Source organism: Lonchura striata, chromosome 3, assembly GCF_046129695.1.
Source record: "Lonchura striata isolate bLonStr1 chromosome 3, bLonStr1.mat, whole genome shotgun sequence".
Lineage (NCBI taxonomy): Eukaryota > Metazoa > Chordata > Aves > Passeriformes > Estrildidae > Lonchura > Lonchura striata.
Genome location: NC_134605.1, coordinates 33,327,064 through 33,572,562, shown reverse-complemented (window position 1 = coordinate 33,572,562; position 245,499 = coordinate 33,327,064). Strand labels below are relative to the sequence as shown.

At 38.9% G+C, this 245,499-nt stretch overlaps 2 protein-coding genes across 10 annotated transcripts; one reads left to right on the top strand and one right to left on the bottom strand.

Annotated features, from left to right (window-relative positions):
* Nucleotides 1–2,393: 2,393 nt before the first annotated feature.
* On the bottom strand, nucleotides 2,394–50,748 carry RMDN2 (regulator of microtubule dynamics 2). 2 transcript variants are annotated; one of them, XM_077782055.1, is made up of 11 exons: nucleotides 50,639–50,748; nucleotides 49,412–49,878; nucleotides 42,913–43,108; nucleotides 41,847–41,949; nucleotides 38,192–38,252; nucleotides 26,974–27,049; nucleotides 25,264–25,341; nucleotides 16,465–16,563; nucleotides 14,633–14,686; nucleotides 14,464–14,544; nucleotides 2,394–4,626 (listed from the first exon to the last, which is right to left on the bottom strand). In XM_077782055.1, exons 2-11 carry the CDS (start codon nucleotides 49,864–49,866, stop codon nucleotides 4,573–4,575), a joined length of 1,257 nt encoding a protein of 418 aa, XP_077638181.1. In that variant the 5' UTR covers nucleotides 49,867–49,878; nucleotides 50,639–50,748; the 3' UTR covers nucleotides 2,394–4,572. The 2 variants fall into 2 exon arrangements, with proteins under 2 accessions (XP_077638181.1, XP_077638180.1); XM_077782054.1 differs by lacking the exon at nucleotides 50,639–50,748 and adding an exon at nucleotides 50,366–50,486.
* Nucleotides 50,749–116,289: 65,541 nt separating this feature from the next.
* On the top strand, nucleotides 116,290–241,809 carry CDC42EP3 (CDC42 effector protein 3). Of its 8 annotated transcripts, none has more exons than XM_021528109.3 (3): nucleotides 116,293–116,503; nucleotides 126,103–126,199; nucleotides 142,690–144,794. In XM_021528109.3, the coding sequence occupies exon 3, from the start codon at nucleotides 142,965–142,967 to the stop codon at nucleotides 143,730–143,732; it is 768 nt and encodes a 255-aa protein (XP_021383784.1). In that variant the 5' UTR covers nucleotides 116,293–116,503; nucleotides 126,103–126,199; nucleotides 142,690–142,964; the 3' UTR covers nucleotides 143,733–144,794. The 8 variants fall into 8 exon arrangements, 5 of the variants coding, with proteins under 5 accessions (XP_021383784.1, XP_021383778.1, XP_021383779.1 ...); XM_021528104.2 differs by lacking the exon at nucleotides 116,293–116,503 and adding an exon at nucleotides 116,868–117,035; XR_013339697.1 differs by lacking the exons at nucleotides 126,103–126,199; nucleotides 142,690–144,794 and adding an exon at nucleotides 241,734–241,773 and having other exon boundaries at nucleotides 116,290–116,503.
* The last annotated feature ends 3,690 nt before the right edge of the window (nucleotides 241,810–245,499 follow it).

Below are 245,499 nucleotides of genomic sequence, written 5' to 3'. Positions count from 1 at the left end.
TCAAGCTCACAATGGATCCCACAGATACCTCTAAGTAACTGGTTGTTTATTTAAATGAGTAAAATATTTCCAAAAAATAAAAAAAAATAATGTTCCACATTCTTAGTTCCAATGCTTCATTTCCCAGCATCATACATGCATGGGTAACACAAAAACAGACAGGGCCAGAAAAGCTTACTTCTTTTTGTATTGTCAAGACAGTTTGATGTTTCTTCTCTAAGGAACCTGGAAGCCTGTAAGAAGGAAAAGTGCTGGAAAATAAGAATATTATCTTATGTGCAGAAGGGAAAAATGCAAATAATAATGCTGGCCCTTCAGAGTCACTCCTGGAGTTTACACTGGACAAATGCTGCAATGCAATTTGTCACATTATCACAAGACTTTCTGATTTGGAGTAGGTGTATGGCACGACTGTGCCCACTGAAAGAACACAAGACTAGCCTCCAGAATGTCCAGGAAAAATCCAGAAAACCCACTAATCTTGCTGCAATTCATAAAACCTCCCTACAGTTCTAGGTACTTCGAGTAGAATGTGATCAACTAGTAATGGCTGAAGATAAGTAGATCCAAACAAGCTTCTATGTTTGGGTTCAGCATAGCTGGATCTCTGAATAGCCATTCCTTCACTGCATTTCTTTTGTTGTTGCTTTGGTTTCAGTGTTTTTGTGTTTGGTGTGTATTTTGTTGGTTGGCTTTTCAGTTCAGACTTATAAGAGAGTTGTAGGGTGAGGGTTTTTTTAAAATTGAACTGGACATAGGACTTGTCACTTTCTTTTCTAGATCATCAGCTACTCACCACTGGTGAACAGCTTTCTAACTGACTGCAGATGTCAGTGTATTGATATTACTACACAGAAATGCATATCTCACCATGACTCTGCAGAAGGAAAGACAGTGCTCTCAACAAAGTAGTATGAGAGCGTATTTCTGCTACCATTTCCACAATGTGTCTGTGCCATCGCTACAAAAAATGTATCACGTGCTTTGTGTGTTGCAGAGGGACAACTGCAAAGGGATTAGGATTTGGTAACAGAAGCCTTAACTTCACCACAAGAAATAAAACTTACCTCAGTCTTCACAGATGGCAGAACTAGTAGTTTAAACTGTAACTAAACACATAAATCCTGGTACCAGGTCAAGGCACCCTGAGCTCACTTTTTTTCCAAGTATGTAAAGAGAGAAATTACCACAGAGGATTTACAGTGTATGTACTGGAGCTGAGACCAAACAAGTGATGCCCCAGCAGAAGAATTGAAGGAGGTACCATGGCTTCAGGAAGCCTGCAGCCCCATCTTCTACATATGTCTTCAAACCCAGAGGGGGTTAATACAGAATCACAAAATCTAACTCCTCCACAGAGACAAAACTACGGAAGTGACTGTCTGCTGTGGATATTTTAAACAAAAAAGAAAACATATGGCCTCTGGAGCTATGCTTGCTTTTTCTCCAGCTGGTATGACATAGAAAACAGATAGCCTGGGCCTAAAACTAAATGCAAAAGTTTCATTCCAAGGAGCAATTAGGGAACAATCGAGGGAACATGCCTCAATTTTAAAAATTCTGAAATTAAGAAATCAGAAACAAAAAAATTGAGAATGCTCATGTATACAGTATATAAAAGCAATGTAATATAAGTATACTGTATATAAAAGCAAAAACTTTTAAAAGCGTAAAATATCTTAGCTGTTTCTTATCTGTGTGACTAATATTTCTGCAAACTACTAAAGACAATTTTGAATTAAATAATTAAGCCCAGCCTTTTCTGTCACAGATGTTAATTTGTAATTCTACACATACACTAATAATGAGCAAAAATTAAAACTGAATAATGGACTTAATTCAGAAGGCTGAAAAGAAAGATCAGTAATTTCATTTATAAAATCATAAATTTCTTTAAAAATGTAACCTTGTGGATTAAAACCACAGTTATATTAAATAAACAGTCAATGGCAATCATGATGTACATCTTTAAATTCAAGTCTTGAAACATGCTGATAAACACTTCAGAGTACAAACTCATTTGGTAATCTGGGCCCAAATGCTGAGCCAGTGTGTGCAGACACAGCCCACAGACCTCTGAACCTCTGCAGGAGTGCCTATGGCTTGTAGGGAGCTGAGTTGTGCACTCCCCAGGGACAGCAGGGGCAGGAGGGATCTTAAGAAGTCATCTAGTCCAACCTCTGCCAGAGGATGAATGTGCCTTAAACACTGGCAATGTATGAAACCTGATTTAACTTTTATACAAAAAACTTAAGTAAATTATTTTATAATGTTCTCAGGAAATGTATTGCAGGGCTGTGCAAAGTTACCATCAGGATTATTTTCTTCTAATGCCCAATCAGAAGGTAGGCAATTACCTCTTGTCCTGTGAATAGGGAATTCGAAGAACAAGGTTTGGGGTTCTTTTTTTATTGTCTTCTCTGCAAAAGCTTTTTACAAATGTGAATACTCCTTTAGTCCTTGCTCCTGCAGACTAAACACACCAAATTCTTTCTTATTTTACATGCAAAATAATGTTGTCTAGCACACTCATCTTTCTTGTCTCTCTCTGCATTAGACTCCTTCCAGTTAGACCACAACCTCCCTCAAGTGTGGTGCCTGAAACCAGATACAGTACACGAGCTCAGACCTCATTAGAACTTACTAGGCCTAATTAGAGTAAAAGGTTATTTTGTGTGAATTTAATGGGGAATGTTTATTTATTCAGTCTAGTATGAAATTTGCTTTTTCACAAAAACATAACATTATTGACCCATTATTAACTTCTCACTCACTGGAATCTGCATGTCCTTTTCCATAGAATTACTATACACCTGGTCTCCTCCAATCTCTTTCTGTTAATTACCTCAATTCAAGACTTTATATTTGCCCTTAATAAAGTAAATCCTACTTATGTCATGTAATTTCAGTAATTAATTTAAGTAACTTCTTGTTCAAATATATTTCTCCAATACACTTTCAGCTTTTATCAGCAACAATTAATTGTAATTGAAGTATCTATTGCATAATCCAATTTATTTTATAAAGGATATCAATTAGCATAAAATTGATTTCAGGAAAGGCCTCCTTATTACATCTTCTTAGGTGACATTGAATTGTTAACAACAACCCTAAATACAAATCACTCTTGCAGATTCTTTTAAACTGTGCTTCCTGCATTGACTATGAAAACATCAAAAGCAGACTACCAACAGACCCTTATAAAAATCATGATGTGTCACCTTTCCAGCTTCCCCATTCACAAGCCAATTACTCTGCATGAATCACAATACTGTCATAGAAGGAACTGTTAGGATTAATCTTTCATGGTATTTTCTCTTTTCTCTGAGATTATGTATTAAAAAAATCAAAGAAATACATATAGAAACTATTTTTTTCACAGGATGAACATTCAAAAAAATTAAAATGCTTATTTCAATTTGTGAAGATCTCCCTGTCTTTGCCAAAAAGTGGTCCACATTATCTTACACATCAAATAGATCAAGGAAACATATAGTTGTCCTTACTCAATTCTATGTTCTTTAACAGAAATGCCTACTTCTTCAATATACACTCCCTGCATTGAGATTAAGATCATGAATTAAAAAAAACCTGGCCTCTCTTCTTCTACAGACTCTGGTGTATTCTGGATCACTCCAGTGGTGAATAGAAATTCTTTCCCTATCTGCTACATTTTATTGAAAACACTGTTGTCCAACACACTCAGAAGTAGTAGGTCTTTAGTAGTCTATGTACAGGTTATGTTATATAGATGATATAAAAGGTTAGTGATGGTCACATGCTGCACTAGGGTCTTCAAAGACACTCTGATGAAATCACATTAGGCAATGCTTCAAATTGAAGACAGAGAGCCAGACGTCACAAACTTGCTGGAGGTCCTGATACAAATCCATTAAATATCACAGCTGTAATAGATTAATCTAAACCATTTTATCTAATTGGCCCTATTTATAATATCATACTTGATGTTACAAATAAATTATAATATTGAATTTATAAAATTTTCACATTGCTTTGTAAAACCAACAATAGGTTTAAAGTAAAAAGAGTTTCATTGTGGCAACAGCTTTGTTTAACTTAAACAAGACTGTAATTTTTTCAAGAGTAGAGAAATGTGTAAACATAAATATTCATTATTTTCTTCTGTACACATCTGTGTAAATTAGTTGATATAAATATAATTTACTATAGAAACATTTCTTTGTTTATGCTACACGCAGTACTATGCTGGCATCACGTACTAGATGTTGAGTCATCTTTCAAAGAGTGAGATTTATTCCTTTTGCATTCAAACCCCCTGAAAGTCCATTGCCAGAAGTGGACTTCATGTTCAGAGAATCAGACTCACAGTGTCAGAAATCTAAAATTAAACTTCAGTACAAGATTATAAATAATCAAAAATGAATGTATTATTTTAATACCATAATTGCCAGACACTTAAAGGCCATGATCAAAGTCAACCAAAATCAATGACTGTTTTTCCATTGACTTAGCTGAAATTTACCCACAGTTTCCAGTCTCATTTTAGTTTTACAATTTTATTACAGCATGAAGACTTAGAAGTACGCAGTATCAGAGCTTCAGTGTAAGAAGTAAAGCCTCTAAGTCTTTCTGGGCCTCTTTATCCTGAAAGAAACAGACAACCATGCATCAATTCAGAGAGGATAAATCCCTTCATTTGCCTAATACGTGTCTATCCACATTTCTTTACTAACAACAGACATAACACACAACTGCAACAGCCACAAAATATAAAGACTGCATAGTAGGTTAATTTATCAGTGAATACAAAAATAAAGTTTGAAGTGAAAACAAGAGCCAGATGGTGGCCTCCCTTTACAGCTCTGTTAAAGCACTAAAATGTAAGCCCACAAATAGCCTTCTCAGCAGACCAGTAAGCCCTTCGGCTTGGGATATAATTTTTATTGGTGTACTTCACATAAAATATTGCCTTGCCTTATACCTGATGTAATCTTGCATCCTGACCACATGCAATTTCTCTAAAGGTGTTCTGTGATGTTTGCTAATGATTTATTATACAACTAAGAAGAAAACATTGGGAAATGTAATGAATGACACAGGTTAGACTGTGGTTTCAGTGCACACAGCCATACCTACCTGTAATAGACACCATGGGCTGATGCACCCTCAGTATCTTGCAGGCTGGGCTCTGCCTATGCTACTGGGCTCAGGGTAGAGTGGGGCCAATGTGGGAGCAAGAGGCAGGTGACCTGCTGTGCTCAGAGCCAACACTACACTATACTCCTAGGGCAGCAGGAAAAGGCTCCTTTTAGGCCAATGTTTTAAGTGCACACTTTGCATTGGGCTTTTAACCTAAGCCAGGCCTAAGACTGTCTCACAGGTACCCAATATGTTTTGGCTATTCCATGCATAATCTGCTTGGAAAGGGGCACATGCATATAGGCATGTAACCACAGTACAAAAACTCCATTATTCTACTTATTTTTAAATGTCCCCTGCTTCCTTTAGCTGCTGCTGCAAAACTACTAGCTTGCAAAATGCACTTTGGTTTAAAATCACATTTCTAAAATGTCACCACCTCATGCCTGAAAGCTCATAAGGGTGCAAACACCCAACATATGCACCCATGGATATTTAACAGTTCAAATGAAAAGTGCCTGCACATCACTGATTTTGTGTAAGTATTTCTAATGACAGGGGCCAGTAATGATAATGCCACGGGATAGTCTGAAGGAAAATACTGTAGACAGTCAGTGAAGTAACCACTAGATTTCAAGATTCACTTCATTACTCAATCAACCAAATAGCTGGAACAAAATGCAGAACATTTTAGAATATATTTTATGGGTGAAGAAATTCCTGCTTCTCTTTATTTTGGTTAGTTGTCTATAATGTCATGGAGGAACAGAGAAGAATATTGAGATAATAGAAACCATATGCCAGACATGTCAAACTACATCATATTATTGGTCTGGATTAAGGCATTAATAAATTAGCTGGACACTTCTCTTGGAGTTACTGCCTTACTCCTACTGGCAACAATAGGCTAAACTATCTGCCTAATCATTTATCAGAGGCCTTTAAAGGCACACACTGCAAAGCCAGAAAGCTCTTGCCAAAATACTCTAACAGAAGGAAATGTCATACAGCATTGAGCACCCCTTAAACTCCATGTCAATACAGGCTCTCTGGAGCACCAGGCCATTGCTTTAAACAAAAATTGAAAACCTCAAAATTTTCCTTTAATTCAGGGAAAATACACTCTTTTCTGTATTGACTGTAGTCAACTTGTAAAAACTATTCTAAACTCCATAAAAAAAAGTAAAAAGCCAGATATTGTCCCATGCTAATAAGAAATGGAAAATTGTATATGGTATCTTAATTGTATCTGGTTGTACTCTTACGACATTTTTCTAAGTTGAAGATTATAAAGGTGCAGGTTTTCTCAAATCTGAATAGTGTTCAGCATTTCATGAGTTGATGGGATTCTCTACTCATTTTGCAGGATACAGCATTTTAAAAATAAATCTCCAATCAACTTTGGATAATTGTCTCTTTAGAAGTAAAGGATTATATTGGGCAATGAGCTGTACAAGTCGCAAAGGTCTAGAAAACATTGGGCAATCTTCACTGAATCTTCCTCTGGGCTTAGAAAAAAGAATGGAACAAAACCCAAAATTGTTCTAAGAACTGCCTGGAGAAGAATCTGCAAACATGCAAAGTGTTCTATCTCTGGTTTGCCAGTTCTAAACAGAACTACATCAGTTAAAGCAGGAATTATTGTTGCAAACTGTTCAATGGGTTGCATTAATTGAGCCAGCAGCTTCCAGTCAATAAGCAAAAGCATTGAAAAAAATCAGTAATGGCATTAAAAACAAAGCTGAGAATGGTCAGTTAAGGGAACTATTATGCCACCTTTGGAGAGAGTCCATCCAGACAAAAGGTGTGTCATGCTAAAAGGAGAGAGAAGCCACAATTCTGTTCAGTGTACTAGTTTCTGGTTTTTAGGGTGAAAACTCTATTATTGCCCAAAGCTTGGCTGCGAATGGAAAGAAAAAGCCATAAATCCTGTGTTGGGCCAACTCTCCTCCTTGTTGATTTCTGGGTCTGTGGCTTTCTGGAAATGAACAATAAAGTTAGCTTTTTTTTATTATTATTATTTTTTTTCTTTTTTTCCCAGTTTCTCTTTTAGAGTGTGGCAAGCAGAAGAAGAGGTGCAAGTTGTAGAAGGAATGCAATATACTTGCATTAGTCCCATTTGTTCACCCTGAGGCTAAACTCAGCACTGACTGAACACACAGCCATTTTCAGCCTCATCTTTCTATTGTCAAGGCTTATATTTATTTAACACTCCTTATATCATTTTCAGAGTTGAATATGAGTTCAAAATGTTCTGCAAACTGCTACACAAAATGTATTCAAATAACACGGTCAGGGACTGTATTTTGCCTTATTCCTATTTTGTTGCCTTACTTTTATGTTTCATCATTCACAGGGGATATGCACAGGAAAAAAAGACCTGGGAGGCCAGGGACAGAACAAGGGGAGAGAGAGAGTTGAAAACAAGGGCAAGAAAAAAGAGAGAGCTGGTGGGAAAAAGGGAATGTTGGCTTAACTGGAAGTAGTCCACATTTTGACAGTTCACTTTTGCTGAAAAAAAAAATTTACTGATACATATACATGGAGAGTTACACATATAAATGTGCATGTAAAAATTAAATTATAATTAAAGCAAGACAGAAAGATAATGATTTTAACTTCCATCTCTGCTAATTATTTCCTTATGTGCTAATACACTCAACCCAGGCACTGCACATGTGTGCACTTGTTGACAAAGTCCCAACTGTCAACAGAGAATGATACAGCCCCATGACCACAACTAAAATGGTCATACCAGCCAAGGAAAACATAATTGTGTGCAACCATTGCCAAATCCCAAGCTGACATGCATCCTGTAGGGTTTCACTGAAGTCAGCAGGGCAGCATGGTATATTCAATGAGCTGGGCTGCAAGGGTGGTCCGAAGCCGTACTCTGATATGCAGTAACAGCAATGAGGTGCTGAGAGACATTCCTGCTTTTGGGTACAGCTGTATAATTCCCTCACAGCTCCAGGAGAAATCCTGGACTGTAGCAGAAAAGACTCCCAAACATGCACAAAGGTTGTTAGAGAGCAATAGCTCTTGTGGACAGTATAAATCATGCAAAGCTAAATGCTATCCTATCCTTTATTGGTTTTCTGACAGACTCTCACAGATGGTGTGACTGCAGCATGCACTAACAATTATATAAGACCATGAGTTTTGTCCTTTGGTATTGCAACACATCAATGCCATCATCCACGTGCACCTTCTACATGACTGCTGTATGTCACAAGCTGGTGCATTCTATGTTCTTTCATATTATCACTATCTTCTCTGGGGATTAACCATAACTTCTCAAGGCTTTTAGGATCAAGGCAAGCACAGCTTTAAAATATGCAGCTGTCAATAATTATAGATTTTTGGATATTACTTCAGGCAATACCCTTTCGCACCCAGAAGAACACAAATAAACAACTCAGCTCATTCAAGGACTACTGTTGAAAAATTACAAAACAGCAGAATACAATTCAGAATAGTTAGTAGTCATGTAAAATTTTAATTGGCTAGTTCTTTCCTGACTTGAAAGACTAAATTTTCACCTATGATCTGGTTTTCTTTTACTATTGTACACAATGTGGAGCATTTGGTGTTAAAGAAATTCTCCTCCTTCTGCCTGGCTGCTGCCTCTCCCATTATGGGACCTACAGCTTTTCTTTCTGCACTGTCACTGCTGAAACAGCCTGAACACAATCACACCCAGTTACAGCCCCCTCAGACAGGTGCCTGTCAAGGCTTTCCTTCACCCTGTATATTGCCCCCAAGACAATATATTTCAAAATCCCAGGAGTTTGACCTGGCCCAGCTACTCTACAAAAATTCAAAATGGGTTTTTGCCAGTCAATTTTGTAATCCTGGAGTGTACCACCACTTCTGCAAATACTTCTTCCACTCTGCCCCTGCATCATGAGAATGCCCGTGGAGGAGACATACTCCATACTTTGGAGAACTGGCTGCTGACCATTCTTGCTGGACTAAGAACTATGCTAAAACTGTGTTAGCTTTGACAGGATGTTAAAACAAATACTGTGTGATAGTCCGTTTCATCATAAATATAATAAGCTTGGTATTTATCAGGATAAACTTCATCCTTATGTTATGAAGCTGTGACACCACAAAAAATATCTTCATCACTTTTTGGAATCATTTTCAGAGGGAGAGAATAAATAAGCAGACAATGCAAACAAACCTTTTTTCAAGGACTTAATAACATGCAGATAGAAAATTGATGTGATCACTAAGATGGAGAAAAATAGACTATTCTTTGAAGTGCAAAATAATGGAAAATATAGGAAGTCTCAAATTGTTTTAGCAACTCTTTCACAAATGTCTCACTTTCCCCTAGAATTTTAGTTTGAAATTTGATTTCTTTATAATGAGTTTTTTAAAAGGGTATTCCCTCAGCTCGAAGCGGTCACATTCATTGTATACAAAACCACTAATTAATGAATAGTTTTTTTCAGCACACTTCAAATATATTTTAGCTTTGAATTGGTGGTAGCTATTAGGAAATTCTTGTTCAACTCCACAAACAGTACTATCAGGAAAACAATAGCCTAGAATTTAAAATGAACACAAATCTGAACACTTCCATTATTTTTCAATTGAAGCATCATTAATTTTTGCTGACCATTTGGAGGACAAATGTGCAAAATAATCTAAAGCAACAAATATTCTCTGAAAAGCAAGGTATTTTGTACTGAGCTGAAGATGTGGAAAGAAAATATTCTGGTTGATGAGAAAACAAAAACACTTTTATAAGTTTAGCCCAAATTACTCAGTTTAAATTGGTAATTTTTTTCAAAAACAAGTCTTAATTTGTAATCTTCACTTTAAAAGCAAGAGTAAATTACTTTTTTCTCCTCAAAATCTTATTTAGAAGGATAGATTACAATAGCAGCTTCACATAAAATCTCTTGGAATATCACAAGAAGGTCTGCTCATACCACTATCAATCCATGGCTGCTGGAGTGGGTGTTTTTTGGAAAAACTTGAAAATCCAGACAGACAAATGGTCTGTTGGAATGGAACAGCTGATGGCTGATGAAATTTATACTCTGACCTCTCTTCCATCTCTCTGCAATCCCCACATTTTTCCTTATAAACAATATTAAAAATGTAATTAATAGACAGGGAAATCAATTATGATGTTGTACAAAAAAATATAAGAAAACGGTATGAGCATGAACTAAGCAGCTGCATTGTTGTGTAAAAATACAGCCATTACTGCTGCTTATGCTTGATTACATTTATCATCTCCTCTACATGAGTTTCAGATGTCACTGAGGCTGAAGGCAGAGTCTTTAACAAGTCTCTGCTTCCTGCCATTCTCCACCTGTAAGAAGATAATGTCATAATAATGAATTTCTGTAAAGTCTAAATCTCTCCCACTTGTTAATTTCAATTCTGAATTGCCATCATTTCTAATTACTGAGAAGGATGGAGTGCACAAAATCACCAATAATTTAGTAAAACACTTTCTTAGCCTTGGGCAAGTTTTTATCTATATTTTAAGTAATACTTTCAGCAACTCAGTGGAAATAGATTTCCTTTGCACTTTTCCTGTTTTCCTGTCTTCATCTCTTCCAAGACTATGCTTTTTGTAACGCAACTGCTGCTTTTGAGATTAATTTTTTTTAAAAATGTAGTAGAGACTAGAACCTTGAAATTTTAATCTCTTCTGTGTCAGGCTGTTAACTCCTTTGTGGTGAGCTTACTGGTCCTACAAGCACAGAGTTCATTGTCATACTCATGCTTGTCTCCAGACACAAGAAAAAACAATTCTGTGACTATTATACTTCATAATTCTACATTGAGACTTGAAATTCTATGAGTTCCAGCACTGAAAACTTCTAACAATCTTTATTATAAACAACAAATTAGGGTCTTATTCCCCTTACAAGCAAAGGACCATGTGTTTAACCAAAGACACACCCACACACACACACCCCCCCCACCTGTTCTGTCTTTCTGCGTGCAAGACAAATGCTCATGATTTCAAAATTAAATTACATATTTATCTTCAAATTTTAAAAAAGTAATTTTATTCCATCACAATAGTCCACCACATCTGGTTTCAAGAGCCCTTCACATAGTCATACTCAGCAAGACTTTGAGCACACTACAAAATGAGTCTCAGTAAGGGTAAAGCAACATCCTCTAGCAGAACAGAGCAGCTGTTAAGCACTTAACAATACCTCACAGCAGCCCTGAACATTCGGATCTCTTTTACTGAAGGGGCAAATGTTTCCCAGGACCCTGAGGTTATCCACCTGGGTAGCAACCAGAGGAAAAACTGGACAATTTCATGTCCCATGCACCTCCAGCAGTGAAGTACCACTCTACACTATTTATGGCCAAGGAAGGACTGTATGATTCATTGGAGGTTTTTTGTTTATAAAGGATAGAGACAGGTCTTTAAAGTTGCACTGTAATATCAGCTATGTTTTTCCAGATGTAATTTGAACCAAATCTCACATACTTCCTTTTAAAATAAAAAGAATGCATAGACTGATAAGTTAAAAATGTGCCAAGCTATTTTTAAAAACTGTCCTCTTTTAAAAAATCCTCCTGTAACTCTTAATGTACAGAACTCAATCATAACTTGTTTCTTTTTTTGTAATTTCTCTGTATCCTTTTTAAGATTCAGATTAGGTTTGAAACTAATAATCTGATTAATCAGGCTATCTGATTTTTTTTCCTTTAACAAGAATTACCTATGTTTGGAAGCCCCTTTACCCCTTGAATTAAAACAAACTCTATAAATGGTAGAACAGATGCACAGAAGGGATATTTGGATGTGACATAACACTCAAGACAAAAATAATATCACTTAACTCAAAATGTTATGTGAAATGAATCCTAGAAAAAGTGTCAAAGAAGTGTCCTGAGTTACAGCAGCTGAGAATTTGACCTGAGGATTAAAATGAGCTATGGGCTACTTTACTGATGCCAAGCACCTCTGGTTCCCAGAAGTAACTGGAAACTGTGGATGCTCAGAAGCAATAAAAAGTAAACCGTTGTCTATGATAATTCTTCTGTGGGATGATTTTTATCATGAAATAGTATACATTTCTTCAATGTGGCACCTTTCCAGCAACTTCGTCTCTCAGTCTGCTCCTGATTTCATGCCTTTATACAAATACATGTTTTGCACTAGAAGCCAAAATTTAAAAACAATAAAGGAGTTCCCCTGCTTGAAGAAAGAGAAAACTCATATGACAAACTATTGATTGCACTTGGGAATGATGGGTTTCACATGACTGTGACAAAACACCATACTGCTGACAACCTTGAGATCCTGAGCTGTGGCAAATGGAAAGAAATCCTCACACTGCTGCTAACCTGTGCGTTTTTTTAAGACCACAAACCCCATCTTCTACAGTACTGCAGTCAATTCAGGCACTAATAAAGTGCATATTAGCATCTGTTTATTACTCTCTCCCCAATGCCTCTTCAGTCTTATTACAGTCTCTTCCCCCTCTTAAACTAATCTCACTATAAGTTATTCCTATATACAGCTCCAAGCCCTGAGCCACTTCACTTCCAAAATATTTTCCCAAAAAACAGTAACAGTCTTTCTGTAACACAATAACCAAAACAACATGTAATATTTGAATTCAGATGGGATTTGAGGTAACAGTCAGCAACAGCAGAGTTCATGTTCCAGATCTCCATTTCACAGTAATTTCTTTCAGTGTGCACTTGGTTTTTTTTACCCTGTGCTGAGTGCTTGGTTGTTTTTTTTTAAATTGAATTACATATTACTGCCCTAATGCCATAGTCTTCTGGAAGAATGCCATACTGCCCTAATGACATATTCTAGTCTCTTTTTTTTCTAAACTTAATTCAAAACACATCACAAGTAAACAAGAAAAAGGAGACAAATCTGTGATATCTATAGAATTAGCCAAAACAGGAGAGGTCAAATCATCTTGTCCTCTTCAGATGGACAGAAGATTTTTTGGGCCCATTTGACACTCACTCTTCTGATTATACAAATCAGTGTAATTCTTGTTCTTATCACCATCCTGCTTGCCAGAATACATACAACTATCCCTCACCTGTGTGTTCCTTCTTCTCAGGTCTGCTGATACTTCAGAAATGTGATGGGATATTAAACAGATAATTTATAGCAGCCTTTACTATGTTCTGTAATAGGCAAGCTGAAGGTATATTTTAACAGTAAGTAAAGAATAAAGAATTAAATAGTTGTTAATGTCATATCAGTATCAATACATATTTAAAGAAACACTGAACTTAAGCAATGATTACTTAATTTATGATTGGTACATACTATAACTGGGGCCAGAAATTAGGCCACCCAGGAGCAGTGGCTGGTGAGGCATGCAGGGGTCTTTCTTCCCAGCAGGAACACTTGACATAAACATGTTAGTGCTCCACACACAGCATTTATTGTCAATCAAGTTACAGAGTTATTTAATGGTCTTTTTCCTTAACTTCAAAGAATTAAATGGGATGGGGCCAATTCCTCTCAGGAATCACCTCTCTTTCTCCATACCACATCTGCTGTGCTCAGAGAGGGTCCCTTAGGCTGAAAAGGCTCAAGTTTGAACTCATCATGCTCTAGGATGGTAAGATGTTCCTAGTCATAGGTCAGTTATGGAACTTGCTTCTACATGAGATCAGACACAGTAAACCTTCTTGCCATGACTTGGTTCATATTCGAGAAATTAAACAACTTAAAATCTCTCAAATATTTGTAGAAATTTTGTGTCCACATACCAAAAATGCTCTAATGGGCCTAAAACACTGTAATGGGCCCTGAGAGAAATCTAGTAATCTCTTAGAACAAACTCTAGGCCAGCAGATGTGACTTGAAGAACTGTGCCTCCTTAACTGGCCTGTGGTTAAAGACAAAGCCAATCTTGAATAATTCATCTGCCTCTGCTGTAGTTAACATACTGCCCTTGACAAGAATCATCAACCAGAGGCTTTCAGGAGCAGAGACAGAGACTGTAGGACAAAAATCCAGAGTGCTTTCAATCAAGAAAAACATAGGTCTGGGGCAAAATTTCAGCTAGAGTGACACACTCAACTGTTTTGCTTATGCTCAAGATGATCTAATGAAGTGGGTTGAATTACAAAGAGTACAATTCAATTTCTGATATAGACAAGTCCCTGACAGTTCCCGAAACACAGATTTTTTTTAAAGCTGTTGATAGAGACAAATGTAATGAGCCAACCTAGAGCGGAGGAAAAAGGAATGTTCTGTGTTCAGAGGAAAAACTGAAACATTATGTTGTTACCGGCAGTGCAATAATGGATGCCAAAGAAAAGGGAGCAGTCACAAGGGAACAAGTTATCACACTCAATACCCACCTCATTAGTAACTGAGAGAATTGACAGTGCAGAATCACAGTACTTCAGTGCATTGTTTTTCTGGCCAAGATCTTTATAGCACTGAAAAGAAAAAACATTTTGTTTCCAATCAGACCACTATAAGAACACCAGAGTCTAAAAATCATTATTTTTAAAAGAACTTGGTTACCTTTGCCAAATACACATAATTGCATTTGGAATATCCTGGATGCATTTCTTCTGCCTAAATAACAAAAAAACAGGAAATAAAATAGACATGAAACTTGGGTGATGAGATTTATGCAGTCTGCGTAACATTTTTAGTAATACATTACATTTCTTCAAACATCAGACCAAATCATCCCTACTCTGTGTAATGCAATCTGTTTAGTAGCACTTAAAAACAATAAAGAAAACAAGAAAAAAAAAAAAAGAAAAAAAAATACAGAATTCAAACCCTAAACCAGGCACATAAGATGCTGACAGTGAACACAGAAAATGTTCTGTGTATTGCTGGCTCTCCTCTCTCCCCAAGCACTCTGTAAAGATCTAGGGTCATTCTGTACAAGACCTATTGGATTAATTCACTTACAGGATAGGCTTAAAGATACCACTGTCTATAGATTATTAACATTTTTTTCCTCATCAAAGAAATAAGAAAGCAACTAACCATTCAGACTTTGTGTAATGAGTAAGGAACTGTGTTTATAAATTTTACAATTATTTCCCTTCCACAGTCTCTTATCTTCTAGCTCTGGGTTCACCTTTCTTTTCAAATTATCATCTTCTGAAAAGTTCAGTCAATTAAAAAAGCTTAATAATGTCTTTTTTTTTTTTTTTTTAACACATCAAGAATATAGAAGCTTGCAAGATGAATAAAACTCTTACTATCTACTAACAAAGAAGAAGCTTTTAATCAAAGAACAGCTATTGGAAAGGGAAAATGACATCAGTGAAATCTATAGCTGTAATCTTTGGAGCAAAACAATGCTGCTTTACCACAACTGTGTGGAATCAAACAACTGAAAAACAAACCTAAACAGTTGTCTTTTAGACAGTAATTTGATTTTTGTTGCTGAAGATGACTTAAAACCACAGTCACTCTGCAGCCCACCACAAAATGCCCTGAAGCTAAAGTGAATGTTTCAAATTATTTCTACCACATTTGGAATTTGACCTTCAAGATAAAATCTCTTAAACTGGGAAGATGGTAATGTATTGTACTTTCCAAAATTCAGGAGATCATTCAATCTTTAAATAGACTAAGAACACAGAAAAGAAGCACTTTTTATGGTGAGGAAAAGATGCCTGTCCAATTTCTTTGAAAAACTTTCTGAAAATAATTGTAATGCTAGAAATCTATGCTTTGAATCCAGTCATGTGAAAAACTTGTATGCTTTTGAGCTCCAGAAGCAGAAATTATTCATATGGAAGGCAATAAAAGATAGATTTATTTTATTATTGTGGTGTTTTCTCATAACTGTGTTCAAATACAATGCCTAGGAAAATGGACCTATATGACAGAGCTTTCTTCTCTACTTCACCACAAAAGCCATTTCATCTCCACAAATAAGAAAGGCTTCTACTGAAATTCAATGGAACAAAGTTTCAGATCAGAAAAAAGAGAAGTATCAGAATGTCAAAGTTTTCCTTGTCTATGCCAACTCTCTTGCAGAAACAGGCAAATCAGCAACTATCACTATGGTTCATCTGTTTCAGCAGCATATGTAACTAATTTATACCCATATCACATTCAATTCAATAACTATTAACCATGACAATTAATTGGAGAATTTCCTGAAACTAAATAAAAGAAAAAAAGATGCTAACCACTCATGTCCAAACTAATTTTAAAACTGAAAAAAAAAAAAAATAGAAATCTCAGTGGTGTTTAGAGGAGTCCTGAATTTATAGCTACTGAACATCGTCTGTTGAACATCTTAACAATACACACATCTTGACAATACACACATATAACATCTGGTAAAGAGCAACACAGGAAAACCCTTGGCTAGGGCTTACCTTAAGGAAATTCTGCAATGCTTCTTCTACTGTTGAAGTTGGTGGAGTCCCAAAGAGAGCAGCAGCTACTTTCTTTTCAAGCCAAGACAACTGAGCTACCTAGAATAAAAAAAAAAAAAAAAAAAAAAAAAAGGTCAGATTTCTTTAGACTTGCGTCTCAGTTTTGCAGTAAGTGCTGTCTTTACAACATATTTTGGAAAAGAACCTGTAAAGGAATGCTTTATAGTGTCAAGTTTGGCCAGCTCAATGCAGTCATTTGTATTTTAGAGTCATATGACCAAACACCAACATCCTCAATACAAGGTTATTTCCATGTGTAAAGCTTAAAGTACATTTTAGGTTTCATAGCATCTTGCCTTTTTAAAAAACCTAAGACTAGAAATAGTGCTTGAAACCTGCTAAGGTCTTCATGAGACAGACAGCTTTGCATGACAATCTCTGCATTTGACTACTTTCTTACATTATGACTAGCTGTTGCTGCAGTAAAAATGTGGTTTTGGAGCTTGTATAACAAGTTCATTTATTACACAGAAGCTGGTGACAACTACTGTTAAGAAATAGGCTTCATTTTTAGCTCTTCCTACATGACAAGTAACACTTCCCAATGACCTCTTCTAATTTCAGGAAGATGAGCTGCTATAAAAGCACTTTAGGTAACTATCATATTGCTACACAATGCACATGATTTCTTCCCTTACATACACTGACACCTGACAGAAACTGCCTTGGTTACTGCCATAAGGTATTTGGCTCCAACACCCAACCCTCACATCTCTAGCAAAGGATGGAGTTGGTAAGAAATGCAATGTGAAAGAAGAGCCTGTTTAAGTAGAGGAGTGAAGCCACTTTCCTTTGGACACTTCTACCACACCTTTTTTCTTTTGTAAAGAAAAGCCAGGATTTTTTTTCCTTCTTATAAGTATTTGAACCACAGCACTGATGGCTCCTGTCACGGAGCAGATGAGTCAAAAAATGGTAAAAAACAAGGTTCTGTATTTTCTGGCCTGATCTATGCAGAGGCAATACAGAGAAGAGGCACAAACAGGCAAAGAAAGAGAGCCTCTCATCAGAGACTTGGTCAGAGCTATGACTCACACAGGTACATCTCTTTTTCAGAAGGAGCTACAATTCAAATGACAGAGTTCAGCCTTGAACTCAAGTCTCTCCTACTACTATGAAATTTAAAATAGTTTTGCTTGGTTTTAGATTATTCCTGCCTCATTCCCTGGCTTTTCAATATCTGCAGGGCTGTTGCTGCTCCACCTATATCCAGCAATTTTGCAGAGATGTCAGATAATAATTGTAAATATGAGAATCCACTCTCTCATAACTATCCACAGTTACCAACTAGAATGCTTCTCCTTTGAACAGACATCAAGTTCTACCTACTTCTTGTTGCAAACAAAACATATGATTGCAAAGACCAGAAATACAGGTCAGCATGCAGCAGGAAAAAGCACTGGGTCATGTTTTCTCATCTGGCCCCAATGTCTCTAGCCACAGAAGAGCAGCAATGCATGGAGACAGAAGGCATCCTGTTCAAGTCTTGCTAGCTGCTCAGCAGGGTCCCAAAGTCTTATTTGTTACATGTTGTCAGTAAGTGTCTCACACCCAAGAACTAAATGACAACCCAGAGAGAAACAATATTACAAAAATAAAGCTTTTGTTTTCATTCTCTTTCACATACCTCATCACTGAAGCTTCTTCTGAGAACATAAAATGTTTTTCACAAAACCTCCTCAGCAATCATGGAGTTCTTACTCATTGGAGCAACAAGATGTTGTTGCCCCTGCAGTGCTCCCCCATTTAATTTCTCTCACTGTTTTATAGTTTCTGAGACATATTTTGCAAGTTATTAAAAGAATTTTTGCCAAAGTGCTGTTTTTTTCACATCAATCTACTGCTGACTTGTTCTCTCTTCTCTTGGAAGAGGAAGGTGGTTTCTATATTTCTAGGTCCATCACATCAAGTAGAAGGAAGAGAGAGAGTAAAAATAAAGGGAATGTGCTACACTGTTCTCTGCAAAAGCATACAACACCCTGGAGATACACACTGAACAGACACAATTACTACACTCATGTCTGTTATGCAATAGTGAGGAAACAAAAATGCAGTTTTTCCATGTGGAGTTATAATTAACTATTGAAAACACAAGTTCTTCCTGGCAGTTACTTTATTTTCTTATGAGATTTAATCAGAACTGATTTGCTGAGGTTTTAGTCTTTATTTTGTCTGGCTTGGGTGCTGCTTTGCACTACTCAAATTTCTAAAAAGCCCAAACATATATGCAGTTGTCCATTTTTATTTCACCATTCCCATCAAGCTAAAACAATGCTTAAAATTGAAATGCACATTTCACACAAAACCACCCACACTGAAAGGAGGTTGTAGCAAGGTGGGGGTTAGTCTCTTCTCCCAGGCAACGAGTGATGGGACCAGACAAAGGGGAGGTTTGGACTGGATCTTAGGAAAATCTCCTTTACTGAAAAGGTGGTCAAGCATTCGAATAGGCTGCCCAAGGAAGTGATAAAGTGATATAATTACCTTCCCAAAGTGTTCAAAGACATGTGGGTGTGGCACTTGGGGACATGGATTAGTGGTGAACAGGACAGTGCTGGGTTAACCGTTGAACTTGATCTTAAGAGGCCTTTTTCAATTCTGTGATTCTATGGCAATAGTGAGGTTTTTTTAATGTGCACTCTATCCAGCATTATACTTTGTGACTATTCCAGAGACGATCTGAGAATTCAGTGAGACTTATATGTCACAAGCTTTATGAATTTGTCACAGCAAGCCTAGCCCTCCATATACGAAGTACCTAGTTCACACAAGTTGTCCAGGTTCCTTGCACGGTCAATACAGAGGGGCACTTCCATTAGGCAATTCCTCTTCCCCTACATTAGCCTGGGATGAACGCTCCTATCTTTCTTCAACTACAAATGGAGCACAGACCCTGGCGATAGCTAAAGGCAGCTGAGGTGAATCCCATCACTACAGTTTAACTGTGCCTGAGTCTGTCTGCACCCCTCTACAACTCAAGTGGGGCAAATGGAAAAGACCTGTTATATGCAACACACAAAATTGTGTCCCAGAGCAATAATGATGAACAGGAACCTATACTCTTCCCCTAAATGCACATTCAAAGTCTTTAATTTGAAATAACTTTATTTGAGTAGCTCTTACACTATGTTCAATGAAATGGAAACATTGTTCCTACTATACCAAGTTATTAATCATTCTCTGCCTGTGAACAAGCACAGGGAATAGAACCCCTGGTGTAACGTGCTCTAGCGTAGTGCAGAACTGACTGCTACAGTCAAGGTTACTCCAATAGTGCAAAGTGTATCTGGAGGTCCATACAAAATCAAGTAAAAAGAGAGGGTAACTATCATCAACTACAGCAGAACCATGATTTCACTTAGTGAGTGTTCCAAGAGTGGTAGAGTGCAGCAGGTAATAAGGTAAACTACTACTCTTGCAAGTAATAGCTACAACAAAATTAAGGAATGAAGATTGGTTTTGCCTACAGATGATTTCCAAATGTTAAGTGAGCTTTGGTTTTTTAGGTCTCCGAAATCCTGATATCAGTCCTGCCAGAAGCCTGAAAATTCAGAGAAGCACTGCAAGGAACACTGTATTTCCACAGAATATCAGGTTTTAATGTACTAGGCCACTCAAGGGACATTCACTCCAAACTGCCAAACATAAGGAGAGCTACCCCCACACACTCAAGAGCAATAAACAAAGGCCTGAGGAGCATCAACCAACTCCTGATCTCCCTTAGAGCTGAAGGGTAGTGGGTCATCCTGACAGCCTGGCCTTTGCCAAGAAGAGGAGGTCACTCTTCAGTATCCCAAAGTAAATAGAGATGCTTGTCTCAACCAACCTCTCCTACAGATCTGTCAACAAACTGCTATCCATTTATCCTATACCAAAATCTCTGTTATACTCAGAGATGGAAGGAAGTTGAAACTGCAGTTGAACGTTAAGTTCACACTTGGCACTCTTCCATCAGGCCTCTTGTATCTCTGACGGCCAAGGCAAAAAATGTGGTTCTCCCCTAAATATGAATTTCAAAAATAGCCATTTCTCTTCCTTAGCCTAGGATCAGCAAAAATCATATATATATATATATATATATATATATATATATATATATATATATATACACACACACATACATACATGGGCTGGATTTTTGTCTTCTGTTTGTTTTTTATGAGAAGCAAACCCTGCCCATTGACAGCTCCTTTCAAATTCCAGTATGTTGGTACAAAGGAAACTAATCTGCCTGAGTTGAAAAGCCATCCATGATCACAATTGTCTTCCATAAAGACAAATCACAGCATTGATCCAGCTTCAGTAAAATATTAATGACACCTAATTAAATATCCCCATAGAATTTATTTTTCTTTTCTATTACAATGTATTAATGTAAAATTTTACTAAATAATTTTGCAATGTTTTGACTTCTGGAAGAGATTAAGTAACTGGACACCAATTTTGAAATACTGGCTTCCAACAAAAACATTCTCTTTCTTGCCAGCTGAGGAACCTGGACAATCTGCACAGGCAATTAGGTATTTATCCAACTTGAATTAGGCTTTTCACTTTCCAGTAAGGAAAACTCACTAAGAGAGCACACAAAGGAACTGGGAAAATTTATTCCCAGATGTAAGCCAAACAGACACTAGGATACACCAGAGACAAATCCAAAACATGGTATATAACCTGCAGAAAGAAAATCCCAGGAGATCTAATTTTTAATACACTACTAGCATTTACCAGCAACTCTGATCCCATTTCACAAGTACATGCTAGCTGTTCTGTGCCTGTTCTGTAAAGGCAAGTAAGCATAAGTTTTAACTAGAAAGTTTTATAAGCTATTTGAAACATTAAAATACTTAACACCCCCTCCCCCTCAAACATACAATTGTAAAGAATTATCAGATAATTGTGCCCAAAACTTTAAGGAAATAATTCTTATATACCATGCACAATAGATCCATTCACTCCTTGTATACACAGCAGGTCTCATAGGGAAAATTTTGCCCACCATGACATCTATGAAATGACTGGTGAAAAACTTGCCTACTTGATTGTGATACCAGAAGTAATTTTTCTAACAGAGCTGATAGGATTCTATGATCCTCCTCTTTTGTACAGCTCTACTTATTTTAAATAGTAATAGAAATAAGAAACAGCAAAAACTGATTTTTAGACAAGGTAGTGCACAACTGTCATTGGCTCTGCAACACAGACAAACCCCAGCTGATGTGAGGCAGTGAAAACCCAGCTTACCCTTTCTGCTGGAAGGTGCTATGACACCTTGCATCAGCTTCATTTCTGGCTCAGCAAGAATAACTGCCGAGCAAAAACTTGACAGCACTGTACTGCTGCTCCTTGCAAAGGACTGCGCTGCACTAAGGAAAGTAGGAAATGCAGTATTTGCATACAGATTTCAGTCTTCAATAAATCTTCTGCATCTGCCTCCACTGGTTTAGAGGTGACAGGATTGACAGTTGGACTTGATAATCTTGAAGGTCTCTTCTAACATTGATGAGTCTATGATTCTATACCTTTTACCTCAAAGTCTCCTCAATGGATTTTAATTTGTGAAAATGAACTGTACCCCTGAGTTACACTTGAAGCATCCCCATTTACAGTATCTTATGCAATTCCTGTTTGTCATCCAAAAAAAACATATGCTAGACAACAGTAATAAGATCCCCTAATATTAAATTGGGAGTGAATGGGAAATACCTAACTATAATAGGAAGACTTAAGTACATCAGATTTCACAAAACAGCTATCAAAGCCTATAAAACATCAAAAACTTGTTATCTTTTTTAACTACACTGCTTCAATAAAAGAATGTGACCAAAATAACACAAAAATACCTGGGAAGAAATACCTATGAAAGAACAAACATTGTGGCCAATCCTAACTTGATCCCAAAGTCAGCTAGGTTAAATGTAAAAACTAACCTTCTTGCCTGAATCATCCCTTTTCTGCTTTAATTATCTCACACTGGACAACACCTTCCCAGCCTTAACCACAGTGAGACTGAGCATTAGAAACAGAGCATCTAAGAGGAGCATTATCATTCCATCTACAGGTACCGGTACAGATGAGTGACAAAGGACTTTTTAAATACTCCATCATAATCTCTACCCTGACAAAGTATTTGGGTAGAGATGCCTCAGCCAACAGTCTTCTCTTGGGATAATTACCACAGCATGAAACTTCACAGTCTGCAGAACATGAGTGTGGAGTTGCGGTTTTATATGTTTTATTACATCTTTATTCTGTCATGGTTTGTTCCAGTGTACTCCCATACTGTATTGGCTTCTCCCTGAATTTTCCCACCTTTCCCCAAGTGTCGGTTTCCCTAGAAAATGCCAAGTCAGTTCCCTGCCCCCTCCCAAGTGCCTTGTCTGTCACTCGGTGCCCCTTCCCCTACCTCTAGAAACTTCCATCCAGGGCACCGAGTGATTGGATGAGGTCCTGGGACCCCTACCCTGTCTCCCCCTCACTGGATCCCCTCCGGTGCTGTTGGGTCCACAGGACCTCAATAAACATCGGATTTTCACCCCCAACAAGTGCCTCTCCTCATTTCCTCGCCGTTGGAATCAGCAGCGACCTCAGGACCCACAAAGCACTCTCCAAAGCCCAGCCGGGTACAGCGGAGGGTGCTTCCACTCGCCCTACTCGCCCCGCAGGAGAGCTAGCCGGGGCTGAGGACAGTGCTCTGGGGCGGGGACGCGGCACATGAGCATGGGATTTGGCATACCTTCCAAAAGCTTTTATGACTACCTGTATCACATGCACGGCCAAAACCTGGGTTAGTGGATCAGCACAGAAACAACTCACTTTGCTAAAACTAGTGAGGATATTATCAATCTCACTGGGATAGGGTTAAAACTAGTAATGCCTCAAAACTAATGTTTCCAAATGACCTCATCTTGCTACTGAAAGTGTGGAAAGACAGTAAGTTTTTAAGAGCTGACAGCCCCAGAAGTTGAACAAGATGTTATTCAGTCCTATACTTGCATTTGTTTAGAGTACAAAAATCTGTTCTGTGTGTTTCAGGTTACTATTTTGCTACGGCAGTCACAGAAGGCAAGAATTAACAAAAAAAGAACAGAAATCTGAATTCAATCCTTACATATTTCAGTGGCTACATCTGTTTAGGTAGATTGTTTCGCTTAAATAAATGCAGGTCAGGTCATAACCTAAAGCAAATGCTAATCTGTGGTTTCAGTGTTTAGTAAGGAAGACCTGCATAGATGTTGCAAGTGTGGGATGTGAATTTGTAATGATACAGTACAAGAAACCACATGTATTACTGAGTCAGGAAGTGGTGGTTATCATGAAAATGAAACGAGTGAAAAAAAAAGTGCAGTAAGAACAAAGTGAGGTATACTGAGATTGTGTGTTTCCAAAAAGCAGCAGCTCACATGAGAAATACGCCATGGAAAACATCTGGGAGTATTTGGCTTAAATGGAAGCTGCAGTTAGCAGCACAGTATAAAAGTGCTTAAGGAATCATTGGCAAAAGAGATACTTCTCAGAGGCAGGACAGCAGGCATACTATAGAAACATCTTCAGCAACTTATTTTTGCATAGCTAATGCTGATATTCAAGAGTACGCTGTGACAAGCAAAAAGCCAAATTCCTTGAAAAATCTGGTGTCATTCCTTTTTCAAATCAACTGAGAAAAAACATAGCTGCTGAAAGCTCTCTGGAAGTTAGATATATGAACTGAAAAATTGCTGAAAGATTACTTTGCATTAAGTCTTGTTGCAGATAAAGACAAAGTCTGCAATGTGTCACAGCAAATCCTTCTTTCCAATTTGCTGCACTTTGTAGTGACTTGCATTGGAAGTATCCGAAAGAAAAAAGCTTGGCTGGAGTTCACTGTGCTTTAGCAGTCCTTATTCTGAGAAGACTCACAGTGATCTTTCACAGCATAGACAATACAAGAACATTTTCTTCCAACAAAAGATTCCTCAAAGTACTAGAGATGAACCAGTACTAGCTGAGCCCTCAAAGATGTGGATTACCAAAAAGAAAACTCTCTTACTAAAGCACAAGCACAGTTTTTCTAAAAAAATTATTAACAGTAAATCCTGTAAACCAATTATTCTATTTTTTCATATATGAGTGCTTATCACTACAGAATCTACTACAATCTATAAAATATATGAATAAAAATATATAACTAAAACAATCTTTAAAAGCACCTGTTGTACTGGTATGACACAAATTGCATTTCTTGCAAAACTCATTTGTGATTTACAGATTTTTATGCATGAATATTTTTTGGACGTTCCCTTGGAATTTACCAAGCCAGTATGGTAGCCTTGCTGCCACAGGCATAATCCTGCAGCATGTAAGTGCCTTTAAGTTAAGTTATGGATGGGAAGTAAAGCTACCACAAGGCTATGCTGTCAGCCCAGGTTCACCCTGAAAGTTTATGGCAGAAGAAAGAAGTAAACTCAAGAGGTCATTCTTCCTCCCTTCCAAAAATCAGTTAATTTTCATTCATTCATTCAGATAAAAAACCTGAATACAACAATGAGGGTCATACAAGCACAGCTTACCTAATTACATGGCAGGAATGGTCAGCTGTGAGCATCATGCATCTGGTAGTGAACTCAGAAAGTGTAAATATCTGCTTTATTTAGCTCAAAACATCTACTTAAATAAACATCTACTTTGTCTTAAGTCACACTATTTAATTATAATTTTTTATTATACTCAATCCATATGTCAGATAAATAAAACACAACTTACTGAATAGCACCACCTTCCATTTAGGTAATATAAAAAGGGATCTTGAGGTTTAAGTTCAATTGCCTTGTCTAGGTGCTCCTATTGGAAAGAAAAGTAGTATCGCTTTAGATGTTTGTTTGGCAAGCGTGTTTACATTCTAAGTAGTTTGCTGCAAGTCAGAAACAAATTCATAAATTCTCTTCTGCTGCAATTGTCTTCTAACAACCTCAAATTTTAACTAGCAAATCCCTTCCTCACGGAGGGAAACCACAAAATTATTTAGCAACGTTGCATGCAATGCAAGAAGGCATGCTGTATTTAGACATGACTAAATAGCTCTAAAGTTCAGTCAAATAATTCAAAACCATTTGTCTTTAGAAGGCAATTTCAAAGTTAATTTCATTTACAGTTAGTATTAGGAAACTATCACAGATCAAATCAGTGAGGAAGCAACTACTCCTGAACAGATCTTACATGCCAGCACCCATTACTGAAGCATTGTTCCTTCCACCCTGGAATGTGACAGCCCTAATGAAATGGTACTTGACACAACCAACTGTTATTATAATGTGAAATTCAGAAAATAAAATGGTTCTGTTTATAGTGAAACTACAAAACCTATAAAGCATCTAATGAGGTCCTTCCAGAATCATTCTCACTTCAGGTCATGAGTACCTTTATTTCTCTCTTTAATTCACCAAAGAAAGCTCTTATTGCTCAGCCTGAGCTGAAAGAAAAAAATAAGTATTTCAGCCCTACCATTTGCCTCTCAAAATAAATTTTGCTCGAACATTTATTTTTCCCCCCACGTATGTCTTTCTAATTAAGCCAGTGACAAAAGTATTTGACTTACACATATATTATCATTTCCACAAACTATTCAGAAAAGAGCTATGTTTTCATACTACTGTTTTCCCAAATCAACAGATTTCAGGATTTACTTGTGAGGAGCAAAACTTCCCTGAAATGGCTACTGCTCGCACCGTGGACTCTTTTAAAACTCCATCCCTGAACAGCTGCAGCACTTTGTTATTTGTCATTTTTCCTTTGTTCCCAGTTTGTCTCAGTGCTCAGAGCTTAGCTTGCTTGGCACAACTCAGATGTAATTAATGCTCTCTCATAGGGAAGCTCTGCCACATTCCAAGTCCTAACACGGACATGATGTGAGAGGAGCCCATCCCAGGCATTCCCCACAGACTGGAACATGTCTGTTGCCTTTCACTGTCACCCAGAAAGGGGGCACACCAGCTTGGAGGGCAAGGCATGGATGGAAAGTGTCTAAGCAATGCTGAGGACAAGGAAGAGGAGAGTAGCACACGTAACACCAACAGCTAACTCTAAAAAACACAATTACCTTTGCAAGGACAAAGTGTTAAAACAAACATTACTTAAGGGCAACATGAAGGATGACTGCAGAACTGTGGTAGTTCATCACTTACTATTTCATATGTTTTGGTTTGCTAAACAGAATCATTATTGCCTTTCCTCCCCCTTTGACTACAAAAGAAATGAGAAGCCTTAATGCTGTTCCCAGAATCCTACCTAAATTCTTATATTTTCCAAGCATATAATTTATTTTCATACATAACAATAATGTTTTCAATTTACTTTCAGCACCAAAATAGACCTGTGAGGCTGAATTACTGTGTTGGAAAAACCTGTCTTTGACACTATATAAGGAAATAACTTAAAGGAATAGCTTAAAAAACCCCAAATCCTACAGAAACATACCTTAAAGAGATAACCATTCCTGATTTTGTTTTGTATACTTTCAAACTGAGACATATAGCCACACATAATTGCAAACCTGAGAGGGGAAAAGAAAAACACACACACATACTTTTTGTGATTTAAATAAACCTTTAAATCAAATTACAAAATATTTCAATACCTAATGCACACATTTACACCTTTTTTTTCAATCTGAATGGCTGGATGGAAGTTTGGCATGAGCTATACATGTTCAGGAACAGACAAAAACACAAATCAAGACAAAAGAATGGAAACCAGGAGAAGTTTAAATTGACACTATTTGGGTTGTCAGTTAAGTGAAAAAACAGATTTCTCCTACAAAATTTAAGCCATTTAATTCAGAGTGCAACACTTCCAGACTGGCTCTACCATTGACAGTTTACCTTGACACATTGTGCTTTGCACTTCACTAGGAAGGTGAGCACCACCAGCTGCAGAAACTCACCCAGGAAGGCAAATGCTTGGGGTGCGCCCAATAGGAAGCTGTGCACACCTCAGAAACATTCACAGTTGCTTTCTACCCTTCTCAAGTACCCCAATGCATTCCTGCACTTCTGACATTATTCTAGTATCCTTAAAATTTGAAAACATACACACATATTCTGCTCTAATAGGATCACTACTGCTATTACTATATGTTTATTGCTAAGATAATTATTATTTCTATTATTATTACTGTGGTTATCATAAACTGGGGACATTGAATAGTAAAAGAAATGTGAGAAAATTTCTATCAAATATTTGTATTTTTAAGCAGGTATAAGTAAAAATATTTTCAGAGGTAAACCTATAAAGCTTCAGATCTCCTAAGCAGCACCAGTATCTTATTGACACTTCACCTAAATTTCTATTGTTTTCTTCTTATTTCTTCAACAGTTATAGAACCTCTATGCATAAGGGATCTCTTGCACAGATATCAATTGCAGTTTCCTTGGACCTATTTTCATTGGTATTAAGACAACTTTGCACCTCTGTGTAAAACTAAGAGAACCACCAAAGAAATAGTTAAACAGCAAAACCTCATGTCAATTATTTTTCTAATATTTTTTGGAATTTTTCTGTTTTATCAAATATTTTACAGTGCAACAGCAAACAAAAATAAAAAATAATCTTAAAAGAAGGAAATCAAGTTAAAATCCAGAGGAAAACATGAGTTATGCAAGAAGCTTATTGAGTTTATTTTGGTAACAACCACAATCTGTATGGCACATACAGTTTTAAAGCACTATTAAACATCAGCTTTCTTGAATTTCTTTATATAATGCAATTATTTAAGCTACAGTGAATCCTCATTAAAATGACATTGCTAACACAACCCAAGAAATTATGTTATTGCTTACAGTTATGGTTTTAAGTTAGAAATGCTCATGCTACAGGTTGTTTTGGTCAGTAGTGGTTAGGTCAGTAAGTGTTTCCAGGTAAGGCATGGAGTCAGCAGAACAGCAGTTGAGCTTGTAAGAGCTCTACACAGACTGTCAAACACTGTTGAGCAGGGTGTTTGTTGTGACCAATGTGCACTGGACAAAATCCACCTAATGGCAGCACTAGTGCTGACAGAGCTACAGCCAGAGTGCATTTCCTATGGGAATGAGCTGCAGTTGAAGGAAAAGGCAAGGGGTGGGGGTGAGGAAAGTTCAGGTATTTAGAAAGAGGGGGGAGGTAGTGAAAACTTTATTAGGGTTAAGTAACTCAGGCAACACTGCCCCTATTCCCTTCATTCATTAAGTGCTAATCAGATAAACTCAGCATACCATAGCTAAACGGATTGCTGCTACAAAAGAAAACAATGAAAAGCGAACAAGCTAATCCAGCATCTTGCAGTATTTCCCTGTCTGTGCGTGACAAGAAAGAGAGCCTTAGTTTAAACTAGTTCAAAGAAAAATTTCTACTTACAGCTAAAATCTCTTGGAAGGGAAATCCCAATTAAATTTTCACCGAATTAAAAGTAAGCTAACCTACTAACTTTAAATATCCATTATCTTTCCAAAGAAAAAATAAAAATGTCTTTCATATCTTTATTGGATTGTTGGGGGTTTTTTTTTAATTTGGTTTGGTTTTTTAAATTTTATACTTTTGAAATGGGCTACACAGCCAGCTGATATGAAGTAATTATTTAGTTTTGAAATTCTATGGCATTTTGGATATTAATTTCATTTCTAAAAGATCCCTCAAACAAAAAAAAAAAAGGTGTCTTTTCTTTCCTGAGAAGAATTTTAGATATTTTAAATAATTTTCAAAGAGTTCAAAACACAAGGCAAATTTCTATTTCCATGGTGCAAAATGTTAATTGTTGAATGGCCTCTATTGTAAGGGACTTTAAAGATTGAGTTTCAACTGCCCTGCCATAGGCAGGGGCCCCTTCCACTAGACCAGGTTGCTCAAAGCCCCATCCAGCCTGCCCTTGAACACCTCCAGGGATGTCCATTCTCTGGGCAATCTGTTCCAGTGCTTCACCACTCTCATGGTGAAGAAAATGACCAAAGAAAACGAGGCAGGGAGTAACCAGAAACGCTTCCATCTGGTTCGTGTTATTCTTTCCACGGCCACCTGCCCCATCTCGTGGTGACAGGGGGGATACTAAAAAGATCATACAAAGACATGCAAATATCTAATGAAATGGGTAAAAAGTACATCTGTTAGAAGTGCAAGTGATACTGGTTCCCTGCACAGCCATTATCTCCCTCACACCCTTTGAATGTCAGAGTACTGCTTACAGAACTTTCACAGACAAAAATAAAGAGGAAATTGTATCAGCAAAGAGCTGCCAGGAATGACCTCTTTGCTGAGTAATGTAAAATATCAGCCCCAGACACATTCATCCAGATAAACACAAAAATAATTACCTCATTAAGACAGACACCATACTTCCGTTAGTGTAAAAAAAATTATATTCCCAGATGGAAGAAAAATTACTGAACACAGTGTAGCAGCATATGATTAACTGCCACAATTAACAAACCTTTATTAAGCATAAACACAATCAAACAAACTCAATATAATAGGTCAGTGCCATGTTCCTCTATTACACATGATGTTCTGAAACTCAGACTTGCAAGAAACTCTAGCTGACAGAGATGGATGCCAAGTACCTAGGTAGCCATCATGCAGAAGGTCCTAATCAAAGTGAATTAACATTTTCTCTTCTGGTGCTACATGTGTATTCAGGCCATGGAAAACTGCAAGAGGCATATCTTACCTATTGCTAAAAAAAAGAGTAGAGGTTGATCCAATAATTTTAGCAAGCCAATTTGAATTTTAATATCAAAAATGATACCTACACTTAAGATTCTATCAATCCACAGCTTATTCTACATGAGACAGATTTACAGAAAAGATTTTGAAGTCTCAAACGAATATGAAGCCACCTAGGGCATTTAAATATAGCATTATTTTTATTTTCCCTGATAAATTTCACATGGCCAAAACCAGAAATAATATGCACCTTCCCAGACTTGTTCCTTCCTCTCATATATACTCTTTTATATATCCCAAATCTAAAAAAACCTTTTATGCCACAAAGACTTTGGAAATGTGTGGGCACAGGTTACATTTAGAAATCTAGATCTCCATTTTGGCATCTCAGTATCAATACAAAAGGAAAACACCAATTTTTAAAAATTGTGTCTTACAAGACTTTGCAAATGGGAGGAGAGTTTGTGATATTATGTTTATAATAAAACCACCAAAGTTTAATTAATGTGTTTCATAACTGTTTTTCATTCCCTCCTCCTTATCTGAGAAATATTTAACATGTAGTGTGATGCAAAGGCTAACATGTGGGCAGCACACAAGAGGCCCAGTGAAAACAAGGTTCATTTCCATTCCAGTTCTAAACGTGTTTTTGCATCTCCCCACATCTGCATGGCTTAGTTTTGTGCATGCCATCTTATGTTTTAGCCCCCAACACCCTCACTCACCAGCTTCACCCACTTACATATTCTGACAGTCTCTGCAATGCAGTGAGACCCACAGGATTTCTTTTTGACATGATTTCAATGAGATACCAATTTCTACGTAGGGAGATTTTGCAACTGAAATTACTGATTATGATCCCTGTTGCACTGCCCTTCCTGAGATCCTAGTTTTGCATACTTCATATTGTATCACTTTGCTACCAAGATATTTAATCTACAAAAATGAATCTGACACAAAGTTTCCATGGAAAGGTATTGGCTTGATATGATCATCCTCATGGTTATATGGATGCAGTGCCTGAGAATGTCTAACATTGCCAACACACCAAGTAAGATGTGCCAAGGTGCAAAGTGAAGCGTTTAGATGACTTTTTGTTTGCAGAGATTTTATTGTTAATGTGGATTTCGTTTCCCTTTCCTTTTTCTGGGAATATAACTGAGTCCACACTGAAGAAACTGGCAGAAATACACTTTTCATATTGAAAATTCACCAGAGCATTACAGCTGAGCTCCAGAGAAACATCAGATGTAGCACACACCTGTGTAGGTAACACTTGCCAAAACATAAGAAATGAACCCTTACTTTGGTTTAAAAAACCTCAAAGGTAAGGACATAAAGAATTCTGGCTTGATTTATTGCAACACATGCAGTATACCAAATCAAGGGAAAATGCTGTTGTTAATGTGTATTCACAGAAGTTCACTAGTAGAACATGTGGATGCCATGTTTAGCATTCCTTAGGCTGTGAAACCCACAATTGTGTTAAATTCCTGTTCCTAGAAATTTAACCTTTTTTTTTTTTTTAACAGACAGTTGTTACAGATGGAAATAAAATCTTGAAGAAATTAGCAGGACAGTAATCAAAAGTGTAAAAACAGAGTGAAACAATAGCTTTCAGAGACAGTAACACAGCAATTCTCCTTGACAGAAATGTAATAGGCATCACTAGGTTGTCAGAATTATTTCCTCTGTGACCATTCTGGCAAAAGGTTCTAATAAAGAGATCTTTCAACATGTCAAACCTTGCTCCTTGCATTTCCCTGAGTATGCTGCAGTGTTTCCCTGATCCACTTACTTCAGGACAACTTGCAGCTTTTGAGAAATGGCTTCTGAATTTGAAATTTTTAATTATTTTTAAAAAAACAATTATGTATTTCAAAGATTACTGACTAAGATTACACATAATTAAGAACAAAGATTGCTGTAAAATTTCTTTGGTTTTTCCATGAATCAAATACAAGGCAAACAACTAAGAGCTGGAAACCTTATATTTCTGTATAAACTACCAATTCTTGAAAAATTCGACTGCATGATAGAAACAGATGCTTCTCCACTTGCAAGTTATCTACCTCATCTAATTTTAAATAAGAGATCATTAAGGGCAGCAGGTAACAAGCATTTAGTTAGAAACAGCTGAGGATTTAATTTTAAAAGTTCTTGGTAGTATGACCATCCCTACAACATATTCCAAAATTTTGAAGTTTTTTGTTTCACTGGAATATTATTTTCATGCAATTGCATCTTACAAACCTGACAAATTATCTGTTAGAATTCTATTACTGAGATGGAATGTTCACTTTTTTGTGGGAAGTTTGTGTAAAATCACCAAAATGCCCAAATGACAATGATTATTCGTGTCTTCGATGGAACCAACCTTCTGTAATGTTGCCTGCCAGTGAGAGGCCATTCCTAAGCTCTGGAACCCACTTCCATGGAAAACCCAGGACTTGTGAAAGTATCTGTGCTTCTGATGAACACTCATACACAGGACAAAGAAAACTCTTGGGGGGAGGTGTGTTCAGAAAGGGTCTTCACTTACAGCAACTGGGTTTTCACTTGCTAACTTCACTCGCACCTAAATGAGATGTGCTGTATGACTCTTACCAGCAGGTGAGTTCTAGAGAGTAACACAAACTCGAGAGCGGCACCAAGTTTGTTTGTGGCAAACAAAGTTCAATGCAAAGAACGACCGTTTTAGGCAACTTTTTAGGTCCTGACAATTTACCATAACAGTAAGCTTTTTGTTCTTTGCGAAGCCTGTAACAAGTTCTCATCAACAAAAAGTGTGGCGATCTGTGCAACAGCAGAGAAACTTTCCAGATGTTTTCAACAAACTCCTGAAGTAGAAACAGCAACAAACCTCCCACAAACATAAAAATTCACTGGTTTTGCAAAAGAATTTAAAAGTGATTGTTTTGTTTTAAATAAAAGCATGTTCATATGCATCTACATTTTGTTTTCTGTAACTGTAAAGTTGTAAAGCAGCACAACTATAAAGCAACTGTAGCACCAAATTACTCACACAGCACTTCTAATTAATATCTGGGTGATAAAGATACTCCATGATCCAAGATGAGCTTCAAGGATTCACAGCTGTCCTTTGGGAATCACTGACCCACAAAATGATTTAGTTTGAGGCTTGGAAAAAATAAGTGGACCCTGCAATGGCTGATGATAACTTTTGCATGCAAGTTCCTCCACAACTTGAAAAATTGACACTGGCTGAACAAAGCCACAAATCACTTAGAATATTTACTCTCTCTTTCTTTAGGGTGTTCATACAAATAATAAAGATGTTTTTCCTTTCCAGCTTTGCCATTTACTTCAGTTATTTAGAGGTCAATATTCAAAAAGTCTGAAGGTTTTTGATTTCATTAGCAACTACAAGATTAAGTATTATCACATGTTTTCAAAAATCTGCATTCAGATATGAAAACTATTTGCAGCTGCAATTGATTACCAAAACCAAGTGACTACTTCAAGATATTTTGCTTTCATTGTTCTGGATATGTTTCCTCAAATTTAATTTGTGACTGAATACAGTTAGTATTCTAAACAGTAATTTGAACAATTGGAGTGTTGATCATTTTATCATACAGTTTTACAGAAAAATACAAGTGAAACACTAAGAAGATACATGGCATCTTTTTGTTCTTAACTGAAGTAAATATCAAAAGTAAGGCAAGAGAGCTGACCTCTAAGCCTATATTAGCAAATTTGCTCTTGGAACCATTCCACTAAATTCCATTGGTGGACACAAAAAATGTGTTCTGTCTCACAGACACCTTAAAAAAGTTCCACAAAACAGAAAAATACCTGCTCTGGAAAAAGGATGTTTTTGCTTGTATAATTCTGTCTACACTAGGACAACTGTGTGCATCAAAGTGTCACAAGAACTTGTTTTTTGGTAAACAGAGCTTTCAAGCGGCAGGGATCAGCTTCCAAAAGAAAATTTCAAACAGGTCCATAGACCTAACCAATGCATGACAGGCACAGTGCACATTTTTAATGGAAAAAAAATGAAATCATTAAGAAATGCCATATTAGAAAAAGTTCTATAGAATATTTAGTAAGAGACAATATTCAATATGACAATGACAAATCAATGTGCAAATGACAATATTCATTTGCACAACTGCAAATGACCCTTTAGTCATAGCAGGGAATATTTTTAGATCAATTCAGCTCCAGTGAGGAATTCTCAATTAACTTAAAACCCAAAAGAAGTTTACACTAAAAATGAAAACAAGAGTACACATCTAAGCAAGGGATATTGGTAAGATAGTAAGAAGAGGTTCTATAAATACACTAGAAGGAAAAAAAAACAGAAATGAAAGTGCAGAACAATTAGCAATGAGGAAATAACGGCAAAAGATTAAACCAACAAGGCTGAATTCAATTTCTTCCTCACTTATATTCTTCCTGCTCTATAAGGGTTAACTGCAAGTAGAGAGCAAGGTACAGGACCAGGAAAAGAACAGGCTATCATTTAATCCTCACTCACTTAGTAAACCATAATATATTAAACAGTTCAAGAGAACACTAGAAATAATGTATAACTGGACATCATAGATAGCAGCTATACCAAACATGAGTGTAAACCTCAGTTGTGCTGATTGGAAATATCAAAACCCCTCAAAAATTAGTAAGAAATCAACAAAAACTTTCTTCAGTCAAGGTCAGAAAACCACCTTGGTCACCAATAGCTGATACAAACTGACATAGCCTTACATGTAACAAACAGATGGGCTCATCTTACATAGGCTAGGGTTATTTACCTTGTACAGCTTTAGAAAATGTTACGCTGGCAGTGAGATGAAAAGGAAGGATTTTGGTCTGAGATAGCATTGCTTTCACACTGACCTTGCACTCATGCTGAGCTTCTGATTTATGTATCTAATCTCCATCTACAGCCACCAGAGACCCTGTTCAATTCACAGGATCCCTGCCTGGACACAGGTGCCTATCATCACTGGAGATGTCCTAGGGTTTCTCACAACTTCTGGATGATGGCCTGGAAGTGTAGAGACCCCGAAGGTCCTGTGTGATATCTGTCATGCCATACAAATATCCTGACACATCAAATGGCACATGCTGCCTTTCAACTCTTTATCTTCTCTAAGTGCAGGATCAGCCCTTGCTCACATGCAGGCACATATGACAGAGACAGAACATCCAAGTGTCCATCTGGAGTTGGACACTGCCCTTCAGCTCCCATCTTGATCACCCACTAGTGATCCTAGCATCTTTTTGTAAGAATACTTGTTCTATTTTTTCTTTTCAGTTGTTTTCTCTGTTATAAATATTCTTATTAACTATGGATTTCATATTACTTTCACATATTAGTTATTCATAACTTAATTGTTATGACACAGTTAACACATTGTTAACTGTTTATACACAGTCTTTTCTATTTATAACCTCAGGTAAAATTCTGTTTGAGAGCATAGTTTTTACAGGAAAGATTCCATGAATTCTTATTTCCTGTTCACGGTGATTAACATGTGAAATAATGTTCAGATAAACTGGAAAAATTTGCATTGGGCCAGACTTGAACAATATAGATCTGGCACAGAGCTGACTACAGAAGTCTTGTGAGTAAAGCAGAAAGTCCCAACAGCAAGCAAAAAGGCAAACATATCAGGGACAAGAAGAACTGTTCCAGACAAACCAGCCTAACCTGAAGACAATCCACGATAAATTATTCTGGATGTGCATAAGCATACAAAACATTTAACATAAGATTTTTGTGGAAAAAACAGGATAAAAAAAAGTATTATGGTAAGATAAAAAATCCTGGGTAAGAGGAGTGCAACAAATGAGATACACCTTGTTAATGTGGCCATTGACTTTGTCCTACCTGATGTTCCTTAAAAATCTAACCTTGGAAATACTGTTTAGATTAAATCACTTGAAGAGATGGTTGCAGAACCAGGTTCATGTGAACCTGAGCATCACTATAGGTGTCACCCAAAGTTTAGTGCTGGGTCCATTATCTTCCAGTAATTTCATTAATTAAGTTAATGATTTTAAAAAGCCCATACAACAAAAAACACTTTTGAAATAAAATATTAACCCATGAGGGCATGCATTTACAAACCTAAATAGCCTCAAACCTGAGAAATGGTCAGAAACAAATATGAAATCAATTAAATGTGTGTAAAATACTTTATAAAGAATAAAATAGAATAAAACAAGTTTAAAAAATAAGTTAAAAAACAAGCCAAACTGGTCAAGTAGCAGCTCAGCACAAAAATATCTACTGGGACCATAGATAGAACCACTATTGTTATGCTAAACAAAAATATACCAACATCCCTCTGGAGCATAGAAGCCCATTATGCCCAGTATTTAGAGCCTCAATTAGATTGGCACAACCCTTACACTTATATCACACTTTAAAAATCATGCAGCAAGTCAGAAATATGTCAGAAAAGAAAGACAAGCAGATAATATATTAAAAAAATTACAGTGAACTATTTTAATCTATAATGTCTATCTATACCTCTAGAAAGACATCAGTTGAACAATAACTGATAAAAACCTCATGCTCACTTGCAACCCAGATACATGAAGGATGAAAACTGTAAACCATACAAAAATCCACTGCCTGTTACAAGAAGCAGTAGTTTAAAAAATGTAAGATTTTCCTCTTAAATCTGGCTTTCTGAGCTAACCTCTGGAACACATTTCCATACACTCATAACTCTTCCCCTGCTAGATGTTCCTGCCAGGACAGGATCTCACATGTGAAGTCCAGCAGACCACCTACATCTCCCTGAAAAATATGTAAGGGTTTATCAGCATAGTCTCTGCCAGTGAAGCTGTATTTCTACTAGGATATTTTGTCAGTCTTGTGGGCTGAGGGGGAAAGGAGGGGTGAGATTCATACTTAAATGTGATTTTGTGGTTGTTTATACACAGAGTTCTAGCTGAGAGGGGTATACCAGCATTACCCTGAGGAAGTGGCCATGACTGTGGTCAAGCAAAGGGCAGAAATGGCTTTAAATTGCTTCCAGAAAGAGAGAAAGCAAGACAGAGAATTACCTAATTAAATGACAATGTCTGTGTCTAATCAAGTGTCTAAACCTGAGATAGCTGACATGTGCTCCCTTTGTTGTCAATGGAGATGTTGTCAACTGAGCCCCAGGAGAAACTCATCTCACCCTCATGCAAGACTAAATAAGCAAAATTTACTCCAGTGAACTGCACTCCAGAAGTGGATATTTCCTTTAGAATGTGAAAGGAGACTGGGGTAAAAGTATTTGGTTTAGATATGCAGAAGTTTGGTGAAATCCCATCCCACAAGTACAAAGACAAAATTAATGAAGAATGTAGAAACCAAAATGGAAAGAAAAAGTTAATAATATTAGAAAAGAAATCAGGAGCTCAGTAAAATTTACTAATAAAATACTAAGCTGAGAAACTATCAGCTAGAACTCAGCAGAATTATCTTTTACCTGATAATGTTGATTTGATAAAAAAAGTTTACATTTCCAGAGTTTGTTAGTTCTGGCAAGGTCTACAAAACTAAACTAGGAGTCACGCTTGGAGAAAAACTGTATAATAAAAGAAAAATTGAGAAGATAATTCAAATTTCCATAGTCCTCTATGTCTATTTTTAATTATCACAATTTAGACTTACAAGAAAAGGAACAGACAAAATTCAAGGTCAAATTACATTATCTGGTGAATTGTTGAAAGGGAAGGTAAATGGAAAACTATGGCTTCTCTGAGCAACTTAAATAGTAGCTTAAGCAAATACTCTTAAGTACATTTCTTAGTACTTATTGAAGTATGGTTATTGAGTTGTTTCACATGCTAAAGTAAATGCTTCACAGAGTATTTCAATGTAATTTTTAGCAGCAAGTGGTGATAATGGAGTTTCATAAAACTATGAAAAAATATTAATGACTAATATATGAAACTGATGTCAGACTGTTTTTTTTTTCCTTGAACTTAATAAATGTACACAAGTTTGTAAAAACTTTCTCAGACTTACCACTGGTGACTCTCAGCACTCCCAACATCCAGCTGAACAGCCTTTTCAGCTTTAATCTTTCCTGTAAATGGAGAACAATATATGAAAGGATTTATTGTACTCTTCTATGTTTTTGGTGACTCCCAAGAACAAAGCAATCTGATTTAGTCCAGCAGCAAAGGAATTGACTCCTGTTCTTAGAAACATTTAGACAAACAATGTAACACCCTGGATTTACTTCATTTACATAGTCATACACTTACATATATGTATATATAAGCTATATATGCAATTTTAGTATTTTCCTTTAAAATCCAATTCAGATGCAGTTAAATCAGGGAAGGATTGGACTGGACTGCCAGAGGAGGCCATCATGTCTGTAAGACTGAAGAGCCCTAAAAGCAGGTCAGACAAGCACCTGTCATAAGGACCAGCAAAGCCATTTCAATGCCTTGACTACAGGAATAAACTAGTTGAAGTTCCTTTCTAGCATAAAGCCTTCCCTTAAGTTCCACTTTTAACTGAATAAAGATGAGAGTATGTGATTTGATCAAACCCATGCCCTCAGTAAGAAGTTCAGACAAGATGCTTGCTGTTTGCAGAGTCTCAGCTGCAACCAATTAAGCTGCACTGACATTTCTGTATTCTAAGTTAACTTCATAAAAACAACGAATAGCATACACAGTTCTCCTACCCAGTGGAATGAAAAATAACCATGAAACTACTGCCATCTCTCCTGCAGTCTCAAGCCCTCTGCAGCACTTCCAAAACCTGAGATGAAAAAGGCTGCCGCCACCCCCACTTCATGAAAATGAGCCAAACTAGGCTGGTTACTCAACACCTAAGACTCACTTTCATCATTCTTCATCTCTCCCTGTCTTTTGCTATCATTCATCAGCTGAGATTACATGCAGTGACAGAATCACAGACTATCCTGAGTTGGAAAGGACCTATAAGGATCATTGAATCCAATTCCTGGCTCTGCACAGGACCACCCCAAAGAGTCACACCACGGGCCTGACAGCATTGTCCAAATGCTTCTTGAACTCTGTCAGGCTGGTGCTGTGACCACTTCCCTGGGGAGCTGTTCCAGTGCCCAACCATACTCCAGTGAAGAACCTTTTCCTAATATCCATCCTAAACCTCCCCAACACAACTTCAGTCCATTCCCTTGGGTGCTGCCACTGGGCACCACAGAGGAGAGATCAGTGCCTGCCCCTTCTCTTCCCCTCACAAGAAAATAAGAGGTGCAATGAGGCTTTCCCTCAGTCTCCTCTTCTCCAGGCTGACCTGACCAAGTGACCTCAGCTGCTCCTCATGCGGCATCCCAACAAGGTTGTCCCATCCCAGGTACAGAATCGGATACTTTCCCTTGTTGAAGTCCATACAGCTGGTGATTGCTCAGCCCTCTGATTTGTCGAGATCTCTCTGCAGGTCCTCCTTGCCCTTGAGGGAGTCAACAGCTGCTCTGAGTTTTGTATCCTCTGTGAACTTTCTCTGTATCCCTTTCAGTCCTGTGCCCAAGTTGAAAGATATCGAAGATGTCGAAATGCACAGGGCTGAGAATGGAGCCCAGTGGAACCCTCCTAGTGACAGGTCTCTGGTCTAATGTCACCCCATTCACCATAACCCTTTGTGCCTGACCCGTGAGCCAGTTGCTTACCCATCCCATGATGTGTTTATCCAGCTGGGTGCTGGACATTCTGTCCAGAAAGATCTTGTGAGAGACAGTATACAAAGCTTTAGTGATATTCAAAAATATTATATCAACTGGCTTCCCTTGATCAGTTAGGTGGGGTACTTTGTCATAAATGGAAATCAGGTTTGATAAGCAGGACCTTCCTCTCATGAAGCTGTGCTGGCTGTGACTAGTGACTGCATTGTCTTCCAGACGTTTTTCTATACCACCCAGAATAATCTGCTCCATAACTTCACCAGGCACTGAAGTGAGACTGATAGCCCCATAGTTGCCAGGGTCGTCCTTCTTGCCCTTTTTGAAAATCAGGACAATGTCAGACAGTTTTTAGTCAGCTGGACCTCTTCAGATTCCCAAGACTGCTCAAAAACCACCAGGAGAGATTTTGAGATGACTCCAACTAGCTCTTTGAGGATTGTTGGATGAATCCCATCAGGCCCCACAGATTTTTAGGAATCCAGCTGAAGCAGCATATCCTACACAACTTCCAGGTTGATGGGGAACTGGTCATTCTTTGCAGCCATGGTACTCCAGCTCAGAGCACTGATAACCCCTTGCTCCATTATCCATGTTGAAGACAGAGGCAAAGAATACGTTAAATATCTCTGCCTTGTCCATGTCCCCGTCTGTGAGAGGACCACCTTCATCCTGTAATGGGTTGATGTTATTTTTACACTGCCTAATGCCATTAATACATTTTTAAAAAGTCTTTATTGTCCCCCACAATCCTAGCCAGCTTCAAGTCCAGTCACTGGTAAAAGCAAAAGCTGCAGCAACAGAATTTATTGTTTTCATTTACTTTGTGTCATAATCCTCATTGCACTGTAGGATTTATGTACAAAGCCAAGTGCTACTAAAGCAAAGACAGTATCAATTATGTTGCTAAGACAGTGCAAGTTTTCAGGAGCATTTAGATAACAAAGGATTGGGAAAAGGAATGACCTTTAACAAACTGAGGTTGTCTGTGGAATATGTTACAACAGCATGAAGGCATCATACTGCCTTAAAGGATGACAAAAGACAGCTGAAACTGCTTTGTCAGTGACATTGTCACTGCCAACACAATAAAAAGTCAATGAGAGGTGCCACAAAAGACAAAATAACCCAAACTTGGGTTACACTTAGAAAACCTGCTTTGGTGCAGCAAAAAAGGAAGGGGCAATGGCGAGACAAAAGGAAGAGAGAAGTACTCCAAGATAAAGGCAAAAAGGATTATTTTAAAAACAGTGCCTTGACTGGAGGAGAGTGACACAGTATAGAGATATAGGTTTTAATATAATAAAAATAAGGCCCAAAATAAAAAGGGAAACATATTGCTCCTCTAGCCGATATCCATCCAGACAATGAAAGGAAGGGCAATGCTCTTAAAAGGGACCAAAAAAAAGTGCTATGACAAAGAAAATTAAAATCTTGTAGAGACTAAATTGTCAAACAGGACACATGGGAAGAGATGTCTGGAAGCAACATCAACTGTCACACAGCACTTCTGTTTCTGGTCAACAGTTCCTCCAGATTCACAAAGTTTCATCCCCATCATCACCACAAAACAGACTGCTAATACGCAGGAGTGCTCTCTGACCACAGGAAAGTAGAAAAACAAACCCTGACCTGGGCTCAGCATTTATTCCTCTTGCTCTCCCAAAGATGTAATTAAGAAACTGTGCTGACTACATCTGGGAGTTTTGACATTCTGTATCCATCTGTTTCTCAACAAAATACAGGATTTTAAGGCAATCTGCAGAGACAACAGCCTCCAATTATGACCCATTATACTTCTCTGCCACTGATTTTGGATCTCTCATTGAGGAAACAATGAACTGAAGTTGCAAACTGTGGTGGTTTACTGCACAAAACATCATTACAGTACAAATGCTCCCATCTATTGGATTGCAAATTCCTTATACTGGAAAACTTAACCAAAGTTCAAAGCATGTTTCACTACATTCATATGGCATTCTTCATAAACATTTTTCCTCTTACCATCAGTTACATATTTCCTCTTCTCCTCAGCATCAGTAGTCATCTCAAACAGATCCCCATAAGCACGTGCAAGCCTCCAAAGAAAGTCCACAGAGTTTCCATACTGAAAGTAGAGGTCAGCTACATAATTAAACTGATGAGAATGTCATTTAAACAGTTTACTTTCACAATGCTTAAAATAACATGCTTAAAGCAAGTAAAGAAGAGGGCATTTTTTTGTTAATTTTCCATCTTTCTACGTGCTACTTTTAGTTCATGTGAGAACCAATTGACCAATCCCCCATGGACAAAAGAGAATACAGCTTTCGGAAATACCCTGCACTGTCTAAAGAGGTTTTATTTTATAAATCATTTTAAATTTCTTTTAATATAAACATTTACAAGGTAATCCAGCAAAGCACAACAAATCCCTGAACAAAGTGATGCATATTTTCTTTAGGGAAGCCATAAGCACCACACTCACAATATCTCATTTACCTTCCTTGGTATTCCAATATTCAGATGAAAATACAATCAGAACTAATGCATGCCAAATGAGAATAAAATAGTACACTGAATTGAGCAATGCACATCAAACTACCTTTAAATTTTATCTGGAGTTATATATAGGCCCAGTAAAGTCAAAGAAAAAATTCACATGAATGGTATTAGAAAGGTATGAGCAGACTAGATGCTCACAGTTTGAGAACAGTAGGTCTGGTTACTACTTCTACAGGATTTTCTCACACAGAGTATTCTAAAACCAGCAGAAGTAAGTATAATTTACGTTGAAAAAAGCCCATGATTTTTATTTGTTTTATGGAAGAATCCCTTTGTCAAACAAAGCCTTAAATTATTGAATTAGAATGGGATATAAAATAGGAGAACTCCTATGTCCACACAACATGAATATCGACACCACTTTGAAATGCTGCTTTTTGACTGTATTTTAAAAATATGCTTGAAATTTCATAGTCCATTTCTATGTGCATTTTAAAGCTTACATTTAGTTCTCAAAGGCAGGGTATTTAGGTCTCAAAAGCAGTGTAAGTTAGTAGCAACATAATGTTAAGTCTACCCATAATACCTTGTCATTTTTCTCAAGCAGCAGACTGAAGCCCTCCTTTTTATCATCTTCTGAACCCTTGTGCAAATTGTCCACCTTCTGTAAAAAATTAAGTAAGTCTTCATCTTCTTCTGATTTTACCACAGCATCAGGTGATTTCATACATCTCTTTTCTTCCTCGGAGTCTCCTTCAGAATCAGTATGAGCAGTAAGGTAACTAAAATCACAGAAAATAGTAACCATTTTTTAATTAAGAAAAAAAAAGGGCATTGTTAAATTAAAAAGCCAACATTTCAGAGTACAATTTATCCTGGTTGTCCAACTTTAAAGGATTTTTTATTAAGGGTATCAAGCTTTTTGTTATTATTACAAAACCTTTATCTTCAAAGGGACAGCACAGTCATATTCCAAACATAACAGGTAAATAATTATACTGCTGCCTAATACTCCATTAAAAAAATGCAGATACATTATTAGAAACACCCTTGTGCTTCTAACACAGAACACTTGAAATCATTAATGTGTTTTAAGACATGCTCTGTAACCCTGAATAGGCCTCTTCAACTCTTAACCTCAATTTCCTTATTTTTGAACAAGGAATGAGCTTACTAACCAAAATATAAGTGCTATAACAATCATTTACACAATATTTTCTTAAACACTTTTAAGACCTAAATACAAGCCTATAAAAATAGCACCATTGTTATAAATTCCTTATTTCTTCTGAGCATTCCAAAGTTCAGAGTATCTGAAACTGGAAAAGAGCTTATATTGATTCATGATGCTTAGTGCATAACTCAGCACAAGGCAGTCAAGGGCAAAGAAATATTTGCAAAAGCATAAATATCACACAGAGATAAACAAGTGGCCTTACTGTCCAAAGTGCTGAGAATACCTTAGGGTACTCTGATTTAAAAAAGGAGTAGCTGATGGCAACGTTTTTTAAAAGCAGCCTTTTGCTTCTGTACTAAAAATGGACAGAGAAGCTTGATCGTCTGCATTTCCACTTTTGAAAATATTGTTCTGGGGAGGAGTAATATTGTAAACCTATCAGCTGCAGGTTCAGAGATTTTCTAAATGGTTACTATGAATACAAAAAGCATGGAATGTAGTACACACATTAAGTAACTGAATAATCAAAGTAGACCATAACAGTCAGAATATTAAAAAAAAAAAATCTATTTCCTTTTTTTCAGAAATATAGCCAAGACAAAATGTTAGCAGTCAAAATGAAGGTATTAACTGTGGCTTTCAAATATTCTATTTACAATATGTTGGTTTCAAAACAGATGAGTGTATCTGTTATAACAGATGAGAGCAGATACACTTCCAGCCTGTAAATGAACAAGTACAAATGCTTATGGAGCTACTGAAGCACTAGATGTGGCACAACAGTCTTGCTGCAAAATTAACCCAGTGGCACTGGAAAGAAGAGTCAAAAATACATTTGGGTAAAATATATACACAGATCATGTGTACATGTTCAAACTGAAAACTATAATTGAGGAAAACAAAGATAGGAAACCTCACATGTTTCTACAGATTTGTTTTACATAATCTTGACGATGCTGAAATTGATGATACATACTATGCTGTATCTTGCAGAGACTATATTCAGTCAATGAACACTTACTTTCATTTTCTGAAGCATGTTTTAAAAGCCAGCATATTGTTCTTTCATAGTTATTTTGAAGTGGGCACAGAAATATATCATGACTGCATTTGTAAGAACCCCAACTTAATCAAATGTATAAGGGAGTTCCTGGGGAGTGAGACAACCTTTTAGCTCCAATACAAAACTCTATGATGTGAAATATGTTTGGAAAGTATCTTTCCTCATATGGTTTAGATGCTCCATTCCCCTAGTTAAAAGATAAATGTAAATGAGGATCTGGGAAATTCCCAACCTGAAATAAGGGCACTAGATAACATAAAAGAGCAACAACTAAGCAGTAAAGATAATATCCTTAGTTACAGGAAATTGGGAACTGCATCAAATGCTACCTAATCAGGTAGATATGAAAGTGAGGAAACGGTGTTAGGAAGTCAGTGCTGTTGCTGTATTCTTTACCTTTGCTGCATAAACATCTGCTAAAATTTCTATGATCACTACTGTTCCTGTGTCAGATAACAGATAAAAATAAATATTAGAAAATGCTATTCTCCCAGCAAAAATACAATGGCCAGATGACAAATAGAAGGTAGGGTTGACACCCAAGCCCATTGGGCTGTCAGTCCAAACAAGCGCAGCAGATTTCCAGCAGCACTATATCAAATGTCATGACAAAACATCAAATAAATTCACATGACATCAGGTAAGTCATATATTTATTGGGAGACTCATGGAAAAAGTGTGAAGTAGGTCACTATGTAATAGACCATATAAACCGATAAGGGTCTAAATACAAAACAGCAGAAATAGCAGGGTCATGTCTTACCCATTCCCTCTCCATCTTACCCATTCCCTCTCCATCTCCACTGTACTTGCAAATTCTCTCCTACCTCCTCTAGTTACCTGCTTTATGAACCCTCAAAGTATTTAAATGTGGAACAGACCCTCTTAAACATTGATTAGAATGTCATAAACTTCAATTTACTTGTTGGGCTATATCTGACTTCAACAAAGCAGCTAACAGTCTTATACATCTACTCATTCTAAAGCCCTAAAATCAGTACCAACACAAACAGAAATAAAGATTCTTCTTAACACAGATCAAAAACTCCAGGACTTTAGGGACTGATAACACTACTCCAAAAAAGACATAAACAGAAAACAAGGAATAGTAATTATGGTTTGTTTTACAAATATTTCATACAACAGAAATATGCAATTTTACCTGATATTTTCCTGCAAGAAGTTTTATCAGACAATAAACAGAAAAATTATTTACAAGTGATAAACACATTGAACAATATTTTAAAAAATTGAAGAATGTTTAAAAAATGCCCAGAGTCAGTGCCAACTTGTTTTCACCTTTATTACTGATAGATTTTAAATACAAGAGAAAAACAGTGATAAGAATGTGAAGAGCAATGATCAACCAACAGGACTCAGTTGCATCAGAATGGACTGTTCAAAGTTCAAAGAACAAACAGAAACTGTGCTGGAGACTCACCTCACTGCGGCTAAGCAGTTCAATAAATCCCAGCACGCAGAACCAGATCAAAACAAGGTACATAGTATAAAACACCCCTCTGGTATAAACACAGTTGGGTGGTTCAAAAACTGTGTTGGGGTGTCTGTAAATTGGCAGACACTGGGCCTAACCAGGTATCATTTGTTCATAACACTTCAGCTTTTAACAGATCAAATATCATCTCTCGTCTCCCTGCCAATTTAGAAGAGCACAAGCTGACACAAACACCCTCTCATCTGCTCTGGCTAATTCCACAGAAAGGTGATTTTACGTCACAGATGGATCTGGATCAAATTTGCACCGTACAAATGCACAGTGCACTATGATCCAGCAAGTCCATATCCATCAGTAATGATAAGTGGCTTTCAAGGAAAGGTTTGGCAAACTGGATTCTTAAGCTAACTGAAGGTTTCATTTAAAAGAAATGAACAGCAAAATAAATTAGAAAATGCTAAGTGAAGTGACACTCTGAAGCAGGCAAGGGAAATTCCTTTCCCTGACTAAACTATTTAAAGGAAAAATTATAAATAGAACATCTGTCAGAAAAGAATTAACTGCAGAGAATCTTTCTGGTGCCTGATGCCAAATGCAATTTGAAGAGCTTGGATGCTGGGCCAGCTGAAAACAGGGGCCAAAATGACACTGATGTCCAGGGTTCATTACTGCCATAATCAGGGAGGAAACAGCTTGAAAATCACAAAGAAGAGAATTCACTGACATGCTCCATTCCAGGCGATCATCTGGACACAATTTATTGTATTTGTACATAAATGAGTGTTTGTTATACATTCTCAAATGTTAAACATTGAAGTTTTCACCAGGACATTAACAGAACTGAAACAAACAAACAAACAAAAAAATAATACAGAAAAGCACAGACTAGAAACCACAGACTCTTTACAACTTAATCTCTCATCCATTCAGCACACCTTCCATTCAGACTGTCATCATGTAAAAATACAGCTCATTTATTAAAACACAAAAATACATAATTTTTGAAAGGCAAAACAGAAAGCTTCTCTTCCCAAGGTGTTGAATACCAACAATGACATTGAAAACATGCTCAGAGCAGATCAAGGCAGTGAGGGCCTTATCAGACACTGTCAGCTTCCAATATTTAATGAAAAAGCTAGGTAGTACTAAATGCTTTTCTGGAAGAAGTTTACAAACCTGAAACCAATGTAGTCATCCAGCACAAATCCAAAAAACTCTTCAGATTAGTTTATCTGTCAATTCCCAGCACCTACCCATTTGTCAACTCAAAACAGAAGTGCTTAACTCAAGCAAAATCCTGTCTTCTAGATCATGAAATTACTGCTGAGGGAGTGAAACACAATGCACTTTATATGGGAGTACAGAAAGGTGAAAAACATTTTATAAGTAACAAAGAGCAAATTTTTTTTCTGTAGTGCACAAACAAGCACCTGAATGCACCATTGTGTGGAATGAGCCACAGAAGAGTATAAAACAATGCATATGGTGTAATGCCTACAGCATATGAAGTAGTGATGTAGAGTAACTGGAAAAAACCCAAGTGTTGCTGCTGACCCTCCTGGCCATGCACCAGTCATTAAAGTTACAGAAGACCTCGGAAAAAAAAAAAAAAAAATATATATATATATATATACATATATATATTGCAATTGTACACATTAGGATTAACAACCTATTTGCAAGAGTACGAAAAAAAACCACTATTTACTTAAATGAAAATAAATTATCTCACATTTAAAAAAGATATGAAAAACAAACACATCAAGTGCAAGGTGTTAATAGGAAAAAAGCCCACCTCTTTTCATAAGGGATTGAAAAACAGCATTGGGAAAGAACATAGCCAAATGACTAATGCTAACTGTAACCTTGAATTATTTTCCTTGCATCTGACTGTACACAAATAGTTGTCAGAGAAGGCCTCTCTTAAGGACACATTCAATGTTCTTGCACACTGTAATCACTTGTATTGGCTCACCGCATCAGCTTCTTTGTCACACAGAAGAACCTGAGCACACAAGTTTCCTTGTCTTCTTTTCAAAGAGCAACATATCACTCCTGATCAGAAAACAGCATTTTCTCAAATGCTACACAGGGAATAACCCCTGCATTGCATCTGTGGACTTAGTAATTCATAAACTGATCTGCATCTCTGAATATTTTATTTGTAACATGAAGGCCTCTGTAAACTAACCAGTGGATGAAATACTCTAAGAAACTAAAAGAACCAGGATGGTCCCACACCAGATGAAGGAGGAATGTCATTGAATACTTATGCCAATCCTGAATACCTAAAATAAAGAACTGGTTCATAATAGAACTGACAGGTCTTAAAATATGGTATCACAATATAAGTCTTGTGAACCATGTGGGCTGGGATGTAACACAAAAAGAAATTCTGCTCGCAGGAACTGAAAATGAACGTGGAAAAACTTAAATATAGCATTCCATTAATATGCAACATCTTAGCTGTCTTTAGAATATTACAGTTAGTTAAAGTATTTTTAAAGAGAAAAGGTGACATAAGATGGGCAATTTACAGACATAATGCTGCCTACACAGACGTGTAAGACACTCTGAGAAATAGCTCAAAACACTCAGTTGCTATAAACATAGTATTAGTAAATTGCATGTAAGTATCTAATCTGATTATACCAAAACAAAGTTGTAATTACAGGAGACTAATGTCAAGACAAAAATATAGTGCCTCTCCTGGACTCCTGGTACATATCATCCCCCAGCGTGTTCCTCAACTCATGAGACTAAAAGACCCCATTAACTACAAAATGTGATCAAAACTAGGAACTTTCTACCGGACTGAGTCAGTACCCTAAATTCCTCATGGTCATTTTTTGAGCCACCAGAAAGTGTATGCACATATACATAAGCATTGCCACTTCTACAGAGGTTCTGCGCAGATGTAGCTTCCACAGTATGCAATGCTTCTAGGCAGAACACTGTAATAACTCATCCGTGAGGCTGATAAAAAACAATTATCAGGAAAAGCACATGAGCATTTGTACAGTTTGAACTAACTCTGTTAAAGACACACTAGGAGAACTTTTAAAATTACACCATTATTCTGAACTTTGCCTCTCATTGCATAGCTATGTAGCAATACTGCATCAGTGTTACCAAACACACTCTCAAAAAAAAAAATCTGTATTATGCCTGGCATTAAACCAACTTCAGCCATAGTGCAGACTCAGAGATGGCCACCAAGAGTCTTCACTGATCTAAAAACCCTTAATCTGAGCATTTGTATTTACTTTTCCAGAAGTATAAAATCTGAAACAAACGTTTAAAGGGCTCCTGTTTACAGTTTCACATAGGTAATGATGCAACTTGTACTGCACGTGTACAGTAGAATATACAAGTTATTATTAACTCACCCTCCTTCACTTTCTGCCTCCTCAGAGCTGGTAGTTTCTCTTGTACTAGCAGTTGTCTCTGCTTTTCTCCGCCTTGTTGCTCTGTGTGATGGGCTAACTCTCTGAACACCACCCTTTCCTTGAAGCTCATTTCGAACAAGTTCTTCAAGTTTTGGAATAGCTTCTTTCAGACATTCCACCTCTCTCTTCAGTTCATCCACGCTTAGTAGCAGCCCATTCAATTTTTCCAGTATCTGCAGCTGCCTTCCATGTAAAACCATTACTGCTCCTTGCTCATTAGGAGCCTCATTTGGCAAGCCCACAGAATTAATTCTGTTACCTATATCCTGGAACGCACGAACACACACAGCTGCAGCAGGTTTTCGGTTCTTGTGGTACCAAACGAGCACCAGGCTTAATCCAGCAGTCCCTGCCATTATGCCCAGTATTAGTCCTTTATTTTCGAAGGGAGACATTTCTGCACACTCCTAGAATTATAAGAAAACAACAACAGTTTAAGATGCTTCCCCCTGCTCTACACAAGAGATTTACTCCACTCTGAAATCAGGAAAGCATAAGGCAGAAGAACTGCAGACACAAAGTTACACTTTTTGCAGGTTCTGCAACGCTAGGCAGCAAAAACAAGCCCAAAGTGGGTTTGGGGGTGTAAGGGGCGCTGGCACGTGGGCAGGACTGCAGCCTTCACTCTTAACCGTCCCAGCATCCAGGGATTTGTTTGTTTTAATGCGAGAAACTCATATAATCGGATTTTCCGCCACTGCAGAGGCGGAAACCCAGCTGTCAGGCCGGAGGGGCGTCACGCCGGTCCCCCAGCCCCTGCCCATCGAGAGGCTGCCAGAGCCCCGCGTTCGGCTCCGGCTCCTGCCCCAGCCCCGCAGCCGCCCCAGCCCCGGACCCGGCCCCAGCCGCCCCGGCAGCGCCGGCCCCGGGCCCAGCGCCGCCCCCGGTACGTACGTATGGCCGGGCCGCGCCGGGCCGGGGCAAGCCGGGAGCAGCAGCGCGTCCGGCCCAAGAGCCCGCAGCTCTCCCGCCGTGGCACAGGGGGCGGCGGCGGAGCCGCCCCGGAGTGGCGATACCCGGATCGAGGGGGCCGGGCCTGGGCCGCGCCGCCCGGCTGCCGCGCGCTGCCCGCCGCAGGAGGGGTCCCCGCATCGCTGGGAGTCCCGGCGGGCTGGCTGCACCTGCCACGGACCTGACTCGAAATACGCCGTTCTAGAGCAAGTGTACCTGTTCGTGTGTCTGTCCTCAGTCTGGTGGCCGCTCGATTTCACCGATATAACCTTTTGCTACTTCTAGGCCACAGAGAAATTGTGTTTCCACTGCATTGGTGGAGACCTGAAGCTGTAAAATCACGGAGAAACCCCGCCCCGTTGTCAGGAAGACGGGCAGTCCCGGCACGAAAGCTTCATTGCAATTTAAGGCATCTAAGGGCCCAAAACTGATTTCACCAGTGCATTACAGATTGCCCGAAGTCTGGAGGAACTTACCATAGAACCATATAATGGATTAGGGTGGAAGGGAACCTTAAAGGTCATCTAGTTCCAGCCCTCCTGCCATGAGCAGGGAGACCTTCCTGCTAGAGCAACTAGATCAGGTTGCTCAAAGTCCCATCCAACTTGGCCATAAACACTTTCAGGCTTGGGGCACCCTCAGCTTCCCTGGGCAATCTGTCCCAGTGCCTCACCATCCTCACAGTAAAGAATTTTATACTAATGCATAATCTAAATTTATTCTTCAATCTGAACCCACTTTCCCTTATCATGTCACTCCATGTTCTTGTAAATGGTATTGCCCCATCTTTCCTCAAAGTTCCCTTCAGGTGCTGGAAGGCCACAATTAGCTCACAACAAAGCCTTCTCTTTTCCAGGCTGAACAATCCCAGTTCTCTCAGCATTTTTTCATAGGAGAGGTGCTCCATCCCTCGGTTTAACCTGGTTTTCCTCATCTGGACTCATTCCAACAGATCAGTGTCCTGTGTTGGGGACCCCAGAGGTGGATGCAGCACTGCAGGTGGAATCTCACCAGAGCAGAGTAGAGGGGCAGAACTTGGATTTATCAGAGTGTGGGGGGTATTGCTCCTGTGCCCCATCTGAGATCACTTTTATTGGTGACTATCACAAGACTCTGCTTTGCCCTTTATGACAAAAGGATCTGGCTCCTGTTTCTGGCCTTGGATGGAAGAAGGATCACCACGGACAACCTGCTCTGACCATTCATCTTCCTGAAGGCTTGTGGAGAGCCTCTGCACAACATCCTACCAGAATTTACAGGCATAAAACTCATGTTCTTCTGTGTGAGGGCTTAAGGCAACCATCATGGAAACCACTGTGTCTGTGCAATGGAAGAAGCTTTTTAGCAGCTGAAATTGTCCTCAACCATATCAATCAGAAACAAAGAAACACAATTCTTAAAAAACATACTAATTGCCTTTAAAAAGTGAGCAGAGTGCTGTTCAAGACAAAAACAGGTACCTAAAACAGGTACCAAGAACAGAAGATTTTTCAGTCTTAGTACAAATTAGCAATTGTAAATCAGTGTAATGTCTATTTATCATCAAAGAATTGTTTAAACCAACTACAGCTCTAAACTAATTCTTCATTAAGATCCCGAGGATTAAATTACCCTTATGAGACCAAACTACAATCTGAGACAAAGGTAGAAATTTGTTAGAATGAAAAAGTGAGTACTGTTTCAGTATTTTGCAGGTTTCCCAGTTACAATATAATAATAACAAAATGTATAATCTGTTTGTAATTAGAAATTTTTAAACAAAGGATGGAAATCTCTTTAATTTTATGGAAACTTCACTAAACTCAATTATTTTAACAAATTTCACTATAAGTAATGGTTTTAAGATACACAATCTCTCAGTGTTTTAAAATTGAACAAGAAAACATGAATCTCCATATGCTGATAGTGCTTCAAGTGTTCAGGAATGGTAATCTAGATGTGTTGGAAAACCTTTAATTTTTATTTTCATATTTTTTCAGTTTATTCTGCCAAAATCTTTCTATAAGCCAATTAAAACAGGAAAGTATTTTGAAAAGAGTATTAACTGGAGGGCAAGCATAGCACAGAGCTGAAACAAAATACTATGGATGCAAAAAGCTAAGTGAGTATTTTTGAAGATTTTCCAAAGCAACTGTCTTGGGCTGCAGGCCTTAGACAAGGAGAACTGTTTTCAAAAAATAATGTCTCAGGAGAACTACCATCTACAGCTGCCTGGATATGTATCAACTGTGAAAATCAGGTCACCTGTCTGATCCCAAAAAGTTATTGATTATATGTAGAAACTTGCTGAAACACAGCAGCTTTCCAAGCTGGAGAACTAAACATCAATTTATCTAGATTTGACATAATTCAATTGGCCTAAATATGACATATGTTCTAAAAAAACTGAAATAAATGCTTTTAGAAAAGCACTATTCTTCTGCATATGAATTTTTCCTAGTTCAAAAGCAACTTTGTACCTGAAGTCCTAAAAAACAAGTCCAGACAACCATCTGTTATAAAATGGTTAGCCCCAAATATTTTTAGTGTATTTTCAGCCTTATTTCCTAAGAACACAAAGTTTATGTCCTCAGGTTGTCCGTGTGTTGTCCTTCTCACAAGCTGTACCATGACACTTTCTCCACCCAGTAGCTCCTGAACATGGAGCTTAATTTCAGCCAATTGTGACAGAATATGTCAAGATCATGGAATTGTAGAATCATAGAGTTGTTGGGGTTGGAAGGCATGTTCATGATCATCAAATTCCAACTGTCCTGTGATGGGCAGGGACGCCTTTCACTAGAACAGGTTGTTCAGGCTGCATCCAACATGGCCTTGGACACTTCCAGGGATGGGGCATCCACAGCTTCTCTGGGCAGCTTGTCCCAGTGCCTCACCACCCTCTGAGTAAAGAATTGCTTCTTAGCATCTAATCTAAATCTCTCTTCTTTAATCTAAACCTACTTGTCCTATCATTATTTGCCCAAGTAAAAAGCCACTTTCCCTCTTTTTTTGTAGACTTTTTGAAGTATTGAAAGGCCACTCCAAGTAGTTTCAAGGAGGCTAGCACCCCGGCCCCAGCCAGATGCAAAGGAATGAACTTAGCACACCAATGCTGCAACACTGACACACCTACATAGGGCACCAGCCTTCTTACAGCACTATTTTTGTAAAACCAGGACAGGCAGTTTACTGGTCTTTTGGGAAAATTTGAACTTAGACAACATTTTTGTGCCATATTAGAAAAGTTAGCACATTATTGAGTGATTGTGTTCAATGGATCAGAGAGCCATTACATAATGTGTACATAACTTACACAATGTAAGTAATTGATGCATGCTGTTTCCAAACAAAGTGAGCATAATCTACTGGTGGTTTCACTTCTGTATGGAAGGCATTTGTGTTTTACAATTTTCATAAATTTCTTTAGCTGTAATTCTTCTTTGCATTTTCTTTCATAATAGGCTGTTCTTTCTGAAATGTCCCTCCCTCCCCCACCCCCCAGAGATTAATCTACTGCTTGTAACAGATACAGAAGCCTTTAATGAGCTAGTAGCAGTTCGTTCTTATTACTTCAGCAGTTGTCTTGTAGGTGTAAAGTCAAATATTGTTAATATGTCACCAAACATTGTAAAAGCTTAAATACCTTTGACCAGACTTTCAACCAACCTGCCAGAAATCCTTTCTGGATGCCAGAACAGTCAGAAATCACTGTTCTGTCAAGTTTGGTTAAATTCTTCTGAATTTTTTGCTACAAAAATAAAGTTATATCTTACCTCAAAGGGAAGCACTCACTGTCAGACTTTCTGCTGCTTTTGGTCTGAACAGTTGTCCAGTGCCCCTAATGAAAAATTAATAAATTGAAGTTAAAAGGAGATGGGTAAGAGTACACTGATCTTTTCTGTTTTCTTGAAATAAAGATGTACTGCTTAGCACAGTTCCCTGGGGAGATGAGGCTGACTGCCTTTATGTCTCAATGCATGCAAATATAACCATAACTCTCCCTCCTCCCCAGTGTTTTTGAATCTTTGGCCAGCCTCAGTCAAATTCAACAGAGAAACTCTAACAAATTTTGTTGAGTTAGTTGATCTTTTAAAGAAGAAATCTCTGAATTAGAGTCACTGCATTGGGGAAGATTACTTATCCTTTGATGTAAAACTAAGAATCCACACAGGAGAAAAGCATTTTGCAAGGACCGGAAAAGCTAAAGCAGAGCTCACATTTTATCAGATGTGAACAAACAAAACTGCAAGTTATAACCTGATAGGAAACCTGAATTCATCAGTTCTACTGCACTCACAATCATCTGTTTATTTATTTACTGATAGGATTGATAGGATCCAGTGCTGCAATTTCAGTTAAGTACAAATGGTCACTGACGGCACAGCTTTTCAAACAGCAAAAAAAAAAAAAAGTACGTACTGTTCCTGCTTCTTTGTGTCTTCAGGAATCTCAAGGACATTATCAAAATATATTTATACAAGCTCTGTTAATTGTTTTAGGCCAAGGTAAATGATTCAGTTTCCTTGATGTAAGACATGAGAGTTGGCAGCCCAAAAGAGTTTGCATATGTTGTGTTGACAACTATAGGAAAAAATAAGCAAGGCTACATCCGATGTAGTTGGACAGCACTGCCTGATTTTTTCACAAAGAAGAAATTATCCTTGGAGTGCCCGGGTCAAAATAGGAAAAATATATAAACAGTCATAAAAAGAAAAATAATATATGTGTATAAAAATATTTTTTACATATATATGCATATGTTCCTTGGGAGTTAAAAATAAAAAAGAATCAAAATCTTTATAAAGATGTGTGTGTGTACAGTGTATTCCACATCACTCACTGTATTTTCTTTTATTGAATGAAAAGTGTCCTTTTTTTCAGCTTCTCTATAAAAATGGTATTTCAGAGCATACTGAAGTATTTTAAAGGGCTTTACTGTCTCCACCGGCAAATGACAGCATGGCCCTTCTTGAACTCCAGTAAAAATTGCCTAATGGCGCTAGGATGTCTCCAATTTTACATTAAAAAAATCATCATCCAGGTTATATGGTCTTTTCTTCTATCATCTCTGTCCCTCTTCTCTGCTACCACTTGTGAGCTTATAAAAAAAATTCCTTTATGATTTCAAGTTTCCATCTAGGCCACTAAGGCTTTGTGTACATTAGCAAGCAATGGGGTCTGACAGGAGTGTGTCTCTGGGCCAAACAGTTGGTGCTGATGCCATGACATCCATGCTGTGCCTTGGGTTAACTTTTGCCAATTCCAGCCTGATCACAGGGGCTGTGTGCCCATTCATGGCTGCAGTGCCTCTGCTGTGCTTCTACAGGGGACATTCCCAAAGTGCAGACAGGTGTTCCATGCCTGGTACATGGTGAAGCAAAGCTTGCCAAGCTGGGACAGTTGGGAGATTTGCCTGCGAGGTGCACAGCTGACCCAACCCAAAGCATTACTGTATACATACATATTTACACTAGGAGAGTTTGATGTGGGTTACAACTGTGCAGGGCAGAGTGAATACAGCAGGGAGTTCACCTCACCCTGGCAATTGCTGAGGGCTGGCAAAGGGGTTCCTCCTTCATTGTGGGAGCACTTTTGAACAATGACAATCACTAAGTGCAGCTAAAAGCATGAGGAAGGGTGGTGAAACCAGGTGAGTTAAGAGGAAGCATAAACAAACACCTAACCACTTAAAAGAGTTTTGCTATATACAGTAACAAGATTATTACTGTATGCAATGCACCCACACACACACTCACACAAATATATTTATGTACACAGCGCTTTAGTTTTGCAGATGGTTTCAAGACACCTGATGTGCTTTTTCATAAGGAGAGAGGTCTGTTAAAGTAAAATGTAAACGTAGAATTTATTTCTTAATTGTTGTTTGTATCCCATCCTGGTGTTTAAGAAACTTTCCTTGTGATTCTGAGCTGCAGATTCCTAAAGAGTAAATAAACCAAACTTGGTGAGATGGGCTCACAAGTCCTTTGCTCATTCATAGTTACAGTGCTGCTATCTTGTTGGAAAAAAAGAAGCAGCAACTGCAACACTTGCAAAAGTGGATATTGAATCATTGTCAAGAATTGTAATGATGGCCTTTTAAATGTTTGCACGTTTCTTTCTAATTTAGAAAGACTGTATTAGTGTGATTAATCCATTAGGTTTTATGGGGAACCATTATTCAGTGTGGTCCAGAATTTTTTCCTCATTTTAGCAGAAGTAACAAAACCTCTCACAGGACATTCTGGAGTACAAGCAGTACTGCTGTCCCTGGAACCAGTGAAACTGTTTCTTCTATTGCCACTTCTCAGAGACACTATTTAAAGCTCCTGCATGGCCGTGAAATATGCAATTTCAAAAATCCATATCTAATGAAAAGATAGAAAAGCATCTCAGATGACATTACAGTACTTCTATGAAACAGACAGATTTTTGGCCAGAGTAGTTGTTTTAGAAGCATTTTCATTGGCACGTGCTTTGATAGTCAAACTGAAATACCAGTTTTTTTGTTGTTGGTGTTTTTTTGGTTTTTTTTTTTGTTTGGTTTTTTTTTGGGGGGGGGGGGGGGTTTGTTTGTTTGTTTGTTTTTGTTTTTTTTTTTTTTTCTGGAGCAGCAGAGTAAGATTCCATAGCCAGGAAGAAATTGTATGAACAACTGAAACATGTTTTTATTGGGTTTGTTTGTTTGTTTTCCAGTTTTCAAAAGCACATGTAAATACAGATTTGTATGTTAACAGGCACATCAAATATTAAACAGACTTCTATTGCATACTGTTATAATACACTTTACCAAGTTACTAAGCAGCTTTTCAAGATCATCTGTTTTCATAAAATAAATATTTCATATTTTACTCAATAGTCTTGAATTGTGAAAGCAGAACTTAAGCAAACAAAACACCTATGTTAGAGGGAATGCCACGGGAGACAAGACTCATGATATCATGATCATCAAGTCTCAGTTTATTGTGACAGATTACACAGTTTATATATGTTCGTTAATTAGCTCATACATATTGCAAAAGCCAAGCTCATGATTGGTTGCTATGTGACTTGTACTATTATCTTAAAAGTATCTTTATGATCGATACATGCCTGTCTAGCTGGCCTTGCAGTTAGAACAGCTTAGTACCCCTTTGTTCTTCTCTATCTACTTCTACATACCAAGCAGTTTCAATATCCTGCTTTCTGCACACCATCTGCTCTTCAGGGCCATGCGAACTTTGCAGCAGTCACGTAGCCCTCCCTATTTGGATTAATTTTACAGTATCATGTCCCTTGTTGTTCAACCATTCCTCTGTCAGGCTCTCTTCACACCTAGAAGAGTCAAATACAGCCTTGCCTTTCCAAAGGGCAAGAAAAATAATTTCCAAAAGTATTACGATATATCTGATATATACTAAAATATGGTTTATCTTCAAGTTGTGAAACAATCCTTTTTTGACACTCTTAATTTTTTTTTTTAATTTGAAACTTGTTTAAAGGAGTCTATAGATAAGCATTCCTCACACAACTACAAGTCATACTGAGCAAGAAGTTTGTAATATGAATAAAATTTAGCACTACACTCTGAACAAGTCTGATACTAATCAAGAGTTACTCTGAAGACCCAGGAGCATGGGAGGCATCAAATTATGCAGATACAGTATCCATTGCACTATTTTGCGTCAGAACCCAATTCCAAAATACAGAAAGAATGCTAAAAATGTGCTTATTTTTAACTTACTGCAGCATTATCCCAAATGGGGGTGCAAATGGAATTTGTAAATGTGAAGAATAGGAGATCTGTTTCATCTCCGGGTACTGTCTATTCATTTGTGTAGGGCTGCAAACCAATGTTGAGCAATAATCTTTTAAAATTGTTTGATATTTTCACTAAAAACAGTATCATGCCAGTATCATGATGCAATTATGATGCAATGCCTCTGGGCCATGATGTTTAGAACTGCTGTTGCAAGTGTGAGTTTGGAGGGCAAGGTGGGGCTGTGCACATCGAGCAACACCAGGCCAAGGAGGTCAGGGCAAAAGTCAGGTACTGGCTGCCACCAAGGCAACGCATGGATCCAGCGGCTCCCTATAACCAGCCTGGTTCCCTCCCAACACAGAGCTTTTGCTGGGCTGGTTTGAGGCACACATGGCCCACAGGATTTGGCCGAGGCCATACACCGTCCTGAGGACAGCACCTGCCTCACGGCCACACCGCCTCGCCATTTGCCGCCGTCTCCTCACCTCACGCCAAAGCACAACAGCCACCTCCTGCCAGGGCCGGGGTTTGCCCGGCCCCGCAGCCACCTCCTGCCAGGGCCGGGGTTTGCCCGGCCCCGCAGCCACCTCCTGCCAGGGCCGGGGTTTGCCCGGCCCCGCAGCCACCTCCTGCCAGGGCTGCTGCCACCGGAGCTGGGGCAGGGCAGCCGGGCTCCCACGCGGCAGCAGGGCCCGGGCATGGACAAGGGATACCCGTGCCAAAGCACACACCTGGCGCAAAAGCGAGGCGGTCCGTGCTAGGCAAAGGCAGGCACAGCCTGCAGACTCTAGAGGAGAAGGCAGCCAAGACAAGCCGTCGGAGGAGCCGGGTTACATAACAGCCTGGCATCGGAGCGTGAGAAGCAGCGTCGCTGCCTGGTTTCAGAGGGACCGTGGGGGGACAGGGCCCCTCGGGACAGAAGGGGACAGGAGCCACACCGCGTACTGCGCCACACATGGCGTGAGAACTTCTGGGGCAGGAGGGGTGCGGAGCCCACCGCGTCCCCTAGCACCTCCCCACACACCGCAGGCTCTGGGAGCCGCCCGGCAGCCACAGGGGCCACTGTCCCTGAGGGATTGCCATCCGGCCCTCCGCCTTCCCAGGCGCTCTCAGGCGCGGCCTCACCCAGCGGCACCACTGGGTGGCGGCCGAGCGCCGCGGCCGCCAGGGCGGGTCGTTCTCTCGCCGTCTCTTTCCAGAGGCCGGCGGCGCATTTGGAGAGATCGGGTGGCAGCGGCGTGCCACGGGTTCTTGATGCCATTCGAAGCACTACTTTTATATCCTTCCTTGCGCTGAATCCAGCATTCGTTAGATAGCTCAGCTCACTGCCCTGGCTGAGAAAACCGCGGTTTTGTTGCCGCTGGTCTGCCAGGTTGTTGGGTTGAATCAGCTCAAGGCAAAGCACTTTGTGAGAAAAAAAGGCAGGAGCGTGTGGCCAGGAGCTGAAGGAGAAAAGGTTTGGCTCATCTTATGGAAGTGCATCGCTGATTGCAATTGTCATAGGAGAAAGGGTACAGAATATTCAAATTGAGAAAGACAATACCTTGCATCCTGTACCTGTACCAGAGGCAGACATCTGATATCAGGTATCTCAGGACTAGTTAAGAGAGCAGCATATATTTGTAGTATATGCTCTTGTTTCTAGTGTAGATCTGAATGACAGTATGTGTAAATTGTCCCTTGATAAGAAAAATTCAGCTCAGAGTGTTATGTCCTTTGAGTCTTAAAAAAACCCCAAAATCCCAAAACAGCCAAACCAACCAAAAACCAACCAACCAAAAAAAAATAAAAAACCCTCAAAGATAGATGGAAGCAGTAGAACAGATGCTCGGAAGTAGAATAACCACAAATGAAAAGTAAAGATAGAAGCAAAGAAGGTGGAGAAAGTATCTATAAAATTTTAAATGCCAAGACAGTTTGTCTCTGCAACAAAAATGGTCATGACCTAGATTCCTACCTCCTAAATTTACATGTGTCACCAGGGTACATAGTTTTCTGTAACTTCTCTGGGGAGAAAGGCCCCTTGAAAAGGGAACAACTCTTCAAGTTCAGCGTCAGTAGCTGTCCAGCTGCTTCAAGCTGTAGACTTCAGTCTTGCTCTTTACGTGCCTAAGGTATACTGACCTCTGCTGCTTGCAAGACATCCTTGTCATGGAAGTTATTTGAGGCGCATATTGGATTGCATTATATGGGAGGCCAGCCCATGTGATACTCAGTATCTCTTTGGTAGTAAAAAGGGTGACTTAATTTGCAACCTTTGGCAAAATGTCCTGCAATCTATTTTGAACTGAAACAGGAGGATGAGCAGAATATCACAAAGCTGTGGTGACTTCCCTGCTTATCTTGGCTGCCTTCTCCTCAAGAGTTGTACTGAACAGCCGTCTGGTGCAGCAAACAAGCTTGGCCAGTATTTATAAACAAACACGAGTTTCTCAATGCATTTTTACTTATCTGCATCTTTCTTTCCTTTTTTTTTTTTTTTTTTTTTTTAATATTTATTTGTTCTGAGGCAATGGCCATCTTTATCTGTGATGGTTCTAAGACCACAATCACTGTTCAACTTTAATGCATAATAAAAATTAGTTCAAACTGAGCTAGAAAACAGCATCTTTAGTTAACCATAGGCACTTTAGTTAACCAGTCAAGTTACTATTTAACTCCTACTTCATTTACTAATATCTACTTCTAAATACCATGAGAAGGTAAAAAACTTAACTTAGTGCACTAAGAAGATATTTTCATCACATTTCATTATAATTTTCATGGAAAAAGTTAGTACATGGAGAGTTATTATTTAAGAAAATAACATGATAATTGATTTGTTGTATAAGCTAAGCCAGCCAGTCATAGTAACACTTCCACAATATTACCCATTGGGAGCACTGTCCCAATTCATTTGAATAGTCCAGCTTCAGTGGTAATAGTTTTGGAACCAGTAATTTTTGTAGTTCTCTATACTTCAAATAGACACCATTGTCCAGCTTGGCTATTTCAGACAGGCAAGGTCAAAATTATAAGTTATCAAACAGTTTAATTTGTGAAAAAGTACATCCTTCTTTATGCCAAAAAAAACCCACCCCACCCCAAATCCAGAAGAATTCACATTCCTCTTAAATTCAAAGAATATTGACCAGGACTAGGACTCTAATAAGAAGCAGAGCTTTTTATCAGAGGACTACAGTGTTGTACAAAAGCCTTTGAAGTCCCTGGCAAGGCACGCACACTGTTTTGGCGGTCACACTAGAGTGAATATGCATACGTAATTCTGGAGGGAACATCTGACATTTCAGAAATGCATTCGTGGTTGGATTGTTCCAGCCAGGACTGCAGACCTGCTGTCATGCCAGGGCTCCCAAGGCCCTGCACCTTCCCTGTGTGATGCTCTCTGGGCTATTTTGGCTTTCCCACTTGGAGCAGCAGTAGCAGCACAGAGCAGAGCTGGCTGTAAATTTCTGACAGCAAATTTCTCCACTGGGAAAAAAAAAAAAAAAAAATCCAAACTGTAATTGACAGGTTTCTGAGTAGCACATTGGCTGTGAGAGAAGCCAGGCAGGATCCCAAGCTGCCTGCTTCCCCTGCAGGCTTACTTGGCTTTCTCCTTCGGCAGTTCACATGCTTTCTGGGCTTCTTGACAGCTCAATAAGGAAAGTGAGAGAAAGGCGTTAGTGCATTCTGGCTGCTATCTCAGCTATGCTTGCGTCCTGTTTGAAGCTCTTTAAAATGGCTAGGCATCTGCAGATTATTTCAGCAAGCAGAGAAATATAGCACATACATGTCCTTTACCATAAATGCAACACAACAGATAACCCAGACAACACAGGGTGATTCTGCTTCTCTTCAGCAGAGGTTAGAAACTGCTCTACAGGGAATTTAACTTAAGCACAGGAACACCCAGTCTCACGTAGCCTTCAGAACAGCTCAAACCCCAAAGTCTTTATTCAGGCCCTGATTAAATAAACTGAACAAGCATAAATCAAATTAACATCATGGCTTTGCTGAATTCATATTCCAAGCCTTGCTAAAGTAAACTATTCAGGGAAGTTACAACTGGGCTTTAACTTTTGATTTGCTGTTTCAAATTAGATTCCTTACACCTGTGAATGAACCATATGGTCACTTTTTCTTCTCATAACTTTGTGTTCATTTTTTTGCAGTCATCTGTAATTTATTTTCCCAGTTAGAGGTATTTGTTGGAGAAAATAGAGCAGTGCAGCCCTGTAAGACATTTGATCAAGAAGTGGAATTAAACTTGTCACAATGAAGCAATTTGACAGGAAATAGTGAAAAACACATAAATCTTTCACTGGTTCCATTTTATTTTGTGAGAAGAGAGGTGAATATTTTTTTAAAATATGTCTTCTGTACACAGCAACAAAAGGTTATACTTGTATTTTCTTCTTCTTTAAAAGCAAGTCCAAGCTTCTGGCTAAAGTCCAGCAGACATTTTTCTTTGTCCATTAAGGCAATCTCCTACACAGTTTATCAGGGGAGGATGAAATTCCTCAAGCTGTGTTATAAACATTCATCAATGAAATCATGTTCCTAGTAACAAGAACAGTGGACAAAATTTAAGACAGTTGCTACATTGAGTGTGCTTTACAGATGGAGACTATAGAAGCAGGAGTGAGCCAGCAAAGCCAAAGACCAAGTAAGCCACTGTGAAAAGATTAAACAAGACAATTTTCCATCACAGAGAGTTTTGAGATCCAGGGAAAGCAGGAAAACCTGGTTTTGTCACTCCAAATATAAGACAAAGGAATATTTAGATGCCAAAGGAAATAGTCTGATAAAGGATCTTTTTTTGCTCTGTTGATCCTTCCCTGTAGCAGAGAACTTTACAGAGACAACGTACAAGTAATTTAAAGCCGCACAGCCTGTCACTTCTTCTGGATGAACTTTTCAAGAATTCTGCGGAATGTTCCTATTGTTCCTCTGTCTTTGTATTGCTCAAGCTCATTCCTGTTGAATGAAGTCTCTAGAGATGACAGCTGAAACTATGGTCCTGTTGAGACCATGACACACAATGGACAGCATTGATTTTAACTTGGTAGTTCAGCATGGGACAGAAAACAGGCAGTGTTGACAGCAGTGCCTGCAAGCTGCTGGTCAGGGAGACTTTTTATCAGTTCACTTTCCTGTCTTCTTTTTCAGCTGCAATTTACCCCCTCCTCTTCCAACCTCCCTAATTAGTGCAGAGGATTTGTTTGTGTATAGCCCTAATAAATCGTAATCACCTTCAATATAGCACTTCCCCAGGCTCTGATCTTTTGCTCTCTGACCATGTCTATGCCAAGTACTGGGTGGGAGGATTGGGCAGGGATTTCCTATGTACTGCCATCATCAGCAACAGGGAACCCAGACTTCCTCATTTAGGCCTGTGCTAAAGGCTACTGCCATTAACGAATTATTTCCTTGATGAATGCATTTCACAAAATTAGATAAGGATAAAGCCAGAAACTGACCTAAACAAATTACTGCAGAACTTCTAAAGCATTTTAAAAGAAAATGAAAACTTCTCTTACATTTTGTGACAAAACCTATCCAACTCCATGAAAGGCATATTGTTCCAGAAAAATCATAATTTATAGGAGACTCTGAAAAGGTTTCTTAAAATGCTGATGGGGTGGGATTTTCTGGGCATACTGTGAGAATACCAATACCAGCCTTTCTGCTGCTGCAGGCTGCATCTGGTTTTCAGAGAGTTACATTTTTTGCAGCATTGCTCACAGGTTTCTGGTGTGTGAGTCTTGTGAATCTGGGAGCCCCATTGGGCTGTAACATATACAGAAGGTTGCACTGAGTCCTGGCAAGTGCAGGCCTATGGAATTCAGCACTGCAAGAGAAGGAAACATGCCAAACCATCTACCTGAACTGCTACTCCCTCAGCATATTCCTCTGTGGTGTTTCTTGGCTGGCTGCTTGATCCCTCAGCTCTAGGACTGAAAAAACCCTAGTGCTTGAAGTTATATTTCTCACCATCCTTGACATAGCATATGGAGCAAAAATACCCTAGAACACTATGAAAGTTCCATTTTCCAAAACAAAAAAGTCCTGAGAAATAATTGTCTTTTCCTAATATCATTGTCTATTTTTAGTTAATAGTCAAGAGTAGCAGATGGGTGCTCATGAATTAAGATTGAAATATTTAGGTTTCCAATTTTGTTTTGAGTAAGATATTGCAAAATTAAAACTTTTAATAGGTTGACTTTTAAAACATTCATAATTAGAGAAAGGTTTTTAGACTAATATTACAAATCTAAACCCACAAATTTATTCTGTTATGTCATAACCACACACAATTCTTTCTTAATTGTGGATGATTTGGTCAAAATCCCATCAACTGCATCCCCTCCTCTCCACACCAGAGGATGTCTATTTATATGACTCTTTAAAGCAGATACACAACTGGAGTGAAATTGAGGTCCTACAGAAACAGAGAAGCTTAGCACAGGAAAAGATCCAACATACAGCTAGCAAAGTATTATAGAGCATACTTCATTTCTGTTTCCATATTTTACATATGTAGATGAGTACAATCTTTGCTACAGAGAGTAGAGAAGTTTCTGTGTCTGTCACAAGAAAACAACATGGGTTAGATGGAAATGAAAGTCATTCACGTCAGCCAATGGGAAAAAACAGAGCAGACTTCCTGGAAATGGTGAAACGAATAGTTTTGTAAATTGTGGAGTATTTCAGATTCAAAGTATATGGAATTTGTAATTCTTTTGGTTACTGTCACAAACATGGAAGGTTGTTTCCAACAGGAGTAGTGTTTAGCATGAATATTAGCTGTATGGTAGCTACATAGTGAACAGCATGTTTCAACAGGGTAGCAGTCTCAGCACAGTGGTTGTGTGCACAACATACTGCTGTACCTATTCCACACACCATACAAGCATCTATTCAGCAAGGAAAGACAGGAATTTGGTAGTAGTTTTGCCCTATGTATTTGTGGGCTCTGTTTGTGTTGATGAGACAAACTAAAACAAGGATTCCTATTACTGTTCAAGTAATGATTGCCACTGGCCACTGGTCACTTCTGCTACACCACAGACTTATGTCAAGATAGTCTCATATATATAAAATTGAATTTCTTTGTTGTTGCTTTCCATAAAGTAGATAGTCCTTCCAAATATCCTGTGTGCAAATGACCCCATAATATGTCATAACATTTGAGTCATAGTTGCCCATATTTCATGGTGCTATTGGATGTTGCAGAGTCCTTAGATTCATGTCCAACTGAAAAGAGTCCTTTCAGTGCCTTCAGCAAGCCTTGGGTCTGACCTTGGCTTGCTTAGCACATTGTTTTGGGAAGTAATTTATTCTCCTAGACTTCACCCTCTCTTCATTCTAGAAAGCTTATTAATTTATAGATCTTTAGGATCTCAACTATTGTCTTAGATTTTGGAATTTTTTGTTTGTTTGGTTTAGATCTTGGAGTTGGAATATGAGTTGTTCGTAGACCAAGATGACCCTCATATTTATTGGCCTCTGGAGAAAATAGAATCACAAGTCTTCAATAAAATCTAATCATTATTTTAAACAACTCACAGATATGCGAGTTTAACTAAACAGAGAAAATACCCTGGTGTCCCACCCCACAGGGTCTTATCATGGTCAGTTTGGCTTCTGTACTACAAAAACATCCTCAGTTCTTCAAATATGCCAATAAACTTCCCCTGAGAGGCAGACTTCAGAAAATAAAGCCCTCCCCTCATGCTACATGACCAATATTTTCTTGATAGACTTCAGATGAAAGAGTCAAAAATTTCTCTACTGACCTAACAAACTGCTGGAGTATGGGAAAACAGAGCAGTTTAAACCAGAAAATTAGGATATGGGACAAGGTGATGTCACAGCCTAGCATTCAACAGGAAAACATTCAAACTCTGGACTCCTTCTAGCAGCCAAGCAGTTCTGCACTAACATGGATGTCACAGGGGAGTTTTTTAATAGACTTGCTATACTGAGCCAAACAGAGGTCTTCAGAGAGTTATGGGAGAAGTGGAATTATGCACATCTGGGATGAAACCAAACCAGCTCTGATACTTTAATTGCACAAGGCGTTCACTTGCTGTCACCTATAAAGAAGCTTTGTTTTACAGTGTTTTAATTATTTTTAAAAGTTCACACTGTTTCTCTAGACAATTGAATTATACACGGATATGTACAGAATAAAAGGTTTCATTGATGGATATCAGATGATAACATCAATAGCCAGAAATAAAAAAAAAAAAATTGTGTCCCTATAGTAACATATTATTTTTCTTTGAATAAAAGTGTGCTAGAGAAAATAATGTGTTACTAGCCCGTCTTTCTGAGCTGGTAAAAAGGTGATTGAATATATCCAGAGTAATGATGTTCAGATGGAATACTGGGAAACAGAACTGGTCAGGAATGAGCAATTAGTTTGAAGGAAGGAAACATAAAAATGAGGTTAGAAACATAGAGAACATTTTTAAAACTGCATTTGTTTTCTCTTAAAAAATAATCTTGTGAAAAAGATATTTTCTTTTTTAAGGCAATTTATTTGGAATTGCCTAATAAAGCAATAGTTCAGTCTAAGAACAGCAGAGATTAAAATTCCAACAAAGGTGTAATAGCAAATGCATAACTGCTATTAGATGCTAAAAAATATAAATACTTTACAATAACAGCAAACTAATGCTTTATGGGAAAGATAACTCTGGGGGCCCTCTCAAGACTCAGAGAACTTCTGAGGTAGAACTATGCTGTGCCCAGCAATCTCTTTTTTCCCCTCATATGCTGTGCTGGCCATGACACAAGTGCCATTCTGCCACCATTTCTTGTTCATAAATCATCAAAAATTCTTTTAAAATAACATTAATTTCTCCTCTGTTTTAAAACTGCAGAAATGTTTAGAACTTCAGATATGTTTGCTATTTATTTCCAGAGAAAGTGATTTGAGGAATTAGTGAGCCTATGGCCTATTGCATTTGGTTTTCAAATCTAAGTCTTTTTACTCAGTCTTTGAATGTCCTAATCAACCTAAGTCTTTATCTAATTTTATGAAAATTTCTAATTCTAAATAAAATCCAAGTCTGTACAACTTATTAATGATCATTACATTTACAAAGATGCTGAATTATGTAAGACCTCAGGATATGTGTTATTCTGCATTTGTTAGTAGGGCCTATACTCTGTATCCCTGGACTTGCTGAATCTGAGTGTATGCAAACCAAAGCCCAGCATCATCGTGTGATCTCCTACTTCAGCCTAAGGCTGACTTAGCCCAGGCAGACAGCACTTGCCTGGAAACCCAGACTGAGTCAGTTTCAGCCACCAGGCAAATCTGGGTCTTTCATACATCGTGCAAAAATGCTCCATTAGCAGAATTTAGTGGTAGCTTATTTAGGTGGCAACTTTTAGCAGAAATCTTTCTACCTTGATACTTTTCAGGGGGGTCTGGTGTTGACAGATGGAAAATAATCCAACAAATTCAGAACAAAAAATTATAATACATGGTTTCTTCTGGTGCTGGCTTTTACAAACCAGAGCCAAAGACTGCCACACTGATGAGAAATATGGGTCAGGAAAATACATCTAGAGTTGGATATTTGAGGAGTCTGAATGTGTTCCATGTTACTGCATAAGCAGTGGGGCAGCTCACACTCAATGGAGGGCAGTGGCAGAGTTCCATAAATCTGTCCCTAAATGTTGTGCTAGATACAGCTGCCTGGGCTTGTGGCAGAAATCACAACGACTTGTAGCAGTCTGGGTTTTTTTTACTAACAGCACAATTTCGCTTTCAGTCATGCAGAAAAATGTCTGTTTCCTACTCTGTATTTAGCAAACCATGGGAGGATCAGCTGAGGCACCCACCTGCCACTTCAGCTGCCTGAATTCAGCCCTCAAATCTCCAAGTGTTTTTTCCAACACACCTACCTGGGGAGATAATGGAGCTCTCTGCCTGCCTAAATTACTGCATTTCAGCATGTCATAACTGCTGAAGTGTAGATATGTCCATGCTGTTACCTGTTTAAGCCCTTCTTAAACAAGCTATTAGCAGATCTACATTGCCTGCAGGTCTGCTTCTCTAGGCATTTTCTGTTCATATTTTCACAAGGTGTGACACATAGTGATCCTGGCAGAGGTGTTTGTTTCCTCATGATTCATCTAACAAGTGAAAACTGTGGAAAACATGAGAATCTTCCCCCCACCTTTCCCAAAAAGGATATTCAGTATATGTAGAAGAAATAATAACACTACTCTTGTCTCATGAAAAGGTTCTGACATGGTTTTAGGACCTCTGCTGAGGATAAGGCCCATACTGATGAATATTGGGAGGTAAATGCATGCAGCCAACAGAGTTAAGTCTCACTGGCCCCAGAGTCTTGCTCTATCTCCCAGCACATTTCACTGGCTTCACAATCAGCATTTCAGCTTCCAGAAGGCCTAAGGACTCCATACACAGTGTCTGACAAGGTATCCAGGTACTAAGTGGGAGTAGTGGATCCCCTCTGCTATTAGTGCAGGACATGAGAGAAAACATGGCCAGGGAGAGCTGGGGGCACACAGAATAGCACCCCTGACAGCTTGAATTAGAAATCTGAAATGCATGCTTTGCAAGAGACTGGTTTCCTTCCTGAAACATTGGAATAAAGACCTCCTTAGCAAAGGATTGTGTTTAATGTAGGTACATTGCTCAGGCTGTGGTGCATACACTATAATAAGGTAATGCAGCTTTTTGTGTGTACATGTGTGTGACAGTTCCCTCAGTGCACAGTGGCCAAGCCTTAAAAAATGCCTGTAGCAATTCATTTAACCCAGGTGAAGTTATAAAAGTGTTAATAGAAAATTTCCCTGCATTTTTCCCAAGCAACAACAGACAGAGGTAGCATATCATAAATTTTCTATCTTGAAAGAAAATGTTTCTTCTTTTCCAAATCAAAATCAGGGATTTCTTTCCCCCTCCTTTACCTTATTTAGGAATAGGCTTATGCAAAGAATTTTGTGAGATATTTGGATTTTGGAGGCTGGTTCAGGCCCATTATGGGGCCTCTTGAGAGGAGTTTCTCTTAAGCATCTCATAAAAACCTTGTCAGGTTTTTTGGAATGTGGTTGAGTTTCCTGTCTCAGCTGAGTTCCTCTCTTTCCTCTTTTCCATTCTGAGTTTCTAGCACATTACCTAAAAATATGTTGTTTGCTTTATTTTTTTAATGTTCTGCCTCATGTGTGACATGAGTGTGCACAGCAGTCAGTAGTAAACTGCAAATTAGGTAGCCTCAGGTACTTGTTTGTGCAAATATTGAGGCATTCACACCTGGAGAATATTTTTCATGCTGAATACAGATGCATTGGAAGATTGGTTATTTATCTTTTCCAAACTATTGATAATAGTTTAACCTAAGTTTACTGAGGCACTGTTCCACAAACTACTTGTAGGTTAGTATAGGTATTGCCCATACAGTCTTAGGCTTTCTGGATGGAAGGAACCCTGGCCTTGCCCATGGGTGTTATATGACTTGATGTGTTTGTGATGTTGGGTTAACCTTCAAAGAAACTGGACTAAAATCCTGGAACTGTTTCCATTACAGCCTTCACCTGGACTAACGTCACAGTCACACGTAATAAATAAGAGCCTCACCCACTAAACCCTTTCAGGCTTCATGTTTTTATGAAGTTTTGAGTTTATGCACTAGTTTTGGTGAAAATCTACTTTTAAAAAATTACACTGTAAATGCCTTTATGTTTGTGGGTTTCCCCTTCCCTTGATCACATTTTATTTTGTTCTGTTTTCTTTACTAATTTTGCCAAAACTAACTTACACAGACTTTGGTTTGTTTTACTCCCAGGTTTCTATTTCTAATGTGATTTTCAAAGGTTTTTAAATTTGGAATCAAGTATAAATGTCTCAAGTTTTCAGAGCCAGAGTAATTTGCTTTAGTGAGATGGTGTATTACACCTGTATCAGCTTAGTGGCACAAAACATCTGTCAGGAATTTTTCATTAGAGTTTTTAAATTTTATTTTCATTCACACAGCAGAATGAGAGCCTAGCCAAGAACTTAAAAGACCAACTAAGCTTCAAATAGTTTTACTAATACTGAGAAGAAATGGATTTGCTTGCTGTGCACTTGGCCAGTGTTAGTGCTCCACCATTATTAAGCAAATCCTTCATACTTGTGCTCAACAAAAAAATTAAGTGTCAGAAGTTTTATCTGAATCGAGTATGGGTTTGAATTATGACCTGAGGAAAAATGCAGCACTTTATTAAAGCTGTTGATCTGACTCATATATCTGGGAATTATAATTTACCAGCATTTTAAATCACAGACATATTTGGTGATACAAGTGCTTACATAAGAATACATATATCCTTATGTGCTCTGAAGATGAACTTTGTGCAGTATTTTGGGTGCTCAGAGTCAGAGATGTCCTGCTCACACCACTTGGTATTTCTGTTCATGACTTAAGCATGGTTTCATGTAGGCAAAACTTGTGGTTTCTCCTGTTGCTGCCATTTTAGCAGGGATGAGTCCCTTCAATACACAAATTAAATTAAATCAATAATTACATTTTATTTGCCCAGTCTGACTGAGCTCTTTGCCTAATTAAATGATTTGACATGTAGGCAGGGCTGTCCATTCTGAACCTCTTATTTCTCCCCACATGATGCTCTGCTAAAGCATTTACTTGGATTGGGAAGGCAAAACCAGACAGCAGAGACTGCAATGGTGAACGAACAGGGTCTGCATCTGACAGCTTAAATGAGCTGATGGCATTGAAAAACTAAATTGCCTTCTGATGCCAGTTAACGGCATGTCTGAAGCTGGTGCACTTGCAGGGAAGATGCAGATCCATAAAACGTGCTCACAGCCTGTCAGGGTCGAGCTTCTGGCACAGCAGTGAAGCAATTCATTCATCCTGACCATGAGCAAAGCAAGCACACATCTCCCTGATGGAGTAATAAAGCTATAGGCACAGATTGCTGCCAAACCTGCAAATACCTTGGTCTCTGATTGGGTGCTATCTCACTGCTATCTTTAAGCTACTTCATGGGAAGGTCCTGAATGTCGTGTGTGTCAGCCCTGGTTAGTTTCTTTTCTCCAGACCTCCAAGGTGCTATTTTCTGGCACAAGGACCCAAAAGAGACCAGTGAAATGGATATGCTTCAGCCTATCTTTCTGCCATCCTTATGTTGGGTAGTACTTTCCAAAGAGCTACTTGAGGAGTAGCTAAGTAATTATGCCATGATTGGTAGGCTTTAGATGATCAGCTGAAGCCAATTGGGAGGAAAAATGAGAGAAGCAGGTGATGACCAAAGCTGAATGAGAAATCACCCATGCCAGACCCATACCTGTTCCCAAGCATCTTAGCATCCATTTGGGCTGGACACAACCCTGTACTCATTCAGGAGAGGTAAGAGGTCTGAGGCACACAGTCAGAGCCAACCATATCTCCACAGCTACTGTGCCAGCATGTAAACCCTCTCCAAACCGCCTGCTGAGACTCCACCTGCTCTTCTTTTCTCTCATTCCAGAACCCATGATTTGCTTCACCCATTGCCTCCTGGTTCAGCCACCTGTGGTGTCTGGTGGAGGAAGACTCAGAGTTCTCCTTCAGCTGCTTAGCCCCTTCTGATGTGAGCTGTCCAGAGCACTGTTCAGCAGCATCTTCTTGCTTTTTGGGTATCTTCAGAAGTGAGGCAGCCAGAGGTGCTCTGCAAAATGTTCCCCTTCTTGTCTTTCACTGTGAATTGACAATAATTTATCTTCAGCTTGCCATTATTATGGTGGGTTTTTATTTAAATTTACACCACCACAAAGTAGTTAACACTGGGAGGGACCTGTCATGATCATCAAGGCAAATGATGATCCCCACCCCCCTTACCCCCCACCCTGACTTTGTTCAATACAGGGTCAGCTAAAGTAGGTTGCTCTGTCACCTTCTGAATACCACTACAGATGGAGACTCCACAATCACTCTGAAAAACCTGTGCCAATATATGATCACCCCTACAGCAATTTTTTTTTGCTTATGTTTAAGTGGAATTTCTTATATTTCAGTGGGTACCAGCACAGTGTCTGCTCGTGGCCTAAGTACCTTAGGATCCCCATTTACTTTTTTTGAATTTCCTGAATTTCTTGTTGTCTGATTTCTTCAGCATGTCAAAGTCTCCCAGAATGACACAAAAGCCATCTGGTGCATCAACCACTCCTCCTGGTATTGTACAAACTTGCTGATGGTGCAGTCTGCTTCATTATCTAGATCATTAATGAAGAACAGTCACATGTTTCAAATGATGATAGCTTTTATCCACTGGAAGCTCATTTTCTCCTTTGAGTTTTCTATTTATGAATATTCTACTTCCAGAAAGTATATCCAAACGATTCTTCATTATTCACCTTGGTGTTTTAGGTAGAACATAAACCCATGGAATTAAGTGAATCATATATCAATCAAATTTGTAACAGAATATTTCCAAGAAAATAGTCTTGTTTTCAGAATGAACCTCATGGAAAAACATCCAGAGGAACACTTGGACTTATTTTTTACTAAAGTTTCTCCACAGAAACAGTCTGTTTTCTAAAGAGGTTTTTGTGGCTAAAGCACAGAATAAACATATGAAAAAAGAACAGAGAATACATTAAAGGATACTCCCTAGCCCTGAAATAGAACCTAGAAATGCTGGAAATAGGATGTTCCTGCACAAAGAAATTAATGTCTATGTGTATATATATATATGTGACTATATATATATACACACGCATATATATATATGTGTATAAACAATGAAAAAATATTATATTTTCACTTTCCATCCAGGATGAACACAGCCTGGCTCTGGTGACTGCTGAGTATTGAACATGTTTTCATGCTAAATATCTTCATTCTCCTGATGCAAATTTGTGCTAAAGACAAGAGACAGAGCTGAGGTGAAGTAGCTACAGTTTCATATGCAGACGCAAATACACTTCTAAAACTTCCAGTGTAAGAGGTAGAACAGCAGCTAGAGTTTGCATTAAAAGCTACCATCCTATTTCCTAGCAGGAAACAAGGTCCAAAATGTCTCTGAGAATGTTGGTTTTAATTTCTGTCCTGCCACAAGTGCCTCTTTTATGTCCTGTGTTTTGTCATACTTGTTACCGTTCTCAGTCCTGAGTGAGAATTGGGCAAAACATAACTCTTGTTTGTTCCTTTTTCACGTTCCCAGGCTATGTTCCTGTTTGATTAGTGGTGTTTCCTTTTTCCTGTCCTTTGTTTATTGCTATAACACATTTCCTGTTTATTGGTTTACAGTAGCCAGACAAAAATGTTGTTTAGAGGTCTGTCTTGGAAGTGCTGCAGGTTCAATGACACATAGCATTTGAGTCTTACATGCATTCCCCATATCTCTGCTTCCTCCTCCTCTCCATTTCTCCCCACACTTCTGAGTCCTGCTCCCTTTGTCATTACACACCCCATCTTCGCTTTTCACTCACCCCATAACCCTTCACTCACCCCATCTTCTTATTTCTGGCAGGGGAAACCTAAGTACTTGGCAAGAAGGAGGGAAAGAACCACAAATTTGAGCCATGGTGCAGCCAGTATAAACATAAGCTCACAGTAGCACTGGTAAAAGAAGTGAGGTTGGACACTGTGTTCCAGTGGCAGAACATGTGCAAGGAAAGCCAAACAACTTGTTGAAACTGACACCATTTCTGGTTATCCACCAGAAGTTGGATTAAAAATTCTAGTTCTAAGTAAACCAGAAGTATTGATTTTACATCCTTCTGGTTTGAGGTCATTTAAGGTTTGCAGTTTCACTATCTTGTCATCATATTGCAGACTTGCTTTTAAATTACTATTTTCTTCTTTAGCAAAAACTCACATTCACAGGTATCAGCCTAACAGCATCTGGAGCTTTAAAACAGCAGGACAATACAGATGTTGCCCCAAATACTAGAGGACCCAACAAGCAGAGTGCCCAGCCTGCCTTTAGCACAGTGGAAGTCCACTGTTGATTCTGTGCCTGAAATTGCCATAAAATTGCTAAAAGTTTGGAAGCAAGTCTTAGTTTCTTCAAATATCAGGTTGTTCATTTGCCAGTTACACCAGCATCCCCCAGATGTATAAAGGCAGAAAAACTGGAGATCTTTAGGCCTGCCAGCGGCATTTCTTACAAATATTCAGGTCACAGTTGTCTTAATAATTCATGTAAATACCTAAATATTTACAGATTTATATATACAGATTGCACCTCCATACCTAGCCCTGACAAGATGGTGCATTATAGGAAAATAAATTAATATCTTCAAGCCCAACATAAAGGTTATTCCTCCCATCCACAGACAGTCACACTGTAGACTGCAAAGCCAGAGACCAGCAAGTTGTGGCCTTGTGTCATTAGGAGCCTTTTGGTGACCACTGGCAGGTTGCTGATTGCTACGGCTCTCATGGCCTTGGACACCACAGGCAGCTTCCTACTGCTGCAGAATCCCCAAGGGTACCTCCACTACAGCCTGCTGCTCCTCTTTCACTCCAGGCTTCAACCTGGCAGCAGAGTTCTGTCTAGTCTGGAGATGTAATGAAGGATTTTGGAGGTTAGAACATAATGTCTAGCAGTGAACCTGACATTTCATTGCAAGAAATGAGACCTCATGACCTGAAGGCTTAGTTTGTAAAGTGATGTCAGGAGCATGATTTTCATTTTTAATGGCTGTAAAAATAGCTTTCCTTCTTGCTAACCACTTACAGTCTGTATAAACAACCCTATTAGCAGTTATAGAAAGAATTAGGTCTGTCCAAAAAGTGAAAAAGATGCTCTAAAGACAGAATTTAGATCACAGGAGACAAGGAAGGACTGTACCAAGGAACTCTTCTGTGAGAGATTTTGTTATTCAAGCATTCAAGGAAACACTTCAAAGGGCTTGGGTAAGCTAACTGCTTGGAACCAGAGCATGCTGCAGATCCTTTTGGGGTATAAGTCACACCAGAGTGCCAAAAAATATTTCTTAATTAATAACCTGACTCCAGCGTATGGAGTTTTACAGTGGAAAAAACCAGCTGCAGTATAAAATGTCATATAACAATTCCTCCAACTAAAGTAACTGAAGGTGCTGGAAAGCTCTCAACACCATTGTCAAGGTTTTGTACTTGCAAGCCACCTAAATTAGCAATTTTAGTTAATTTTTCTAAAGAAGTTTTCTCTTCATGTGCTTATTCACTAAGATGATGATGCTAACTATTTAGATGCCTAATTACAAATGAATTGTCTAACCCGAGGTGTAAAATGTTGTACTGAGTTCCTTGGCAGAGTTTACAGTCAAGCATTGAAAGAAGGGTGAGTGCAAACCAGAGCAATGCATCCTATCATTTGGCTGGATATTTGAAAATACAATAAAAAACCAAAATAGTAGGGTAATAAATTCTTGCCTTGAGTATTTTCATTTTCATAAGGATTCTTGTCTTGAGTGTTTTCACAGGCATTGATTTCCCTCATGTAAAAATCTATGCATCAGAGTCACATTTACCTTTTCGCTGAAGTGTTGCCACCCTCTGTTTTCCAATAAGTTTTTATGCCTTTGTTTAATGATACGTAATCTGTAGCAAGTTTTATGCTTCAAAGGAGACATGTAAAATTATGTTTATTATCCCATTCTTTATTTGTCATTGAGTTCAGTTTGTCCCATCATGGCACAGAATAGCCATTTGCTAACATCTTAGAAGATAATCACCAGTTTAATCTCCAAAATTTAAAATAGTTCAGGGTGGTGTTTGTGAATTTTTGCATACACATGCATACCCCTCTCCTGCCCCCAACAAGCCACAGCTAACCACAGACAAATTTTCACATATCTAAATACTATTTGTCCTTGCACAACAGTGGGAATATGTCCTGAGTCACCCCAGCAAGCTGTTTTTCTTTTTTTCTGGAACCATACAATTAGCATCTGTTTTTAGTACTTAGCATTTGGACTGAAGGGGACACAGAGAAATCCCTGTTGTTAGCTGTTCCTATGCACTAATTGGTAGCAGTGTGTAAAATTGCAGAAAGAACTACAGGGTTCACTCTTCCAAACACATCCCCACATTTTTAACCTATTAGCCCCTTTTTCCCTGGGCAGAAATAAAGCCTTTTGGAAACAGAGAGTTAATAGCCCCAAAAGGGGACCAAGCTGTGCTCTGTTTATAAGCTGTGGATGACAGGAGAACAGAGAAGGTATAGGAAAACACAATATTTATATGTTTTATCCCCTCACAGTTAGATACTATAAACTCAGGGCTTGGGTCCACCAAGGGAGAAAGGAACACATCACCTACACCGCCACACAGAGGGAACACACTTCACAGAAATATTTGGGTTTATTCCTTAGAAGTTTTGTCTCCATTCCCACTGAGCATCACTGCAGGCAGGGTGTCACAAGCACTCTGAGCTGATAATGTTTTGTTATAGTTTACAGGGCTGCACAAGACATGATTGAGGATGAGGAGAAAAGTATCATCTTAGGAAATTAACATATATCAACCCATTTTAAAGTCAATCATTTGATGTTATCTGCTAGAGACTCAAAAGTAAGATACAGCTCTGACATTGCATCTAATTATCACCTAAAACTCAAGTCTGTTCACGTTAGTTATGAATTACAAAATTCAGTTTAAAGAACTCCTGTTGCTAACATGATGGCATGGTAGTGTGAAGGAAGGTTTTAGAAAGGCCTTAGGAATGGTAAACTGAGGAAAAAGATACATTCATGTATGCCCCATTGTTTTAGAAAGGCTTTGGGAATGGGAAACTGAGGGAAAAGATACATTTATGTATTCTCCACTGTTCCAGGAAAGTCCCACTTCAGCATTCCGCTGTAAACCCCCTTCTCCGCACCCCTGAGCAATTCCTATTGGACCCAGCCCCTGGGACGGTTCTGATGTGCCTAAACTGGACAGTATCCCCATTGTTTAGACCTTACATCTTAATTTTGCTGTATAAAACTGTATCTGGGCAATAGCCCGGGGCCTTTGGTCCCTGCAACCATTCAGGCAATACAATCTATCTGGACAAGCATACCATTGGTCTCTCTGGGTTTCTTTATCTCGACTCCTAGTGGCGACTGAGGCAGCGCCGCAGCTTGGACCGTGCTAACCCAGCCGCTGCCTGGTGAGCCCAGGGCAGCGGGACCGTGGCAAAACCCCAGTCCCCAGAGGGGACAGCTAGCCGGAGGGTCCCGGGGGGCCTGGGAGGAACGGGGGACAGCAGCAAGTGACCCCTGAAAGCTGCAAACTCCTACCACCATTTGCTGGTTTCCAGTTGGGTTCTTTGAACAAGTATGGCTCAGGTGGCTGAGGCCTTTGTGCAGCTCATTTCTTTACCAAATCAAGTAGGTTATGTAAATGTTTCGATGTGGGGACACAGTCACAAACATTCTGCAATCCAGTGAGCCCCAGCTCAATGAGAGGTTCTTCCTCAGAGAGGCGGGCAGTGAGTCATGCCCAGAAATAATGTGTGTAGAGAGTGTGTCTGTGAAAAGGAAGAAACAGTAGCAGAGTGGGGAGCACGGAGCCAGGCACTGTGCTTTGACATGGTTCCTTGGTGCTGCAAGCAACCATAGGAACTGCCTTGGAACTGACAGGTCCTGGAGAACAAGCTGGATGTATAAATTGGTGAAGACTTGGCTGAAATCTGAAGGCCAGTCTGCATACTCAAACAGGACATAATCTTATGATTCTGCAATATTTGCTAAGGAACAGGAAGGATTAGTCTTAACAGTTCCATATCTTTCCCTTCCCTTCTTTCCCCTTCCCATCCAATGAAATATTTTGAGATATGCAACCACTATGACCTTAACTATGAACCAGTGGCAGAGGAGTTTACTTTTTTTCTACTGTCTACTCAGATCTAGGAGGAAGTGTTTGTGTATTTGACTACATATCTTTTTTGAGAGTATGAGCTATTTGCTGTCAAACTACATTAGCAGTTAGATAAGATGGCATGTCCATGATTCGCTGAACATTTGACCATGGAAATTGTGAAAGATTAATTCTTAGGTCTATGACTTTGGACCAACTGGGCTTGTCTCAAATATGTGCAAATTCACATGGACTAATCTCTTGCATGTCTTGTAACAGGAGAGACATAATCACAGACTCTGAATTTCTCATCCCTATTATTGTGTGAAAATAGGAGAAATCAAGGTCATTTTCAGTGGATTCCCTCCATATATGTTGCTATGACTTTCATTGAAAAGATGTTGTGTGATTATACTGTGTCAACAAGAAAGATGTTGCCTGTAAATTTTATGACACACAATTAAATTGCAGGTGTAACTTGTTCCAGTTTGCTGCTGAATTCCAAAGTGGAAGCAGAAACTGCATGCTGGAGACTAGTCATACCCCATTCTGGAATATATTTTGTGTTCAGGATTTTACACTTGCCATGTGGTTCCTTGCTAGACTTTAAGATTTGGCTGTTCTGGATTTAATATCAGCCTCAGGGTCTGATATTGCACTCTGTTATGGGGTCTAATCACGTGGGTTTTAGTAGGACTCTGCAGTTTATCCAATGCATTCAAAAATAATTTTTCCAACCAGTCATGCAAAATGGAAATGCAGTTTAACAGGAGTGTTTCAGCAACCTTAGAGTCCGTAATGTGGTGGCTTTTATGTTGCAGATGGAATCTGGCACAGCAGGTAGATATTCATATCAAGCAGTGATTGCAATCTCAGTAGCAATTACCTGCAATTTCAGTATGATTGGAACTGATTTCATACAGGATTTCAAAGGATTCAGGATTGGTTACCAATAAAATGTATCCTCTATCTACTGCAAATGTGACCTAACTTTAGAACTCTTTATACTAGGTAATTTTGTTATCCCATTTATCTGAAGAATCCTTCCTAAGAAGCTTAGCAAAGCAAAGCTACAAGCAACTATCTATTATTTGGGTGGTTCAGAAGATCATTTTTACCAAGAAAAAGCTTAGTGTTTACCGTGCTAATTAATAGCCATCTTTCTAAAGATCAAAGAATGGAACCTGACCAGAAACAGTTGCTGTTATGTATGATTATTTACATTTTCCTGTCTGATGTCCTAACATGCTTTTAATGATTTATCTTCCTTTTGCAGAGGGTAATTCCATTGTTCTATGAAACAAAATCAGTGTCTGTTCCTAGATGACTGCCTACCTAAGATTCTGCAGCCATTGATCTGTACATGGAATTTTCCTCAATGTGAATAGGAATTTCATACAAAGTATATGACCACAGTCCAAGAAAGGAAAAATCTTGCTGCCCTAAGAGATCTGTTCCTAGGAGTGATGGGACACCAGGAGTACTCCACTAGGCAAAAGGACTAAAGGACTCAGGCATACACACTGGAGAGCACTTGTAAGAGGTTTCCATGTTTCCACTCCTGCAAGGGTTACGTTGGAAACATTTTTGTTACGTCCCTACTCTCCACATTTGAGTGTCCACAGAAACATCTGATGTTCCAAGTGCTACAAGGGCAGCAGGTGCGTTTGGTAAGTCAGATTGAGTAGATGACATGCCCAAGCAGTAAGAACCTCTTATCACTCTGTTTATGCCAGCAATCCAAGTTCAGACATCCAACTCCATTAAGGAAAAGTACTTAAGTGGAAAATGGACAATCTTTGTTGCAGAGATCTGTGCTGGGGAGATCTAAGCTCAGTTTCCATCTAGAGAAACTGAAAATAATGTCCACAAACTTAGTTTTAAAAAATGCCATGGTTGATATAGCTCAGTGAGAAGGCAGAAAGATGACAGAAATTATGGCAAGGGAGTAGGTGGGAGAGAACAGATGGGGAGAGGAAAATTCTCTTACTCTAAGCTAGATTTTGTGTGCATGCATATCCTGCATATAGGCCACCCACCTATGACACATGGATTTTGGAAGAGTGTTATTCTACCCCTTATACATAGAACTGGTGTTCCCTGTAACTAGGAAAACATTTATTTTACAAATTGAATCAACCCAGAGTAAAACATGGGTTTCAGTTACAGGAAGAATAGGTTCATGAACTCCAGCTAGATTTCTGAACCCTACCATCTTAAAAAAAATAAAAATTGCCTGTCTGCTGAACTCTTAGTCTCCAGGAAACTTACCTCTCTCTGGATCACCATCCAAGCTATCCAGTAAGGTGTTTCAAACTGCACATGAGGCAAAATAGCTAATAATACTAATACTAAGTATTAACCAATACAAAAGAAGTACAATGTAAAAACAGGAAAATGGTTACTGTGTCAGACCCAGGTAATAGAGTTACAGCATTCTTCTACACTAAGGCAGAGGTAGTTCTAAGTATAGCATCCAAAAATGTATGGTATTCTAGAGAATTATTAATGCTAACTTGGGACATGTTCAAGTCTTACAAAGAGGAATTAAGAAAGCGCTTCCATTTTTTTTTTTTGTTTGTTTGTTTGTTTTTTTCCTTTACCTCTCCCTCACACCCCTAAATAAAAGGTTATGCCAACCAACGTGACCTGCTGGCCACTGCTGAACCTCTGCAGCATCTGGAGCATGGTGTGAACTCATGGGATGCTTGGGGAAGACTTCAGCATCTTCAAGAGCAATTGGTGGTCCTGCCCTGGCAGGGCAAACAATGTTAACAAAATAATCTCCAGATAAGCAAGTGGGGAAGATGTTTTCCTTGAGGGTATCTGACCCTCACAGTATTCCTTTCCATACTGTTTTTTGCAGGTGCAGTTTATGTTTTCCTTATTGAGTAAGGCTATTTCTGTGACGTGCTCTTGCTTCTATATGCCTGCATTGCAGTTTTCAGATCGGGGTAGTCACTGATTCATAAAAATTTAGCTCATAGATGTATTTTACTTCTGCTTAAGGTTTTGCAGCTTTCGGAAGACCCATGTCTACATTCTCAACTGCTATTAAATGTGGTACATGTTAAGTTTCAATATAAACCAAAAATAAACATAATTTTAATATCTTATCACTTTTAAATGCTTGCAGCCTCACAAATCCAAAGCCTTGAGTGACTTAAACTCTTGTTTCAAGTCTGTATAGAGTTAATAACTCTGATTTTCATTCAATTAATTTGGATTGCACCTGAGAATAAGAAAGAAGAAATCTTATCCACTACATATGGAACTTTCATTTAGGGGTTTTTAGCTTTCCCCCAAACCCTGAGATATGACTTTTGACAAATTCACTTCTTCCACCTCTTACCTGCCCAGACATTCAGGGCGCACATAGCTTGACAGTATATTGGTTTAACTTGGGCATGAGCAAACAATTGTTCAGCTGGTCATATCTGAGAATATCTGGCACTTTCAGTATAATTTGTGCCTATGAATTCAAACTGCAGCTGCAAATTCAGCCGCTGTGGCTTCCCTACATAGTGAGACCCATCTCCTGCATATAAAGAGGGACCTCAGGAGGTCTGCCACGTTCAAGAACAAGGCTGTTCTCTTTGTTTTGGATGCTTACATGACTAGATATACTCTGCTGAAACGTGGTTGAAAAATATCCATGGCATGTGCTTCATCCTAACCACTCATTCCCTTTCCTTGACCTTCCCTTTGTGGAGAGCATGGAATGTTAAACATTCCTTGTTGGTCTGCCCAGCCTCTGCTTTATTTACACTTACTCTCCCATTCCCTTATGCTGGGGCACCCTTTAGGCTATTTTCTTTTCTGCTTAATGTAATGGAGTGCCAGTAGGGCCAGATCCTTCAGCAGTAAGGAAGTAGATCTTGGCCATTAATGCTGGAGCCTGCACCCACTGAAGCTGCATGCAGAGAAAGAAGTAAGAAATAGTAAAGAAAATTAAGGACTAAATAATGCTTTGATGAGCAACACATCCCTTTTTCTGCTGCTCCAAGAATAATTATTTTTAAAACAGTAGGTAAAAATCACTTATGTGAAAATATTTCTTCTTAATGTAAACCAGTTTTGGGCTTCTGAAACCCACTACTTCACTAGTCACAGAGCCATCTCTGCTACATTTAGCAGAGGTTACATAGTAAGGAACAATCAAGATCCTACAGCAGAACAGCCAAGACCCTACACTTTTGGTCAAAATAGCTTACAGATTTTATTTTTAACTATTATAGCCAATCTAAACTACCTGGAAACTTACCTAAAAGTCAGCCAGTTTATTCCAATTTCATCATGACCATTCAGAAGCTACCTTAAAATAAAATAAGAAAAAAAAAACCCAAAAATCTCTGGTCTACTTTTTCTTATGAAATTTCTCTGTAGATAATCTTGTAGATATGTGAGACAGGTAAAGAATCAGGTGGAAGCTTTTGGACAGGAAACAGGACAATGTCCATTGCTGACAAATTCCCAGTTACATAAGAATTTGAGTCTTCCCACAAACTTCAGCTATTGCCACAGAATTCAGCTACTTTCGAAGCTGTGTCACCTTATGTCACCTCATGTCACCCCTTTGAGAGGTCACACTCATATTTGTCATTCATATTTGTCATGCCAGAGCTGCCATATATGTTGTTCATCTCAAGTTTCAAATGCTGTGTATTTTAAAAGCAGATACCATCTTTCCTTCTTCTGAGTTATCCTTCATATTAAGAGCAAAGGGAACAGAAAAGCTGTTTTCAGTAATGAGGTTCCAATAGAACAGCCATTTTAAAGAGGAATCCATAGGAAAGTGTGGAGAAGCTTACAAAGCTTTTTTTATAGCACTTTTCTCAACAGAAGTCATGTCAGATAAGCCCAGTAAGCCCACCATGATGGTCTCTCATATGGACGGTGCAAAATGAAAATGTTGGTGCTGTATGGATTGTAGTCACACCTGAATTGCATTTGAAAATTCATACTCAACCCTAGAATATTGTTAATAGACTGCTGGTAGGGGATTAGGTTGTTATCCTTATTTATTTTTAACAGAGACAACTTGAAGATCAAAGCCCTCCTCTTACAAGTAAATAGCCAACTGACATCAGAGCAGGGGTAGAAGTGGATCTCATTTTGTCTCTGCGGTGTTGAAATTAAGTACTTTATATATTTAGAAATCTCCAGCCTAGCCCTTTCTCTGTGTTAAATGTTCTGTGTACCACTGACTTTACAGTAGATCAAAAATTACTTTTTCAAAGTAATATCCTGGCCCCGATTTTGAAGAGTGTATAGTAAATACAAATGCCTCTGAATGACCTGATTTACAGAATATGTTGAAAATACAGACATTCAACCTTCCAGCCACAGCCAGGAGACTAAATCAGCACTTCTGCAAGTGTAGTGTTTGACTGTGGAATTCAAGATCCTGCCCAAGTTCTATGACTTGCAATTGTGTTTACTAGCTTGGTAAAATGGATCAAAAAGAGGTACACATGCCAGTGTCACAGTAGCTTAGTATGTTCAGGTCTGAAATACTGCCTGTCTGCCTCAAGTGGTCTTGAGGTTTAGATCCAGCTGGCAACAGCCTGCTGAGCTCTGACCTGAGCCTGAACATAGCAAAGCTGTACCTAAAATCCTATCCAAGACTTGGTTATCATTTTTTTGTGATAATGGGGACATTTGCCTGCAGTGAGAGATACAAAGCAGATACACAGATTCTTCATCCTTTCATCTACAAAGCAGGATAAGAAGGATCTTGGCAATGGCAAAGGGTTGCACAGTTAATTCATTCATGTGTGCCAGAGGAAAGTCTGAAGGGAGGGAAAAAATGTAGGAAAGATCCGGCCAAAAAATATATGCCATCATATTTTTTATTGCTGATGAACAAGCAATTAACTACATTTCTTACTAATAAAGCCATCAGTCATTATCTCAGGAATCTGCTGAAAATATTCTTTGGGGACATCTGAAAATAACTTTGATTCCAAGTGTTTATCAGGTGAGAAGGTAGGAATTCCATGCAAAGCCTGTGTTCAAAGCACTCAGATTCCTTGTGGTTTCTCATCTTCCTGGAGGTAAGCTCATAAGAGAAAAAATGCATGCCAACTTCTATGTTGTTGCACAAGCATACTGTAAGATGATCAGAGAGGTTTACTTGCTAAATGCCATGAAGTTTATCTAAGGTGAGGCTCTGCCCTGCATGGGGGTACATGAGGCGATGGTGAGGTTGCAGGACACAGCACCCACTGCATGAGTAAGGCACAAGAGCAGCCCCAGCACCACTGCCTTTCTAGCACTAACACAGGAGAGGGGAAATAACCAAGTAAGTTATGGAAGCAACCTAGCATGTGGGAACGGGGCGTTGAAGCCCCCACTGTGCTTCTATGGTGACTTGGAATCATTCAGACATTTTGTATATTGGTTCCAAACTGACCCCATGTGCACAGCATTTCCTGTGGGAACTGGGAGAATTGTGAATGCTGCGCACTCCTCAAGGCTAGTGCTGGAAGTCAAGGTAATTCCACCTCCACACTCAAAAGAGTGTGCAAATGAGTTAGGAGTGCAAAGGCAGACCCAGTGAGGGGAGCAGGAGAACAGAGTTGAATGGCAACACAGAAAGCAATACTGAGTGGAAAAAAGCAAAGTCACTCAGGCATGAGGAGGTGTCCCCCATGGCAGGGTGACTCTAGTCACTCTCCTCAGACAAGGACTGGGGCAGGTTTATGCAGCAAAACAATGTCTTTTGAACAAACAGCCAAGAGGGAAAGAGCAATTTTAAGACGGATATGGTAATGATACAGGATAGAGGTTTAATTATCATGTGTTATGACTCTCACACCTCCTGTTGTCCATGCTGAGAGCCTGGAAGAAGACTGTTTTCAATTGCACAGCTGATGAAATAAATTAAAATAAGAACTGGAGGGTGAAGAAGAAAAATCCAGACAGACCCAATTCTCCTCACTCCTGTATAAATCAAGAAACACATGTAGGCTTGTATGACAGGGGAAACCCTGCTGTTTATATCATGGTCTCTCTCTTTTTATTATCTGCAGACTGAAACTTTTGGAAGCCAGTGATTAGCAAGACTCTGTGACAAGAATGGGACAGTCACCTTAGCTGGGAGCAAATACAGCTGTTGCAGCTGACTTGATAAAAAGCCTTGGAAAAGGACCCTGAATGACAAATATGAATGACAAAGTGTCCATATAAAGTGAAAGTCAAATGATAAATACAGCATTAAACAAAAAATTTAAAAATTGAAAGAAATAAAGCAAAACAAACCTATAGTCCTGGTTTTATATTTGTTTGATAAACAGTTCTTGAAATATGACCTGTCTCTTCTGTTCTAAGAGTTTGCACTTTAATTGAAAGGCCACATCTGAAGCAGTCATTGTGAAATCTGAGATATGCAACTTTGTTTACATAATGATACAGTTCTGATAAGTCACTTCCATGTCACCACATGCCATTGAGCTAATAGTTTTTCAGTATTTGAACTACCTTCAAGAAATGGGTTCATTCAGTACTGTGTACTGTATTTATTCTTTTTCTCCCAATAGCAACAAACTGTATGAACACACCAATTTCTAGTTCAACACTTACTCTTTAGAGCCCACAAATTGTTCTCCAGACCTTTTATGGCTAAGTTTATCTGCTGGTGTAGGATTCTGAGATATTTCCTTCCATTTTGTTTACTTGTACTGCTGCATTTGCACAAGCAGCTTGTCATTCTTCATTATATAAACTTAAGCTTTGCAGCAAAAATAGCAATACCTATTCCTTGTCTTTGCAGATCTGGCATTTTCCCTAGAACATTTGCAAACACATTAATCCAAATATGAATGTACAAAGGAGGAGGTAAGGAGAGAACACATAAATCTAGTCCTTTCTTTAGGACTGATAGACGATTGGCCTCAAGACAAAAGCTTATCTGGGCTACAGCTATCCACACCAGGGAAGAATAAAACTGATTTACTTTTAACTGGTTTTGCTTAAACATTCCTAAAACTTTGCAGCTAAAATAAAGCAATTCTTATATTTCACTTTAAAAGAAAAAGATTTGCAAGCCATTCAAAACTAAGAACAATATCAAAACTGCTGTAATTAAATGCAGTGCAAATCAAACCATTATGGAGTGATAATAGAAACATTCTTGCCATTATCATTTTGAGGTGAACTAGAACAAGGAATGTAAAATTCTGATCAGTTTGGAACATTTGAAATTCAAAGACCAGTGACTTCTCTACAGCTGTTTCACATGAATTAATTTCATTTTGTGATTAGTCATTTCACAATGTCTTGCATGTGTTTTAGAATAGTCAGACACCAGATAGATGTGAATAGTCTAGTGAGGTAATTCCTTCACAGCTCTATGCACAGAATGAACAGTCATATCCATCTTCTTGTTCTTACTGAAATTAAAATACAAATGAAACCAGAATATTTTTTCCAAATAGACATTTAGGAAGAAAAGATGAAGTGATTAGATCTCTAGTTTTAGAGTTTCTCTAATCTTGTGCATCAGTCAGATTGGTAGGTATGCACTCCAGGGAAGTGTATTCTAAAACTGTGGAAATATACTGCAAATAATTCATAGCAAAATCACGTTATTTGATCTGATTCAGGGTACACATTTCAATGTGCTTTTATTCAGAGCTGATTGCTTCTTAATTGTTTTCAACAGTTTAAAACCACGTCAGTAAGGGAGAGCAAATGTTCCCTTTTTGTCTCTTGACCTTCACTTTTTTAATTTGTAAAGTATATAACTTTGTAAAGTATTAAAATATTAAAATATAAAATCTTTATAGCAGCCTATTGAAAGACAGACTTTTTGTTCAGGGAATGATGTCCCATTAAAGGTGAAACAAGAGCTGCTCTGAAGAAGAGAATATGTTATTGAACACATTTGAACTTAATTTCCAACATTAACAGATTTTCCCTGCATAAACAGAATCAGGAGTTAATCAAAGAATTTCCAATTTAAATTCTCAGTTTTCCACATCAATAAAATAAATTCTTCCAAACCCACAATCTCCATATTTTCACTTTGCGTTGAAAGAGTGAAACTGGTAGCCAAACCTCAATATGCTACATATTCAACAGAATAGCATCCGTTACATGGGTAATAAATTGCCTCTGGAGAAAGAATTTTCCAGCTCAAATGAGCTTCCAACAGCAAAGCACAGGTGTTCCAACACACTCCTTGGTTTAAATGTGGTGAGAGAATTTTACACATGATAAATCTTAATTATTACTTTAGAACAACTACCTAGCTTTTACTTCTGAATTACCCATTTGCATTACCACCTCCTCAACTCTGTGTACTCACTCTGAAATGTGCTTTCATTTGCCAACATCGACAGCCACCCAGGTGACAGAGCATGTTCTGAGTCAGAGAGAGACACCAGGAAAGATGTGTGGGAGTGCACAGCTGCCCATCACCAGAGTGAGCATCCGTGATTCATCCTCCAGAGTATGGCAGCGAGTTCAGATACCATCAGACTGAAGTGCAAATCAATTTCTCTCTTTAGATATCTAAATCTACAGATCTCAGTATTTCCACTCTACTACCAGTATCACAGTAAATTAGGGAAGGTGTTTGCAGCTGCACCAGCATCAGCAGGCAAGGACAGAAGACACTCAAGAAGAATCGGTGGCCTGGCCTTTGGGACACGCTAAAAAGCAAATTAACATGGCTAGGATTCTTGGAAAGTTATTAATGTGGTTACTGGCATATGCTAATATGCTGGAGACTTGAGTCTTGATTATTACTTTCACACATGCTACTGGATTATGCCAGCAAGATAGACTTATCTATATAACAACAATACTTTTCTTTCCCTGCATGGACATATCAGGAACTGTCATCACCAGAGCTAGAAGTAGAATTCAGAATCTTGCTTTGAACATCTCAATCACATCCTTTAACTTTTGTGAGGTTTTCTGGCATTAACAGATGCCACAATATTTGGAAAGAAATTTTTTGTGGCACCTTGTTGCTGAGTTGGCATTTCAGGCCAGGTTATGCTCTTAATAATTTTTTTTTTTTTTTTGCTGCGAGAAAATGAGCCTCTATCTGTACTTCTGCTACCTTGGATTCCACATGCCTTATCAAATTACCATCAAATTCACACACTGGAACTACTCAGGTCTCTAAGGTGTAATAATAGCTCAGTCAAAAGCAAAAATTTGTTCAGATGACTGCCCTTTGAGATTCCAGATCAGAAACAAAAATAGTTAAAATCAGCACTTTTTTAATGTACACAAATATATATTTAGTTTAAAGAGAAAATAAGTTCACGCTGCATGAATGTTTCTGCGTGCAAGCTTGAAATGAACTTTTCCTCCTCTCTAGCACATCTAGACATACAACATGCAGACATACAACATAGGTTTTTGTTGAAACAGAAAAATGCCGTGAAGGAAAATTACAGAAATCATAGCCGCAAATAGCTTCTGTAGAGTCAGATGAGTTCTTTGAAAATAGCTTTTCACCATATTTTCTTCTGGGCAAGTTCATTTTTCTCCCACAAAGACAGCCACCAAATACCCCACAAACAACAAGCTGCGCTCATCGAAAGCCAAGCTCCTGTTTGATGTACCAGCCCTTCTCTGGGTAATCATAATCTGGTTTGACATGTTTGTTGATGAACATTACACAGATATTTTTTTTTTTTTTTGCTGTTCCCTGGTTTATACCTCTTCCAAGACCTTGTGTGACTCCAAACCACCATCAGATAGAACTCAACTTTAACCTCCTCTGGATGCTTGTGCATCAGCCCAGGGTCAGCCAAGCTCTTTGCACCACCACTGTGGTTCAGGGACTCACAAAATTTGCTATTCTAGATACAGACCTGATCAGTGGGAGGAACAGCATGCATTGTTAAGCAGATGGTATTACACTCCAGTCTTCTGCCTTGCATATTTGAGAACATCAGTGGCTACATTGCACAGAACAACCTTCTATTCTATACTCCCTTGCTTTTCTTCTCACAGTTCTTTACTGCTCCTTCAATGAGTCTAACCACTCCCAGCCTCTGAATAGGGAATAGACTCTGCTAAAAGCCCTCATCTCCAACAGCATCTCATTCTCCCAGCCTTTCCCTGCCCTTTAATAGAAATCCATATTCTCCAGTTACTGCTGTGTGCACCACTGCAAAATCCCTGCCTTTACAGAGATGTGCCAGCCCCTCTTCCTAATTGCTGTCACCAGGTGCACCATGCTGCTCAGGAAGCAACAGAAAGCCTTTTGAAGGACTGAATTGCAATTTTGCCTGCAAGAGTCTTTGTCCAAAAGCACTTTCTAAAAGTAAAGCTTTGAAGGAAAAGAGTCAGAGCATCTGCTTAGGATGCAATGGATGACTGCTGTAGTGATGATGTACCAGATGACGATGACTTTAGGTAAAATAAAGAGCTGCTATCATAGCTGGAAACTTGCCTGTACCCTTCTGGTTTGGAGTATATGTCCAACCCTCATAGTTTATATAAGTCTACCTCACCAGTGATATTCCTAGCAAAACTGCAACTGCTCAGGTTTCTTTGTTTCATCTGTCAGCCTTTTAACTGGCTTTCAGCTCTCCACTCTGCATTTGAAATGCATGAACCATATCAGAAGTTATTTTTTCAGATGAAACTAGGATATGCATAGAAGCAGACAAAGGCTGACTGATTGTTTTCTCTTCATGATTCAAAAGTAGTGTCTTTCTGACTGCATTTTTCAACCATTACCATTTTTGCTACAAGGAGACTCTTGTTATTGTTTTGCAGACTGGCCATATACATGTTACCTTGGCTAATAGACAGTCAAGAGCATATTCTTGGCTAATAACCAGTCAAGAGCATATTTTATCTACATATACCATAAATGTTTAATTAAATGACCTCAGTATGCTCACTCTTTGAGGTTGAATCTATCCAACATCATTAAAACTTGCTCACATGCTCTTACTCTTGCTCACATGCTCTTACTTTGTTATTAAATTCTACTGAATACCTATGAAAGTCTTTCATTCTTCACCCTTAGAAAGAATTGTAATTACCTTGCTATAACAAGCAGAATAATTAACAACTTAGTTTGCCAAAATTTGTTTACTTACCCATACCAGCAGGGTAGCTTCAGTACTATGCATATTTTCCCAGAAAATAAAATAGACATCTAGAAATAAGGCTGGGGGGGGGGGGGGGGGGAGGGGGAGGGAAGAGAGATGTTCTTGAAAATTATCAGTAGAACCATGTAATTAATAAAAACTTAATTTTTTTTCTTCTTACAATTTAGATATCACTTTTTTGAATAAGTGATTTTGGACTTTCCAGTAAAGTAGTCAAACACTGCATACTAGTTTTATTGAGTTGTTGTGGTTTTTTTTTTTTTTTTTTTTTTTTTTTTTCCCAGGATAGTAATTTAAATTGATTTTAATGCTGCATTGTTATCCCTTTGAGACTTAAAGTTCTGATTCATAGCTAGTGAAGCATAGTCAAAAGCAAGGCAAAAAGCCAGTTTTTACACGTACCTTGGAAAAAAAAAGCAAATCAAAGCATTCTCTACGTTCAGAAGTCTTTGAAATTACTCTGACCACAGTAGTGCCAGTGAGCCCTAGCTGTACAGTGGATGGTGTGCTTGAATGCTTAAGCAAAACTTCAGATGATTTGGTGGTTTTAAGCATAGGTTCAAATGCTTCATCTAGGCCTACAATCTCAGTTTACATAGGTCTCCAATAACTCCTATGTATCATCAGACAGAAACAGACTCAAATATCCATTCTAGGGGTTAAAAGTAGTATTTAAATATAATAATCTGCACACATCATTTCCACAAATGGATGATGCTGTTTGAATGACTCCTGTGTTCCCACAAATACTGTCCTAAAAAGGTGAAATGATTTCAGGTAAGATAAAACTTTCATTAAGTAAATTATTTTAAATTTTTATTGTACATGCCATACACAGGAGAGATATCCTTGTGTATTCTGACTAAATTATCTATTACAGCACAGTTGCAGTGACTGTAAGAAACTCAATTTTCTTTGTGAAGAGTCCTCTGGAGTAAAATGATCAGTTCATTAAAATGTTAATAGGCAATGCTATTGAATATTCTTCAACTTCCTAAAATCCCACTTGATATTAGTGTTGACTGAAGTGGGCATTATGTATACTTTCTGCTCCCTGCAGAATCACAGACAGTATTCATGTGTGCTCCTTTGCTTTGGAGGGGAGTGCATGGGAGCCTGTTGAAAGCTGAGACACAGATCTTCAGACTAACAGAAGGATATGTTGCCATGTTGAACAACAAAATGTCCAGTTAAAAGTCAGTGAATAGTAGTTTATTAAATTCCATTAAATAAAGATTATAGAATACTTCACAAGTGGTCCAGCCCTAACTCTTTACCCATCACTCAAAACAGAAATTTCCAACCTTGCTTTCTTCCCAGAGGCAGTGTTTTTCATGCTCTCCCAACAGAATCTTCTCAATTACTCTCTGATTAATGCTGTTTACTAGAAAGCTGTTTCAGGTGCTCTTATATCCTGCCAATCTACAACAACATGGAGTTGTCACTAGGACATAGCTGTAATTACCCTGCCTCATTAAAGTGTTCAGGTTCCCAGCAGCAAGACAGTGTAGCTGAATTACCCAGAAATTTGGACTTGGCTGGAAGTCTGCAAACAAGAGTCTGGATGCTTGGTTCTTTGTGTTTTCTCTGTAGAGTCATCCACTATTTGACATTTAAACCAGAGGGGAAACAATACAGAACACAGCTACTAGAATAGTTACTTCCCTCCTACAATAATGTGTTTTCCTTACTGAGCTGTAGGACTGTACCTCTCAGTAGAATCTTCTTTCAGGTTCCTCATCTCTCTATCCAGTGACCACTTTAGCAGCAGCAGGGACTTTCACTAGAGCTGGGGTATGACACCACTGGCAGTACATGAATTCCTCTGAAGGAGTGCATGAAGAAGACTGTGGACCAGGGCCTGAGACTGCAACCTGCTTGTGAACCACAGCTAATGCCTCCTTGTAGGTGTGGGTTGGGGCAGGAGGGCCAACACCTCTTTGCAGACACTACTGCAGAGCAGCTGAGGAGACTGGGCTGGCTGAGCCCGTGGCGTGGAGTGAGGAATCACTAGGAGTCCTTCCCCTGCTGCCTATTTATCCTCCGGGTGCACAGATGTCCTCATGCTAAACAAAGTTAGGAGTGTCAGCTCTGGATTATTTATAAATACTCCTTGCCACGAGTTTTTTGCTTTATTAACAGGAAGCTACATTCCTTTCATTGTAATTCTTGGATGAGTTTGTTGATAAGCACGGAAAAACTCCATCCTTCATGTGTGCGTGTGGGAGGCATGTTTTATTCTTCCTTAATCTTGTTCTGGGCTCTGATACTTGCTTATAGGACATATTATGCTAGTACCAGCAAAAGATACGTATGATGTGTAAATCACTGAATGGGAAAGAAACAGGAGCTAAAATTTGTTACTACCACAGGCCATCTGCTCAGATATTGACTCTCAGAACCTTTAGATCTCTTTGATTATGCTCAGACCCAGGAATAGCACCTTCATTTAATGTCATGTTTTGACTTGTCCCTGGAGGATGTAAGACATGGTAGCTTGAAATAGCACTTTGAACTGCACTTGAAGACCAAATTGTAACACTGTCTGACACACTGAGTTGCAGCCCTTAAAAGAACATGATTATCATTGCATCTGCATGTCCTGGCCAAATTCCAGATTTAGCACTTCAGCTGTGGGGTTTCTTTGTTTTCTCTTTTCACATAAAGTTCTAGGATTTGTTCTACCTCAGTTATAGATGCTACTAGGAAATTCTTTGGTGCACATTCCACTCTTTGTCATTCAAGACAAACACTTAGCAATGCTTTCATTTCTTATAAAGGCAAACAAGTAGTTTGTCTTTTGCCAGAAATGTGATGCTATCAATGTATCACAAAATCTACAAGCAATTTACTCACCCATATGTTCACCAAACACTTTTCAGCTCTATCTGGGCATGCTGGATCTGCCTTAAAGCCATCTGGAATCATATGTTGCCAACTTCTGGTCTTCAGTTAAGTACAGTAGCAACTTTCTGAGCTTGTAGTTGCTAAAATGACTAAATTTGGAAGCATGGTAAAACTGGACTGTAACGGAAGAGCCTGATGAATGAATTGAATGTTTTAGAATCCCAAAATCATACTCCAGTGTTTTCTTTTAGTCTTTTTAAAGAAGTCCGTAAATAGTAAACAGTTTGATCTGTATCAATTCCAGAATAACATCTGAGCAAAATTTTTCCACGGCTTTAACATTTTCTAAATCTGCTTTTGCCCATTCTTTATGAATTGTCTTTTCAAAGAATGTTACTGGCTCTTTTAATTTAAATCCTTCATCTCCTTAACCTCACTTCTCATCCAGTCTTGCTATACCCATGATCTGTTCATCCACTGACATCTGTATTAAACTGTTGGCCACACATATGACCATTTCTATCAATCAGAGCTACAGGCATTAACTTTGGAAGATGCCTCAGGTACTTGTATTCCCCTTGGAAACAACATTTTACAAAAAAATTTACAAAGCTCACAAGCCAGTACATGTCATGAAGAAGTACAGCTTGCTGGATTCCCCAGTCACAGCCAGTAACTGAGTTATCCTGTCTTTAGCAGCAGGAGGCAGTTGTGTTTACCACAACAGTATAAGCAAGCACTGATGCTAAATTATATTTTGCTTAAATTTTGTTCTCATAAAACCAATCTGAAAACTTTGAAATACCTTTCAAAAGGCATTGCTATCAAAAAGAGACACTGCAGGCTTATGCTGCAAAATATTTATTTTGTCAACATTTTGCTGATGCTGCAATTAAGTATAATGTTATTTAGAATGTTTTAAAGAAGTAACATCTGTGAGTAGGAAGTTGTGTATAGAAGTCTTTCACCAATGGATTTTTATTAGAGTATATTTCTTTGATCAAGTTCTATGGTGAGGAAACTATACCTTTCTCTCTGTACTGATTCTGTGAAGATAGTGCTGTAGATATGCAAACAAACAAACAATAATTTATCCAAACATGTCAGTAGCACATTATGTTATATGATTTTTCTCTACTCTTTTTTCATATTCTGAAACACTAGGAAAACCTCATTCCTGACTGTCTGGAATACCTTTGGCAGACTACTTTGTCAATTAAACGAATGCTGAAAATTTGCAACAGAAAATATTCAGCTTGTTGAATATATTTCAGGGCTCACTCAGTAGTTGTGCTTAAATTTGAATTTACTACACTGGAAGAAAAGGCATCAAACAGAGTGGAGTATTCCTCCACTGTAGCAAATCAGGAAGTGCTTTTAATGTCAGTGAGTTGCACTAATTTACAGTGTCTGCATGTTGTGCTCCAAATTTTCTTTTCCTTTTTGTTTTCATGTCAGAGTTTCTTAGGACAATAGAGATTCAATAAACCCAGACCCAGATCTGTCTCACTGAAGGAGTACGCAGAGCTGCTCTAGTCAGAGGGGTCCGCACTTATTTATTTAAAGTCTTTTTCAAAAACACAGTCACACCTTCTCTTAATCAGTTTTATATTTTAAAAAGAGTATTACAAAATTAGAGAATAAAAGTCCAAGTTTGTTCAGGAATGTAATTTTTAAGGCACAGATCTCAGGAAATACATCCTGTCTCAGCTTCCCAAAGCTCTTTTCTACATTAATATCTTCTTAAATTTCCTTTGGCTTTTTTCCCTGCCCAGATAACCTCATCTTGTGTTTCCATTACCTCATGAGTTCTGTTTTACTCTGACCTGTTTTACCCTGGTCTTCATTATGTTTTTGTTAGGGGACACATATGACCACAAGCTCAATTACACAGCTTCTAAATGGATGATTTGTACTGTTTCTTATTAGAATCAAAATCTATTCAAGCACCAGTTCGGCCAGGCTACTCTTTAGGTTTACTATGTACGGGCAGCCTCTTGGAGGATTTTAGTTGTTTTCCTTCTTCCTGACTCTCTCAAAGGCTGTAGGTAATGCAGTGCCCAAGTGATAGACAGAGCACGTACCAGTAGATGGTGCTGAAGAACACACAGCATTTCCCGAGCTTTGGGTGTCGCTTCCAGCAATTAAGTGGCTGCTGGTGGTACACACAGCTGAAGAAGAAAGCAATCTGGATTTTCATCTTGTTAGAGTAGGTTAAAAATCATGCTATTTTCTCGCAATGTTGAGTGAAGAACTTTCAGAAAAGGCTGTTTCTTCCACTGAAGACCTTAGGTTAGGACCTTAATCACATTCTTCTTTCTTTAAAAAAATATAGAGTTTTTCCTATTCTGGTATGGTTTCTTGTTGGTTTTTTTTGGTTTTTTTTTTTTTTTTTTTTTTTAACTTGACCACTGCTCCTTCCTTTTTAATTTCTTTACATCTCATTCTAGGAGATGAGACTTCTAAGCATGGGGCAGCCACTTTGCACAAAATAATTTTGAGAGATTCACCTATGCCAAGCAGTCAGGAAATACAGGTCCACCTTGGTCAGATCCTCATCCCTCTCCCTTTAAGTAAATTAACACTGAAACACTTACTGTGTTACTTTCACTGTGTGGCCTAGTCAAGGCTAGGACATGCTCATGAATTTTCACCCTATACTGAATCAGAGATCTTCACTTTGATAGACAACAGATTACATCACTGTTCTTTATTCAAAACGTAGAAGTCTTGAGGCAGGAGGGTAGGTTTTGGATGAGGGTGAATGGAAAAATGGGGAAGAAGCACACTTGAAATAATTTAGATTGCTGATGGTTAAATACATAAATTTGGTGAATGTGATTGAGGCAGTTTAAATGAGTCACTCTTGCTTTGTCTTTTATTGTTTTCATGAATAAGAGACTCAGGGAGCCACTTCACCTGCATCTGTTTTTATCCTCATTCAAATCATTCTATAATGAAGGAAGCCAGAAATGGTGCCAATAAAATATTCAGCTCCATGAGACCTTTCTGTTGCCTTTTAGGGGACATGGTGTCATTTGGCAAATTTAGATCAGTTAATTTCAGAAAATTCCTCCATTCCTGTCTGACAGAGCTGCCCCACACACACACAGAGCTCTGCACCCTGCTAGGGAGATAGCAAGGGAAAGTGTGTCACTAAGTCTCCAACAACTCACATGCTGGCTCAATAGCACAACTCCCCTTTCCCACCTTTAAAACATTACCCAGGAATATGACATATTGCAGCTGAGACCAAGGCACATGTTTATTTCTGCTTCAAGGGTGACAATCTCTGGAAGATTCCCCAAAAAGTGTCTGCACAGTATAAGGATCTCAAAGGGCTGAATTGCCTTCATTTCAGAAGACATCTTCAGCTGTAGGAGTGAGGATTAAGGGGACAGATGCACAGCCAAGGTAACCTCTTTTTTAACTCCTTCATATAAGAAGAGTCATCTCCACCAGTGGCTGCCCACTGGGCACAGGGCCAGGCACAGCTGCTCCCCAGTTCCACCACCTGTGCTGAGCATGCCATGAAATACAGAGAGGTCTTAGCTGAGCTTCAGACACTCATCTGCACTGCTCTGCTACAGCATTCCTGGGTGCCAGGGCACCAAGGATACCTAATATTGAAATGCTCTATCTCAATATTTAGCTCTTAGGATACCTCAGGAGTGCTTGAGGGATGTAGCAGTGCTACACATTGCTTCTAGTGCTGTTGGGAATGGCACATTTCTCATCCCAGAGCCTGCAGCACTCCTGGAAAAGTTCCTCTAACACTTGACAGTGATTTGTCAGCACCACCCACATCTGGCAACCCTTCTGTGTAGTTCTGCATGTGCAGTGTTCACACCATTATCCTTCATCTTAGAGCCAAAAGGAGGGGAGGACTCATTCAGGCTGAAGACCAGATCTGAAGATTAACAGCTTTCCACATTCCTCACAGTTTTGCAACTGCTAAAATGCCTGGGATTTTCTTTTTAAATACTTAATTTATTCTCTTAAGAGAAGAAATAGGTATTTCACCTTTTGTCTAATGAAAGTGACTTTACTTACTCTGTCAAAAATAGTCCTCTGGATATATGAAAGTTTCTGTTCCTGTCTGGTTTACAGCACATTGTTTGTAAGGAAATTCTGCAGCGGCAAAAAGCATGGTCTTGTCCAGAAGCTCAGCCCATTAATAACACACAAAGATGCACTGTATTCTGCCAGGCAAAAACACCAGAAGAAAGTTTGGAAGAAAGTGTCAATTTGGTTGAGTTTTTCTTCCTTGAATGGATTTTAGAAGATGCTGTGTTTTACCTAGGAAGATCTATTGACAGCTTTTCTGATCTTTGGCAGTAAGAGAAGATACAGAGAAATGGAGCCAATCCTATAACTGAGAGCTATAACAGTAATCTGAGTCAAGTTGTAAACTGCACTGGGGACATTGTATTGCCATCAAAGAGTTACTGCTCAGAATAACAGAAACTAAATCTGTGGGAATTCCCTGGGCTGATCAGAATCCTAGCTAATCACTAAGAAGTGATGACAAAATACGACCAAGCCAAAAAAGTCATACCTCATCTCTGCCTTCCACCACTGGAAGCAACCAGACAATGGAGCAGAGTTATGTCAGATTTACAGAGCTGGATAGATTTGGCTTTTACAACATTTTGGACATATTTAGAGTTTGTTCTACAAATTCCATCTGCACTTCTGCATGTACATACACAGATACACCTTGAAGCATGCTTGTCCAAACAGTCACATATTGTCATATGAAAGATTTCTCAGCTATACATGGAATAATGCTGGCTGCATGACTTGGCTTAAGTTATATAGTCAAATGGTGTAACATTACACTAAAAATAACCAAACAACCTATATACTTTTCTTACTAGAGGCAAGTATCTCTAAAATGGAGGATAATTTTCTTTTAATTAATTTAATAGTATCATTCCTCCCACACTGCAAGTTGGGTTTATCTTTTACTGTGTATTCTTCTCTTACGCCTCAGGTATGCTTTGGGGTTCAAAATATGAGGGTGATCCCCATGAAGATGATTTAAGGCCCTCTGTTTTCCTCTCAACATATTTTGCTCCTTGAGAAAATCACTCTTGAAAACTGTCTTAAAGACAAAACTTATAGTTTCAGGTTAACATGTGCCAAACTCATTTGTCTACAAAAATGAAATAGGTATACAGTGTAATGGAAGAGGATTTCCAGGCAACCAAGTGTCATGATAACTGAGTGCCTTATAGCACAATCTTAGAAGCACTAATGCACTGCAAGATAAAGTCCCTCCCTTCACAACTCTCAGGAAATGCATATTATATGGGTTTCACAATCTCTGTCTGATTTACTGCTGGTACTATAAAGTGCTCTGTAATCTACATCCAGGCTCCAACTGTACTTTAGGAGTACCATCAAGGAAATTAGCATTAATTAGATAGAGGAAAGATGAAAGACTCTAGGAAGTATTTAGGACACAGTAATTATGTTTCCTAAAGAGAGAGACAGAGTGTGGTCAAATAAAGCTCCTGAATTATTAGGTCAGAGGGTCCTGTTTTGCAAGGGCCAAATGCAATGAAAAACAATGCAGCCAGAGCTGAGAGGACAGTTCTTCTTACAATTTCTATCCAAACCTGCTCCCTCTTCCTCCCCTGCCTGTCCTTACCATAGCCACGGCCACAGGCTGTGAATTGGAGGCACCATCTGGCTGAGTTTGTATTCCTCAAAAGAAATGCTTTGCTCACACATAAATTTCTGAGGTGTCCAAAATCTGGGAAATAAACAGCAGAAATAATTGCTTTCCCTGGGGTTGTATTCTAATGGTTTAAAGTGCAGTATTTCCCTGGGGTTGTATTCTAATGGTTTAAAGTGCAGTATTTCCCTGTACTCAGTCCAGCTGCAGCCATGGGCTGGAGGTTGCTGTATGGAATGATGAACAAAGTGAGCACCAGTTCACCAGAGTTGTTCCTGCAGCAAGAGGGGAATTAAACATGTACATGAAACAAGATTTTGTTGACACTTCATTCAGTAGATTGTGCCTACAGTGGTATACAAGCTCTTCTATCACCAGAGAAATTAGGAGCAAGGTGGAAGTATCCTGCAGAAATTACTCCAAAATTGATGGTTAAATAGATGCAAGTCATATTGAAAGCAGAAGAAAGGAGAAAAATAATAATTACAGATGTTGGGATGGCTCATGTGAAGTGTCTCCTACTCTATGTAACTGACCTGAGCTGGGGATTTTTCCCAGCTCAACAAAGAGAAGAGTTAAGCATTCAGCTTTCAGTGTTCTGCCTTGGCTTTGGTTCCCAAAGTGTCCCCCCACTATCTGCAGAGCTATTGCATTTCTGGTGTGTGGTGTCATCACTGCCAAAGGAGGTGAGGTGGTGCTGTAGAGATGATGTGTGTCTTGCTCTCGTATTCTTTTTTTTCCAGAGTTTACATTTAGAGCAATGCTATGTATTCTGTCTGCCTTACCGCATGAGGTGCATGATGGCACTACAGCCTGAGATTAGAGCATGAGGGTGCAAGTTCAGAGACCCACATTACTTGTGGAATCACTTCCACTTGTCTGGAAGTACTCAATGAATGTAAAATGCTGCACTTCAGGCTTGAAAGCAATTTATCTTCCCTTTTCTTAACAGAAGCAACCATATAAACTCTTGAGAAAATCCAAGCTGCAGACGTCCAGGTCAGATAGATCAAATTCAACCAGCACTTGATTAATTAAAAATTGTCCTTTATAATACAGGTTAACTACTAAAATCTTTGTTCACATTTACTCAGTTACATAAATGTATCAAATTATTAACTGCCCGTGGAAGACAATGTGCTCAGAAAATTGAAGTCTGATCTTCACTGAATCATTGAATCAGAATGTAGTGTCAGGTAAATCTGATCTACCCAAATTACTCCATGCATAAAATGGAAGTCACTTTTATGTCAGAGAGGATAAATTAGTAAATAATTGATAATCAGTAGATAATTTGTTGATAATCAAGTGTGCTTTGAATCAAAAAATGCAAAGTATTATTATCAGCATTAAACTCTTGTCTTGGTTCGACAAGACAGGAATCTGCGAAGGAGGGCTAAAGCCTCCTGTGCAATGGAGAAGGTAAACCCCCTCCCTCCAAAGTTTTAAATCAAAAGGCTCTCAGGCAAAGATATGGGAATGGGAGTAACAATTCTTTACTAGGAGAAAACTAGACAACAATTAAAAAAGGCAAATGCAATCGGTACAAACAAAACCAGTGAAAAAAGTCCAGAACCTGAGGATTCGGGGTGCCAGTAGCAGTCCTGCTGGGATGATTGTTCCCCTTGCAGTGATTGATGAACTGCAGCTGCAGTGGTGATCTTTAGAAGGGTATAGTTTTCCTCTGAAGATCTGGCGGCAGTGGGGCCGGTCTTCCTCTGCGCCGGGGTTGCCTCCGAGCTCCGCCGCCGTCGCCTCAGCGCGCTCCGGCTGTTTCGCTGCGAGTGCCGCCGAAGAGAGCTGCTTCTCTGGCAATCCCCCAAAGTAAAGAGCTGCTCTGTCCCCAAAAAGGTACCCCCTTATATCCAATAAAAGAGTGCTTGGCTTCCCCCTCTGGGTGGAACATCTCACAATAGGATGGTGTTACGTTACCAGCCCTGCATTGAATCAGTCAATGGCCCACTAACAAACCATTACCTCTTAGGAGCAAAACCGGTTCTTGGAAAAGATAACAAAACCTGCCCAACAGGTTTGCCTTCAACAGTTGGCAGATAGAATACAAGCTTATCTTACAACCCAGGACAACTCTCCAGTAGGATATGACTTGGCCTCCAATGTCTAACAGTTCATGTCACTATATTTGATTTCAATATTTTAATATGATTTTTATTTTGATTTTATTAGACAAAATTAAAAAGCCCTTTAGCAGCCATAGTTTGGTCTAAAAATAAAAATCTAAGTGACTTTGGCACCAAAATTTAGAAATTTAAAAAAAAAAAATCCCATTATAGTTTTAACATAAAGGCACTATAAATACTTGAACACAGTATTAGAAATCCTAGCTAACTTTGCCTGTTTCCATGCTAAGCATGCCATTCTAGGAATTAAGATATATTCTGGAAATTTAACATATGTTGGTTTGCTTTTTAATATTTTTCTCCAGTCCACTATTCCTTCACTTATATTTCCTCACTATGTTTTAAAGTGCATACCAAAATGCAGAATCTACATTTAAAATCACAAACTTTTTTTTTTTTGCAAACAAGACACTGATTTTGTGACAGTTTCTCAATCACCTTTTAGCCAGACTGCACTATCTTTCCCCCTGCATCACTTTGGATGTCTTTATATATAGCTGGCAGGGTGGGAAAGCATGAACACTTTAAATGGTGCTACAAATGATGCTACAGTATAGCTGCCAACATAGCCTTTCACTCTAGATCTATGAAACTTACTATATTTCATAAAAAAATGGTTCCTGTAATTCTGTCCTGCAAAAAGAATGAACACACAGTACTATTAAATAAGTTACAAAAAAAAAGGACACACATAAAAAAGTACATTTGTTTATTTTTTAATACCATTATTTGTAGTCTCACCTCAAGGTTTGATTTAGATTTTGCAAAATGTTTGGGTTAGTAAGGCTGAATTAAGAAACGTGATACCAACTTATGCTTAAACAGCATTTAGCAAAAAAGCCCCACAGTAGCTATTGCTGATACGTGTTTGTGCAAACAGATACCACACTGATGAGAAAACTCGTAATGATTGACTGAATGCACATATGGGAGGATTATTACAACTATTTTTGATGTGAATAAAACTGAACAGGAACTGATGATATGTCAGAGAGACCTGCTGAATAGCCAGGGACATAGGGAACTTTTAAGAAGAATTAAATACAATATCATGTGCTGTTTTTAGAGCAAGGTATGACACAGACTAGGAAGAAGGTCACAGAGAGGGTATCTAACATCAAGGAATGAAAACAGCCTCAACATTTTTATTACTTAGATTTTTATGATTGGGGGAGAAACTATCTTATTATTTTTGGATGCCTGAGTTCTGCAATTACATGAAATAAATTGCACAGTAAACCAGCTCCTGATAAAATTTTAATTGGTATCATCTGTTTTTCTGACTGCTTTTACAGAGCTCTAAGTAGCTTAGTTGGGAAGGGAGCTGGTATGCTATAAAAGTAGTTATTACTTTAAATAAAACATTTTAGTCAAACAAACTGGCTAAATTCCTTAGGCTGTATGATCTTGGCAAAAGATGATTCTCCTTTTTTAATGTTTATCTTTGTTACTCTATAATAGTGTTTCTGGAAAAGAATGGCTAGGGAAGCCCTTTTTGACTGAAAATTCAGAATGAAAGAGTTAATGAAGCAAAACCATGTAATGAGCATAAATGCAACCATGATTAAAAAGTAATTAAATCTATTTACCTTGCTTACATATATGGAAATGATACCAACAGCCATATCTATGTACAAACCTATCCCATACCTCCATAAGCAAATGACATTGCAAAATCCAAAATGCAGAGGGTTTTTTGAGGTTTTTTTTCCAGCACTAGCTCACCAAGCACCAGACAAACACATCCTCAGTCATGAGAAAGCCATGGGGCAGCATGTGCATTTTGCACAGAAGGCTGCATTCCATTCATGCACTGAAATTAAAGCTAAATAGAAACCGGAGTTCCTCCTGGCATGAACCATAACTTCTAATTACCAAAGGTAAAAGATAAACTGAAAAAAACAAACATTCTTTCAGATACTGCTAAAATTATGATGTGAGTCTTAGAAATATTTATCTTTCCATCCATGAGTGAACATTCTTCTGGTAACTTGGAGTTTTTCTTGGATTCTTTTTGCTGTTTCACAATCATCTAAGGCTTTATTTGTAGTCTTAGTGGTGCTTATATAATTACATAAATTTAAAAAATAATGGAATGGCTGATTATTCTGAATTCCAGTTAAAATAAGTCAATTGAAAAAGGAACTATACCTCAGTGTTTCAGCTACATTTCAGAGGGTCATATATTCATGTGCTCAGCAGGCCACAGAATGAACAATCATGTCACAGGAGATCATTGGGATTTCTGTGAGATCTCAAATATAATTAAATGTCTAATATGGATCCACAATAAGCCACAAAAGGCAGTAGTGTCTAAATCTCTGGTAGTCCTGAAAAAAACTTGGAGCTGGGTCAAATGATAAATGAGACTATCTCAAATGAGAGCTTGTTTTTGAGAAAGCACTCAAGAAACCAAGTCTAATTAACTGGAAGTACAGTATCAAAATTGATTAAATGTGCACTTGAGGATAGGAGGAGGTGAACTCTGACACAGATGCTTTATCTCTATGTGGCACCAGCATACGTATCTTTGGGGTTTCCTAGACCTACTGCCTCACCACAAAGCCAAGTAATTAAAGGTTATTCTTCCCGTAAGTGTCAAACTGATTGCACAGGTCCAAGGTGGCTGTCTAACACACATGGGATACATCCCGAGATTCCCAAACTAGCAGGCATTGGGTGAGAGAGGTCTAGATCCATACTGTGTGTCCACACAGTACAGAAGTCTTTGACCTTTGTACAGAAGCCAGGTTCAAAAGCGTCAGCTCACATGTCAGTTCAGGGCATGTGCAAAACCCCACATGACCTTTCACTATGAATCTCTAGGAAGGCTGAAAATCCCAGAAAAATATAGAAAGAGATAAAATATGCCAGGCAAGGTTTCCAGGTAGAAAGAAAGGGGCACATGTTGGAAAACAGAAAGCAAACAACAAAAAAGGGAGTGTGCTAGGAATGGCAGTTTTGCTGGATCATTCACAACTGTTAATGCATGCTATTGCTGTTGGAAATTAATAAAATTTTCAAAAATCCTCCTGCAGAAGCATGTCCTTCTAATGACTGCTTGTCATAAATGAGTGTTTTAAGGTCACGTAAGGAATCACGTTAATAAATTCTGTAATCAAAAGACTGTGTTGTATATCAATGGACAGAACTGGATCAAACTCAATTCAGATTAATTGCATATTTTTACATGATGACAGTCACCTTCTTCTATTGATCAGGTTAGAAAGGTCTTAAAGAGATTACACTGTATTAAAGATATACAACTGTAATTTCTTTCGTTTGGGATTAAACAAAACCTTAGGAGGAATGGCATAAAACATGCTGAGAAATTCTCCCAGTAGTTGTTCATAATGAAAACCAAATTCTCATAAGATATGTAATAAAAAGCACAAATCATAGTAAAAATGCATGCTGTTTAAAAGTAGAAATAATTTTCAATCTTTTTGGAGTAGTGGTGGTATCAGTAGGGTAAACTGAACTTTGTAGGCAGAATCCTTTACAGAACACAACAGATCTGACCCCACATTTTCAAATTACAAACTGAGTAACAATAGCTCAAACCTTTTGTACATGCTTTCTGCTGTGCTCCACAACAAATTCTTGTAGGTGAGAAGTTCCTGATCTTTTGGCTGGTTTCCAGTCCCAGGATGTTCACTTTTCTTTTCAGTGTAGGCTTGAGGCAAAATGGGGAAAAAAAAAAAAAAAAGTGCAGAAAAACATTCAAGGAATCTCTTGATACTGGGTCCTGCTCACTAGTGTGTTACTGTGTTTGTACTGCTAAATAAAGAAACAGAGGCACAAAGCCAAAGCAGGTCAGAAATCATGTATTTCCATACCGTAATATGCACTATATGTTGCCATGGGTAGTTTAGCTACCATGCTCTTCTCCTTTGGAGAAAACATTCTCCATCTAGTAAGAATTTGCTGCATGTTGAATGCTTCCCTACCACTTTTGAATATCTGAGCCAAGAAAGGTGCACCTGTGGATCCCAATACACAGCTGGAGCAACATTCCATCAGGCTCCTGCAATGACTCATCAGCTCTGATCCTGTTCACCGCTCCAATTAATGAAAAAAATAATAGCTGCAAGTCCAGTTTTAAGCCTTTTATCCAGAACCACTTGGCCACTGCTAAAAAATTAGTTACTTCCTCGATATACATGGAGATTCAGACTTTTTGCAGAGAACTTTTTAAAAGTATATTAATCTTCTCTTAAAAGTTGATTTTCATGTCAGTGCCTTAGCTTAGTGTGCTACATTAAGGACTTGCTTTTAAAGTACAATGTTATCTACTTAGCTCAGACTCTTTCATTTCCTTTTTATTCATTACTTTGTGCAATTGTCCAAATATAGGGTAGATTAATATAAGGGAAAATATATATATATAAAAGAAAACAGGAATTAAGTGATCACCATCAGTCTGAGATTTTTGGTCTGCACCTTCTTCTTCAAACTAAACTGATGTAGAGCAGACACAAACAGTGTTTCTTAAAAATATCTACGACCTTGATATTATCACTGATGTTTTTACATTTCAGCTACCCTGAAGCCTGTGGTTTCCTTCGAATTTGCATTATGCTTAATGAAAGCAGAATCAACCCTTTAAAAATTCATAATTATATCAGAATTTGGCCTGTGCCCATACTTACTCCTTTTCTCCTTAATTTAATAGTAGCAAAGAAGAGCTCTGGGTAGAGGCTTAAAGCATGTAATTTTTAATTTAAAGGATGATGAAATAGTAAATTATCTCAGCTTTTCCCTTCTATCAATTAAATAATACAAAATTCCGCATTATTTGATTATGCCATTTTCTTTATAAGACCTGTGTTTTGGAAATGAATACTGATAGTCACATTTGATTGCTGACAAAAAGCATATTAGTGAAAGGCACAGTTACTGTTGAAGTCTTGTCCCAGGAAATCATAGGAAATTCTCTTTTCACTATTTGAAACTTGGAAAAACAAATAGAGAAAGCATAAGACATAGATGACCTAATAAAAGTTACACAGTTATTGTGTAACTGCAGAGATATTTAAGAGGAAACACATAAACCTCTGCAGTCAGCCACAGATTTAATCCAGTCCCCACTTCCCTCTGAGGTGCCCACAGCAGAGAAATGGTGGGACCGATGCCAAGCCTACCCCCAGTCACTGCAGCAGACCCCACACTTCACTCCTGGCAGACTCTTACCACATGGCCAGAGGGATGCCAGCGCATGAGCAGGGACTCCTGTTCTGCTCCAAATCCACCAGGGTTGTGCACCATCACTGCAAGGAGCTCTTGTGCAGCAATCAGGCCCTATTCCCTGTGGCCTGTGCCCTGTTCCTACCCACCTGTTCCCAGTCTACCTCCAGTTACAGGCACCAGCTGCAGAGAGAAAATGGCTGGTACTAGAGGGTCATTTCTGTTGGAAGGTCAAGAATTGGCATAAGCAAAGAGCTTAGATGGACTCACCATAAGGATGCTGCAAAGAACTTAGATGTCTTGAGAGAGATGCAAACAAGGGCGAGGTGTGGCTTGTGCTTTGAACCTACAGAGGGGTGACTCTCACTGTCAAATCAAACAGTTGTTGTAGAACCAGCCTCAGGCCTATCTGAACTGGTGGATCCACTTCCAATCCCCTGGGTCAGGGCAGCCCAGGCACTTCCCAGCTGTGTACAGGAGATAAACTCGGACACATGCTGTCTCCTCCCTGCCCTGGTTTCTGCTAGAAGCAACACGGAAACTGAGCAGAGAACTGCCATGTGCTCAGGGCAAGATGACAGCATTGTGTGGCGATCAGGATCCTCATTGCCCTCAGCCTGGATACAGCCTGGATGTGTCAGATCCATTTAACATGGATACTTGTGTGCCACAGGGAATGGAAAAGATCCTTGAAAATCAGTGGGGTGAGGGTGTTTTGTAGCAGTTTAGAGCCCAGGGTGACCTAATGGTGCTGCAATCTCACATACTCACATTCCTCAATTCAAACACACCATGAGCTAATCGATGATCCATTTGTCTCCCCATTGGATAGCAAATAATAGGGGTTTAGATGCCAAACAGGAATGTGGTACAACAGGGGAAATTTAAAGCTTCTATTTATTTGGGACTTCCCATATTGATATCAGCAGTGATAGGAGGGCCAACAGAGCAGGAAGGATATTATGGGCTGTTGCCTGCTTTCTGCAACCAATTCCTTTCAAATCTGTGTAGGATGTAACCTTGTCATCCTGTTTGAAAACATTCTTCGCATGTTGGAGTTTTCAATGCTAAGAGAAAAGGTGGCCAAAGGGTTTCTTATGGCCACAGGGATCAGGATCACATATATTTGTGAGGATGAGCGTCACAGAGTAATACTTTATATCATCCTGCCTGCTCACTGCACCTGTGCAGGCATTGTGTTTTTTAGGAAGTGTTTCAGTTTACAACATCCTGTTCTATGCTGCTGAAGCCACAGCTATTTACAGCACATGGAAATACTACAAGGGCTGGAATGTAGAAGTTCAGTGTTTCTTGATTCTTCCCTAGTGTAGATTGTCATGTCTACACCCACAGAAATTACGCTTTAGCTGGAAGGTGATTCAGTTCAGATCAGTATTTATCTCTCTGGTCAATAATTTCCTTTCAGGTAATTCCTGTTGAGGAGTGTAAAACTCTTATTATACCTTGCAGAAAAGGAATTCCCACAACAGCAAGGCATGTATAATAATGTCATTGGCACTATGTTTTGGTGAGAGAATCTCAGCAGCGAAGTATCAGCACATTACACAGGAGTTAATAATGAACTATATTTTTCTTCAATTATGCATTTTTTAAGCTGGAATGTCATGAGAGAGTCATCACATGACATTTTTCCATGGTTCCAAGGTCTTGTTTTCCAAAACTGCATAAAATATACAACTGAGATTTGCACTTCTGTTAGTAGTCCAGATAAAAATGGAATAGACTGAGTAGAAAAGTCACCTCTTCATGGACAGAAATACAAGACAACCATACACGGCTGGAAATCCAAGGCTAAGCACTAATACCCTAGCTTTAAGTTGATGTAGCTCAATCATTAAACTGAAGATTAATGAGTCTACTTGAAATATTTGTAAGGAACTCAAAGCTGATGGGAAATAAAGACACTCTCACTTCTTAAAAATCAGATCAAACTGGAGGAAAATTAGATAATGGAAGCAATGTCATCTTTTTCTGACTTACAGCCTTAAACAGACACACAGAAGTCAAATACAATGATTCATGCTACAAATTTTATAAGTATTCAGAGAGGCTGAATAAACAAATGGTTGCAGTGTCGTTCTCTGTTCTCTATGGAGTGCTAGCTCAGATCTGGGAGGGTTCATTATATTCCATATTGGCTGCATTTACAGGAGGGCTTGTAGCAAACTTCTGCACTTTAAAAAAAATCATCATACATTATCAATTCAAACCTAAAATCTGGTTTGGGTTAGTTAATACCTCTGTGTAGCAATCTGAAAATGGGTTTTAGAGGTTTCAGAGCACTGGCCACTGCAAGTAATGAAAATTTTGTAACAAAAACACTCTGTGTGTTTCTAGTAAACTGGCAGATGTTACTAACTGACTATTTGTTCCACTCTAGAAGTTTTGGCAGCAAGAATTAAGTTTAATACACCTACAGTAAATGACATATAGGAAAAAAAAAAAAAAAAAAGAGGTCAACATTTAACATACCAGGTCCCAAATAAAAACCTCTAACTGTTGTGGTTACTTTAGAAATACAAACTATGTCATTCAGCAGAAAGACTGTTGATTAAGGTTTGGTACACATCTTCTTCAATAAAATATGTATTCCAGTCATATCAGTTTTCTTAAGAGGTTACTCTTAAGAACCCAATAATTTTGCTAAAGCAGAATGGGATTTAAAATATTAGCTAAGTGACAGAATTCCATTGAAATAAAGCACCTGATTCTGGACTAAGCTAGTGCAGACAAAATTCCTACCTGAATTAACTGTGTGTTTTCTTATTACACTAACAATGCACCATTGGCATGTAGTTAATGGCCAGTTTGTAGGCTGCTTACACATTTAAAAAATTAGTCCCTTTGCTTCCCAAATGATATTTCAGGATGGCAACATATTTATATACATGTGGGATGTCAAGGAAAGGTGAGAAAGAGTAAATTATGGTTAAATTCTTTACATGAAAGGACTTTTGTCTGAGGATAAAAACCCAACACTATTTATGACCAGCAAATGAATTTTTCTAGCACTGTCATATTTTTAACTGATTGAATTTGATCTGTATTTTAATCACATATGGTGTGCTCATTTAACCAGATGTCAGGCCATCTAATTATATAACAGAAGCATTGCAAAAAACATTACCATAATTGATGTGAACATGATGAAAATTAAAACACACATACCAGTTATATTTGTTATTAGGTTTCCGGACATTTTTCCGCAAATGCACTAAGTGTCTTATGAAGTGGAGGTATCTTTAGAAAAGATATTTCAGATTTTTCCATGCTAACTATTTTAAAGCTGTTTTTTGTATTTCATTTCTACTAGCACTTTTGAATCTAAAATAAATAATAAATCTTTACTGTGTGTAAGAAAAAGATGTTACTGGGTTAGCTATTTTCATTTTCTCAAACAGCAAACTCATAAAAATTTTCCTGTGCAGATCCATACCTACTGACAATAAGCATTCTTTTCTTAATTATCATCATAAGACCCTTAGAATTGGGCACCAGGACCCTACAGATAACAAAACAAGTGCTTCAAAAGCAAGGTATCAACTCACTTCTCTTAATCACTTTGGGGACACTGGAGAACAGGAAAAAAATGTCAGATCTTTACAATTTTGTGGGTCTTGGTGGTTTCAGGCTTGGTTCATGGATTGTGTAAATTGTGATTTAGATAATGTTTGTGGGACTGTGGAATAGGTAATTTTATTTTGCATTTTAAATGTAGATTTTGATATAGCTAATCCCATTTGTGAGAAGAAATAAGTAGAGGCAGACTTGGTTCCAATCTACAAGGCAGAGGACAGGAGCTGCACACCCATGGTAACATGAAAAGATGCAGAAGTGCACACTGTAGTAAATACATAGAAAAGTCAACCTTATGAAGTGCATTTCTTTAAGTGATGCCTGCAATAATTTCGCACCAGCAGCACATCACTGATACTAATAGTTATTCTCAATTTACAGTAAAATTAACTGGCAATCAATTTCTTAGTCCTTAAGCAATGTGCAAAAGCCAACACATGAAAACATGAATAATTTCCTTGTTTCTGGTAGGAACAGAATCTCAAAAATATGTTGTTGGGAAAGAAAATGGGTAATTGCTGATTTTTAGTCAGTTCTAAGCACATGAACAGCTGAGCTCTGCTGAAGTGTATCTACTCTGGTACTGTATTCAGTTATGGGCAGACCCCGATGTCTGAGGTTGTATTTACTGGTATTAACTGAGTGCTCAATTGCACGATTCTGTGGTGTGCTGTGGGAAAACTGGTCTGGCCTTTGTAAGTACCTGTACAGATGAGACTTTGTCCCATAAACACAGTAAACTACTTTCAGCTTAGCATGCTGCAGTTTTCTCCCTGCAACCTCTGTTCCAATCAGTGGTAAAGCAGGAATCCAACTTGGAGCACTGATCTGTTCCAGCTGTTGGCATTAATGCAACCTTCATTATAGAACCAAGAGGTAAATGCAAGACATGAGACATGTTTGAAGGCATTTTCTGTGTCTTCTTGTTAGCCAGCAGCAAGCCTAGCTAACAACATGCAGACATGGGGGCAACTGACACAGATTTTCATAGCTGTGAAATCCCATACTACTATCAGTGATGTTGTGGTAAGGCATTGAGCAGAAAGCAATGAAACAGCCTTCTGCTGCAGACTAGAAAGGGTGTCAGAAGAATCAGATTTACAAGAAGAGGAGGGTTCCATTAAGCTGTTGGAAGAGCCTTCCTCTTTACTTATCCAGTTAAGATGAAACTCCCCACCTCTCTCTGCAACCTCTTCTTTCCAGCACTATAAACCAGAGTAGAGCTCTATTTCTAATCCACATAAGGATTAGAAATATTAGAAAATATTATTAGAAAATAAGGACTCTAACCCAATTTGGGTTGTCCTGCTGGATTTGCAAAGTGTTTACAAAAGAGTTCCATGGAAGTGAAACTTGGGGAGCAATTGTTTAGCTTAATGGGAAGGGTATGAGGAATATGGGATGTACACGTGATACCTGGATTTGAGACTGAAATGTACACTGTTACCTTTGCTTTATCCTCTGTGAACTCTCAATTTCAGTAAGCGAAGGTCATGTAAAACGACTCTTCCCCAGCCCACATCCACACCCAGCCGACTTCAGCATTTCCTAATTAGGTTATATTCATTCTTTATAATGTGCTTGTAATAGATGTGGTACTGTAGTGTAATCTCAACTGATATTATTCACTTCCCAGGAATGTACAGCTGAAGCTGCTCTGCAGGCTGTGACTGAAAACAATGGGTGTGCAGCTGACAAATAGAAGTAGCTATTTTACATGCCTTGGTCTATTTGGATGCCATTGTTTAAGTTATGACTGCTGAACAGGTATTCACATTAGCAAAACAAGCACCATTACAATTTTCTGATGTGGCAGCTATTTTTGAAACTCATTAAAGCTTGCTAGAGCTTTTCCCATGCAATGAAAAACTGGAATTGCCTGTCGTAATATTGGCTGGCAGTTATGAATGGTTTCAGCTCACATTTTATAATGAAGAAGTGAGCTCATGCTATATAATTGTGGGCTATCCCCAAGAATATTTTATTCAGCGTTATTGTCAGACTAAATTAAAACCGCCAAAGAGCCCAATTTCTTAAGATGCCAGGTGCTCTCAACTCCCACAGCAGTTAATGGAAGACAACTCAGCAGTTTTAGAATTAGTCCCAAAATGCTGATAGTGATGCTCAAATTTTCATATTAAGCAAGATAATTTGCAGAGCTGTTGTTCTTCTACTCTTATTTTTCTTTGTGAGTATTCATTGTGAAAAGTATTATTTATTCTATTTATTCTATCAATTTATTATGTTTATGTGAGCTATTGCCATATCCTTTCAAATGACTTTTGGTTTACTTTTCCTCTGTAAGTATAAAACAAGCAATAATGTCTTTTCATTGAAAATTACTTATTGATGAATTTGAAGCTGCTGTTGATCACAGACAGTGACACATGTCTAGCACTAGATGATTGTTTGCATGCCTTCTCACCAAACACAGTGGAATTTTTGTCCTCATCTCCCTGAGGTGTTCTGCAAGGAAAAGTGCTCTAAGCTTAGAGGACCAAGAGAGCAGATGAAAAGAGAAAGGAAAAGCTCTTTGAGGTAATCAGTGAACTACCACCTTCTTTCACTGGCTGAATCACCACATCATTCCATGCACTCCTCCAGGCATTACTGAGCAGCCTGGGAAGACTGGGAAGGGAGGGAAGATTAGTCCATACAGCCATCCTTCCACTTGGCATTTTACAATGCAGTAGGAAAATGCAGACTAGGAAAGCCAAACCTTGTGTAGTATTGGAATAGCAAAAACAGTTGAAAGTCAAACATCCATCACTAATGTGTACAAAGTCAGGCAAAACCCTTGCTCAGACTGTGGGTCAATTAGTCCTTTTCCTCCCTTGGTCCAAAGTGTTATCGCCACAGAGGATAATGAGTTAATGCCAAGTATGGTACTCTGGAAATGAAAGGTCATGGAACAAGAGTTAAAAAAAAGGGTTCCAAATAAGATAAGTCTTTCAACACTGTTTTCTAGGTATTCTGTTAAATATCCCACTGGGAGGCTTCTCTTCATCAAACTAAGCCACATTTCTTTGGACTCTCTTCTCTGAGTGATTTCAAATATATAAAGAATTTAGATGAAAAACAGATCTGTATTTTTTCATTGTTTAAAACATGGTAGTAAATGTTCACTTCTCAGAAGAGTGATAGTGATTTTATTTATAGAAATTCCCAAAGTGACAGTTACAGAAATAATCTGTGGAGAACAAGTTGCAGAAGACTTTTTCCCTCAGTCAGATCATATCCTTGCTTTCCAATGCTGTGTAATAATCTCCATGAAAAGAAGCTTTATTATATAGCTCTGATCATTGTTTTCACTTCTAAGAGCAAACACTGAACATGAAGTTGGGGAAAATAATAGCCTCCTAATAGGATTGTTATAAAGAAGATGGTCTCACTGTTCCCCGGGGTCATTGAGAGAAGAAATTAGACTGATTTGCAGCCAAGAAAGATGTAAGTTGTATATCCGTTGGGAAAGCAGAAAAAATACAGATAGTGAAAGAATGAGACTATGAATCTACCTCAAGAGTTTTTGGATTTTTCTGCCAATGGATGAATTCAGGAACAGAGGATAAATGAAGATGTGCAGGATATCTCGGGTATGTGGTTGACCAATTTGCCCATATTGCCACATGGATCTGGGGGAGACTGTGAAAAGTGAGATTATATTCATTATGCAGTAGCCTGTTTTAGGGAACTTTAAAGGGGCTGCATCTGCCCTGGAAAAGAGCATGCCAATAAGTGCTTGATCCTCCATCAGGGCACAATGTGGAGTAGATGACATCAAAGTCCCTTCAGTTCTGACCCTATAGTTCTATAGTAGTCTATAGTACAGTCACTCTCTGAAGTAAGTTATCAGAAATTCTTGGATATGTGTGCATTGGTAATCCACATGAGTTACTAAAACACAGCCAAATATTTAGATCATTCCTAGATTGCTAAATGCTATTTAGCAATAGTGTTTCAGAATGCAATCTTCAGGTACCCTGGAAAATGGAATTTTTGAAAAAGGTTCTAGTCACATTTTTTGTTTGCATTGGTAGTATGAAGTTTTTTACATTAAATGATTTAACTTATTACCTTCCAGAGGTTATGTTAATCATGTGTACTTTTAAACAATTTAAACAATTTCAAAGCAGAACAGACTGCTTTTAAACAATTTCAAAGCAGAACAGACTGCTTAACAATCCTTACTAAACTCATGGTCTAGCTCTAGCTGAAAGAAGAGCAAAAGCACCACACACTTAAATTGGCATATATAAATAAGCCAAATATTATGACGAATAGAAGCTCTCCTGATTCAGCAAAGCACTTAAACAGATACTTACTTTAAACTCCAGTTTTAATTCCTAATAAAAGAGGTTTGAAATTAAAAGGAGAGAAAGCATAAATCTGTGGTAAAAAGAGACTTAACAATAGAGGATCGCATCACTCCTTTCTGGTGATCAATTAAAAATCTGCACATTTGTAATAATTCTGATACTGTAACTGTTAAGAAGTTGAGGAAATTAATAACTGAAGTTCTCCTAGGAACCTTGGTTCTGTCTCTGGCCCCTACATGTGTATGCTTCAGTGTTTCCCATAACATGCTTAGCTGGGAAAGAGATCAATACTTTTTCTGCAGAGAAACTAGAACTTTGCTCTAAACCATTACTGCCTTAAAACACAGATGCTATTGATGTGTACACATATCACTTTCCTATTAATATGTCCTTTGCTCCTACTTAAGAGAATAAACCAGTATCATTATGGCCTATGATGGCACACTTGGGCACAGTGCAGAGGGCTGCAGCCTAGCTTTGATGACCTTGGGATGGCTAACATGGGACTTAAAAATGTAAGAGCAATGATACAAGATACCAGAAGTGGCATGGCCGTGTCTTCAGGCCAAATTGGCTTTTAGGGCTGGAGTAAAGCAGTGAAAACATGCATGGGATAAAGACAAGGAAAAAAGAAGGAAGGAAGAATGAAAAGCTGGAACAGGTGCCACAGATCAGAGGTGCAAGAGGTCACAACATGAACGGCACAAGAGAGAAACTTGAGTAAAACCAACTGTGGCACAGTATCGTGGCCCACAGGTTTGAAACCCAGCTCTGGAGAGAAAAACCAAAGAAATATTCAGAAGAGGCAGGGATGTATAACATGACTGGAACAAGCTTTTGAGTGAGCTGCTGTCAAGTGTTGCCAGCCTGCTATTATAGCAAATGAATCCATGTGTTTCTTTTGTCCTCAGAAACAGTTGTTTGAATTTTCATCAGCTTCAGCACATGGCACCACACACATGCATGCCCACACATGTCCTTTCTGAACTAAAAGGAAGTAAGAGCAATGTCATCCCTCCAGTGTCCCTTTTAAAAAGTTTTAAACCACTTAAATTAGGTTCCTAAACTAGAAAGCAGTCTCAAGTGTAGAGTTGGTAGAAGAAAGGTAGCATGCAGTGCATTCACACAAGATAAATAATTGAATAATTGCTAGGTTGGAAATGTATCCAAAGAAGCCAGGAATTATTACAGAATTCTTTTTTCTTTTGCTTACACAAACTTTATAATAGCTGTTTTCTCTGACTGTCCTTTTACATAAACTGGGAACAGCCTCTGGGCTGCTCTCAAATTTACTTTGGCTTCTCCAATAGCGCTTAAGAATTACTGGAATTGTGCAGTCCCTGGCCATGCCTCCAGTACTGTCAGAGGCCAGGGCACAGAGCCATCCCCATCCCCATCCCCAGTGAAGCTGCTGCCTCCACACCTGTTGTGTCACTGCCTGCTCCCACCTGGGAGGCCGTGCACTGGGCAGAACTGTTTGCACAAAGCCCTTGCTCCCATGGAACAAGCAACTTCATCCTTGGCTATTCAATCACATATGGAGGGCTTGTGGGGTTTTTTATCATCATGATATGTAAATCAAATGTTAAAAAGATTTTCAGAGAATTGAAAATATTTCAGCAATGAGAAACTGTGAAAAATGTGAAAGGACACTATTTTCCCTGTATGTTTCATTTCAGATAGCAGGATTGGGCCATGCATGGCATGATGCCTCTCGCCCAGAGACATCACCGTGTATGCGTAAGGGCAGAGCAGTCTGCAGGCACACTGAATATTACAGTCTCAACACCTTGAAAGGAACATGTTCTCTAAATTTGAGTACTGCAATTAAAAAAAAAAAAAAAAGAAAAAAAAAAAAAAGAAAATAGAATTACCCTGCGGTAAAGTGCTTTAGGTTCAGAGTGCTCCAATGAAAAGACAGCAAATGGGAAAATTCTCTCATCCAGATGTGGGTATGTAAACATATTTTAAACTAAGTATACACGTTTACATACAATGCATCCACTGTTTATGCTGATTTTAAAACACTATATGTAATGAAAATTATGCAAATATTTAGAAAAATACCTTAGCCTGGGTAAGGTATATACCACACTTAATATTTCAGTAAGGGCACATGCAGTGCTTGTATGGCAGTGCCAAAAGTAACATTTTGAAAAATGACCTTTTGGTAAAACTGTCAAGCACAGTGTTGAGTCCAGGTACCCGCCAACAGAAACCTTTGGGAGGATGTCACTGCGAGAGGTGGACCAGTGCCGGGGTCTCTATCTGGATTAACCAGAGAACTTGTAAAAAAATTAACATCAGCGCAGTATTTATGGGCTTCCTAGTCAGTAATCTGCTGGACTCCCAACAGCTATTTTAAGCTCTTTCCCGTTTTGGGCAAGGCAGTTTCACTTGTATAAAAGAGACGGGCAGGTGCCCTTAAGTCTGTCATTAAAGGGCTCCGGGCCGTCGCTGAATGGTCCGCGCCCCGCGCAGCAACTCAGCGCCGCTGCCCCGCTCCGGCCCGCCGCTGGGCGGGAGGAGCCGCCCCTGCGCCTCGCCGGCTCTCGCAGTATTTGCCGGTTACCTGCAAATCGCAGACCGCCGAGTCCTGAAAGCCCGAGCGCTCCTTAACAACGCGTAAATAATGGAGGACAGGCGGGATGAATGAGCACAGCGGGCGGAGAGAGGGCTGAGCCTCACCCCTGACGGATCGGGGCGCCGAAGAGGTGAGGGGAGAGAGGGTTTGGGTGAAAAATTATTAGCTTTAAAGCACACCTCGGAGCTGACCGTGCTCGGGGGACAGGGGGTTGCTCACCCGAGGGCTTCACCGGGACCCTATCAGGGTGTACAGAGGGCCTCCCGGTCTGCCCGCAACGCCCCCACCTCCGCAAAATAGCTAAAAAAAAAAAAAAAAAAAAAGGTGGGGAGGAGCCCTTTATTGTTATTGTGGTTGTTCCCGGCCTCCCTGCCCGCTTCCCGCCGGTGCTCCGCGGTGCCAGGATTTCTCTGCAGCCCGCCCTCCCCGTCCGCAGCGCCGCCGGCAGCGCCGCCTCCCCGCGGCAGCCGCTCGCCGCCCGCGGCCCCGCGCCGCGCCCCCGGCACCCGGAGCGCCGCCGCCCGCGCACTGACAGAAGCTCACAGGTGCCGCCGCGCTCGGCCCGAGTCGCGGAGGGGCGGCCCCGCTGCCCTCTCGGCTCCGCACCGGCGGGAGGGAGATAGCTCGGGAGGGAGGAGCGGCGCGGGAACAGCGGCAGCGCCGTAAGTGGGGGAGCGGGGAGTGGGGCGCGGAGCGGGAGGGCCGCCACCGCCGGGCTGCGGCACTGCCCCTGCTGACCTGCGGAGCGGCGGCGGGGCCGCAGCGCGGCCGCTCGGGGGGCTGGGAGGGAGGGTACGCATTTCAGGATAGCCATAGAGAGTACCCATGAATGATTTTGTTTGGCTGCTCGGGAGGTTTCCGAGCTATCGCTTAGAACGACTCGGGGTGTAATACAGTAATACATTACTGAAATTCCGAGCTGCAGTTCGTCTCTGTATCGGTTTAAATTTCCATCACAGTGTGTTTTGGCATACCTGATTTTATGCCCTTGCCTTGGAGGCAGAAGGCATACCCAGCCTACATCCCCCCCGAAACAGGCTGCGCTCCTTTTTGTGCGGTGTGTCGCCTTGCGCCGCGCCTTCCTGCGTGGGGCTAAGAATAACCGTGCACTGAGTGCGCTGCTCCCTGCCTGGCTGGGGCTGGACTGGGGGCAAGTCAGTACCCGGTGTGATGCTGGCTGTCGAGCTAAGAGTTCAAGTCGGGAACTCAAATTTGAGAATTTGAGTTGGGCTGCTGATGAAGAAATGCGGGCTGTAGATAATAGAAAGGACTTGATTTATTTTCAGTTGAAATTTATAAGAGACCAAAATAGAGTAAGCAATTAATTTAGGACTTGCGTCACTGTAGATTGTTGCTATGTTTTAAACATAGAAGGAAGAAGGCTTATTATTAAATATTTAATGTAACAAGTACGATCCTGAACTCTTAATTTCCTGTGAAAAATATCTGGGAGGAGAGGCAAGGACTCGTGCATAGACCATTAATTTCAGTTATATATAGGTTGTAAGGATGTAACATTGTTCAGGAAAATGTAGATGAAAAAAATCAGAAGGTTTAAGGTGTGAAAATCTTAAGCTGAAAAATTCTTTAGATACACACTACTAGAAATCTTGTAATCCATGTTCCACGGCTCAGATGTTTAGAGGAATGACAGAGATACCAAAAAAGGCATCATGATAGCGCAATTCTAGAACCAGAATTTTCTCGTTCCCTACAAAAAAGGAAAGCTCATTTCTGGAAGCAAGAAGTGACAGATGTGGCATCTTGGCAGCTGGCTAAACATAAAAGCAAGTATCAGCAAGTGATTACTGTTGCAAGGATTTATTTTTAAAGTGTCTTGTACTGAAAGGCTTCAGCGTTTTTTAGCATTAGCAGTAAGATGTACTTACAATCTGCAGTATGTTACAAATAGTCTTTCAGCAGAAACATTCGGAAAAGCAAGAGAAAACTCCTATGTTCGAGGCACTCCATGCTTTGAACATTTGTTTTCCATTAGAGCATGCAAAAGAAAGGAACTGAGCAGGTTCTTTGGTCGGTACGATAGTACTGAAGGGAATGATTTTTCCTGGCCTCAGCATAAGCCAGCTGTATCTGGGAAGGAAACAATAGGGTTTATCTTCTCCTTAGATGAAAGGTAATCACAGTTACTGTTGTTTAGGGAGCACCTTGTACATCCACAGAAGTAAAAACCAGGCTGCAAAACTGCCTCTGCCCCTCTTCTATGATTCGTAAAGCCAACCTGAATCACCAGGAGGTGGCCTGGATGAATTTTAGAAAAGAGATATCACCTAAGAGGCAGCCCAGAGCCACTCTTTCCCTGAGGCAGCGGCAGCGTGGGTCTGCACCATCCCTATTTGACTGCTGTGGTTAGATGTCACATTGACTTGAAAGAGGCATCTAAAACTGTTCCAAACCACTTGTATCAGCTTTACTGTAACCAACAAAAGCCATGGTTCATTGCAGAACATGCTTTGCTCTCAGCTTTTCATAATTAGGGAGGTTGCTTTGTTTTATAGTCTTCTGACCTAGATGGCTTCTTCTAGAAGAAATTCTGGTCCTCTGCCCAAGTTTTAACAAATAGTTTGGGGAAGAAAAAGGAACTTGCATTTAAAATAATTTCTTTCTGTCATGCAGAATTTGTTGTCAGGTTCTCCTTTACTTCTTGCCTGTGAGACTGTGTGTGTCTCAGGCACTCAGCAATGCTCTCTGACCAATTCTTCCTCCTCTTCCTCACCCTAGTTAACAGAATTGCTGTGTCACCTGATGCCTGTTTGGCCTTTCATAATGATGTGTAAACCACTACAGGCTTTCACTTTCCTGCATGCAAATTTTACTTTTTGGAAACAAAATAGTAAAACAATCACTTTTTCTTTTTTTTTTTCCCTCTTATGATCACATCAGAGTAAATATATTTTCTCAAGATCTGAACCATCTCATGGAGAACTCTCCTTCCTCCAGTGGTAAAACTGAACTAATTGGGTGGTCTGTACCTAAAAGCCGAAGTATCTCCAGGAGTACAGTGCTTACAGGGAAGGCAGTTGGCTAAAGATGTTTGCTTGTGTGATAGCAAGGTGAATTTCCCTAATAACCTGAAGTCTGAACTTAAACGAGGATGTTGGAAGAATTGTGTTCGGCTGTTGGGTAGAGGACTGTTTTTAAATTATTTCCTCTCACTAAGAAGCAGACGGGTTAGTAGGCAGTGAAAGCGCCTCGGGGGTGCTAGGGGATGTGTCTGGGTGCAGCAGTGAGAGCAGAGTCCTGGCTCTTCTGCCGAGTTCAGTACATCCTGTGTGAAGCAGGACGGCAGAATAAGGTGCAGCTACTCATTAGCTCAAGTAAAGCTCATTCTGAAGAAAAGACACACTTCTAGTGCTGTGTTAAAATAAGAAAGATTTCTGGTTGACACATTCATGCAGATAAGCATTACTTACAATATTTTCCAATATTTACACTCGTAATTGACATTCCTAGTGTTATTGAGCAATGGTGTTGATCCAGTATGGTGACTGCCAGAAAGGTGAGTCTGATGGGAGCAGCTGGAACTGGCTGACAAGACTAATTTCCTCATAGTTCAAGGGTTAAATCAAGACCCAGTAAAGCCTCAGGAAGCACACTGCCAAGGTAAAATGGGATGATTACAAGAGGACAGAGTTGGCCAGGGTGGCAAGATGTATTTATACCTTTATTTAGTTTCATTGTTATTTGTGGAATAAATACTCAAGTATAGAAACAAATACTTGCCTTATGGTTTTACCACTAGTCAAGTCTACAAGAGCATTGTTAGTCAGTTAGCCAATAATCTTTCTAATTGTGAGATTTTTCTTTTGAGAGGCTAGTGAACTGACTGAATGTATTTTACTCCTTTTTGTGCTGTGCTTTTGTTTTTTAAAGAGGAAAGGTAAGCCATTTGCAGGCCATTTACAGGCTGAGCCTACAGCCAAGTAGCACTTTTAGTGCCTAAAACTCTGAAAATGTGAGAGTCGTTTTTGAATGCTCATACTAAATTGTATCACCATGATCTTAGTAGCTTTTAATTCAAGACCATTTTACTGAAATGTATATTTAGTACAAGTAATTTGAATTACAGTTATTCTTATCTTTGAAATTAGCAGTGTTGCAATACTCTTAAAACTTGATGACCTAGTGTCTCATGAATGTCAGGGAGCCACATTAAGGCTTTCATCCCCCACTATGTGTGGTATAGCAACAACATACAACTTAACTATGTAAATGTTGTGTTCATGCTGTTTTTACTTGCACGGAATAATAGAGAAAAGCTCACCAAATATGATACACTGCTTTGATTTCTATCATAAAGGTCAACGGGGAACATATTAGATAAGAAATTAGAAATTAAATGGACTGATACTGCTGAGGTTTTGTGCTGGGTCCCATTCTGAACGACCTAAGTGAACTTTTCTGTGATTACATGTAAACAGCAGCTGACCTTCTGTAGAGATACAAGAGCTGATGACAAGCTGAGACTAGGTATGACTTGCTTAATCAGGTCTGCAAGCTTGCTTAGGTGCATTTACATGGCAATTATTTTTTTTTCAGTCATCTGTAGGAACTTTCTAAAAATAAATACTACTTCATATCTTTGCTTGGAAGATAAAATGTAGGGCTTGGTGTATTTTTTTCCATCCCTTTGAAATACCAGGTGTTTCAAGTCCATTTCTTGCTATTTTGCTGCAGAAGCTTCATATATATCTGAGGATTTGTGTTGTGCCTTAAACAAAGGAAACAGGTGTTGAGTCTTCATGCCAAATGTGGGATTCTTTTCTTTATCAATATTAGGCACTAGAATAAAAATAGTAAATAAAAGCAAACTGTTAGTCTGAAATTTCCTTTTTTTTCTCCGCTGCTAAGAAATGTATGTAGTATAACATTCAAGTCAGGCAAACCTAAAACTGTAAAGCCTGTTCTGGCAAAAGCAAATATCCATAAGTTGGCAAAAGCCTGTAGAACATGGTGATACATATATAAGTGCATTAAGGTCATGCTATTTTTCATAGCCCCCTTGCCTTATGTAGTATGTAGGGTGAATTATGTGAGCAAAAAGAGGATCTGCTAGAAATTCTGGGCTAAAGCTGAAGCCCCTGCTCTGTCATAGTCGTTCTGGGTGGTGCAGATGATGAAGGAATCAAATAATGATTCCTCAAATAATGTCAACTTGGGATTTTCTAACTTTGTGTTCTTTGAGTTTGTAGCCTTAGTGCTCTACATATGATATTTCTAATTATGGGGTTTATAATTTTCAGTGATACTCTGCAAGGAAGATCAAAGGTGCTTTGATGCTACCACAGTCAGCATCTCTGAAGCCTTTGTGCAAAAAGGTTGTGAAACCAGCTCCTTAGCTACCACAGCTCCCAGTCACCATCTTCACCAGGAGAAATCCTAATCCCTGTAAGAGTATGAATAATAAATCTTAAAGAAGAAGAGGCTAATAGATCTTATTGCTTTGATAAATATTTGCTCTGTTTCTCCTCTTTGAATAAAGTTCCTTAAGCTCCTTATAGGAAGGTAGTGTTCTCAAACTATGTGAATAGGTCAGTTCCTGTGTAGTAGACAGGTTTTTTTGTGGGGGTATTTTTTTTAGTACTTGAGCGATGCACTAGTACCAAGTGATGTACAGGAATATAATGCTGGTGTTGCTGGGGACTATTGCTCCATATGTACATTCTTGCACTTTTTTATTTTTCTCATGTTTCCTTTATATTTCCAAGAAATATATGATAGCACTTATAGACTCTTCTCATTCAGAAAGCTTTTTAATTCTACCAAAAATTGAATACTTCAGTAATTTTAAGCCTTAAAAATCCTTTATGATGCCAGAACAGTTTAAAAAATGTTCTTTGTTCTAATACTTCCTAAACCTAACCTTTTAAATTTTATCCATCAAGATATTTTGATCAGACATAAGTTGCATTCTTTATTCTTTCTTATGTGTATTTCCTGTCCTACCTAAGTAAAGCCTGAATTGTGTATGCTTACATACATCTTTTTCATGAGGACTACATATTTTTTAAAAATTTCTAACTTTACTTTTTCACCACAGTTAATATGGTTCAGTGCATATTTTGATTTAGTTAAATTCTGTTTATTTGTGAGATGAGATTGGGTAAGTTAGATCTGAAACTGAAGGACAGATTAGTCCAAGATGTGTTGAAGTTCTGGTGAATGTTTTGGTTTGTTTTCACTTTCCCCTTTGCTGTGTCTGAAGATGCACACCATAAATAGCTTGTTCTCATTGTGACAGGATCTTTTTAAGGCACTCTTGCCACTGCTTTTAATGAAATTCTACAGGGGAATGGCCATCAATATTATTTTTTTTAATTTATTTCTTGGTTATTTGCTAAACTGTCTTTTGGGAACTAAAGCATCATTTCAGTTTCATTAAAATTTCTTTCCAGAGGATAGTTAGATCAGTATTCTCATCTTCAGTTTTTAAATGATAGCCTAATCATTTGAAATTGTATGAGGTCCATGTCATTTGAAGCATTAATGTGACTTATTAGTTCTTTGAGAGTAAATGTTTCTGTAACCACAAAGAATGAAAACAAAAACATCCTGGAAACTGGAAGTTGCACATTCCACAGTGAGGGTGAAGAGAAAAGAAGGTGCAGGCTCTGCCTTTTGTAATGACATGTAAAGGCCAGCCATGCCATTTCTCCTCAGCACTGTGGTCCTTGCAAAGGCACTTTAGCTTCTCCATGATTTGTCTCTATTCATCTGGAGGACAGTTTGTGGCTGTGTAGTCTTTGGCATTTCCCTTTTAAGGATACATTGCTCCTACAAATAATGTTAAGGGTTAGCCCAATTTAAGGAATGCTTGAACACTAGGAGAACTACATTGTGAGTGAAAGAGGGACAGGGAAGGAGTAGTGCTATTGTCCTGCATGTCAGATGCAGCTCACGTGTTTCTGCTCCAGATACCATAGATTACTGCTCTTGAACAAGTTTAGGCTGTTTCTTTGCTTGCTCATTGCTCCTGTAGCAGGTGACCTTAGAATAATAACCAAATAATAACCATGGTTTGTAAGAGGGTAAGATGTAATCCATCTGGGGGTCTCTTCTGTTTGATTGTTTGAAAACCAATGGGAATACAGAAGTGAAGAATGGAGTAGCATGTCCATGCATAGGCTGTATATATGGCATACAGGATTATACTTTATTTTAGTCCAAAGAGTTGGAGTGGAAAGGTGAAAGAGGAGGAAGGTGATGTTCACAGCAGCTACAATTCTGTTGGTATTCCTTGCCCCAAAAGACACAACAGCTGAAGAACTGTCTTCTGTGAGATTTAAAAGCTCTCATTTTATGTGTGCGTAATTCTTAATATCCTAGATACCTGATTTGTGATTAGGGGTGTGATGCTGCAGTAATACAAACTTGTAGTAATTCACTGCTCAGTTTGGTCATCCTGCCTAGAAGGCAGGGGTAGCATCTAGTCAGATTGATGAAAGACTTAAATGAAAATATTGCTTATTACTGTTATAATTTTTGCTTAACTTGTTTCTTATTAGTAACATGCAAAATAATCAGTGGCACACAGAAGTCCTCAAGAAGGAATAGCAAATCTGTTGTTAGGAACAAAGATAGTGGACTGAGCAGATCAGTAATTTGTGTGGCTGCTGCTCTGTTTCACATGTTCCTCCCCACTTGCTTGCTATGATTTTAGTGGAAAGAGAGGCTGTATTTCTTCTGGTTTTCTCTTTGTGTATCTTCAGGCAGTATGAATACCCATCTCAGCCTCTGGAGTCTTTCAGATAAGATCCCCTGAGGTCAACAGCAAGGACAACGAAGTAATCCATTTGATAGCAGTGGACTGTACAACTCTCTTAAAAATGCATACTTCTGGTCCCAAAGAAAAAAAGTTACAATAGCAAGAGTCTGAGAAGATTATTAATCTGTAGGAGTTCCTAAATAATTTGAACAATCATGTAATTTATGCTGTGGACAGTTTTCACATTTTTGTCTGAGAATTAATTTCACTGTTAGTTGCAGGAGTTATTTTGCCTTGAGAGTACAACCATGCCTCTACCTTGGCAGAGAGCTAAAAATTGTAAATAAGGTATTTTGTGGCATGGTGTAACATTTTGATTACTGGGAGATGCTCTGACAGCTGTATAGGGGAAATAACAGAATTGTTATCTAATGAAGCAACAGCAGAGAAGTTGGAAACTTTTTGACGTTGCCTTTGGTATGAACAGTGTATCCATTCAAGTATAAATCTTTAAGTGTATCCAAGTAGTCTCTGAAAATACAAGTATATAATCTGCATATAGCTGAAAAATCGGCCAGGAAAGAAGCCAAATGAGCAATCTAAACATACAAATTACTCTTGTTGCTAAATTCCAGCCAATTTTCCTGCATCAAGCCTGCATAAATGTCTTTATTCCTTGCATCTGTGAATAAACTTTAATCCCTTCCCCACATCCAGTGTCCTCCATCTCCTGATTCCACATGCCTGCTTCATATGCAGAGGTTCCATCACTGATCTGGGTTGATGGTTATCTGATTCTAGGTATTAGACTATAAAGCTACTGAATCTTATAAAAAATTATACACCTTTAACACCTTGACATTGCCTATCCCAGTAATTTAGAATGACAGGAAAAGACACATTTAAAAGTACAGAAGTGCCAGAGCCTGTTAGCAGTATTGAGGATTTTGATGGTTTGTGTATCAGTAGGAGTAAAGGACATTATGGTACAGCTGGGTAATAGAATTAGATAATTTTGTTTTATCTCATTAGAGAAACAATTTAAAAACTTTGGTTAAAATTCTCCCACCTCCTTCTAGTCCTCCCAATAAACAAACACATACAGATGGCTGCAGAAGAGGATAGAAAATTTTGAATGGCAGTGTCAGATATTGATAAACAACTCTGAAAATAAGCCTTAAAATGGAAGCTTTCAAGACAGCTGAAGTGTAGGTGGATGTGTGAAAAAGGCATCATCTGAGAAATTGTGTGCATTTTTTCTGTAATAAAAGTGGTATCTGCAGAAGTAGGAGCAGCTGTCTGTGTGTACATACAAGATCCATGACTGGAATAGTACCAGATGATTTTTCAGGTGCTCTGATTCAGTGTGTTCTTTCAATCCATCTGCTGAGAACTGGTGGTAGTTACTGGGCTTTCCAAATTTCAAAGTTTGTAGTTTTGGGATAAGTATCCTGAAAGTACAAATATGGTCCCAAAGTCAAGTTTTGCAGTAGTAACAATGCATAGGAGATGTGACTTGAAAAGAAGTTACAATTGTATTTTCAAATTAAAGAACTGTGTGTGGTTTTTTTTTTTTTTTTTAACAAAAGTGAATGAAGGCACATATATCACATATAATTTTTTTCAATTGTGCTTTTCTTCAAAACTGAATATCTGTAGCTGGACATGGATTCCACTTGGTCATGGATCTTAGATATCCTTTTTGGACAGTTGTAGTTTAAGACTTTGAGGTTTTTCTTGTTTTCTTTGAAGAGGCTAAGTTGCTGTGAAATGGGTGCCCTTCTTGCAGAGTGTTCAAGGAGGAACAGCTTTTAAAGCTTCCAGATTTCAAACTGTTAATGGTGATTTGAGAGGACAAAATTTATTTGGTTCTCCATGTAGGATTTGAAGTAGTGTCCAACACAGAGATCTACTTCTTTTTTTTTTTTTTTTTTCTATTTTGTGCTGAAAGATGAGAATTTTGTAAACATCTGTTTTGATGAGAGGTCCGTTTTGCTAATTTACAGGAGATCTGTCCTTTCAACCCTCATAATCATCTTGATGTCCAAAGAAACACAATCTGTGGACAAAAAGCCTCTAAAACTGGAGTGTGGCTTTACTGAGGTAAAAATACTTTTCCAAATACTTAATTCTTAAGAGAAATGTCATGAATTTAGGGGAAAATACTGTTCATATCCTGAATGATAAAAGTCAGATCACTGGGAACTTGTCTTATGGCAAGTTGTAGGCCTTTCCTGAATTGTTACCGAGTTTTGTGTCTGTATGACTCCTGGCTCTGCCAGAATTGTTCAAATTAGATAATAGTATTTTCCTAAAAAAACCAAAGATATAACAAAGATTGAAATAACAGAGAAATCTACCTTAAGCCTGTGTAAATTGTTCTCGCTGTTCCAAAAATGTCTGTTTTGCTTTGTACTTGCTTTGACTAGCTTCAGTCTAGCAAACTGAAGCTAGGCAGTTGGACTTCATAATCTTAGAAGTCTTTTCCAACCTTAATGTTTCTATGCTTCTATGAAATGTAAGTGATAATATCACCCTTGTGGCTCTGCTGGAACTTTGTTTTGTGATGTCCTCTTGGAATTGTGCCTACAGGAACTGGACGTGATGATGGCCAAATACAGAATTATTGGACCTCTTCTTCCCTCTCATGCAGCAGGGAATTGCACTACCTCCTTATGACTAGAATGCAAGAGGATGAAGAGGATGAGGTTCAGCCTAGTTAACTCTTCTGACCTCTTGCTTCTGTTTCTGAGCACAACCTTCCTTCCTGAAACTGTGGCCTTTGTCATTTAGTCTTCCATTTTAATCTTGAGTACATGACTTGGGCTGCTGTTAAAATTCAAGTGGCTTGCTAGTGTTCAGATACCAGCTTGAGGTGGTTGAACCTGACAGGTCACTGAACACCATACAGCTGCTTGCTCACTCCTTCCTCACCCAGTGGGATATGGAGAGAATGGAGGTGGGGAAAAGGTAAAATTCATAGATTGAGATAAAGACAGCTGAATGGGACAGAAGATGAAGGGGTAATCATAAAATATTTTGTAAATTCTAATTTACAAAACAAGGCATGCACAGTGTAATTGCTCACCACCTGCTGACCAATGCCCAACCAATTCCTGAGTGGTGGCCCATGGCCACCTTTCCTCCTCGTTTGTATATAGACCATGATACCATATGCTATGGGACATCCCTTTGGACAGTGGGGGTCACGTGTCCTGGCCATGTCACCTTGAAGCTTCTGCCCAGCCTACTCACTGCTCGGGTGGGGTGACAAACTGAAAAACCAATGACTCTGTATAAACACTGCTTAGTAACATCTAAAATATCAATGTGTTATCAATATTATTCTCACGCTAAACCTGAAATACAACACAACACTGTACCAACTACCAGGATAAAAATTAATTCTATCCCAGCTGAAATCAGGACATAGTTGATCAAGGTTACTCTTATCTACCCCTTAATTTCATTATCTACCCCTTGATTCTAAGTTTTCCAGTGCAAATCATCTTAGGGTAGTTCTCGAACTGAAATGGATCAGTTGAAGGCAGAGTTTAAAGAACACTCATTGGTAATGCAGGCTGCAAGTCTTGCTGAGCAGAAAATTCACACAACTCCACGTGCCCATAAGAAAAAAGTTACAACTTTTCTGTGTATCATTTGTCTGACTTAGGAGTGGTACTGCCTTTAGGGTCTGCAAATGGAGAGCAACTCCTATGAAATCAGGCATGTTAGGCTGCTGTGGAAGAGTTCATAATTGATCTGAGATCCCATGACAGCAAAAAAAAAGAATATTTCTGGTTTTCAGTGGATGCACTGAGCTGAAAGAAAAGCTTGCAATAGCAAGTTGTCCTTCCATTGCTGATGTACCAGTTTTGTACCTTGTAATCTACTTAGTAAAGTAGGAGTTTTGATTCTGATCTGGTTTTTGCAGTACAGCCTCCAATACTTACACTGATTCAATTACTGTTGAAAGAGAAAAGATGTAAACTAGTGACTCAATAGTTATCTTAGTTGTTTTTAAAGCTATTAGCAAAGTGTTTGACCCAGGAGAAAATGGCTATTTCTGGGTACATAGGAGATTACAGAAGTTCAGTGGAAAGCTCAAGAAGAATATTTTAGTGTCTGATACAAGTGAAAAAATTTTCTATATCTTCTGCATAAGGAAGGTAACTAGCAAGAGGCATTAAGGGAGTTTTATTATTTATTAGCCTTAATCAATTTCTAAAACAGCACTCAGTTTATCTGTTGGATCATAAGTCACTGGGAAGGTAATAGTCCAAATTCAAGTCAGATGAAGATTCTCTGGATTTTTGAGGTATTCAGAAGTTTTTGTTTTTGAAGTTGAGAATTTGCTTTAAGATGTAATGCTCTTTCAGTCCCTTGCTTTTCCTGTCTTGTTTCAGTTTGAAACACTCACTTTGGGAGGTGTGAACTCAAACAGGGCCATTAATCTGGGAAGCTGGTGACTATAGAAAGTTAACTATTTTCCTTCAGGCTGCTAATGTGTTGTACTTAGAGAGTTTTAGTTTACTGACTAGGTGCAGATTTTTTTTTTTCATTGTTTGTACCTTTTTCCTTTTCCCATGCTATATTGTCTCTTCCCGTTTTTGTCCTCTCAAGTGAATGGATTATAGTCTTTCCAGGAATAGCAAAAGTTTAACAGCAGTATCCATGGCTGGATTTTTGTTTAAGAAGATATATATTTAATATGAATTATTGTAGGATAAACCCTATTTAGTCCTGTGTTCTGAGGGAACAAACAAAACAACAACAAAATCCCATTTTACTCAAGGTTTAACTTAGAAAGCCTATGACTATAGCAATAGGGGTGTTGCTGAACTACTTTGTACATTGGTCTTAGTACCTGTTGGTGAACTATTTAATACTTTCCTCCAGTAAGGATTTCCTTGGGCTCCAAGGAAGAAGCTTGGGTATGCTGCCCACTACTTCTGCAGCCAGAAGGAGCATACCTCTGGTGCATCCAGGTTAGCAGGCATGTGCAGAGGGAAAGAAGGAATGCCACTTGGCTGGTACTTTCCCTTTAAAAGTTGCTGTACATGTCTTTTGCTGGGACTGTGTTTCAGAGTCTTTTGGTTATGGTATTTCTCTTCCTTCCCACAGAGTCCCTACATTATACAATAATTTTTTCTGGTCCAGTACTGAAGCAGCAACATTGAGATGTTGATGCCCTACTTGGATGCAAGTTCCCTCTTAAACTTCTTGAGCATATGGTCTCTGCTGTTGTGTAATTCAGGGAGTTATAGTTTGTTTCTTGCCTGTGTTTCCAGAGATGCTATCTCTGTTAAAAGAACCATATGGACAAGAGGAGAGGCCCACACTGTGCCTTAAATTAATGCAATCCTAATGCATTGTTAGAGTATTATATGTTGTGGGGTTTTTTGGCTGGATATGATTTGGATTTGCTCTCAGGACAAGGAAATTGACCTCAGTTTCTGTTCCTTTGCCTACAGTAAGAAAATCAGGAATACCTGTTCAGTTACTTAGGTGGCTTGGTTTCTGACCATCTTTACATTGTTTTTGTTTTCTAAGTTGGTGTTGTTTCTTTTGTTGTTGTTGTGTTTTATTTTGCTTGATTTCCCTTCTCCACCAGCAGAAGTTTTTTTCAGCACTGTAGCTGTGTGCCTTGGACTCTAAAACATGTCATCTTTTCTGAAATTTTTGAAAGATGGTAAACCACACTAAGCAACATAGTGCTCCTCCCATGGCTTGAATTTTGACTCCCTGGAGCTTGCAAGAACCATTAGAAATTTGCTTTAAATAGCCTGCAGTAAAGGTAGCATTTCATCTTACATACTTATTAGAGGATTAAGTAAATAAATATGCCCTTTACATGGGAAAGCAGGTCCCAGAATCATGTTCTTTTATTTTTCTGCCTACACACCACTCCTTTCCATACCAGTTATATGAATTGGTACATGAAGGACTTGCAGCATGTGGTAACAGCTCATTCTTGGTCAATACCGAGGTGCTACCATGCCCAAAGGGGTTGCTACACCTCATTTCTGTGCTGCTGAAGTATGAACAAGATGAACAGAGCTTTAACAGTCCAGCAGTAAGTGTCACAATGCAATATAAAACCTTGGTATATGTGTGTGTGCTCTGTTTCAGAACCAGCTTCTCTCAACTCTGAAATAATTACTGCAGCCTCGATAAAGTATAGGCTCAGTACGCTTAGCTGGTATTGGCTTAGTCAGACCTAAACATGACTTTTGCCTTGTGTAACACTTTGCTTCTCCCACCTGTCAGTGCCCCAGTACTCTGTTTAATGTGAGGGGCAAAAGGTTGAGATTACTAAACGGTGAGCTGAGGCATTACTAAAAAGACAGTTGCTAAATTTGGGTTGAATTTGGCTGTCAGACCTGGTATAGGTCTCTTCAGTATCCTGAGAGTGGAGTGCCACTGTTGATCATTCTTAAATCTATGGACAGTGGTTTTGACAATGGATTACGTGTGTAGTGGTCAACTTCAGAATCTCTCTCCCGTTTGATCTCCCTTGTTGGAAGTACCATAAGGAGCACAGTAACTGGTGCTGAGGAGCATGTTTAGCATTTAGCACTTACTTGGCATTTGTAAAGGAGTGAAAGTGACCTGCAAATGTAGGCTCCCAGCTCTGCTTCTTCGGTAGGAGGAAGGGAAAGGAGTTGTCTCGTTGACTTGATGATCTTAAAGATCTTTTCCAACCTGAATGATTCTATGATTCTATCTGGCCTGTGAGGGCTGCAGAGAGGTGCAGCTGAGTGTTGGTATCTGTTACCTAATGTCTAGCCTAGTTTCTGCTGAAATATCTGATTAATTTAGGGGTTTTCATTAATGTGGGTTTTGGAACAAATTAAATGTGACTGAGGTCCCAACAAGGATCTGAAATCTGTTTTCTGCTGAAGAAGTCTTTATACAAATTAACAGCAATTTGCATGATTAAGCACACGCTTCACTGTGTTGATCAGGGATGATCAACAGGACAGAACACTGAGACAGAAATTGCCTCATGCAGTGCTTTTCTTGTAAGATGGGAGACACTTAACCCCAATTCGTGCTTTGTCCCATTTGTGTGTTATTTTACAGCCTGTTTTGGGGAGGTGGTAGTTGTTTTACGGCAGAGTTCAGTGTGATCCGCTCCAAAAGGTTTCTTTAGATACTAACTAGCAACTAGACATTCCCCTCCCTCTCGCTAGGCATCCTCCCAAGGATTTACAGTGTTTTAAAGGCGTGTGAGAGGGTTGTTTCGGGTAGGAGAAATCATAAAAGTTGTAACTTGTTTCTCGCAAGTTGATTGCGAGGCAAGTTGTTTTGGTTGGTGTTATGCCATTGTGTTTGTCAGTGTCGATTTATGTCAAGCTTTAAATAGGATGCTCTGCAATGAATTTGTTTTCTGGTAGTTTGTAATCCTTTCAGGCCAGCTAACATTAACGAGCGGCAGCACTGCTGTGGCTGGCTTTCTTTTGATCATGCACAGCCCTAGTCAGGAAATGGGTGAGGAGCATGAGTCATGATTACATTACCCTAATGTGACTGCCTACTAGAAGTTTTCTTTTTGTCGCCAATATGCCTTCCATTGACACTACTTTTGAAAACAAAATTTCCATTTTGGAGCATTTTGAAATATTGACCTTTGAACAGAGAGATTTATGTTCTCTTGTAGTCTCAAGGCAAAGCTCTAAGCGGGAGCCCCTGCAGAGAGCTGAGAGAAAACGAATGTCTGCAAAATGCTTTTCCAGAAGTTTGCAAAGACAGGACTTGACTTGCAGTACACTGGGTCTGCTTGGCTTCACTGGATACAACATGCTTCCCTGATCCTTTTACTTATCCTCTTGTGTTGCCTGCACATGCAAGCTCAAGGTCTGGTCTATACAAGGGCTGTCATTTCATTCACTATTTGGCTTAAGCTTTGTCTTAGATCTGTACTTATCTTTTGAAATATGGCTACAATAATGAGAAGATAGGTGCTGAGTGCTGGCTGATGTAAACCCTGAGTGTTGAGAAGGTGGCTTTAGTGGGATTTGAGACAAAAATATTTTGGACAGTTTAATTAAATACATGGGATTTAGAGTTTGAAAGAAATATCAGCTGCTAATCAGTAAACTAGCTTTAGCACCGAATTGCCACTGTGCATTCTGAATATTCAGACAGCACACCTCTTTACAAGTGCTGAGTATATTAATTTCTTTCAAATTGGACTAATTTGCTCTGACAGGTTTTAAGAACAGTATGTGAAATACAACTATTGGCACAAAGAGTGAATTCACCCTGATACAACTTGATATATTCCAGAAAAAAAGAAGTCTGATCAGTTGAGTACGAGCAACTAAAGGTATGAGAACCACAGGTCTTGGGAGGAAGTGGAGACTCCTGTGCTGCTGTCCAGCGTGGTGCATCCCTCTCAGCTGGGGCATGTTGCAGGTGTCACTGACAGGCTGCAGAGCAGCACCAGAATATGACATGTCTTCCAGTTGTCACTTATTTTTCCAGATTCTTAGCTCTGCTCAAATGGTGCCTTCAAATAGTGGCGTTGTTCTATTAGAAGTAAAGTATAAACTCACCATAAAGATGTAATTTCTGGGTTTTCCCTTTTGTGTCATGTAAGGGTGATAAACCAGTTACTTTAGCTGTACTAACAATACACTTGAAACTGAACATAGATAACAAAATTTTAGAAGCCCTATTTACTCTGGGATTTCAGCCTCATTTTTTAAAGAGGGCATGAGTTGGACCAAAAAGTAATTCAGTGAGGATTTTTTAAAATCTATTGAAGTGTTTCGTTTCTTCTATCCACCCCAACGCCATCAACTTTGCTCTCATCTTGATGACCGTTCAACTCTCTAACAGAGGCAGAACTGCAACAGAGCACAAGATTCATCCTTCTTCTATGTAATAAAAAAAAAATAAGTCCTGTGCAACTTTAGATTTTCCTGTATCTATATATCTCTACCTCCTTGTTAGTCTTTGCTTATAGAGGGCTCTCTGGCTTTCAAGTTTGTTTTAAAACTAGTTTATCAGCCACTTAAAGATGGTCAATACTTATTTAAACACTCTGAAAAATGAATAATAGAACTAATGATTGTGATATGCCTATGTCACTTGTGTGTTTTAAGGAGATGATAAGGAGTATTTGACTTAGAGATGAAGCATATTTGAGAATTGGAGGTCAGGTGTTCAGGGTAGGGGTTTTTGGGTTTGGTGGTTGGGTTTTTTTTTTTCTTGAAACCTTGCAGGATCCTTATATTTTAGATTGCCTTTGCAAGTAGCTATCAATTACAGAAATTTTAAACTAAGGGTCTTTTACAAAAATAGTATGAATATATTAAATAAAGTTAGAAAAACTTAATTTCAGTATGACAGCAGTCTTGGGAACCCTAAGGCAGAAACAAGTGGAGCTACAAAACCATTTTGCATCAGGAGTGCTTAAAAGTCTGGATGTAATTCCATGGACATTTTTCATTGCAGAAGAGATGGTTAAGGATTGCCCAACCCTTCTGCCACAACTCCTTGCTTTCTAAGAGTGATGTCTCAAGAGATAGGTTAGCTATTGAAAGGACTTTTTTACAGCAGAGAGTCGCAGTCTCATGCCAAGCTTTGTGATTTTAGACCCCTTCCCTAGTTAGTTTTCACCTTGTTGTGTGCTGAACTGGCCTGTAAGGGGTCAAATGTGTGCACACAGTAGGGGGGAAGGAGAGAATGCCTTTCTGACAGCAAGTTATATTGGGCTTGAACTCTCTTGAAGCACTGGCATTGGACAGCTGCAGCTATTGCTAAGCCTGTCCTGTAAACTGAGTCAGTGGAGAGAACTGCGGCTGTGGCCCGTTTGAAGTGTGACTTGTAGGTCCGTCTGCCTGCCAAGGGTACAAGGAACTTGCAGTGCAGAACCAGGAACCAGCAATGAGGAGTGAGGAATCCAAGGTGGGAACTTCTTAAACCGGCTTTGAGAGCAGAGTTTGGCTGGGGAATTACACCCTCTGTGTCAAAAGAGAAAGCCATCTATGCTAACCTTCTTAGAATCACAAAGGGTGTGGAGTGTGGATTCCTAATCCATATACACTGATCTGAGTGCTGGCTGACATCACAGGGGACAGTTGAGATTTCAACCAGAGCAGTTTGCCAGGCTTTTAGGTGGGACATTGGCTCAGGTTGTAGGGGTTATTTTTTTGTCCCATTTCATGTTTTTCCCTATGGCTGAAGAGAATCGATGGACAAGTTTTTAAGCCTGTCCATCTTGTGGCTTATGGGTTTATGGTACCCAGCTATTTTCTCATCTGGTGTGTGACTTTATAGGAGGAGATGTGTGACTGTGCTTCAGCGTGCAGTCTGCTTGATGTAACATAACCTCACCGTGGCTGGCTGCATTAGTTAACGAGATGGGCTGCACCTTGTACTGACGTTCACCTCTGCCTAAATCTGCATGGGCTTGTGCTCATCCAGTTTTTGGAAGCCAATGAACTATATGGTATTGAATATATGTATGAATGTACCAGCCAACAAAGCTAGGGAGAAGGTAGTAAAGAGGGACCTGTTTCACTTCATGAAGCTAAACACAAATACAGTGAGCTCATTAAATCCCTGTCTCTGGAGGAGAAAAAAAGGAAGGTTTTTATTGTTCTAGAAAATATGCTAACTTTGCAAAGCTGAAGGCAAGCTGTGATTCAAACCTGTTGAAAGGTAAAAAAAAAAGCTTGATAAAAAAGAGCTATTTAAAATATTCTAATGAGTGGTCATAAGAACAGTTGGAAAAACAGACTGTGTAAGGCATTTATTTTCTTATTGCATCACAACCAGATTTTTAAAACGTTAGTCTTCTACAGTGTTAACAAAGCATGTATTAAAAACATTTAGAATCTCAGAGTGCATGTCAAAAATAAGTCAGCATCAGAGAGGGATGTATTTCTATTGATACAGTGCAGAGATCTATACAGTATGGGTTGCATAGTATTTTTATGAGCAAATTGCAAATAAGTAAAAAATTGTTGCAGCCCAAATTTGCAGGTGGTGGATATTGGTGAAGAAGTGAGGGAGATGGCGAAAGGTCAACTAATTTATAGATTCACAGCTTGAGCACATTGAAATAAAATGTTTCTCTTTCTGAAGTATGGCATTGCTTTTTATCCTATAGAATGTAAATCCAGTTTATTTGCTGGAGAATGATAATTTGGAAAGATTTTTAGTTTTCCTCCCCCTAAGGACAGGAGTAGATTCTTACTGGACAAACAGCATAATATGAGCACTGCCACTGGCTGTGCTGCCAAATTTTGTTGATTAAATTAATATATTTGTATATTGATCTTAAAAAGAAATAAAATGAAGATGCCTACTCTGAACCAATAAAAGGCAATAATAACGAATTATTCTTTTTTCGGTATAGTTTATTCTGCTTGGAGAACTTGTTTGTGTTATCCCAGCACAAGAATTCTTGAATGGTTTGTAATACAATTCTACCAAGTAAATAGAGTAAAATTCCTGTTGTAAGCGGATGACAATAAGAGCAGAAGCATGATCTCGTTTATAAATAAGGCAGTGGTGATGGGAAGAAAGAAGTGATTTTTATTTTCGTATATGTTGTTAGGGAGGATTATATTGAAATATTGTCACTAATAATGATCTGTTTGGAAAACAATGTTGAAAAATTTGAGGTGGTGTAGAAAATAGCAGGCTCCAGCACGGTGTAGATGAATGGAGGCAGAGATCTCTGAAGTTTGCTCTTGGGGAAAGAGGTTTATTGGGGGTGCAGAAGGTTCTGCCTCGTGCTCCCAGACACAGCACGTGGCCGGGCCTGAGAGGGTGGGGGAGGGGAGAGACAAAAGGATGCTCAAGGAGAGGGGAAGCTCCAAGAGAGGGGAGGAAGTTCCAAGAGAGGAGGAAGTTCCAAGAGACCGCATGGCCCCTCGAAGCCTCCTTATAAAGGGGCTTCGAGGTAGGTTGGAATAAGGCATGGCCAATGGGGTTACAGACACTTGATGTCCCAAGGGAGGGATAGAGGTGCGGGGTGAACCATACATCTTTTGGGGGGTGAGATGGAACAGTCCATTTCACCCCAGGACTCATCGAAAGGCAGGGGTGTCATCCGGCTAGCTGGGAGAACTGTTCTCATCCTAGCTGTATTATTTATGAGCAATTATATTTATCTATCATCCACAACAAGGTGGTTCAAAAGAGAGAGAGGGAAAGACACTAGAAGATTTAAAATTATTCCCGTCACTAACATCACATGAGGAATTCCCCCTGTTCAATTTGCTCAAAAAGGATGACTGAGAAACAGCTTGGTTAGTGTTATGTGTAATAAATATAATTCGCGCCATTCCTCGTATGAAATATGTAATATTGGATATTTGTTAAATCATGCCCGTCGTATTAGTTCCCCCCCCCCCCCCCCCCCCTTTACAGGCGAGACTGGATGTATATTAGAAACTGATTTACAAGTAAAAGGATGTGGCTTGGCCGGGAGATGGGCCATGTCTGGGCTCCAGGTGTTAATCATCACGATCATCAGTGCTGATCGTCCAAGATGGATATCATGGAAATCCTCAGACAGATCCATGTGAATGCAGCCTTCCTGTAAACTCTCATCAAGAATTCAACTACTCAGGACATTGAATTATTTCTCCTCATCACCAAAAAAAGAAAATTTTATTAACCTATAGACTGAATAGAAGAAAAGACTAACTGCTCAAATCTTGGCCTCAGGCGGAATTTTCCCTATAAAAACCGCTTGTGCCAGGATGGAGGTGTGTGGGCATAGGAGAAAACCTCTGCTGAGGCTGACTCCTTGTTGCACACCCAGGGTCAACCCCGGGCTTGGCTCTGTCCTTTCCGTGTGGCTGACTAGATAGAATTTGGCCGCAAATAAAATGATTTTTATTTTTAATCTGGCTGAATAAATTCTCATTTATAACAGTTAGTGTTCAAGTACCTTAACAAGGATGAAGGTTTCTGGTTTATAAAGGGCATTTGTAATCTCAGACTGCTAAAGAATAAAATAATACCTGGAGACAGAGGCCAGTTGTTCAAATTAAACCTCTTGTTTTTTTCTTCCCCTCAAATCAGGTTTGCTCTCCTTTGTTTCTTTTTCTTACAAGCTAAAATAAAAACTGTTAAATCGATTAATTACTTCATTAATTTCCCTATAATATATGAATACTTTAATGGTTTAAAATTAGTTGAAAGTGTTCCCTGGTTTGGTTAACATGATTTACACGACGTTTGAAAGACTGCTAAGCAGGATGGCAAGAGCTAAAGGAGTCAATAATTAAAAATCAAGAACTTGTTTTTCCTTTGTTTATGAATCTACATTTTAGGAAGGGGGGAAAAAACAGGAGGGTGCTGGAGAAATGGAAGATACCTGGAGAGAAAGACACTGTATGCAGCCTGTCCCTGTCTGTGCTTACACTTAATGGCAATTAACCCTTCTTCAGGTGGACAACTCACAGCTGGTGTACTATCTGTCTTTGATTTATGTGGAAAAAACTGTTTTATAACAAGGGAAGTAAAAATATATCCCTATGTGATTTTTTGCTTTCTTAATATTTTATTTCTCCGCAGCTAGAATAGATAAAATAATTTATTCTATTAATCAGGACCTGGATTGGAACAGGGAATACTTTAGGTTCAATTCTCTGATAAATGACCTCTGTGAAGTAAATGAATGGATGTAGTCTGCATGTATGGGGAATTTTAAGAGAAGGGTGGACAAACATCTTCACAGCTAGCACATGGCATCTCTGTCTTTTCAGGGTAATGTAGAAATGAATCAACAGCACGATAGAGTCAGGTCCTCTCTTGACCTGTGCTTCTGTAGCTGTAGGAATGATTTGGGATTTTTTTCCCTTCATTTTCTAAATAGTGTATGTGGTAACACAATGAAATAGGTAAGCCTTGATCCAGGAGAGTCAGCTGACTGCAGCTGAGAAATTTAGTTAAACTGAAGTGCGTTTAGCCTGATTGTTTTTATAAAGTAATTAAATCTATAGCTTTAATCAGGAAGGTGCCAATTCTTTGATGAAAGGAGAAGGAAAGGAGACAAGGACTTCTAACCTGATCAAGGGAAGTTGACTTTAATACAGATGAATTCAAAGGCTGTGCCTCTTATAAACAATGTAAATTTAGATAAACAGTCTAGAGGGAGAAATGTCCGCACCTGATATGGTTTAAGCCGTTTAGAGGGTAGTGGCTTTATAAGTGGACAGACTTGTGGCCTCTTGTCTTCAGGGACTGGTGGTTGATAAGGAGTATCCAGAAACACGAGAGGTAAGCTCTGTGGTGCATCATCTCTTGCTTTTCTTGTACCTGATGACTTTGTTAACTGAGAGTGCATTTCACTAGCATTCAGGAATTGTGACTCTGTGACTTCAGGCCCATTAGAAAACCAGTAAAAATGTATTTTACACTTGATGCTGTTTCAGACATAGTGAAAGTAACAGCATTGACCAGGATGTTCTTAAGAGTTTGTTTGTACTGCTAAAAGCTACTGATAGCTAAAACCTAAAATGAAGCCCTAAAGTCTAATTCTACTATGCTTGTGGATTCTTCATCACGTAGAAAATTGCAGCTGCTTGTTGCCTAGTTTGTGTCTGTCTTTTGCTATGTTACTGTGCTTTCATTTGGATATTTAGATAATGTACATACTCGGTTTTCTCTTACTGACTTGCTCCACAAGTATATTTTAAATTATGCTTTGGAAAGGCCTTTCTCCAAGTTTCACATGCTTCTAGTCAGTGATGTGTAAGGCAAAGCTTTTGCAAGGGGTTGCCCTGTAGAAAGCCCGTAGGCTTCCCAGCATACACAGTTGCTTCTGGCTCTGCTCTGTGGAAATGTGGTTTTCTTTCTTTAATTTCTTTGTTAAAGAATCTAGGTCTCTTGGGATGTGTGCACAAATAAAAGTTTGCACTTTGACCCTTATTTGTCTCTGGCTTTGCAAGCTTAGCTGTTGAGATATTTGCTGATAGTCTATCTTTTTAAAATGGACCATGGAATAAGCTAAGGCATCCATGGAAAACTTTGAGCTGTGTGGAAGGTGATGATTGCTGAGTGGACAGAAGGCGGATTGAGAAGCACCTCTAAAAATATTAGTCTTTATTACCAAGCAAAATACTTATATGAGAGTGTGAAGTGATAGGAATGAAAATGAGCAAGCACTACAGCCAAACGAAAACTTTAATTTTCACTGGGCTGGAATTCCTCTGGTTTGGCTGATACCTGAATCTTGTTAGGAGAAGGGGGTATCTTTTCAACTGGAATGAAAACCCTTTCATGTTGTTTTTCCCTTAAATTAAGGTCTTCCACTGTAGGCTGGCAGTCCAGGATTGCAGACTTCTGGTTTTCTGATAATTTCTCATTCAGCTTTCCAATTTAGCTATACAACCACTTAGTTACTGAGCTGAAATTAGTCAAAACAAGAGACTCTTTTAGCAGTAAGATCTGAAAAAGGTCTCATTTTAAGACAAGGAGAAATTTATTGTGTAGCCTGATATCAAGATTGCATTGTGTTGTGTCCCTTCTCTTAGCCCATGTGCACTTGAGATTGATTCCATTAAATCTTGTTGAGTGTAGGGAGTGTGTTAAGGTGCTAACATACTTGTGAAAATTTTGTGGACTAATTTTTTTGTCTTCTAGGATTTGAGCTTTGAGCTGGAAGCTTTAGTCTTGCTAGGTTTTTCTTCATTTGCCAAAGTTTGATTTATAATTTTTTTAATTATAAAAACTATATATATATGCATGTGTATGTGTGTATATATATATATATATATTTATGCTATATGTTAACTGTTTATATGGTATATGGGTTCTTCCTTATTTAATTGTAAATTAAGTATGAATAATAATAGTATTGTAGACTTAGTGAATATTTCCAGATTTATTTGTTTGAAGTAGCTAAAAATCTGTGCTCCTTTAGGCAGTAGCTGACAAAGAGGATAGGTATGCAGAAACAAAATTGCTCTGAAGCTTTGTTATGTTGTACATGGAAGGCCTGTCCATTGAAAAGGGAGCCCTTTTCTTTTATTTCAAAGGTGTAGTTTGCAGATTTCCAATACTGTGGGTACTGAAATCTGCAGTAACAGTAGCCTTTGTTTTCAGCAGAGAAAATGGTGCTTGCACTAAGTATGTAATTGTGAAATTTCTTCTCTTCAAATGTGAAGCCTCTTGCACTGGCCAAATGGAAGACAAGGCCTTCACAATAAAAAGGGCTGCTGTATAGAGGGGTTTATAATTCTTGATAGTGGAGTCTCTTGCAGCATCATCTCAGGTAGTGTGGTTTTACACTGCCCCTTACTGGGGCTCTCCCGTAGTGCAAGAAATAAGGAGATTTGGATATCCAAAAGTTTGTGCTGCTTTCAGAGTTTTTTGTAGTTTTTCCCCCAAGCTTTGAGCTAAATAAAATACAGTGCTTTTCTTGTATGTCAAAATGGCCTATTTATACTAGGAGTTATTTTACATTTTCTTTTTAGTATTTCCTGATATTCAGATGTTTCACTGTGTCCTTCAGTTTTTTTTTAAACCTCCCAGTGGAGTTTGGGGATATTGGTTTTTGATACAGATCCCAAGTGGTGGAAGCCATGAAAGCTTTGAATGAACTACCATTTGTCTTTCATTTTTAAACTAGTGAGCAACAGGCATGTCTTTGGACCACATTGTCATTGCATTGTCATTTATCCAAATTAAAAGACCCTAAAGAATGAGAAATTAAAATCAGAGAGAATTTGGCCTGTTATTTCTACAAAGTGAGAGCTGAGTCCACTAGATAACTGTAAAACAACCTCTCCATTCATCTTTGATAATAGTCTTCTCTGTAGAGTTGAGGACATTTTGTTTAGTTAAATGGGTCGCTTGGGCAGAGTGATAAACTGGGGGAAACAACACAGTGATTTTTAGATTTTAAAACTGCAAGGCTGATTTGTCTAATCAGCTCTGTTCCCATTGCAGGTGGCACATGTAGAGATCTTATTTAGGAGTTACTTTTGTATCTTGTACTACTGTCATGGAGTAATGTGAATCTCCTAGTATATTGTAGATTCTAATTAATTACCTTTTTGTTGTGTAGAAGGAAGATTTGAAGTGCTTTTAATTGATTGATACAATAAATTGTATTTTCAAAATTGATCTTGAAACTATAAAATGCCCTCATAAATTACTGCACTTATTTTGTATTTTAACTTTAACCTGTTTACATCTGACATGCTTTGTGGGGGAGGGCTCTTCAACATTATCAAAGTGCACTACTACTACCCACTACTTGGTGGGTATCAAAAAAACAAAGCACTGACCTGGCTAGACTCCCAGCTCCCCTTGTGATGCAAAGTACCCAACTGTAGGAACTAATTACTGTGGTTAAAAGATTTGTTAAAATGCTAAAATGTTTCTTGACAACCTGGGTGTGTAGCTGTACAGTGCTAAGTTTTAAACCTGGTGATTTGTATACTGGGCTTAATTTGGTGAAGGAAAAACCCTGCCAGGGCATGAGTAAAAGGCAGCAGAAGTAGCACTTGTTACTAATAGCCAGCTTCCCTCCTCTATGGTATAGAATAGTCTTGATGTGTAAAAGCTGTAATCCCCTTTGTAGAGTGGGGGTGGTGATGGACAAAGGGTGATGGATTTGCAGATGAGTATTCTGAGGAGAGGGGGTGATCTGTGGTGCATGGACTTAATAGGAGAATGTACAAAAATGTCCAGGAGAAAAAAAAGCATTAATTCTGAGAGTGTCCAAGGGTTAGGAACTGGCACTGTAAGGAAGAAATATACCATTAAAGTATTAAAAAAGAGTGTTTTTCAATAGCTTGCTGACATAATAGTCTGTTAGCCCTTGTTAACTCTATCGGGCCTTTCAAAGACCACATTCTAGTAGGACAACGTGGTTTGCAAAGACTTAAAATTGGTTGCACAGAGCAACTCTAAATCACTGTGACCTTGTGGTCTGCATAATTTGTGAGCTAATCTATAACTAATTGCTATGAAGAACTCATGTAGCCTAAAGAATGTAGTCACAACAATCAATCTCCTAAAGCATGTGCGTTTGGATGTTCCTAACAAATTGTAAGGACATGGAACAGCTCTTTTCTCTGGTTCCTAAAACTATCTGTTTAAATGGGCACAATTAATGGAAGCGTTCTTGGTTACAGTTTGTGAGTGTTCCAGCACTAACTGGAAGTATCTGAAAGCTAATCTGATTACCCAGTTATCTAAATCAAGGGAGTGTACTCTAAATCCAAAATGGTTTTCTAAATTACTCAGTCTTCCTGGATCTACCAAAAGCTTAGTGTTGTTGAATGTTATAAATGTGTTTCTGCATGTGCTCTTAAAGGTCAGCATTTGGATGCTGCAATAAGAAGAAAGACTGAGATAGTGATATTTGTTTAATAAATTCTGTCTAAAAAGTCTGACTTCAAAAAAAGCTATGGGGTCAGAGAAAGGTTAGGTAGCCCTTGTTAATTTTAACTCTTTTATCCTGCCTAATGAAGGGAAGCAACATCATAAAGCTATTCTGCAGGCTGGAACTGTCAGTGCCATTACTAATTTTGGGGTTTGGTAAAAAACAAGACTGAATGAACCATGAAAAATAAGTTAATGATAACCTGATTTTGTATCCCATGTAGGTTTTCTCAAGTTGAGGAAGTAGCAGGGCATTTGGTTGGTACCTGACCCCAAAACGTATGCTCTACCTTGAGAAGAGCTGATGTGGGAGACATTTACCTTCACATGCTCCACAGTTCTCTGTATCAGAAGAATAAGACTTTGTGTGTAAGAGTGGTTCAAGATGATCGTGTAACATTGCTAACACTGAAGGTCTCCTGAGAAGAACTGGCTTTGTAAGAGGCTTCTCCTTTCCTAACCTTTTTTTTAACTACTACTCTCAGAAACTACAAGCAAGATGCCAGCCAAGACACCTATATACTTGAAAGCTGCTAACAATAAGAAAGGGAAGAAATTCAAACTAAGGGATGTTTTATCTCCTGATATGATCAGTCCTCCACTTGGAGATTTTCGTCACACCATACACATTGGAAAAGAGGGACAGCATGATGTTTTTGGAGACATCTCATTTTTACAGGGCAACTATGAGCTGTTGCCTGGAAATGAAGGTGAAACCAGAGTTAGCCAGTCTGGTATCCACAACGAATTCTTAAGGGCAAACAGCACTTCTGAATCCATGTTTATAGAAACTCCATCACCAGTGCTCAAAAATGCTATTTCCCTTCCTGCTATTGGGGGGTCTCAAGCCCTTACATTGCCTTTATTGTCACCAGTGACATTTAATTCAAAGCAAGAATCCATCAGGTCATCCAGAAATCCTAGGCTTAGCTGTGAGCCAGTAATAGAAGAAAAACTGCAGGAGAAAGATAAAGATATGGAGGATGAAGAAACATACAAAGATGACATATGGGAGCAAAATGGTTCTTCTTCACATTCTACTAACAGTAGTGACAGTCACTCATCCAGCTTTTCTGAACGATGCACTGACTGGCAAACAATTGATTTACTAGACGACAGTCAGCTTTCATGTGAACTAACCAAGACAAAGACTAAGTCAGAAGAATCCCTTTCAGATCTTGCAGGCTCTCTTCTCTCATTACAACTTGACTTGGGGCCCTCACTTTTGGATGAGGTCCTCAATGTAATGGACAAGAATAAATCTTAGAACTGGTACTGCCTTGCTTCTTTTTAAGTGATTCACTTAAAAACAAACAAAAGACCACAGTTCAAAAGCAGATGCTTAAGAGTCAAATGTATTTGCCGTTGTATGATGAATTTTCTAAAAATATTCTTAAAATACTATTTTTTTACCTGTTGTTTTTCATGATTTTTATTATATTAAATTCTCATATCAGGAAGGTAAACTTTAATAATCAGTTTCAGCAAATATAAAATGTTTTTAAGTACCAGTATTAATGATCAGAAACTTAAGAAACAGTGTTTGAGGATTATACTGATTGTAACATTTGCTTAGTTCACTTCTACAGGCTTCTGAATATGTGAGAATCTCATGTCAGAAAGGAGACTGATGCCAATTATTCACTTATATAAATTATTACAATATCACTTTATATGTAGGCCTCTTCCTAGAACCTTGTGTTTAAGGGTTTATAATGTTTTACTTCATTTTCTGTAGTACCATTTCTGTTATAAATTCACCATAACTACTTTCTCAGTCTTATACTACCACTCTGAATTCAGATGTGAACAGTTTGAAGGCTTTTTCAGCTTGAATAACCTGGTCGAGAGTCTCAGCTGCTTTAAATGAATATGCACGAATTTACACACGTTGAGGCTTGGGCCTGACATTGTATATGAAATGTTGTGTTGTAAACAGGTGACACATGCAAGATATTATGGTTAAATTATTTTAAAAGTTGATATCTATTTTCTGTGTGCATATTGGCTTTTTACTGCAGAGCCTACACATACAGTATCTAATCAAAATACTTGCTTGGCATTATTGGTGCTCTTCTGAAAATTGTATATTTGTGTGTTTGAAGAGAAATATGTATTAATAGCCCTTGCTTTTTTGTTCATTTATTTCCACAACATGCTTAAACTTGCAACTGGTTATTTTACTTTTTGAAGAAGGCACTCGTTATTCACAATGCTAGTGGTATGTGCAGCAACAGCCAATGTTTGCAAAGTGTGGATCCTTCAATACAGTACCTACATGGATTGCATAAATACCTTGTGCAATACAATAAAAACCCCTTTAAATTGCTATGTCTTTGTGATTCACTACACAGCCTCATCAAAACACAAAGTTTTGTTTTCAGCTATAAAGAAGCAGACTAGTTGCAGAAATATGAGACGAGTGGGCAAATCAGTTTTGACTTAATTCAGTTGATTTCTCCAGTTTATTTCCTGAGGTTTTAAGGCAAACTCCAAGCAGATAGGACCCTCTGGAATATATATACTGATTTAAAGTAATGGGAAATAGGAGAGTAATACTTTGGGCCCAGTGAAGTTAGTGGCAGAGTTCCAGTAGCTTTCATTGAAGTCTTTAGGTAAAATCCCAACACAGTGTGTAGACTGCTCTTCATTAGATAACTTTATTTATCTGTATCTTCCTATAAGAACATGTACATCATAGATTATTTAGTACATTAGTTCATTATTTATCCTTAAAATCAATGCCAAATAATAATGCTCCTTCAGCATGTTTTAGGAACACAATCTTTACACCTGTTAAACACATCTGTTAAAGTAGCTGCATGTCTCATTAATGCACAGTCTCCCATGTTATTCCTGTGAGGAAATGAGATGTAGAGTACCCAAGAATTGTGTTTATTTTTAAGATAATATTTAATTGCCTTTAACTTCATATTCTCTGTGTGTAAGCCTGTATCAAATTTCCAATGTATTCATAATCGAAGAAGAATGGTGATGGCTATGGTGCTTTTTCTGTTTTAGAAAGCAGGTTCAAAGCTCTGTTTGGACACATTTCTTATGGGACCTGGGGATTTAGAACCTAAGAAGAATTTAGGCCAAAAATTTCACTGGAAAAATCTGTCACTCGTTGGCATAGGGGAAGTTTGGGTAAAATAGGGAATTAGACATTTTTTGTGTAAACCGGCTTCAAATGCCATTATTAGAACATTAAAGTATTTGCTGAATGGGAAGTCATTATCTTTTAGGGCTTTCCAAGAAAGTATTCTCTAGAAAGCAAAAACAGATTATATTAGCAGCTGTTGCAGTTGTGTAATTTTTGCTTTGTCCTGTTTTATACTTTATTTCCTGGCTTAGGCTCCTCAAAAGTGTCCCACTATTGCAGGATTTTTTGGTCTGTATTATCTTTTCTATGCTATTGCTCTCCTAAATTTGTAAATCCTTAAGTCTTGTGGTGATTATGGGTGGTCTGAACTAAAATAATAGCCATTGCTCTAGGCAAAAAAACTACTGTGTTGTGGAGAAGAACCTTTCCTCATGTCAAGAACAGGACCTTTGCACTGGCAAAGCAGATTTCATATTTCTTTAAAGCTGTCTTGTTACTTCCCTAAAAAGCTGGATCCCTGAATTGTTCAGATCTCCTCAATCTTACATGTAAAGACCTAGAAAATGCAAAGTCAGTGCCCAGCTTCTGTTCTGCTTTGTGTAATCTGATGTCTCATCTGTCAAAATCAAAATCTAAATTTGTCAGATCAAAATCTAAATTAAAAAAAAAAAAGTTCTGCCCTCCTGAAGCCTTGATATAGTTTTAAACTGAAATTAGACTTTCAAGGAGGAGCTACATGTCAGTTTTCTGAAAAGTAATATCCTGCTGCAAGTTGGCCTTGTGGTTGTTGCATCAATTGGATATATATAGATATAGATATATATGTATAGCTAGCTATACATATATATGTGCACAGGGAGAGAGATATCTCCAAGTTGCCTAGGATATTGCATCAATTTTCTGTGTCTGTGGGAAGTGTGCTGACTGTACCACTGCGCAGAAGGTTCCACAGATGCTTCAAAAAGCCTTCTAGTATGTCAGAGGGCTCTTTCCCATCGCTTCTAACTGTGGATCTACAGTGGAGGCCTAGAGATGTAATCTGAAGGTGCTGAAGAAGAAAGCAGAGGCATATGCCTACTTCCTACATAAGTATCTGCGAAGTTTCACATCTGTGCAGTCCTGCAAGCTGAACTACACACAATAAAATAGAAAAGTGTACCTGAAAGTCCAATAATCATCCAATTCAAGAACCTTGGAACTCCTGTCCCTGTTCCCCAGCCAGCCTGAGGTGATCAGTATTGGGCTGAGGGTGTCAGTGGGAGGTAGAGAGGAGGTAAAATATTGGGAAGTACACAGCCCCACATGGATATCTGTCAGTTTCCAAGAAGGACCAAATCCAGACACAGAAGAAAAGTCTCAACTGAAGGATGGAAAGCAGTTTGACAAGGAGGCTAGCAGATTAATTCTCTTGAGTCTTCAATGTACTGAAGATACCTATTTAATTTTACCTGTTTATCCACAACATTACAAAGTGTGTACAAAATTTCACCATCCGGATTCGCTGCCAAATAGGTATAAATAACTGTACATTATGTGAATGTGACAGAAAAGGGAAGAAAATATAAAAAAATAAATCCAAAGGCAGTCAAAACCTTGTTTAAGGATGATTTTACTTTTTAGTCCTATTTCCTTTTTGAATTTTTTTGGTGTTAACGAGGAAGCTAGTTAAGATTAGAGATGAAGGATGTTACCTAATTTGTGTAGGAATTTCTCAACAACAGGAACAGACTAAGGCCAAGTTTCAGAAAACTATGGGAGATACTGGCTCAATTTTTTTTTTTTTTTCTTCTTGTTAAAATTAGTGAGAGAAGAGGGAGTTAAGGTGTCTGCATTTTGAGCATGTCATTCATGACCAGAATTGGGAGCAGCTGTAGGCAGATTCAAGCCTAGCAGAGAAGTTATTGGATCTGGCATAGTGATACCAAATAAAGTTTGAATGATGCAAGAAGAAGCTAAGAGACACAGTGGCCTTCATTCCAAGGAAAGAAAGAAACAGTTGTTGTAAATTAAATAAGTTAGTGACCCAGCTGGTCTGCTTGCATCTATTTGCTTTTCCCTGTGAATACAAAGTGTGGCAATACATCTGTTTCCTATAATATTTTTATTTTATGTGTTTTTACAGAGGTTTTCTGACTCCAAATATGAGACTGGATCCATCACTAACTGCTTCTCTCTAATTAGCATTTTACAAGTGCTAGAAAATCAAGGAAGTACCTAATGCTTTCTGTTTACTTTTGAATATTTTAAGTTATTTTCTCCCCTATAACAGTTATAAATGGACTGATTGTCTCCTAGTATAAATTAACATTGCTTCAATAAAATCACAGATTCAGATTTATACCAGGGTATTCCCAGAGAGAAATAAATTTCCCCGAGTATTTGCAGCAGAGATAATGTTCTTTTTCATGTGTACCTTGTAGTATGACGTTACAAATTGTTCAAGCTTTTATCTTCCTCATTGCCTAAGATATTTCTAGCTTGTGCTCAGAGAAACTAGGACTTTGGGTTTGTGGGTGGGTGACTTCTAGCCTGTGCTTTGCTTTTTGTGATAATCACTTATTTAGGAACCTTTCTTCTGTTAGAACCTCCTGTAAGGGTGAAACACAAGCCATGGCAGGGGTGGAGACCAGACATCAGTGAGGCAGGGACTGAAGGCCCTGGGCTAAGATGAAATGGGCCTCCTGAGCCAGTGAATGGGGTGGAATCTGACTTAAGAACCCTGACAACCTCTGGCAGAATTTTGTGGGTAATCCTTTTGATCTGGAGATGAAGTTTAATTTTATCTTCAGTGAGTCATAGTCACAAAAGCCATCTGACACACAATTAGATTTTGGTTCAGTACAAATGAAAAAGCCTTGGGCCATTTGCTGTTTGCTATGTAGGATGGAACCATCAGTCAAAAAAAGAAAGCCTTTTGAGCCTTTTGCTCACTTAACAAATTGCTATTGCTATTCCAGAGTACTTAACTGCCCTACTAAAAATGATGCAGTTTTAACAGACAAACTGCTAGACGGTAATACTACTTAAGAAGAAAGTTGCATCCACATATTGGAAAGGTAAAATTCACACCAAGTTAGACACCATATGTCAGCACTTAGCCAAGTATATTTTTAAACAGTCCTTTGTGGCATCCTTTCAGCTCTTAAGTGCTTTGAGGTCACAGTCCCCAGATATTCCCCAGATATTGTCACATTACACTATAAGATGGTCTCATGCACTTGTGAAAGGCCAGCAGGCCTGGACCTTTCCTTGCTTTTTTGCCAGACTTCTCCATATATACTGTCAGCTTAGTTGCACCTGGTGAAAGTAAGGCCCAGACCCAACCCAGAGCAACAACCAGTCATGGCGGAAACTGCTCACCATCATTCAGTCCTCAGGAGCTATTTTTTGGAACATCAGCTGGAGTCAGCTAGATCAGTGGGGACCTGTGGGAGGAGACACCCAGGAATGGGCCCATCATTTAGAATGGGAAGAACAATGCCAGCTGTTGTGCCAAGCATATATCCTGAGGATCTAGACCCAATAAGAGCCATGACAAGTCCTTCAAGATTCACTCTCAGGAAAGTCACCTTTCTTGAGCTTGGAGGAGACAGTCCTTGAAAATAAAACCTCTCTCCTGGATCCCTCTTCTCTCCTAAATTGTATCCCCTAGGTTTCTTCTCAGCATATCCCTGACAGGTCAGAGTCTGCTCTTCTGAAGTTTAGGGTTGTGACCTTGCTTTTGCCTGTCTCCCTCCTCTCAAGATCCAGAATTTAACCATCTCATAGTCTATGCACCAAGGCTGTCCCCTAATCTTCAAATCCCCAACAGACTGTGATCCAAATGGACTAAAAATGCATTCTGTATTATAGCATAGGATAAGCTCTAGGTTACTCATTAGCTGCCTACAGATACAGTGCATACTTAAAAAGAAAAATGTATATTAAGAATAATGTTATGAAACATGCTCATTGCCACTATGTTTAGACAACTGGAAGGAAAAAACATTTCCATAACTGAAAACATTTATGCCAGGCTGCTTAGAAACCTGTCTAAAAGCAGTATCAGAATAAAAGAAATAATTTTAAATGCTTGGTGTCCCAACTGGATATTCCTGACCTCTATTTTATAATGTAATAACTGGATGGTTTGTTTCCTAAATTTATTCTCTTTGTAGGAAACAGAGTGCCACCCAATACTTTCAACTTCTGAGTGATACTGTGGCATGTTATCTCTGTCTCTCAGGGGTTCCACCTATTCCTTTTTGATGAAGCACTGTGCTGCAGTACAGAAGAATTTCTGGGGATATAGTCACTGTTTCTCCACTGTTTCTCCTTAATTTCTACTACATTTCATCTGGTGGAAAAATTGTGGGAATATACTTTTTCATAATATTTCTATTTCCTCTCCTGGCAGATGCACATATCTGCAGTTCACGGTTCATGTACTTATGGTTAATCATCAAATATTTTCTAAATTTGGAAAAGCTTTACATCACCTGCTACATCGTCCAAACTGCTCTCACTAGAAAAATGCAGATGGAGAGAGTAAATTAACAAACCAGCTGTAAAGGCTGACCTTCTGCATCCACACAGTTGTAAGAGCTTTTGTTGCATTTTACATATGAGGTTATTTGAATGTAAGCCTCAAATATGCCAAATTTCTACTGGGGTTCTATAGTGCGTCCTATACCCTGTGGCAGAGCTGTGGAGGTCCCAGCCACACTAAAGATGTGCATACTGAGGAATACTATTTCTCATACTGAAAATAATGTTCTTTCCAGAGCTGATAGTTGTGCTTGCACTGGCACAGTGAAGGGAATTTCCCCTGGCACTGCAGGGCAGTGGAAAGAGCAAAGGAAAAGAGGAATATTTCTCTGACTACAGCATTAACCTGAACTTCTAGACTCTTTTGGCTCTAGCATAGACTTGGTCTGTATCATGAACTTGGGCAAATTAATCTCTCAGCTGAGACAGACATCACTAGATAAGAAAGGTAACATTGTGCTTTTAACTGGGTGAAATTCTGTCACATTAGGTGAAAATAACCTGTAGGAGGCTGTGGCATTGCTAAAGAAGTCTCAGTGCCCTTAACCAATTTACAACCCTGTAGGCTTTTCCACTTTAGAAATGTCTTCAGACTTTGTTGGCACTGAGCAACAGAGACAGTGCACATGGAAGTTAAGAACCCTCAGTGGAACAGCATTATGAAAAAGCTAAGGTAAAAGGTTTGGAGGGCAATGCTTATTAGCTGGGGTACCTAAGGAATATTGCACAGCTAGGGTATCTAAAGAGTACTGCTATATGGAACTACAGTGCTTTACTGGACTATACACAACATGGTATTATAATTGAATATTATAAATACCTATGTTTAACAGACTGTATAAGATTTCAATGATAAACACCTTAAACTCCTATTTTCTCTAAACTCCCATGAAAAATTATCATTTAAAGGAAAAAAAATCTAGGCTCTACTGTCAGTTTGAACAATAAGCAACCATAAGGCAGTATGATTACATGATTTGGGAAAGGGCAAAATAAGATAGTGATGGCTTCAGTAAATCTTAACAGTGAAGAATTACAAGCAAGGCATTTAACTTATTTGTTTGAGTATTATTGCTTTTCTTTTTAGAACTGTGGTGGGGAACAAGGACTATCCTATGCTATGTCTGGAGAGCAGTTAGAATAATCTGGCTGTCATCACAGTTCAAGAAATAATACAAAACATGGCCAGCAACAAAGAGGATATTCACTGCACCATGACACCTTAGCAGATGTCAAATTTGTGCAGAATCAGTTAAGTGTGGACAGGTGTAATCAGACTACCATGAAATGGCTCTCTGGTTAAATTGTTCTAAGTGAGGCATGGGACACTCTACCCTAATGGTATTTTTAATTTTAAACTATCCTGGAGCCATAGAGAATCTGACTCAATTCCTAAAGCAAGACAGCAAGAGAAACAGAAATCCTTTATTACTGCTGCATCATGAAATATATTGATCTTGTCAGTATTGTGGATTGCTCCCTGATGTAATAGTAACCAGAAGGTATTTTCCTTTCCTACAGTTATTGAATGAAAAGAGGAAAACTCTAAGTAGTTTGTATGTAGGGTGGCATCTTTTCACCAAATCATTTCATCGGAATGAGAGACAGTCATATAGAAAGGGGATTACTTTGCACTTCATGCAACAAAGAATTGGATCTGACATAGCTATCCTATAACCTGTGGCATTGCTAAAGAAGTCTCAGTGCCCTTAACCAACTTACAACCCTATAGGCTTTTCCACTTTAGAAATGTCTTCAGACTCTGTTGGCACTGAGCAACAGAGACAGTGCACATGGAAGTTAAGAACCCTCAGTGGAACAGCATTATGAAAAAGCGAAAGCATTCCAAGCTCTCCTCTGCCACATACATTTGGTTTCTTCTACTGACAACTGAGCATAGGAATGGAAAATGAATGTCAGCTCTGATTTCAAGCAGGATGCTGCCCGGGCATACCCCATAGACAGAAACCCAAGAGTACACCAGTTTATGCACAGTCCTAAAGCTTTCCCCTGCTTGAATTCTGGGCTTTGCCTCTTTTGCTATGCACCTTGTGAAGTGTTTCAGATGAAAGTGTTCCCACTGTGCCTTGCTTTCTGTGAAGCTCATTCGTAGGGCTCCTCTTGTAGTTCTAAAAATAGAATACGGATTTAAAAATGTCTCCTCTTTACTGTTAACTTGTACTTACAAGGTGCCTTCAGAAAGCTTCCTTACTACAATAAATTACAGCCATTTAGTCCTTGGCATGTTGGAAGATGCATCATGCCAGTGGGCAGATCTGATCATGAATTAGTGGCTGAACCACTGTATAATGTAGCTTTTTCTGGTATATAATGAAATCCAACCTGTAATATTATATTCATTTTAAGACATAAGTATGCACACTCATACAAATAAACTGACATTGCTAATGCTTTAGGGTTCCTAAGAGCTTTTATATTTTTGTTCCCAAAGAACAGAATCCTGTGTAGATTCTCTCATGTATAAAAAGGGCTTCTTTCATAATACATCCTTTTCTGCATTGGGAGAATATAGGCATACTGGAATAGTCTCTCTCTTGTTTAGGAGCTTATTTTCACTCTGACTGAAACAAGTCAATATTTCCAAAAGTACTCTAGGATCCCATACATATATGAATCCATACTGAGATTTCAAAATTGCATTTCTTTAGAAAGGCTAATTGTATACTCTGTTGCAACCCACACAAAAGTCTAGGAAGTCAGGCAAAGTAAAAACTGATGCTGAACTTGACTTACTGTTTTGATATTCAGATGTGCTAAGTGCAAATAAGTGTAAATACTACAGAGTCCAATTTTGGACTGTTTGTTCATTGTTTCTTAACACATATTTTAATCTGCTGTGGACAATTCTATCTCTGCCTTTTAAGGAAATGTCTCAAAGAGGTAATTTAAACTATCTCATAAAAAGTTCATCACTGTCAGGCAGAGATATGTGCAATTGGGCTTTTGCATGGCTATTTTTTTGGATTCTGTGAACTATTTCCTTTTAGGGGTAAATCTATTGGCACGGCAAATTTCCATTAGTCTTCATTCTAGGGAGGTGAACATATACTCTTATTGGCATTCGGTACCTGCTTGCTCCATTATAGTTTTTACCTGCATTAAATTTATATTACAATTGTTAATTTATAGGCCCCAGCTTTTCAGGTCAGCCAGCTTTGTTTGTTCATTTTTGTATACAAAATATCTGCACATGAAGGAGTCAAACTAGGGAAGATACCCAATCTGAAATATTGAACTCAAGCATTTTTTTTCTAAAACTCACCCAGTTATCTATTCAATCACATCTCCTGACTAAATCTACATTTATTTTGAATGTGCTTTCCTGTCCAATTAGGGTCTCCTAGTTACAAATGTGTGTATAGTGTAGGAGAGTTAAAAAACATATGACCTTTTTTTCACATATAGAAAGCTGTGTTACTGGGAAATATCCTTAGACATTCTAACTGAATAAACCAAGAGTTCATAACTTAAGCTGCCAAAGAACACTTTAAAAAGCAAAGTATGGCATAGTTTTGCTGAATTTCCTTCTCTCCACAATATAAGCTGTTGTTTGAAATAGGATTTCACATACATTCTATGAAACTCAGTGATGTCCAGACTTGATAAAGATAAGGAAATAAAACAAACAATTAAATATATCAAATCTATCCATAAAGCTGTAACAACTTACACTTGTGAGGGATTCTCACAGTACCAGTTAGGCTTGAGGAAATTAGGATTTCTTTACTGTATATAAAGTGTTTGACAAACTGAAAACTGTAGACATGGCCTGAGGATAAGCTGAGTCCATGATGTTCTGTGAATTTTCTTTTGGCTATCTGTCAACTCATTTTTACAGTGAAATCACATTTCTCTCCTGTGGAATGAAGGAAAAATTAACATTTCAATCTATACTATCTATATGTCTGAGGAGCTGTCAGGATGCAATCAGAAATAGAGCTCTCTGTGGGAAGCTATATGAGTTTACAGTGCTCTAGTGATTCTGGGTTTGCCCCCTTCTCCAGTTCCTTGTATCAAGGGCACAGTAAAGGACTAAGCATATATTTATTTTGGCCACCACCCTTTGAGTAGTCTCGAGCACAAGGAATGGTTGCAGAAATGAACACTGAGTTGAGAAATATTCACAGAATTCCACAGTTATATTTCCAGTAATACAGAGGTAGCCTTTAAAGTTTCCCACTTGGCCCAATTTAGACCATGGATCTGAAATTTAACCATGACATGATCCTACTCTGGAATAACATCATTCAGTGTACCTCAGAAAGAATCAGGTATCTCTTGAATGCATAGATAATCAAAACTTGTTTTTTCTGCTAACTTATTCCTCATGTTTATCTTGGGGAAATTTCAAGATGATCTCATAAGTCTTCTTAATCTCATCTATTTATAGGATTGTTTTCCCCTTCTCTTCTATGCACTGCTGGATCCAACTGGCCCAAATTCTTCCTACAGTAATTGGTTTACACCAAAGATAATTTTTTAATTGTGTTGCATAAATAAATAGTTTAGATCTTTGGGTAAGATTACCTGTTAGCTGAATACACTGAAAGAGAATAACTGATATTTTTACAGTCTGCCTACAATTACTTACTGTACCAGATGAACATTTTCTTCTTTCTAATCAGACAAAATATAACAAGGAATTTAAAACCAACAAATCTACACCTGAGCATAAAGAGATGTGGCTCTAATGATTTGCTTCTGTGTATTTAATATTCATGAAGAGCAAATCATTTTAAGAAAAGAGACATATCCAAGCAAGTCCACACTATGTTTCATGGAAATGTGGCAGCCAAGCAGACACCTCTGGATGAGCAACAGGACAGGACAAAGACACTATCTTTAAAGACCATTTATATCTGTTCTTACTAGAGGGTTGGAAGGAATTTCATCAATAGCATGAGAACACTAGGCCAAGAGAGAAGCTAAGATAGAGTCTCTAGGTGTAGAATAACAGAATGAGTATTCTAGGAGCAGCCATAAGCCTGCTCATATATAAAGGCAAAGCCTTTTCGCCAAGTTATTTATTAATACAGCACTGCAAAACCATGTAGCTTTGTAATTATTTTTTTCTATATTCCTAAGGTGTCTAAGAATATATATCCTAGGAGAAACTGCTCTCAAAGAAATGGTGATAAATCCTTCATAAGAGGTAGGTACCTGCCTATGTTTCTCAAAAAAATTTTTAAATGAACACTCTACAGCAGTTATGAAAACCCCTGCTACACTTCCCCCCACCCCACACTCTCTCCTCAGCTGTAGAAATAACAAAAAGGTTAATAAAATCACAATCTGTCTGTGTGTCTATAACACTTAAAGTAGGAAATCAAGCAAATTAGTTTTGTGTTTAGTTATTAATGCAATGAGATCTGAAGGTTTTCCTTAGTCCTACAAGTAACAAATTCCAAATGCAGTAAAGCCAAGTCCATTTTTCTCTTGCTCACAAGGGAGCCTGGAGCCTGGACTAATTTCATTGTTCTTGTGGAATTCATCTGCTATGTGAAGGTTCTGCTCACTGCTGGAGAGGCAGTGGTTGGAGTTACTTTAGCACGTTTTTTGTAGACTAGGTCTTAAAAAGATAAAACTGCAATAAAGTGAAGTCCCATGTTATAGACCCTTTCAATAGCAAGGTCAAATCCCATCTTAAATCCTTTGTTTCCACTGCTGCTGTCATAGCTCCAGCATTGCACTCCTGTGGAAGCTTTTTGGTTTTTCCATTCTAAAATCATTAAGGTCAATTTGTACCCTTGTGCCAGTGCTGTCTTTTACCCTAAACAGCTTTTTCTCCTAGTGTTTACCTCTCTTCACCAGTGTATTTGTCATCAGTTTTAATTTTCTCCCTTGATCTTAGTTTTGCTAGACTAAACAAGCTGTTCTATTTAAATCTCTTAAAAAGCCTTTCATTCCCTAACAATCCTTCCAGCTCTTTTCTGCAAACATTCCAGTTTAAGTTCATCCTTTCTGTACACAGATGACTATGCAACTTCCTAAAAGAGATTTCACCAGTGTTTGAGCTTTCCAATTTGTGCTGGTAGAGCCTGCTGGAGCTTTGGACCTTGATTTCTTATATCCTGCATGAAGTGAGAAGCCTCTAGAGACTGCAAAGCAGAGAAGTGTGATGCTACTGCTGACTTTTGTTGCAAAATAGAAAGTGTGTCACATAGTGAACCAGTTAGGGGCTACAATAACTGGTGTGGGTTTTTTCTGCCTAACTGCTTCTGACCTCCTGAACTTGCAGATTTCTGTGATTAGACCTACTTCTGAAATGGAAGTCAAGCCTTAGACTTGACTTATCTGACTTACCTGAAAACCTACTAGCACTGAAATGTTTGAAAGAACCTAAAAGTTGTTGGGCATTTGTGTGAATTAGATGTGTTTCCACAGCACTTCCCTCTCCTGGCTACAGAGCCATGTTTGTGTCCCCCTCATTTCCAGCTGGCTGTTCCCAAAGCAATGGTTGATTTTACTTTGATAGAAAGCTGGAGGGCTATGCATTCGAAAGGAAGACCCTGTAGACCTGGCTGCTATTCACCAGCTATTAGTACAGGTGCTGCCTTACTGCACACCCTCCTGCACTATGACCCAGCCTGCAGCAGCAAAACAATTGCTTCTCTGCTTCTCCTGTTATGGAAGCTCTTGTGTCCCATAAATGTTCATGAAATAAAAAAATGAACCTGAGCTACATTCCACCTGCTCATCTGTAGAAGCAAGAAATCGCAGAGAGTTTTTATGCAGTTTCCATTTCATCCTTTATTGATAAGGTGTTGTGAGGTCCCACAGATCTGGGAAGGCTGGAATCTGATACAGCTGAGCGACCACTAAAGGGTCCTTTCAGAACCGGGGGAAATGGTAACACATCAGAGATGAAGCTACAGTGGCTATGAACATGTTGTTGTGGGTATGATTCTCATTTTCTGGGAGATCCTTATTTCCTGACAAAATTTTTCACTTTTCATGCCATTGTGAAAGGGGGAAAAAAGCCTGTCTTGAGTGTATCTAAGCAGATGAAGTTGCAAAGTCCGGTGAAAACTCACTGGTATTTACAGTAATGGCAAAACTCCTTTTGATTTTCCTGTGGCCCAGATGACATCCATGTTAACCATAAGGTATAATATCAAATCTTCTATTTGTAATCCTCTTCAATAAAGCAAAAAATTTAGCAGATGCCTTATTATAATGGATTTTAATAGCTATAATGCAAATATTATCCTAGAAAAAGTGAATTATAGCAATATGTGACAACTGGGCAGGAGATCTTCAGCTGCTGAGAACTGCCATGGCTTAACTGCAATACTATTTTGTTAGCAAAGAATGTTCCCCACACATTTAGGATATACGAATAGTGAAGGTGTCAGGGACTTTAAACAAGTGCAAAGCAGCTTCATGACTCACTTTGGTTGAGCACTGAGAAGCCCCAGCTTCATGTATTGCAGAAGTTCTCCAGAGAAACTGTCAGAGAAAGTGAACAACATACTCAGGGTGTAATACACATCAGCTTTAAAAGAATTGAAGCTGTTGTATATTACTGACTACAAGCTCAGCAAGCTCAGTTTCACAAGGAAAGAAATAATGCAGAAAAATTACTGGAAATGCCTATTTAAAACATAACACCTTCCAAAATTATTTCTACAGGCAGTAAGAATTAGTGCACTATGAACAAAGCAGTGTTTTCTCTATAAAACTTTAAAAAGGAAAAAAAGGTTCAGCACAAAAAGTCTGCAGTTAAATCTCTGATGATTTAGGAATTTTCTTTTTTAAGTGTTAATAATTTATCAAGAGCTAAAAGTGTTTTCAGAAGAATAACTCCATGCTCACTCATTTTGAAGCAACTTTGGGTTTTTCCTTTTGTTTTCAATTTGTTCTAGTTGCATTTCTTCTGAGTGGGAAACATAAACCAAGTATTTCTAAGATATAAATAGCTGAGGATGAGATGAGTAATTACGTGAGAAGAAACCAGAGCTGATTAGTGATAGATCTAAGTGACATTACAATGAAACAATGAAATCCATTCTTTCCTACTGGCTCAGCATCGAGGAGGTGATGATTTTATGAAACAATGCTCCATAAAAATACTATGCATTGCAGAACATTATTATATCTCCCCATAAAATAAAAAGTAACAACAACAAAAAGAACAAAATTACCTTTTATTTTACAAAAGACATTCAAATTCTGTCACATTAGACCATTTCAAGAGTTTTTCCAGGTGTTCTTTCTTCAGTTTTTAACCATAGGAAAATAGCCAGCCCCACACTAAATAAACCTTTATTTTCTCTAACTGTCACAAGCCCTCACTCACCTGCCTTCTTTGGAACCTGCTCCTTCTCAGCAGTAGTAATAGTAGCTGGTACTGACACATTTTTCACAGTTTGACACCCTTAGCACATCTTTAATATTTAGGTTTTCCCTCCAAACATAAAAGTACAAAACAAAAGACCATCAAGGACAGTTTATGTCTCCTGTGCAATTCAAAGGTAATAATGATTATATTCTTCTAATATAAACAGTAAATTGATGTAAGTACATGTAAAATGTATTAATACATGCAAAATGTATTTATGTATATTTATATAATTTAATTAATTGGTTATTTAGATAAGTTTTGTTAATCTCTATTAAAAGAATTACAAATAGACTATTATTGAAATGAAACACATTGTGTCTATATGGTCTTGCCATATTCCATTTTTACTTTTACTTCCCTGTAGACTGAGAATCAATGTGTCTATTGCGGTGAAATAGAAGAGCTTAAATGAACTGGAAAGAAATTATTAAGTCTCCTTAATACTCTTTTGCCATCTGCCTGCTTCACATGCTTACATATTCCTTCAATGTGAAAGATCTGTGCTATTCAAGAGTATATTGTAAGCCACTTTCTATTACTGATGGAGATAATATTTTAAATGTTAAAACCAAAAAGTGTGTCCAAATTTAAAGGACCAAAGCCAAATGAAGGAAATAACACACCGATGTTACTAGGGAAGGGAGTTTCACTTTACCTGGTAGGAGAATGAAACTCATTGATAAAACCTGCATGCCCTTCCTTGGTATTTTAAAGCTCTTTTGTAAAGTTAGGTTCAGGGTACAGGGGAATGGCTGATGGTTTATTACTCCTAGATGAGCCGTAGATTGCTAGGGGAGCCTTATCTATGCTAGTTTTACTGCTACAAGCTCTGACAGAATTTCCTTTGTGCAGATGAACATGCTTATCCAAGCAGAACTTATTTGAGAAGCTGTGTTAGGTATCTCAGTATCTCAGTATCTCAGTATCTCAGTATCTCAGTATCTCTGCATTTACATGCAGGTTGGGTGTCCACCCAACAGCCTTTCCTGCATATAACTATTTTGGTGAAACAGTCAGCTTCTAATCAGAGCAGTAAGAATAGTAAAACTTTAAAAAGTATATCAGATTTGAATGACCTTTTAATTCTCAATAGTGCTACAGTGGAAACTCCTCTGTTTTCCTTTTTAGGAAATGTTCATCTAAATTAATTTATCTCATAGAAAGATCATCACATGGAAAAAATATATTGGACAATAGAGGTCCTGCAACCTCAGTTGCACAACTGGTATGAATGTCAAATCTATTGATACAAATGTCAACATGAAACAATAAAATTAAGACTGAGAATGCTGGAAGGTTAACTGTAAAAATAGAAATTTTAAGCTCTAAACCACGCCAAATACTTCTGCTACTTAAAAGCACTGTTGAAACTATTTAGTAAGACAGGAGCACTATCTGGGTGAAACAGCTCATGTTAATATACACTACTTCCTGTCACTATAAAAGCATACTGATAGAGAGTATACAGATGGAACTGAGTTTGGAATGATTACCTGCTGATCTGGTACAGGAAGGACTGTGCCTATCTAGAGAGCTGGTCCCTGGGAAAGTTTGTGCTTACCTTGGATTTCTGCTGGTAGTAAGGTCTCATCTTGCCATTCACAGCAACACTTTCCTTCTCATCTGAAATGAAGTTGACTGCAAAGGAAAGGAGACAAATAGTAAAGTTACCAACTTTTGTCAGTAGGAACAAGTACAGTGGTTAAAAAGACCCTTATAAGTGGCTTTCTGCCCTCTATCCCAATAAAGCCTTCACAGCTTGTGCTTCTTTTCTTCATAGTAGCAGAAATATTATACATATGTCAACCAGTCCATCCCATAGCCTTATTGAAGAAATAATGGTTTCCTTAGCAACAACCTTTGAGACACAAAAAGGAAATTTCTCCATCTGTCTGACCTGGAGGCTCAAACCCTCCCTCTGGGGACCAGCTGCCCTCTTTTGTCTCTAGCTTCATTTGTAAAACATTCTAGCTTTGATCTGTATTTATATTGACAAAAAGAATATGTATAAAATGAATGAAGAAAGCTCAGCTGTATAAACCTGCCGGCTGCCTCTGCAAGAGTCAGATGCAACAATGCTGAAGACAGAAATCTTCATAATTTTCCTTTGATTTATAGAGACAAGTAAACTGGTGTTATTGCTTGTCTTCAGGAGTTGTCATCAACAAGATGAAGTAGGTACTTCCACATGGACAGACAGAAAAGGCCACTGACATTCTCTCTTCTGTGAAGACCCATAGTTTTATTGGACCTGACTCCAAGACCAGTCCTGAAAATATTAACTATTGATACTAGGTGACATTTGTAAAACATTGCAAGATCAGGGTACCTAGCATATCTACCTGTTACATCCACACCACCCTACTACAACATGAGCAACTAGGTCAATATGCCAGTTCTGGTACTGGTTTTTATGTGGAAAAATTTACTAGGTCATTAAATTTCCACTTTTTTTTTTTTTTTTTTTTTTTTTTTTTTTTTTTCAGTTGCAGTGTTAAAAGAGCCTGAGAAAGCAAGTGTAAATCAAAATAGTCACACTGTCATGCTCTGGGAAAGCCTTTTAAGGAACAGGGCTGAATCTCACCTGTATCTATTTGGTTAGATTCCAGATGGTAAAAATAAAAGTAGCGCTAGAAGCAGTTGATGCTGCTCATAGAAAAGCTCTGACAGGGTTGCAGCCCTGGCTGAGTGACCAAACAGGCTGAAGGTACTCCCTAACAAGCTGTCGGTAGAAGTTTAGAAGAAGGGTCCTTGCCTTTTGCTAGGATTTCCCTCAATGTTGGAATGTTTGCTGCTGATAAATGGGTACTTCAGAAAAGGAATGGCGCATTATGCTATCTCCAGTTTTGATGATGCATTGCACTGGCTGGTTTACATGGCAATGAGGAAGTCTGGTCCAATGCCAGGCTTGATGGAAAGCTCTTGTGCATATAGATGTTTATACTCTGGTTTGCTTTCTGCCCCACCAAGTGACGGAGGGAGCCAATGCCTAGGATCAAGTTTGTTTCCCTTGGTGGGAGCACAGAGTAACATTCAATATGCTTCTTGTCTCAATGTGCTATTGCTTCACAGCCTGAGAAGACCAACAGATCTGTCTAGTTTATGGACCTGCTTTTACCTCCATTTCTGCCTACACTGTTATTCATGAGGTGGGAACACAAGGCAGCTTATGCAAATCTTCCACTGTGTAAATCATTCTGTCCCTAAAACTGCATGCTAAAATGCACCTGGTAAGTTAGAACATCTAAAAGTGATATTGAGGCATAATCACTGCTGTGCACTAAAATGGTTTTGTTAAGGATACAGACACACTTGTATTGACTTGAGACATTTTCATCTGTTACTTTATTTGAAGAAAAAGAAAACATGCTAATACTGCTAACAAACATCAGAGCTAAGCAATTTCATAGGATTATTATACAGCAGAGTTCTGGAAACCTTCTGTCTACTGCAGCTCCTAGATATTAACACAAGCAGCAGACTAAACATTTGTAGCCTGTTTGTACTGCCAGCTGACAAGTGAAGGTAATTAATGGGCAGCTATAAGGTGGAAGAGTCTGGAAAATAGCAAAACTTGTAGTCCTGAAATACATAGTGCTGATGGCAGAATATTGATTTAATTCCATTACTGTTGCTAAGTGATTTTTTATAGTTTTACATTATATATTGATGTTTACAGCTTATTATATTTTCTTATTTCCGTTTTATCAAATTTTCCCTTTGAACATTTATTTCTAGCTAGACATTAGAAAAAATAAATATCCCATATCAGGTGCAGCTATTCAAGTTAATGGGTAATAGGACTTGACACTGTCAAGTCTTTTTAATTTATGTTTCAATTCTCTTTTTTTGGGTAACATTGACTCTGACAGTAGATAATTACAATGAATAGGCTTAGTGAAATTAAAACCAATGACATCCCTGTCTTTGCTCTTTGTGGAAATTGCCAACAGAGGCAAAAAAAGTTTTTCCAAATACTCTTGGAAGTGGCCCGTACTAAATGAAACTGGAAAGCAAAAGATTTATGACTGTACAGCACTTGCATTAGTGTGGGCATATTACTTTCTGCAAAATCCATAGTCATGCAAGGTGAACTAAATGTATTTGGCCTCAGCTGCAGAATTTCTTCCAAATTCACAGTTTTCTGCAGACTGCTTCAGGCATCTGCTCTTCAGTGGAGTCAGGGAACATGCACTCCAGCTTCAGTTTTCAAGTCAGTTTGTTAGAAAACATATGGGTTTTCATAGTTATTCAAGGAAATAAGCCTATGGCTTGTTAGGTACAGAAGACATTTTGTAGTATAAAGGGATTGTTATAATGGTCTGGCCTGACTTGACCTCCTGCCTACTCTATCTGGCAATTTCCACAGTTACTCTAAAAACTTCAGAAGAAAATATCTTTTATAAAGACAACCAGCTGAAATTTAAGGAGTGCAAAACATGCTGAGTTTTACATGCCTGTGGTAAACTGCTCCAGTAGTTACATACCTCAGTGTTAAAAATGTATTTTATTTCCTGTTGTAAATTTGCTGATTTAAAATTCAACCACTGCATTTTGCTATCCCTATGCCTTTATACTAGAAACTCTTCATTCTGCCTTTAGCACTGATAAAACCCTTTCTATCTTTGGGGTGGGAAGAAGGATAAGAGCAATGCTAAAAGGCAATGTATTTGCCCTCTCCAGTTTTCCAGGAAAGGCATAAAAAGATAGGCTGAATTGGTTGCTAAATTTTATCACACCCAAAAGAGCTTTCTGATACTATGCCAATATGAACGCTTAGATCAATCCATATGTGGGTTATAATGCTTTCTCCTGCACAGCATTTCCCTCATGGTTTTTGGGTGATTTTAAAGAAAAATATTCACATTCCACATCAGAGGAGTTCCAGACATTTGTATCAGTGTGTTGCCTGGTATAGGGGAAGGTAACATTCCTCTTCACAAGGATGTTTCTTAGAACAAAACCTTGGGGATGTGCACATCTAAGCACTGTGGCAGGTTCTAGTTCTTCATTCACAAAAGAGTCTCAGGCTGCATTTAAGCCATTGTAGCATAATGGTATATTCTTACATTTTATAGATGTAATTCCTATCCTAGGAACTTTTTTTTGTCTTATAGAGGAGAAAGCTCGTTTTTGGTAGCCCTTGTGAGAAGGGAGAGGCACAGTGATGGATGCTTGAGCCAGGTTGCAAAATGCCAGCAGCACTTGGTTGGCACATAGTAGTGACTGTAGGGAAAGGTCTGACAATGCCAGGCTGATATGGCAGGGTTTCAGAGTTAAAATAGAAGACTGAAATTCAATAAACTGGGAGGAGACAATCTCCTCACCCTCTTCCCACTTGTCCTGTTGTTGGCTGCACACTTCCTTTCTTACACCTGCTCTAGCACATTTTGGGCCCTGCTGTGATCTAATTTAATTCTACAATGGCAGAGAACTATTTAATTTTTCATTGTGTGTTTTCCAGGTGGGATTTTTTTGCCATTTTAGCAAATGGAGTTGGCACATAAGAAGAGCTCTGACAATTGCCAGCACCAGCGTGTTGGTGAGGAGCGGGGAGGAGGCAGGTGAACACACACCCACATTGGCAGCAGAGAGCTATAGATCAACCAGCTATGCTTTTGAAACCATACTCTTCTGTTGTAATCAGAATGTAAAAATGATATGTAATACCTTGAAATGGAAGGACCTGTCATGATCCAGAAGGCAGCAGCACAGTGGGAGCCCAGAGAAACCAGGGCTGTGTGAAGTGAGCGGACAGGGAGAGCTGAGGGAGTCCCGCAGCATTCCCGCTCTTTCTGTGAGGGCCCGGCTGTAGCACTCATCCCTTCCCAAGGCAAAACAGAGCCAGCTCCAGAGCAGCTCCACACACAGCAGTAAGAATATTGTAATATTGCATGGTTTGAGGGTTTGAGGTTTTTTTTACTTAATAATTTGAATTTCTGTTCTTTCCTTCAGTTGGTTTTGAGCTCCATCTGCCCACACCTTGGTGCATGGCAGCCGTGTGGTTCATAGGGCCAAAGCACCAGGTTCTGCTGTGGCACCTGTGACACCCACAGTGTGTCCTGGTGGGCTCAGGAGCTCTGGCATGCCTGTGTGCCACCAGGAGCTCTGGTATGACCTGCTTGTGACCAACACCCCCTCATCCCAGCTGAGGTGCTTAGACAGGAGCCCACTGCCCTGCTGCATCTGTGGGTGCAGCTCCAGGGCCTGGCTAAGGTATGCCAGCAGTGGGAAGCTATGTTTTACAGTGTCACAAAAAGCCAAAATTCCTGTGCATGTGCACATCAGGTCTGCAAAAGAACACGTGAGACGTGAAGGGTGCTCAGGCCCCATGGGTGGTAAAGGTGGCAGCCCTAACATTGCACAGGATCTGACAGACTTGGCAGTGGGTCTGGATTAAATGATAGATTCTTTCCATTCCAGTGTAAAGAAACTTTGGGAATTGATTCAAAATTTAGGTGGTTCTTTTTATCTTACCTTTATCATGTTGACCTGCTGGGTAAAAAAATAAGAGTTAGTACAAGAAACACATAGTTGTATAATGTGACTCCAAAAGCATTCCATGCTACACATGCTGTTTCAGAAAGGCTGTTGGATTGGATATTGAAAATAGAAATTATTTACACAAATTGCAGTGTGGAATTCTGTGGATCTTCTTGCTTTTGTTCTGTTGCTCTTGCATGTTTAAATTGAACATGTACATTCCTGGACATTTTTCATTCCTTCCCCACTCTCTTTTGTGTGCTACTACTTCTTTTTTGTCAGTCTGTTGCTTCCACAAACTTGATGATTTTGAGGTAAGAAACCTATATTATCATTCACTGTCACTTGATATTTTCATAAATCACTGGGCATATTTAAAACTATCTATAACCACAGTTTTGTTGCAGCAGAGGAAAAATCCTAATTATAATATCCTACATAGATACTTTTATACAGTACAGTAGCTCTAAGTCATGTGTAAAATGGCTGCTATTCAGCTCTGTGGGTCTAGTGGTGAAACAAACCATGAAAATAAAGTTGAGTAAAACCAGAAATAAGAGACAATGGAGTCCACATGCCAGTTGAGATGAGAAAAAGATAGGGTGTTATTTATGGACTGAAGTTTTTACCCTTCCTTGGATTCTAATGTACTCAGTGCCCTTTGCTGCAGAGCACTGCTGCTCTCACAGTGCATGTTTCACAAGTATTTACAAACCACCTCCATATGTTTTGTAATAATTTTTAAAAGTAGAAATACCAGATCATCATACTTGAAATCCAAATCTATCTCTGTTAAATGAAAAATGAACATTATAAACCCAGGAGCAGCTGGTGAGCAGAGATTAGGTAACATTTATTTTAAATGTTATTTCAAAGCAATTTTTTATTTTTCTAAATTGAAGAGTGAGAACATGACTACTTTAGGACATTTTCTGTTTTCCATGTAGTGACAGCACCCTTGCCGGGACAGACTGTGGAGAAAAAGATCAGGTTGATGAGAGTCATAGCCCTCTGAGGTGCTGGCAGGCCTGCCTGAACAAGGCTCATGCAAACTGGATTGGGTTGGTAATCATGGGAGCCAAAAATTGGTAATTATTTTCATTTGTGAAGTTCTCAGGCTTTAGTGTATGTGCTTTCAAGGTTTTCTCTGCAGTCATAACAGACATAAACATAAGGGAAAGAAAAGTAAAAGTGTAGTTAATACAATATAGGAAATTACTCTGGGACTTGAGGCTGGAAGCACCCTTCATATTTGGAAGGTCTTACAGTAAAAGTTATGACAGTTGACATTGCTGGTGAATGGTCTGTTGAATTCCAAATCCTTTGCAGGAAATGCTGTGCAGGTAGTGCTCTTTACCTGGCTCAAGTTCTCAGCTACTATTGCTATCATCAGATAGGTAATGTATATGGTGGGAAAAGCAATTCTGAAGAAATGCAGGTTGTAAATGGCTGTTGTTTCTACCAAATGCTGCTGCAAGACCAGGACCTGTGCACGAAGTTCTGAACATACTTCAGTTTATGGGCAGGGGCACAAACCATTTGCTGTGTGTATCCTTAGCCATGTTTTTGTAGCCTTTTCCATATGCTGAGTATGTCTCTATTTGCAACCTGACATGAGTCTTAATTTACATTTCACTTGATCTTCTAATTATTTGGAAACTAGAAGGTGTCTTCAATATAGATGTTTTAATGCTATGTACTTTATATTCATTTTGTGGCTTTAAAAGGCTCAGTAAATTGAATAGCCTCTGATTCCTCTGTTTTTTCTTATGTGTTCCATGAGGGCAAGTTGTAACCAAACACAGGGACTGTGATTTTTCTCTTGTCAATAATAGAGTAAGTAAAGGATAAAATTATTTTCCATCTAACTGCTTTTTACACACCTGCATTTAAAAACACAGATACCTCTTTTAGTCAAGATAGTTTCTCAGTTGCAGCTTGAAGGAAGGGGAGGAAAGGAGGCAAAGAGTATAGTAGGGCATTTATCATGTAATGCCTTTCCTGATTTTGTGTTCTTCTGTAGGAGTCTACTACCCTGTGCTGGCAGAGATGGCTTTCTGTGCTTAGGAGACAGTGGATCTGGCCCAAAATGTCCATTCGTGAGCTTAAAGATTGAGGGCACTCTGGGCCTTGATAAGACATTTTTTAATACCAGAATAAATACTGACTGCACAATTAAAGTGAAAGAGTTAAGTTTAATTTAGCTTCCTTTACAAACTGCTTCTTAAAGGCTTTTCTGTTTGCTCATCTCTGCTGGATCCTAAACAGAGACATTTTGTTGCTATGGAAAATAGTGAGCAAGAACTAACAAATGCTTCCTCACTTAGAAGCAAAGCACCCTGTTAACCATCAGCCATACAGATATGACTGAGAGTGGAAAAGAAAACATGGGGTAAAATATGAAACAAGTTCCAGCTTTCATTCTGCCTTAAGTGAAATATAACCTCACTTTCTTCTTTCACCACGGCACAGTGGCATTCATGTGGTCTTGGAGAAGAGGGTCATTTGCTGATAGCAGTTTCACTCTTTAAGGATACCTGCCACAGTCATGAGTACCTGTCTGAAATAAGAGATTCTGAAAAGCCTCACAGTTACACTTCATATATGCACATTTAACACTAAGCCAGAAAGAATAAGGGATTTTTCTTCTATGATCTTCTTAGTTCCAAGAAAATTTATTGGTGAGACATATGTGGGAAAATAATACCTTAAATCCAGTCAGACTTCATCTTGACTCCAGACTCTGAAAGGATTGGAGAGATATAAATTAGAAAAATTTGACATTCACCTTGATCTTTGCTTTGCCACCTAAGATGCTTTCCAGGGTCAGCCTTGAAATTCAACACACCACCACTCTGTCAGAATAAAGCAAAAGTTGCACAGTAGAGCTATTTTAGTTTTTAAAGTATTACTGTTACAGCTTTTTAAAAATAGTCACATAGGACTCAACTTATTTTTAAACAACTGAGTCTTTTCATTCCTGAGTCTTTTCATTCCTAAATCTTTTTTTCCCCATCTCTCTGGAATTTTCTTTTTATAATATTCTTGACTAAGCAGAGTTACAGTCAATAATAATTCATGCAGCTTACTGAAGATTATAGTTTCAAGGGATCATTCGTGTTGTGACAGGCAAAGAACAGACCAGCTACACTGTTGTTTTTACTGAAGACAGGCAAAACTAGACCAAATTCTGTAGCACACACTCAAGCAAAACTACAAGAGAAACTTTGCCTCAATTCACTAAGAATAGTCAGGAATGGACTTCAACAGTTCCATATTTTTCACAGCGAACTCTGAAAAGCTCAAATCATCCTTTTTGCATCTGTTGCTCATTATTATTCAAAACTTTCTGATTAATTATAAATGTAAAAACTCAGCAAAAAGTATATATCAGAAATTCCTTCTGTAGAAAGTTCCAACTATATGTGAGATGCAACCTAGTAAACTTCAACTTCCCCACTAGCTGAAATTAAACTAATTTTTGTTAACAATTAATAGTAAATAAGATGATCTGAAAAGTGCCCAGTGCCTTGTGAACTTAATCTGCAGCAGCTGTTGCACCACATCAGTCTCCCTGAATCAGCAAAATACCTATTTACCAAAATAATTAAATAATGAAATCCAGAGTGTTTTGTTATGTGTGCTTCTTCAGTGTTTTTCTTGTTCTACATGGTCATGTACATGAGTAGATAATTTCATTAATATCTTTCTTCTGTCAGGAGACATCATATATTGTAAGGAATGAAATAATCCACCCATGTGCATAAACATTCTTTTATAATACATCCCCATTTCATCTACATTTTTCAAGGACTTCTACTTATTGTAAGTACACTTGGGTGGTATATGGGACTCAGCACCCACAATGCATTTTTCCGTCCCTAATTTCTAAGCTGCATTGCCTGAAGCTGAGGAGGTCTTGGGATATTCCCATGATTCTGGTTTGAGTCAGTATATGAAACACCAGATTAATAAGAGACTTTTACCAACTTAATCACCACTCTGTATGCAAACAGAAACATTTTCCAGTGAGTGATTTTGACTAAGTTAAAGTCTATTAGCTTGACTCCTTTAATTCCGTTTCCTGCAGCAGAAATACCAATTATTCACCATTACTTACCAGGAAGGAAGTGTACCTGTAACACAGCAAGATGATCCTGTATAGAAAGTAATGTAGACTTCTTTGGACATGGAAAACATGCAATGATATTTTACTTCTCCCTTGGTTGGGAATCAAAGAGAGCCTTGGATACTCCAGTTCAAACCACATCGCATTTGAATTGTCCAAAGAGAATCTAAAATTTCAGATTTAGTCACTGCTATATAAAACAACGCCACAGGAACATTCCCATGTCAAAACCACAATTTTTATAGCCAGCTGAATAGTTCTTTCAGGCAATGAGCAATCAGTTCAAATATATACCTTATTCCAACTAAAACAGAGATCCACTGTATTATCTGTTCATGGAGAACACTTAGCCTAGACTCTAATCTCTAGGAATTGGCATAATTTGAAGGCACTTGAGAGAACAAACACTCAAATTATAGACTGTTAAAATAGGAAATATGAATGGATTTCTGCTGGCATACTTTGTTGGACACTCCTGCAGTTATGCTGCAGCCCAAATACAAATGCTTTCTGTATTAGCTTGAGAGGCATTAAGGGTCATATTTTCTATAGATGAACTAAGATGGGAACTGAAGACCTAACTTGTAAAAGCAAAGAGGAGGGGAGGCCTTGAGAGTAGGCTTTCTAATCATGTGTACAGAAGGCTCTTCTGTGAGTGTACCATGATGGCTATAGAGACAGAGCTAGCTTTATATGGGGCAGGGATACAGGTTGTCTTCTGTTTATGTCTTGAGCAGGACTCTTACCTAGGGGAAGTCTAGTTTCTTGCTAGTAAATGTGGTTGCATTTTTCAGTACTGTGTTGGGTTTAAAAGACTTTTTCTAGGTGTCTCTTACAGTTTCCAAGGGCCGATTTCACTGTGGGTGAGCACACAACACCAGGACCATCTTAGGAAATGATACCCTATATTTAGATATCCAAATGCCATAAAACAAAGCTGTTCTGAAAAGAGACAGAAAAAGATGTAAATTTATGCACTTGAGCAAAAAGCTGAAGAATCTAAAAATCCTTTAACTTATCAAATCTTACTCAGTGGTGTCCTTGCCACCAGGACATACAAGAACTCCATACAAGAACTTTAACTTGTCATGCTATCTTTTGCAAGACTGAAAACAAAAAATATTTGTCCCAAGTTTTCCTTACAGACAGTGAAATTTAGAACACCTTTTCAGGTAACTTGTCAAAATTAATAATACATTAGAAATTGGAAAAAATTATGTGCTCAGAAGGCATAAGCTTTGTTTACATCACTTTAAATTCACTTCTCAAGCTGTACAGAGGAAATACCTTTCTTTTGTAGATAGTATCTCTGAATGTAAATATCATACAATGATGAAGAGTGTATTTTATTTTTAAAACCTCACGGTTTGGGGAAATCTTGTTTAAAATTTTGGAATTCCTTGAACTTCTCTGACTATCACTGTCTGTAGTTTCTGGTGGAATTCCCATGGAAGGAAATAAAAGTGTCCATGGCCTTTCATTACTGGGGAGGAATTCAGTGGCTGAATTTCCTTCACATAAAGCTGTGCTCCCAATCCTCATGCCAAAACATCTACTGATAGAAAAAAGCTGTTTGAATGGTTTTTCAGTAATTTTGAATAATTCAGGCCTCCACGTTCTGGACTCCAGAGCAATTTGAGGTTTGAAACTGAGACATTAAAGCTAAAGTAATAGAAATGGAATGACACATGTACTTTCCAAGATGTGGAAGCCTGATGCCCTCCAGGTCTCTAGCTTATTCAGGAAATAACCATTCTTTATAATGTTGACATTCCCATATACAAATTAAAATCCATAGTGTTTCCCAGACCTGACACTGAAACACAAGAAAAAGGGAGAAATGGACTCAGAATGAAATGAAGTGCTAAAGGAAAGAAGAATAATAATCTTGAAATTAATTTATTGTGCTTCTTTAAATCTTTGTTTGGCAATGTTTCTGTGGAAAGATTGAAGTTAAATTTTTCAAGTATAACACCTGGTTAAACACCATGTAAACCCATGGCAGTGGCCAAATACACCTCATTAAGGAAGCCTTGAGACTACTGTCCTAATGAAGTTCCATATTTTTCTATGCACTATCGTGGATTGATTCTTTAGAAGCTTTTTCAATAAGGCATCTGTCCTCATTTCATGTGTTCAGATTAAATTTTTATTGAATAGCCACCTCTGGCTGTGATTCTTAATATAATTTGAAAATGTGTTTTTAATATTGCTGTTTGTAGGACAGCAGAGGGCAAATGTTTTACAAAGTCAGCCAAGAATATTGACATGGTAAAAGAGAATTCTTCTTGACACCTGTCAATATTTGGCCCTGTGGCTGGCATATCCTTAACTTTTTTTGACTTGCTTTGTGTACTAACTATCACCAGCATTTCGGAGATATCCTGGCTTCATATCTGCTGCAAAGTGCTACAGGCCAAGTACCTTTTACCTCCCTGCTATCACCCCCAGAGTTCAGAAGGCCATTTGGAGCACCGAAGCAGCCTGCTTCTGTAACAACTGGTGAAACAAGATTGTGTTAAAGAAAGCAGTGTTGATTTTATTAGAAACTAGACAGAAGAATTAAATGAAACTAAAGTTGAACAGAAGAAACTTTCCTGTATCTGGCAGCTGCACAAAGTCTAGCTCACCAGGTTACAATCTCATGATTATTGCTGATACATTCAAGCACACTAGAAAAATGTATCAGTGCTTATCTGACCTTTCTTCTCATAATATGCTTCACAGATCTGTTACAACAGGAACTTCAGCCAGCAGCAGCTTCAGGAAAGAACAGTTCTGGAAGTCATGAGCAGAAGGGAAATGCTTCACCTTTTGAAGCTCCCTTCAGCTGAGAAAACTCTCCCTTGTTTGGATAACTGAAATCCAGCTTTTTTCAGTGGCAGGTTGTGTTAAATATATTTAAAGGACAAAAAACCCAAGCAACCTTTTCTCTAACTGCAGTTTGTAGCTAATTCCACTCAGTGATGACAGCATCTCCAAGCCCTTGTGTGAACATTCCAGCTTTTCGCTAGATGTGTTGGAATATGTTGCTCTTATGAACTGATAAAACTGATCTTCAGCTTAGCCCACACACACACTTGGATTTCTCTTTATGGAAGCTCCACTGATCTTTCACTGGGGAAATAACTTACTCAAAGAAGAGAAACATAATTATTCTCTCAATACTGTTATTCAGAATTAGGTATATTGTATTTAAGTATGTTGAAGATTTCTGCTGCCATAAGGCAGGAAAATGTGCAGGCTGAGGCTGACTGATCAGAGCAGAATTTGATGTACATGTTGCTATATTGTAGTCTTTAATATAAAATGAAACTATACTCTGTCATCAGATTGTCATTGCTTTTAAGATTGGATTGTGATGCTTCACCAAGGGTTCAACAGAAAAAAACCTGATTGTCAGAACTAAGAGTATAAAAGTTGGTCTCATGCTTGAAATCTGACAACTTCAGATTCAAAAGCCTGAAGTAAAATCAGACACGCAGAAGCACAAATCATGGATGGGAAGTGCAGTGCAGGGCAGCCATTGCAGTATTTCAGCACACACAAGGCTCAAATCTGCTTGCAATTTTGCAGGATTGGATAAAGTTGATGGCCTAGGAAATTCTTTAATACTGACACATGAATGAAACTGCTCAGGACAAAGAAAACCACCTCTAACACAGAGGTGTTCAAGGGATGTGCTCATATTCATCTCATTAAATCAAACTGTCACATCTAGCACCACTCTTACCTACTGAAGGAACTGTGCTGTCTTTCCAGTGCCTGGTCTCAGAACTGAATTGCAGCAATCTCTTCAAAATATCTTATTTGCCACATTGTGCCCATTGTGAATACACACAATACATAGCCAGAACTGACAGGAGATGGCAGCCATGCAGATAAAAGTGTGGCACACAGAGTTTTGTAAGAGGAATGGAGGACCAGAAGAGACAGTGAGGAAGAGCAGGGAAGAGAAGGTATGACAGCCTTAAGGCACATCAAAAGAAGGGAGGAAAGCCATGGAAACAATTATGTCAGTCAAGGAATATGAAACTGAAAACAGGGAAAATAAACTATTCACTCTGTTTCGGATACGAAGGAGGGATTCAAAGACAGTAGAACCTGGGGAAAAAAAAACAAGACATAGGGGAGTGAGAGGACTATGAAAGCAATGTTAGAAGTAGTATAATAGAAAACCACTATAGATCAAGTACAGGCAGCTATGAAAGATTAGAGACTGAAGAAAACATCCCTAAATATGAGGAATGGGAAAGGAAGGGAGACTTTACTGGAGACTCAAATTAACTGTTGAAGGAAAGAAAATAGAAACATAGAATGAAGGAAACATTTATGGAATGATAAAGAAACCAGGGAAGTGAAGACATTAGGACATAGGGAAGAAGAGTAGATAGGAAAGAAAACTCTAAAGCAGATGAGGAGCAGAGGCAAAAGTAAAGGGAGGAAGCCTTCAAAGACAAAATAAGCCAAGAAAAAAACCCAGATAACTTCCTTGTCTTAAGCTATCAAATTATCAAGCTATCAAGGTAGGAGAAAGAGATAAAGTTATCCATAATCTTTCCTTTTGAAAAAGACTGTACACTCTTTGCAAATTACAGAAATGGCACAGTAACTATAGTTACCACAGTGCATGCTGCTGCAAATATAATCCTCTTCTGGATGTCCATGTTAATTCCTGCAGAGATGACTTTGTGATGCCCAGCTATATCAAAAGATCAATAGAAGTGCACCCAAATGCATTAGAAAATTTCTATTTATCCTCCTAGTCAGCCTTACATTAGTACTATAATTGTAGCCACTGACACTTGCTTTGTCACAACCTGTTTCAGGAAACCACTCCCCAAACTTACCTGATCACACACCTGCATTAGGTGGCATGTTCATGTGAGGTGACAGAGACATAAACATGACATAATCCTTGCTATGTAATGTAAACCTCAGTGTTATATGAAGAAGAAGATTTAGAAAGGCATTTGGAGACAAAGGTATTTAATTTTAGCCTAGAGATTCAGGCAGATGTCTGTGTTGCTTTGGATTATGATTTTACAATCCATTGGATTAATTGTCCCAGGATAGTTACTTTCCATTTCAGGTTAGACAGTATATTTTGATTTCTACATGTTTCTTAAGAATGCTGCAAAATTTTCCTAAAGAGTAGCTTCATCCTGGAACAAGATAAGAAAATGCAACTTTTAAGTAAGAGCAATGTTAAAGGGAGTGTTTCTTAGATTAAATCTCTGATATTTGTATACATTCATTGTCTATTCAAATCTTTCAAGCTCTCTACATTGACTTTAACATGCAATGAATTAGACTGAAAGTTAAAGCCTGACTGAAGCGTTCACTTAGAAAAATATGGTGCTGTGAACTACTGCATTCTGAACATTGTGGTCGGCCACAAAAAATGCAGCTTGAAACAGGTGCCAGATATTTTTGTAGGCAATCAGTGCAATTTCAGATAAGTTTAATGGAGCAGCTATTTCATGAAGCAGTTAACAAGCTGCTCACACTCCTATTTCACTCATCTTAACAAAATTATTCAAATCTTCAAGGTTTTCTACTGATCATATACAGAACCACACTTACAAATGGCCATGCTTTGTATTTAATGCATTTTTCCTTCAACTGTGCAAAAACATGATACTCACTGCAGGATACTTACTATGTAGGAAGCCACAAAATGGGCAGCGAAGTTGTGTGGTACCTAGTCTGTCCAAACATGGTAGTATTACCTACTGAAAGTAAGCTGCAAAGTGAGAAATAGAAGAAAATTACTATAAACTGTAAGTATACTAACTATAAATGGGACTACAGAGTAAACAGGCTCAAAATTTTCCTACCTCTCCTTAAGAAGCTACACTGAACTCACTGGGGTAACTCAAGGTAGAGTTCCTAACTGAAGAATCACATCTTATTGTTACACATTCTTTCTCTGCATGGAACCCATTTATTTTTTCCCACTGGAGTGTTTAGTAAACCACAATTATTCAGTTAGCCATCAAACCTTAATTAGATTACTTACATGCCAGAACAACCCCAGTTACTCTTGTAGCCTACATTAACTTTTAATGATTTAGAAGGAAATCACAGGCACTGAAACCAGCTCCCTCTCTCATGGATGGGAAAGAAGCTGCCTGCAAGATCACAGTCATGCCAAGGATACTTTATGCTCTGCAGATGGTTCTCTTCGTCCTAAAGTTTGAAGATAGAGATGTGCTGAACAAGCCTTTTGTAACATTCCTGCTGAAATGTTAGTAGCCGATAACCAAGTCTGAACAATAAAACAGGAGTGGAAAATTCCTCTGAAATATGAAAATCTATCAATGACCTTTTAGCAGTAGCAACTAATTTGGTATTTCCTAAACAAGTACTTGATTAATGATATTTGGAAGGGATAATGTTTTTAAATGTTAGAACTGGAATGGAATTAAATCACTGTTGATTGTAGTGCATGCCTGCTCACACGAGTTATCATCCCCTGCCTGTCTGATGATTAATACACTGTATAATCAGACTGTGAGGGGAGAAAGATGGAGCAAATTCCTTTCCAGCATTTTTTCAGTTTACTAAGATAATTTTTTTTTCCTTGGTAAAAAAAAATATATTCCCAGCATTTTAAATGAAGCAACTCCAGGAACGTAAGTTGAAAAAAACATAGTTCACAATGAGTAGCACCTTTAATCACGAAAATGGGAGGAGTGAAAGCCTGATCATGTGCAGCAGAAATTTTCTGTAATGCCTGATGAGCAGGACTGTGCTCTCTTGTGGAGGTGTCAGACTGCATCACTGCAGTAAGTTTGGTGTGCCCTCCATGTAACTGCAATTTTTAGGGATGGTGTATAGGAGTGATGAAGAGGCCTGACAACAGGATGACCTTTCCCTGAGGAACTAAAAATAATCACCTCCTGAAGGCAGAAGTTGAATTTTAGCAGCTGTTTGTACAGATTATTTTTTGTCTTCTTTTCTGCTACCCGTTTACAAATAAGTGACACTGGGTAGCATCAGTACTACCTATGGCTTCAGAATTAAACAGGTTTAATTTTTTTTCTAGCAATGAGAAATGCACTACAATCACAAAATGCTGTTGCAGATCTTGGCAGCAGAAATGGGGAAAGAAGTGCTCTTTGGCATTCTGATTAAACAACTGCCTCTATAAACTTAATTTGTGCTTTAAAGTACCACTGGCTTTAAACAAATAGGTGGAGTGAATGAAAGGCACTGGACAGCTGGTAGGGAGAGTGGTTACTCAACAAAAAGTCTGCCAACTCCAAACCCCGAAGTCCTGCTGTTAGTTCTGTAGTTTACACACTGAAGTAGCATCTTGAGGGGTGTTCTTAGAGAGTTAAAATGGGATTATAGTTATAGCATGAAAATAAAGTATCTTCTGCTCCTCTGCTACATGTAGACCTAAGTACTTTGACACCAGATTCAATCTATCTATAAACAGATACAGATGTCAGGATTTCAATTCTCTGTTTTCTTTGATTTTTTTTCAGAATTTTCTGGATATCCATTTCTTAACAATTACCCATCCAGTGTTATTTCTGATGAGGGTATTTCTTCTGATATTGCCTATGTACTGCAAGCTTTCATCAAATTGCCAGTATTACTTTACCCTTCATTTGAGCCTTTTCCCAATCAATTTAAGCAAGATAAAGGCATTAGCATTCTCATATGCATACATGCATACTGATCTTTTTGTTTATTCAAATAAAGAATATTTTTTTGCCTAGCTTTCAAAATCAACTTTTCTATCAGATCTTAGGGCAACTACAATTTTAGTTGACATTATCAGTTTGCTTTTTTCCAAATTAAAGCATATGTAATGCTAAATTTGTAATATATCTTAGGTAGCCTCTTAACATTTATATATCTCATAATTTTACTAAGTCTGTAAAATCTAGTACCTGCTATGCTTTATGTCATTGATTTTACTCAGTAACTGTTTTATATATTCCCTTGAGATAAACATGTACTTCATCTCAGGTAAGAAAGGGGCTCTGCTTTTGAAATTTAACATTATGGAAAGCAATGTTTTGTCATAGTATCTAAAAAACATATGGAAATCTCTCCCCTTCTTCATGCCACAATATAGGATCTCCTCTAGTGTTTCCAAGGTCATAAGAAGGCTTTTGCTAAAAGCAAAAGGGATATGAGAAGCAGCATCCTGAATCTGTGAATAAGAACCTCACATATTTTGCATACATTTTACTGAGTAGGCCTCCAAGATAAACATAAATTTTACTTTTTCTTATTATTTGTGATCTAAGGCTGTTGATCCTGCTAGCAGTCTAACTCTTAACAACTGAGTAGCCCCTCCTTTTTTAATAGCACCATTTCTTGACCCGACGTGAAATTTTGGTTTTGCTTGTTTTAAAAGTATTCTGGCTTTATACCTATGGATGGTTCTTTCAAGCAAGTCATGAGAAGTGGTCACTCTATTTAGTGCATTAATGAACTGCATGCCCTGGGCTTTGTAGGCAATTGTTCAGTTGTGTAGTTCTTTCAGTTTTCCATTTCCAAAACCATAAAGATCTTAATACCTGGAGGAGGTAGAAATGGGGGTTACTCCAGATTTACACCATTTAGATAAGCATAGATTGCTCATTACTTTATTCTAGACTAAGTTTTCCCATGTGTAGAACAGCACATATGGGGAGGTTCCTAATAAGTTGCAAATAAGTTGCACACTTTAGAGGACGAAGTAAAAACATGTTTTTTCTTATTTGCAATTTATGTTTATGTCTCATTGCTAAAATCACATCTTTAAATGTTATGCAATGACATGTTTCTTGTGTTTGTACTGAATGCTGGGTAGAACACTCACCAAATCAGTCATCTATAAAGATACTTGGCAATCACTAAAAATCAGAATAGAAGCCCCAGAGGGTGAACATGCTTCAATTTAGATTATTACTTCATACTAAGAAACACATTCTTGCTCTATTTTGGTTTTCAGGATGCCAAAGAACATGTTCTGGGCATGATTTGTGCTGAAAACCATATAAAATTCCACCTTTTCATATGCCATAAGCCATTTATAGATAAGATCATTAGAGCAAGCTCAAGTTAGGGTGCAGATGTAAATCTTTGTGTCATTAGTCAGCCATTTATGAAAATGTTTGTTATAATTCTGTAATAAATTACTTAATCAAGTCTAGCAGTATGTCCTCATTTTCCTTAATTTTTCCTCTTAAAAAAAGGGAAAAGATACATTAAGTAAAAGTCTGTCATTTATAAGACATCAAACTACTTTGCAAACAATGCTTATCACACAAGAAATATTCCATAAAGATGATTTTATGATAATTATGTAAAAGTCAATTGTTCAGAGTTCCAAGCAAATATCACTCCCAACCTATGGAACAACAACAATGATTGAATAGCTAGAGAAGCTTTGATATAAAAAATGTAGCAAGTTTTGCCCAAATAATATATATGTGCATGCACACACATGCACAAATAGAGGCAAGAAGGAGGGATGTCCAGCATTTGTGGGTTTAGCCTGTGTTGGAGATAGAAATCTCTTGTTTAATTTATTGTGAGTACTAGCCTAAATTTTTGAAAGTGACAAATTAACTGAATTCAAGGCACTAAGATGATTTTGCTTTTCAGCTGCAACTTCAGTTAACAAATTTAAGTTACCAGAGACATCTCTTCAAAGTGCATACATCTGAAATACATCTGAATCAGGTGTTGCAAAATGAGGTCTGTCACTAAAATTTCTGATGCAGAAAGACCAGATTTTTTGACATAGAACAGAAGACAAGCTGTACATTGCTTACACGTTATACCATAGAGAATTAACAAAATACTATTTAATTTTTTGAATGAAAACTCAGTTGTCATCCAAAATCCAGCTAAAAGGAAAATCTAACTGTAAAAAGCCTTCTACTAGAAGTTCTTGCTTCATTCAAAGATGCTCTTAAAAATAAAAAGGATTTTCTGGAAGATCTCTAGATTAAAAAAAAGTATTTTCAAACAATTAGTAAATATGCAATTGTCTTTTCTATTATATCTTGTTTTATACACTTTCTTTTATTAAACAAAATTTATTCTGCACTCTTATTTCCATTCAGCAACCAAAATCAAAACATAATGAGAGCATACAAATCAAATAATATACAGCAAGTTTCCATTCTTCAGTGAGAAGAAGCCAGACTGTTCTCTAGGCTACAATATTCTTGACAGCATGTGGTGGGAGGGGCCAGACCTATCTGCTGTTGCAAAACAAAATGCTAGGTTAGTAGATGGAAAATGTTTTTTACCTCCCCAAAATGCCTACTCCAGGTTCAGAAATCCAGTTGCTGCAGCCCAGCGTTTGTACTGGCTGAGCTTCTGACTGAGCCTTAAGTTATAAGCCTTCTATGGAGTAGCAATAAAGTAAACACTTAATGTTATATATTTGTAAGAGAACTCAGTTTCAGATGTTTAACATCTCACTTATTTTGGTTTGGGACAGAATTCTACCTGTTTCTCTCTAAGTAATTATTTTCTTTGTATTTTCAAAAGTACTCTTGTACCTGCTGTTTAAATAAATCTTTAGTTCAAAGGTAGCTGATATTCATTAAATGTAGTACTGAGTGAAATATTTAGTGCAAGCCTAACACAAAAACTGTGACTGGGTAATAATGCTGTAATAGAAAATCTGAAGTACAAAATGTTGTGTTACAAGGTGAAAATTAAATGAAGCTTCATAAAGCCAGGTCTCAATAATTTCAACCCATTGAGCAGTAAAGAAGCTGCCAAGCACTGGGGTGATCTGCTGTTGTACTGATGGCTGTCCTGCCTGAGAAACCCTGGTCACAACTTGTAATCCACCCACTTCTGGCAGCAATGCAGCACCCTAAGGACACTGTTGCATATCTGCTCTTTTTCCAGAATAGAGGAGGCACTCACCAATATGTGAACTTCAGGATTCATGGTACAGGCACAGCAGAGTGGGGGTTTTCTGCTTGGACAGCACCTGCAGTAGTGCTCAGCACCCCCGCTCCCTCAGCAGCCCCCCCCAGAGGGCCAGGCTGTGCACATATGGCCCTATGCTGTTCCTCTTAGCTTATGAATCCTGCACATTTTCAGGGACCCAGAAGAAAGAGGCTGGGAAGAAAGCTGCAAGTATACCCTTAGACAACACAACTTAAGAATATCTCAGTTACCACTAAAGTCTCTTTTTCTTTGAAAGCTTATGCATGTATTCACACAGTATGTGACTGCAGGGCAGCACCTCCAGCATACAGTGTAGCTGGAGAACTGCCCTGGAGTCCTTTAAATGAAACAAGACAGAAGGACTCTCTTTTTCATCACAGAGCAGTTTTGAGCCTAAAAGTATCTGCACTTGAGTAATGTAGTTACAGAGATGGTGAATGGAGCCCAGATGGCAGCTTTGCAATTTGCAGAGATGAAAACATCAGAGGTCACTGGCACTCTCTGAGTTGTAATGGAGCTTCAGGTCATACTGTGCTGCCTTGCCTTACTGATGCTTAACATGTTTTAGCATCATCTGTAACCCACTAAGACAGTTTCTGTGCAGAGATAAATGACCCTTTATAAGCCTTGAAAAACAAATTTCAAAAGACAGGAAGAATTCTGTGGTTTTCATCCTTTCCAGATAATTTAAAAAATACATTATATAGAACATGTAAGAGTACTTTAGGCAGAAAAAAAAAATTATTAAATTTTCAACTAAGATGGAAACTGGACTACTTCTCAGCAAGACACCAAGGAGAAGTGTTGAGCATGACTTTTTCAGGAAAAAAGGGGCTATTTTCACTGGAGTGAAAGCTCCATGCTGACATGTCAGGGACAGATTCAACTCCTTCAAGGACTAGGACTGTTATCTAGCAGAGACCCTCACTAACACATCAGTGAATTCTGCTGTAGTGGAGCAAGACAGGCTTTTCTGTGAGAACTGTTTTACTTACTACAAAAATCCACTGACTACTACTTGCCTGGCTGATTATTCTACTGGTCAGCCCCAGTTAAACACAGGCTGGGTAATTTCATGGCAAAACCATACCCAACAGAACATGGGATCAAATTGGTTTTGTAGGAATATATAAACAGAAGCCTTTCAAATATTGTCAGCTAAAGCACTTGCCATATGAGGTGCTCATGTGCTCTGCATGTGAGAACTAACTAACCTCAGTGCCATCAAAAGAGGTGGTGTTGTTCAGGAGTGCAGGCATTGGACCTGAGATGAGAACGTCTGGTAACAAGAGCAGGACCAGGATAAGAAACACCTGTAATAAAAGAGGACAAGGTATGTGAATGTTCTGAGTACAATTTTTGAAACCACCACAGTGGCCCTGCTTCTGTGTCAGGAAGGAAGACACCATGTGTCTGGGCCTCACATTGTGCATGTAAAACTAGACAACTGCTTGAAAAAGAGAAGGAAAATAACAGTCTCACTCGCTTGACAAAATATCAGAGTCCACCACATTAACACATGCATTGCCTTTCTTTTTGTAGTCTACTTATATTTTTGTGTGTTTTTACTTGAAAGTTACTATTTTTACATGTAAAAGTAGTTATAGAACAAATAGTTCTCTATTAGGAGGGAGAAATTAGTTCTTACACAAGAAAGTAAAACAATGGGGAAAAGCAGAAGGTGTCTATCTATATCTATATCATCTATATCTATATATCTATATCTATATCTATATCTATATCTATATCTATATCTATATCTATACCTGTATTTATCTATATAGATATTTATATTTGTATCTACATCTATCTAACTACATAATCTATATTTATATCTCTTGTCAGGAAGGCTTAGTAACCCTTTCCATTCCACAAGTGCTGACTCTGAAAGAATATAGACATTTCTTTTGCACATGTTTTATGAATGCCCCAAAGCCCAGTTCAATATACACATTAGAAGGCTCTTTTCTTTCCTTTGCTGTTGAACGTAGACAAAGAAGGAAAAAAAATTTTTTCACAAGATGCACATCTTGAAAATCCTAGGAACCAACAGCCCATACATTGAACTAACTTCATATCCTTCATATCCTCTTTTTAAATTGAAAAATATAAAAGTAATTCCCTGCTCATTATGATCTTTTTTCTGATTGAACCAATTTTTAGATAGGGCTCAAGTGGTATTTATGAAATTAACCAAAGAAGTTCGAATTGCTTTATTTCTGTTCATCAAGGGGCTAGTTAGAGGCAGGGAAAATAAAAAATCAGAACAAGAAGAATTGAAATGAGAGATTATTCATTAATCATAGTAAAATTCTGTTTGGTTTGGGAACAGAATTACTATCTTAATATCTTGGAAACACTTCTGTTTATGTTTTATGTGTATATGAACATTATTAGACACTGCTGTACACTTTGCAGTTTGTTTAATCTCTTACTTGAATATAAATGCTAATTAATTTTAATTACTTGAAAACAAGTTAAAATATTATTATTTCATTATTTCATACAACTCTTAAAATGAGTTTGTTTTCAATACAACTTGGTACTCTGTAAATGGAACTCTGAACATTTACTCTGTAAATGTAACTATTTGGTCTTTGGAACCAAGCATCTGAAAATTACAAAAAAAAAAGGGTAAAGCCTTATGAGCTACATTGGTATTAACTTTCATTGAAAAGCCCTATATAGAATAGTATATTTTTCCTCTGGAAAAGGGTAGCTCCATCACAACTTGAGAGGAAATAAAACCTAAATCGGAAGGAAAACATCTATATAGATAAGTCTTTTTACTCACTATGTGATTTTCACAGATATTATGAAATGGGACAAATTTTCTTACCCTTCCTGGAGGAAGAGGTATGAAATAAGGAAAGATAATAAGTGTAATATAATACAGTATAATATCCAAGAAATTATTCTTCTAGAGTCAGCCATGGGCTGAATGATATTATAGAGGTTAGGGTGGCAAGGATTTCAGAAGTAGCTGAGGTTGAAAAACAGGTGCATCTGGAGATGTTTAAGGGAGAGATCAGCTATAAGTTTCCAGATGGCAGAAAAAAAAAAAATAGAATAAGAACTGGTGTCCTTGTTAGAGGTATCAAACAAATGAATCAGTCAAAAACCTTTCAAATTTAGGTTGGAAAAGGTGTTTAGTTCTGGGCTGATTTTCACTTTATTGAAATTATTAAGTTGCAAATGTCAGGATTTACTCTTGGGCTTTCTCAAAATCACAGAAACAACTATATGTCAGGATCACACATATAGACTTTTTTGGTGAAAAGCAGTTGTCCATTTGTTCAGCTGATGTGAATAAGGTCAAGAGAGCTCAACACCTGCTTTAGAAAAACATGCTCAATAGCTACCACATTTTTCTACAACAGGTGCTGGACTCATCTAACCTTGGTCATGTTCGAAAGACAACTGTTTTCAGCATTATTTGATGGAGAAGTAAACTCTGGTGTGTTTATTAGCAGTATTTGTACTCTGATTACATCTTTGCATTCTTCTGGAAATTAACAGTAGTGGATTTGGTGAGGCAACTGAAATGCCTTCAAAGGGTTTTGTTGGGTTTTTTTTTTTGCCTAAACCCTCTATGTTACTTCAGGATGTGTGCAAGAGGCTGATAGGTGTCTGTACACACACTTGTGTACAAGGATTCCTAGAACTATTGCAGAAGCAAGACTGCCATATGAAACAACAAAAGATGCATCTCAGTTTTGTAGCATGATTCTCTAACAGTGGCACAGCACAGTTAATTGCCTAGTCCCATAAAAAAATCTCATAAAAAAGATAAAAAGTGTTGCAAATAAGACCACAAAATTATAGTTAAGCATTGTTACAACCAAATAGCTCATGTACAACTTCATAATCACTTCAACTGGTGCTCTTAAATTTCCACATATATTTACTTTCTTTACTCCTCTAAAGCACATTAAAGAAAAAGTGTTCTTTGTTATCTGGGACTACTTGGAGTCTTTAGCAATTCACTTAACACATCATACTATCAGTCATAGACTTTCCTAAAACACAAGGGAAAATGCATACCTCAGGAGAGGAATAAATATCTTAAAAGGTATTAGTGTAATTAAGTAGGTCACCCTGTAGAGGTGAAGTGCCTGTTACTATTGGTGGATATTAGTCCTCATTCAGAAGAGAGCTTCAGCAAGGCCCACTGAAATTTGTAGGCAAATATATGTGCAGTAAATGCAAGTTATTTCTTGAGACACGGTCCTACATAGCTGAGACATGGCTATCACACTGGTTCTGAGGCATTTTGCATTTTTTTGTTCATGGTGGAAAGCCAGCCTTACAGCATGTGACAGAGATGTCCAAACACAAATCGTGCCTGTGTGTTTCAAGTTTATTGCTCTTCTCCTGAGTCGTCTCGGTATAGATACTGTCCCAATCACATATGCTTGAGAGTAGGTGTCATGGTTTGACACTGGCACAATGCCAGTGCCCCCATGAAAATGCAATCTCTCAATTGAATGCTGTGAAATGGAATCGAGAACAGAGCAAAGCAGGCCCAAGCTTAATAACAGAAAAAAACTTTATTAAGCTACCACTACAAAAGAAAGAAAGGAAGGAAAAAGGAAAAAAGCACACAAAGATCAAAATGAAAACCTTGCAAAGCATTCCTCCTCCCACCACCCAACTCCAACAAACCACAGCGAGACACAATCTGGACCCCAATCAGGTTTCCACCCTCCAGACAATCGATACTCAGTCCATCGAGGGAACAGAGTCTCTCCTGTGCCACAGATCCCCCAAGAAACACAGCTCCACATCCTGTGTTTCCATGTCACACATGGCACCGCCCGGAGAAAAAAGTTTGCCATGGTGACCCTTCTCCTTTCCATGCACAGTGCTCTCACCACCAATGCATGGATGGACAGACTGCTTTTAGGATTTTTCTTTGCAAGGATGTCCTGCCAAGAGGGGAGAAAACAACAGTTCAGTTTTTCATTTTTTGGGACCACAGTCCCCCCCATTTTCCCATTTTCCCCTGGGGCTGAGGGTCCAAGAACAGAGATCTTCTTCTCTTCTCCTTCTTTTGAGGACAGAGGGCACCACCACAAACTCCCTAACTTTTTCTCTGTTCACTCCACTTCTGTCTTTTCCCAGCTGAAGCAGGTCTCTTGACTTTGCTCTGGCATCCTCCTAAAATACACTCTCTCTTGAAGGAGAAGATTGGTTCAGTTTGTGGCCAACATGGAAAAGTCCAGCCAAAAGCCACTCCTTGTCCTCCTCCCATCTAGAATTCCTCCTTCTAACATCCCAGGGTCCAAGGTGTCCCTCGTCCTCTCTTTCAAACCGAGGAGGGGAAAGAAAAATTCATAAAGCTTTCATTTCTCAAGGAAGGGTTAAAAGTCCGAACTCCCAAGGGATGGCTCCATGCCCAGACTCCGGCATCTCCCACGTGGCTGGGCACCTTGTGGCCCCCCCGCCACTCCTCCTTCCCCACGGTGAAACTGCTGACAAAACTGCTGCTGTCTCTCTCTCCCTCTTGGGAGAGAAACTCGGGGCGGGGGGGGGGGGGGAACGGAAACATCCCAGATTTCTCCACCCTTCCATCTTCAGGGGCCAGCCTGGTTCCAGTCCCTCCACCCATGGGCCTTCCCCTCCCCCACCCAGCCACGGCCAGGCAGGGGCGAGTCCTGCACTGCACGCTGAACAAAAGAGAGCAAGTTCTCCTGGGAATTCTGCTTTTAACCCCTCTGTGGTCTCAGAGGTGTGTCCACCTTCAATTGGTCAATATCCAAATTGACCTCTTCCTTCCGGAAAAATTCTTTTCCCGTGTCAAACCACGACAGTAGGGTTCAAACCCTTGTATATCCTGTGACAAATATGCAAGAAAGCTGAGCAGTGAGTTTAACATTTGCAAGCTTGTAAACGTTCATAGAGAATCACAGAGAAGGGTTGAGTTTGGAGGGGGCCTTCACCAGCTATTTCATCAAAACCTCCCTGCTCAAACAGGGTCAACTAAAGCAGGTTGCTGAGGGCCATGTCCCATGGGGTTTTCAGTTATCTCCAAGGATATAGACTTGATGATCTACCTTGACCTGTTCCCATGTTATACCAGCCTTACAGTGAAAAAGCCCTTTATCTTATGTTTGAATAGAACTTCCTGTATTTAAATATGTGTCCTCTTCTTTCCATGGACACCACTGAGAAACCTGGTTCTGTCTTCTTTGCTCCATACCACTGTCACCCTGATTCTTAAGACTTTCTAAAGCCTTCTGAGTTTACATTCTTTTGGAGAACTTTCCCACACAATTTCTGTAAACAACATATTGTTTACATTCTTTTATGGGGGTGGAGAAAACTTGATGTACTAGTGGTTTGTCCAATGTCTTTGGAGAGGTGGCCCATTCACTCTCCAATCCAATGTCACCTTTGAGAAAGTATAAAAGACGGAGTCGGATAATAAACTTTCTTCTTTACCTTGCAAATAGCAGGTGGCTCGTGTTGTGCTTTCACGTGTCCTATAGCAACTTACCACCATATAGTTACACACACTGGAAGGATCCCTCTGAGCCATCTCTTCCCCAGGATGAACAATCCTAACTCTCTCAGCCTCTCCCCATATGTCACAGTCAGGAAATAAGATTAGGCTTTTGCTATCCTGGATTATGCTGGCCCTGTTTGCCTGAGTGGCCCTGCCCTGCTGAGAAGGGTTTAACTGAAAGCTTCTAGCATGCAGAGACAGGATCTAAGGTGAAACAGGTTAGCTTTTCCAGGGAATGCTAATTTACACTATGGATTAAGTCATCCTGGAAGAGGGATTCTAGGAGTGGCCCCCTCAGGCAGAATGTATCATCTGTCTTTTATCATATAATCTTATTGTGGTGTTTTTTTTAAATGGAAGACAAACTGTGAAGATGATGAACAAGTAATTTTCATATTGTAGGAGAGCATTGGAAGATTGAGTTGTCTTTCTCATATTTTACTGAAGATTGCTTGCAAAATCTGTTTCTGAAGCATTTAATTTCAGTACAAGATTTGGAAACAAAGAATGAATAAAAGAAAGCAATAAAGCACTGACCATCAAAGCAACTGGTTTGTGTACTGCTATTTTAGCTCCTAGATTCAGGAGTCCAAAGGGTGTTTGCTACTCAGACAGCCCTTTGCATGACTCTTATGGGCTCTAACATGTTTCCTGTCTCTGACATTCTTTGGTCCTATCTTCCCAGACCAGCTACAAATGTTATTTTGCTACTTTTCATTGCTAAATCTGCCTTACATTGGGAAATTTTGAAAACTATTATGTAATCTGGCTCTGTGATTACAGCTGAAATTAATTTGCCTGCCTGATAATACACTAGAGTGCTTAAATTCATGATGGGTTGTAAAGTATAGCTTCCTTTACCTTTCTGTTTTCTGGATCTGCATAGTGGGGGAATTGATGTTTCTGATGTTCCTGTAGATAAGAGTAGCCTGACATAAAAGATGTATCCCAAAGGATCGAACAAACAAGCAATAGTCAGAGGAGCTGACAGACCAGCTGCCACTGCACACAGAGGCCAGTGAAGGAGAAGGTACGTGGTGAACTCTTCACTGGGCTGCAAAATTCTCATGGCTGTTCAGGCAATGAAATTCTGCCCCTTCTTTTGATCCTAAAGATTAAATGATAGCTACTCAAATGCAAACATTTTACAATGTAATCATTCTAGAAATGGCTAAAGAAAACCTTTATACTCATGTAAGATGTACATACAGTCATAAAGACAATTCCTGCTAGCATGCAGGTGTTTCAACTTCCTGCTTTCCCAGCACCTGAGAGCCTGTTCAGTAAGAGAATAGATATTCTTGTGCACTGAGCTGTCTCTTTGCAGGGTATTTGCAAGAGCTTTGTGTGCTGGAGGTGCTTCAGTCACACAAGGGTTTTCATACAGTTGCGTGTTGCACTTGCAGTTGAGGGAAGTGTTCTTTGTAGGCCTGATTTCCAGAATGAACTCATAAACCTGAGTGAGTGGACAAAAAATGATCAAATTAATGTCAGTGTGAAAAACATGAAGTAATTAATCTTGGGGGGAAAATAGACTAAACTGTGCTTATGGGATTCTGAATTTGTAATTGGCAATTATACCTCAGGGAAGAGAGCTAGAAATCATCACCAACAGTTCTCTGAAGTCATTAACTTAAGATACAGTAGTAGCTGAGCAGAAATAAAAAGTCAAAATCCATCAAAAAGGGCATCAAGAACATAACAAAAACATAATTTTGCTGCAGTACAAAATCTAACACACCCTGGGTACTGTCTGATGTTTGATCCTCGCATCTCAAGGAGTCATAGTGGAATAAGAAAAGGTTCAGAAAAAGGCAGGACAAGTGATAAAGGATGTCAAGTAATTGTATTAAAAGAATATACTTAAAGGACTTAATTCTAAACTTTGAGTGAACAATACTCAGTGGGAAATGTGAAGGCAATCAAGTCAATGCAGAGCTGCTAACTCACCAAACCCTTCATCATCCTGAAATTTGTTGCCACAAATTTTAGAGACAGTTTCAGCAGAGGATACAAGGAACTAGGAACTCCTGAAAAAACAGTCTAATACTATATTAAAGAAAATTAACAGGAGTTCCAAAATCAATGACTCTGAATATGAGCAGAGTAGTAGAGAGGTAGAGGCCAAGAGCGCATGTGCTCCTTGAGTAGCATCTCCTGGGCAGTGGTGGAGGCAGAATCTTGGTCCTTCCTACATTCTTATTTTCTGAGTCCTACTGAGATGCAACTTTCATCTGCTTCAGAGCATCTTAGTCTCCTCCCATTTCCCCAGCCTCATGTACAAGAGCCAGCTGGGCTGCAGATTACAGAGCAGTAGATAGGCCAAGCTAATACTTCTGGTGTGGGAAGTGACAGAGTGGTAGACTGCAACAACATGTAGGAAGTACATGAGAATCTCAGGCAACTTCTGGAGAGTGAGAGATGTGGTCAAATGATTAAGTCATCTGCTCTATATCATGCCTGGCTGTTCAAGGACTTCTGTCAGAGGAAAGTATAGAGAACATCAGGCTGATATGCAGTAATAACAAAAAATATAAATTATTCCTTCTGATTACTTATGTTCTCTTTTTGGCTCCTACAACAGGAATTGCTGAGAGTAGGATAATGACAGGCCATGAACAAGCTTAAAATCTGTGCCCTACTTAACCATCTCTGATTTTGTATGTGGGAAGGAAGTGGCCTAAATCTGACCCATCTAATATATAGAATATATTCCATGGCATGTAATGTTTTGACAGCTTAAGTAGATATACGAGCACTGAATTGGTAACTCATTCAAATAAAAATTGGTATGCCTCCTTATCTAAGTATTGCAAGTCCTGGTTTTATTCAGATAATTGTGTTTATTTTTTCTTTTCCAACAAGATAGTTGTGCATATTACTTCAGTCTCTGGTATGTGTTAGGCTTGTCCAGGCTTTTTCTAATGCACTCTCATGAAATTTTAGATACAGATATCATCTCTGTTGGTAATAGGGAATATAGGTGCTGGACAGGAGCAGGAGATAAAGAATCTATTTTTCCTGCCTCACAAACACATTGTTTATGCCAGAAATTTTTCCCCCAAGTGTAACACTATGTGGTCTGTGTGAACACATCTTCAATGGGCTGAACTTTATAATGTATTTGCTAAAAACATTTCATTTTATACATCAGGAGCTAAGCCACTGAGAAATTTGTGTTTTGTCAGGGAAGTCAGTGGCAGAGAGATAAGAAATGGCTGTAGAGTGCCTTAAGCCACAAAGCTGCCATAGATCAGTGGAAATTATGGGCCATGAAAGTACTCATTGGTGAGTTTCACACAACAGCAGAGCACTTCTAGGGACACAGTGTCAAGGAGAAAGATGAGTTTTATCTGCAGTGTCTAATATTTTCTAATAATGATAAGATTTGTCTCACATCAGATAATTTCTTTCCAAGTATTTACAGCCCTTAAGCTGTAAGTGGTATACCAGGAATTACACCACTGGGAACCTGCACAAGGAGAGAGGCTAGGTCTGTTTTTAGGAAAACTCTCAATGGATCCCTGAAACTTGCACGTTCAGTCATTTGTTTTACTCACATGAAAATTCATTAATTAGTTTTTTCTTTAGTGCTCCCCTCCTATTCCCTTCTTCACTTCTGGCATTTCTTTCTTCAACACTGTTTTTTCTTTGCCCGGTAAATGTCTGGTTGCTCACAGCTCAGCCTCTGAGTTGTAAACAAATTTACATCCTTGCTAAAGTATTTTCTGACTTCTGAACCCCCACTTGTGTTCTGGCTAGCTGAGAAGCCTATATTACATTGTTCTCATACTGCACACAAAATGAACTAAGGGGATAAGGAGTGTATCCTGATCATGCTTTATCATGTAGAACTCTGACAGGCAAATAATTGCTGCCACTGATCACAGACAGGGAATTAGCAGCTTGGAAATAGTGCTTCCCACATTCCCACATCATGTCCTCAGGCCTAGGATCAGCATGAGTTGTGAGCAGATCTGCCTGAAAGTACTCTATTCTCATACCAATTTATGTACTTCAACAATGCTGCAGTATCTAATTATTTCTGAAGAGAAATTTCTACTTGAAATTTGAAAAATGCATCACTCCATAAATAATACCTTTCCCTCTTAAAGTAGCATTAGGAACAGAGGCCAACAATTTACTGTAGAGATACCAGAGGCTGGGAAGTGGACTGTTAGCTTTGTCAGTGGGTATCTTGTTGGCCAGGTAAGAAGATAAAAGTTGTGGACACGACTTTGCAATACTTAATCCCAAAACTTGAGTTCAGATGCCGAAAGGATTCTCTGTCTAGATACAATCTTTTTCTGCCATTTCCTTCATTGGTCTCATTTTGTTGCCAGTTTTATCCTGCCTTTTACCTTCATTCTTTTCTTTTTTTGCCATCTGAATTACCTCTCTTCCAAGAATTTGATACACATTGCAATGAAGGTCTTCTGAGAAGACTGGGAAGTCAAGATGAGGTTTAAGAGATGTTCTGCAACAGACTTAAAACAGAGCTGTGGAAGCCACTGCAGGATTCCTGCACTCGTTTGGTTTTAGCCTTGAAAGCTCAGCTAAAATAGCTGTTCCTTTGTGTTGCTAGAACTCAGAGCAGAACCAGAAGTGATTAGATGAATAAAAAGAAAAAGAAAAATTATTTGTGTAAAACAAATAGTAGCATAGGTTTCTGGAAAAAAAAAATTAATCTTGCCATTTCCCAAACCTATAAGAAGCAGAATGGCTGAAGAAACCTTGTTCATTCACAGACTATAATTATGAATGCATTTTCGTATTGATTAATGATTGAGATAGAGTTATGTGTGTCAGTTTCTCCCATTTAATGACTCATGTTAGAGTGGCCTATAAACAAGCTTCCCATTGCCTTTAATTTTATCCCCCTATTATGAGAGAATAATACATCTTATAGTATGATGGGTTGAGTTATTTTGAAATAAATCTGCCCTTTCAGCCCTTAGCATCTTGTAATCTGGAGTTCTGAGGACTCAAAAAAGTAACTTTATTTTGCAAATAATCAATTCCTTGACTGCATATTTGGACACAGTATCAATGCAAACATAGAGTTGAGCAGTTCAAAGGTTACAAATTAAGAGATGCAGTTGTTCAATTTATTTTTTCTGTCAACACAAAAATGAAAGAGTAAATCCAGTGGGAGCATATTGTACATGCACATAGTTGTAGGAAAGAGCTGAAGCATAGTAATGAATTTCTCATGTATTTGTCATTGTATGCCCTTACTGCAGACTACTTAAGTCTTTGATTAGGAAAGCCTGGAACAAAAGACAAGACAAAAATAACTGGAAAATTCCCGGTGATATTATACAAGATTGGAGAATAAAAATTGTAACTTAAGTCAGAGAACATTCCATTCTCTCAGAGGATCTCTGAAGGAATGGATGAGGAACAATAATTAAGAACTGAAGTCTGCTTCACTATACACTCTCTGGGTTATCCTTGTATTGTCATGAGCACTTCTCTATAGCCACAAAACCACAGAAAAAGGTGAATTCTGATATGCTTGCTATAAAATACATGACAGAAAAGTTTTTGTTACATATGGAGAAAAGCCAAACACACCATCATTAATGGAAGATCTTTACACCTCATTTCTGCGCAAGCTCTATTTGATTGCACAGTCAAGTCTAAAAGATCCTTTTTCAGGTTTCATACTTAGACTCTTGTGTGTGTAAGTAATGAAGTTCTACTAGTCATTCAAATTTTTAAGGTGGCAAAGGACTCAAATAAGTCGTGTGTTCCTTATAACCTTTTTTCGTTGTCATTTATGAAAGTGGTTTGATGCTAGGAGGATTTTGGTTATTGTCTCCTGTCAATATCAGGTCTTATGTTATTACTCTCCTGATTTCAGCCTGGCATAACTGCAGCACCATCTCTGAAGATGAGAATGTAGATATTTATCATATGCATTCTGTTTGAAAATCAGCAACTGCTCTCCATATTTCCCTTAAAAAATGTCAAAGATCCAAGCACATTCTTACATCAAAAAAGATTTTATTATTTGGAAACTGTTCAAGTAGAAAATTATTTAGGTAGAAGAAAAAAAATAATGTGATAATTAATTTTTTTTTTTGAAGTCACAATATGTATCTAGTGTATATTTTAATTAATCTGTATGACTTTTTGTTTCTGTGATTGCTCAGACTTTCATAACAGTAATTTGACGTGAACTGGCCCAAATCCTTGCATACACAGGCTTCCAAATGAGTTACAGCAGAACATTCAGATGCCATAAGGAAACCCTTAGACCTACCCATGCTGCTTGTGGAGCAGAGTAGGTAGGCTCTTTTTAGGATCAAATTCACTATCTGTGCAGACAGTGAACCTGAAAACATGGCCCCAGATATGATGGGGCTGTGCCTAATGGAGCATGCAAGCTGCTGTGTGCCTGAGCACCTGAAGGGAGCTAACACAACGCCAACATATCCAGGCAGGCTGGCTGCTGCCTGTTTGCAAGTGTCCACAAGTCACCCATGTCAGCAAGAGATGGGCAGGTTGTTGCATCTCACAGCCAATTCCAGAGCTGCTTTGAGAAGAGGTAGAAACATGCCTGCTAGGGGTGATTCATGGCTGCCCCATTTCAGTGTATCAGTGGCACAGTCTCATGTGGCTGGCAAGGGGGCAGCTGGTTGGCAGCATGAAGAATGAAACTGGTGTTTTCAAAATGATGAGGAAAAATGAATGGATAAATTAAAATGCAACGCCTATGTTATACAGCATGAGGCCAGCTGGGGAGTTGGCATTGAGAGACTGAGCATCTGTACAGGGAAGAATGACTTGCATTTGTGCAGATTCATAGTGGTTTGCACCAGAACACACCAGTTCATTAGGATCTCATAAGGAAAGGTGCTCAGACTCTGTAGAATATAGCTTTAAATTCCTGTGATTTGGCTTAATTCTATAAAGAAGGTTGGACTTGATCATCTTAGAGGTCTTTTCCATCTTAGTGATTCTATGATTTTATGGTAGTGCTAGGGAACGTGTCAAACATGTTCAGCCTTGGGTGGGCAGACAAGGAGTGAAGTGTGTTTTCTGTGATGTATTTTCTATGTGTCTTGGACATGTAGCAATGTCACCAGAAAAGTCTTCAGTGCAACCACTCTTGCATATTTGTGCCCTTCTGTCACCAGCTCTGGAATTCATCCTGCTGTGGCTTGTACCAAGGGGAGTTGAGTAGACCCCTCAAAGGTAGCCTAATGCCATTTCCCTGGTTTCATGGAAAAAGAAACATAAAGTTCCTCTTTAAAAGAGAGATAGGTTGACTGAACTTCCATTCTCAGAAAACTATCAAATTGGGTACTTAAACAGTGTATTTGTAATTACAAGAAGGACACAGGGTAGTAAGTTAATAGCAGGGTGAGTTTATAAAGAATAAGTGACGTAGTACTAATCTAATTTCCTTCTTTAACCTGGTAATTTGCCATGTGGATACTAGAGAAATAGTACAAAGTTATCTTAATTTGGTCTCAGATGATATAAGCAACTTGGGGATATATGGTAGAGTAAATCTCATAACATGGGAACTGGAAAACTGGTTAGAAAACTGTACCCCAAGGATAGTTACTAATATTGCTCTTTCAATAAAAGCATGTTCAGGAAACTCTTTTCCTTAATCAGTATTTCCACTATTTCCACTAGTGACTTAGATGCTAGAGGGAAAAAAATATTTTTTAAAATATTGAAATAATAAAGAAATAAATTATATTTCAGTAAGGACAAGGACAAAGTAATAAACATTTAAATAATTATTTTCATTATTAAAAGATGCAGAACAAATAATGAAATGTCCTTTCTGGGAGAAATGGTTAGGAGATTTAGTAGATCAAAAACTGAGTATAATGACCAATTCACAAATATGAGTAAGACATGTTCAAAGTATGCATTGTAACTGTCACATTCAGCTCTGGCAATTCATTCAGACCTCACCTGGAGCCTTATACTAAGTCTTGGGCAGCCCTCTTTAAGAAATTTTTTAACCAGAAAAAAGCAGCAAAGATGATCAAAAGCCCAGAAAATCTGACTTTTGAGACTGAAAGGATGAGATTTGTTTAGTCTAAGGAAGGGAGAACTGAGGAGAGATGTGAGAAGAGTCTTTAAATACATAGAGACTGTTGTGGAAAGGTTAGAAACAAATTGTTCTTTTTGTATATTGGAGATCAAGAAAAAATAAAGTGTGCTCAAACTGCAGTGCAATGAATTCAGGTCAGACACAAGGGAAGATTTCCCAGCTGTAAAATAATTAAACACTGAAATATATCTCCCACCAGATACAATTCTGCAGGGCCCTTTGATGCACTTCCAGCCTTCTTACATGGCATGAAAAATCTCTCCCCAGCAGTTAAGTTTAGGAAATGTTTTGTCTAAGTAGAAGTGAGAAATGCTACAAGGCAAGGTGTGGAGACAAGTTCATATTTTGGCATAGATGGAAAGAGCTGGGTCAGAGGAAAATTCATGCAGCAGCAAAACAAAAAAATAGTGTGAACAGTTGGGGTCACTCAAAAATAGAGAAGAAAATGGACCTAAAAACAAATGAATTTTCTGATAGGGTGTGAGCCCCACCATGACTCCAAATCAGGAGAGTAAGTGGCCCACTACACTTGATATTTAATTATCTACCGAGAGAACACCTGAAACTGAAAACATCATTAAAATATCTTGACTTTTCTAATTTTGTGTCATTGCCCACAAAAATAAGACATTTTATAAAACTATCTTCAAATACCTACCATTTGATTAGGTGGCTGTCAGTGGTGTGTTAAAGGGAAAAGATCAATTGCATAACATTTCATGAACTTGTTTTATAGAAGAGGTACAAAAAGATTTTATGCAAGGAATGGTGTTTTAAGAACAAATAATAGAATTTTGTAGACAACATTTCCTTCCAAAATTCTTGGAGTATTCATGCTAGTGTACTCGTTTGTCAACTTGCTTTTCTGAAATACTTCAGTCCCATTATCTTATATGTTGTTGAGGCTCTTTTGGAATTCATGTTTTGTGCATTCAGCTGACAAAGCAATCTTTTGCTTTATTTATGCTGCTTAGTGCTAACCACAGCTGTCCAAGGACAGAATTACATGGTAATTCTGGTCAAAAAAATTAATTGAATTGCATCAAAAGAATATTCCATGGGCATACATAATGAAATCCTAAACTTCATAAGCTTCCTGGGGAAGTTTACTTTCTTCCTAATTATCTCTAGTGCTCTTGTACCAGCATACTATTTCACTTGTGATGGTGAACTGATAATAGAATACTACACAATATTATAGAGGAAAGCTACACCTCTGGCCAACTAGGGAAATTACGTTTTACTCAAATACAGCTAATCCAAAGATCTTCCTCTCAGATGAACATAACCCTTCTCAAAATAACATTTCACCTTTTTCTGGACTAAAACGTGAAGTAACAGGAGTGGAGTTTAGACCTGGCTGATGATGTTAAGGCAAGCAACCTGGACTGTGAATATGTGCTTAAAAGGCTATCTTGAAAGTGTGTTGGCGTGTGATAACCGTACCTAGAAATTCCCTTCAAAAATATGTCCCTGGGTAAGCGTGTTTGCACAGCAAGAATAAGTTTCTACCTCAAAGAGTTTTCAAACTAAATAAATAAGAATAAAAGCAGTGGAAGTATGCAGAGAAATGTGCATGATCAAGATGTTGTAGCCAGGGAGTTGGAAATATTAGTGGTAGTGTCTCTGAGTCCCAGCTCAGAGACTCAGTGAAGCACATTATCTGAATAAATCTAAGTTTCACATGCAAATACTTTTTGACGGTCTAACTGTATCTGGCTTGCTCATTGTATTTGCCTTTTGATTTCAAAGGGCCACTTATATGAACAAGGTAAGACAATCTAGACCTGGAGTTTTCTAGTTTTTCATCTCTTTAGGCTGCTTATATCCTTTCTTTCTTTGATAGACCATCAGCAGATTTTCCCCATAAAGACACCACGTGAAGATTGTGAAGGTAGTAAGTCCTCATCAGACTCCCTTCCCTTTTCTGTCACACTGTTCTCCCTTTACACTCTCTAGTCTTGTGTAAGTAATTATATCAGATTTCTGGTGACATGGGGAATCTCTCTCCTCTTTATTACAGAACTTCTTTCAGCATTACTGTTTCCCTACAAATAGTCCTTTTCCATTTCTAGTATTATTTCCTCCTGTTGCATTCCATATGTTTTAGATTATTTTGTCTTTTTACAGTTGTTTTCCCCCCATGATTTAGTTGTGTTACTGTTGATCTGTCTACACTGTTATTTGTATCTTCTAACAAATTAAAATCATATTGTAGCATTTCACCATACAATGAGGATTTTTAAATCCTTAATCAGGAAACATGATGGCTTTGTATCTGATCTCATTGGTGTAGGACATAGTACTCCTTAATCTCTATCTTTGCTTTCTTCCTCCTTCCTCTTCCTTTTCCCAATTTCCTCTACCTCTGCTGCATCTTCCAAGAGCCACATACATGCAGATGTCACTGTACATGTTAAAAAAAAATGTCTCTTGATCTGAACTATTGTTTCCCTACTAATCATGGCTTTTTAAAGGTAAGATCATCTGAAACTAATTTATCCTGCCAAGGATTAATGTATCTCCATTTACTCTAATTCATGCATTGTTCTGTCAGACACAAAGTTTGTATTAACCCTTTATATTGTCACAGCCCTGAGCTGATGGGTTTTGTTGGATTTTTCTTTTTTTCTGGCTTCTTTGGTGGAATTGAACACCTAAATCAGTGCTCTGCATGGTCACAGATAATGAAAATATTAGCAGAATCATCAATACTTGTCTTTCACTGAAAATAAGGTCACTAAGCAATGTCTATAGTGACTCACACTAAGTAAGTTTCACCCATTAAATCTGTACAGATTTTTTTCTGCTTCTGTAAAACTGCTGTAATGCCATGGAAAACAATGCTTAAAACAATGCTTGTAGTGACCTGGAAAAGAGAGTATGATCCCAAAACGTATCTTTTTAAAATGTTTGGTCTAACGTAAAATATTGCCTCCCCCTGTAAGCTCTCCTTTTCTATAGTGTTCAACATAATAAACTTTCAAACACCTTGAAGCAAATAAAAGCAAAGATTACCTAAGTATTCCAGCATCTCAAGCTTTAGTAAAGACAAGAATATTAATTAAGCAGCTACTAATTTATTTGCTGGTTATTGCCCATAATTTCATCACTAATAAATATTGTGGTCACTGGAAAGTAAAATAGTACTTGTGAATACAGATATATGTATATATAACTCTGTTAGTTAGAAAGCCTATAAATCTTACAAACTCTGTTATGGGAGTCATAAAACTACTGATTAAAAAAAAGATAAAAAAATGTATTTACTAAAACAGAAACAATATTTAGACACAAGTTTTGTAAATCCTGGTCATGACATTACTCATCCTCTCCTAGGAAGAAAAATCCTGAATGCAGCATATAGAGGTTTGATTGTCCAAGTGACTGCATTTGGAGCAGATTCATGAGGAAGTTTGCATTCCTTTCAATGAAATGTCTTGGAGGACAATAGGGACATGTTCAGTAGATCTGTGGCTATATAGAGTTCAGTTCCTTTGTCTCTCAGATATGTGGCCAAGAATAAGAAAGTAGCTGTACAGCATTTCGGCATCTTGGAAAGCAAGGTATTTTTAAACAATCTTTGCACCTTTTAGTGACACCCCAGAGGCTGGAGAAGTGTTTAGTTTAATTTAGACTGTGCTGTCTGTAATTTTCTAAGCATTGCATAGCATTTAACCCTCTTTGAATTTATTCCTTCTGACCTCAGAGTGCTTCCTGTGCTTTGGAAGAGTTTCTAGAGGGAAGGTTTTATCGTCACCTCTCTATATTGCTCAGGGAGTTCTTTTCTAGAAAAACACAATAATTTTAGTCTCTTTATACCAGCTGGCTCTTTTATTTGTTCCGACTTCTTGCATTAGAAAACCTTAACTCCTAACCATAATGTATTGGCTGTATTAAAACACCTCTGCTGTTTTCACTAGATTGCATGTTCCAGTGGTCCTTACCAGGCGGTCTCAGAGGATACAGTGGAGAATGATCATCTTTTAATGCAGTATTCCCAGGATTATTCAATGAAACCTATGGTGAAGGTCTTCTCTGGTCTTAATTTTTTTTTTTTTTTATTTCTGTCTTTATAAAAGCCTGTTTGTTTTCTATCTTCTTACATTGTATGGCTTTTCCACAAATACTTCCTCAAGTGAGGGAAAAATATTTATTAGGTGTGAGTTTTCAGGTTTGTTGTACTGTGTTGAACTAGACAAAGATGTTCCACTTGACCTCATAGAAAACTCCTAGAAGTTTAAATTTAATCGAGGCCTAAAATTAGAAATCATCTGAGGGAAAAAAAAAGCAACCAACTTTATCCAAAAATTTGATTTAGTGTTAGCACTGCATCTTGTCTTCCTAAATACTTCTACAGGCAACTGCTTTGCTCACCCTCTCAGCAAATAATTCTCTGTCCTATAAAATTGGCCTATAATTCTCTGTCCTATAAAAGAAAACTTTACTGTCACTTTCCTGCATTTTTCTCTTTCTCAGGCACCTCCTTCAGCACTGCATTTCAAGCTCCAGATCTGATCCTGCTTTTGCATACAGCTCAGGGAGAGGATTATGGCCCCCTCTCCCTTCCCCATTCACTCCAGCTTTATGAGCAGCACTGTGTTTTAGCAGAGAAGCTGGGTCCTGTGTGGCGCTACTCTCCTCACGTAATTGCTACCAGGACAGGTGACACTGTGACCCGATAGATTTCTACAGATTTTATATCAGTGTTGATAACAATGTAAAGGACAAAAGGCAAAGATAATTGGGACCCAAGTGTACTGAATTCTCTTACTTATATATCATGCAAACACACCCAAATTTCAGATTCAAAAAATATATCATACATTTTCACAGGAGATCACCTCAGGCATGAATTGTATTTTGTCTTCTTGTGATTTGCAAAATAAGCCTCTTGCAAATGCAGATAGGATGGCAGTAAGTAAAATAATTCAGCAAAACCTAATTCATAAAAATGTAAATGTATACACCCTTCCTTGTGGCAATATATTCCAATGTTTAAATCAAGCTTCATGTTTCTTTTAAACAAGTCTTTAAACCTGCCTTAATGGAAAAGTTATTCAAAAAGTTTGAAAATATACTCTATCACATTATTTATGAATTCAAAATATTTTTCCAAGACCATAAATTATTCTAAGCTTGTTTCCCCAGGAGTCCCATTATGAAATGAACTTTAAAGCTACAGCTGGAAGGTGGATTGAATACCAGTCATACAAAATATAAAGTTCCAGCCCTGCAAACACATCTGTGTCTGACTTTAGGCTGATGAATATTTCTTGTGACTCAGTGGAAGTACTCCCACTAAAGTTAAGTACATCTATTAAGTGTTTGAAGGCCTGTATCTCAAAGTACCGCAGTAATAATCATAAGTAAATATTTGTACGGCCTTTCCTTTCTCTAAATGTTTAATTCTTTGAGCATCTTTAAGATTCCTAGCTAAGAAGTTTGTTTTGTAATACTAGAAGTTTTGGAGCAAACCCAAAAGATGCAGACCTTGCCAATTATGATTTACATGGGTATCAACAATTTCTGGGTATTCCACTTCTGGTTTGTATCCCTGCAAGATTAGTATGCTGTGTTCATCTTAATACAGACAAAGAAAATTTAGTGTCTTAAGTTACAGCATTATGAAATATAAAAGTGTTGGTTTTGGGCTTGATTGAAACCAGAAACAGGACAAATAGCTTCTTATTTGGAAATGCTTAAAGGTAGGTCAGATATAGGTAAAAAAAAAATATTTTGGAGAGGACAGTGTTTCCAACTTGTCTAGGCTAGAAAAGCAGAGTTTGACTGAAAACATTTAAATTCTTCTATAGACAGAAATTTGCAGTTAAATAAGTGTAAACACAATTTGACACCTTTTTAAGTGTGTTTTTCAGCACAAGTCCACATTTCAACTGTAACTGCCAAACTGCGTTTTAAATATGGACTGTTTTCTTATCAGAGCCAAAGGGTGACAAGAGGGAGGAAAGTGCCTCAACCATACAGGTACACAAGCACACCAGCAATTCTCCTTCATAAGGTTCATTTTAAGTCAGGGCTACTGCATGTTCATTGTTCAATAGGTTTATAAATATGGACTCTTTTATTATATATTCCATATTTTCCTATATTCTTCTAGTGCACATGTGATGAACACAGCCCATTAGCATGAGCATTTCAGAGACTGACAGGAGTTCACTGTAGATGTGCTTAAAACCTCTACAGCTTTTGTAGAAGAAAAGCAACTACTTTGCAAGCAAGTACATTATATGAGAATTGATAGCAAGTACCAACCTTGTTGCTGTGGTCCCAACTGCATTCATAGGTAAATCAGTACCAGCTTTTGTAGAAAGTGCTCTGCAAACACTGAGGTGGAGCATATTTCAAAAGGGGTTTATAGAGAACCTACTGATCTGCCAAATGTCCTTTCCAATGCTGGAAATATGTGTGAGTGAGGGCAATAGAAAAATAATGAGAGAAGTATCTTATTTTCACATTTGGGGAGTGGGAAGCATGGTAGTGACAAATGAACCAACCTCTTTTGGAATAAAAGTAATTTGGATGACAACAGGAAACATTCATATGCATGTGGAAGCAAGTGTGGCTGTCAGTAGGTAGAAGTTAGCTGTGCACATCTGGGCAGCATGTACTGATCATCACCAGGGACCAGAGAGGCCATTATAGTAGGAGTTCCACCTCAGTTTAATTTGCTGAGCGTAACTAATGCACAAATACTAGGAAGGAATGGAATTTTAATGCAAAAATTATCCATTAAAATCACAGTTTAAATTTATGAACATTTGCAGTATGCTGTTGTTTTTACTTTTAAGTAAATTTGTATTTCAGCTCAACACATAAACCTCCAAAAGATCTCAGAAATTTTTTACAATAACAGTGTATTTTAAATGGCAGTAGGAAAGTTAAACAAAACATAAGCTGAGGAGATATTGCATTACTCCTATTATATGAATTCTAACATCAATTAAATCCATCTCGAATACCACATTCAGGATTTGCAATAAAGAGGAAAGAAAGTATCCATTTGGACTAATTTAGTTATTACTACATTCTTAGAAAAAAACCCAAAACAAATAGAACCATATCCCACAGCTGCCATGATTTTGCATTAAAAACCTGCTCCAAAGCTACTCTAATAATAGAATGAATTTTCATAAAATACTTTTACTCAGTGAAGAATTTCCAGCCTCCTGGAGCGTGCAAATGCCAGTTAATTTCAGATGCCCTGAACTCTCATAATACAATATTGTATAGAAATCTCCCCTCCCCTGGCTCACCAGTGCTCCTCCTTGCAAGGGTTCTGTGCATAAATTGAGAATGGGTCTGATGAAGGCCCTGTTTTAGATTATTTTTATCCTTTCATCAGGCTTCTAGAAAGAGTCTTATTTCTATGACTATACCCAGGACTGCAGTAGTAGACAAAAAGGGAAAAAAGGCCAGCACACAAGTCAGGAGAAGCTAGGGTCAACAAACATCTTTCTTCTTCATTAATTACCTTTGCCATGCTGAGTTTTATATACCATGAGATGGGCTTCCTTTCCAAAAATAAGAAATATAGGACAAACACTAGGATGCCTTGCGTGACCATGACTTAAAAAAAAATGTGAAACCAACAGTCTGGGAAATAGCCAAACAAATGTCAGTCCTCCAAGTTTTGTTTCTTACAATTGAATCCAAACTATAAAAAGTTTGTACTAGTAACAAAATTCAATCTGCTAGAGTAAAATTCTTCCTTGGAGCAAAAAAATTATCTTTTCTACATCTCTCAAATTAATCTTTGCCAAGAAAGTATACATAGCGCAAAAATTAAACAAGATATTTTTGTTCCTAGATACCCACAAAAGAATATCCTTCAATATTGTTTTGGAAATACTGTAGCACAATTATGATAGAGTGTAAATCATAGAAAGAATATTTCCTGTAGCTTTTAAAATATGCTAAAGCAGCCTGAGTGAAAGCAAAGCCCTTTACTGTTGCTTAATGCCAAGTGAATATTCCTGTCCAAGAAACCAATTTATGATAAAGATCTCACAAAAAAAAAAAAAAAATCTTGTGTTTCAAAGACAGAAAATATTACAATGCTTGCGTATATTCTGTTTAAAACAAAACACCCAATATCTGCAAACAGGACTACATGACCCACTGGAAAAGTAACAACTCTGGGACATGTTCAGATTCCAATTGCTAAAGTGACTTAAATTGGAAAGGAAATTTTGGGGCAAAGGAAGTAGAATCATGAGAGAACAGTGAACAGGGTAAAAAGGATTTTAATAACTAAGAGCCCCAAAAAGAAGATCATTTATTTCAGTCTACTATGAGAAAAATGTGGGAAATTAAAAGAGCCTGCATTTTCTCCCCTCTTCACCCAGCCAGGTTGTCTGAAGGAGCTCTTGAAGACAGAGGAAATGGTTCAAAGGTCCTTTTGTGGAGGACCTTGATCTCCTGACATCTCTCAGATAGCACACTGGCTCAGCTTATTAACACACAAGCAAACCCATATTTGCCCTAAAGTCAATAGTCAAATTCCCACTTAATTTCCTGATATTATCAAAGGTACTGCAGGAGTTTATCTCAAGATATTTGGTAGACACAGAAGGTTTCCATTCAGATTCTCTAAATTCTTGCTTCTTGTCTGAGCATTTGTTCTCAGAACTGGCTTAGTAGATACACATATTTCCCCTTTGATAATTAAGACTTATGAAATGCCACTGGAACATTATAATTTCTGGCCCTGGCATATGTGGAAGTCTAAATCATCATGTCTGAGGCAAGGACATAACATGTGAGTAAACAGCTGCATTGAATCCATAGAAACAATGAGATCAAAGGGCTGAAATACTTTTTAATAATTTAGAAGGTGCATATACATTATTATGCCATTGGTTTTGGATGAGGTAGTTATGGAGACAAAAGCAAAAAAGCCCAAAACACACACGCAAAAGAAAATCCCCCAACAACCTCTGGCTAAGGGGAGTTTTTTCTGAAATTATATTATTTTTTCAATTTATGCAAGCTGATCTGCAGGATAGACCTTAATTTGTTAAAAGTGGAGGAATGAGAAAATAAAGATAGACATAATGTCTCCTTTATGTAGTAGCCATTTGTAGTAGCAATAGAGTGATCAAAGTTCCAGTCTTCAAAAGTGATCAATATCGAAACAACATTAATGACACAAGGATTCTTTGAATAAATGTCCAGAAACTGCAAGTTTAGTAAACACAAAAGTTCTAAAAGTTAAGTGCTCTGGTGCTGGGGCCCTTTGAAGCTGGACAGCTGAGACATCATTTAGAAAAGTATTCATGGCTACATTCCTGACATTTTGAAATGCACTCTGTCCTGTAGATACATTTGTATCCAAACATTGCTAACAGTGTTTTTTTTAAAGAAGTATAAACTCTGTAAGATTAATTTGATTCAAATGGAAATTGCTCAGAACCCCATAAAGAAATTGCTGCTTTAGAGACTCTCTTTCATTGCCTTTTAGTGAACTACATTTCATGTAAAACAGCACATTTCTCTTCCTGATCCTTGAAGTGGGATATCAGGAAAGGCATACCTTATACAGGCAATGCAAATATTGATAATGTTAAAGGAAACAAAAATGTTTCACTTAGAAGGAGGAGAGAAAGCAGGAAACTATGACATAAAGTGGAGAGCATGTAACATGGGATATGGATGAATAAGTCTGATCAAAATAAAGTTCCCAGAAGCTCTTACTAACAATTTTCAAGATTATTGTGCTGATTTCTTTGCATTAACAATGCTTATTCATTTTGGGCTTGATATTATCAATTAACTTTGATGGACTGATTCCTGATTGACACAGCTGTGAGATTAAAATCCATTTTTCCATACTTCTAGATACGCCTCTGAGTACTGATGACATTTAAATGTGAAGAAGAGAAATAGGAAGCTACTTTTCAATTAGTTTGACAAATGGTAGCATAATAGAGTCCTAAACTCTTCAAGAACCCTACCAATATTCCTATGAAGAATAATACTTTTTTCAGATGACATATGTGTCATGACAGCTGTTGTCAGGAGACTTTGAAACATAACCAGACCTGAACACATCTGAAGTAAGTATCACATCAGTTATGTCTTCTGAAGAAAAATAAACTGGTGAGAGAGCTCTGGAATTGTGTCTGCAAATATCAAATACTGTCAGCCTAATCCAACAAAATCTTCAGGGATGGAATTCAAAATAAATAGCAAATAGTAAATTATTAGGGTCACTGAAATCAAAAGGGCTGGTCTAATTATGGGCAGCAAACTCAACACCTTGCATTTTGATATCTCCAGTGAGAACAATAAATGCAAAAGTTATTGTTCACTTTCTAATCCTACCACTCTTTTCTTCATTTTCTTCTTTATCAGAGCTGAAGGAGACTATGGGTGTTAACGATATTTGTAAGCAACATAGCTTTTCTTTGTCACTGCTTCCAACTCCAAGAAACATGAGAAATTACATCTGCTGCCCCACAAATTTTCTTCAATCACTTCTAATATCAGCCCATTTTTCTGAATGTAATGTATTAAAATATCCAGTGTGAGTAGCTGCCTTTATAGCTTCATGTGCCTTGGGAAAATAGCTTAGTCAAATAACTTAATGCCACTTGTATACTATAACTCAGCTTATGTATGTTCTTACCTTTTCTTAATCAACACCTTCACCAACTTCAACTTGAAATTGAACCAAAAAAACCCAAAAAACAAAAGACAGAATCAATGACTAGGTGAAAGATGTATTTATAATTATTATTCAGGTAGTCCTCAGTCACTTAAAAAAAAAACAAAACAAACTTGATACGCCTAAATGCATCTTCTCTGGCTAAAGACTGAAAGGGAGTTGCTTTCTCACTGACGATTTGCTCTGAATGCCAAGTCAAACAGGAAAAGAAACCTTCATGGGAGTATTGTTTTTAGCACCTACAGAAAAGCAGTAATGCATACTCATAGTCTTCAACCTCAAGACCCAAAAGCCTCTTTTCTATTGCAGTTCTTCAGGTTCTGCACAGCTTGGTTTCTTGTACCTTCTTGCTCCCTGGACAGATGCATGGGGAACTGATGAGGATATCATGATGCTTTTCAGCCAGTCCTTTGAACTTGTTTCATAGTTGAGTTATTAAGCTTACAAGATCAAGAGCTTTTTTCACCCATGGAGAAAAGGGCTGAATTTATTCTAAAAGCCTCCTCATAAACATTGCCTGGCAGATTATTTTTCTATTTATCAGAAAAGCAGCATTACAGGAGATGATCCCACCACCCTGGAAATTGTAATTTCCTACTACTGTTTGTCACAGTATGGCATTTTCATAACCAGTTACTTCAACATGAGCCATTTTAAAATAGCTGCTTTTCTATTTTCCAGGGCTGCAGCTGTCTCACATCAGAAATGCTATTTTATGAGAGGTTTCAGTTGCTCTGGCAACAGCCTTTGACAAGTTCTGTCTGTGAGACTGCAGAGAAGAGAAATTGCTGAGAGGAGAGGTCCATTCTTTCCCACTGCTGCTCTAATTTGGCCATACAAACAGTACCATGTCTCTGAGAGACATCAGTAAATGCATATCAAAGAGGACATTCCCTCACTGTCACTGAGTACTACAGGGAAATATTTCTTACTATGGAAGAAATACACTGGCTAAGAGTTAAATGGTTCTGATTCAGCCACATGCAATACATGAAGAAACAGTACTAAGTTGTTATCCATGTTCTTGCCTGAAAATGCCACTTTAAAAATGGTGGTAAAACAGCTGCCAGGTTCGCTATTGTCTGTGTATGAATACCATCAGAGCTGAAGGGTACACAAAATATCAATAATAATCAGATTTTGAAGAGGTAATATCATACATATTTATTGTTTAGGCAACATAAAAATTATGCATATGTGTTACAGTATGTCAGTCCAATGTAAGATATTTGTACTTGGGGCAGACAGATATTTCTTTCTACTAATTACTCTTAGCTTTGGACAGTATCTCTGTAAATTTGCTTCTTCTGTCATGATCATCTTTTTTTCTTTGGATTTTGGGTAGTCAAAATTTTTTATTTATGGAGCCTCTTGCTACTGAAGTACAGGGAGCTTCTGGAAAGAGGGCCTTGACTTAACCCTATCAGTTGCACAGTGGTGCATGGGTGCAGACCCTATGCTTTTAAAAATACTGCCCAAAGATGAGCTGTAGCAATCCTTAAAGATTATACAAAAGCCAGTTTTGACTAGGTGACTGTACAAACTAGAGATTCCTTCTCTCAATTTTTCATTTTATTTTGTCTGCTGACACAGTCAGAAAGCTTCTATCTTAAGAATATTTGAGCTTTCTGGACTTAGTATCCACAGGATTTTGGTGTCAGGTATTAAAGAACATGAGGTTGTCCTCATGCTCTTGTCTGACAGCACTAAGCTTCAAAATAAGTTTGTGTATACATGGTAAATTTAGGATCAGGAAAAAATCAGGTAATTTAGTAATGAATCTATGGCTGTCTAATATCTGTCAAGGAGAGTCTACTTAAACTGTCAACGGCTTTATGACTGAAATTTGAATGTAGAGTGTAAGTAGGTATCATTTATCATTTTGTTTGATGGTGTTGAATAGAATGAAAATATGACAAATTCAACAGCAATGAGCAAAAATCTGCTTGCCATTTTCAAATCTGCTGCCTACCGGACTTTAGCTCCTGTCCCATATAGTTACACAAAAGAGCTCATTTGGGATTAAAACCAGTGTGAGCCCACACCAGAAGATACAGCAATCCTAATCTTGCTTCTAAGTGACATGATAAAAGGGTTTTTCTTCCTGTTCTTCACATTTTTTCAGTATGAAATCACATTTTCAGTATGAAATCACATTTTTTCAGTATGAAAACATCTGCAGTCTTTAAGTATCCTTATTGTAGCATTTGAGAATCCTCAGGGAACAATAGTTATTGCAGGACTGTTAAAAATGTAAGAATTGAAAACACTGATAATTGTATTAATTTTATTAATGCTGAATCCTTACAAATTGATTTCCAATCAGGAGCAAAATAGATGAAGTATAATATGGACATTGTCTCTAAATTTGAATATAAATGAGTGGCATATTTATTTTATAATACATATGATTATAAAATCCTAATAATTATACAGCAGCACTGCTACTGTATAATAAAAGAAGGAAAGAAAAAGCAGAAAGGAGGCCCCAGCCCCCGGAAAAGATTAGTGCTGACAATGTCTAAGAGCATAGAAGCTATAATCAGTGCTGAAAACTGCTCTATCCATTCTACCAGTAGATACCCAGGAGTTTGTTTTATTGAAGATGATGTTCATAGCTCATCACTGCTTTTAACAGTGAATATGTGACAATTGAAAATCTCAAAGAGCATGGCATTTATGACAGGAAAAAACAAAGTTTGCATATTCATAGACTTAATCAGATGCAAATTGAAGGCTCCAGCAAAGATTTTGACCCCAACCTGGGCTTCAGAAGCCCAGCTCACAAAGGGTTTTGCAGACTGCTGCTGTGAAAAATCAGGAAAAATGAGCTTATTTTCAATAGCTTAAGGTCTTCCAAGGCCAGCAGGGCTATAATGAGTTTTTTAGAGATGTCACTGACAAATGTAATGATATACCATGCAGAATGAAATAAAAGTCCCACAGAATAAAATAATATGGGAGTTTCTAATTATTCTACTATATGGATATGAAGGGATGGAATTAAGGATTTATAGACAAGATTGGTATTCCTTTTGCCTAAGGCCATCAAAATAAAACCTAAATGTTCTTTTATATGATTTTCATTTATTTCTTGCAGATGTGTTTAGTATCTTTAGTCTGATAGCTGTTCCAGCAATGTGGAAATAAAACTAGAAATTACAAGAGCAGAAGGTTTGTCTGTCTTTCATTGTTAGATTGCATATGCTCATAACGATTCTTTGATTATTCTCCTCTTACTCTTACATGTATACAGGCAGAATAAAACTGTAGGAATGATTATGACTGATTCAATATGACTGACATATTTAATCAAACCCATATATATTGTTTGAATAAATCATAATGATTATTTAAATATTATAGCACTGGAGTGAAGTTTTAAGGTCATTAGTACTAACTCTTTATAGGTAGTCTTACAGAAATTCATAGTCACTGGATGTATATGGAGAATTCAAATTTGTCAGTAATCCCAGTTGAAAAAATAACAGGGTGTCATTCAGCTCAATTGCTGGTTTCTTTCTCACAGACTGCACATTATCCCAAGGTATTCTTTCTGGACTTTTGCAGCCCTGTTAACCCTGTGTAGGTGCTAGCTATATGTCTGCCCTATCATGTTCCCAAAAACCAGAAACTTCCTCCGACATTATGCACAAACAAATAAAGATGTGAGTGATGCAAGAAAGGTGAGCAGACCACCTAGGCTTCTTGAAAACCCTCTGGGTCTCACATGTTCTGCATTACTTCACTTTTTAAGAATGTTTTTTCATCATGACTGATGGGTCTAATGACTGATAAAGATAAGAAATTCAAGAACTCATAAGAATTTACCTACTGTCAGCACTTCCAGGGATGCAAGTTTGAATACAGCTGCATCAAGATTGTTACATTTCCTACCCACATCTATATTTTTTTCCTACCAAAGAAGTGGGCAGTGAGAAATCCATTGGCAGTTTATCAAATTAAATATCTGACTACATGCTTTGTACATCTAGAGTATTAAAGGACACAGACATTTAAGTTACAAAAACTCTGCAGCTTTCTGTTACGACAGAAGAACTACTATTACCCAGCAAGTTGGAACTTGTTAGTCCATGTCTTTCCATGACATTGGTTCTTGACAATAATTTTTTGTATTTGTGTGTTGAAGGTAGTAGGAACTTTCAATCAAATCAGCCAAAATATTCTAAATGCAGTTGTTCTGAATAGGAATTCAGTCATGCTGAATGAATTTTGAGTTTATTTCTCCTCTGATTAAATAGTGCAGTTTTCCACCATTTTGAAGGAACATACTATATGAGACTTTGCCACAAACAGATTTGTGGCATAAATTAGCTATTCCATTTTCAGTCTTAAACAAGGAAGCATATTGAGGCATTTTGTGTTCTTTTCCAAAATGCTTTAAGCTTATATTTCAGCAACATTCTAGTGTGGTTTCAGTCTCCTGCTGCTAATTAGAACAATCTTGGATGCCATCTTAAAAAAAAAAATAAAGAAAAAATAAAGGAAAAATAAAAGAAAGGGTGTTTTATGGTTTCCTTTCTGGGGTGTAGAATGAAGAGTGGTAAGAGGGAGTGCATTTTTCCATGTGGCTGATAAGACTTCATAATAAGTTGCAGTGAGAAGTAAATTCAATCCTTTAAAAATCCTAGGTTTTATCCTAAGTTTCTTCATGTAATATTTCTTTCTTCTCTCTTTTCTATTATTATTGCATGGAGCAATGATTCTAGAAATGTGAATCACATTGTTATCTTCTATTCTAACAAATGTAAATACGAAATGTGATCCTAGAGTTGTAATGCAAGTAGAATCATAGAATCACAGAATACGCTGAGTTGGGACAGAATCACTAGAATCAGCAAGCCCAGCTCCTGGCCCTGCACAGGACACCCCCATGGACCATACATTGTGCCCGAGAGCATTGTCCAGATGCATCTCAGACTCTGTCAGGCTGATGTTGTGACTGCTTCCCTGGGGAGTTGTTCCAGTGCCCAACCACCCTCTGGGTGAAGAACCTTTTCCTAATATCCATCCTAAACCTCCCCTGACAAAACTTCAGGCCATTCCCTTGGTTCCTGTCACAGAGCAGAGATCAGTGCCTGCACTTCTTCTTCCCCTCATGAGGAAGCTGTAGCTGCAGGGAGGTCTCCCCTCAGTTTTCTCCAGGCTGAACAGACCAAGTGACCTCAGCCATTCCTCATACGGCTGCTCCTCAAGGCCCTCCACCATCCTTGCTGACCTCCTTTGGGCACTCTCTAATCACTTTGTATCTTTCCTCTACTTCTTGGCACTCAAAACTGTCCCCAGCACTCGAGATGAGGCTGCCCCAGCTGAAAGCAGAGCAGGACAATCCCCTCCCTTGCCCGGCTGCCGATGCTGTGCCTGATGCCCCCCAGGAAAGGGTTGGCCCTCCTGTCTGCCAGGGCAGTGCTAAGTCATGTTCAGGTTTCTATCGACCAGGACTCCAGGTCTCTTTCTGCAGCACTGCTTTCAAGCCTCATGACTTGTACTGTACAAGTCTGTACAAAGGTCTGGATGACATGTTTACACTATTTCAGAGCCCGTGATAAATCATTCTGTTAGTCACATAAAGTTACAAATGTTCAATATAAACATGGCATTGGTAAGACAATCTTCTCACCAAATCCATTCTCTTACACGTAGGAAAATGTATTTAAGAAAACACTGTATTATCTATAAATGAATTAACTCTCTAGTTCCCAAAAGGAAAAAGTATTCCATTAACTGAGTTAGAGTGATTTTCTTTAACTGAATTTTGCTGTTTTCTCAAATATTCAAATTTTATCTCTTACTGTTCATTTCTTTCTGCATGTGGAATTTTTTGCTCCTTTGTAAATATATCCTGTCTGCACCAGCTGGCTAAAAGCTTCCAAAGTTTGTGATTTAGATTTAAGCTACATGAGCCTGCAAGTAAGTGTGGAAGCATTTAACAGCAAATTTGCTTTATTTTCTGCAGTATTTAAAGAGTCCTTTGACCTTCATTTTATTCCCTTTAAATGGTTGGGTCTGCTGACTTTGCTTTCTCCGAGACAGACCCTCATATGTAGAAAACGGCTAAGCCTCAGCAGCCCTCTTGAACAGCTGTACATCCTCTTCCTTGTCTCAGGAGCTTGGGGAGAAGCTGGTAGAAAGGCTTACAAAAAGAAGATGTTGCTTGCTCTAAAAATATCGCTCATTTTAATTTCCTGAGGCTCCTAGTATCTCATCAAAATATTAGAGAATCCAAATAAATAGAGACCTAATGGAGTGCTCAGTTCAGCATAACCCTGTTACACTATTCTTAGGAAGACTTTTCTGGTTGGTAATACACAACTGAGCATCACCAAAACATCTACTCTGTCTTTCCTCTACCTCTCCTCTTTCTCCACTTGTAAACACTAGTTAGCATCTTGCTCAAAGGCCATACTAGAGTTAGTGCCTCTTTTTGTCAGGTTGCTTGGAAATGAGAGCAGATTCCTTCCTAAGCAGATTAATTGTACACACAGCACAGAGCTCTTGGCACTGGGTTTTCACTTGGCACAATGATGCCCAATCCCACATTCCAGTTTTGCTTTAGAAAGTATTAAGGAGTTGCTGGGAACACACTAACATTTAGCACTGTGGCTGGCCAGCAAATCAAACCAAATAGAGTCATTTATTCAATACTGCAGATACATTGACCAAAAATAGGCTTAGTGGTCACTTGCATTGTCTTCCCCAAATGTCTTTTGTTACCGCTCTGTGGTAATTGCTCACTAAAGTGAGTAATAAGCCGCATCCATTGTTCTTCTTTGTTTTTGGGAATAAAAATTTGTATGTTGTAAGGCATTATATGTAGATTATTAAAACTGCTCACACCAGCCTTCAGGGAGAATTTCAGTCAGGATGAGTAACTAATTAACTCTCCAGTACTCAGAGTCTTCAAGAAGTTGCAGGGTGTTTTTCTATCTTCAAATACACCTTTAACATGTGGAAACCCCAGACAGATTGTTGGTTTGCTCATATGAAACAGTGTTTCTCAAGTATAATTTTATCTGTATGTGATAGCAATTTTACACCTCTAAAATGGCACCTCAGGAAGACATGGTGAATGGGGAAGAGGACAGAGCTCTCCCTTCCATCACCAGCAAGCAGTCTACTCTGGAACAGTCTGGACATGGGACACTGCGTTATCACTGGTGCTGCCTGACTGTGCTAGCCAGCTGTAGTCACAAGGCTGACCTCCTCTCTTTTCTTCCATTATTTCCTATCTGCCATTCCTGCCATATTCTGGCACAACATTTTTTCCCATCTTCTTTCAGACTCCTCAGAGGTACCCCCAAATTACTGTTCTGGGAACACTAAAGGTGGTAGAGCTGTGGTAGACAAACAAAGAATGAAAACTAACAAGACAAAAACCCCTCCCTATTTCCTCTCTTGCCCAACAAATTTATGCTTCCTAAGTGTAAGGCAGACATGGCTTAAATGGGATATAGGCCACTAGAAACTGTAAGACTTTATTAGGTTGTCATTTTTTTTCTGTCTCCCCAGTTAACTCTAATTTAAACAAACCTGTGTGTGGGCGTTGTCTCTTGAAACAGCATTGGTTCTGGTGAGTTCCACTAGTAGAAAATAAGGAATAGGGTATATGGAAATTTGATGGTAGAAATGAGAAAGGGAAAGACAAGTACTCATATTTTTAACAATATCTAACAAAATTCAAAATTTCAACAATATTTAATAAAATTCATATTTTTAACAAGTTCTTTTCCCAAGAACTTATCAGTAAAGGAGATGTTTGAGAAAAAGTTTCATGCTTTGTTTGTTTTAACAAAGGGGTATTGTACAGTTCATGCAGTATTTACATTGGAGATAAACTGTGAAAATGGTCTTGCTCTTCAAATCCAAGTACTCTTTAGCATCTTTGCTTATTAAAATTATCCAAGAGTAAGAGTCTATTAGAGTTATGCTCCAGTAGCTCCCAGATTCTGGGACCAATAACAATTTATTTGCAAGGGGAAAAAAAAAAGAGGATTAATATCATTGAGGTAAACAGCTCTATTTTGACTGAAAAAGATTACCAGAACTAAAGTCATTGTAGAAACTTCCTAAAATTTAGCTAGGCTGTATAAAAGCATGAATTTCAAGGAGGTCTAGAAAACCTACTGTCTCAAAATATTTAATCTTAAAAGTACTTAGAGATCAAAAGTTCATTAGATACCTAAAAAAGATACTGTTCATGTTCAGAAACAACCTAATCTGGGAGTACAGGTGCTGTTACCTAGCTCTTCATGCCTCTTTACCTATGACCCTCCACAGACCTTCTCACAAGAATATGCTTAAAGGATGTCTAATACACCACATGTTCAGTTTCTAAGGAGAGGGCTGACCTGCTTGGCCATGACAGGAACTTGGGGAGAAACTATGCCCTATCATTTGTAGCAAGAAAGGAGAGGTGTTGATTGTGTCCCCTTGTTCAAAGCACTCGAATGAAAAAGAGACATCTTCTGCATACCAGAAAGGGTATGCAGAACGAGAGGGATGAACTGGCTTTAGAGCCCAGCTGAGAACACTATTATTATAGTCTCCTGATCAAGGCTGGAGTTTTCTCACTCTTTTTCTAACTGTGAGACTCTTGCACTCTCAGATACTCAACACAAAATAAAGACAAGACAAAGCTGCTCAGGAGTTTGAATACTCTGAGCAGAGATAGTTTGACTGCATGAGGTTCTAGGAAAAGTATGTATGAGTGCATGTGAGTGTGTGCACATGTGCATGCCTGCGTGTGTGATATGGCTCCGGGATACAAGGAGTGAGACCACACACTAGAAGAGAGAGAAAAAGCAGCCTCAACAGCCTGAACAGAGCTGCTGTGTAGAAGCCTGGAGAGGTGATTCTTGGATTAAGGTTCTGGCAGAAAGAGTCTTGAATGGATAATTGAAGAAGCTGTCATAGGTTGTTTAATTTTTTTCCTGCAGTCAAAGTGGGATTTGGACATTCCTGTACATCAAGTTGCATGGAAGATGTGTGACTGAATCCATTATAAATTTTTCTTCCCAATGGGCAGATCTAAAGAGATCCTGATCTAACAGCTGCTTGGATGAAAACCTGCTGCTAGTAGCAGTAGCAAGTCCTCTTCTCTTCTCGTGAGGAATGGGAAGATATTTTTAAGAATTTTCATGTTTTTATGTTTCAGTGCTATGTCTACTATCTCACTACTACTGCCCCTTTTACATGGGGGCAATAGTATCAAATATACTATTATTTGATACTAATAATAGTATCAAAGATTCTATTATTTCACAAAAGCAGACTTTAAATTTCATCTACCATTTCAACCCTTTTGTCTCAAAGTAATTCAGAAAACTCAGAGTTCTCCCATGAAGAAGATAGGCAGGCTTCCCATGTTAGCTGTACTCCTGCAAAGCTTTCTCAGTTGACTTGAAGTTTGAAATGAATCCTGTGACTCAGATCATTTAGGTTACTTTATATAAGAAATGAGATCTGAAACTCAGCTGACAAGTACAGATCTTAATGATCTATATGACCTGTACAGACAATAGAGAGGAAGAGAGACTGACAGAGAGATGCACAACCGAAAGTCCAAAATAGTCCTAGAGGGACTAAGGCTTGCTTTTGTTAAAGGAAGAAAAGATGCTGGGAAGTCAGTCAGCTTACTTTTGAAAGGAGCTAGGAGGATTCTTTCCACCCTCTACTCAGACTTTTGGAAGGAAAAACCTATCTACAGAAACCAAGAGGTCTCAAGCTTAAGAGAAGTGCATGAGCTGCAGGCTGGCTGCTCTGCTGAAAGCAGCATTATCTGCAGAAACAAGGGAAGTAAATAAATAAGTACCTTCCCTCTGACCTCAACAATCCAGTTGTGCTGACATCTTCTGAAATGTGAATTTAATTTGTATACAAATGATGCACACATAAATCCTGCTAGAAGTGAGACAGTGCTCATGGCTCACATTTCCTACTGCATGAGCATCTAGGTGAAATTTCTCCCCACTCACTTTCAGCAGTGACCTGGCTCTGGCTTAGGCCTGGGCTCAGGCTGAAGCTCAGATTCCACCACAGTTCTTGAAGCTCATCCCATTAGCTTCCAGCAATGTGAACTGCTCTGCAAAGCTGTAAAAAGCCAACATGGAATTTAGATGAATAAATAGTTTAGCAATGAATACTACAAAGTAACCTTTTACTTGGTCTTTAATTAAAAAAAAAGCAAAAAACCAAACCAAACCAGGGGATAGATGTTTTGCTGCCAGTTTGTGTGTTTATTTTCCAGTTGCCATAGAAAATAATTGACCTATTTTCTTCTAAGAATAAATATCTTTATTCAAGCTCCCTAAAAAAACAGGCAGCCAAGACTTGCATTGAGGCCCCACCCATGCTGTCTGCTTCTACAGTCCACTGCAGACAGATTAAGCTTTACCATTTTTAATGAGGCTTTTGAACTGTTGGATGATGTTCTTACAGTACATTTATCCTGCTGACTCCTACTGTTTCAGACCAGAGATTTAGAGATTTGAGTCTAATGAGAAGCCTGTGTAAAAAAGACAAGACATTCAGCAGTGTCATTGCCCTGGGCTCATTCCTGTTCTCTCTCCATTTCTTTAAATTTTCCTGACAGATAACTAGGCCACCTTTCAGAATGTTTCTCCTGGCCATTCCTTTTGCTTTGCCCTGCTCTGGATATGTAAGGGCTTCAGCAAAAGGACACTGAATTTATATAAAGAGTTGATGGCTCAGGAGTTGAGAATTTCAGCGTTAAGTAGATGATCCTTTGTTTCTGGATCCTTTTCTTACTTTTGCTTGTGGATATAAAATGGAGTTACTTTGGAAGTCCTCATGCAGCTCCCTGAGAGCCATTTGTTCTGTTACCTTCTCTGTAACCCCATAAAATGTACTCAGACACTACTCCAGTTGCTTTTCCTCCTCATACTAGTCCCTGAATATTCATATTTTTGCATATTGTTCATGTTTGCATAATTATGTCCACTTCAAATAATTCTAAAATTATTTCTGACAGATTATAGGCAGTGTTTCTCTTTATATATTGTAGATTTGTTTTTTCATTGCTGCTAAGCACTGCACTGTATCTCTGAGAATCTTATCTATGGCTTTGTCTGCAAAATTTCTGTTCAATGTTCAGTGGTGTACATGGCAAGTGAGGTAGCCTTGACATGACTGAGAGTGTCTGGAGCACTCCCACCTTATTTGCTGAAAATGTGGAAGCTTGTGGTAAAGGCAGCACAATGGTACACAAAATAAAAAACAGCCTTGTAATTCTGGTTTGATTTTATGTACTTGAAAAAGTAGCTGTTAGAACAGCAAGTTGTTGGGCTTCTTCTGTTCATGTGCAGAAGAGTCAATATCTTCAGACCTATCTACTGGGCAGTCAGAAATATGACCAAGAAGGAGGACTAGATAGAAAATTCCCCATAACCATGTTATCCATTGGGCCATATTTGAACACATATTTGCTCCTTTTCCTTGTCTGAATGCAAGGCATGACTTGGCAATGGGGTTAGTCACATACTAAGGCAGAGAGTCAGAGAATATCCTGCACCTGAGTGCCAGTTCAAGACCCCATCCCCACAGGTTCTTTGCTCTGCCTGCTCTTCCATCCCTCTTCTCTTGGAGCTGCAGGGATGCAGCTGGAGCACGGCACTGCAGAAGTCCTCTGTCCTCCAAGCCTCCATATGGAACATACTATGGGGACAGTTGTATCTGCTTCCCAAGTCTATTCATCATATCTGTAAAGGGAAATTGTTGTAATCAACAAATCCTGTCTCCAGCTACCCTTGTAGAACATCAGATATGTTTTAAAATGCAGTTTAAAACAACCCATATTATTTGTAAACTCCTTTTAAATATATAACTAAAAAAATGCTTTCTTAGTGCACACTACAAGATTTTATTTCAGATACAAAATTAAATAACTGGAATTTCTGAGATAAATGACTGATGACCTCTGGGAAAAGAAAAAGGAAATTATTATTTACTTAGTGTTGACTATATCATCAAGTTAAAGGAGGGATGGTTTTGATCTTGTGTCTTTCCACTAAGTTTTCATGTATGTAAGTTAAGTGATCCCAAAAATACTCATAAGTATCACCATTCCAGCATGACAAATTGTTTCATGTTCTCCATGGTATGATAGCCAAATAAATAGAGGCAGTGTTTATTTTGCCACTCAGCAGATCTTTCAAATATTATCACTGTGACTTATTTTCTTTGTTTTATTTTATTTCAAGTCAAATTCTATTTAAGACTTAAGGTCACTGTTTCATGCCCTTGGGCCGGGTACAGGTCTTTAACCAAGCCTCTGTAAATAAACAGTAGCGATTTCTATGATTGCAGATCATGACAACACTGGTGGGAGCATTTTCTTTAAATGCCATGTCACTTTCACCTACTGCCTTCAGGCCAGTGCATGACATGCAGTAAGTGTCAGGAGAAATGTCACATCTTGGAGGAAAACCTTGTGTGAACATTAAACTGGAATGTGGAAAAATGGTGTCACATACCCTGTAATCTAATACTGTTCTCCCTTAAAAGGGATATTTTCTCTGTGGAGATATGTGTTTACCAAAAGGACTTCTGCTTGAAGTTCAACAGAAACTAAACTTATCTACTTATCCCAAGTTTTCTTGGGAAGTTCTTGCTACAAGGGTTGAATTCCAGATCCTTGTATATTTTGCTGACACGATAAGAGTCTTTAGCAAATAAACTCAGAAAATGGAAAGCAGAGGAATGAAATTAATTTGTGTTATGGAATGAGAATAATCTTCTCCTAGGACATGAGAACAGCATCCTACCACTCAGACTCCAAGTCTTATGAGTATGTATCCTTATATTTGGAAGGATCCAAATATAACAATAGGGAGGGTATCTAATGATGCTTCACTGGTGCATACTCAGCTCAGGAATATTAAGGGCTAAGGATGCATTATGTGCAGTGCCTCTTTTCTGTTTTTAATCTGTCACCTGCTAGGTCTATTTGATATCCATAGATCTTATAATAGAAAAGGCAATGGATAACTATTCCTTTTCCTATTTATTTTTCTTTGCTACTCTGCTTGGAGAAGTCTGCCACAGCATTTCTCCTATCGCTTTCTGGGCTGTGTTCTGTTTCTCTCACAGAAGATATTGTCTGGCTTCAAGAATCCCTCTTGTCTATGTCTTTATAGTTTTTGTTTTTACTATATGCTTTTTGAGATGATGGCACTGGAATGAGTTCTTTGTCTACTGTGGATTCATGCCATACTTTTTTCCAAATAATTCTCAGAATTTTAGCAGCTTAATAGTTTATTAGTAAGGATACTTTCAAAATCTCTTTCCTGAGTGACAAACTATTTCTGAATCTAACATGTAGATATGATTGTTTCTCCCAGAGGCATTACTTTACATTTATGCATTCAGTCTAATTCGTTGTTCTATTACTGCCATAACATCATAGAAGTCAACAAATCTTCACAGCCAGATTTCATTTTGATTAGATTGAACAATACAGTAGCATCAGGAGATTTTGCCACTTCACTGTTAACCTCCTTTCCAGCTCAGCAATTATGTTCTCTATCACTGGTTTTACCTGTTTAGGTAGTGTTTTCAATAATCTTGAATTCTTATTTTTGACAAATGTAAGGAATTCCTTTCAGCTATTATTGAGGTGGTTATAAACAAAACATTACTTGTAATAATTAAAAGTTCAGTTATTCCAGGCTTGAGATGCAACTCTGCTCTGAACTACATCTGGGTACAGTGATTTGTTACTATTAACTTTGTTGATAGTTCACTTCCACTAGCAATTCAGTTTGTGATACAGCCTCAGATTCATCCACTAGGAAGGAGAAGTCTGATGGAGAAATATACCCAAAGTCTCCAAAGAAAGCACAACTACAAAAAAAAAAATTTACTGTTTCTATTCTGACATAATGTTCTCTGAATACTCTCTTTTATGCTTGGCTATCTATTGCCCTGCTAAATTTCAGTCTGGCTTTTTATTCTTCATCTATTTGAAAACTAATCTACATGACATTTCATGTCTTCTGCAAGTTGTTCCTCAAAAACTTTTGCAACTTGCCTTCATGTGCATTCATATTCAACCTGCCAGTTTTTATATTATTTTCTATTTTCCTCTTCTCAATGTAGCCTCAGATATTTGAAAGCCTGTCTTCTTTCTTCAAATACCTTCCATTAACCTGATATTAAATCATGTCAATTGATTGCTTTGGGCTCAGGGTAGAATGTGATATACCTGAAGTTTGTGTGGTAGAAGTCCTGCCATCCTTCTGAGCCTTTGAAATACTGCTTATAAAGTCTTCATGTTATCTGCAAACATTTACTCTTTAGTTATCCCTTTTAGATAACTTTTTTTTCAGAGTTCTCATTTTTGTATAGCTGCTTGCTTTTTTTTTTGCTTAATTTTTTCTTTTTTAAAATCAGCTTCTACTGAAATAAACAGATTTTAGAGACTTGCAGCTCTCCAGAACTATCACTGCCTTTGTGATCTTGCTTCTGCCTTCTCACTTGTCTATTACCTGGCTATAAGAGATTGTCTTTATGTGCCCCTTTCAAAGATGATGAGAAATTTTGCCCATGTCTTATTTTCAACTAGGTCATTCACTCAGTAATGCATTGCCTCATTCAAATGGGATTCTCTGCATTGCAACTGCCCTTTCTTCCAGTGAGATATTCCTTTCCTGGAACCATTTAACTAGATCAACACTCAACTTGTCCTTTTATTTCTAGGCATAGGGATAATTATGTGGCATCATCTCAGACTCTGGAATGAAACTGTCATTGGTGCAGTTGTGCCATCACGTATTTGACACACACTGATTTGACATTTGCCAAATCAGTCACAGAACTGTTAGCACATGCATCCTGTCAGCACCACTGCCTCTTGCCCTCAGACTGAGCATCTTCTTCATGCACCCTCTTCATTTGACCTCAGAAGCAAGTCTCCCAAATTCACACTTTTGATGGGCTGGTACAGAGCAGGGCATACTGAACTCACTGAATATTTTATTAGTGAAGAAGTAAATTATTGAAATGCATACAGATAGAAGGTGAAAAAATGGAAACTATGCTGGAAATAGAGCAACCCTGTGGCTTGAGAGTTAAGCAGCCATTCATACTCTTCTAAATTATTTAACTCACTGCTTTAATTCACTAGTTTCTTCCAAAATTAAACATTGATACTTGTTTCTATAGCAATCCTCTGAATTTACACTGAGCTGAAGATTTAGATAGCCCCTGATATTTTACAGGGGTTTTTATCTGTTTAACCAAAACCTATAAACTCAAGTTTGCCTTTATTTTTTTTTTTTAAGATATCCTTGAGGTTAGCTCTGGGTCTATACACTGATGACAGCTATAACACAATAGAAAAATGAATAAGGGAGGCTGAAATTGGTTTCATCGGGGTGTTGCAGCTACAGTAACCTTGACATAAACCAGCTGCAAGCTTCTCAGGCTAAAACAGTCCTGAGATGGATCAGTTTTAATAATACTTCTGGCTTGTGCGCCATTTTAACTTTATCTAAAAGTCCTCCAGGTTTATTGAGTTCAAGAGACATTGTTATTATTCAGTTTTATTTGCACAAGTCACATGAAACTTAAGCAATAAGCTCCCCGCATGCTATGTACTTTAAAGGGTCCTAAGTGACCTGTAAAGAAGTTTGTTGTAAATCCTTCCATCACAGAGTTTTGTAGACAGAACCAAGTGATCCACAAAGCTCAGAAAAAAATCTTGTGTCTGTGTACAAAAGACCAGAGAAAGAGAAATCTCATTCTTAGCTGCTTTCTTCAGTTATGATTGAGGGGTGGGCTTGGAAGTGCCTGATCCACCAGCATCTGCTTCATTACTGTACCTTACAAATGGTCTAAGGTAACCCCATCTGCCCACAGTTCAGTGAAGTTCACTATTAAGTAGTAAATGTAAAGATTTTCAAATTCATCCACTCAAAGTCCTAAGTCTAGATGTTCGTTCATTGTTTATTTTTTGTCTCAAGTGATTAAAACTATGCATGTTTTAGCAAGTTTCCTTGGCACATAGTGGACTTCTACAGCTGTCACTCTGTTTAATATTGCTTAAAAGCAGACTGAAAATTTTGGGACAGCATCTGCATTATGACTAGTTTGCACTGGGTCTCACCGTGACGATAAATCTAAGCAATTACTGGGTGAAGTTTAATGGTACCAAATTTCTGTTCAATACTTCCAGAATGCTTTGTCTCTCCCCCTCAATTAGCTTCTTATTTCCTTAGCAAGGAGGTAAATCAGAAATAGCCTTGAGAAGGAAGTCCCATTACATTTTGCATTGTCTTGAACTAAGCAATTCTGAGACCAATTTGGATCATGATCTTGGAATCTGGTTTTATCAGTCACTTGAAATATCAGTCACATTAATATCTTGCTGATATTCAACAATATTACCCACAGACCTTTTCAAAACAGGGAGCACTTCAATATAATTCTGACACAGCTTGGTGCAAACCAACATAATCTGAGAACCTCTGCATGCATGCTCTTGGTGGTAATCTTAGCACTAAGGACTGCAGTGTTAAAACCATAATATCTGTCTGGTACCACAATTCAAAATGGTTACATAAAAAAATAAAATGAGAGGACACTCTAGCAATAGTTTATGAAATAAAGGATCTAGGGGTAAAGCAATGCATATGGTCTGTGTCACATCGTTAAGAGATGCAGTGGTGGGATAGAAAAGAAACACAGCTGATAAAAGCATCTGTAATATAGCTAACCAAGACCTCAGAGGTAAACCTGCACAATGGAATTCTAAATATCTGAAGAGAGTTTCTGGTGAAGATCCCTCTTAATTCTGTTGCAAGTGTCTAACTACAGGGTATTTGAGCATACGTCAGGTTAATCACAGCATGTGAGTTAAATGTCAGCAAATTCCTATTAGGTCCTCTTCCTACTTTACAGCCCCTATTTGCCTTCAACCAAGGGATATACATCCACAGAAGTTGATTCTATATTTGCAGAATGGAGGAAGGCAATGTATAAACACCCTGATTTCTTGTTGTTTGGCTTAAAGTAGTCACTTTAACCATCCTTTCCAAAAATGTCATTAACACTTGGAGTTGTTTGCATTTGAATGGATTATCTCATTACAAACATATGCCTTTGGTCTTCCTCTTTCTTAGCATCCTGTGATTTTCCCTTCAAGAAAAGGAGATTTGAAATGCAAACTGCATTTTAAAGAAGTGGTGAGACCCTTCACGAAGTAGAACCTCAAAGCTGGAGAAAGGAACTTCAACAAAACTGGTCTTGCAGTCCAGCATGATTGGATGATGATGTCACTGCTGTCACTGAACCAGAACAAAGACCTGATTGGAGCTGTTCAGGAATTTGAGCACAAAATGTAATGACAGTGGAAAATCCTGACCTGTCAAAACCAACATATTCTTTGGAAATAGTTTGGTTTCAACAAACTTCTTCCAAATCACTGTTGTATTTCCTTTCAAAACTTGCCTAGTTTTCTGAAAATTCATGGAGAGAGGGAGGTTCAGGAGTTCATGTTTTGAAGGTCTAGAATTCTTGTCAGCTCCAGCAAAGCTTAAAAGGAGTTGAGTTGGAAGGAGTCGAAGGCACAAAGTTTACAGTTTATGAACAGAAAGGTGGTTTGCAGGAGAGAGCACTTGACATTATTCTGAAGAAATCCTTCTAATTGCTTGCTGTCTTCAGAGACCTGCGTCTGGGCTACAGCAGCTGATGACAGCTTCTGCAGAGGGCTTGGTCCATTGCTCAACCCTTCTGACAGAAGAAGACCAAGCAGAAATGGTCTAAGTATCACAGGCTCCATCCTGGTAGCAAAAGGACTGCTCCTATCATTTCCATCTCTGCAAAACCTGAATGGGAAAAGGGAAGGATCAAACAGCACCTGGCTCTGCCTGGTGTCAGGAAAGAAGATGTCATTGCCATTACAATCTGGGAAGACTGCCTATGAGAGCAGTTCTTGCTTCCACAGTTACAGACCTGATTTGGGTTTTGAGAGATCAAATTAAATTTTTGACAGGGGTTAGGCTAATCTCAGACTGATGCTGGTCCCTACATAGATTTACTCTGTGCTTATAGAATATGCAAGGCACAGGTGTGTCTGCTCTTCAGGCCAGCTGATGGTTAGAGGACCCCAAATTTCAAGTCCCCTGCCCATACAGCTGGCAGATTCTCTTCTTGCTGACCTCCCAGGCTGCAACATAGAACACAAGAGCTCTGGGAGCTACAGCTCCCATGGGGTGTGACAAGACCTCAACCCTCCTCAGCAAAGGGCTGGGTGCTATATGTAGACACTGGAGTTTTTTTGCTCCCCAAGTTGAGTCTGGGAGCTGGCAAGCCAGGATACAGGGGGGGGATTTTAGAGTGCTGTGCCAGGTCGCAGGCAGAAAACCTGCTGGGGACCCTGCAGGAGATAAGTCAGCTTCATTGCTTTTTAAAAGCAAAAAACAAAAACAAAAGCAAAGGAAGAAGACAGAAGAAATCTGGTGAGGGAGTGACAGTGCCTGTAGTTTCCATTCCAGATCAGAGGGGAAATAGTCCATGTTTAGGAGTACAAAAGCCTAACTTTTAGGTAATTCTGGTTGCAACCACAAGGCCCCAGTCCTTGCAGTTGCTTAGGCATCACCAGACTCACAGAGGCAGAGCTAACTGCATAGTTGCTTCAGCTCTTCACCAGAGATTGTTTCTAATGTATATTCAGAATTTAGAAGATAAAACATGTATGATTCACATTAATTCAGTTCTTCTCTCTCCTGTTTTCATCAGGACACTGACCTTTCTGCCTCCCTTGCTGAGATTGATCAATCAGAATAGTGTCATGATACCCTGTCTCTTGAATTCTTCAGATAGCTAAGTATATATCACATGGATTCTTCAGACAGCTAAATATCTATCACAATAATTTGACCCTAAAGAAAAAAAAAAAAGCACTTCACCAGCATTTTCTGTCCTTGCTCTGTGATAACCATAGCAGCAAGACCAAAGAAATGTTGAATCTTAGATGCAGTTATCTGCCAGTCGCAATACTTTCTACTTATGCTGGTGTTAAGTCCAGAAATGCCAAGAGAGTATCAACACGTATTTCTTCTGAGCTTTGCATATGTGCCAGTCATGACAATTACTTGTGGCAGAATCTTATGGAAAAAGACTTTGAGAAGCCACTTATATGCTTGGACTTGAAAGTGAGGGCTATAAGGTATCCTGACGAGTTGGATCTAGGTTCCTTCCCTTGACAGCAGCACCTCTTTCTGTCTCTGCTCTTCCTACTGTCAGTCCTGCAATGACCCGCCAGGCACTGCTGGCAGGAGCTCAGCACAGCTCAGCTCCAGGCTGGGATGCTGCTGCTGCTGTGTTCTCTTTGCTGTCCCTGCAAGCAGTGCATGGTAACCTGTGATAGGCACATTCTTCTCTCTCTCAGAATTTTTTCATAGAGGAGCACAGAGAGAAATGAAAGAGAAAACAATTTCTATTTCTGCTCCTTGTTTTTCCCATGTGGAATGTGTTTGGAGAATTGTTTACCTGGAGTGAATGCTTGATTGGGTTCTGGTGAGGATTGTTTGAGCCTGATGGCAAATCAGATCCACCTGTGTCTGGACTCCCACGAGAGGGTCACAAGTTGTTAGTTAGGTACACTAGTTAGAAAAAGTAGGTTTGTAGTTTTAGTATCTCCTTAAAATAATATATTAATGCATTATAGTATAGTTATAATAAAGAAATCATTCCACCTTCTGAACTGGAGTCAGACATCATAATTTCTTCCCACCGGGTTCATCTGCATTTACAATAGTAATCTTCACTGACAATGACACTCTGTCTTGTGAAACTTAAATAGTTGGAGAAGCATTCAGAGCAGCAATGTGTACAGTGGTCTGTCCAAAGCCTGGAAGTCATTCTGGGCTTTGATTTCTCTGTCAGACTGAAAGCTGTTGGTGAAACAGAGGGTTGGAAAACCAGAGTTTTGAGCTGTTGTGTGCCATAATCAATCTTTTTTTTTTTTATATTCACTAAAGAAAGAACTTCCTTCTGGAGAACAAATTGTTTACAGGATGAATTCCATACTGAGGTTAATATTTATAGACACTATGAATCTTTTAAAGGAGAACAGCTTCTAAACGCAGTAAGGTATGAGGCTTTCATAACACAATAGTTGCAGAGCTTGGGCAAAAGATAGAATAGGTTTATTTGTAGTCAATGTGTTGTAGAGAAAGAAATATAAAATGAATTCTGCCCATGCTGATGCCAGCAGTCACAGTAGCAGATTGTAGAAAGAATAGAGAGAGTATCTTTTTCCTACAGTAATCTCCTAGTTTGCTGCTAGTTTTCTTATCATTACCTGTTCATTACTTTGAGGTTAAGAGTTTTATATACACAGGAGAATAAGCAACCTGAGAGTTCCATAAAAAGCCAGAATAATGGTAGGCATTATACACAACTGATTTACTTTCTTAATATCGTATCAAGCCTGCTTTAGCTGTATTTGTAGAGACACAGTGACACCCAGTGGTTACTAATAAATATAATGGACTGACCTATAATTTATTTGGGGCACTGGATCTGAACACTATCTAAACTAGCTCCTATACATTCAGAAAAGTTCCAGTGTATGCTGTTTATTAAAAAACAGGTGATTCAGTACCTGTTTTTGTTATGTGTATTATATTGAATCTCCAAAACTAAAATAGAAATATATAAAGCTAATTATTCAAGTAGTATTTTCTTATAGTCTTTGTTAAATAAAATTGTTCATAGCAGAGTTCAAAGAATTAGATGTTTTCATTTGTCACAAAACTTTTGCTAATAAGTCTTTAGAGAAAATATTCTGTGTTGTCTTTAAGGCAGGAAATACGATGATTTACATTCAATTTATCCTTCCATCTTTATTTTAGCATTTTTGGGTAGCAAATGTGCTCTTCCAGTGGACAGTGTGTGAAGACCACTTTATATTTTAAAGAAAAAAAATCTGGTCTTCCTGTCCAAAGAGTAGATTGGAATTTTAATGAATTTTATTTTTTTTAGGAGCCAAATGAGACTTAAAAGTGGAAACAGTTTAACAAGGTTTAATGAAAAAACAAATTGCTCTTGCATCAACTTGACATAAACAAGAAGCTTCCTGCTTGACATTAAGCTAATAGTGAAGAGTGATTGCTGATTTCTAATCTAGCAGCAATAGTAATTTATTTTTCACATTATGTAGAGCAGATGCTCAGTAATTCAATTCCCTTCACTCTGAAATTTTTATTGAATCTTTGCTGAAGGTTCACAGAGGTTATTCTTATGTTCTTGTGGTCAGCAGGAGTATAACAGTTTAAGGGTGGTTCTGTGCCAGGCACAGGTGAACATTAGTATACTGTGGAAGATGAGGCTGTGCATGTCCAAGTCAGGGAAGGCAAAGAAGCAGCAAAGCCCAGGCTCCAGGGAAGATCCCAGAGAAACGCCCACTGACATCAGCAGAGCAGAACTGTGTGTAACTGGCCCTGAGTGCTGGCCCAGGTGATTCCTGCTGTTAACAATCTGCCTCAGGTCTGGGGCAGATATATACTTGTGAATTGGCTATTGCCACCCTGACTGTTGGGAGATATTGCTATACTCACTCATCTTCCACACTGTGGCTTTCATGAAATACAGGTTTTGTCCTACAGCTGGAGGAAGGAATCTCCTAGTCACTCTTACTTCTTTTCATGCCATACTGGAAAAGGTTTACTTCTCCCAGGCATGTGATCTCACTCTCATTTCCCAATATATAGCTCTGCACAGGGGTTGTTTAGGCCTATTTCAGGATTGTGTGTGAGCTGACATACCCTCTTGCCTTCAGTGCATGAGCTTCTAGAATTTCCCAGTAAGGCACTATTGCTACTGGCAGCAGGGAGCCAGGTGTGCTCCACATTCCTACCTTTAAACTGTCAGATGGAAGTGCCCTGAGGTAATTTTGAGTAGAGAACCAAAGGGAATATGAGTAAAGCTTCTGAGACCTCTGTGTGCTTTGAACAACAGGAGTAGCTATGTACCTAAGTTTCTGAAAGTGTCTCCAGATCGCTGCAATTTCTCTCTGGATACCAAGATATTCACAGGCTTGAAGAGGAGCAGCACTTAGCTGTTTTCCCTATTATATTCATATAATTTGGAGGGGGAAAAAAAAGAGTTTTACTACTAACAAACCTATTACCATTGTTATGTTTTTGTGTTGTGGCAGGTGATACCAGTTGATCCAGATCTCAAGCTAATTTTTGAGGTCCCAGTTTTGAAAGAATTTGAGCTGTTGCAGCTCAAAAAAGTAATCTGAACATTCCAATATTCCCATTAAAATATAGTTAAATACATTTTGTTAAAAATCTCTCTGTTTTAAAGAGAAGGATGTCAGGGAAGATCCACAGAAAAAAGGAGAGGGAGAAGAAAGGAGTGAAGTTAAAGAAGAAAAGGAAAACAAGTGCAGAGGAATAAATTTCAATGCCAGATGTGAAGGCTAGAAATAGTCCCAACCTTATTTCCTTCCTATTGAATCCCAATGTGTTTTCACACAGGAGAACTAACACAGTAAGGACGCTAATACACTTCTTGCGTGCTAGCTGGTTATTAGAGCCTCACAACAAGGAAGGTGATCAGAGAATACTTGTCACATGCCCAAATTACCCTAATTCAAGGAACCTGCCACCTCAGTGCATCATATGAGGCAGGTCAAGCCTAGGGTGAAGCAAGCTTTCCGTGTAAGAATTTTAATTAGCAATGAGCACAATAAAACACATAAGCTGCTGAAAGTTAACAAGTGCTACTGTTTGAGATTTTTGTTCAAATCCATGCTGTGCACTTCCCTTACCTCACTGCTAATGGATTAGCAGTATACTGGATAGTAATCAACAAATATTCAGTCATCCTTCTAATCTTATTAACAAACTTGTAAGAAGCATTAAGGACACATTTATACCACTTGTGGGAAACAGTCCAAATACAACGAACAAAAAGCTGCTTATCTACAAGCAAAACCAGCATTATATGACTGAAGGAGGCCAGGTTAATCAAAGCTATCAAGAGGCTAATTCATTGAGAAGGTAAGTTAAATGACTGTTCATAAATCATTGAAAGTATACTGTATTGTACCACACTATCCAACAGTTTTGTAGCAATAATGTTCATCTCTAGGCTGCAGTTTCCTGCTTTGTATATGTCCGTGTTTTGACATTTTAAGTATCTCATCAGCATCTTTTTATCTTTAAGTTGTGAATATGTTGTAACTCAGCTTGCTAATCATCAGAGCTTTAGGAAGGAAGGGGATAGGCTGTAAAAACAAACCTAAAATTGTTCATGTTTGCAAGGAGCACTACTGTGCTCACTACAAGCATATACAAAATAGAAAAGAATATTGTTCCAAGATACCGTGGAAGATAACTGGGGAAAGCAACTGAGAAAATCTGAAAAATCAGCTGTATATGTCTCCAGCTCCTTTACTTTATAGGATGGAGGAGAGGACACTGGTGGTTAATTTTTCACTTCAAAATACTTTAGAGAATTACTGAAATGTGCTGGTTTATATAATGTAATCTTATTCAATGATTCCACCAAGGAAAAATTGGGATCTGGTCTTATGTTGTCTTTCTTCTGATAGGATTGAGACTATCCACAGGCTATGATTCACTACTCTTTAGAACTCTCTTCCAAAGGCTCACTCTAACAATTTTTGAAAGTGTTTAAAACACTGTTCTTCAGCTGCTTACTTTTCCCCTACCAGCAGTCCTAAGAAAGGCTTTCCCACTACTTACAGTAAGTAAAGGATTCTCTCCAAAGACTATAGTTAATAGCACTTGTTTCTATTCTCACAAGATGTGGAACATACTCTAGTACTCTATACAGCATAATATTCCACATTTCCAGTGCCTGATATTCTACTGCTCTGCACTATAGTATTTACGTGCATCAGCACAAAGCGAGGGCAAAAGGCTGCCATTGCAATGTGCTCCCTCTGGAAAAACGATACTCTGGGATAAAAGACAACATAACCTGTTAGAAAGAAGAGAATAGTCCTTTAATTACAATCATTAAGTCATGTGTGGTTTTGTCAATTTTTCCATAGAACACAGGAGATCTTCAGACTGGGACAATATGGCTGAATAGCACAAGAAGCTAAAAACAAGTGAAGCCAGCAGTTCTATTTGATAACACTGTCAAATCAAAATTGTATAGGTTTGTCTCCAGCTATCTGAACAGCATCATTTGCTCATTTTTGCAACTTCATGGACATGTTTTTCAGTTCTCTTCTTTCCTTTTCTCTACCAAAAAAACTTTACATACCCATTTTTAGCTCTAGGAAGTAGATTGCCTCAGGGCTCGCACAGTCCTTTCACTTTTGGCATAGCATGAGACATAAGCCCTCATCTGGCTCTTATTTTCTTTCTCAGCCTCACCAAAGTTTGACTGCTCTATGGCTCACATTTCCAGCTTGGTCCTATTGTGTCTGAAATGCCAACTGGTAACAAAACTGCACAGGCACCTGGAGCAAAAAGTAAATATTTCATGCTCATTCTAATTTTGCAGCATCATGTCAGAGCTCCTGGTTTGGGTTTGCTCCCTAAGATTCTCCCTCAGTTCTCCAAAAAAAAAGAAAAAAAAAAAAAAAAAAGGGGGATCATCCATCTCCCTTCAAGCTCCAGGACTGAATTTTTACCATCTGTTCAGGATTTTGCTCTTACAAGGCTCCCTGCCTGGATTGCACACTTTCTTCTTCTGGTTCACCAACAGCCATTAACACTATTCTGTCAGCAGCTTTCTAGAGATGAGTTTTTGCAACTACCTTTAAATGGAAAATGAAGCCCTTTCATTTGATTGATTCAAACATCTGTCCACATCTTTGTACATTAATTATGAGGCCTAATAGAGCTTTTTGGTTTTGTATCATTTGTCTTAGCTGTCATTTTGTCTCAAGACAAAAACACTCAGTATGCTGCAACTCAATATCCACCAGAAAATAATAGAGTGTGTGCTTTTCTACTTGTATTTTCTTACAGATTAAAGCTGTGAAGCACAAGGGATTTGTCTAGATCTGCATAATCTAGTGATAAAGACTAAACAAAAAAAACCCCACATAATAAAAATAGTCTCACTTTTCATTGTTTCTGCTGTAAAAGACATTGACTATGTTATGTATAGTAAATATAATTCGCGCCATTCCTTGTATGAAATATGTAATATTGGATGCTTGTTAAATCATGCCCGTTGTATTAGTTCCTCCCCCCCTTCCCCCCCCCTTTTGTAGGTGAGACTTGAGTGTATACTGGAAACTGATTTACAAGTAAACAGATGTGGCTCGGCCGGGAGATGGGCCATTGTCTGCTGATCGTCTGTGCTGATCGTCCAAGATGGATATCATGGAAATACTCAGACAGATCCATGTGAATGAAGCCTTTCCGTAAACGCCCAACACTGAAATTTTCTCCTCATCACCAAAAAGAAATCCTTATTAACATATGGACTCCGAATAGAAGAAAGGACTGATTGCTAAAACCTTGGCCTCAGGCAGAATTTTCCCTATAAAAACCGCCTGTGCCAGGATGGAGGTGTGTGGGCATAGGGGAAAACCTCTGCTGAGGCTGACTCCTTGTTGCACACCCAGGGTCGACCCCGGGCTCGGCTCTGTCCTTTCTGTGTGGCTGGCTAGATAGAATTTGACCGCTAATAAAATTATTTTTATTTTTTAATCTGGCTAAAATAAACTCTCGTTTATAACAATCTTGGTGACCCCTTACGTGATCTGGTTTGGTGGTATCCAGGGGGTTCCCCTATCCTTGATCCGGGCGGCGCCCCGCTGATTTCAGCGGCCGGACAGGACTGAGAAACTCCACGGGACCAACCAGATTCCGAAAACAGCCGAAAAGCCACGTTAAGGAAAGGATATAAACGGGCCCAGAGCTCTCGGAACTCGGAGCTAAATCTCCGAAGCTGCAGCAGCAAACTTTCACTCGTAAAATCAACGTGCACGAAGAATCCACGCGGGAAAAGGAGCCATAAGTATCGCGTGGTTGAGTGGGGCGGTAGTGGGTGTGTGTGTGAGACGTGACATAGTCACGGCGTGAGTGCAGACCCCAATAAAACCGTAGTTCCACTAGCCCGCGAGGGAGGTGGTCGGTCACGGGGTAAGCGAAAGGATTCCAGTATACTCACAACACGCATACGACCTGAAACTCGGGGAGTTACGGGGATCCACCCACGGACGGGTCGGGGAGGGAAGGTACGTTCTCGTGGATTTGAGAAACTGGTAAACCTCACTGGCCCCGGGCTCGGGGAGCCCGAGAAAAAAAAAAAGGTAAGAGAGCTCACTGTTCTTCCAACTAAAAACCCACGGATCGGTTCACTGTGCGGTAACTAGGTTGGCAAGGTTCAGTCAGGAACAGACCGGTTTAAACATTTGGTAAGACTCGGTCCAGGACAGGACCAAAATACACATTTTAGCACGCGGGTTGCCGACTTCTTGGAATGGCTGGCAGACACTGACTTGGAATACGGTAAGGAAACTTTAATATGGGACAAAAAAACAGTAAGGTGCAGGGGGGACCAAAAGGAAAAAACCCTAAACTAGGAAAGGGTAAACACCTGACAGCAAGAAAAGGTAAGCACTCAAAACCAAGGAGAGAGGAAACAGGAATTCCCTGAGATTCCGAGAGAAAGTCCCCTGGGGTGGATGTTAGAACACTGGGAGGACTGCTCTGTGAGACGGAAAAGGTCCAAAGAAAAAATGGCACACTATTATGTAGAAGTATGGGGAAATATGGAAATTGGAAAATACCAATACTGGCCCGTTTTTGGTACCTGCGAAAATAAGCTCTGCCAAGCACTCTCGGACCACTTGTATGAGGAGGAGGAGTGGGACGATGAGGAATTGGACTATGCCAGGCTATGGGAGTATGCCAGTGCACGGCTGTTCCCTATTAAGACCTCTGGCAAAAGGGTAAGCTCAGAAAAAACCTGGGAACCCCTAGAAAACCTGCCCCCCCCCCATACCAGGTTCCCCCAGCTCGAGCACGGGTCCCGGCAGCTCCCCCATCAGCGCCCCCGGCCCAGCCTGCACCACCACCTAATGTACAAGTCCCTGATGCAGGCGCCCCGGGACCTTCTCAGCCCCCAGCCCCCCCTTCCACACAGCACGGGGACACACACACACACACACATACCACACCGGGGAAAACACATCTCCTCCTGCCAGTAGAACCCGGCAGAAAACGAGGAGAGAAAACACAGGAGATAGCGATAATGAAAGGGACAGAACTAATCTATACCCTTTAAGGGAAGTCCCCACAGCTGCCGGAATCATCGGGTTTGTAAATGTTCCCATCAACACTGGGGATGTAAGGGCTTTCAAAAAGGAAATGGGGAAATTAATGGATGACCCTTTGGGTGTGGCAGAGAGGTTAGATGAATTTTTGGGAAATAGTATATATTCATATGATGATATCTCGGCTATATTAAGATCTTTGTTTAATGCTGAAGAACGAGATATGATAAGGCAGGCTGCCATAAAGGATTGGGAATTCAGAAACCCCCAGGGCGGGAGCGGGGCGGAAAAGTGGCCAGAACAAAGACCATCATGGAACGCTCAGGCGGAGGCAGACCGAGCAAAAATGATCGGATTAAGGAACATGGTAATACAACGTATTCGGGGAGCAGTCCCCAAGGGACAAAACATTAGCAAGGCATTGGGGGAATGCCAGGGGAAGGATGAAACTCCTACTGAGTGGCTGGAGAGGCTCAGGAAAAGCCTTCAAATGTATTCTGGTACGGACCCTGAATCCCCCGTGGGGGCGGTCCTTTTAAAAACACAATTTGTGGCTAAATCATGGGAAGACATTCGGAGGAAGTTAGAAAAAATAGATAATTGGCAAGAAAGAAGTTTACAACAACTATTGAGTGAAGCACAAAAGGTATATATGAGGAGGGATGAGGAAAAACAAAGGACACAAGCCAGGGTGTTGGTGGCAGCAGTAAGGGAAGCACAAGCACAAACGGCTGGGACGTCATCTCCAGCCCCGGGGCACCAGGGAAAGCCGGTGCACACACAAAAGACAAAGAAACGGATAAGTGCTCCTGAATGTTTTTACTGTAAAAAGAAAGGACACCTCAAGAGGGATTGTAAGAAACGAATAAAGGATGAAATAGTCTTTCAAGAGGAATAGAGATGTCAGGGGCTCTACAATCTGGGGTCAAGGACATCTAGAGAGCCCTTGATAAAATTAAAGGTTGGACCCCAAAAACAAGAACTAACCTTTTTAGTTGACTCTGGAGCAGAAAAAACCACAGTCAAACAACTACCTCCTGGGTGCATCAAAGGTAAAGATTTTATGACTGTGATCGGGGCAAAAGGAGAACCTTTTCAGGTCCCTATCCTAAAAAATGTAGAAATAGAATCAGATAATAAAATCTGTGTTGGAGATATTTTATTAGTGGAAGAAACAGAATACAATTTACTGGGAAGGGATTTTATGGCAACATTAGGAATAAGTATAATTGCAAAAGACTCACAACTCACGGTAAGTTTATACAACCTAACTACCGAAGATGAAAATAAAATTGATCCCAGGGTCTGGCACACTCCCGGGGAAGCTGGAAAATTAGACATGGAACCAATCCACATTGAAATTGAGAGACCAGAAGACCATAAGGGTAAAGCAATATCCCATCCCTCTAGAGGGAAGAAAAGGATTAAAACCAATAATCGAAGATTTAATAAAAAGAGGCACCTTAGAGCCTTGCATGTCAAGACATAATACACCTATCTTGGCAGTTCAAAAATCAGATGGTAATTATCGGCTAGTACAAGACTTAAGAGCAGTAAATCAAAGAACAAAAACCCTATTTCCCACGGTCTCTAATCCATATACTTTGCTGAACAATGTGTCCCCGGATGATAAATGGTATAGTGTGATCGACCTAAAAGATGCCTTCTGGACTTGTCCTTTAGCTGAGGAAAGTCGTGATTATTTTGCCTTCCAATGGGAGGATCCAGACACCCACAGAAAACAACAACTAAGATGGACTTCCCTCCCTCAAGGGTTTGTAGACTCACCAAATCTTTTCGGTCAGGCCCTTGAAAAGGTGCTCAGCGAATTTGTGCCAGGCCCTGGGACCAAAATATTGCAATATGTAGATGACTTATTGGTAGCCAGCTCTAAGGAGGAAGAAGTCAGGGCTGGAAGCATAACTTTATTAAACTTCCTGGGAGGACAAGGGTTAAAGGTTTCAAAGTCTAAATTACAATTCACTGAACCTGAAGTAAAATATTTGGGGCACTGGCTGACAAAAGGAAAAAAGAAACTAGATCCAGACCGGGTGGCAGGAATAATTGCATTACTCTCCCCTAAGACAAAAAGAGAAATCAGGCAATTGCTGGGACTTTTGGGCTTTTGCAGACAACGGATCGAAGGATACAGTGAAAAGGTAAGGTTTTTATATGACAAACTTACCACAGACAGACTTAAGTGGACTGAAAAAGACGAAGAGAGTTACCAAGGATTAAAAGAGACCCTCATAGCAGCTCCAGTACTAAGTCTCCCTGACATAAAAAGGCCCTTTCAGCTCTTTGTGGATGTTAGTAACCACACTGCCCACGGGGTTCTGACCCAGGACTGGGCAGGGGCCAAGAAACCAGTCGGTTATCTGTCCAAGTTCCTGGACCCTGTCAGTAGGGGCTGGCCCACCTGCTTACAAGCAATTGTGGCAGTAGCAATATTAGTGGAAGAAGCAAAAAAGGTAACGTTCGGGGCTTCATTAACCATCTACTCCCCCCATAATGTAAGAAGCATCTTGCAGCAAAAAGCTGACAAGTGGCTGACAGACGCCAGGCTTCTGAAATATGAAGCCATCCTAATCCACTCCCAGGACCTGGAGCTATGTTGCTTCTCTTTCGACCGCCACTTTGCTCTCGGGGGTTTCTCGCCACTGTCCCCCGTCCCTCCCCGGCCCCCCGGGACCCTCCGGCTAGCTGTCCCCTCTCGGGGCCGGGGTTTTCCGCGGTCCCACTGCCCTGGGCTTACCAGGCAGCGTCTGGGTTAGCATGGTCCGAGCTGCGGCGCTGCCTCAGTCGCCGCTAGGATTCGAGATAAAGAGACCAAGAGAGACCAATGGTATGCTTATCCAGATAGATTGTATTGCCTGAAGCATTGCAGTGACCAAAGGCCCCAGGCTATTGCCCAGATACAGTTTTATACAGCAAAATTAAGAGATAAGGTCTTAAACAATAGAGACAGTGTTCAACTAAGGCACATCAGAACCACCCCAGGGGCCAGGTCCAATGGGAACTGCTCAGGGGTGGGGAGAAGGGGGTCTACAGAGGAATGCTGAAGCGGGACTTTCCCGAAACAGTGAAGCATACATAAATGTATCTTTTCCCTCAGTTTACCATTCCCAAGGCCTTTCTAATATAATAGGGCATACATGAATGTATCCTTTTCCTCAGTTTACCATTCCCAAGGCCTTTCTAAAACCTTCCTCCACGCTACCATGCCAGCATGACTGCAACAATTCCCCGCTTTTCAATTACTAAGATGAACGATGCCTTGGGAGAAGGTAAACTGTGGCTCTTAAACTGCAGTGTCTTTCTGCTTGTCGTCTTCCCACCAATCGCTTTCCGTGGCGGCGGCAGCGATGAAAATCGGCGCAGAAGCCTTTGGCTTCGAAGTGATGACCTTGGAGACGATCCGCTTCAGAATCCCAAATGCTAACAGAACTAAAAACAATGCAACTAGAAAGTAAAAGATGTCTTTTAAAAGAGACACTGCCCACACAGAAAGGTCCCAGTCTTTGAACAGATTTTTAAACCAATCCTCATTTTCTTGCTTCACATTCCCAATGAGGCTTCTCATTTCCTGAATGGACGAGTGGACACTCTGTCCTTTAGATGACAGATCAAAACAACACAACCCATCAAATTCTTTACATCCATGACCATGTGCCAACAGCAGGAAATCAATAGCTGCCCTATTTTGGAGGGTAGCCTTTCTGGTTATTTCCTCGTCTTCTAGGAGGTCACTCAGGGCTGCTGATGTTAAATTTGCCTGCTTGGTCACCCAGCAGTCTAGATTGCCTAATTCACTCAATGCTTTGGCTGCTGCAACCCATGGTAAAAACACAGAGACAGCAACTCTTTTGGATTTTGCCCAATGATAAATTTCTGCATCACAATGTTCATCAAATTGGCTTGCACTCCGCTTAGTAATTTTTTTTCCCACTTTTTGCTTGCCCAATTGGAATTTGGGTCATGTTGGGGAAAGCAAGGGTCAGATGCCCAAAAGTACATGGACCTCCAATAAGACGAGAGGGGATTCCTGGGTACGCTCTGTCCCCACAGATAAGAAACATTCCCTTGTCCAGCTTGCGTGGACGGAAATCAGTGGTGGATGCAAATTTCAGCTTGTAGACAGCTGTGCACCATTGACCTGCTCTGAATTCTACCTTGTACTGTTTGACATGTTCATATAATTTTACTTCTTTGGTTGGGGAAAAATCAAATTGAATGCAAAATTCAGCTTTTGCAGAGCCTAGGAGTTCTAATTCCTGGGGCTCCCCCTCAGCAGTGGGCAAATGTGAAACCCACCCTTGCCATAAAATGAGGGGATTTTGCACTTGTGCTTCAACTTGTCCTGCACCTTTAGGTATTTTATTTTCGTTCACCTGCTTTTGCAAACGGACCAGATCAATTGGAAACTCATCCCCCTTACTTGGAACCCCTATTAAACATGTGGACATCGGATTTTCTGCTGAGGCAGTGGATAAACACATATGATCCTGTTGCAAGGCTTGGGCTAGCGTGACCCACACATTTTTCTTGGGCTGTGGAACAATCCATGCATCCACCGTGGAAGGGTAGATGACCATTCCCTGGAACCAAACAATGAGCAGGAATGTGGAAATTGACATTCTGCTAGTCTGAAAGAGAGATAAAATCATACAACAAAGTGAACTAACTCTGAAAAAGATACAATTTGCTCTGCCAGTATGAAGGAAAATGATTCCCCCCCCTCCCGCCTTCCCCCCTTGTTGAGGAGGCCCTTCGAACCCAGGAGTCCTGGGGGTTGCTGCTGCTGAAGCAACCACCCTTTCCCGTGGTTTTATCACTGAGTCCTCTGTCATCAGCATAGCTTTCCTGGTGCACTCCTCGATGAGCTGATCGAGTGTGGGGGGAGGCGATGATGGAAGGGATAGGATGATTCGCTGACAGACTTCATTTGCATTTGTGGTGACCAGTTCTAATGTAAGTTGGTCTTGGAGCTCTGGATTTTGCACCCTCTTTTCCACAGAGGCTCGCACTCGATCCACAAAATCCATGAATGGTTCTGAAACAGACTGCTTTAAAGTGGTATATGAGACAATAGGGTCTTTAGAAGGCATATTAAAAAATGCACGTTCTGCTGCATCCCTGGACAGGTCTAACACTGCTCTGGGAATGCCTGCTGCTTGCTTTTCAGCTTGACTCCAATCACCTTCACCCACTAGATGTTCTAAAGTGATTTCCTCATCCTCTATATCTGTGGAAAGGCTTGGACTTTGCAGAATCTCTGGGAGGAGATCTGCTGCAAGTCTTTTCCACGTTCTTTCCCACAATCTAAACTCAGACTGAGGGAGCAAGCAACTGAAAAGACGCTTCAAATCAGCGGGGACAACTGTCTTGGAGCATATAGTAGCTTTCAAAATGCTCTTAAAAAATTCACTTCTTTCCCCAAACTCTCGCTTCGTTTTGCAAAGTTCCCTAATACTATCATACTAAAAGCAAAGTTCCCTAATACTATCATACTAAAACCCATTTTGCGTTCTGTCCCCTGGCATTATAAATCACAGGGGCTAAGAACGCAGGCTCGGTCTCTCTGAGCACTTCCCGGCTGACAGCCTGGGCGCTGCCATTGCCAGGGAGACCGGGAGAGGGAGGGGGAAGAAGGCCGGCTTGTGTGGGAGTGGCCGCAGCCGGCGGGGCTGCGTGGAGCGGGGCAGGGACAGGGACAGGGGGTGGTGATGGAACTGCGAGAGGAGGAGCTGAGGGCTGGACCAGGGGCTGGAATGTGGGCTGGATCACCGCAAGGGAGGAGGGGTTGGGGTCGGGGACGGGCAGAGGGGGGAATGCGAGGGCTGGGGGCGTGTTCTGGGCTGGCACAGGGAGCAGGGAATGCGGGGATAGAGAAGGGAAAACCGTGTGGCCACCTCCATCTTGTGGGGGCTGCACGGGGGGGGGAATGGGGGGTGCAAAGCATGGATTTCCAGCTGTGGGAGCAAAAGCAGGAGGCGGAGAAGGGTTAGAAACTAAATCTACATCTGCACGGTTAGTTTTCTCACCGCAGGGGGTGCGGGGGGGCACCGGGGACGCGACAGGGCGCTTTTCTGCTCCCTGGGCGCCCTGAGTGTCTGCACTCTCTTTCACAACATCGTAAATGACCAAAAACATTCTCATAAAACCTTCTTTCACTGAGGGATCTCCTGCCTTTGTCCTTTCACTCAGCACTGCACCAACACGCGTCCAAAATCGTCTTTCTCTCACTACTTGCTCTGTTACCTCTGGAACACTTACTGATAACCATCTGACAAACTCTTTTACAAGGCTCTTAGGAAATTTGACACCTGCACTCAGCAGGGGCTCCCGAACTTGTTTATAAATCTCTTTCTGCTGTGTAGTCAGCCTAACACCCATGGCTGGCTTCACAGCAAATCTCAACCAATTACTGCAGCAAACCCAAAGTTCTAAAGCTACGACGGAGACTCCCGTCACGCCTGCGCGCTGGCGTGTCCCCCCACGGGCACACAGGAGCCGATGTCTCCTGGCCGGGCCCCTGCCCCCCAGTACGAGACTCACCCACCGCCGTCCTTTAGACACCACTGCAGTAACAGTTCCCGAACCCCGGACGGTCTCCCGGGTGTAGAGAGGTGCCGTCCGACCCGTGGCGACCTCTCCAGACAGAAATCGGCGTCTGTCTCCATGGCAACAGTCCCGCTGGGCTGTGTGGAGAGGCAAGTGCCTCACACCACCAGCGTGATCCCAGAGCTTCTCCCCGCGGAGCCAACAGCCTGCGTAGCGATTTATTCACACCGCTCTCCGCTCTGCAGCTCGCGGTGACACTGCAAAGTGTCTGAAAAAGCTCCTAGCCCGTGCACTGTCCACGACGGCTCCGGCAGGCTTGCTCAGACCAGTGCAAAGCCCCACGTTGGGCGCCACTTGTTGCTTCTCTTTCGACCGCCACTTTGCTCTCGGGGGTTTCTCGCCGCTGTCCCCCGCCCCTCCCCGGCCCCCCGGGACCCTCCGGCTAGCTGTCCCCTCCGGGGCCGGGGTTTGCCGCGGTCCCGCTGCCCTGGGCTTACCAGGCAGCGTCTGGGTTAGCACGGTCCGAGCTGCGGCGCTGCCTCAGTCACCGCTAGGATTCGAGATAAAGAGACCAAGAGAGACCAATGGTATGCTTGTCCAGATAGATTGTATTGCCTGAAGCATTGCAGTGACCAAAGGCCCCAGGCTATTGCCCAGATACAGTTTTATACAGCAAAATTAAGAGATAAGGTCTTAAACAATAGAGACAGTGTTCAACTAAGGCACATCAGAACCACCCCAGGGGCCAGGTCCAATGGGAACTGCTCAGGGGTGGGGAGAAGGGGGTCTACAGAGGAATGCTGAAGCGGGACTTTCCCGAAACAGTGAAGCATACATAAATGTATCTTTTCCCTCAGTTTACCATTCCCAAGGCCTTTCTAATATAATAGGGCATACATGAATGTATCCTTTTCCTCAGTTTACCATTCCCAATGCCTTTCTAAAACCTTCCTCCACGCTACCATGCCAGCATGACTGCAACAGAGCTAAAGACTACCCCGGCACAAAATCCTGCCCAATTCCTGTTTGGGGCAGTCCCAGGGGACCCCCTCCATAACTGTGCTGAGATAGTAGAATTACAGACCAAAATATGACCAGATTTGGAAGAAGAAGAACTCGAAGAAGGGGAAAAATGGTTTGTGGACGGTTCTGCAAAAATTGTGGAAGGTAAAAGAAAGTCAGGATATGCAGTCATAGACGGGAAGACTGGAAGGGTGGTAGAATCCGGGCCCCTGAGTGCAGGGTGGTCGGCTCAGGCCTGTGAGCTGTATGCAGTATACAGGGCTCTGCTGGGACTTGAAGGGAAAAAGGGAACAATTTTCACTGACTCCAAATACGCATTTGGGGTAGTACACACCTTTGGAAAAATATGGGAAGAAAGGGGTCTGCTAAACACACGGGGAAAAGGGCTAATTCATGAAGAAATAATTAGACAAATCCTAAGACCATCAGGGGACCAGAAGCTATTGTTGTGGTCCATGTAAAGGGACATCAAACTGGGATGCAATTCAGGACTCGAGGAAACAATTTAGCCGACAAAGAGGCAAAGAGTGCTGCTTTGTTAAAACTGAGTACCCCAGAACATGGGAAAGGAAAAGCTCAAGAATTCCCCCACCACCCCTCTGGAAAAGAGATAAAGGCTTATCAAGAGATGGGGGGACGGTTAGAAGAAGGTAAGTGGAAGCTATCAGACGGGAGGGAATTGTTATCAAAGGAATACACCAGGAAAATTTTAAAAAGATTACATCAACAAACACACTGGGGAGCCCGAGCTCTGGCAGAACAATTCCTAAGATTCTTTGGCTGCAGAGGTATTTATGAATTGGCTAAACAAGAGGTACAGGGGTGTATAATTTGCAGAAAAATAAATCGAGCAAACTCCCAAAAGTTAACAATGGGGAGTCGCCCAGCAGCTTACCGGCCCTTTGAAAGGGTCCAGGTAGATTTCACTGATCTACCTAAGGTCGGGAGATACAAATTCCTATTAGTCATAGTGGACAAACTAACCCACTGGGTAGAGGCTTTCCCAAGCTCTCGGGCTACAGCCCAAACAGTGTCAAGAATCTTATTGGAAGAAATTATACCACGATATGGGTTAGTAAACTACATTGATTCAGACCAGGGAACACATTTCACATCAAAAATTATTAAGCAAATTGGCAGATGCTTTAGGCATTCGGTGGGAATACCACACCCCGTGGCACCCCCAGAGCTCAGGACAAGTTGAGAGGATGAATCAAACACTAAAAGCCCAATTAGCCAAATTGATGTTAGAAACAAGAATGTCATGGACAAAATGCCTCCCGTTGGCCTTATTAAATATAAGGACTATGCCTTACTCTGAAACAGGACTTTCACCTTTTGAAATGTTATATGGGATGCCTTATACCCACGGTATGCCTGTAGGGCATTCGAGATTAGAGGATAGACAAATACAACCATACCTAATAGCATTAAATAAGAATCTTGAAGAATTGCGAAAGCAGGGGGTGATCATGCAGCACAGTCCTCTTGGCTTCTCGATACATAAAATACAACCTGGGGACAAAGTGCTTGTAAAAGCATGGAGGGAATCCCCATTAACGCCTCATTGGGAGGGACCCTTCATTGTTCTTTTGACCACAGATACTGCTATACGAACTGCAGAAAAGGGGTGGACACACGCATCAAGGATAAAGAAAGTCGAACTCCAGGATCAGGCACCAGAGTGGAAAATCACCTCCCACCCTGGAGATATGAAGATAACCCTGCATCGGCAAAGTAACTGACTGAAAACATCCCAATCAAACTTTCTGGGCCAGAGTGTAACTATTATCCTTTTTGTATGCTCCCCTATGAATACTGTTAGACTGCTCCAACTAAGTGGGTTATGTGGGAGTGCTTTGAGCAGGAGTTAGAGCTGACTATCCGTTTTCTGGTAATAGCCACAAGGCTGAGATAGTTTCAAATTAAATTCGATAATCTGATGTTTTCCCATATTAGAACGGATTAAGGGAAAAATTACTTGGAAAATTAAAATTATTATTGTTGAGTGTCATAGGTTGAACAACGCGCAGGCTCTGCTGAACTACACCAGGGAGGCATTTCTAAACAGGTATGCAGCTCAGCCTGAACATGAAACCACAGACGAAGATTCCTGCTGCCAAGAAGATGGTTTGCCCCGCTGCTGGAAGCACCCCAGTGGGCGCTGGGAACAGCAGAGGGATCCTAGCAGTGGGAGTAATCCTGGTGAGCCTGAGCCTAGCCACATGCCTCAAGGGGGAACTTAGAGATAAATACCCAGAGAAGTTATCCCTCCCCTCATGGAACTGCAGCAGGGGTAAGCCTGATAAACCGTGTCTTGAGACAAACACTCAACAAGGGGTATACAAATTAAAGGAAAAATCAAAAACATACCGTGAAAACGGACAGTCAGCTCATCAACTGCATTGAAGGAGCACAGGGGAAAATCTCAATTCCAGTTTGTAATGAATGTAACCGTACTGTATGGGTTGGGGAAGACAGGAGTCTATCTTTGTTGCTTATTTCCAAGCTAACCCAGTGTGTTACAATCCGAATAAAATTAGTATGTGTATAATGGGGGGAAAGTCCTCACAGCAGGGCGGCTGAGGCTTTAGCAAAATTTGAAAGGCGAATAAAGGGAAAAGAACAAAACTACAAAAATTACCAAGATATCCCAAATGTAGACTAAAAGCCAGTCTCAAGAATGAATAGAGGTAGAAATTAGGGCGCAAATTAATTAATCAATATAAAAGGTGGGGGATTGTTATGTATAGTAAATATAATTCGCGCCATTCCTTGTATGAAATATGTAATATTGGATGCTTGTTAAATCATGCCCGTTGTATTAGTTCCTCCCCCCCTTTCCCCCCCTTTTGTAGGTGAGACTTGAGTGTATACTGCAAACTGATTTACAAGTAAACAGATGTGGCTGGCCGGGAGATGGGCCATTGTCTGCTGATCGTCTGTGCTGATCGTCTGTGCTGATCGTCCAAGATGGATATCATGGAAATACTCAGACAGATCCATGTGAATGAAGCCTTTCCGTAAACGCCCAACACTGAAATTTTCTCCTCATCACCAAAAAGAAATCCTTATTAACATATGGACTCCGAATAGAAGAAAGGACTGATTGCTAAAACCTTGGCCTCAGGCAGAATTTTCCCTATAAAAACCGCCTGTGCCAGGATGGAGGTGTGTGGGCATAGGGGAAAACCTCTGCTGAGGCTGACTCCTTGTTGCACACCCAGGGTCGACCCCGGGCTCGGCTCTGTCCTTTCTGTGTGGCTGGCTAGATAGAATTTGACCGCTAATAAAATTATTTTTATTTTTTAATCTGGCTAAAATAAACTCTCGTTTATAACAACTACAACCTTTGGTGAGAAGTAGAGTCTTCTGAGGAAGTAGGAGGGAAAGAAACCAAATTCTGCTGTGAGAAGAGAGATGAAGAGGTAACCAAGAGCTTGGTTACTCTTCATATTTTGACCAGTCTGAAAGAGAGCTTTGAAGCACAACATCGCTCTGCTAAGCAACTAAGAAACTGAAAAGACTGGAATTCTTAAATGCTAATGAAAGTATCTTCTTTATCATATTATGCTGAGATCCCTGTTCTATGTCAAAATTAAAAATAAGTATTTATTACAAATATCCATGTGTCTGTTTTCACAGATGCACCCTAGCAATTTTAAACCAATTTTTCTATTTTATTGAGCTTTATTCCATTTTTGGTTCATATATCTGATATAGGATTTTTCTGCTTGGGAAAAAAAAATATACTATGTCAGATTTTCTCAATAGAGTTAACTTACACATTTTCACTGAATTCAGCTCTTTGCTTAATTGGAATCATGCCTTTGAAGGAACCAAACTAGGAAAATTGCTCTATTTCTTTTCATTGGCAGGGCAAAAGTAGCTAAATGAAACAGCTCTGAAGCACTGCCCAGCACAAAAGAGAGCCCACGGGCACACGTGCACATAAAGAGATAACAGATAATGGGTTCATGATGTAGAAGCACCCATGGTTTAACAGTGCCTACAGAAGTGAAACAGCAGCTGTCACAGGTGCTCCTGCCCCTTCATTCCACTGGCACACTGGAAGCAAAGAGTGCTGTCTTTGATTGGCCACCACTTTTTACAGAGGTATCCAAGTGACTCATCTGTTTTCTTCCTCTGGGTTTGGAGCTGCCTGGCTTGCACGGTGCTCTCCTGGGACATTTTGGACTCTGCAATCCTGGAGCTTTCATTCTGACTTGTCTACACCAGGACCTAAAAAGGTTTCAGTCTTCCTGTAAACTGAAGGTATAACATGAACTTGAGAGCACACCTACAACTTTGTTATAATATCCAGATGTTAACTCTTACCACATGTTAAATGTGAGATGGCTTACTGTGAAAGAAAGCAATAAATGGTGACTTCTTTTTGCGAACCAAAGTGGTGGTATATTAATAATGGTAAAGTCACTTAAAATAAGCTATCTGCTGTTTTGATGTAGAGTAAGAATTCATTTGTGACACATAACTACAGAATAGCTTCTGTTTACATCTGCCCCAGCCCTCTTTTATAGAGCTAATATCCTCTAATCACTCCATTGTTATTTTAGAGGTCTAAGTTTTAATTGGCATATTCTGACTTTGCAATAAATTTTTACGTAATTAATTATAGAGGTGTAACTATACTAGAATTTTCCTGCTGGTAGGAAAAGCTTCCTTTTGCTAGGTCAGGCAACTATATTATCACACTGGAAAAAGGCCACTGGAAAAAGCCCACTGGTAAAACACCTTCCTATTATCCATCAGGTTACAGATTTTGTTACCTTTTTCTTAAGAGCTTTCCCTAATCTAGATAGTCAATGTCAGAGCTAATACAAATGAGCTCATAAAAAACCACACAGATAAAGTGAACATTCTTTGAAATCATTTAAAACCTGAGGGGTGTTACAGGTTGCTGGATCTGAGGGTAATGCAAGGTCAGCTCTCCCTTAACTTCTTTTGACTTGTTTCTTCCAGAAGGTGATATGATACTGTTCTCACTCCAATCTCACTTGCCAACAAGGAGATCCAGATAATCCTCAAGCTGCTGAGTCAATATGTGGTTATAGAGAAAAGTATTTGTTAAATATGAGAGATTGTATGTCCACTGGGAAAGCTCTTTTTCAGACTTCTCTCTCAAGCAAAACAAAACTAAACGATTTCTCATAAGTCACATTTTATTAACCTCTAGCTGTTCTTGATGCTTTCTCTTGACTTCTCTGTACCTTTCTTAATAATCCTACCGAGGCTGAACACAGACTTGTTTTTCAGGACTCACCAACACATATTTTCTGCAATAGCATAGTTTTTCCAGTCTTTCACAGAAGAGCCTCAATTTTTATTAGTTACACAGGTAAACCTC

Excerpts from the sequence above, each read along its gene's own strand:
- RMDN2 (XM_077782055.1), bottom strand. The coding sequence starts at position 49,866 with ATGTCTCCCTTCGAAAATAAAGGACTAATACTGGGCATAATGGCAGGG. Across the intron at positions 25,342-26,973 it reads GGAATGGTTATCTCTTTAAG|GAGCACCTAGACAAGGCAAT; the intron begins GTATGTTTCTGT and ends TCTTTCCAATAG. Across the intron at positions 14,545-14,632 it reads ATTATGTGTATTTGGCAAAG|TGCTATAAAGATCTTGGCCA; the intron begins GTAACCAAGTTC and ends TTTTCTTTTCAG.
- CDC42EP3 (XM_021528103.3), top strand. The coding sequence starts at position 142,965 with ATGCCAGCCAAGACACCTATATACTTGAAAGCTGCTAACAATAAGAAA.